Below are 285164 nucleotides of genomic sequence, written 5' to 3'. Positions count from 1 at the left end.
AACGGGCCTAGAGGGCCATCTATACCGTGAACAGCCTAGTTCCAACTATATATATATATTGATAAATGAATTAAAAAGAAAACAAGAAGTGCCCGTGAAGTGGGCTAATTCCAGCATTAGGCACGGCACTATTTTTTTTTTAAAGAGCGAATTGAAAAAAGGAAACCATAGGTTAGGCACTTAATTATTCTATTCAAATAAAAAAAAAATTAATATATTGGCGGAGAGAAAGAAAGAAGACAAGTGGCGCATCTAATAAGGAAAAAAATAAAAATTTCAAAAAGAGATTGGAGTTATCTACATCCAGCGTGGACTCGGTAAGCATGGAGGGCAAGAAAACGTGTGTCACGTGGTTTAACGCCGTATCCACGGGAGACCGTTAGCGGGATAAGTCCAAAGTCGGTGACTCGCCTGTCGGCCAACCCCCCGGAAATGGAGAACTCTTCCGCACCACACGTTTAATTTAGACGCGTGGAAAAAACTAACACAACTTGCTTCTCGCATCTCCAGCCGTCCGATGCGGATCGAACAACGAAGAGAATCGAAACAAGCCGCGCAACACCATATCAATATACCATCTCCCAGCTAGCAGCCAGCGCGTTCCTCTCGATGGGCCTCGAGGTAACGCGTGGTCCCCACTACAAGCGCGTGGGGACCGCTTGGAAAGTAACGGCAAAGGTCGGATTGCCGAGCCACGAGTCCTCTTTCCTCTTAAATCCGCTCCTCTATCCTATCATCTAATTTAAAAGAGAGTATCTGATGAATGGCTATATCCTATCCTCTCATTAATCTTTTATGGATTAAAATTGGTTTCAATTTTTAAGATTTTTTTATTTATATAAATATTTTCAACAAAAATTGAATTTTATATAAATATCTTTTTAAAATTAATATTTATATATATACTTCCGTAGAACATCTATTTTTGTGTTCTACTCCTTTTTTATCTTTATTTTTGCATATATACTAACAGTTTCAAACTAAAATAATTAAAATATTTTTTATGAATAAATGTACAAAAAGAAATATTTATGAAGTAATCATAATGAAAGATAAAAAAGTAATTTCAATTTTTTTTATTTTTAATTAAAATAAATATAGTTTTTATTAACGGTATTAGAAGAACCGTTATATTAAGAATATTTGTATAAAAATAGTGTTTTATAAAGGTACAGAAATAAATATAAATTTTAAGAGATTATTTATGCAAATTTGAATTTTTAAAAGGATATTCATAAAAAAAAGCTTATATTTTTATTTTCATATTCAAATAATTTTCTTTTGTCCTTTAGCCAATGAATTTTTCATTTATTATGATATTATATATAGGAAGATAAAATCGAAATAAATATATTAGTGCATTTATAGAGGAGCGTTTTGCAAGAATTTGCAAACAAATAGAAACATTTAGATAATAATCGTATTTCTCACTTTTTTATGCTGCCATGATGGCTTGTCCATGGAAAAATAAATACGAGGACGGGATAAATATGGGACAATTTTGATTCCGTCAATAAAAACAAGATTAATTTCATAATAGTGATTCTGAAGTGACCTATACATAATAATAGGAAGGATTGACAAACTGTGCCCAATGGTTGTGCCAAGTCTATGATCAATTTGCACGAAGTTTTGAAGAGGACTTGCTCGGAAATGTCCTTGGAATTGAAATCTTGGTGTAATGCAAATGCAAAAATGCCGAATGGAATTCCAAATTTGAGGTCAATTTGTCCTCCTCTACCAGGTGCTTAAAAAATGTTTGGACGACAGATGAAACTTCGAGGGGGCATGGTCCTTCTTAAATTCATAAGACTATGGTGTTTCTCGTGCTCGGTGGTTGAAATGGTCCTCTCCCCCCTGCAAGGAGATTATTTTCCATGAAAGCGAAGCTTTCAAGTACACATGAAGTAGGACTTTAACACGCAAGGATTAGGTGGATTATGACATTGCCACGGCTCGTGTCTTCCTACTTTTCTCCGAGTCATGTTTAAATTATGGCATTGCACAGGGATGGGCAGCCAAAAAGACTGTGACTTCGGTTAGCTGCCATGAAAAAGGTCTCAACCACGTGGCTTACTAAGAATCCACGCAAAGAGATTTCCGACCATGCAAGTCAGGGTAGACTGCAAGAATAATCAGAGTTTAGTAATTTTAATCAAAAACATTTGGAAACAAGAAACTGATCTCGATTCAGACTACAAGTGTGAGGCCCAATAGTCCCACATCGGAAAGACTCGTTCCAGAGCCTGGGCATATGAGGCGGGTGTCTCCAAATCCTGCAGACGCGTTTTGGGTGGAAAATAAAACCGGAGAGGGGTGAAGGACGCTTGCATGAAGCCCCAGAACCGGACAATATCTGGCAGGGGAGCCCCGTGTTCCCCCCTCATGTGGCCCCCACGTGGGCACTAAGTGCCTCACGTGCCTCGCAGAGGCGGGGGCGTGACATTTGGTATCAGAGCCGAGGACGGCTCTTGTCCGATGGTGGAAAGGGTGTGAGGCCCAATAGTCCCACATCGGAAAGACTCGTTCCAGAGCCTGGGCATATGAGGCGGGTGTCTCCAAATCCTGCAGACGCGTTTTGGGTGGAAAATAAAACCGGGGAGGGGTGAAGGACGCTTGCGTGAAGCCCGAGAACCGGACAATATCTGGCAGGGGAGCCCCGTGTTCCCCCCTCATGTGGCCCCCACGTGGGCACTAGGTGCCTCACGTGCCTCGCAGAGGCGGGGGCGTAACAACAAGTTTCTTAATCTTGGAGATCGTCATTGCAACGCGATGGATTCACATGTTGCGTCCATGGAGGCAAGCCGAGCTCGTCGAATTGCTAATTTTAAGACATGCTGGTAATTAGGTATCTAAACAGTGTTTTAAGGTGCTGCCTGATTGGTGTGTTGTGTGAAGTTGTTTGGCACCTATTTTTTCTGGAAAAAAAAAAGGAAAGAAACAAAATGACATGGTAAGCCCCAATATGTTGTGCTTAACTATTGGAAGGACAAATCCCAGATAGATTTTTTTTTTTATCTTTTTTATTTGAGTGACAAACCTATCTAGAATATTGAAATGAAGAAAATGTCGAGTAGGTTAAAGGAGTCGGTATGCAAGCATGGACTATTTCTTCTTTCTTCGAATAAACAAAAAAACACCCTCCTGACCAAAGATGTTGATCGCTAACTAAAGGCTTGAAATTTGAGCATAGGAAGAATAGCAGTGCATTTTAATAGGTTAAACAAATGCAGAAATAGCTTTTATAGTCTAGTACATTTTTTTATTAAATTCTGTAGTAATAGTGCAACTTCATTGTTTCACTTTTCCTCATTTTTTCTTGAGAATTAGGCACTTCAAAAGGTTTTATAATAATGCTAGTATAACTTAGAATTGTCCATCAACTGAAGTCATGGAACTATCTTTGAGCTTCTCGATTACTGCTATTATATTATATGCTAGTCAAAGAAGCAAATATTGCATCATCGACTGTTTACTTGGATGGTATCATTCCTTATCACTTAGGCAAGAAGGATAAGAATTTGATTTTAGTTGGGGCTAACCTCTGAGGATGAAAACTACTTGATAGTCAAGGAATGATTCAAAAATCTTTGAATTTTATAATATAAAAATTATCAAAAACATAACAAATCCATATTAGAACAACAGCAAAACAATTCTGAGTGATTTCACTTATTTCCATGGTATACATTGTCATTTTTCTTGAAAATTATCTTTATCATCGCAAGACATTGAATTAGATTCTTAATCCAACGACTCAAGCCAAACAAGAAACACGTCTGATGATCAGCAACTATAAGTATGATTATGAATCAGCCAATTTTAGTCGAAATATGGCAATTACATTAACTTAGATGAAGAGAAACTAGTTGGTTCATATAGACTCCTCATCAAATATCCATGCGCATTAGATGAAACAACAATATTTGTAATTTTTCTGTATGATTTTAGTAAAAGATTTTTTTTCTATATCATTAAAATTATATACTTATCAATAAAAGATAGTAGCAATGAGCCTGAAGAAATCAGTGAGGTATTTGAAGTTCACACGCAGCACCCTTAATTTATATTTAAAAATAATATTTCTAAATGGGAGACAGATTGCCGTGACAGGCTTGGCTTAAATAGCAAAATCCATAAGACAGATCCCCCAACAGCATACATAAGCGTCACCTTCCTCTGCATCCGACACGCGTCCATGAATCCCCTTGCTTCCTCACGCTTGTATGCCTCAACCAAACGGAATGCATTCACCGAGTGCCACGTCTTCGATTTTAGGAATTCCCTTAAAATTGCGCGCGTCGCCCATCATCACAATTCATAGTTTTATGCGGACAATAATAGTAACCATCCGCACATGGGAGTCTCGCTCGACGGTCGCATATATGTTTCTATGCACGCCACCATAAGGAGCGCGGCTTTCTTCATATCAGCGCAACCATTCTAATCTCCGCAGGACCGCAGCGCGGAGATTCCGACAAAAAGCGAGCCATCGTTCCGGACCGTCCGATCGAGGACCCCCTCCCCAAAAACCCATCTCCTAAAATGAGTCGTTTACCCATTCACACCGAATCCGTGCCCCCTTTTATTCCACGTGGTTTCCGTCAACACCGACGGCCACGGAGACTAAATAATATTTATTATTTTGAAAAAAATAATAAAATATTATTTCTTTGTTTTTTAAATAAGATATATTATTTTATTCTTGTTTGACCCAAGACAGCTCCCTCGTGTTTCCCGTTCTTTAATTAATGAAATGGTGATTTTTTAGTAATCAAAATAAATTGCTAGTTTTTTCGCCTCCTTTGCCCGCCTCGCGAATCACGTGTTTAAAATGCCGACCCACTGCCCCAATAAAAGGAGAGGCGAGCGCGTCCCAAGGAAAAGGGAAGTCGGAGAGACGGATTTAAACGAATACAGGAAGAAATCGGAGAGACCTTCGATCGCATTTGGAGGAGGAGAAGGTGATCTGTTTGCTATTTGGATCGCCGGCGAGGGAGATGACGGAGATGGGAAGGAAGCCTGGGGAGAGATCGGGGGTGAAGTCCAACTTTTCGCTTACTTGCAGTCGTCTAAGCCAGTACATCAAGGGGAACGGGAGAATCGCCGATCTCGGTCTCGGCATGGCTCCTCGCCCTCAAGAAACCACCATTGGTTAGTTTTTTTTTTCTTCTTATATTTTTGCTTGGATTTTTGTGAAACTAGGATGGATTTTTTTGACTCTGATATTCTTTTTTTTCTGTTTATTTTTCGATTATTTGCTCGGTATGCTCGTTGGCTTCTGAAGAAAAACTTAGAAATATTTACTGAGATCACGATTTCTGTCGTAATTTGAAATACTTGCCCTTTTCCCTCTTATCTCTTCATCATCCTATCCTTTTTTTCCCGTACCGTTTCTCGAAACTTTATATTTTTCTTCTTGTATTTCCCTTTTTTTTCTTCCTCCGGAATGATGAATCTAATGCCCGTCGATTTCTTTTTCTTTTTCGAAATAAATCTGATTTCATGAGATAGATTTGAAAATTTTGATTTTTAAAATTTTTAAAGTCCTTGTGCCCCCCCGGGGAAAAAAAATCGCACCGTACAATGATCTATTTAATCCGATCAGTTGATCACGACCGTTGGTTCCGATGAAACCGCCGCATCCTGATGCTCGTGATTTTTTACGTTTTTCGGTTATTTTTCCTTGCAGGCAAAGCCGAGGCGTTTCGGCCGCCGACGACGATGTGCTTCTTGCCGGGCGCGGACATTTCGGGAGCCGCCGAGAGGGAACCGGCGGTCGACGATGGCTTTTCCCAGGGAAACGCCATGGAACTGTTTCCCCAGAGCGCCGGGTTTGGCGACGTGGCCCGCAAGACATCCGTCGTCAGGTTTGGGAACCCTGAACCCATCTAACTCTTTACCCTCAAATCTCTTCAATATTACGAAAATTCCCAAAATATATAACATCTTTTTTACATTAAACTCCTTGGTCAATGTTAAATCTTCTTCCGCACTCCCTGAGAGTATTTTTTCCGAAACCGCCTAAATTTGGAGATACATGGTGCAAAACTTGTACAAAACCTATAGAGAAGTTCCAGTGAAGATTTTTGTGCAATTTTGAAGCAATTCTATGCATTTTGCAGAAGACAAGTACCTGGCTAGCTACCTGGATATAGATCTGATCTTGAAAATATCAAATTTTAAATAAATTCGGCCGAAGTAAAAATATGGTTTAAACCCCATATTTGGCCCATGATTAGCTTTACTTGGGTGTGTACATTTTATGATTAAATGCATCCGGAACGCTGAATAATATAATGGAAAAAATGGTAGACTTAAACAACCTTGATCTGAGGATCTCAGTTCTCAGTTATCTGTGTACCCATCTTTGCAATCAATTTTAATGGCGAAGGGGGAAAAAATCAAACCCACCCATAATGTGAGATTTATTTCTCCTTTACTGGATGTTGATGTGAAATTTGAAAGAAGTCTGATAATCCTAATGGATGTTCTGCAGGGAGCCAGAAAAAGGTCAGCTGACCATCTTTTATGGCGGAAGAGTGTTGGTGTTCGACCATTTTCCGGCCGAGAAGGCCGAGGATCTCATGCAGATGGCGAGCAAGGGGAGCTCCAATGCCCAGAACTTCGGCTATGCTCCCCCCTCCGCTAAAGCCACTCAAGCATTGGCCCACCCGAATGGTCTCCGTAAGGAAAATCCTGTGCCTTCGGCGGTGGCTCGAGGCCATGCTCAAAAGCCGGCCCAACCTTACGTTTCCGGTAAGAAACCTCTCTTTATGACAGGATGCTTGGCTACAATATAGTTTACCTGATAAGCTTAGCAAGTATGGAGCAAAGGGATGCTAATATTTGTGCTCTTTGAATGACAGATCTCCCGATAGCAAGAAAGGAATCCCTCCGTCGATTCCTTGAGAAAAGAAAAGATCGGTAGGTAATCCTTGCCCCAGAATTCGCTGCCTAAGAAATGTTTTAGGACGATTCTTTGCCAAATTCAGTATCATATGCATAACTTTTTTTTTTTTTTTGATTTCTCAGGGTGAATGCCAAGGCACCATATCAAGTAAATGGCTCTTCAGAAATGGTTGCTGCAGTCAAACGGGAGGATAGCCAGCCATGGCTTGGTTTGGGACCGCAGGTCTCGATAGCCGGCCTAACCTTGAATTCGGAGTGCAGCAGACAAAGGTCTGGGGTCCCATGATCATGTACCGAGCTGAGCTCAATGGATGCTCTGTCCTGCTTGCTCAATGGACTAACATTCATTCTTCTGGAGGGCATTTGGGTTTTGTTCCGTGTTTTTTTTCACTAATGTTAACAAATAGCAGTTCATGGCTGCCAAATAGAATGCAAGAAAGAAAAGAAATACTTGTCCATGTGTTTATTCATCTTTTACTTGGATTCTCTTTATACAATGACTTGTTTTGAACTTTATAGTTGTCATTATTGTTATTTATATTTTTGTCAATACTTAGACATTATTATGTAATTTCTTGAAGAAAAAAAATTGTTGCCATGCCTTGGACTATTTTTCAGATTGATGGAGGTGGAAACAAGTTGTCATGTTACAATTGAACAAGAATACTACAACAACTAATTGGTCAAAAAGTGAACGGTAGTGGAATAGGGAACATATTAAAAATTCTGTCTGAAGTGGCCAACTTCGACTTTGTTAGCTTAGCATTTCTCCATATCTATCTGCCTTCAACTCAAGAAGGGAGAAAATTGACTTTTCAATCCACAAATTATTTGTACCAAAAGAATCCACAAATAAAAATTAAATCTAGTTGCAACTTGCAAATGAACCTCTAGAGTGTCTTTATATTTGCATTTTAACCATTATTTTCTTTTAAATATGATTTACGTGGAGAAAAGCCTCAGCATCTTCGTATATATCTAATGGATCCAGGCATAGTTGAGGTGGGAACCCTCCATTTTGCAGATGTAGGGTCCCACTAGATTTTGATGGATGAGAATAGAGTTACTCATAGAAGGTAAACTTGTGCATCGCACATCACAAATTAAATAATATTTCTCTTTATACAATCTTTCTCAATCAAATTAACCACTTGTAATAATCTAGTTTAACCTACCATGCTACGCCCTGTTCTTGTTCTCATGATCCCACGTTGCACAGTCGCTTGACGCCGTCTCCATGGACCGAACCCAATTGACTCAATATTATTCTCTGATTCAATAATGCTCTAATGGGAGGTCTCTAGGAAGCTAACAAGCACGAAATAAGCGGGTGTTTGAATAAGGCCTCAAAAGGCCCCAAGTCTAGCGAATACCCATACCTTCAAACGGACGCAAGAGGAGACATACAAAGTGACTTTAGATGAAAAAGTCAGGCATGCTCCTTGGAAGGAGTAAATTAAGGAATAGATAACAATGATATGTGGGAAGATATGATCGAATTTGAGTAGAAAGTAGCAGAGGAATACGAAGGCAACCTTCTCACGTCTGTTCACGAACACTGCAGGCTAGAGCACCCCTAAATCTCGCTTTCACTTTTGCCTTTTGCATTTGGACCTTTGGTTGGGTAACATTTATCATTTTTTGATTTGCTTCCTTCCTGCGGGAGGTCAAATTCAAGTTTTAATTAATTTTCTTTTGTTAAGTAATTTTATTGTGATTCGACATACAACAAACATATTTACGTTCTACAGGATTTGAATCATCGGGTTTTGGAGACCGAACAATTTTGATTCATTGAAAATTTGTTATCGATTACTTAGGATCCTCCATGGAAAAAAACCCATAATTTCTCCAATAATTTTTAAACAATATGGACGGATGTCATTTTTTTTTTCCTTTTCTTTTGGTAACATCCATAGGCCCAGGTCAAACCAGAATTTACTGCTAATGTAAAATGGTGCCGATGGCTATTTAGCTATAACCTAAAAAAGCATTACGACTACTTTCACACCAATACTTTGGTTTCATCCTTTTCTAAATAATTTTTCGTGCTCCCGGGCATATTGGCTCGACTCTCGCAGGTATTGCATACTTTGTAGTTATTAGAGGACCTAACGAGTCCAATCTTAGCACAAATTTTGTTGTAGCGTTACAAACGGGAAACGGGTATTTTCTATATTTAAGGGCAAGCCTAAATTTTGGAAATTATTATTATGATTATTTTAATGATCGTTTAGTGGTATCTACACCAATAGATCCATGTATGGTTGAACATTTTTTTGCCTTCAAGCTCGGTCCAAATTTTTCTCTCGGCCAGGTTTAAGTCTAAATTTCCGAGCTGGCAAATTCTTGACGACTCTCTGGGAGCCTTTCGTTGTTTTTTTTGGTGTTGTGGCTTCAAGGGTCCCTACTCCCTAATGCGTTAAACAATGAGGGGTTATTAATATTTTTTTGGGTTGATGTTCGGCTTTGGGGTCACCGGTGGAAGAGGGACAAAGAAAGATGCTAATTTTTTAAAAAATAAATAATTATATTAATATATTATTAATTTGATTTATTTTTATTCTACGATTCTAAAGTTAAATTATCTGACTTTTATCTATGTTTGCATCCATATATCCACTATCCAATTTGTATATGTATTTATTTAAAATAAATATAGATATAAATCATTGCTTTTGACTAATATCTATGTATTTATATTTATCGAATAAAATAAATATGAATATTATACAAGTATCTAATTTGTACGGTTTCAACCTTAAAATAAATGGCATTAACCTTATCAACCGGTGCAAAGCCCAAAATAACCTGGAATGAGGCCCAACACAACCCAATATTACATGGAGTAGCCCATTAAAAGAGATGATCAAAAAGCAAAAAAAAAATATCGCACTCCCTCGTCCAGGGAGAGCCCAGAAAGGGATGCAACTTTGGGCTCGTTTGCTTTGCGGAAAAAAAAGAGAAAAAATGTGGTCAATGAAAAAGTAATGAGATGCCGCTTGTTTGGTTGGAGTTTTCAAAAGAGAGAGATAAAAAAGTTGTATTTCTATAGAAATATGATTTCCATATTTTATGGGAAAGTCTTTTCCATAAGAAATATGTTTGCTTTTCCATGAGAAAGAAATCACTCTATTTTTATTTTTTTCCAATAAAGCCCTTCGACTTTAAAGAGGCATTAAAGATCTAATTTTTATGATCATGAAAGCCTTATGATCATAAGGCTTCAAAGGAGTGACAAGCGTAATAATATTTTACATGCATCTACTAGAAGGTAAAGCTGATCATCCAACAAATTTGGTCACATAAAATATCAAATTTTATATAGATCTGACTCGAAGCCTAATTAAAAATAAATAACATTTCGGCACGAGTGCCTGGCCTATCATCACCTCTGTTAGAAAGTTGTTTTTGTAAATCGAGATAACAAATTCTATATAAATTTTGATGGTCAGTTTACAGGGTGTGGACAGGATTCACAAGAGGTCATTTGATCTGATCCATAGTCCTATCTCATGGTACAAATTGAACTTTGACCCTTCATCCTTATCATCAGACAGCCACCGCGCATGCAATTACACACAAAAAGAAGTAAAACAAAATGGGGAGGCAGAAAAAAGGAAAAAGTTAGCATAGAGTCCAAATTAGAATGCATGAGCAAAATAATATGGCCTGCCTGCTGATTGTCCACTTCGCATGGCCCATGCTTTTGGTGAAATTAGCCAGAGATTTTGGCCAGGCCTGGACCACGAGCACTGAGAAAATAGTCAGATCTTATGTCTCAATCATCATAACTGCTACCACAACTATTATTTGAACCTACCATTAAACTCTATTTGATTGCTGAAAAGTAAAATAAAAATAGTAGCTTTCTTTATAAAAAAATAAAGAAAACAAAAGAAAGTTACAATTTTTTCGATGTTTAATTATATTGAGAAAATCAAGAAGAAAATTACGAAGAAAAGCTTTTGTCTTATTTAATTAGAGTGCGTCCTATTTTGACCTTCAAAAACTTTAGCTACTATTACATTGTTTGTTTGAAAAGGAGAGAAGAATAAAGTAGGATGAGGTATAGCTAGGATTATAATCAAAGTATTCTTCTACCATTCTTTCGAGTAAATCAGAATCCTACTAGTACACTAAAAGTAAAAGTTTATAAAGAAAGTGAAGATAGTTCCAAGATGAAGGGAAAATGGTTTCATCGATGGACTAAAAGTCATTTTTTTAGATTATATCCATTTATTTATCCATATAACTAGAACTATCAAGTAATCGCTAAGTTTCTGTAACTATCCAGAATAGCTCATCATGGCTCTCGATAGTTTCGGAAATTTGCTCCCATAATTTTACGTACTGCATGCATAATATAATCATGAACCTAATCTTATTCTGAAATATAGTTACATCCTTCAGACGGTGTCACTGTGTATGTCATGGTAAGCTATGGCCGAGTCTTATTCTTTTGGCTTGCGTTTCCATGCTTGTTGCGATCCTCCAATTTAATGCTCGAATCTTGCTATATCTAGTAGGGATAATGTGACTTAGTTTTATCATGATTTCTTAATCTCATTCATGTGGCACTTGTTCACACCATTTAAGTTATCGAGATGAGGTGCAAACAAGATTGGATTGATTTGCAGGCATGTCACCGTTGTCTAAATTGAAAATGATGGATGGCAATAGGTTTAACCTACAAGAACTTTCGCTACTAAATGCTACTTTCTCAGAAAAAGGAGTGGCATCTACAATACCACACTCTGACCTATGAACTAAGAGATAACTAAAGATAAACAAAAATAACTAAAATATAAAATAGAAATGTTGATTATTTGATTATAAAATAGAAATATAAAATAACTATAGTTTAGTGTTTATACATCTATAACCACTAGGCAATGGTCCATCTTTAGTATTGACACCTATTATTTTTGGCTAGTATCAGTTCATCCACTTTTTTGGATGGTTGCTGCAATCAATTCTAACAATTCTTTTACTTTCCATGCTTTAGCCTTTCAGCAACCACCTCTACTCCACACATCCTGCTTGCGAATCTTTTCCTACATCAGGCCGATGTCTTAGCCGCATGAACATCATGGAACATGATAAGCCTTTAAATCAACACTTAGTCTTCCATGTAGGTTGTACTGATAACCGACCTATTCTTTAAAACTTATCTTCATATCTTGGCCTATGCTCAAGGTAATTAGTTGGTTTGCTTCGACTAATTTCCTTTAAAATGTCATGTGACCATCTTATGTGATGGCACATTAGTCCTTTGGCTAGCATTTGGTCTTCTGCAAGCCCGGTCACCAGACATCATCTTAGCCAATTTTTATGTATCTGATAAGTAAATGACAAACCTAGTCCTATCCAATACTACTCTGATTAACGGTCTCCATCCTTGTCACGTTAAATCAAATTCGAGTGTTTGACCTAGTTTTCGTTAATTAGGTTAGTGTTGGGGAAATACCCAAGTCATGCCACCTCAGAGGCGCTCGACTAAAGAGCGCCGACCAGAGAGGCGCTCGACTAGAAAGCGCCGACCAGAGAGGCGCTCGACTAGAAAGCGCCGACCAGAAGCAACCCCGCCACAGGACACTCCGCTAGGCGACCAGCTCGGCTCGGCACCTGTGCCGGGCCCGTGCCTTAGCCGAATACCCAATCTCCGCCTAACCCTCTAAAAGATTTGACAACTAAGTACATGACTCCACTACAATCTGCCACCATCCCTAAGTCATCAAGGCACGAGATCTCCGCAGGTACTCGGCACGACCTATCATTAATGCAAAAGACCCCCTCAGGCCTCCGATGCACTCAGTCATTAAATGAACACGGCTCAAGACGATCTCCGGATCACTGAACCATCAAAGCGTATGGCTCACCCTGACCACCGGTTCACTCAGCAATTAATGCACTTGTCGTCTACGAACCCCAGGCCCACCACGGCCGGCGGTCCAACCACCCCAACGGGTCTGATCAACCGTGACAGCTCCCTGACTCCGGCCTGATCCGGCCTTATTTTCCACTACGCCATTAATAAGCAAGATCGTGCCCAATTATTACAAAAGAGGACAAATTTCCCTGTCACCTCCCAGTTAACATAATATCTTTCTATAAAAAGGAACCTGGGGAAGGGGACAGGGGGGACAACACAAAAACACAGACACATGAAAAATACAGGGAGGAAGGGAGAACAAACACTCTCCTCCTTCACTCCCCCCACATATTAGCCCCCTCTGACTTAAGCTTCGGAGGGCCGGCGCCGGAAAGCCCGGCCACCGGCTTTCTTGCAGGACTCTCCAAGAGGACGCCACCAGTCGACGTACCGCCATCCACCGCCCCAGCAGCGGAGCTCCTCCCCTCTGGGTTCGCGGCAGCCCCCGGGTCCAATTTCCAGCAACAGTTAGGATATATCTTGATAAGACAATTGGGATTGATGTCTAGTTGAGTTGAGTAATGTAATACCCGGAAACAAAAAAAAAAAAAAAAAAAGGAAAGAGGCGGATGGGCCGGCCCGAAAAGACCGGGCCCATCCCCCTTATCACGATCGTGCCTAGGGCACGATCGTGGAAGAAGAGGGTAAAGGGAGGGGGGACGGCGGCGGCGGCTTGGAGAGGCGACTCGCCGGAGAGAAGACGAGCGCCGGAGAGGGGATCCGGCCGGCCGCGCTTCGGTGAAGACTCCTCACAAACCAAGTGAAGAGCTCTCGGATCCGTGTTTTTCAACCGAGCTCGCCACGGATTTCTTCCTCCGATTCCTCGCCGGAAAGGCCGCCGGAGCACTCATTGGACTGAGGTAAGCATGGATCTTTCCCTTGCGTATCATTTGCTTGGTTTTTGGGTCGTGCGGATGGGATTTTGGCCGGCGGATCGCCGGAAAAAGGGTCCGAAACAGGGTACCCCTGTTTCGGCCTCTTCTTTCCGGTTTTTGGCCGCCGCCGGCCGCCGAGATGGCCGGGATTCATGGCGGTTGGAATTGGTCGGGTCTGTGAGGGGGTCAGAGAGGGTTTATAGGCTGTGTATGTGATGAGGGAGGGTGGATCCGAGGTCTTCTTCCTCGGGATCCCATCCTCTCCTCCTCTTCCCCTCGTCGGTTGGCCACCGGCGGCGGCGACGGCGGCTGGGTGTCGTCGGTTGGGGGCCGAGCCACCATCACGGTGGCCTTTCCGTGGAAGAAATGGAGGAAGGGGGAGGGGTCTGTGTCGGTTGGAAAGAAGAAGAAGGAGAAGAAGAAGAAGAAGAAAAAGAAGGAGGGAAAATAAGAATATAATAATAATAATAATAATAAGAGGAGAAGGAAAAGAAGAAGAAGAGGAAGAGACTTCTTCTTCTCTCTTTCTCTTGGCCGGCCACCATCGCCGGTGACTGCAGCAGGGGCGGCCGGCGATGGTTCGGCCAATGGTGGCCGAGGGTGGGGAAGGTGAGGGCACAGCCACCCCGGCTGTTGCCCTTGGACCAAAGAGGTGGAGGAAGAACCCTTCTCTATCATCCACCCTTCTTTTGGTCTTTTCATCGGGACCGGCCATCGTCGCCGGCGTGGCAGCGGCCACGGCTAGCGACGACATGGGCCGGTGGTACAAGGGTGGGAGTCGGGCCACCCCGACTGCCCTAGACTTGGAGAGATTGAGATGTTTGGGGATCTGGTTATGGACCCCATAGTAAATATCAATTATGGTTTGAAATATTTAAATATTAAATGATTTAGTTTGTGATTTGTAATTGATGTTGTAGAGGAAGAGTCGGCAGAGCCAGGAGATTTTGATCAGGGGACTCAGCACCCCAGCTCGTAGTTGTGATCCGGATCTGTAATTGTGACAGTCTACAATCTCTGTAAGAATCCCTACATCTGAGCACTTCTATGCATATATTGATTTATCGTTGGATTTATTTACGGTTTTGATGTTATTGCTTGTGAGTTGATATGATACATATGAGACGAATTTTTATCAACATATTTTCATTATTATGTTGTTATTGTTTATGAGTTGATGCGGCACCTATGAGGCGTGCATGTTGTTTATAATGAAAATATTGAGATAAATTCATTTGGGGAGAAATAACATATTTTTTGAAAATTTATGGAAATATGTGATGTGATGGGAATGTGATTGAACATGTAAAACTAGACATGTAATATGGGTTGGACTAATCTTGTCATGAGATAACCTCTACGAGCTTATGCGTAGGATAGCGGCCACGAGCTGATGCGTGGGATAGCCTCCACGGGCTTACGCGTGGGATAGCCTCTACGAGCTTATGCGTAGGATAGCCTCCACGGGCTTACGCGTGGGATAGCCTCTACGAGCTTATGCGTAGGATAGCCTCCACGGGCTTACGCGTGGGATAGCTGCCACGAGCTTATGCGTGGGATTTGTGCAGTCTTGGACTGGGACATGATCTTGGTTAGTCCAACGCCAGAAATGAAAAGTTTGAAAACTTTGGAATTTGAGTAATACGGAAATGGATCACATAATGTGAAAAAGGATTTGTGTATATGTACTGATTACATATATTTGTTGTTTGTTGAGCTTTTGAAATGATGAAATGATATATATTTTGATACTTGATTATTTTATGATTTTATTGTGTGTGGCTGTTGGGATTCTTACTGGGCTGGAAAAGCTCATACTACACTTCCATTTTTTTTCCAGAGGCACTGGATTCGTAGAATCTGTCGGATGGGACAAGAAGTGAGCTCGATCTGGAGTCAGACTGCTAGATAGGTAGAAGTCAATTTATCTTTTATTTATGGACATTTGAAATTATGTAATAAATCAGTACATTGTAGCTGGATTTGATTGAATTACATCAATCTTTGATTTTGGCATTTATGGAAATATTGGAATTATTGGAATTGTTGTTTATCTTAGGCCTTGCATGATCTTTAGGGCATTGCTCTAGGGCTCATGCGGCCGGTCGCGTGCCGGACCCGGGTGACGGGTTCGGGGGTGTGACAGAGTGGTATCAGAGCTTAAGGTTAAGGTGTCCTAGGATTTAGGTCCAGGTGAGTGTGAGTGGAGAGTTATGATAGGAAAACTATCTTGGTTTATAATCACCTGAGATTGTAACAGGAATGATATTGGAATCTGAGCATATGTTTAAGACCACTAGAGACTGTGGGCTTAGGGCATTAGAGTTTGAGGTTTAAGATCACTGGAGATAGTGACAAAATCGGAATATGAGCATATGTTTAAGATCGCTAGGTATTGTGACAGAAATATATCATAGCTTGAGGTTATGATCATTTGGAACATGACAATTAAATTCAGTGCTTAAGATGTAAGATCACTGGGTATTGTGATAAAATGTATGCATTGGATTTGGTTTTTAATGAGTGTGGAAGGAAAGTATAAATTGTCTTTGATCATGATAAGAGAGGTTTGACCTAAGATAAGTGTAGGTCAGAAATGACATATCGGTTATACCATGTGCAGATATTATTTAAATGATTTGAAAGTTCAAATTTGATGGGGGTTTTGATGTGATCATACTTTTGGTTTTGCTGCTAATTATTAGAGTGGGATTTGTACGTTGATTTAGTATTGGAGTAAGCTAAGGAGATTTCATAATATTGAAAGGAACGTTCTTCGAAGTTGAAAATGTATGTGGATTATATCTGGTGTTGGCATGTTGGATATTGCAAATAGGTCTATTTCCTATGGATGTATTTGATTATTTTGAGGCCATAGAGTATGCATATTGATGGGAGAATTCTAATTATTTGAATTCTCATGTTTGGATTGGGCTACTGGATTTTACTTATAATTGTAGAAGACTATTTGATGTGTTAATTTAAAACTCAAGCCTAGGTTTAAGATTTGAGCAGGGATCTTTTGTCATTGTTGATGAAGCCACTAATAAATGTCATATTGAGTAGAGACTTCGGTCATGAGATGCTTACATGAATTATCATATATAGCATTGTTGATGGATGTTAAGAATCTTGGTGAAGAAAGATCTGGAGGTTGATAGAGTTAATTCCTACTCATAGTGATATTGGCTCAACAGTTCTAACCTATTGAATTTGAAGTAAATTCTGTTGGAAGGAAAATCAATGTAGCTTTTCTAATTACATTGCAAAGGGAATACAAGAATTACCCCTTTAAATTAAACTTAGATATTTTGGGTTCTAAAAAGGTTGTGGAGATCATGTAGTGACCTTAAACTTGACTAAAGGATTGGGAATTAGTTATGGTAAGTATACTCTATATAAATCGAGAACAAAAAGATCTAGAGGTTTTGCTCTAGTTCTACTTGAAAATTTAAAATTTGGATTTTCTTAGTCTCGATGCAAAGTGATACTTTGGACAGAAATCATTTTGTGACTTTAGAGAATTTGATGAGTTAGATCAGAGTGCGCAGCGGAAGTGTGGTGGTTTGACTTATTTTGAAACTGGTTAAGATCATTAATATTTGATCTAAAAGGCATTATGATGAAATACTTGAGTTAGTTTCAGGAGAATGTTGTTGATTCTATGGATCTCTTATTTGTTGGAATGATGTGGGAGAAAGAAAAGAAAAATGATTATAGAATATTAAGAGCATTTGATACTAAAGATTTCTCCTATTGCTGTCAAGCCAATTATGATCTCTGTGTAGAATCAAGAGAAATTAATTTTTTGGGATATAATTATGGCATTTTAATCTAAGGTTGGGAGTTTGGAATTCTTTTGAAGGAGATCAAAAGAACTTACTATGTGTGGTAAATAAAAAGGATCAAGTTTTGAGATGCTGTGATTTTTGTATGTCAAAATCTTGTGAGTAGGTACTCCAAGAGGGAGACTATTTGAGATCTCGGGGATGATATAATGGATGCATATTTTTAAAGTTTGAGGCTTCAAGTAAGTTAATTTCGAGGACGAAATTTTTTTTAAGGGGGAGAGTATGTAATACCCGGAAACAAAAAAAAAAAAAAAAAAAAAAAGGAAAGAGGCGGATGGGCCGGCCCGAAAAGACCGGGCCCATCCCCCTTATCACGATCGTGCCTAGGGCACGATCGTGGAAGAAGAGGGTAAAGGGAGGGGGGACGGCGGCGGCGGCGGCGGCTTGGAGAGGCGACTCGCCGGAGAGAAGACGAGCGCCGGAGAGGGGATCCGGCCGGCCGCGCTTCGGTGAAGACTCCTCACAAACCAAGTGAAGAGCTCTCGGATCCGTGTTTTTCAACCGAGCTCGCCACAGATTTCTTCCTCCGATTCCTCGCCGGAAAGGCCGCCGGAGCACTCATCGGACTGAGGTAAGCATGGATCTTTCCCTTGCGTATCATTTGCTTGGTTTTTGGGTCGTGTGGATGGGATTTTGGCCGGCGGATCGCCGGAAAAAGGGTCCGAAACAGGGTACCCCTGTTTCGGCCTCTTCTTTCCGGTTTTTGGCCGCCGCCGGCCGCCGAGATGGCCGGGATTCATGGCGGTTGGAATTGGTCGGGTCTGTGAGGGGGTCAGAGAGGGTTTCTAGGCTGTGTATGTGATGAGGGAGGGTGGATCCGAGGTCTTCTTCCTCGGGATCCCATCCTCTCCTCCTCTTCCCCTCGTCGGTTGGCCACCGGCGGCGGCGACGGCGGCTGGGTGTCGTCGGTTGGGGGCCGAGCCACCATCACGGTGGCCTTTCCGTGGAAGAAATGGAGGAAGGGGGAGGGGTCTGTGTCGGTTGGAAAGAAGAAGAAGGAGAAGAAGAAGAAGAAGAAAAAGAAGGAGGGAAAATAAGAATATAATAATAATAATAATAATAAGAGGAGAAGGAAAAGAAGAAGAAGAGGAAGAGACTTCTTCTTCTCTCTTTCTCTTGGCCGGCCACCATCGCCGGTGACTGCAGCAGGGGCGGCCGGCGATGGTTCGGCCAATGGTGGCCGAGGGTGGGGAAGGTGAGGGCATAGCCACCCCGGCTGTTGCCCTTGGACCAAAGAGGTGCAGGAAGAACCCTTCTCTATCATCCACCCTTCTTTTGGTCTTTTCATCGGGACCGGCCATCGTCGCCGGCGTGGCAGCGGCCACGGCTAGCGACGACATGGGTCGGTGGTACAAGGGTGGGAGTCGGGCCACCTCGACTGCCCTAGACTTGGAGAGATTGAGATGTTTGGGGATCTGGTTATGGACCCCATAGTAAATATCAATTATGGTTTGGAATATTTAAATATTAAATGATTTAGTTTGTGATTTGTAATTGATGTTGTAGAGGAAGAGTCGGCAGAGCCAGGAGATTTTGATCAGGGGACTCAGCACCCCAGCTCGTAGTTGTGATCCGGATCTGTAATTGTGACAGTCTACAATCTCTGTAAGAATCTCTACATCTGAGCACTTCTATGCATATATTGATTTATCGTTGGATTTATTTACGGTTTTGATGTTATTGCTTGTGAGTTGATATGATACATATGAGACGAATTTTTATCAACATATTTTCATTATTATGTTGTTATTGTTTATGAGTTGATGCGGCACCTATGAGGCGTGCATGTTGTTTATAATGAAAATATTGAGATAAATTCATTTGGGGAGAAATAACATATTTTTTGAAAATTTATGGAAATATGTGATGTGATGGGAATGTGATTGAACATGTAAAACTAGACATGTAATATGGGTTGGACTAACCTTGTCATGAGATAGCCTCTACGAGCTTATGCGTAGGATAGCGGCCACGAGCTGATGCGTGGGATAGCCTCCACGGGCTTACGCGTGGGATAGCCTCTACGAGCTTATGCGTAGGATAGCCTCCACGGGCTTACGCGTGGGATAGCCTCTACGAGCTTATGCGTAGGATAGCCTCCACGGGCTTACGCGTGGGATAGCTGCCACGAGCTTATGCGTGGGATTTGTGCAGTCTTGGACTGGGACATGATCTTGGTTAGTCCAACGCCAGAAATGAAAAGTTTGAAAACTTTGGAATTTGAGTAATACGGAAATGGATCACATAATGTGAAAAAGGATTTGTGTATATGTACTGATTACATATATTTGTTGTTTGTTGAGCTTTCGAAATGATGAAATGATATATATTTTGATACTTGATTATTTTATGATTTTATTGTGTGTAGCTGTTGGGATTCTTACTGGGCTGGAAAAGCTCATACTACACTTCCATTTTTTTTTCAGAGGCACTGGATTCGTAGAATCTGTCGAATGGGACAAGAAGTGAGCTCGATCTGGAGTCAGACTGCTAGATAGTTAGAAGTCAATTTATCTTTTATTTATGGACATTTGAAATTATGTAATAAATCAGTACATTGTAGCTGGATTTGATTGAATTACATCAATCTTTGATTTTGGCATTTATGGAAATATTGGAATTATTGGAATTGTTGTTTATCTTAGGCCTTGCATGATCTTTAGGGCATTGCTCTAGGGCTCATGCGGCCGGTCGCGTGCCGGACCCGGGTGACGGGTTCGGGGGCGTGACAAGTAACCTTGATAAGGCGAGAAGAGGAGAAATGGGGCTTTATCTTCTCCTTTTAGTCCCCACCTATAAATTAAATGGGTGAAGAGAAACCCAACATATGAAATACCTATTCTCCACACTCTCTCTCTCTCTCTTCTTCTTCTTTTTTTTTTTCCTGCTTACGAATAGGAGAGGGAGAGGAAACCTCATGCACGTAGGGGCCTCCACTTGGCCTTCCTTCTACCAGAAAATGTTCGATGCGGGTAAACGAGATGGCCATCCTTTACTCGTACCCTTCTCGACCCGTGGGTTACCCCATGTGTGAGTACGTCACTCCAGTACTACCTCAGTATCGTCGGACCAGATAGCGACTCCACCGGACAAACCAGATGGAGGTCATCCGATCCCCATATTTAATCGATGCCCGTGCGTTTTGAATCTGAGTCACTCTGATGGAATCATAGCTTCTTTCCAACCATGCTACCACCTTGGTGGCTCTCTTCCCCACTTTTGATATGTAGATAAATCACTTAACAAAGTTAACTTTGCAAGTCCCCCTTTTCTTCTATTTTTATATCTGTAATGGAACCTTTTATCCCAACTACAGAATTCCCTAGCTTTCCGATTTTTATGTGCAATGGACAAGATTATTTTAGATAGATATAACAATTTTAATTTAATTCCTGCTCAAGTAAAATCGACAAGCACAACAACCTAAAAACAAAAATGTAATCATCAAATTTAAAACAAAATAAAAATTAACAAAATCGGCGAAACACATTACATCCATCCATTCTCTGAGACAATGCATTAAGATGTGGGTCCCAAAGGCCCTCAACCATGCTGAAAATAGACAGGTTCCACCGACGCAATGGGCCGGTTTTCTTCGACCCGTTTCCTTCCGGTCCATCGTTTCACTCAAGACCGCTCCGTATCGAATTCCGACAAAGGCCCACGGCTAAATTCATCCGGTTGTCTTCTACCACGGCCCTGTCGGCCCACTGTTTTACGCCGGACAGGCACAGGAAGTCAAGAACGTGAAAGGACCGCTGCTTAACCCCTTCGGTTTTCTTCCACCCCGGTCCCACCGAACCACCGTTTTGTTCATGTGCGGATCGGATCAGTTTCGGGAGCAGTTCGATATATCGCGGAACCGCGAGATATTTCCGAGCCGCTGCTAAGTTTTCGATCACATCTCTTCCCGTCCTCCGCTCCACTGTGCTCTATCGTTAAATACACCCCCTTCCAGACTTTTCCTTCCCCCCTTTTTCGAGCCCTCGCTCTCCCCGCTTTCTCCTCCCTTCTCCCCCATTTTCCCCTCGATTTCGAGGGTTTTTCTTTTTCTTTTTTTTTTCTCTCTTTTTTTTTAGTTGTAAGCCCGAACCCTCGCCCTTCGATTCGATCGGATTCGAGCCGTTGCCGTTCTCCGGAAGAACCCTAGGGCGAGGAACAATGCAGCCGCAAAGGCTCAAGCAGCAGCAGGCCTTGATGCAGCAAGCTCTCCTCCAGCAGCAGCAGCAGCAGCAGTCTCTTTATCACCACCCGGGCCTCTTGGCTGCCCCTCAGGTTCCTCACTAATCGAAGCCCCTTCTTTTCCTTTGAGATCGTTCGCCCTTGATTTGGAGTTCTCCTTGTTAAAAATGCCTTCTTTCTTCGATTTCTTGCGTTATTTGTTTTCTGATTAGAGTTTTTCTCCGTCTGGTATCCTTCTCTGTGGATGGTTCTGGTACACAAGGGTTTTCGTTTGGCGCCTAGGGTTTTGGAGGCGGTTTCAATTGGGCCTCGAAATTAGGGTTTTTGTTTGAGGATATTTTGATTTTCTGCTTGTTGCTTCCTGCTGTAGGTGGGTTTTCCAAGTAATTTTGCTTCGTTGGTTGTGGTTTTGGGTACGAGGTGGTTTGATTTAGAAACTGTTTTTTTTTTTTTAACTAGCATTTAGTTGCATTGATTTGTGGCCTTGTTTGTATTTTGGGGTATATTCTTGTTGTTTCTTTCAGAAATATATGATTTTGGGCTTGTGGGAGAGCTTGAATTTGGGTCGAGGATTTTGTGGGAGCATCATGTTGCTTTTTGACTGCTTCTTCTTTTGTTTAAGTGGACTTATCTATTTAGACACAAATTGAGGTTCTTTTTCTCTGGATGATAGGTGCTAGAATTTCTTCCCTTGGTAGATTGAGGCTTCGAAGTGGGTTTGCTCTGTGAAAATCATATTTCAGATGAATATATTTTCTCCAAAAGATTATTAGTTAATATTCCCATAAATTGGTTCAATGCTGCATTGATATGTTTTAATTGGGAAAAACTTTTCTAGAAATTCTGAGTTAGCCCCCCCCCCCCCCCCCCCCCCCCCCCAACACACACACACACAAAAAAAAAAAAAAAACCATATCCAATCTATTGAATGTGTTGAGGCAGAAATTGTCTTTGAGTCTAGAACGACTGAGGATTGTACAAGTGTATGGGTCTAATTTTAACTTTTTCTACATTTTAATTTACTAGATACTGTTTAACTGCAGTCTGTTAACTTCCAGGCCTGTCCTTTACTTTTGTTTCTTCTTTAGCTTGGGTTTTTTGTGTTTAATGCTTTCACAGGTTGTGCTGTGACATAGGAAGGTTAATTTTAAAAAAAAAACCACTTATTTTAGCATGTTGGCATCCATTTATGTTGGTAAATTGAGACTGCAAGAGTGAGATTAGGTACTTTAGTTTGGAGTTTGTTTATTTTCTTTTGACATGTCATGTTATTTATTTTTTTCTGCTATCCAGTAGGTTTGGTGATTTTTTTTTGTTTTCATGGGGGGCACCTTTTTTTTTTAATTTTTTTACCTGGGGTTTTCTTGTTCTTTTTCCTTGTTCTTTTACACTTTTATTTTTGCAGATAGAGCCAATCCTAAGTGGAAATCTGCCTCCTGGATTTGATCCAAGTTCATGCCGCAGTGTGTGAGTGTCGTTGGGGCATTCCTTGTATTATTTTTTTCCCAATTTTAAATTTAATATGCACTATGCCAGTTGTCCTTATATACCTCTATTTTTTTGTTTCATGCTTTTTTAAGTAGTTAGCTCGACATTTAATCATGAAAAACTTGCTATTTTTGAGTTTAAGTTTCCTCATTCCAAGAATATGGATCTGCTTTTCCAAACGGTATTGCTAGGTTAGATAGTAGAGCCCCACAACGTTTATTTTTGCGCTTGCAATGTAAGTTTTTGAAATCGTGCTTCCAGAATTTCAACAATGTTTTTCATCAATATGGTTATCAGCCTGTCCTCCCTGATTTTTGGCTATGGTGCTCATTTTTTTTCCCTTGGTTCATTTTCTGAGAGAAATTCAGGTATGTTGGCAATGTTCACCTTCAAGTTACTGAAGCACTTCTCCAAGAGGTTTTCCAGAGCACTGGTCCGGTTGAAGGATGCAAGCTCATTAGGAAAGAAAAGGTTATTTTTCTCTGTTAAGATATACTAGTTTGAGTTCCACCATTTTTAGTTCAGTTGCATTACTTAATATATTATTTAGTGCATCTGTCTGCGCATTCATATCTATATTGAAGGCATTTAAAGAAAAAATGCATTGCTTTCCTAGATTGCATTGCCTCTCATAGGATGCTGAAGTGGCTGTCCACTATGCAAAAAGACTCATGTGTACTTTGTCACTTAGAAAAGGAGTTCATTCCTTTGGTTTTATGCTCTTCATGGTAAACTAGACATTATCATGTGATTATGCTTTAAGCAGAGCATGGAAAATGAGATTGTCATATGCAATTTGGCTGCATCCTCTTTTTGGGTGTTACTGGACTAGTGTAGCACATCAGTTAGCAGGCTTCAACAGTTCAAGGAATAACTGGAGTTTTTTTTTGTGTGATGCTCACTCAAAGCACAACAAAAACATATTTGATATTATCTATTACCCTGTCTAGGTCCACCTCTTCATTTGGATCTTCTTGTCCAATAGTTGGATTGTTTACATAAATTTCTGCTTGCTGCTTTATTGGGCTAGTTGTTTCTTCACTGATGGATTATGAAAAATTGGAGCCCCACTTATGTTACCAGTCTGATAAGAATGGAATGAGAACTATTTAATGTTTGCTACTGATGATACATGTTTGATTGCATCGATAAATACTTGCTTGGCATTAGAAGATCAAAACTTAGATTCTTGTATCCTTTTTTTTTTTTGGGGGGGGGGTATGTTGGTTAAGCGGAAAAAAGATTTTCACTCTAATTTGTAGCTGTAGTAGCCTATGTTTTCCAACTGCAGTTGTAAACAATCTATCATATGGATGTGCTCAAGCCTAACTTAGCTCATTCACTACTTTAAGATTCAATGTTTAGTAGCTTTTGCCAAACATAATATCACTGCTTGTATGTTAATCTGATTGCTTCTATGATGAAACTTTTAGGCATGTTTGTAAGTCTTCCAAATGCTTTTGTATTCTGCATTGCTTACGACTTATGTTTCTTGATTTTGTTCATCTGTTGTGCTATTACTCCATCTATGTCAAATTGGTTGTCAAAATGGTCCTTAAAGTTTCATTTCACTATTGCAGTCATCCTTTGGCTTTGTTGACTACTATGACCGCCGATCTGCTGCACTTTCAATTGTAACACTCAATGGGAGGCAGCTGTAAGTAACATATGTTATGGTGTTGATGGTTATGACTTGTTTTGCAAGTTTCTCTTCATTTTCATTCTGTGTGAAATTTTTCAGGTTTGGGCAGCCTATTAAAGTTAATTGGGCATATGCCAGTGGGCAAAGAGAGGACACATCAGGTTTTAAGAATTTGTTTTGTTGATATTTCCTTCTTTTTTTTTTAATCCATCAGGGCATCTTAGTGTCAGGTTTTTTAAAAAAATGACCATGCCATTTTTTTTATTGATATACAGGGCATTATAACATCTTTGTTGGTGACCTTAGCCCTGAAGTCACAGATGCAACCCTATTTGCATGCTTCTCCGTATATCCCAGCTGCTCGTAAGCTTCGTGTGACCTTCCTGTGTGTTCTATATAATTTGATGGAGTATTTGTTTACCATACGCTCAATTAATAATCAATTAAGTACATTTTATGGCGTAATGCACATGACTAATTACGCAGAACCTTGATTTCTATGCGGAAGATTGATATTAGTTTGTCAATTCCCATCTGCAAGATCACTCAAGCTATTGTTTATATCGCAGAGATGCTAGGGTTATGTGGGACCAAAAGACTGGGCGCTCAAGAGGGTTTGGTTTTGTTTCTTTCCGAAATCAACAGGTGAGTTGGTTAAAATATGATTATGTGTTCTGGATTTGCTTTGCTATTAAAATAACCCTAACTATTCTGTTTACAGGATGCACAAAGTGCCATAAATGATTTAACTGGTATGTTGCATTTCTGTCATTAGAATACTAGTGTTCATCTGCCTGCACCCCCCCCCCCCTCTCTGCCCCCTGCGGCAACTTTTTCTCATTCGTATGTGTTTTTTGGGTCATAGCTTAAAAGTTGATTTATGTTGCAACTGCCATTGAAGCTTGCAGGATGTTTTTTGTCATATAAAATTTATAAGTGTACTTGGACTTAGGACAAATTTGTTACGATTGTGCAATTTTACGAGAAGAGGGTTTGTGTCTTTTTTTTTATTTATATACTTTTGAAAAATGTGACTTGCGATATGAAGTCGGACAAGGAATTGACCTTCTCGTCCCAAAAATAATTTTTGATGACAGTAAACTTGATTTTTTACTAAGTATATGCACACAACTCGCAGGTAAGTGGCTTGGCAGTCGGCAGATCCGTTGCAACTGGGCTACAAAGGGAGCCAATGCTATTGAGGACAAACAAAATTCAGATTCTAAGAGTGTGGTGGAGCTAACAAATGGATCAGGGGGTGAGCATTGTTGTGAAGTTGTTCTTTGACAACGTTGCAATATAGCTTTATGATGGTTATGATTGTCTTTTTGAGACCAGGAGGCTACATATTACCTCCTGTTGTACTGCAACATTTATTTATTTATTTTGTTATATTAGAAGCAGCTAATATGAACATTTTCTTGTAACTATCAATTTTTATTAACTGTAGAATTTAGATCTCACATTATATATAGATCTCACATTATATATATATATATATATATATATATATATATATATGCATGCATGCACACCCATCTTGCAGGTGATGAGTTGAGCATTAGAAGATTTGTTAGATGAAAACAACTTCTTCAATTTCAATTTTTAAAGTTATGTGACTGCGTGGGAACTCTAGGGATTGAACTTTTTATTTTAAATTTCTCGGTAGAAAGTTGTGATTTCCTTAGTTTACAATTTCTCTGAATTCGACTTAGTTTACAATTTCCTTGCAGTTTTTTAAAACTAATATTTTGGTAAAATATTTTGTTTAAATTGTGCAACAGATGACATTATACTCTACAACCTGGTTAAATGCCAAAAAGTTGGTGTCCAAGCATCTGTATCAATATATTTCTAAAATATGTTTCAAAACAAAAATGGCTATGTGAAACTTCTTTATGCTATTAGGTTAAACTCGAAACTTCCATTGTCTGGATTTCTTTAAGCTAGGTGCAACCTGGAATTTTCTGATTATTTTTGACTTCTTGCTGGTTTTGGCTTGATAACCAATATGCATACAGAAGTATATACATAATACAGACACATGTGCAGACATGTTTGTGTATATATATTAGAGAACAATAAGATTAAAAGTGAAACATTAGAAGCAATTGTTTGGAAGAGGCCAGAAGCTTGTGGGACTTGGAGAGGCTATGTAGCAGTATGTATAGTTGCGATCAGGTATATGTACCAATTCTCAAATTATAAACAAACCTAGTTCTAATAACGGTTTATGCAAAATTCTGGTTAATATCTAACAATATTTAAAGAAGTCTCGATCATTACCACCCTTGACCATATCTTGGTACGACAGTTTCTAGGAGGAACCTGTATTGTCTGTTTGCTCAATTAACTTCTTCAGGATAAATCTGGCTTTGGTCCCTATTAATGCACTAGTTTCTGGGATAATTTTTTTTACTTATATATATTTGACTCACATTCCTTTGACTTAGTATATATTACACAGAAAACTGATGTTTCAATATGGTAAGGAACTGAGCATGTTAGTTGTATGCAAAGAAAGGAGCATGGCTGGATTATTTCTTATAAATTAGTTGAAATTTTTTTGAGATAAAGTTGTACCAAAAGTAAACTAAGGCTCCGTTTGGTAGAGCTTTTGGAGGGCTAAAAAGCACTTTTAGATGGAATAGAATATTTGGTAAAAAAATCGGAAAGTTGTTTTAGCTTTGCTAGAAAGCTAAAACAGCTTTTTAGGAGAAACTCCATTTTGGAGTTCTCTGGAAGAGCACTTTTAGGCCATGTCAGAAAGCTGTTTGAGTTATAAAATGTTTTCTTTTTGGATCAAGATACTCATGATAAAATATAATAATTATAGAAAATGATAATATTAATATATAATGATAATAATTATAATATTTTATATCTTTATTATTGTATTAGACTATAAATATAATATTATATTACATTATATCATAATATATGGATATATTATGTTATATAATATCAAATTTTGTTATATTATTATGCCATAGTATATAATATTATATTACATTATAGTAATATTATACTATATTATATATTTATATATTAATATATATTATATTTGGTTATGCTTAGTTGTATAATACTATGCAATGTCCTTTATGGTCATTTTGTTATACCAAAAGTACTTTCTCAGTTTGTTTACCTAACACATTAAAGTTTCATAAGATTTTAGAAATGTAGTTACCAAACAGTAAATAGCTTTTTATAAAAGTTTTACTTCAAAAAATTCTACTTCTGAAAGCTCTACTTCCGTAAGCTCTGCCAAACGGTGCCTAACACAAGTACCTGCCAAGCTCGTTTAAGCCCACGGTTATTTTGTGGATAAGATCTTATCCTATTGCCTTTGATTTTTGTGCACTGTATCTAGGCCATTTTGTTAATGGTTTTACTGATTGGAGAAGGGTTTATTAAATATTTTGCTGTACCTATTTTACTGAATAATTCTGTAGTGTTGAAATAAATTCAATTTGGGCTTGTTTGACTTTAATATATATTTTAATAAAAGTCCATTTAACTAATTTCGCTATCAGTTAGTTTATATGGTTCTTGTTGACTGATAATTTTAAAATTAGCTTATACTTTGCACTTATTTTTAACTCTATTGTATCTTTGCTAGTTTAGTACGAACATGTTACCCACCAAATTTTTCCTTGTGCAGATGATGGTCAGGAGAATATATTTGAGGATGGTCCAGAGAATAACCCACAATACACAACTGTCTATGTGGGCAACCTTGCTCATGAGGCAAGCTCTCTCTCTCTCTCTCTTTCTCTCTCTCACTCAATACATATGCACATACGCTGCCGGCCCTTCCTCCCAACAACTGCCATACAGCCCTATTCATTCATATTACATTGTCATCCTCTCAGTGTATGAGTGTAGTTAAATATACAATGTTTTCTGTGTTCAATGGTCAACTAATTTTACACTTTTCACAAGAGGATCTATACTGTTGCCTTAAATGGATACCTTGAACATTATTCATTTTACATTTCAATAGCATGTATTCAAAATTGAGCAAGATACTATGATGGTTTGGATGTGTCTGGATTGGCTTGACTTACCAATATAATTGATCATTTGAACTTACTTTTTAAGTTTTCAACGTCAAATAAATGGCAGGTTGCACAACTTGATCTCCACCGCCTCTTCCATGCCCTTGGTGCTGGAGTGATTGAAGAGGTTCGTGTACAACGGGATAAAGGTTTTGGTTTTGTGAGATACAGTAACCATGCAGAAGCTGCCCTGGCTATTCAGATCGGGAATGGACGAATTCTTGCTGGAAAGCCAATCAAGGTACAGTTTCATTATTTTAAATAATGGTCTTTTGATAGCAAAAAACAAGATTTTCGTTATGTAGCTGAAAGGGATTTGAGTTCTGGAAATATATTTTTGCATTTTTTTATGATTTCAGTTTGTTTAGGCTGACATCTTGTGTATATGTGTATTAGAGAAGGATATGGGGAGGCAAAGGGAAATATGGCTTAGTTACGTGTTCTGTGAGTTAATGTTTGAATCATGATTATTTCTGGTCATGAGTGAATACGATTTTCAGTTTGAAAACACCTTCCAGTTGGTGCAAATTTGCTGAGTTTCCCCAAGGAAGTCCTGGGAGGGTGTCAACCCAATTTTTGGTTTGATAAATTGGGGTTTTGGGTGCCAATTCGTGCCTGAAATGCCCAACCTGAACCCTTTGACAGTTCCTCCATAACCATGGTTTGCAGCTGTTTTTGGGACCTTTTGGAGGTCAGGAAGCACTCGCCGTTCTAAGACTGGTTAGTACGTGTCCGATTCATGATAATAGGTATATAAGGCTCAATTCGACATAAGCCTTAATTTGAAACATCATTAGGGTCAGCCATATGAATCCTTTTCTTTCATTCCGCTTGGTTTAGGGCCAAAGTTCTTACTGATGCGATTTTTGGTCTATCGCTAACTTTTTTCATTCTTTCTAGATGTATCAAAGTAATATTAATCGTAAACTTGCAGATATAGTCTGGATAGGGAAAAACTATTCGGAATAATAAACAAGGAGTGATTGAAAAAGGAGGATGTTATTAAGAGAGGAGAAAAGAGACAGTTTGCTAATTAATGGGTTTATATTGCTAATGATTTGCTATTCATCATCCTCATGATTTGCTAATTAAGTGAGGGTTGGGTGTGGTGGGGCACAACGATTGTGAAGTGGTATCTAGCATTTAAATGCTAACCGAATGGGCCTGTTTTGCAGTCTTTCATCTCAAATGCCCATCCCGGTTCGGTGGTCTGTGGTGCAATTAGGTTTTTAGAACCAGATAGGTTGGGCTTTGGTTAGGAAGCCTCATCTGAGTTGCATATTCTTGCATACTTGTTTCCACAAGAATATTGCTTGTTATTTGCCAGAATGTTTATTAGGATAACCAATGTTGCTCCTGCGAATATGGGCTGCATGGATCTGACCACATGCACTTATCATCCTATTTCCAATGATGAAATGATGTGACAGCAATCTGCGATAAGTTTGCTTTGTATCACAACTTCTATTGCTGATTCCAGTGTATATGAATATCAGTGTTATAAGAGCCATCACCTTTCGCATGTGCTATCTATTTGCTCAGTCGTATTTTCTCTCTATTTTTGCAGTGCTCCTGGGGCAGTAAACCCACTCCACCCGGGGCGGCCTCAAATCCGTTGCCCCCTCCTGCAGCAGCTCCCTTTCCTGGACTCTCAGCAACCGACCTCTTGGCCTATGATCGTTCCCTGGCATTGAGTAAGATGGGTTCCAGCCAGGCACTGATGCATGCCCAGGGTCAGCATGCCCTGAAGCAAGCTGCAATGGGAATGGGTGCTGGAGCTAGCCAGGCTATCTATGATGGGGGGTTCCAGAACGTTAGTGCAGCACAACAGCTCATGTATTACTAGTTATCAAGAGCGATGGATGCTTCCCACTAGGCTTATGTTGCACCTGGGGCTAATCTTGGAAGTTCTTTTCTACTGCTGCTTTCTACTTTATTCCATACCTTAAAATCTTCTATTATGCTTTTATATGGTTGTGCTGTTCCCCTTGCATGCTTGTATGACTGTATGGATATATTTTAATGTAGACATATGCGGAGTGTTCGTAGTGATGATAAAAATTAATCGGGGAACTCTTGTTTTATTATTTTCCTTTGCTTATTTGGTTTTTGTTTCTTTGACCCGCAGGGGTTCAATGTCATTCCTCTATAGTTTTGCTGGTATAACATTATCTTTTTGTAAAAGAGTTGTGCTAATCCTGTCGTCTGTTCTTTCTGATTTCACCTAGAAGAGGTGGTGTTGCGTACAAAAGCAGTATTATGGAATGAAAAAGTACCGGAGTTAACATCGCATTCTCTAATTGAATTTCTGCAACTTCAGAATGTGTGACTGACGATACCGTGTACTTTGGTTGGGGCTCTGCATGGTTTTTCGATTTATCTGAGGCTCGTGTTCTCCCTGTAGGAGAGCTCCATCAGGGCTGTAGGGTCCACTAAAATCTACGATCAGCCATTGCTTCTCCGTGTTTTTACGCTGTGTTGAGATTTTTCGGCCTTGGTCTTTTGGTTGCATGCCTGGTGAAGCTAATTTCGGTCAAGAGCGGAGAGCGAATTGCAAGGTTTTGTTTTGTTCCATGGTGGTTTTCCCGGAACTTGTTTTAGCTGGGAATAAATGGTTTAGTTATTCCACCTGGTGAAATACGTTCTCGGGCTCAAAATGGGGGATTCGTTTGCATCTAGTGATTGATTAAATTTGTTCTCGAGGTTCAAATGCTACTCGTAGCATTCAGAAGCACTGTTGTTTCTGCTGCTGCTTTCTTGTGTCAAATTGATTCCTGCTGCCAATGTACAGGATGGTGGGCTGCACTCATCCAATTGCGTTCTTCTACATGATTATTTCAGCGTAATTGGAGCCATTGTGCAAAAATATTCCAAGTATGTGCCCAGGGTCGCGAATGGTACTCGGTGAAAGAGCTTGATTGAAAGTGCATCTATAATTGTGAGACTTTGACCAAATTTGGAGTTTTGGGCTCTATCCTGTCTAATTACTTTGGCGAAGTTTTGAATCTGGTTTGTAACGGTATTGTCCGTTCCCTTATTTGAGAAATCAGTTTTTCAAATTACTGTTCTATTAATATTTTAAAATTAATATTATTAAATTTCTTAATAGTTATTAACCGAATAATCTTTATACCATAACTTTTGTGCAGCTCGGGACACCCTAATAATGTTTTTTTAAGCCCCGCTCCGGCCTTTTAGTAGGCTGTCGTATCTCATTTCCAGATTGTTGGAAAATCGGGTGGCATCTGCAGTAGTTTGACAGCTTATTTGGATTAAGATATTCAAATAGGAGGGCATTTCCTCTTTTGCGTAGTTTAAAGGAAGAAGAAATGGACATGACGTAAATGATGTAGAAAGAAATAAATTCTCGTTGCAATTGTGTTTGCTCTCATTTGGATTGAGGAGAAGAGAACATGGTGAGAGAAATCAAGTACTTCTCATTTGGTTAAAAATAAGAAAAAATAGATTAATAACAAGAGTGACAAAGAAGTTACTTCTCTCCGAATTCACAATTTTTTTTCTGAAAATAGAGAGATTCAAAGAGAATAGGAGCTCGTTGCTCAAAATATTTTTCTAATTTCATTTTTATTTTTAGGCTGGATGGTTTGGATAAATTTATTTTCTATTCCCTCCTGTGAATCCAAATAAGATTTTCTTTTCTCTCTCTATCCTCCCTTTTTCTTATTTTCTCTTTTCTTCACTGCAGCGTACAAATGGGAGGACTCGGAAAGAAAGATAACAACATATTTTTATATTTCATTAATTTACCCATTCAAGTGATAAAAAGAAGATGGGAACTTTATCATTTTCTTTCCTAACTCTAGCCAAATACGAGAAAGTCTACATTCCCCTTTCTTCTTCTTTGAACATCCATACATGGAGGGGGAAGTTATCTGGTTTCTCTCCTAACTTCCCAGAGCCTTTTTTTTATATAATATAATGTCACTAAGTACTTATTTATCAGAAAATATTTATTTTATTTTAAAAATTACAAAGTATTCTTTTAGAGAATACTCAACATGCTCTTAGTTTCTGAGCACTTAATTAACAGATAACCGATGCTGATGGGATCCGAGCTTTGCCATCTTTTCCGAGATCCTGGGCCACCTAAGCTGGGTGCCCTTTGCTTTTTGTACTTCCTTTTTGCCCCTACCTTTCTTTTTCTTTTTCCATTTCTCTTCCCCTTCTTTCCTTTTTGCCCTTTATCATTTCAAAATCTAATTGAAAGGGTGGTGCTTTGCACCATTTTCCTTAAAATGAAAATTACTGGTGCTCTTTCATCAGTCCAGTGGAATACTTGACAAATAAATACAATGTCAACTTTCTAAAAAATTTTCTGCTCTTCTTCAGAAAATTATATAACATTGGAGAAATTGTTTACATAGCCACAAGTTTAATATCAGAAATGGATTAAAGTTCAAAAATATTTTTTTGACGAAAAAAATTCAAAAAGATTTTGGACGATTAAAAGTTCAAAAACTAACAAAAATAATAATGATAGCATTATTGATATATTTATATATCTATCCATGTGTTAGAAGTATGCAAGAGGTACATACAACAATGAACAGTAGAACAATGCCACCATCAACAGCAACTAGCATAATTCATTTGTAAGAAATTAGACGGTAATAATTCTGAATACAGATAAAATCTTTAAATAATCAAGAATTTCTGATCAATTTGTCAATAGAAAATAATTTATAAACAATTTGGTGGACAAAAAACATTTTTTTAATATCTCGAAATATCATTATTGTTATTATGTTTATTTCATCTACTGGATAGTATTTTCTATATATTTTTCCTCCTGAATTTCCAAGAAAAAGTTTTTTGTTGAACCTTTTTGAGATTCACTTTATTTTCGCTTTTATGGCTCGTTAACATAGGTAATCCAAATAAATAGGATAGGATCTGACCCATTTCGAGTTTGCTTACGTATTTTCTCCAGTCATCTAAATAACTGTACGTATCAGTGGAAATCTCCATCTAGCTTTATCTTCTTCTGGTTCTCCGTCAGATACGACCATTTTCTTCCTCAAATACTACCAGAGTCCTGCTAACTTTCTCTTCCAGGATGAGATTATATCATGCAGTTATATGCAGTCATAAAGACCGAAATCAGCATGCGTGAGGGTTGGAAGGCAGATGGTTTGATAACATGATCCTATGCATTCTACTCCCTCAAATATATATCAAACAAGATGATATGAAGCAAATGATCTTCCCAAACATTAAGGGAGAAAATTTCAAAGTTGGATACTGTTTTCTTCAACCCCAATCATAGATTACATCTCAAAGCTCATGTTGCCAAAATTTTGCTACGCTGATACTACTCCACCTCGTGTTTATGCTAACATTGCCGTGTATGAACTGTGTCCACTTGCTGATTCTCATGCTCTCTGGTGCCTCCATCACAGCCATCAACCTCCCTCAACAGTCCTCCATTGATAGCTTCCAGTGCTAGGACGCAACGATGCCTGTGAAAAAGAGCCGGCCACCGGTGTGGGGTGAGCTCGAGACATCAGATGGCTTTGAAGCTTCTGATCCACATTTTTCCTGGTGCTCATCGCTTGCGATTTGCCGGTACCGGCACTCGATACTACAAAATGCCTTCTCCCCTCTGTCGTAAACACACAACCAATTGAACTCCAATCAGCATGCCAAGTATAATTTTATTAACATATGTCTAAACTGTCTGTCGATTAGCCAGAGATACATATATGGACTAAAGTTTGCTCCTGAATCTAAGGAGGGAAAAAAATGGGAAAAAAAACCCGGTAAAAGATTAAATCTATCAAAGAATAGTTTGTGATCATCATAAGCTTTATAAGACATTGGTTAGGATCTATAAGATTAGTGTCAATATAGCTATATTAGGATATAACATGATTAAATTTTCGTAGAACTTATAATGAAACAATTCAATGGATAGAGTGGTACAAACAAATATATAAGGACACAATATTTGATAAATTAAAGGAAGTCACATACTGAACAGAACAGGGAGAAAAAAAGAAGAAGAGAGAAGACGAAATTATTCCATGAGCCAAAAGTTTAAACTATAGTAGGTTGAAAGTGCAATTACCTGTACATGTATATATCTTTGCCATGCAGTCTCTTCCTACACAAGTAGCAATAACTGAGAAAATCGGCTATCTGGAATGCCCGAGCATCTTCCAGGACCTCGTGAGTTGACCCAGAAGAGTGACCCATCTCCCTCCATCTCAAATCCTCGCCACCTTTAGCCCCCGTACTGCAACACACACTTGTGGCGGCGCATCTTCTGCTGCACCCGAATTCACCCACATCCGCACACCCAATCGGCCGTCTTCCGGCGGTCCTCGGAGAAGTAATCACCATCGGTGCACCCGCGACGAGCTTCTTCGAAACCTCGCCGCCGGTCTTCTCGAGGGCCGCCACGATGCCCAGCCCAATGCCATCCGATTCCCGATTCTTCCACCCCTTGGGCGACAGCGGGTTGCGCTTCCGTGGGCTCGCCGGGCTCGGGGCAGCCCGGAAGGCCCAGTTGCCGGCATCGATCGGCTCCCGTAGCTTCCGGATCATTGGCCGGGAAATCTGGATCATCCTGGCTGAACTGAGTTCAAGAATTAGATATAGAAAGTGAGTTGGGGAATTGGGTTCCCTTCTATCCTTTTAAAGGCCTCCATTTCTCTCCATTTCAGCAGTATTTTTTTTCCCTTTCTTGTGGTTGGTTTCTGTTTCTCTATATTCTGTGGGAACCGAAACCGGTTTTGAATTATTGGGTGCTGAAATCCATGGGCTCGAGATTCTAGAAGGTGGGCGTTTAACCTGTGAGGCTTTTGCATTGGAAACGTTAGTCTGGCCAACCACCTCTGGATAAAAGAGGCGGAGTTATCCAATACATTTTGAGATAAACTATTTTTTTATTTATTTAGTTCTATCCGTATATATTTGTACGATATTTTTATTTTTGATAAAAAAATTGTTAGTATTAGAGATGACACGCCCACCAATCTGCGCCGTCCAAGGGACGGGGAGGACGCTTGGACTTGAGGTGATCGGGTGGTTGCATTTTGTTTAGGAGTGGAAGCAGCGCGTGTAAATGGACTTGAAAACTAAATCGGTAGTTTGGGAGGATGACGGGGCTGTCGCACGGCCACCACCAATGATTGAGATGGGTGACCGGAAAGGGCCTACAGGTGCCGGTTGCGTGGATCGAAGGGTGAGGTCGGGAAGGAGAAATTATTAGGAGGGGACAAGAGACGGACACGCATCGGATGTGACATGCGTTGGGTGTGATCTGGAAGCCGACCTACACGGATCCAAGGGTGGAAAAGGATGGGGTCGGATTCCCGGGGGCCAAAAGGGACCGGGTGACAAAAATGCCCTTTGGGCAGTATTTTGGGATACCCTATAAATATTTTAATAATTAACAAATTCTCTCTCTCTCACACACACATATATATTAATTATAAATATATATAATTTAAAATTCATTGTTATCATTTTAACAAATGAAATATCAATTGTATTTATTTTACATTTTAAATATTTTAAATTTAATAAATTATAACCAATTATATAAATGTTTAATGAGATGGATTATGCTCTTCTTAAGATGAGAGAGTGTCTACTACTATTAATTCTAAAATGAAGTATTAAAATATAAAATCAACATCACTGATAATAATTTGTACCACTGAAAAGAAATAAAAAATCACATGTACATCTTGGTGGTTTTTAACTTATGTTGATACGAGGGCATGTTTACTGGATCTAACTTATTAAAATTTATTTAACTCCAATCTATATGAATATGATATGTGTACATTATGATCGATAAGATGGATACCTAATTTATATATTTTATCATATTAGTATAGTAACAATTGTCAATTGCTATCTCTATAGTTCATGGGTTAGAGATGACTAAAGCATATGAATTTTGATTCTAATTATTATAAATCATAATCAATGACATGGATCTTCAATTTAGAGGACCTAATGTTAATTTAAAATTCAAAAAAGTAATTACTCTGTATGCTTGACAATAGTACAATCCACCATGTTTTTGATTAAAATTGTAGGTAAATTAATAAAATTTACATTATAAATATAAGGTTCAGGACAAATTCAACTCAACCTTACAAGTTCTAGTATTTCTTGCTACATTGTGATTGTAAGATGTTAGTGGAATAAAAATAATTTTATCAATTTGATATGCGTACATGGTCTCTATTATTTATTTTATCAATTCTTTTTTGCCCTTTTGAGCAGAAGTTGGTGGAAGGGTATTCTTGTAAGTACGCTTCAAACAACTGGGCCGCCTGGAATTTAGAGGAAGGAGCGCATTTTCGTCTTTTCGTAGCATCGGTCCGCGGGGCCCACCAATGACTCCGGAGGTAACTTTATACGTGCAGGAGCTTCATTTGTCAGGTGTTCCCCACCCACGTGACGAGTGTGGGACCCACTCTTCCACTAAACGATGCCCACTTCCACGCCATCGACGGGCCCACGAGGTTGACACCAAGGCCCACCTCAGTCCTCGGCCTGGGTCCACACCACCCTTCGCTGCAAGTCTACCACACGGATGAAATAATTCTCCCATGCTGTTGTAGCTTTCGGTATCCATCCCCGATCCACTACCGCTACCGCTCTAGGATTACATCTATATATGCTTAAAATAAAAAATAAGACAATAGTTTATTATTGATGGAGAAAATATCGGGTAATGAATTTTCTTTTTTCTTCTATTGTAGGTAATTACAGCTAATCATAACAAAATTAAAAATTAATACTACCCACTATGAAATGGCCAAGATTAGATACGATGATCATCCGATTATCCGATCCATAAGGATTTAGGGTTTAGGATTTTCAAAGGCATATATTGCCGAGGAATGCATGCAAAATGCACCTATTTTTCAGACACCTAGCATCCCATCCCTCAAATAGACATGTGGATGCAGCTCAAACGCAGTTCTCATATGAATGTAGAGGGGTGATCTTTGGCGTCGCAAGAAGTGTGTGTATAAACAACTATGGTGTCTTTTATTACCATTGGTAAGACTCACCCATAGCAGGAGGGTGAGACCCACAGAGAGGACGTCCTACACCAGTGAATGCTGGGGAATATATACTAAATGGTTGGTGTGACAGATACAGCCCCTAGTTCCCAATAGGACCCACATGGTGTTACTTTTCCTCATGATATGTTCCTGGATTCCAGATTCCTCTTTAGTTGAAACTAATATCCCCCACCACATTAAATTAAATATCTTCTTATAATTAGGATGATAATGGGTTTTGGATTAATAATTCAATCTGTACCCGGTTCATTTAGTTAGCGGATTTGATCTGAATCCGAACATGGCATGGGCATTTGAGTCTACATCGGGGAAGAATAGTTAGATCTTGGGTCTAATTAAAACCCATAACTGAAATTATTGGGTCTGGATCTAGAGACGAATCCGATCTATTCGTGGATATCTAGAGTTCTGAGTCAGCTCCAGCTCACAATAATCATATTAATATTAGTCCCGTGCTGTCCTGAAAAGAACAGCCTTGGCGGATTTAGTGACAGGTCGCTTTCAGATAGAGCTGCCTTGCCTTTTATATAATACAACAGATTTATTATGTTTGCTTGCTTTGGGTTAGTTGGTATTTCTTTAGTGTAATGTGACAATGACAACCTTGATCTTATAACAATTAAATTATTAATGGAGCTGCTTAGAGGGACTAAATCCTTGATGAAATCTCTAATGAAGGTGATTCATTTCTTTTTTGTTCTCCTTGAGCATCGTGGGGATTATTTATTTATTTATCTATTGCTCAGGTGAGTACATGCTTCCCTGGTTTGGTGATGAGAAGGACAATATCTGACCACTGAGGTGGTAGCCCTTACTTTCAACCAAGTAGTTCCGAGTTCGAAACGCACGGGCGTCGATTAAATTGTGGAGACCGGATGCTCCATGCTCGGACACGGGGTCTGAAAGGGCGTATCGCTCTACTGGTAGCCTCGGTGGTGCCAGTTGTGACGTACTCACATGTGGTATTCGTGCCGGAGCCTAGAGGGGTAACCGAGTTGGGCCCACGGATGGGAAGGGTATGAGTAAAACCGGCCAGGGTGCCCAACACACGGCCATTTCTGCCTGCATCGAACATTCTTCTGGCGGGATGGGGGCCCAGTGGGGGCTGCTACGCGAGGGTGGGCCTGTCCCTTCCCTTTTTGTTTTAGCAAAAAAAAAAAAAAAAAAAAAAGGACAATATCTGACGTGCAGCGGACTCTGGGAGCACAGAATGCTAATGCACCTGGAGAGGATTTAAAACAAAGGAAACATCGATGGTGAGGTCCAAGATCAGGTGGAGCAAATAAATATAAGGGATTTCAGGTGCACGGTACGCTAGCTTAAGAGCTTCCAGCTGCTCCAGGCACAACTTTTTTTTTTAAGGTACATTTGATCGAGATTTAGGAATGGGCAGGCGTCAGACCTTTAGGAAATCTCAGAAACTCAGATTTAACCACTTATAAGAGCCCATGATAAGGATCAGAGTTTATTGGTTATTTAAATGCCAGCACCAAACCATTAAAATAGGGGAGAGGTGGTCTTCACCAACAATTTTTCTTTACACTTGATTATTAGTTATTAGATGATCTACCATATTGAAAAACAAAAATCGTACGGGGGGTGGGACTCTTTTTTTTATTTTTTTAATTATGGAATTGACAACTCGAAGGAGCCTATGACTTCTATTTTTTTATTTTTAAATTGACGTTACAAAAATAGAAAATCCATTTTATATTTTTTTCTCTTCCTGCTCCATATAATTTTTCTTCATATATTAAACTAAACAACATAAAAACATGTAGAAGGATGCTGCATTTAATTCTGAACAACTCAACTAGGCATCCTTTGCCCAAATGCAATTGCCGGTAATGTATAGATATTTAACTCAACCTCCCACCTCCCTTTAAATAGTAACATGTACTACATTAAATATTTAGAGCTTATAGAGGGTGTTTGATATAGGGTAATGACCCAAAGATTGACGGTGATGTAGGTGGAGGCAACAATATCAGTATGTTTGGTTGCACCATGGTGATCCTAAGTGGTAGTAATTCTAAGTAGTTTTTCATGAAAGTTCAAATTAAGAATTTAAATGAATTGCATTTTGGCAGTCTTGGTTGATGGCTAACTGTTTAATCCTTCATCTATTTATCTATATAAATTTCGGCAACACAGAGCATGTAAAGACTTATATATGTAACCTGTTAAATGGGCTCGAGAGCACTCAATTGATTAGAGAGCTTTTTCCTTGGAACCTTTTGCTATGACAAAATTCATAATTCAATAGGTAACAAGTAAAAGCAAACACACACATATATAAATAGATAGACAGATAGATAAATATAAATATAAATATATATATAGCAACAACCAACATACTCATGATCTAGCAATCTATTATGAGTGTAATAATGGTGCTTTTTGAGCCACAACCTATTGGTAGGTAGTATCCATACCAAGATCAAGTATGTAGGGTCCATAGGCAAATTTCCATTTTGTCATTATCGAAACTACATCGTCTACCACCCAAGAGGCATGGCTCTGAATTATTCATCAAAATTACCACATAGCAGCTGGCTAAATCATGATTATAAACAAAAAATAGTTATTTTATTCTAAATTCTAATATCTATCTTATTTTAAATATTTTATTTTTGATTAAAGAGATCCGTAAATAATAGGCTACAAGAGGAGAGGTAGCCCTCTCTCAAATATTCCTAATCTTGAAACCACCAAGAGAAGCAAGAGAATATAAGATAATTTGGTCAAACTTTTCTACGATATTTATCCACTAAATAACGGACTCTTAGTTGTCATCCTACATATAAACAGAAGACCGTAGTCTCTGCGAAACAAAAGATCATTGGAAAAGAAAGAAAGGCATTTCTAAAGTACATAAAGAAAATAGATGCAGTACTTCACTGTATTTCATGGTCTGAAAAATAGAAACGAGTGGAAAATTTCAACATGGCAACCTGATTAAGCTTCCATAACGTGGCTGATCCAAGAGGCATCCTCTGCCGATGCAGCCAATGCTCTCAATCGATTCAGCTCTGGTAGCGCAACATCAGCTAAATCTGGACGATCTTTGCGCTGAAGCTCAGCACACTTCAGAGCTAACTGTACAAGCTTCACTGTATCCTCCATTGGCCAGTCTGGCACATTAGGATCCAATAACTCGCCGAGCATTCCCTTCTCCAAAACGTCATCAACATTATGTGCAAGCTCCATATAGAGGTGGTCGTGCAGTGATCAGTTGTAGGAGGATGATTCCAAGGGCATAGATATCAGATTCAACGCCGAGCAATCCGGTCGTCTGGTACTCAGGGTCCATGTAACAAAAGTTTCAGCTGCAGCAGTCATGCAGTATTGAGTAGCGAGCGAGCCTGCAGCAGCAGGAGGAATAAGGCTTGAGATCACGATGAACAAGGGGCTCGGGCTTAGTCTGGTGGCTATTTCTGCTGCAATCTTGAAACGGAGGTTGCCAAGAGAGTGGTGGAGTGCTGTTCTTGCAGAAAAGACTGTCTTCGAGGCTGCCATTGGCCATGCGTTCAACACCAGGCATCCATATGCTGGGCATGCACCCATGAGGAGGACCATATTTGGATGGCGAATGCAGCTCAAAACCTCCACCTGAAGAATTTCGCATATTAGATGCGTTATAAAAGTTTCAAGGTGATATAGTGACATAAATACCTACTAGCACCCTAGGCAATTGAAATAAATTACATGGCATGCGAAAAAGTTGAACAGAACATAAATGCAAGCAGGCAACCAAGGAAGGTGAGAAAAATTAGCAGAGGTCAGGCACAAAATGTACTGCTTTGCAGTCCAAAAAGCAGGGGAGCCCCTATGTCTGTAATGCTTTTCGTCATCGATGGTTCTTATCAAATGTTATGCTCTTTTATCAGAGTTCGTGCCAAAGCAGTACATTTTATAAAACATGATAAAATAATAAATATAGCTGCTTAGAGACAGATCTACTGCACGAGTCTTATGATGTGTGCCAATAACTACACGATTCTAGTTAAACCTCTAAATAAATTTCTATTGGATTTAGTCAGTAAGTATGGCAAACTTCAAATTATCTTAATTGCACAATTTTAAGAGTTTGCCGGAATCATTTTTTTTTTTTCCTTTCTCATTTCCTAAATCTAACTCATAGGACTCAACTACCTTAACAAAGATTCTGGAGTAACAAGTTGCAGATCATCAATACTAGCTAGGGTTGCACAAGGAATCATGAAATGAGAATTTTAGGTTTATAACTCATCTCCACCCCACCTTTTTTTTTTGTCTTGGTAGAAGCAGGGATTGGCCCTTAATTACAATGATGGAAGGAACAACCATTGGCGTCAGCATTGAAGAGTACCAAACCAGGAGTGAAACTGGAAGACCGGCAAGCAGTGAGGCCAAGAATGGTAACCATGCTTGCTGGAAATCAATGCACTGATTCCCTTCTGGAAACGTGCGGGAAACCTCAAACCAATGAAGTCTCCTTGCAGAAATCTGAGTGGCTTTTAGGGTAGAAATTGCTGCTCAAAGACCCTCTTGGGTTTGGGTTGTATTTTTCGTACAAAAGAATGATTGATCTTCTTTCGCAATGTCAACTATTGAATCGTGCCCCGCATATATCTCAAAACATTATGAACTTCTTCAATCATCCACCTGCACAGATCTCAAAGCGAACATTGTGCGGCTCAACTGTGGATTCGCATGAAGGAAGGCGAGTCCTTTGTTCGCTTCTCGAAAGATACAACCCCTATCCCTTTAGCAACTGATAGTTCAACAATAGGGCCGGATCTAGTGCATTTTGGAGTGGCTCCAACGAGGAGGATATACACGGTCCTCCTTTGTTCCACGCTGCAAACCGAGCACCTACTGTATTAAATGCATTAGAGAGAGGATGGGGTTGAATTAAAATCACTAGGGTTCAATCCATGGCTCGACTAACTAGTGCCAATGGTCTAGTATGATTCGCGGGATCTCCATCACCAGCACAGCCCCGCCGCTCCACTCGCCAGGCACTAGAATATTTCCGTCTTATTGAAGCAAAGCCCAAAGCCCATCAATACTGGGTGATGAGCTTAACAATAGGGATTCGTTTAGTTTACTTTGACTAAAATATTTTTTTCTGAAAAGCTGATTTTTGAAAATATAATACCTAAAAAAATATTTTTGACATATTTGATTGATCATAGAAAAGTAGTACATTCCAGTTAAGCATCTACTTTTCTAAAAAAGTTGTATGAAATATTTATTATATCCTTAAGAAAGAAAAAGATCTTATTCATGAATTGTAATGGCTTAAGGGTAGTTTTAGAAAAAAAAATTTCAATATCGAAAGTAGCTGGGTGGTTCTATATACACCCCCCCTATTGCTCAGGACACCCCCCAAAAATTAAAAAAAAATTAAATACTCTCTACACCCCCCCATTTGCTAAGGACACCCCTAAAAAATTAAAAATTACTAAATTACCCCCCACCCTCCCCACCCCCTCACCTAAATTGCTCTCTACACCCCCCAAACCCCCCCACCCCGCTCTTCCCCTCCAAAACACCCGCCGGCTTCTCCCTTCCGCCCAAAAAACCTCGCCTCAAGCACCTCGCCGGCGGCCAAACCCCCTCCGTCTCCCCCTTCTCCCTCTCGTCGCCGGTCGGTGCAGTGCACCTCGCCAATGCCCAAACCCCCTCCATCTCCCCCTTCTCCCTCTCGTCGCCGGTCGGTGCAGTGCACCTCGCCAACGCCCAAAACCCCCCCGTTCCCCCTTCTCCCTCTCGTCGCCGGCATTCTCCCGATCTCCGACCACCTCGCCGGCTTCTCCCGGAACCACCTCCCCGGCCATCTCCCGAGCAACGAGCACCTCGCCGGCGCCTCCACGACCACCTCGAGGTAGCTCCCCCCCCCCCCCCGCCTCCCCTTTTGTTCGGCACTGGATCGCCGAACAAAAGGCTTCTGTTCGGCTGAACAGTGCCGAACAGAAGCCTTCTGTTCGGCAACCCTCAACCGAACAGAAGCCTTCTGTTCGGCTGCACAGTGCCGAACAGAAGGCTTCTGTCCGGCACTGTGCAGCCAAACAGAAGGGTTCTGTCCGGCTCTGTGCAGCCGAACAGAAGCCTTCTGTTCGGCACTGTGCAGCCGAACAGAAGGCTTCTGGTGCCAAATCGCGTGCCGTGCTGAATTATTTTCTTTGATATAGCCTAACATTGAATTTCTATATTTTCAGACATGGATCCCGGTCCCGCCAGAGTTAGACCTACGGCGTCAGCTAGGAGACGTCGTGCTAGGATTGCTTCTCCCGAGCCTGCTCATATGCCATCGCCCTCTCCTGAGTCAGAGCATGATGATATGCCCGCTAGGGGCGAAGACGATGAGTCCGTTGGACCATGTCCAGGAGGTCCAGAGGATGAGTCCGTCCTGATCAGTTTCAGGACGCATATAGCAGCTTCCATCTGGAGGCAACAGGTATTGTTTATTTGTTATAGCATTATATTTTGTTTATTGATGTTTTATAAAGTAGTAGTAATTATACATTTATATTACAGGAACGGGCTCCACTAAAGTGCATGAACCATACTGCCAAGGTTGGTGAATGGAAGTGGTGGTCTTCAAACCAACCAAATACCAGGTTCAAAGCACTATTGAGGCAGTCGGGCCTCATAGAGTTAGTACAGTGCTCTTATCGATTCATCGATAAGATTCTGATTTCGGGCTTCGTAGAGAGATGGCAGCCCGAGACGAACACCTTCCATATACCATTTGGCGAGATCATTATCACGTTGGATGATGTATCCGCCATTTTAGGGATTCCTGTCGCAGGTGCCTCAGTAGCAGTTTCTCCTGAGAGGATGAGTGATCGGGATGCTGAGGAGCTACTTGTGGAGTTGTTGGGGGTGTCAGCTGGAGACGCGCGTCAGGAGGTACTGTCATCGCGCGGTCAGTCTGTGAGGATGGAGTGGCTGAGGACTCAGTTTCACTCTGTATCTGATAGAGACAGCCAGCAGAGGATAGAGTGTGCAGCACGAGCCTATTTGTTATTTTTGTTAGGCTGCACACTCTTTGCTGATAAGAGTGGGACCAGGGTGCCTATAGCGTATCTGTGTTTACTGCGGGATCTGGATAGGGTGAGCACATATGCCTGGGGTACAACTGCCTTAGCATATTTGTATCGGCAGTTGGGGATTGCGTCGAGGTCATCAGTGAGACAGATCAGTGGTTATATGACGCTTCTGCAGGCATGGATTTATGAGCATTTTCCAGCACTCAGTCCTCACCCGTCGCTCGAGTATACTGATGCCAGTCCCCGCGTGCACCGCTGGATGCCCGGTACTCCATCCCGTACCACGATGGACCATTTAGTGGTTCTACGTGAGTCATTGGACCTTTTGAGCATCGATGAGGTACGTATCATATTACCATTTGCTTGTGTTTGTCAGTACTTTTAATATGCGATATAGTATAAAACTGAAATGGACCTTTTGTTTTGCAGGTTATTTGGGATCCCCATCATCGGCTTCGGGGAGATCGCCCATATATTGATATCGCATTTTTTAGTGGCTCCATCAAGTGCCTTGAAATCGTAGAACCCTATCATCCAGAAAGGGTTCTTAGACAGTTTGGTCGTATTCAGACCATCCCTCGAGCGCCACTAGCCCCTACGCGAGCCAACAGAGGTTCCACAGCAGGCTCGTACCGGATACATTACTCCTATATGGATCAGCTTTGGGAGCGGTGGGAGGACCACGTGCTGAGCCAGGCGAGCAGGAGCCACCCAGTTACCCGGCCATCAGACAGCGTACCGGGATACATGGAGTGGTATCTCCGTATCACGCACGTTGCAGTTCAGCCTCCTCATCTGCGCTCGAGTACTCATTCTGGAGCTAGGGGAGGTCATGATGATGCTGACATGCACCGGCGGCGTAATGCAGATGCACTCGGTATCAGTACCGACATTGTACGGATGGGTCCCTCAGAGGCTACGTCACTAGGTGCCGGGCACCTATTTCATGCTATTTGTCAGATGCATCAGTTACTTCTGGGTGATGAGCCTGGCCCGAGTACAGCACCCTCTCATTCGGATCCAGCACCCTCTCATTCGGACGTACAGCAGTACACGCGTCGACGACGGCGTCATAGGGATTGATGATGGAGCTTTTGTAATCTTTGTAAAGCCTTTGATATTAATGAAAAATATATATTTTTGGTATATTTACGTGTAATATTTGTAAAGCCTGGCTCGTTCTATTTTACACAAATATAACAGTGCACATAACAATCAATCTAACAATGCGAAGACAGATATTTTTTGATTTATATTGATGATGGAGTTTCACAGTACATGACTCTAAGAGCCCAAAAAAATTTACAACTTTCAAAAATTGTACATATATAAACAATCAATCTAACTCTGCAATGCAAGTTAAGGTTCAAAGAGAACATCCTCATGATCTTTCAACATTTTAAATACATAGCTAACATAACTGTTGCTTATCAGAAAATCCGCCTCAATCATCAAAGGCAAACATTTAAAAGATGCTCTACCACCCCCTTAAATACATAGCTAACATAACTGTTGCTTATCAGAAGCCCCATCTAACTTCTTGAATCGTAGCGCAATCAAATCTAACTCTGCATCACAACTCAACTGAATTGGCTGCACGGGGGGGGGGGGGGGGGGGGTAGGCAGAATATCAAGTTTCCTCCAATGAGGATCTATGCAGTCGAGAGGAATGGGCCGACCTTCCACCCTGTACCGCGCAATCTGGTGAGCACATGGTATACCATGTGTGCGTCGAATAGCGCACCCACAATTTGAATCATCAAACCCAACTGAATTGGCTCGTTTCGATTGGGCGAGGACATGATTTAACGCACTTATAGATATGAAACCTCGCAACTCTTTGAATTCAGCTGGCTTGAAGTTGTGCTTGTCACGACCCCCGCCCCGTTCCCGGCGGGCCGCCGCGACGGTCCTAGGGTGCGGGTAGGCATAAGGCCACCAGCCACCACGTAGAACCCTATTACCTATCAATCATTAATAAATTCTGAAAATTTTGGCATGATGCATGCACAAAATGATCACCTTTCCTATGGTGACCTGTCAGGATTATCTCATTACATACAACAACGCTACCTGTCAGAGCAGCAATCACATAATCTGTCACATAATAAACCTGGACAATATATAGCAATACATTATCACAGGCACACCACTGATCTGCACACACATATATATATACCTGCTTCCTAATCCATCCATGGTCAACCCATATCCACAACAGGATCTATGACTGTAACTATGCACTATATACAATAGAAGGTTTATAATACACCAAAAGGTATAAACCACTATCTACATTATACTATACTATGGAGCGGCACAGCTAGCAGGCAACCACTAATCCTGCTCCTCTCTATACAATACCTGCCCTGCAATCAAAAATATCAAACTGGGGAGTGAGTATATGAATACTCAGTGAGTGGAGTAGAGAGTACTATGCACATGAGACAGAATATAATCATGGCTCGAGATGAAATCTCAAGATCAATAACAAGATGAACATGATCTCAACATAGAGAATATGGAGTAAATCATCAATATCACCACAATCAATATCAACTCATCTGAAGCATATATGGAATAATCAAGTAAACATATATGCTACTCATGAATATGCTCAACAGATCATAATGCTGGAACATACAAATCAGGTGTCAATATGCTGAAATCATCACTAGACAGCTGTCGGGAGGTGGGTTTTACGCCCCAGGCGAACCAGCAACAACTCCCTACTGCCATATGCATATATCGAATATGACACCACACCAATATGTAAATCATCACTAGACAGCTGTCGGGAGGTGGGTTTTACGCCCCAGGCGAACCAGCAACAACTCCCCACTATCACATGCATATGCAGGATAAGACACCATATCGATAATGTAAATGCTAGACAGCTATCGGGAGGTGGGTTTTACGCCCCAGGCGAACCAGCAACAACTCCCCACTGTCACATGCATATGCAGGATAAGATACCACACTGATCATGTAAATGCTGGCCAGTATCCAGAACAGAAATCCATCTCACATCTACATACTAAACGGCACCTCGCGGGAATTCTACATCCGCGGAAAGCCATACTGCACCTCGCGGGGTCTTACTATGCCCGGCGGCAAGCAGAATATAAGTCGTAGGACCGGCCGATCCTACGCCTAGGGCCGTGTCCCCCCCTAGGAAGGGACTGGGCTCCGCCCACCCAGAAGGCTACTATGTGCACAAAGGCCGATGTTCAACCCCATCGACTATAGGTGTCCTGCAGATACTGCCAAACCATGCATAAATGCCATAATGCACCCTCCCAATACTCTACTAAAAAGGAGCATAATCAAGACTACCACTCATAAGTCTTTGAAATAGAGGAAATGAAATCAATTTACAAAAGAAATCATTTCACAATTCGAAATCAATTTGATTACTCATCAACCCCTCGTAATTCCTCTCAATGTTTCCTCAAATGCATGTACAGAATAATCAAGCATGGAGAACAAAACATAGAGGAATCTACCACAACAATTAATCAATGAGCTCAGGTGGAATCAAGTTACACTTGGCAATATTCATGAAAATGAATAAGGAATGTGCTCATGGTGCAAAGTACAAACTCCCACTCACCTGTCAATCCGGCACAGCCCTGATACGCCTCCAAAAAATCTACAGCAGGCAGTGGGGAACTTCTTCCTCTTGTTCCCTAGCTTCTTGCCCAACTGTGACATGCATTTACAATACATTTAGTCTTGTATCAAGGGCCATAATCTACGTGCCAATTATAATATAGGGAACTTTAATTGATTCAACTCCCCCGTTCCCTAAATCTTTTCTTTTTCTATTAATTAACTCATCATTTATGTGTATTAGGGACTCCCTTGCACGAGTACAAGGTCTCCCTTAGCTTAATCTGGGCTTAATACCCTATTATGGCATGAAATCCCCTATTTTCCCACTCGGATGAACAGTAACCCGGACCGACAGCCGGTTACTTCATCCTGGGTTTGATCCACTTTTCAAACTCCAAATTTGATGAAATTTTTACCTAACATTCTACACTCATAGGGGATTCCAAAGAGGTAACATGCATTGCTATCGGAGGTCGTTTGACCCCCTAAATAATTCGCCGAAGTTGGGACTTCGACACAGTTTTTCCGTAGTGCCGGAAAAATTTGTCAAAATCCGATTCTTCCTCTTTTAACCGCCTCTACAACCCTTATCCTACCCCTCTAGACTATATCCACCCTTTATATAGCCTAATGTCATCAAAAGACTAGATAGGAATGGATATTTACCTTTTTCTTTTTGAAAATCGAGGTCCTTGCGTAGAGGGGAAGGAGATCTACACTTTTTCCTTCAGCTGGCAGCGCAACCGGGATCTCCTTCCTTTTCTTTTTCTTCTTCTTCTTCCTCTTCCTTTCTTCCTTTCCTTTCCTCTCCTTCTTTTTCTTCTTCTCTGTTGCCGTCTGAGAACCCTCCCTTTCTTCTCTCGGTTTCATTCCAAAAGCCACAGTAAACCCCCTTTAAATCACATCAAAGCACTATTCACCCTTTTTTAATATTATTAAATTCCCATTTTGCCCCTAACACTTCAACATATCTGCTGTTATGCCATTAACTTTTGATTCCTTCCCATTTTACCCCTTATATCAATTTTAAAGGACTATTCTATCCCTTTTTATATAAAAAAAAAATTTTGGGGTTATTACAGTGCTGCACTACCAATAAACTCTTCTCCAATGAGGCTTTAACGGAGCTGTGCTGCAACTCAATCAATCCATGTATTCTAGTCCAAGATGACTCGAAACTTCCTTGGCTTGATCCAAGCTGCTTTTTGAGCTTTGCATGTGCACTCTCGACCCTAGTAAACAAATGAAAGTTAGATATAAGAATTGAGGCAAATTAAAATTAAATGAGTCTTTATTTGTGATACCTATTTGTCGTCACATTTCCGTAGTGCCTGCATGTATCCGTCCACGCCGCAACAAATCTTTCCTTGTATTTGCTCAGCCAAGTATCTGACACATACTGTAGTGCATCTGGATAGGTACCGAACTCTCTCTGCAGTGCACTCCAGCGATCATTATACTCGTCTTCCGTGGAGGACAGCACTAGTACATTCCAACTCATAATAAATTTATCCCATTTCTCCTTCAATTCGAAAAATTTTTTGCACTTGGCCAAAACATTCCTACTAATATGCCATCTACATAATAAATGTCTAGCAGTAGGAAATACTCTATGAATTGCATTCATCAAAGCCAAGTCTCTATCTGTAACAATCAACTCAGGCAAAACATCATCAGCTATGACACTGCGCAATCTCTCTAATGCCCAAGTATAGCTTTCTTCCCGCTCAGAATTTAAGTATACAAAAGCAATTGAAAATGTCATGTCAGTAGATGTCACCCCCACAATCTCTAAGAGCGGAAGACGATACCTATTCGTCTTGTACGTGCAATCCATTATCAACACACGGGGAAATGCACGGAACAAATCAATGCTGCCAGGGTGTGCCCAAAATAAGTCATGCACAACATCCGTATTAGTACAATTCCTATGCCACTCAATATATTTAGCATCTGATAATTTACCTAATAGATGTTGCATTTCAGACCTCCCGGCTTTCTCTGCAACCTTAAACCGTTGACGTACATTGTAGATAGTCTTGATAGTCGTAACATTGAGGGCATCTCTTTCCTTCAATGTGGATAATATGTCCTTTGGACGAACCAAACTCTTCGACATATCCACTAACAATTCCGTCTCCTGCTCAGATAATCTCCCTGCATATGAGTGCCCCTCCAGATTCTCTGCAGCGGGATGATTGTGCACTCCACATACGACCAGTAATATCCAATCATCCGCAATATCCAATTTCTTTCCTCTTAATGCAAAAGGGCATCCACACTTCTTTGTCCCACAGGCAGTCTTTATTCGCTTTTCTTTTTTGGTTCGGTATGTCCCACCCCTCTCACAACCTAACGTAATTCTGGGTTTCTTAGAAATGGTACCTGCATCGGATGATTTGATTACAACAACAAAACCATTTCGCCTCCCAGCTTCACGACACCAATTACACAAATCCTCTCTACTCTTGAAAATCTATACATTAAACAATTTATGTAAGTACACAGTTGTAAAAATAGCTCGCTAAACTAATACAAAATTGCACAATACATTATAATACCTGGTAAGTTGTAAATTCGCTTGTGTAATCCAGTACAAATTCTGATCCAATTATATTCGATTCGGTTGTAGCATAGCCCTACATATAAAATAATTTATCACCAAGAATTAATGAATCAGAGGATCTGTTCGGCACAAAATTCAGCACGGCACGTGATTTGGCACCATAAGCCTTCTGTTCGGCAACCCTCAACCGAACAGAAGCCTTCTGTTCGGCTGCACAGTGCCGAACAGAAGGCTTCTATTCGGCTGCACTGAGCCGGACAGAACCCTTCTGTTCGGCTGCACAGTGCCGGACAGAAGCCTTCTGTTCGGCACTGTGCAGCCGAACAGAAGGCTTCTGTTCGGTTGAGGGTTGCCGAACAGAAGGCTTCTGTTCGGCACTGTTCAGCCGAACAGAAGCCTTTTGTTCGGCGATCCAGTGCCGAACGGAGCACGAACCGTGAAAAAAAAAAATTCGAAACAAGGTGGAACACGTACCTTTGCGGCCGATTCTTCGTCCCAAATCACTAGTTGCTTGTCCATACTTCGAATGGGGCTTAAATCTCCTTCAAAGATCGCCTAAACGATGTAAATGGATCGAGGGGTTTAAGGGGGGTTTGAGGGGGGCAAGGTTTTTTTTCTTTTCAAAACGAAACGGAGGAGGAGGAGGGGGGGTGTACTGAGAAAATTTCAAGGGCAATATGGTAATTACACTAAAGGTTAGTTTGGGTATTTTTTTTTTGGTTTTTGGGGGGTGTCCTTAGCAATAGGGGGGGTGTATATAGAACCACCCAAAGTAGCTTTTTCATGTCCCTCGTAATTTCTTTTCCACGAAACATAAAAAATTTATTCCTACGGAATTGCTCCAAATTCCTCCCTTAACCCCGCATCCACACTTGCCTCCCTAGAGGCTAGAACCCGGCATCTGAAAATTATAAGGTCTACACGTATAACCATTTCAAAATGATATGATTGTTTATTGTACACACGTGAACTTGATAAATTAATATATTCAACCGCCTGTTATATATTGCCCCAAGATATAAAATAATAATACTACTATAATCCATCACGACACAATGATTATGATTTTTACTATTTTTTTAAAATAAAATATTGTTTTTAAAACCTAAGTTTCTTTTATATATCAAGATCTCCTGGGGATTGTATGCCAAAAATATTTGTTATTCAACAGAAAATAGAAAGTGAAGAAAAAAATATAATACCATAACTTTCTTCATTATCATTCACTATTTTTTTATAGCACCATTATAATAACCATTATATCAGTAATTATTTCAATATAAAAGTTGGAATGCTACTTTCTAAGGCAAGCTATGGCCGCTATAATGATTTATAATGATCTCTTCAAGTCTATTATAATAGTATAATAGGTTATCTAGCTAAAATTTTATATTAAACAAAATTTTATAAATTATTATATCAATTTCTATGAGTTACATCAATACAGTCATGCCATCTAATAGCAGTTACATGGTTCACCTTTTAATCGAAATATAGCAATTTTTATCCATATTTGGAGCCGGCTTCAAATTTTCAACAACATGCCTAGAGAATCGTCGGTGGGTCCCAGATTGAGTTTTCTTTTTTCTTTTTTCTGTCGTACGCGAGACTCACTGTTGAATGTTGATGGAAACGTAAGTTCCCACGGGAGCATCAGCATCCAACGGCCTCCACGTCCTCACCGTCCTCCCGCTGTCCCAGGATCCGCTGTCCCACGGCGCGTATACATTCTCATGCCGTCCCTCTTGACATCACATCGTGCCACGTGCCAGCAAGCCCTACGCGGTCTCTTTCTCTCTCTCTCTCCCTATAAAACCCCCTCGTTCCCGGAACCTGTGGAGACGCATAGCAACTTAGCAAAGTTTGAGGAGAGGAAGGATATTATTCGGGCCAGCCGGGGAAAAGTCCGCTCGGCCGCGCATGGAGAATCCGCCGCCTAGGCCGAGGGAGGCAAGCGCTGTTAACCACTACAGGGGGGTTCGGATGAGGAAGTGGGGGAAATGGGTGGCCGAGGTGCGGCTGCCCAACAGCCGGGAGAGGATATGGCTGGGGTCTTATGACACCGCCGAGAAGGCGGCCCGCGCCTACGACGCCGCCTCGTATTGCCTACGCGGCACCCAGGCCGTCGTCAACTTCCCCGCTGACCCGCCCGACATCCCTTCCCCTGGCCGGCTCACCAGAGACGAAATCCGGGCGGCGGCCTCCAGGCATGCACACGAGGCTCCTCGAGCCCGGCCAGAGGGCGATGCGGGACCGAGCAATGCGAGGCAGGCGGCTGAGGACGTGGTGATGTCAATGCCACAGGAACTATTTTCGCCGCAGTTTTATTACTTGCCACTGGGAAATACTGGTGATCACTATCATGGCGGTGCTGGAAATGATCATGACGACGACGATGGCGGCAATGATGATGTCGGCGGATCTTCGTACCTTTGGAGTTTTTGACTCGTTAAGTTTTTTCTGTTTCTGAGTCACTTAAACGAGTGGGGACCTAAGTGAGTTAAGAAGGTTCCACCGTCTCGCATGCATGCATCCTGTGAGGGCATGGGATGTGGGTTTTAAACGTTTTCAAGCGTGGCGGCCGGTCGGTCCTTGCAACTGGCAGGAGCTGCAAAAGACTTTTAGGATTATTGAAACAATGTCGGCAAGATATATCTTCTTAATTGTACTTATGCTAGAGCTATATGAAACTGCTGTTGCTGTTAAATATATATTTAAAAAAAACAATGCCGGAAAGTTGCCTACAAGAATTAAGGTTGTTGTCCTCTAAACAATGTACGCGTCATGCACTGGTGATAAAATTTTGTCCGATGGAAGCTGCAGGGCTTTAAATTTTAATCTCTGTGAATTGCACCAAATAAGTTCTCTAATAACCTGGTTAATTATTTCTTGATTTGAAGAAGACCGAAACAGAAACCTTTAAAAGACGTTAAAAAAATGATAATGTATAATATCAATCGTTTTTTCTTCTCTTCCTTCCTCCGGTGGATTCTTTGATCACCTCATTTGTATCATTTCATTCTCCTAATGAAATGGTGCTGAAATCTCACCATCTCTCAAAAATATTATATATAATAATATTAACTATTGTCACACATGCATAGATTTTCTGTACTATGCTCTTTTTTTGAGGAAATTTTCTGTATTATGCTCGCTTTATTTGATCGTATTCGAAGTATTCTAGTCCTATTTTATCCGTCAAGCCAACTCGATCGTAGGCTCCCATCATATAAATTCTAAATTGTGTCCACAGGTGGGGGGTAGAGAGAGAGAGCTTCTGTTTATCCATACAGAAGATCGACAGCTAGTGTACGTGATTGCTTTGCAAAACGTATGTGGATCTGGATTTTGGTTAAATAGTGCAGGTTTTTTTTTTTTGGTGAGAAAATAGGAGGGGAGGGAAAGAGGCGAACCTCATCCGCGTAGCAGTTCCTACTGGGCTTCCCTTCCACCAAAAAATGTTCGATGCAAGCCGCAAGTTTTCGATCCATGGGTTCTTCCCACTGGGCTCATCACCCATGTGTGAGTACGTTACTCCGGCGCCACCTCGGTACCAGCGGACCAGTAGCGCTCCTACCGGCCGTATCCAGGTGTGGGGCATCCAGTCCCTAAATTTAATCGATGCTCACGCGTTTCGAATCTGGACCACTCCGGTGGAAGGCAACATTCTGTTCCATCTGTGCTACCACTTTGGCTTTGGTGGTTTTCTCTTTCTTTTTTTTTTTCCGCTATGTCAGCCTCTTCCTTCCGCTTCTTTTTGTGAAAAAGAGAGAGGACCACGCAGTTCATAAGGAAAATGAATGGAAGGAGACGCGCGCAAAAGAAAGAGAATGCAGATCAAACAGCCTCTCTCCAAAAATAGCACTCCCGCGTACTATGTCTCATTCTAGAAGGTCTCCCTCTAGGATTTCAAGCCAAAGACAAAAAGTTTGATCGTAAATAGCTGATTCCAAACTGGGGCTGTCCTTCCACAAGAGGAGATGCCGTGGGGATCCAATACTTCATCCACTTTTGGCAACCAGGCATTTGAAAAATGATAAATCAACTACAGAGATCGAGCACATCCTTGATTAGTTTGCCAACCTTGGTTCGTGGTGGCGGTGCGACACGTAGAAGTTGCCATATTATAATAATTTAATGAATAAAACTTCTGAAAAGATCAGATTGATAGATAAACTTGTTTCTAAGAACATGATTTGGGGTACACGCAACTTGCCTTGTCTCGTGCATGGCTCGGCCAGGCCGAGCATGCATGTGTGGTCACCGGCCTAATCTCTTTAAAGCCCAATTTTAGTTGTAGACTGGGTTGCTTCTTTGTTGCTCGGCACTTCGGCACTTCGGAGAGTTTATTTGGACGAGTACAGCAGATATATCTTTTTTCTTATACTTTTTTTTTTGATTTAGCAGGCTGTACCTATGTTGGAGCTGCATGAAATGCTGTTTTTATAAAAAAAAAAATCTGATTTAAAAAAAATAAATATTTGAAAAATGATTCATCGGACGTGCCACACTGCACTGCGCCTCATATATGGTCAGTCGAGCCAAGCCGAGTTGAGCCAAGGTCACCAGCTCAATCTCCTTGAAGCCCGATTTGGATTTCAACGGATAGGACTTTTATAAAAACAAGAGTTTTTATTTTCCATATCTAATATAGGACTTAAAAAAAAGTGTTTTAAAGCTTTTGAAATAAGTAAAAATAGAGGATAAGCTTCTATTTAAAATTTAAATCTTTTCAAATTAAAACATCCAACAGGAAGTTCTTCGTCCATGCCCTTTGTTCATTATTGCTAGCTACATGAAAATGATGGACATGCACGTCTCTTTTGACAGAAACACTTACCACATTCTTTTTTAAAATCCATAGATGAAGAGAAAATGAGTATATATATACTAAGTTTCAAACGGAAGGTTTGCAATTGCAAGGAAAAAGCATGTGTTCAAAGCAACACGAGGACTACTCTGGCCAAACTCATGGAAGACACTTCCTGATCGAGGTTCATCGATCCAGCTCAAGCCTCTTCCTAATAAGGGAGCTTGGAGGTGACAACTAGTTCTATTACGCACTTTATATCTTTTCCTTACTTATACAAGAGTGCAAAGACCTACGACATGCATGGAGTCATGGAGAATAAAGTGGTAGAAAGGGATTGCACTCTCCAATGTTCCATCCTGTGAACCGCCAAGTTAGAAAAACATAGTTTTGGATGACGACTCCATCGTGGTATTCAGCCAATCCATCATCAGATAACATGGAAACCATGTCGAATTTGGATGCGGCTGGATGGTTAGAATGGGATTGGATAAGTCCTGGATGGGCCCGGGATTCACTTGTGCGCCGTTTTTTAGTGAGACCAGGCTCTGGTGTTTTAGCTGGATATACAGGATATTAGATATATCCTCCGATCCATTTGCTTTCTTCTGCTTTTGTTTTGTCCTACTCATTTTCTTCTACATTCTTCATGCCGTTCTTGTTTCATTTCATGCATCCACGAAATCTGAGGTGGCTTGTCAATGATCTTCTTGACGAGAAAACCTATTTAAAGCGTGACAATAGTATCTCATAGCTTTCATTGTTTGTCCAATTAATACAAATTAAGTATCGTGGTAAAAGCTAATCGCCTCGTGTTTCAACTTGAATTTTTTTTGATGGAGCAATTGGAAATATCAATAAAGACTTTCTCCGAATGAATAAATATTATCTATCAGATAAATGGTTTTTTAAAGAAGTTGGATAGGATGTAAAGGGGAAAAATATGCCATCATATATTTAAAATAAACAAGATGAGTCTTTAATCATATTTACTTATTCTCATATTTGGTTTGAAATTAGTCACACATTGGTAGCCCTCCGCAAGCCAAGATGGTACATGGCTTGACATTCCCTACAACATCATTTTCTTAAAGACAGAATTAAGCACTTGCCATCTATACCTACTTGTCTAGATTACATAGTTTTCGCAGAAAATGCTGCATGACAAAATTTACTTTGGCATGTGGAACTGTTGTGAACAAACAATACTCTGGGGAGCTCTCTCTACGTCATTCTTAGATATTTTCTAATTGATTGGAATTATAATGCTGATTTTCTTATTTCTCTATTTTGGATTATGCTAGCAGACGCTACTAAATCTTCACAAAAATTTCTTATCAATATTTTGCGGGAAGACATCGAAGATAAGATGAGTCGACGGAAGTTTGAACCGAGGAAGATGAAGGATATGTCAGAAGATACTTGTAAAGCGGTATATAATGCAAAACAGTACGTTAAGTTATTTGTGTTCTTAACTCATAGATAATGCAGCATGGCTGGGGTAAATGATAGGCATATGGTATACAGAAGCAATGTTTTCGTAATACTTGTGATTTGTTTATATGGAGATTAATTTTTCTTTCATTGAGGCTAGACCAAACAAACCTTTAGCATACCTATGTGCCTTTTACACTCTATATAAGCAAATTAAAAAATTATAATTAGTATCAGATGGACCCCGAAACCAGTTGCATATTCAACTTTTATTTTGTGTGGATGAATGCTCATCCTTCTTTTTCCCCCTTCCACAAAGTTTTTGTGATCTCCCATTTATGAATTTGTTTTTCTGCAGTCAATATAAAGTGGGTGTTTTTGCGCATACAGGCAAATTATGTCGACAAGGCAGATGGAGGGCTGAGAAGGGAAGAGACAAGATTGGCTAGGGAATTGAATGACACCTTATATGGCAGAAAAGGAACAGAACCCTAAGACATTGTTCCAAATGAAGTTTTCAGATAGTTTTAATTCAAATGTTCGGTATAGGAGATATACTGTTGAGGAGATTCAGAAGGCGACCGACAATTTTTCAGATGCCTTAAAGATTGGGGAGGGTGGATATGGACCTGTTTACAAATGTAACTTTGATCATACTGTTGTTGCAATCAAGATTCTTCAATCTGATCCAACTCAAGGAATGAAACAATTTCATCAAGAGGTATGCATAAATGTCATGCTATCTTTTCCTTTTCTCAAGTCTTTTTCAATCCGATGTTCCGCAGCCTAGTTCACAAGCTTAAAATGTTTTTGACGTATGACTTGGACATCAGAGTTTCAATGTCTCAATTGAATAAGTGGCATGTAAAGCAGCGTGAAACCAAGGGACAACACCAATAAAGATCCAGTCTTTATAAAAGTCTATTGGTATCAGCAAGTGTTAATTAAATACTGGCTAAACACCAAGGTTCTCAGAGTAGAAATATTTATCCTGCTCTTCTTTCTCAACCTTTGATTCATGCCATTTCTAGATGTTTAATCAGCATATGAAAGCCATGAAACTCATCAGATATTGATATCATGTTCCATTCGTTTCGTTATCATAGATCTAGGACGACTTTACATCTCTTTGGTTCCATATTGGTCAACCCATTCCCGAACCAAATTGTCCACGAGATAGCCTTTTGATCATTCATGCGACCTGTTTGTTTATTGGTTCATGCTGAGTTGGGTTGATCTCAGGACATTTCATGTTGGGTAAGACTCTAACAATTTTATATATTAAAACCCGTTCTTCTAAAACTTTCTTGGTTGGCCAGCTGGGATCCGCTTAGGTCGAAACCAACTTTTTCAGGCCCTACGGCGCCATCTGATTGTATAATCATGTCTTGCTATGGGAGATATTGGACCTGAGACTGACTGTGCGTTGTATAATCATGTCTTGCTATGGCAGATATTGGACCTGAAACTGACCTGGTGTATGAACGCATGGCCAATGGCAGCCTCGAAGACAGTCTTTTCTGCACGAACAGCACTCCACCACTCTCTTGGCAAGCTCCGTTTCAAGATTGCAGCAGAAATAGCCACCAGACTAAGCCCGAGCCCCTTGTTCATCGTGATCTCAAGCCTGGCAATATCTTTCTTGATGAGAACTTTGTTATCAAGATTGCAGATGTTGGCCTTGCACGCCTTATTCCTCCTGCTGCTGCAGGCTCGCTCGCTACTCAATATTACTGCATGACTGCTGCAGCTGGAACTTTTTGTTACATTGACCCTGAGTACCAGACGACCGGATTGCTCGGCGTTAAATCTGATATCTATGCCCTTGGAATCATCCTCCTACAGCTGATCACTGCACGACCACCAATATATGGGGCTTGCACATAATGTTGATGACGTTTTGGAGCTGATACAATGAAGCTTGCACAGTTAGCTCTGAAGTGTGCTGAGCTTCAGCGCATGGATCGTCCAGATTTAGCTGATGTTGCGCTACCAGAGCTGAATCGATTGAGAGCATTGGCTGCATCGGCAGAGGATGCCTCTTGGATCAGCCACGTTATGAAAGCTTAATCAGGTTGCCATGTTGAAATTTTCCACTCGTTTCGATTTTTCAGACCATGAAATACAGTGAAGTACTGCGTCTATTTTCTTTATGTAATTTAGAAATAAATTTCTTTCTTTTCTAATGATCTTTTGTTTCACAGAGACTACGGGTCTTCTGTTTATATGTAGTATGACAACTAAGAGTCCGTTATTTAGTGGATAAATATCGTAGAAAAGTTTGACCAAATTATCTTATATTCTCTTGCTTCTCTTGGTGGATTCGAGATTAGGAATATTTGAGATGGATTCGAAATTAGGAATATTTGAGAGAGGGCTACCTCTCCTCTTGTAGACTATTATTTATGAATCTCTTTTATCAAAAATAAAATATTTAAAATAAGATAGATATAAGAATTTAGAATAAAATAACTATTTTTTGTTTATAATCATGATTTAGCCGGCTGCTATGTGGAAATTTTGATGAATAATTCAGAGCCATGCCTCTTGGGTGGTAGACGATATAGTTTCGATAATGACAAAATAGAAATTTGCCTATGGACCCTACTACCAACCAATAGGTTGTGGCTCAAAAAGCTCCAATATTATACTCATAATAGATTGCTGGATTATGAGTATGTTGGTTGTCGCTATATATATTTTATCTATCTATCTATTTATCTATTTATATATGTGTGTGTTTGCTTTTACTTGTTACTCATTGAATTATGAATTCTGTTATGGCAAAAGGTTCCAAGGAAAAAGCTCTCTAACCAATTGAGTGCTCTCGAGCCCATTTAACAGGTTACATATATAAGCCTTTACATGCTCCGTGTTGCTGAAATTTATATAGATAAATAGATGAAGGATTAAACAGTTAGCCATCAACCAAGACTGCCAAAATGCAATTCATTTAAATTCTTAATTTGAACTCTCATGAAAAACTACTTAGAATTACTATCATTTAGGATCACCATGGTGCAACCAAACATATGATATTGTTGCTTCCATCCACATCACCGTCAATCCTAGGGTCATTACCCTATATCAAACACCCTCTATAAGCTCTAAATGTTTAATGTAGTACATGTTACGATTTGAAGGGAGGTGGGAGGTTGAGTTAAATATCTATACATTACTTGCAGTTGCATTTGGGCAAAGGATGCCTGGTTGAGTTGTTCAGAATTAAATGCAGCATCCTTCTATGTATTTTTGTGTTTCTGTGCCTTTTAGTTTAGTATACAAACAAAAATCATACGGAGCAAGTAGAGAAAAAAATATGGAATAGGTTTTCTATTTTGTCATAATTTTTTCTAATACCAATTTTAAAGACAAAAACCTAGAAGTCATAGACTTCTTCGAGTCATCAATTCCATGATTAAAAAAAAGGAGTGCCACCCTGTATGATTTTTGTTCTTCAATATGGTAGATCATCTAATAATTAATGATCAAGTGTAAAGAAAAATTGTTGGTGAAGATCACCTCTCCCCCTTTTTAATAGTTTGGTGCTGGCATTTAAATAACCAATAGAATCTGATCCTTATCATGCGTTCTTGTAAGTGGTTAAATCTGAGTTTCTGAGATTTCTTAAAGGTCTTATTCCCTGCCCATTCCCAAATCTCGATCAAATGTATCTTATAAAAGGGCCTGGAGCAGCTGGAAGTTCTTAAGCTATTCTGCACTTGAAATCCCTTATCTTTATTTGCTCCACCTGATCTTGTGTTAATTGATCTGATCTTATGTTCTTTTTTTTTTTGTGATGCGGACCTCACCATTTCTTTCTTTTCTTTCTTTCTTTTCTTTTTTTTTTTTTTTGGTATAATAGGGACTCACACACTGTGTGCATGGGTGTAGTCCATAAGATTAGAAAAAAGTACGGAGTGCAAGAGAGAAAGGATGGATGCGTGATTCTCTCAAATAAACCTTCAAGAGTGATAGGCCGTATAAGACGCCATCGAGTCTGTAGCGCTGTTTGCCTTTCTATAGATATGTATAGTCCAATGGAAAGCGCACTCGCCTAGAATATAGTGGATATTGTGGAGCAGCCGTATCCCACTAGCTACATGTCTCCAACTCTAAATCCATCCGATCATCGTAGCCGAATCTTTCTCAAGAAGTATGTGGACCTCAATGCTTCCTTCTTTGTTTTAAGTCCTCTCCAGGTAAATAGCAGTCTTTGTTCCCAGAGTCAGCTGCACGTTAGGTACTGTCCTTCTCATCGCCAAACCAGTGAAGCATGAACTCACCCGAGCAATAAATAAATAAATAAATAATCCCCACGATGCTAAAGGAGAACAAAAAAAGAGATCAATCACCTTCATTAGAGATTTCCTCAAGGATTTAGTCCCTCTAAGCAACTCCATTAATGGTTTAATTGTTATAAGATCAAGGTTGTCATTCTCGCATTACACCAATAAATACCAACTAGCCCAAAGCAAGCAAACATAATAAATATGCTTTATTATATAAAAGGCCAGACAGCTCTATCTGAAAGCGATTCTTTCACTAAATCCGCCGAGGCTGTTCTTTTCAGGGCGGCACGGGACTAATATTATATGATTATTGTGAGCTGGAGCTGACTCAGAACTCTAGATATCCACCAATGGATCGGATTCGCCTCTAGATCCATACCCAATAATTTCAGTTATGGGTTTGAATTAGACCCAAGATCCAACTATTCTTGCCCTATGTAGACTCAAAATATCAGCTATAGCCCATGTGATGTTCGGATTCAGATCAAATCCACTAACTAAATGAACCGGGTATAGATTGAATTATTGATCCAAAACCCATTATCGTCCTAATTATAGGAAGATATTTATTTTAATGTGGTGCGGGATATTAGTTTCAAGTAAAGTGGAATTTGGAATCCAGGAACGTATGTCATGAGGAAAAGTAACACCATGTGGGTCCTAGTGGGAATGTACACGCGGTGTCATCCACTGAATTCGCCTGCCTTCAAATTTGCGGTGTGGGACGGAAGATTGGAAATTTCGGACGGGGACGGTGAGGACGTGCATGGAGGCCGTTGGATGCTAGCTGATGATCCTATGGGAATTACCCACGTTTCTCCGTCAACAGCGAGTCTCGAGTACGACGGAAAAAAGAAAAAAGAAAAATCAATCTGAGACCCATGCACCGACGTTTCTCTGGACACGTTGAGGTTGAAAATTTGAAGCCAACTCCAAATATCGATAAAATTTGCCGAGTGCTTCTCTCACTGGCCGCCCATACTTACAGAAAGACAAACAATATGATTGACTGGGTAGCATTTACGGCTAAGCATTCTAAAAATTTTATTTAGAACAACTGCATCTTGTTTTCTTGGTCTTTGTATTCTTTTATCCTTTTGATCTTTCGAGCCGGACCGATTCCCATTGTGTGTGAAGCACCATTGTACCGAAAAAAATAAAAATAAAAATAAAAATTGCTATATTCAGACTAAAATTTAGAGAATAAAGCTAGTATATTTATTTTTTAAAATTATTTTTTTAAAAAAAGTTAATATTGGGATTTTTTTCAAGCCCCCTTTAGGGGTTCGCTGCCACGTGTGGCTTATGGGGGCCACATGGTAGCATCGGTACTTGACAGCCCAGCTTGTCGATGCGCTCATGAGGGCGCATTGCAAAGCCCCTCCTGCCCACTTGTCGCTTAGTATGGAGCTCTGCTCTGCCGTTGATAGCCGTGGGGGGTGCCCTGCGGTGGTCAGCCTCGGCTTAAAGAAATAAAGTTACGCATCTACTAACAGCAATTGTTTTTGGTATGGTGGTAAGCGCTTGATCCAACAAGTGGTATCAGAGCGAGGTTGTAGGTTCGAACCCCCAGGGTGTCGCTTGGGAAGGATTGTCGGGATTTTTCCAAGCCCCCGTAGGGGTTCGTTGCCACGTGGGGGCTACATGGTGGCATCGGTGCTTGACAGCCTAGTCTGCCGATGAGCTTATGGGGGCGCATTGCGAAGCCCCTCCTGCCCACTTGTCGCTTAGTACGGGGCTATGCTTTGCCGTTGATAGCCATGGGGGTACCCTGCGGCGGTCAGCCTCGGCTTAAGAAAATAAAGTTGCACCTCTACTAACAGCAATTGCTTTTGGTATGATGGTAAGCGCTTGATCCAACAGTTAAAACTCCAATAATCCCCCACAAAATATTTAAATTTAGAAAAAATATATAGAAGAAAATCTAAGCAACCATATTGTGTAATGGGTGAGGTATCTCGTAGATTTGAACCTCACTTAGTGTTGATAGTATCTATCTGAAGGAACCATTGTAGATTAGACCTTGAACTAGGTCCTTTGACTCAGACTTCTATTTATCATACATATAATATGGATCAATTGGGTCTTTATGCAGTTAGCGCCATTCAAAGGCTTTGTGTTTAATACTTAATTTTTCAATAGAATTTTATTAGGGTGAGCCCAAACCCCTAGTCGTGGCCTATACGACAATTTCCTCATAGATAAGTCCTCCAAGGATATTTGTGACTTAATACCCTACAGATTTTCTATCTTGGACTCATTAAGAGTATAACTCAATATTTCCGGTATATATTTTTGTCATTGATAAGGGCACTCATAATAAGGATGGAAGGAGATATACTCCGAAAGATGTGCTCTGACACGATCACTTAATCAGTTTTATTTCTACCATATTGATTGCCCTTCATGGAATCTTCAATCATAGAGATTGGGTATCCACTATCGGTGACCAAATAGTGGACTTAAGCCACATCTCCCTCGATGATTCTAGGACTCTACTCCTAGACAATCCTCTGGTTAAATGGTCTGCTAAGTTTTTCTTAAACTTGATAAATTTCAAAAAATAAACATTACTCTTTTTGAGTTGTCATACAAAATTATGATGAATCTGAATATGCCAGTTCACCTTTTTATTAGTACTCTTTTGATTCATAAGATTTTGAGTTAGATTCTAGATTTTGAAATAAATATAATAAAGTGCAATAATATCAATAAAATTAAATAACTACACTAAGAAATATAACAAGTAATGTAACTTTGTAATTTCTATACATTTTTCAAAGCAACAGTATGTAATTTGAGAACAGCTAAAACATGCACAGTTTTTAAAGCAACAATAATTCTTGCACAACTTTTCAAAGTATAAGAGTTTTATGTATAGATTTTAAAGATGCAGAAAATTCTACACAGAATTAAAAATTAAAGAAAATAGATCACAGAGAATATAAAGCTATAGAAAATCTGTATAGATTTTAAAGCTACAGTAATTTTCTACATAGATTTTTAATCTGCAAAAAAATTTCTGCACTGTTTTTAAAGATGCAAAAAATTCTGCTAAAATTTTAAAAATTAGGCTCAAAAGAATTTGTACGATTTTTAAAGTTGCATAAACCTGTTTGCATAATTTTAAAACAATATGACTTGCTAAAAGAACTGATTTTTGTAAGAAAAAAAAACTTTTATAGCTTTTTAATTCTATATAATTAAAATCAAAATTTAGTCCTATGCAATTGAACTAAATTTGATAAACAATCATATAGTAATTTCTAGTGTAATCAAGAACACGTTTCTAGACTGTTGGAAATATTTTGTCTAGAAATTGCTATATCTTTATTCTATAGAAGTACTATAAATGAATAATCTACTAAAATAAAATCAAAAATTAAAAAGTACTTTTCTGGATTGAGGCGTATGATATACACTGCTCTAAGAATGTAATTCGTCTCCTATATATAGGACAAGTTGGGGAATGCGAGCACTTGGTTTTAGTTTGGTGGCGGGGGTGGCCGTATAAGTACTGGTGGGAATGTCTTTTTTTTGGATGTAAGTGATGCCTATCTCTCTGTCTATCTATCTACGTCAATATGGGTAATAATAGATAATTTGACGTAAGGGGAGGCAAAGATTGGAAGGTTGGGGCGGGGGAATACTTTTGGATTGGATTCTATCTGGGTTGGATTTCTTTGCGGCCTATTGCGTAACATTTGCTCCGCTGAATAGTTTGCGTGAGAATAAAAAAAATAATTCTGAATAGAAAACAAATTTTATAAATATATTTTTTTGCTAAAATGGACACCCCTTTAATTTATTACGATTTGCCCTTACATCTCAAATATTTCAATTTTTGATTAGACCTCAAAAGTTAAAAATTAGTTGCAATAGGGCCCATATGTCCATCCGAGCTCTATCACTGTTAACTGTAAGTGAGAAATGACTAATGTACTCTTGAAATTTCGTTACCATCAAAACTTAACTCCTTTTATAATCTAGCTGACAAAGGTATTGATGGAATTTTGTGTCTAAACTTATCGCATGTGATAATCACATGTTTATGGATCCTTGCAAGAGATAGGTGGGCGGGCCACATTGCAACCTACACCTAAGTTTTGAGGTATGACTGAAAAATTAGAATGTTTAGGGTGGAAGTGCAAATCGTGAAAAATTGGAAGGATGTCACTGTAATTTTGTCTAAAAAAATAAAGTACAAATATAGAGATGCTGTCGGAGAACATCCAAATATTCTGTTGTTTTCTTCCTTCTGGAGGCACCGACAGACAATGGTGACCAAGCTATACCGTGCAGAAGGAGGTCATGGTTTCTCAATGATGATCCCTAAGTTGACCGTAAGGATGCCATTGAGGAAGGCAAAGCAGGGAATAAGAGACGTTGGAGCATCTCACTCCAAATAAAAGTGGTGTAACGATATGAGAGGAATAAATGATTAATAGTTTCAGGAAAAGCAGCACAGAGGACTGGCCTGGAGCTAGAATGACAGGTACTCAGGATTTTGGTTTACTAGAGTTATCTAACAAAATCAATACAGGGTTTCTGATTCCTGCTCGTAACATGATGAGAGAAAGCATCGGTCTTCTGATTGGTTCTTCTTGGCCTCACAAAAGTGCTCAATAATGAAGAGTAGAAGGGTGCAAGACCATAGCAAGAAGAAGAGGGTGCATGATGTCCAGATAGCCACCGAGTGGTGGAAGGTTACTTCTAAAGCGTTAGTTGCAATGGAGATATTGAAGAAAGAACCTGAACAAGTGATATCTGCAGGCAGATTAATCCGAGCAAGCCACATAAGGTCGCAGACTTTATCTGCTAGTCTCGAAAGCTGTTTGAGCTGTACAGGGCCAAGAAGGGAGTGATATTGTGTGGGCTAATGAAGGAAGCCGAGGACCTTGTGGAAGAAGAGGCTGGGCTAATGAAAAAGCATTCAAGGAAAGCAGCCGAACATGCTACGAGGTTCTTGATGACCAAAGAAAAAATAGAGGCCCATAGATAATTTCAAGCATTTAAAAAAAATAATAATTTAAATGCAATAAAGAAATTAAACATTAATGCGCATATATCAAGCAATAAACATTTATAAATATTGCTTACTCATAACAGCCCATCAGCTCTCAATAATCAATAATAGTGCTATCATGCATGCTTACCATTTTGTTCCTTTTTTTTAAAAAAAAAAAACTTTAGGTTTTCGGAGTTTTAATGAGTTCCCTGACATTGAGGATGATCTATTTCGTGGTGACCATGTTAATCAAAATACCGACATTGAGGATGATGAGACCGATGGTACCATTGATGATTCTTCCCTTGCAGATGATTCTGAGATGGACGTAGAAGAGCTATATGATTCTTATAAAGATTGAATCCACTTGAGGTTAGTAATCTTATGTTAAAAAGAAGTCTTACCATCTTGATTAAGTCTAATATATTCTGTTTGTTTTGCAGCAATACATCCATACTTGTCATAGTGCATTCCTGATACTTTGCAGAACAACTTTGAAATTATGCAAGTTGCCATTCCTTTCTTATATCTCTTGCATGCTTTACATGTTATCCCAAATCAGTCTTTGCTCCCAGGTGCTCTCTTTATTCTGCATCCTCAATTTGAAATTTTTTCTTAATGAATTTTGATGGGTTAACTGTCTTTTGCTTAAAAACAGAAAGAAAAGAAAACAAATTTTATCAAACTTATGTGTTGTCCTATTTACTTTGCTGTAATCTTTTACATTTGTAAAATATTGTAATTGGTTCAATGGTCAGATAGGTTTGATGTCTTGGTAGGGCAATGTTAACAAATAAAGGTTCTCACAGCGATGTTATTGGCTAGGCGGAGATCATTGGTTCGAAGAAGAACATGACACATAAAGACATCATGACTAGAAGTTTGCGCTCAACCTCAATAAAAAATATCAGGATGCTTTCAGGACTCTTGGTACCATTAGCTTGACAACTAATCCTATTGAATAACCTCTGTGAATATCAGAACTCAAATAGGCAAACATAAAGACCTTTAATGTCAGATCCATTTTGTTAATGGTATCCACCCCTGATAATTTTGAACAGGCTCCTACAGAATCCACTACTACTGTTACAACTAATCCACCATCACAAACTGGCTTCATTTGTCATATTAGTGGAGATTTCCACATGAGATAATCGTACTTTATCCAGGGTTGACATACATTTCTGTCCTTGCACTGATCAAATCTGGCTCTTTGAAATTAACTCTGTATCTGTGAACCTCAAAAATCAATTTGTTATGCATATTAACAATAAGGAGCTGATGAAAAGTTGCATTCTTAAGGGTCCTCTGAGTCCACTTATCTGCAAAGTCCCTAGTGGGATTCATAAATAATGTCTACCAGTAACAATAGCTGGGATGAAGCTCTTCTGACCTATGCTAAATGAAGTGTCAAGCTTAGCAATACTCGTGGGAACACCAAAGGCAAAGACCTTAACAGAGTGCAGTTCTTGCTATCCATGGAGCAAATGAAAAGGAAGGATTGGCAGTTAGGAGGGATTGCAGGGTGAGACCAACCCTTACAATTAGAGGGCTTTCAATATATCTCATTTTCTATGTAGAGCCTGTCACAAGGGTTAATATGTTAAGCTACCAGCATCCAATACATGAGGAGGAATCCTTTTCGTCCAAGTATGACCCTTGAAATTTGCATCACCAAATACAAAGAGAACAACTCCTAGAGTGACACAATTCTCTATCTTGCGCTTGGTTTGTATAGCTTTCTTCTCTTTTTTTTGGTGTAAACTGAGCTTGTAGCATGTGCTGTGGGCTGGGCACTGAGATGGATGCCAGGCTGAGCTATATATCAGGCCTCAAACAAGCAGCAGTATGTAGACTATAGTGGATTGTACATTTATATAGCATGTTGACATTCTCATAATTAGAGACTTAAGAGGTTAGAACAAGCTCTCCTTCATCCTTAATGTGTTCTGATGTGCCTTAGAATGGAATATCAGTGCAGTCTCCTGCATAATAGATTTGATATAAGTTGTTCAATATGTTTGCTGACACCAAACCAAATCAGATCAGAATTTAAAGGGAGATTTCTAAATAAGAGCATAATCTTTTTACATTGAAAAGCTGGTAAGATGCATTTCAGTTTTACGCTAATAAAATCCAGTATTGTTAGATTTTGTGGCCCTAATTAAAACAGAATGGAGGAAAAGGATTCGTGCATCTGTCCCCAACTAGTTTAAGATTGAGGCTTAGTTGAGTTTAAAATCCGATATTGTTCGATTTTGTATCTTTGTGTACATGTGGTGATTATTGAGGGTTGCATATGCATATCTGTGCTTATGAATTGATATCTAAATGCATGTGGTAATGCACATGTGCATGTATATATATCTGCATGTCTTGTCTGTACTACACATTTTCCTAATAATTCAAGACTAACGATCCAAATGGATAGCACAGAATTAGGATATATTCGAACTGCCCAATAGTTGCAGCCTGCCATTTAAAATCAATAGATGAACAATTTTAATTATGCACCAGAATGAGGCATCAAGTTTGTTTCACCTTAGATGTTGCAAAGTGGAAATCAGTAATTTTCTGTGAAAATCTGCTCTCAACATTAAGATTCTTTATCTCCATACCCAACTCAAACAAAACTAAAATAGGGAATTTGCTAAACAAAATACTTCCAAAAGTGAGGCTATGCTATGTCTGCCTAAACCGTACCCATTATCCTCATTCAACTATCATAAATTAAGAAGGCTCCATCCAATTTTTCCATGTCCGCATTTGGAGGGCACACAAGGAGTCTTTCTTATAAATTCGATCCATTTAATGAAGAGGAACAGAATCGCTAGCATTGTATGAACATGCAACTCTATACAACTCTGCATATGTTCTTTCTCTAAACTGTCATCTTCCTCCTATATGTTCTTCTTGTATTACTTTAGACTTGTGTGCTGGCATTGAACTCTGTCGCCTTAATCTTGATAATCTACAGTCAGAGCGTGTACTCACTACCTATAATTCTGATAATCACTGAATCAAGGAGGCAGTAAAGTTTGAGGACATAGATGTCCCACCTCAGAACGAAGGCACAGTATTCCCTTTTCAAAGGGTTGGAGAAGAGCTAAGGTACCAAAATGGAGTCGAACCAAAACCAAAGAAGAAATAAAACTGCTCTAAAGGACAGATAAGAATGAAATGCACACCACTGCATTTCTTATCATCGGGACCAGAAAAATTTGCATGCCTTTAGACTAGTTTCCCTATCGATCATTCTCTCTTCCAATAGCTCCAAAAGGTAGTATACCTTTTCAGGCTGCCTCCCAGGCATCATCACTCTTATTAAAAATCCTTCTAGTTTTTATTATTTCTAATCAACCAATACAACGCAAGAGCAGTTATACTCATGCTAAAATTTCTGGGCAGGTTCGTAAAAAGGATTTTGATAAATACAGTATTCTATCATTGACTTGGGTTCTTTTTGGTTTTGACTATCTCTTTTTTTGTGTAAGTGTGTCCATATGTTTTTAAACTTGTTCCCATGGATACGATGCATATCCAGCTTTTTCTAATTGTTACATTCAACTCATCTTGCCCTATCCAATACTAGCACTTCTCTGTATCGAAGCTCCATCATGACCATCTACTCTGATACCATATTGAAATCACCACTTGTTCCAAAAACTTAAGCTGATAAAATGAGGTAAATTTATTTATATATTTCATATTTTTTTACAAATAGCAATGTCTCATACTTGCTACTCATATATCACATTAAGAGAGAAGTAGAGGCATGCAATTTTTTTTCTCAGAAATGCTTTGCAGATTAGCGCTATAGAAAGGGAAAAGAAATTTACCACTCCTTGTGCAGGAGTTTACAGACATTTATCATTTCCATAGTTAAACAGGGTTTTTTTCCTGCGGTGTAGTTATGCAATAAACAACTGCACATGGTCTGACTTTATGAGGCCACATGGGATTCATGGCAACTTTTTTTTTGTCAGATGCTCATGAAGTATAGCCAATGGAAAATTTTCCATCATCTCAATGGTGGTATTTCTTTGGCAAGACAAATTCATTGTTCATTTAGTGCCCACCAAAACCTTGGGTTATGCAGACCTACGAACTTGGCAGACAACCAGATTGACAAGAATGGCATCTAGATGCCATGGGTCCAAATGGAGAATGTTCTTGTCACATTAAGTATCTTCTTGTATGCCACTTTTGTTTCTGAGTTGGGAAGACCTGACTTGTGGATTGAGATCAGTGTAGATGAGATTGGGACCAACTAGAGGAAATGCCTCATCATGGAGTCCGACATGGTGTGTTACATTCATATAGTTTGTTATTGTTTCTGATAAGGTTCACCATCTCGATATCAGATCTCGTACTGATCTCATCCTATTACAATATCGGTATGCGGCACAATACGAGACAATAAGATGTATCGAATGTTGGTATAGTACAAGACTACATGCTGATTCAGTACTGGTATGGTATAGGACGCTCGGTACGGTACCGACAGGTATGACAAAGAAGAATGAAAAATGGAATTGTTTTAAAATTAAATTGCTTGATAGCTCTGACAACTCTTTAATCAGTGTAATCTACTGCTAGAAAGCAATCATCCATTTTGGACGGGTGGATACCAATTTGCGAGGTTGTCGACAGCTATGTATTTTGAGTCCTTGAATGGTTGATGATAGAACCATCATATATGCTACTTCCGCCAAACTGTGGTTACTTAGCATGGTTTCTGTAAGGTCTTAGCATCAGTTGAGGCACTCCTGCAAGTCTCACGGAGAAAAGTATAAAAGAACTTAATAAGGGATTTATTATAAATATACCTGAATTGTTTTCGAGTATTGACACTGCAGGAGCGCACACATGCATACACTTGTATATACATGCATCTATTCTAGAAATGCATATATTAACATATGTAGGGAAGACTTATATATTGTTTTACTATGCTAATATTTCAAATGATATGAACTTCAGGCATTCAACAAACCATGCGATATATGATACATAATCATCCATAAATTACCTTGAACCCTTTTCTCTCAACAAAATTACCTTAAGCCCTTGTTCTTAAAGCTAAATAAATGCTGGTTAGGATTGTTCGGAAGGGATATTTCATCCAAAATGTTTTATCTTTTCATTTTCACCATAGCAGACTGAAAGTGGGTTGGTGCTAATTTTGTGTCCACTTCCGCATCCATCAAATGTTTAATTTTTATCCGAGTACGTAAAACTAGCCAATAAAATGGGTGGAATTAATAATATTGAGAACATTTAGCACCTCTAGTTGCACTATTTCATATTGTTAGTTGCTTGATTTTCTCTTTTTTATTCCATTTCACATTTTAGCATGCTTGTATCTTTATAATTTTGTTTTATGAAAATTATGCTAGTCGTTGTCACGCCCTAATTTGATAGCTCAAGCCGAGCATGTGATAGACGTCCACACATCCATAGAGTTTAACCCCATAGAATAGGAAGGCCAGTCTTTTTCATATATATATGTACATTATTCCCAACTTGAGTGGTAGTAAAAACAATTAATCTAATGCTATTATTCAAAAAAAAATAGCCCACAATCGCTAATAATAATAAATAAATATAATATAAATGTCCAATCAATTTATTTAAAGAAAGTTAATCTGATGTTTTCTAGAATTTAAGCTCCTTACTACGTGATCCAAATCTTGATTTATTCTTCTGGATCTGAAAAAAAATAGAAGAGAAATAATGAGCTTTATGGCCCAGTAAGCTATCAAAACCTCTAGTTAGATCAAATATATTGTATAAGAAAATAAATTTTCAGTTTGCATGATTTTTCATAATAAAACTATGCTAATGAATATATGAAACATATCATATTTATCAACATAGATTTTGAGATATATAATGCATATAGCCAAAAAAAAATTTCAAAATAAATATGGATGAACCATCCACTCTCACTCTCCTAGTCTTACGACTATGGCCATGATTGGCCTATGGCAAGCTTCAAAAGAGACTAGATCCTGACTACAATATATCATCCATCGGTCATGCACTAGCAATTGTCCCATTGGAGGCTCGGAAGATAACCAGCTTTGCAATTATACGGAAAAAAAAAAATGCTTCCATCAGTACGTGCCGACGTCCAACCTCGATCAGTTAGGCCCAAAAAAAAATAGCTTCTGATTACAACATGTCATCAGTCGGAATGCACCAATTATTGCCCCACTGAAGGTTCGAAAGGAGACTTGATCCTGAGTCCTCATGCTCATAGTTGGACTAGAGAGTAGTAAAATCATTACATAACATATACAATATCAACGCATTTATCGATATAATAGAATACAATTTATGCCCAAGTAAATTATATTATACCTGATCCAATATTTTACAAATCATTTTCATGCAGAGCACATATGTTAAATAATTTAACATAACATAATTTATTTTAAAATAATGTAGATCAGATTATATACATAATTAAACACTAGAGATGAAGATAATTTATAGTTTCTGGTTTACAATCTCTTGAAATTCACCAATTAAAAAAGTCATAAAAAAATCTAAAATACTTAAGTGTCTTATTAGACTTCCATAGGGCACCATATAACTGGAAATGTCCCATAATAGAGTTCAGTCTACATTCAGACCACCAAATCTAGCCTAACATCTAGGGGTCTCCACCATCCCTTGGATCTAACAACGAATTACAACTTAACACTAACACAAGTATTTCACAATGAGATGAAGTTCGTGATTACCTAAATGTGAAGGAATTGGTCTCAATCATGGATCCTGATTTCCACATGATCATATTAAGATTCTTGGATTAGATCTAATTTTACAATTAAAAAGAAAATTAAACTAAATAAAGAGAATAGAGAGAAAATCGGGGAAAGCTCGTAACTGGTCTGCAGTCAAAGAAAATATCAAAGGGAAGAGAGAGAAGAAGAGGATTTATGAAAACAATAAATGAAGAAAAAATAGGAAGAAAAGAAAAGAAATTAGAAGATAATGATGAAAACGGAGGGAAGGAAGAAGAGAGGGAAGAGGAGAGGGAGGGGGAGGGTTCATGGTGGCCACTTCGTGGCAGTTGTGGCTCTATGACTAGTCAGCGGCGTGCGACGATAGTGTTCGCCGGTGGGAATGGGTCGAACACGAAGAAGAAATGGCGGAATATGGCAATCGGCTCAGCTGAAAATCGGAAGAATCAGCTCAGCTTTAGTAAGAATGGAAATGGGTGAGGGAAGGAGCTCACAGGTGTAGGCAGAGGCTGACGAATCTTAGGCAACGACAGCAGATTCTAGCGAGAAGAAAGATAATGGAACTCGAAACATGGGAACAAAGAAAGAGGGGTTTTGCAAGGGAAGAATGGGGTTTTGGCCAGCGGAGCTCAGTGGTAGATCATCCGGAGGGGGTGAAGCGGATTTAAAGAAAAGGTTTTGGAAGAGATAAACCCACCTCAACGAAGGGATAAGGCTGGCCATTCGTCAGTGTGGAGTAGCCCCAATAGCCGGCAGCCATTCCGCCTAGGCCTCCAATGCCGTGGTTATCGTGGTCTTATCCAATTAGCGAAGGCATGGCCCAGAAGATCACGATTGCGTCATTTGTTCTAATGCTAAACCCCCCCTCCCCCTCCCCATCCCCCTCCCCCTCATCTTCTTCTTCTTCTTCTTAAATTTTTAGATAGAAGTCACTTGGGCTTGCCGATTGCGATTATCTGTTCTAATGCTAAGCCCCCTCCCTCTCTTTCCTCTTGTTGTGGTTCACATCTGGCCTGATGGTGACCACGCCAGAGGAGACGGCGAAGCCGCCGAAATGTGGAGGAAAAGGATAAAGGCTACCTCCCGCGGTCGGCAATGTACCTGCACAAAGCCTCACCGGTATTTTCAGTGAGGACCCTCCGACGATCAAGTTAGAGTGAGGTCTAGTTGGTCCAGCCAAAAGTCCCTTAGGCGTTATCTATTGAGGTTCTTTATAGTTCCGATAGGAGCGCTTAGGCAGCGGAGGTATTGCCCGTTCCGATTATGAGTGGGAGTGACGTGCAGTCAGAGCTTAATTGTGGCATACGGTGGAGTCCGTTCTTAGGAATGGTAAGGCGTTAACAGTCATAGCTGGGTATGGCCCGTTCCCATCATGAGTGGGAGTGGTGCGCAGCCAGAGCTTGCTTGTAGCGCACGGTGGAGTCCGTTCTTAGGAACCGTAAGGCGTTGACGGCCGTGGCAGAGTATGGCTGGAGTAGCATAGCGCAGTCCTTGGCTGTCGTGGGTCAGTAGGCGAGGCACGGTGCGGTGGCGTCACAATGTATGGCCACGTAGGAGGGTGTAGGTATGCACATGGGCGCGGGCAGCTATTGGTGTGGTCGAGCTCGTCGAGAGATCGTTTCAGACATTTGGCGAGGTCGTCTAGACGGGTGCTAAGGCCAGCCTTGCATCCCGGATTCCGAGATGTGCTCGGTAGAGCACCCCCAGCTCAAGGGTCGGGGCGTATTACTAGAGAGGGCGTCCCGAACTCGGTCGGGGCGAGTCGGCGAATACAGGAGGCGCCCCGAATTTGGTCGGCAAGTTGGCAAATATAGGAGGCGCTCCGAACTTGGTCGGGCGAGTCGCCGAATATCTAAGGTTGGAGGAGCTTTCGGTGGAGTCCGAGGTCAGACTGATTCTGGGCCGAACCGAGAACACGTCTGGTCGGCGTTGGTATCTATTGGGCCGAAATTGGGTGACCCTTTTCTTATGGGCTGGACGATCCATTTTGCCCCTATCACCTTTTTTTTTTTATTTTTTAGTATAAGTCGGTTGGGCCAGCCAACTTTAGTTGAAAACGGGTTCAATTGGGCCTGGTTCTCGCAGCCATAGTTACAAAATTAGCGTAATTTATGATGTAATTTTCTATAAATACTCATCAAGCGATAATTTTTTTTTGATCATGTTGTCTTTTTGCAGATTTTTCAAGCTAGCATATTACCTTTCCTGTTTCAACCCTGCTCCATAACAAATATCCAAAATCAAGCAATATGAAAGGTTCTAGTCTAGATTAGCTCGTACATGCAACGAAATCAAAATTTCTAGGTGGTCTAAACTGTCACTTATCATATATTCCTCTGCCATCTGAAGTTTTCCCATTTTATTTAATCTAAATTCGGTAGTTGTACAATCTCTCTTCCATCATTTTATAAAGATTATTTTCCTATTTTGAATGGAAAACATTGTTTCCAGATCCTATTCTAACCGAAATATTCAATCTCCCACTAACGATCTATCCTTTTAGTTCAGCTTATTCTTTAATATTATGTCCTTAAAATATATCCTGGATTCCTCAACAACTCGTAAAATCTTTTCTAGATGGAGTGAATAAACATTGGAGAGCATTAAAATAACAAGAGGAGGGTCACTCATTGGCCTCGATGATTTAAGCAGATATTCCGCATTATCTTCTCAACAAGGTATGATTTTGATATTAAATTATTTGATTCATGTTCTGGTTCAAATTTGGCCCAAGGGTGAGTAGGTGACCATGCCGGAGGAGTTAGGAGAGCTGCCGGCCGGAACGAAAGAAGGAAGGACACTTTTCGTACGACGACTTACCTGCACAAAGCCTCACCGGTGGTTTTGGTGAGGGCCTTCCGATGCTCAAGTTAGAGTAGATCTTAGTTGGTCAAAAAGTCCCTTAGGCGTTACCTGGTGGGGTTATTTATAGTCCCCGTAGAGGTGCCCAGGTAATGGAGGTATGATCCGTCCTCATCATGGGAGGAGATAGCTTTTAGCCAGATGACGCGCAGTTAGAGCTTGCTTGAAGCGCACGGCGTAGGCCGTTCTTGTGAACGGTAAGGCGTTGGTAGATGTGGTAGGGCATGGTCACTGATTGATATATCGTGGCATGACTAGCAAGCAAAGTATGGTGCGGTGAGGTTGCTGCAGGGCATAGCCGCAATATGTGGATGACGAGATCGGCCTTTTGAGGTCGGCTCGGCCAGAATTTGTTGACTTCATGCCCAAAATATAACGATCCATTTTGCCTCCCATCAATCCGCATTTAAAGTGTACTAATCTTCTTCCCTTGTTATATCACTCTCTAATTAGGTGGGAGAAGTTGATAGATCATGCTGTAGTTATACTCTTTTCTTCAATAAATCCTTCACCTGCCACCAAAACCATTAAAGACACTGTTAGACTCTTGACTCTCTTTCATCTCTTTTGCCTTCACCGAAGGGACTGGGATGACCAAGTACTTGCTCATCACCAACACCTAACCAAACTTTTTGACTCATTTGGGCAGCTGCCTCAGGCCCTTGGATGCTCCATTGGACTCGCTAACCGTCTTCTAGCTGAGCTTATCCAAGGGATGGTTGCCCATTTTGCCTTACCAAATCCGATCAAATGCTGTCGCAGTCTGGAGTGCAGACTACTCTCCCTCCACCATCCCATTGTAATAAATTTATAGTTTAAGTAGTTGGGGCTCGGTTTCATGAAGTATTCAAATGGCTCTGTGAGAATTAGCTATAGATGAGTTCTGTTCTAGTTAAAGATCACTGAATTCTATTTTTCCAGACCATGTGGGTAGAGAGATCCAAGGTAGGATCTGTGGGTCATGAAACTGGAAAAACCTCAGAGCTAATGAGATGGCTATTCGCAGTAAGTTAACAGGTGATGAGGGCTTGTGTTAAAGATTCCTAGAGTAATATTAATTATGCCATGATGAAAGTTTAATCCTGAGTTTATGGCGGGTCAAAAAAATAGTTGGGTAATGGTTAGCAAAAAGTCCTGTTTTTTTTACTCTTTTGGAGACCAGGAGTTGCCGTTTGCCATACTTTTTTTTCAGATATGCTCTGTTTTCATGTGCATGGCATTTAAAGGGTGCGAACTGTGAGCCGTGAACTGTGAAGGGAAGTCTCTTCAGTCCACCTGGCGGTAACTAATTGCGTTCATACTTGATGTTAGCCAATCAATTAATAAGGAGCATTTATTTGAGGACAGGACTTGACTCCATATTTCTGAGCTTCCCACTTTAACCCAAAGGAAGAAGGAAAAAGAAAAGAAATTCTCAGCTTCCACTAACTATGGGTCTTTAAGATACTAATAAAAAAACTACCCTTAAAAAAAAAAAAAGATACTAATAAAAGGATCCTAAACTATTGCCCATAAATTTTAGTTACTGCCGATATGAACTGCCCGCAAATGAACAGATAGGTGGTCTCTGCTGCACTCCAAGATCAGAAACCATCTTAGATACAAACTTTTATAAGATCTAGACTAGTAAATAGAGCCAATTCAGACCCATATCTACTCGATTGGATATAAAAAATAAAAAAGGATGCTAGGTTGGGAAATATATATATATATATATATATATATATATATATATATATATATATCCACCAACGAACGCACCGTAATCTTCAAAGCTACCTGATAACTTATTACAAGAAAACAAGAAATGTTTTCTTTCTCAAAAATTGGTTTTGATTAGAATGCGATGAGAAAATTCTTTCTATTTATTAATATAATTTAATATCCGTTTTGCTGTTGATCTGGATTCATAGAAATACACGAGATAAATGATATTTTGCAAATGAATTAGAAGAAACAAGATAAGGAGGGATGAAACTTTCTGTAGCAATACACATCTCGCATGTCATCCAATGAAAGCGGTAGCTACGATTGTTCTTTTCAGTCCACTATGTTTTGTTTTTCTTTGAATTGTATGAGCTCCTAAGCTTAGCCCGTAAGTACTGGCGCACTGGAGCAGCTACAGATTGCACCACCTTTGAACTGCCAACCGCGTGAGGAAGCCTCTCGTGGAATTTTCAAGTTGAATTAATGGTGACAACCATGGAGCAAACATTAATGGCAAACTTTCTGACCGCATGGCTTCACGTGTGATTCTTCTCTTTTTTTCTTTTTTCTTTCCTTCAATTTTTTCATTTTCCCTATTGGGCGATTGCATTTTTTTAATGATACAGAAAAAGAAAGTTGAGTTGATCGGAGATGTTGTCGTGAATTCCATGGACTGTTAAGTTTACGTAACTCGGCCAAACCTTGGAAGCTGAAAGCCAGTCGGCCCTGTTGGCATTGTATTTATCGGACGAGGGTAGCTAAACTTCCCTCGGCCTCCATTATGGAAACCTTAAGGGCTCGTTTGGTTCGCGGGAAAAGAAGGGGGGAAAGTGTGGTCAACGGGAAAGTAATGAAATGCCTCTTGTTTGGTTGGAGTTTTCAAAGGAGAGAGAAGGAAAAGTTGTATTCCCATGGGAATGTGATTCCCACATTTCATGGGAAAGTCTTTCTCATGAGAAACATGGGAAAGTTACTTTCCCATGAGGCGGGAATCACTCCATTTTTACTTTTTCCCAAAAAGTCCCTTCAGCATTAAAGAAGCATTAAAGAGGTATTAAAAACCTAATTTTTATTAAGGGCATAATAGGAATTATATATAACTTTCCTAGGAAAGTGGATGGCCAACCAAACATAAGCACCTTGGAAATTTGTCACTTTTCCATAGTCAACCAAACATGCCAAAAGTACTTTCCTAGGCATCCTCTTCCTAGGAATTTGTTTTCCAGGAATCATATTCCTAGGAAGGAAAATGCTTCCCGCGAACCAAACGAGCCCTAAGTTCCACCAGGGCTTCTTGAATAGAAACGGAAGGATTTTAGCTTTTGGTCTCCACCTCAAAGATAGCATCATAATTCAAAAATTAGAATACCAAATTTATCTCTAAATCTGTCACGCTCCAAATCCAGAGCACATCCTAAACCCAGAGCGTAACAGCGCCGCATACCTCTAGGACGGACCATATAAACATGTAAGGTTGCAGATCAAATAATAATAATAATAATAAGTTTTTGATCCTCGAAAACTAATTTAATCAAGATCTAAACAAAATCATCCTCAGAATTAATTGTCCCAATGTAACATAAGTCAAAAATGCAAACTAATTATTATAATTCAAATTGAATAAAATGCTCAGATTGAACTAAACTAATCTAACGAAACTAGACTTGAAATACAAATGATGATAAATATATGCGGAAGATAGCATACTCCCTTAAGTTCCAAGGAATCATGATTCAATATCTGAAAAATAGAAAAAGACAGAATAATAAACTACACTAGCCTGGTAAGCAACATAACACAATAAAGTTGGGTCTAAGCATGCCAAATAAATAGCAAGATACAGACCAAAAATTAATTAAATTTCATAATACTTACATCTTTTTAAAATTTATTATTATTATTATTATTATTATAAACTAATATTAGAGACCCAACATCAAGCTATGACCATGTAACCTAGTGGCATGAGTCAGATACAGGATGCACAAAGTGCCAGATACTACTATTCTAATCATTAGTAGCTCAATGTTGAAATTAGTTTATCAAATTACGAGTTGACAGCGCCAATGAATAATTTTCATTGGTGGGGCAGATTATAATCGTGCTGAGACTACGTATGTATATAAAACAAATTTCATTTATCCAGTCATATTTTCCAAATCACATAATATATTTTCAAACAATTATTACCGTATTAACATGCCTAACCCATTTAACTAAATATAAATCAAATATCACAATCAAATATAATAAACTAATTATTACTTTACCAAAGTTTGGAAAACACACGTAAAGCATTAGGTTACTTACCTCTTCTCTATTCAAAATTTTACTTCAATTAAGTGAGTCAGGTTCACCTATTTTAATATCATTAAAATACTATTAATTTTAGCATTATTTTAAAGGCAAAGCAAAGTCAAAATTAAAATACTATTTGGGATACAGTCTCATGCCTAAATCAGATCGGTCAGATAGCGGTGCCCAACTATCCAGATCGATCTAAATAAGGTGCACCAAACTGATCAAAATGAGCTATAATTTAAGTAACTCAATAAAGGTTAATGGTAACCAAATTCTGGGAGTACTTGATAAGGCTGAGGTATCGAGTCGGTTTGTCATCTGGGTGTCAATTAGCGGTGCAGGGTCTTGACCCTAAGGTCAACTTGAATCCGAACAAAAGGGAGCTATGGCTTCGAACTAAGTCTATGGGTGTTGTTTAGAGAGAGAAAGAGAAAGAAGAGAGAAGATAGTGAATCTCAGTCTGGGTTCAATCAGGAGTCTAGTTTTGGTTGTCAATGGCATAGGTCATCCTCACCATCGGGAGGAGTCAATACCCATCCACTTAAGAAACTACCATAACCACTGTTGGAAGTAAGACAACTACAAGTTCATCTTAACCCAAATGAGACTTGGCAACCCTTTTTTTTGGAGAGAATAGGAAGTCATGAGCTCAGCTTAATTGTTTGGTGGAATCAATGCGTATAAGATTTTAGATCTTGTGAATTTATCACTAGAAAAATGAGAAACTAACATTAAGTCTTCATGTTGGCTTTCCGGATTTTGCAAGAATTATAGTCTCTGTGCTATTGAGGATGCTGGCGTTCCTTATTTTATCATCTATTTAGTAACATATCATACATTTCTAGGTGAAAAGTTTGCTATTAGAATACTATGCCTCACCGCCACTCACTCTCAAAAGTCAAAACCCCCCTTACTTTTATAAGGGTCATACATTTCATACATATCTTGGTGTAAAGTCCATCCTAGCTATTAGTAATATATTTGAGGAATTTGTTTTTGTTTGGTCTTGGATCGGCCATACGATCCTCCCCTTTTAAGTTGACCGACGCGACGTTCGAGTCTTGGAGGGCCACCTTCTCTCATCTACTGAGAATGTTGTTTGACTTTTTTTAAGTTAAATAATACAGGGTTAATGGGACCTCTTGTCTTCTCCATTTCAATGAGGAAAAATCGTCTGACAAAGGATTGAAAGTCATATTGGCATCTATATATGCCATCATCTCCTAGTTAGACATGATGATGAAGTGTACAACGCAAGTTAATATAATCACATAGCCAATTGAAATAATTTTACATTGTCAATGATGCTTTAATTGGGGATCAAGTTATTTCAGAACCGGATACAATGACTTTAGATGCCACACTCTAAGTCCCTCAACGCCGATCAACAGCCAGATGCAATCAAGCAATTAGGGTGAGATTTAGGTGTGAGGCAAGTATCATTGATCACATCAATTTCAGTTAGTTACGCATTTGTTTCTCTCATAATATTCACGAGAGACATCTAGTTTATTAAAGCTAAATAATACAGCTGGTTGCTCCTAAGGAGAGGGTAATGCCAAGTGTAAGTCCTTATAATCAAGATATGTGCCATATTATTATCGACCATGCAGCCGCTTGAGCACACATCAACTCAAAGGGGAGGTCAGTTTCATATGAAGATGGTGCTAGGAGTATTCTCTTTAAGCCTATGATCAAAACCTACCATGCATCTACTCAAAGTTTACCTGCAACTTGAATTTTAGAGTCATTGCTCAGTATGTATATTGCTAATTAATCACATCGAACGTGCATCAATCAAGGTAAATCATGTCTTGTCTCAGCTTTGTCTTCTTTAACATATACACATATATATATATACACACACACACATATACATATACATATACATATACATACATACATACATACATACATACATATATATATACACACACACATACATATATACAGAATTGGGATACGTTTTGCCATGTATTAGCCTTATGGTGGCTACATGTACGTCTGTTTTACTACGATATATATAAAAACTAGTCCACCACCTCTTCTAACCAAAGAAAAGCACAGGCGAGTAGACTTGTAATTTGAAAGTCCACCACCCCCCACAACCGAAACCCCACCCACAAAAAACAAAAAGAAAGAAAGGAAAGAAAAAAAAAAGAGGAAGAAATTCCAAACGATGGAAGAGGGCACACAAGTCTTTTCCGTAAAAAACAATATTTAAGCAAGTTTGAGTCCATGAGCAGCCCATTTTGAATGCAACCCTTCCACCTTCTTTCAATAAATGGGGAATTCATGGCAGCTCCAACTACACTCCCTTGTTCGGTGCAAGCATTAACTGTCCCTCACCCACCACCCTCTTTATATAAACCCTCTCCTCAACCATCCACGCCCTTCATCTCCTCCTATACATAAGAGAAGAACAAATACGGCAAGAAGAAGAAGAATAGCTTCTTTGCCCAAGGAGAAGCCTTGGAGAAGTGAAGATAAGGGGAGAAAAAAATGGCCGGAGAGCACACTCTCCTCTCGACCGAGATCGTGAACCGGGGGGTCGAGGCCTCAGGCCCCGATGCAGGCTCGCCAACTTTCTCCGTCAGGGTCCGGCGAAGGCTACCGGATTTCCTGCAGTCAGTGAACCTAAAGTATGTAAAGTTGGGCTACCACTACCTTATCAGCCATGGTATATACTTGGCGACGATACCGGTGCTCGTGGTGGTGTTCGGTGCCGAGGTGGGGAGTTTGAGCAGAGAGGAGCTATGGAGGAAGGTTTGGGAGGAGACGAGCTATGACCTCGCCACCGTGCTGGCTTTCTTTGGTGTTCTTGTCTTCACCGTCTCGGTCTACTTCATGTCGAGGCCTAGGCCGATCTACCTCGTCGACTTCGCCTGCTACCGGCCCTCCGATGATCTGAAGGTACTACCACAAATGCTTCTTTTCTGTTTATGAAACACAGCACCGATCGAACTCTCTTCTTGATTTCATTAGCAAAGGAACTGTTTATGAGATTTCTAAGTATTTTATTTTTCTCTTGAGCTTTTATGATAGATTTTTGGATTAACATTAGGCAAATTGCCAACAAGAACTATGAAAAACAAGTAAAGAAAACTGATGAGCATTACATATATATTTCACCCTTGATACTTTTGATGTTGTGATAAGATTACTAAGACTATGCTAATTTTAATTATCAGCGTGATTTGATTATAACTTAAAAGATATCTTTTTACAGATCTTGAGTTTTAAACTTTTTTTTTTTTGCAAAATCTTGAAAACACTGTGATTTTTTTGAGAAAAAATATGGCAATTTAGATATACATATATATTCTTTTTTTCATGAGAACATTATGCATAGCATGCGTTTGCATGCATGCATACATACATACTCCTACTAATTGGGGAATATTTTGGTCAAGACCACAAAATTCTTCATCTAAAATACGCGTTCCGAGATGAATGGAACCGGACAGGAAACGTTGATTGATGTGTAAAATTGGAGTGAGAAGCCAGCATAAGTTGGGATATAGTTATTGCCAAACTATTTGATTTTCCACCTAGCATTTCAACATCAGGATGATCAACTCCATAAATATTAAACATGTCATCTCTATTTGGGAATAGTAAGAATAATTAATTAGAGGAATAGTAAAAACTATTGTTCATATTTTAATAATTTATTAAAATGATACTAATAATAAATAATACTCCTATTTGATTTGTCACCTAGTTTTTCCATGTGATAAAGATTAGCCCTAGTCAAGATATGTCCATCCGGGAAAAGTAAGGTTAATTAGAAGATCAATAAAAGCTGTTATTTATATTTAATAATTTCATAAAAATGGACAAAAATGATAAAATATTAGCCAAAGGCTAACTCACTGGAGCCCATTACTGGCCGGCATGTTAAACCTATCAAATAAAAATAAGAAGAGACATAAGAGTTAATAAGAACTTAAGTTTTTACCTTGTAGCACAACCATTCCGAGGTGACAGGCCTTTTTGCATAAATTTAGGCTACCGCGCTCTTTCAAAGAGGTTACAGTGCACGTTAAAATCTCAAATGAAACAAACAAAATCTGAATTGATGACAAAAATGATGGAAGTTCTCTAGCTCGCTCTCTCTCTCTCTCTCTCTCACGCACGCACGCACACGCGCACACTGCAAATAGCCTTATCAATAGTTAAACAAAGGCAACATGGGTCTGCGGTTCAAGTGTGGTTCCAAAACCTAGCCACTAGTGTTCTCTGACCAAGAATGCATGAGTTCTGGCTCAAAAACTTTAGTCCCAACTGACGTGCTGTCCCAAACTGTGACCTAACCTAATCCTAACCTAATCCAAACCCAATGAAAAAATTGGTCGGATCTTGTCCAAATTCAAAACCCAAATCCAATATTCATTAGAATTGCACCACTGGAGTTGAGTTGAGTTTGAGTTTGCCTAACGAAACATGCCCCTGCTTCTTCTCCCAGGTCTCCAGAGAGGAGTTCATAGAGCTGGCCCGGAAGTCCGGCAAGTTCGACGAGGAGAGCTTAGCTTTCCAGTCCCGGCTCCTCAAGTCCTCCGGCGTTGGTGACGAGACCTACGTTCCAAAATCCATTTTCACCACTGGCAACTGCGCCACCATGAAGGAAGGCCGTGCCGAGGCCTCGATGGTCATGTTTGGTGCCCTCGACGAGCTCTTCGAGAAATGTCGTGTTCGCCCAAAGGATGTCGGCATCCTCGTCGTGAACTGCAGCCTCTTCAATCCCACACCATCCCTCTCGGCGATGATCGTAAACCATTACAAGATGAGGGGTAACATACTGAGCTACAACCTCGGCGGCATGGGGTGCAGCGCCGGAATCATATCCCTCGACCTCGCCCGCGACATGCTGCAGGCCAGCCCCAACAACTATGCGGTGGTGGTGAGCACGGAGGCCGTGTCGTTTACATGGTACACGGGGCGCAACCGATCCATGCTAATTCCCAACTGCTTCTTCCGCATGGGGTGCTCCGCGGTGCTGCTCTCCAACCGGAGGCGGGACTTCCGGCGAGCCAAGTACCGGCTCGAGCACATTGTGAGGACTCACAAGGGTGCCGACACCCGGAGCTTCAGGTACGGATCCAGGCAATCACTTCTCTCTTTGTGTTCCAATTTCTTTAGATAGGCAGTAGCGCATGAACAGTAAGTTGCAGGCCTTGATGTGATATTTCCATATCATCATCATAGCTGGCCTTTGTTGGGATCCGAGTAGGTTGGGTCTGGGCTGTGGTTAGCCCAGCTGGATATTAAAGGGTGTCACCTTGGGCACTTTGAGTAATGAGCTGTAGGTATTTTAATTTAGATAGATACAGACCATCTTAGGCCTCTCATATGGGAGTTAATGATTACTCCCACATGGCCATTTATGCGGCCAGTTGGATGCCAAGAATTAACAGGGAGAAATATGCATGCACAAAACTTCCGGGTTAGTTGATTAAAGATGCATAGGTGGCCCCACTGAATTGAAAGGTTAAACCTTTCACCTGTTCACTGATATAAAGGCATAAGGTAGACTACGTACGTACCTTCGCAAATATAACGTGATACATATTTTTTTTCTTTTCTTTTCTCTTTTTTTCTTTTCTTTTCAAACAAGTGATTCATATGTTTGAATCAATTGTCCTAGAAGCTCAGCATGCGAACGCTAAGTCACGTGGAGTCATTTATAGTCCTCATTAATGCTAAAAGAAATGCATCTAACTTTGAGCTACGTTTCGCTGCCGCGGGCCGCTCCAATTTATGTTGGCTCAGCGGCCTCCGCTTAGACAATGACCATTAGGACCATGTTTGACTTGAGCATGCAGTCTTCCTTTCCTCTTAAAAAGATAAAATAAAATAAATCTTGTCTAACTGGCTTCAACTGGTCCATAGCACATAGGATCTGCAAATTTTGTCCACAATTTTCATCTTCTCCCATGATATATGTCAATTGCGGCCGCACAATTCAACTACTGAATCTGGATTTTGTCCCTAAACCCAACTTAATTATGCTTTTTGCATGATACGAATCTGGATGGCCACCGTATTATCCATTTTGAAGAAAATTCAAACTATCACGTCTGGTACCATACATAACTTGTGCTTTATGCAAGCGATAATTGTCTACCTTTAAGATGAATGATGTGATGGCTGTTAAAATTAAAAATAGTACTATAATACGTTGCGAAGGATCCACGTCACCTATAATATGAAACTAAATGACTGTTCCACCCTCTAAAGCACAGATAGAGATTTATGAGTTTGTTTGTTTTTTTCGCATGCATCCCATATTAATACGGATTCTGATGCTACATTTGTTGTGCTTCTCCACTGGGCGTTAGACAGTCGGATGATCCGAAGAGCTTAAAACTTAGCTGATAATATTCAATTACCAAATATTAGTTAGAAGTTTAAACCTGAATGTCGACACAGGTGTGTGTACCAGGAGGAGGATGAGCAAAGGATCAAGGGCTTATCCATCAGCCGGGACCTCATGGAAGTCGGCGGCCACGCCCTCAAGACCAACATCACCACCCTCGGCCCCCTCGTCCTCCCCTTCTCCGAGCAACTCCTCTTCTTCGCCGCCCTCCTCTTCCGCCGCCGCTCCTCCTCCTCCTCCTCCGACTCCAAGCCATACATCCCCGACTACAAGCTCGCCTTCGAGCATTTCTGCATGCATGCAGCCAGCAAGGCCGTGCTCGATGAGCTCCAGAGGAACCTCGAGCTCAGCGACCGCCACATGGAGGCGTCGCGCGCCGTCCTCCACCGCTTCGGCAACACGTCGAGCAGCAGCATTTGGTACGAGCTCGCCTACCTCGAGGCCAAGGGCCGGGTGCGGCGCGGCGACCGCGTGTGGCAGCTGGCGTTCGGCTCGGGTTTCAAATGTAACAGTGCCGTCTGGCGGGCGATGCGCCGGGTCCGGCCGCCCAGCCGGAGCCCCTGGCTCGGCTGCGCCGACCGCTACCCTGTTGGCCTCTAAGAGATTGAGCTCATTCGACGGCAGTATGGCCATTACCCAAGGACTCTTTTGCATGGTTATTTTGCTCTGGTGGTGATCTAGATTGTACTTTGAAGCTCCTTTAATTAATGGTCTAGTTTTACAGTTTGGACGTGGGAATAGTATGATATTGGTTTGAATTGTACTAGCAAGTGTATCCTTTTTCCTGTTCCTTTTTGCTAAAAAAAAATAATTCTATATCTGTCTCTCTTAATTCTCTTGGAAATTACAGTATCATCTAGGTTAAGTGATCAGGCAGCAAAAATAGTTGCAGCCTCACAAATATATATATTGGCCTCGTACTCAAATGTGAGTCCTGCATTTCAGTGATATGGTGTGCACTAAAATGTATTACATTATGCTCTTCTATGGAAGAAGATTAATTTTTCTGGCGTTCTGAGAGCAGTTTAAAGTAATTGGCCTTGTAGTTTTTGACGAGGCATCAACGCTATGAATGAAACATTGCCTTCTTTTGACCGCATCTGCTTGCATGCTCATGCTGCAGCGGGTATACATGCACATTTGCGCATGCCTGAGTGCATGCGCATGTGTGTGCGAGTGTGTGAGAGAAAGGGAAACAGAGAGAGAGAGAGAGAGAGAGAGAGAGTTAAAAGCATCTTGCATCTTTGCTAATAAAATATATTCATGATATCATTGCAATAGGAAACAAAACTGGTACAGAAAATTCAAAAAATATATTCATGATTACTTTTCCAGGGATATGGTTCTGGTGCCGGATGGATGATGATTTAAACCATGCATGTGAGCGAGTGGATGGTTGTTGTATCCATCAATATTTTTTAATGTGTTCGAGTCATCTTACATTAAACTATGCGTCAAGTACAGTACCGTTCACTTTCTTTTCTTTCCTTGCATTGCATTTGGTTCTATGGCTTGTAGTTGGACAGCAAAACTAGTCCCATGCTCTTATGTTGGCAATAGGATACGAAAGCTCTCCGCTTCAGCTATTGTTGCCATCCGCCAAAAGTTTATTGCTTTTATGTACCAACTTAACGGGCAATCTTATGGAGAATGTCGAAAACTTGTGAAGACTTATGCTCCGAAAAGAACGTGGATAGCCATAGGAATCTTATGAAGGTTCTACCTCCCTTGATACACATGTTTCCACGCTGAAACGGATGCAATTTCTCCTGCTCGTATTCGTAAATATCTCCTACTCTAATCAAAAAAGGGTTCTATCTCCCTTGAGGAAACTCAGAAGGTGAAGGTTCAGTATTTGAAAGAGAGTTTTGTGTTCCAGTGTTTTGCAACTAGAAATAGGTGATATATTTATATTAAATGAAATATACCAATAATCACCAACTTAATTAAGTTTGGATTCTAGTGACTTGTATTAAAAGATCAGCAGAATTTGTGCTTGGGCTTTACCAAGTTGAAAACTTGAAATGGATTATAGCAGGAAGCCAGGAAGAGATGCTGAGGATGACTCTGGAAAGCCCAAACGTGAAAGCTCGCTTTGCGGGAAAGAATTGGCTAGGGGTGCTAAGAAGCAAGAAACAGGTAACATCCATATTTTAGATTGAAAAAAATAATAATCAAGAACCAACCTGGTTCATGAAACTCCAACTGATAACTTGTTTGTGACCAAGGATTTAAGAAGAGTTTTTTTTTTAAGCTCTGGGCTTTGCCTTAGGGTGTATGCATGCGCTATAGTGCTGGAGGGCGATTCGGCGAAAATTATTGGCTAGATCTAGTAAAGTGTTGGTGGGGGACGACAGCCACCCGCTGCTCAGGGACATTCGGGCTTTGGTATGGGGGGATTGTCATTCAGGCAAAACATGTGTACCGAGAGGCCAACGAGGCAACAGACTAGATAGCCTAGCTTTTACGTGGTCAACCATTCTGGAGAGACTCTTTGGCTGGGGAGGAGGAATTATTTGGAGCGCTCCAGGACATGTTATCTTTTGACCTTTTTGGGTGTATTCGTATCCGTCATGAATGATACATCTGCTTTAGCAAAAAAAAAAGAAAAAGGAAACAATCAAGTAGTTGCAAATGATGGTGATCCCATGTCCCCTACAAGCACTCAGTTAGATCAGGTGAAAACATTTCTAAAAAAGTATGGTGTATTATGATGTTTTTTCAAAAAAAAAAACTATTATGCTACAGATTACTCTAGGCTTAGTTCCCCTGTTAGACTCTGGGCTGGGTTACTTTGTAATCTGAGAAACGTTTGTTGCCTTATGACCTGGAATAAAAACTTGAAATATCAAATTCCCTATAGATATAGAAGTAAAACAGAAGACATGCGCTTACTTACCATCAATTTATATAAGATTGATTTTAAGTTTAGATCATTATTGCTCAACTCCAGACATTCACTCCAAGCCATTTCTTGGGAGTTCCCATCTGAACCATCAGAGGAGCGACCCTGGCCATTGAGATATGTGCCCTCCGCTGGGTTTTGATGGGCTTGTACGGTTGATTAATTAGAATTAAACAAAGTGATAAGTTTTTGGTATTGAAAATATTATTATTTAAAACGGGATGGAATTCTTGTAGTTTTTGCTCTACATTGATACATGAGATAAATCTCTTAATAGGGTTTATGGGAAAATTTTACATCGTTTTTATGGTTGCTTGCTATAAAGAAAATAAGATACGGCATAATTATCAGCCTTGATATGGATTAGTGTATAGCATTACTTTTGGGGTTAAGTTGGATTAGACTTGGTATTCTATATATGAATTTGGTTGTCATATCAAATTGCTAGGGGTTGAAAATATGGATTTTTTGTAATAAATTGATGCTTAATGTGCCCAAGTTCACAACTGCAGTGCTAGTTATTTGCATAGCTAATTTGCTGCATGTCCTTTAAATTGGCATGTCCGAAAAAGTAATTACATTCGTGAATGATGACATGTTTCTGAGGACTTGGGAGCAATGTGATGCTGATTGCTGTAGTTATGTTGTAGTCCATTGATATGTTGGAATCATTTGGTTAATCAGCCATTTGCAGTTTGTATACATATGCATATATATACACATCTTCAATTTGTGTATGCAACAAACTTTGTATACACAGGCATATATGAACGCATTTACCTATGTATATATGCTTATACGTCCATATGTTTGCATGTAGATAGGTGATGTCTATCCATCCATACATTTATACATGTAATTGTTTGTGTATGCACATGGGCTTACGTGCTTATGCATATGAATGATGCTTGCCTGCACGCATGCACATGTCACTGAATGTAAAAGAACTCATCATTGAATGTCTGATGTGGAGAGATGGTGGAAATGCAGAAACTTGGACAGCATCATAAACAGAGAGGCACTCAGGAGTTTCGGTGATAAGAATTGCAGACTTGATTTGAGAATTTGTTAGCTTTTATAGTGTTCTTGTTAAATCTAGAAATTTGCCCCAAACTCAACACTCGGGTCCGGGCATGTGACACGGCTGCATACACCCTAAGGTAAAACCCATGAGGATATGCAAGGCTTGAAAATTGATCACAACCTCAATATTCGTAATAAAAAATAATCTCAATTCACAATGATTCAACAAAACTGATCCAATTACAAAATTTAATCATCCAATCAGTATTAGTGATGTTCTATCTATTCATCCCTTTTCCATATGATCTCGACCATAGCCAAGTATTACGTAACCTGCAACTCTGAAAAAGAGAAAGAAATCGGGTAGTGAGTTTTATAGCCCAGTAAGAATCTGGAATCACTACATCATGAGTACTAAAAAAATAATCAATTAGCAATATCAAATAAAATAAATATCATATCAATACTCGGAAAGCTCATTCAAATAACATGCACATAAGTTCTCATTATCAACTTTTCAAAAAAGCATATACATACATACATATTATATATATATATATATATATATATATATCAAATATAACCAATTGTTCAACAACAATTTCTTATGTCATGTTATTCGTTTCTCATTAACTTAATTTCCATGGCTTTGGACTAACTAAAATTATGACTTAGTCCAAGACTGAGAAAATTCCATGCGCCAGCCCGTGTACTCTATTTCATGCATAATCTCGTGAAAGCTATCCCCATGTGTCAGCCCATGGGTGCTATCCTACGCATAAGCCCATGGAGGCTATCCCATGTATAAGCTCATGGAGGCTATCCCCATGCGTCAACTATGGGCGCTATTCTATGCGTAAGCCTGTGGAGGCTATCCCACGCATAAACTCGTAAAGGCTATCTATCACGAGGTTAGACCAAACTATATCTTGTCCGTCTGATTTATATGTTACTTTTGTTGAATCAGTTTTCACTTATACAATGAATTTCTCTCAAATTCAAGGTATGTTTATTCACAAATTCATGTTTTCAATATATGATACGTATAATAACCATACGAATATATTTGTATTGAAAATCATATAAAATATGCCATCACATGTCAAACCAAATTTGTCGGTATGGGCATTTTTACCTTTATCACAATCCAACACAGCTACAACGCTACCAATCCACACCTAACATAATCAATTTAATAGCAATATAACGCCAACTTATCCCTTATCAATCGCTCGCTATATTAATGAATCAATTATTCAGTAATTACCTAATTTTAGAGTTCTAATATTTGAATTACCCAAATATTTATTTTTTTAATTAAAAAATTAAATATAAATAATTGCCTCAATTTAGAAACTAAAGTATAATATCTTGTTGGACTTCTTTCAGTCTGAATGGCTATAGCCCCATACAAAATCAAGGTTGACTATGAAAATAGATTCATATAGAAAAATATACGAGGCCAACTAGATGACAACGCCCAATTGATTGAATCAGTCAGCATAACATAACTTAATCCATCTGATCAAGAAACATATGTCCAATCAAGAAAAAGATAATAGATCAAGGGTTATCAATTATGGATCCAATGGTGGCTAACAACAGTCGGGGTGAAAAAATGATAGAGTCGATTAGATAGTAGCGGCTGACAATCTAGATCGGTCCGCTTTAGCCTATCAGACTAGTTGACTTATAAAATAAGAATCAGACCATGATACAGTTAACACAATAAAGACTAATGATAATAGAGTTCAACGGTGCTCGACAATGGTTGGGTTACGGCTAGCGCAATGAGTGGTTGCAGCAACACTAGTTCAGGATCCTCTACTAGGGTCAACTTAGGTCCATAATGATAACATCTGGGACCTTCCTACTAGGTCAAAAGAACCATGCAAAGAGAGAGAAATAGAGGAAGTGAAAACCAAAAGAGACAGAGAGGAGAGGAGAGAGGAGAGAGAAAGAAGAGAGGCTCTCTTCTTCTTCCCCAAAATAGGGGAGAGTCGATCTCTCCCTCCTCTTCTTCGAATCAGGGGGTGGCAGCCCAAGGTAGTCGAGCTCCAGTGGCGGCGGCCAAGGGCAGTCCTTCAACTGCAGCATCGCCAGCGATGATGGTTGACTGACGCAAGAAAAGAGGAAAAAAAACATCAAGAATAAATCGATAAAAATCGGCCTAGATCATGGCCGATTCCACAGACCGTCGCACAAACATGGAGATCTTTGGGGGTGGCAAAACCCAGGCAATCTTGACGGCCGGCAGCGGCAAAACTTGAAAGAAGAATGTCGAAACAAGGGTTTTTGGCAACTTGCCGGCTCAAATTGTGATGAACGAAGGCTAAGACACCAGAGAAATAGATAAAGGACTCTTATCTCGAACCGGCAACAATTGGAGGAAGAAAATCGAAAAGAAGAGCTTGAAATCCGAGTGATCTTTGGCGATTCCGATGGTGCAACTCAAAGGAGGTCGCCTGAAATAGATGATTACCTAGGTTTTGGATAAACTCAACTCGCCCTAGGACTCTTGGAGTCTAGCGAGATCGGAGGAGGAAAAAGACTCTAGTTGAGAGTCTACTCCATCCCCCACATGCAACAAGCATGGTCAATGCTAATTGGGCCCGGCCTTTTCAGGTCGTCCCGTATGCCCAAGGTCTGGGCTGGGCTGCTACATCTATGCCTTTTCTTTAGGCGTGGTGACTGGTGAACATCAAAATTAATTTTTATATAGTTAATCACTGAGAAGATTATTAATATCTTATATTTTTGTTTTAAATTTTTAAGTGCAATTGTACTTCGTCCTGTATATTGAGATAATTAGCTTTGACTGCTTATTCTGTTTACTTTTTGATGTCCATAAGAGCTCATTTGTTTAAACTTTAGATTGTTTCTAGGAACTAATATGTAATTATCAAAAGTACATTTCATCACTTGTTGTTGTATAGCTAATTGATTGATGTTGGGCTATTCTTATAAATAATTTTGTGAAACTTGGCAAGTAATATCTTTTGATGAGGTGGTCTTATTTATTTATCATGAATAAGTGTTTAATCTATTAAGTATTCTAAATGTATTAAATTATATTCTTATAACAGGAATCACAAGAGCTTTACGATACGAGCTAAATTGTTGGTGTGGCTTGCGAGCCACTCCATTTGATTAGGTTTCATGCGGACTCACCAGATGCTAATGCCGAAAGATCTCTGTTCCCAGAACTAGAAATGATGGACTAGTGAATCCACAATGGTGAGGTCTCCTGCCCATGGACACAAAACCGCTGAAGGTGCATCCACTCTAACTGCGCCTTGCCCGGAAGGAAGCCAAAGCCTTGGCTATTTTATTCATTTTCAAAGCCATCTTAATGCGTGATTCAGATTCTTGTCGTGAATACACTTAGAAAAACATATATTGGAATGACTGCTAACTTCCATACGGCCACCAACAAAGTAGTTTATTTTATTTTTTCTCAGTACAGCTGTTGAGACTAAGATATGATATTCAAAAAACTGAAATGAATGAGACCCAAAAACCTATAAGAAATTTATCCAGACGTACCTTATTTACAATGAGAGAAGATTCTGTCGCTGGACCCTTTTTAACCAAAATATCCTCTGTAAGCTTTTCCTTTTCTTTCGGGTAAATGTTAGCCTCTTCCAAGAGAGAGGATATAATTAATATCTCTAATGGAAGCACAATGCAATTAAGAAAGAATCCCAATAAACCTATTCCTTAGGAAATAAAGTAAGCAGAAATCTAATAGATATAATTCCACTTCTATCTTTATCCCCAACAACAACAAGACAATTACAGCCCTTCACTTTCCCTGAATATTTTTATAATTAAAGACCACAGATATTCCCGCATCCTGCCCCCTGAATCATACATGCAGGACACAAGGTATGCTTGTGATTTGGTAGCATTTTCAATCTTCTAAAGCATGCACCTGAAGTGCACACAAATATCTTTCAACAGGAATCAATCAATTTAAATGATAGGGGCTCTCTCTAGGACCAAGGAAAGAATTGATCAATATCCTACTTAAAATACATTATGTTAAACATCCAATATTATATAACAAAAGGGGGCGAAAAATGCAAACTTTTACTAGCAGCGGCACCACACTTCAGATTCAGATTATCTGCCATACATTTTATGCTATAAAAACTATAACAAATATACACCATGAATTGGCAGGGCAAAACACCTAAGTCATATACCAGGCAAACATACAGCAAGATATGAAATGAAGCCTATCTCTGGAATCATAATATATATAATACAGGTAAGTTAATCCCAGAGATCCACTCCAATCATCAGAGGGTTAATTAGACCACACATGTATCAAACCTTGCTTGTTGCCAGTATAGATCTCATTCCTATCCTCATCATAGAACAAAGCTGTTACATCTTCAAGTGCTTCCCGGACGGTGCTCCGGATAGAAGATCGGCCAGCGTCACCTCTCCTACGAGGACTGATCTGGAGTGCAGGATCACTTGCACATATCTTGGCAATGCACTTTCCTGTTAAGATGTTGCTCATGTTGATGGAGCCAACAGCAGAAACTGCAAAGGAGGCCATTCCTTGGATGAGATTCTACAAAAAATTAATGAAGCTGCATAAAATGTAGCTGAAAAATACAATTTTTAAATTGTAACATGAAAATAATGTACCTTCCCCATCATCTTCACACCCTTCCTCAGCTTTGCAGTAGGAGATTATCAGATCCTGGTCACTGGTGATGTAGATGTTATTGGTATTACAATCAGGATGCCACAGCAAATGGTCTTCAAAGGAGGTGACCAGCTCTCCACGGAAATTCCATACAGCAACCGTCCTGTTTCGGAATGTCAAGAAAAGATGATTCTCATACAGAAAGATGAATGCTGAAGGAGTCATGAACTCAGTCCTGCTAACTTCCGTTAACTCGGAATTCCTCACCTGTTCAGCAGTTTGAAGATTGCTAAAAGAATAACATAGGTGTTAAAATGAACTGTAGGGAAAAGCTAGATCTGATTACATCAAGAATCTGGAGGTTCTCATTTTCTTGCTTGACCAAAAGCTTCTCATTGAACTGCTCAATAAAGTCAACCTTCTTATTGCGATGCAATAAGTGATTGAAAGATTTTAAAACTGTTCCATCTTCGATTGAGAGTATCTTCAATGGAACATAACCAGGAGTTCTCTGGAATATTAACAGCATGATTCCTGGACTGCCATTGCAAAGTGTTATCTAGAGATTAAGATGTGAGAGGAGATACATATCGACCTAAGCCAATGATGAACCACAAAAGACCTATTTTTAAGAAAGAAGAAAAGGACCTGATTTTTATCTCCTGCACATTATTATCCGATATTGAGTACAAAAAGTTGTAGTTCTTTAGGTCAAAGACCTTGTAGATGCTGCAAATACAAAATCACTGATTATCTAAATCATAAAAAGAACAAGTCGAACAACCAGAAAAGAAGGTAGCTTACCCATCCTGAGCCGAATATGTTAGTACTTTGCCATTTACATCATCAAATTCAACAAAACCAGGCCACTTAAGAGACTCCGTTTCAAAAAGAGGGAATCCAGCATTTAACTGATTCCTCCTGATGTACCTGCAAGAAATTTTTTCAAGGGTCAAAAACTGGCAGCACTACAGCTTCTCAACTTCAAGATTCTAATATGGATTGCTTGGTAGCACTAAAATTTTGGGTCGCAATAAATAGTTGCTCAGCATCACAGAAATAGCAGTTACTATGAATATATAGTTCCATCAATTTTCCAACCAAAATTTCCAGACATATTTCAAGTCGAGATCCACAAGTATCACATATAGTTTGAACTGTCTACTAATGTAAAGCTTATGGCTAAAACTCTATTACTACATATCAATCAAGATATAGATAGCAAACAAAGACAAGTTTGCAAAATAAAAGTCACGAGCAAGGCCAACAAAGAGAGAGAGGAGGGGGTGCGAGTGGAAGACATTATCAAATTATTTTAGCAAACAAAGACAAGTTTGCAAACATAAAAGTCACGAGCAAGGCCAACAAAGAGAGGAGGCGGGGGTGCGAGAGGAAGACATTATCAAATTATTTCTATGAAAGCAACCTAGTTTACAAATCAAATATCTCGTTAGATGAATTTTGACAAGGAAACTAGTTGTTAAAACTTTTAAAATTGGTTTGTTCAACAACTTCTTTAACTAGAAAGATTTGAATTTTTAGGTGCCAATATGAGTTAAGTCCTGGGTCTAAAGTCTAATCCATCGTTCAGTAGATGAACGAGTACATGGTTTTATGTGACCATGAAACAATCAAGATAAACATGGGAAACATACTTTTTTCACGAACCTTGGGTAAAGCATGAAGCCAATGAAGAAAAAATAAATTCATATCAAATCTTTTGTTCACAGTGCATGAATTAAGCTTCTTACTCTATTGGAGTTGTCCTGCATTTCAAGGAACTGAAGTGGTCCGATGCATAAACTGACACTGTGATAAGTGAATCGTTGTTCTTATTATAAAAGAGACTTCTAATCACTTCATCTGGGCTGATGTTCAAGAAGCAAATACGTTTGTTTGTTGCTGTCAATAGAAGAACACAAAATAAAATAATGATCAGATTGATCTCAAGTTTCGACTATAATTGCAAATGCAGAAGGCTTACTCCGACTAAAAGCAGCACAGAGGCCCGATTGTGCAAGAGCAAATATAACATCCTTTGCTGCAACAATCTCGATGATTTTGGATCTTTTCTTAAGAAATTGTAATTTGAGAAACCAATTGACATTATGATCATAAGTGTCAAACTCCTCCTGCATAACCAAAAGAAAAACATTAGTTTTTTTTTTTTTATGAAGATCAAATTATACAAGGTAAGGTCTGAACTGAAAAAGGATAACCTGGGTTTGCATAACAATATAAGATTTGGATGCTAAGAGATGTAAAGAAAAAGTCCACCAGATGCATAACTTAATAAAATTATTTAGTCATAACAATGGATGTCAGAAGATAACCATTTGCCTCATAGTTCAGAAAGTAATTGAAGTCTGACAATGATTCCATGAAAACCACCTGCTGACTACTTGTCCTTATGAAAAGTTTAACATGAAGTTGGTAACATTTTGGTATATTTATTTGCACTTAAAAAGCTTTTTTCTTGTTTTGCATGGATTTTAGTGGTGAAAAGCAACATGACGAGCATATTTAAAACCCTACTTACTAATCTATGCATAACACTCAACATGCTCATTGATTTAAAATCCTTTAGTTACATGACACTCTACTTTAAAGGGAAATAAACAAAGAAAGTAGACCTGATTCTACATGACAGTATTAATTAAACCATATGACTCAAGCACTATATCAAGGTGTCTAAAGGAAACTGATGCCACAACCCTGAAATGGCCAAATATGGTGATACATTTTTATGTCATTATTTGTGTTTACATGTATTGGTGTATGCTACTGAAAGTTAGCATTACTTGCTGCCCATGATTCTATAAAATTGACAACATCACTTAAGACGGTGTTAAACTAAACATGTTTTGATTAAAAGCGTCCATATTAACATCGGATGATTATAGTCATACAGCTAATTTAGCATAAAACTTAGCTCAAAAATTCAAATTGTACAATATTATAGAAAATTCTTAAATATGACTATTCTACTAAAATTTATCTCCTGAATGTCAAGATTGGTTTGCATCTAAAGTTTTTCACAAATTTTGTTTCTACATCCAACAAGAAAATACGGTAGTTAAATGGTAAACAATGTCACTTGGTAGAAGTTGCTTGGACTCTCATAATTCATGTTCACAAATCCTCCAATTTTTCCCCATTAAAAGTGCTAAGTTATGTTTATATTTTGATATGTTGAAATTTAGAGAAGATATAATATGCTTGTGTTATCAAGTTTGTACAACTTAGAAAGATAATAAAATCCTTAAATTCATACAAAAATCATAAATGTAGATACTACCTTCTTTTAATATGTTCCATTCTTCTAGACTCACGATAAACAACTACAGGAGAGCTCAAGCATTAAAAAAAGGGTCAAGGCCTCTCTCGTATTTTCTGTAAAAGTTAAATCTCACAATAAAAGAATCTTCTTATCATTCCAATTGAGATCTAGTGACTACATCTCTCAAAATTTATACCAAAGAGAGGCTAGAGAAATAGCACTCTTCTCCTTAATACAGACTTCAAAACACACTTCCTAGTCTGCAGACTTGATACTTGTAAGTCCCATTTTTTTAAATGAACGGCAAAGGGTTATGCATTTTTCATTTCATTTCTAACATTGCCTTTAGCCATACATTATCATTCTAATATCGTCTGCTCAAACATACATTATCATGAATTTTGCACATTTGATACAGCTATATCATGTTATGAAAGAGTCGGAAGCAAAGTTTGATGGCATCCTCTAATGCATATTCACCCATAACGCGTACGCTATGCAAGTTAATGAGGTCGGAGTCATTGCTAGTTTAGATAAGATGTCTAGTACAGAAGTTTTTGGAGCTTTACTTTGACAATGAAGTAGCTTCACATCTATCTACTATGTATAACACAAAAGCCCCATGTAGCTAGTCTCTACATGAAACCAGCCTCAAAGATACCTTTCTTGTTTTTGAAACCTTACTTATTGTGTTTTAAAATAATAATCATCATTGACCCATTACATAGCCCGTATCTTCAAGATCGTTATCATTAGGGCTGAAAATGGATCAGACAATAGCATATCCATATTTGCATCTATATTTTTTCAGCAGATATGAATACTGATATGGATCACAAATTAGCATCCATATTTGTTCTTAATAGATACGGATACAAGTAGCATATTAGTTATATCCATATTCTTTTATCCAAATATAGACATAAGTTAGATATTATTTGAATATAAGTTGGATACTATTCAGATATAAATAATCATACGGGTTGGGAGCGGAATCCACTATCTATATTGGCATTGCATGCGACGCATGGGTGATTGGGCAAGGACCTACCATATAGATATCAAACCTGCACGGAAACTGACCAGGTCAACAATCCAGATCACTTCTTTGACAGGACTTGCATTAGAAATTTAAAATTATCCAAAAATAAAATATATAATATAGAAATGTTAATAAAATTTATACATTAAAAACCACCATTACTTTTTAATTGCAGCATAAATAAAAAAAATCAAGAATTATCTATTTTTTAAAGCTTGTAAGAAAAATTATATAAAAATTTTGAAATATACAGAAGTTATTAATATTTTTTAAATATTTTAAACAACAAACTGTTGGAAATATCATAAAGAATAAAATGAAGGATATTTATTTTTCATTTTTTATCAAAAGGAATAAGATTTATTTTTTATTAAAAGAATTAGTTATTAAAACATAAAATATCACAACATACATTAAATAACTCCATTTAATAACGTGAATAAGTTTTGAATGAGTACAATAAACTATCATTATAAAATAGCAATAAGTTCCATCCTAGTGGTTGAGTAGTACTTATTCAAGCAAAAGGTCATGGGTTCAATCCTAGATTTAATAGCTATTTCGATCTTTTATAACTGGATATCTAGATCCAGATCTGAAAATTTCTTAAAATCCAAATCCAACAAAATTTCCAAGTATGTATATGGATCCATATCCAAACCGGATATGGCTGGATATTATCCAACCCATTTTCAGTCCTAGTTATTATCAAGGTCAGGGACTTACTAAGAGCATTTAAATAAATTGGCCCCTAGATAGAGAATGCTCTAACATTAATATGAGCGGAGGGGTTCATACACATTAAGAGCATGTCCTGGATCTACCATACTCTCTCTCTCTCTCTCTCCCCACATCTATCTATCTATATTCACATACAGACACTCTTTTCCCTCCATCTTCATTTTCTCTTTCATCACTTTTTTTTCCTTCTAGGTTCAAGAACTAGATGCAGCAATTAGTTTTTTTATGTAATTTCACCAATTTCTAGCATTTAATGATAGTTAAGGAACTCTTTGCGTAAAAACAAAGGCCAGACTATAGAACATAGGGATGAGGAAAGCATAGTTTTAAGCTTCAGATCAAATTTTGATATTAAAAAAATCAATTTTCCTCGGAATTGATATGTATTTTTGGTAAAAACTGACCTGTCGGGCCATAATTCTTGTATTACATGGGCAATTATGCTACTTTTTCATTTCTCCACTCATCTAGTGTAAAGTATATGAACAGCATTCCAAGTTTTGAGAAAGTTCGAGGCATTTAAGCCTTTGGTTGAGAAAGGTACCTTTCAAACTTCAACAGGTTTTTGTGATTTTAAATAACTTTTAAGCATAAGGAGGAGGGATTTATGGATCAGTTTGGGGTCAAGACCTGGTGTTCTAGACCATCCACAACCATGACCAATTAACCTTGAGCCATTGATCTACAATAGATTACAAAAAAAAGAAGAAGAAAGAAAGAAAGAAACTGATTCTCTTTAGTTGAAAGTCTGTTTTTAGCTACATCCGGATCTATGCAAGCTTTTATGAATCCCTTCAACAGCTGCAATTGTACAAAAATACTCTCATCCATTTTCTGGCTATTCCTTAAATTCAACTCCCATTAGTTTGCTCTGTAACAAGAAACAAGCCAAAATTCAGATGCCAAATCTTAGAGTAGTTCACAAATGCAGCAAAACTTCGGAATTACAAAATCCTTGAAACCATACAGAATCAGCAATCTAAATGCATAGATTGTTTTTTGTTAGAAGCCTTGCTTGGCCAATTGGTATCTTCTACTATTCCAAGTTTTGACCATGTATTTCAACGAATGCTTGCACCAGTTCAATTGGATACAAGATAAACCAAGAAAAGGGGAAACAGATGCTATACATGAGTACCAATGTAGGAATGTTATTGTACAGAAGACTAATGTTGTTGTTAGTAGTTATTGTACAGAAGAGTGATGTTGTTTTTAATAGTTATTAATTTCAGAATTGGGGTTAGGCCAAATTAAATCTCAGCAATTATTGAGCATAAAGATGAGTTTTAGTAGAACGGAAAAGAAAGAGACAGAGCTACACATAGCAAGACCCCATAGCATCATGAAGTTAAAGAAGATTGGTCAAAGAGCACGGATCCTCCAACATTTAATTACAGTTATGGAAAAGTTAGATAGCTAAGCTAGGGATGTTCGTGGAAGGCTGAGTCATGCAAATAATGAAAGTGATCGCAATTAATGATTAGGGGCTCTTTTTTTCGTTCTTCTTGCAATTTAAATTGCCCCAAGCATTAGGGAAATGACTTCCTCATCAATTTAGAATGCTTGGAAAGTCCAAAAAAATATTGTTTCTGCCCCTAAAATTCTTTGCTAGCTCCAATCCTTCCTTCAATTTCCATCCCTCACTGTTTCCACACCAAAAGAAAAGGAGCATTGGTAAAAACAATCATCATTCTTATACCAAACACCCTCGTACCAGATCCATCCAAGCCCTAAAGATAAAGCAATGCGTCTACTCACATCGGCATCTAGAATGATAATCCGGTCCAAACCCTGATCCTCATCCCATCCTCCGCAACCTTAGAATCACGAACCCCAAAGAAATCCTACTGCGAGGACCTCAATCATGATCTCCATCCCCAAAATGCCATCATTTTTACAGCGCACCGAACGATCCCGGAGGAAATGTCAAAACAAAGGCAGGAATTTCAAAACCCTAAGCAAAGAAAACCCAGATTCCAAAGAAAGTCAAGAGAGGGAGCCGCGAGAAACAGACCTGCAGCTGAATGTTGCGGAACTTCTCGGGAGCGTTGGAGGAGGCGCCGCGGGCCATCCGGGGGAGGCCGCCGATCTCGCGGCGCTGGAGCTTCCGCACCGAATTCACGCAGTCCCGCTCCCGCAGCTTCCGGGAGGCGCCGCCGGAGGACCCCGGGTCCCGCCCCCGCTTCTTCGCCGTCACCCGGAGGCGGAGCCGCAGCAGGGACTTCTTGTGGTTCTCCATTCCCCTTCTCCTCCCCCTCCTTCAAAGGAAACCACGAGACCGGCGAGGAGAGAGGGATCACACGAGGTGATCGAGGCGATTTCTTGGAGCCAGCGTTAGGGTTAGGGTTAGGGTTTTTCCGAGCTCCATCCGGGGATGAGGACGAGGACGAGGACGAGGACGAGGACGGGAAGGGAAATAAAACGCCCGTCCTCACCCGTCTCTGGAGACGATTTCTTGCATCGAGCCAGGGTGGAATTTCTCCATTGTCGAACCGGGTTCAATTTGTCGGTAGAGCGGATTGGACCGTTTATGGAATCAGGTTTGGTGATGACTCCGGAAGCGCCCGATATGAATGCATGACGAGACTTTGGGAGAGAAGGCTGGGAGGTGGCGTAGGATAGAGGCATGATGAATGATGATTGTTATCTGGCATCTGGAGGCTGCTGAGGAAGTGTAATGTCTGCCAAATTATGCATGTATTTCAAAAGACGATTCACGCTACTGATTGGTTGTCTCCTTTGTTGTAAAGAATTTTTGGACCATTTTGTATCTATTTTTTCATTTCTGTAGAGTACTTGACTCTGATGGCAATGCTCACACGAGATTAGTATAAGTTGCCGATGTATATAAAAAAAAAAAAACTTTAAATGAAAGAGCATTTGCTTGTTTTATGCTTCATATAACATGATCGACGTGCTTGTGCTCTTAATATAGATCTTAGACTTCTATAAAAATGAGGCCTAACCTTATACGGCCTACATGATTTTTTGTAAATGAATTGAGTGATAAAATTGGGAGTAATCTGGTGTTAAAGTTTTGTAGAGGAACCAACTTAAATTTTTTCTGTGTTGCACATGGGGACTCATCATCTTTTTCCACCTCATTTTTTATTGTTACAATTGGCAAAATACATAAAGAAAGAACCATATTTTGGTTCCACAACAGCTGCATTGCTTTATTGCATAAGGTTTCTTTGTGTTTCCATACTAATACTCACTTTTTCAAATAAAAAGAAAAACACTAATTCCGACATAATTCAAAAAGAAATCTTTAGATCTTTATCGAGCCATCTCTAACCTCCTACCTAGTCTCTGATTATTGCTAAAAACTCATAAATAGAAGGGCACACTTCAATCCAAGTTTTTCTTTCCACCCAATACATTCCTATACATGTTCCACGCCCATGATCCTGAAATACTTCAGGGAAGTCCCCTTCTAGGCTTCTACTCGACCATTACACGTGGCTCAAATTCCAGCTCTTCTTCGGTAGGTGCTCGGTAGCAGCAAACAAGTTGGGCAAATGGGCGCAGGAGAAGGTTTCAATGCTTCAATAGGTTGGGTTTGGAATCCATAAATAAGAATTCAATCAAAGAGTTTGGAGTCGTGACATTGCCCCCTTTTTGTGTGTGTGTGTGTGGTGAAAACGGCAATTCATATAGCACTAACACGAGTACATCCTGCCAAGTCAAAAAAAAATAAAAAATACAATGAGGACGGTAAATCTACTACGGACGTTTAAAGAATCTCTTCGCAATGCTGTGCAACAAAGGAGGAGACCTATCCGGTTCACATTCCGAAGCACATGTGCCGTCTGAAACTCATCCAACGAGGAGATATTGGCCCTTCAATCCTTCGTGTGGGCTATTCGAACTGCATGGTTAAAAAAAATTGTCTAGAATTGTCACAAATACGAGGAACCTTCTAGAAGGTACAACCGTACAAGATACGTCTTGCTCTTGTCCACGAAGTTTTCCAAGAATTATTAGTGAAGAGCAGTACGTGACACATGAAGATATTTTTTTGGACCCTGCCATCCAAGTCCAGAAGCCCATCTTTACGCTCGTGCTTTCAAAGTGGGGTTGGTGTGGTGGGCCAATGATTTCGGCCACTCTCGCCCTAAAGTCTTTTCTTGCATGTTCATTTTTCAAATGCTGCAAGAGCGGTTTTGTCGGGGCAGGTCACGGGCACATGCGTGGAAAGATAATTGCCACGGTCATTAGGGTACATTTAGTTGAAAAAAGATAAATTTTGGATTAAAAATAGAAATAAAAAAAAATGATCCTCATTTTAACTATTTGGTATGGGTGGGAGAGTGGGAGTTACCTAGTGCGCTCTAAAATGTTTTGCTTTTTGACTTTTTTTTATTGTATCCGTTCACGTTATGTATGATACTTTCATTTCAGCAAAAAAAAAAAGTGTCATTTCGATTTTAAAAAAAATGAAAGTATTTTAATCTTTCAAAATCTAATTCCGACATTTTCTTTAGTATTTAAATTCTATCCTGATTTCAATCATGAGACAATTTCATCATAAAATATGGCTATTCTGATTTTTATTCTAATTCTTATTTTAATTTCAATTTCGGCTATAAAACAAAATCATCCTTAGAGTTGGTCGTGCAAGTGGCTTCGCCTTCTTCCCTGTCCTAATCTAGCTTAGTTTTTGCTTGCTATATAGTGATGCTATGCGTGTTATTTTGTTGCAATTTATTCTTCATCCCTACATTAGCATGTGAGTGTGACCAGTAAATGCCAACTCTTAACATGTTGCGTGACGCTTGGTGCGATTAATGTAGTTGATTCAATGAGACAAGATCTAATGTTAAGATATCTCAATAGAGCAATTGGCTATACCAAAGATTCTGCTTATAGACTTCTCCCTAGGTATTGTGTTCCCCCTCGAGGATGATTATTGCGAATATGATGTTACCTATGGGGAATCCAAGGAATATTTTTGGCCCACACTTTGCCACGTAACATTCAGTGCTTAATTTGTTATTGAAATGGCCAATTCTAGCATGTCACATTCACTACTTTCATGTATTTAACCATAGTTTAGCCCATGCAAAGAGTAATTAGTATGACTTAGAATCCTTTTGCTGTTGGTGCTGCAATCCAGTCACATCTTTTGGCCACCCATGCATCACGCCAGATGTTTACGTTTCTCATGGTTTAGATGCTAGGACAAATTCACAAGAGCCCTCATTGCATCCCACACATGCATGCTGTTACCGATATAACAATGTTAGCTATTGTCCTATTAAGGTGGTCATCATATGGCCAGAATAATAAATATTATTTCATATTTTCATTATTCATCCAACTAATATGGGATTTCCTTGACATGGAATTTTCACCACATTTCTAAAAACAATTACTTTTTATAATGAAAGCAGCGACTTAATCAAATTATGTTGTTATTTTACTATGATTGACTATTATTTCCATTGTAACAACTAAAAATTATTGTTATAATAGTCGAGATTGATTACAAGTTTTGCAACAAATACATCCTTTGTGCGAGGTCCATGATTTCGATAATAAAGATGCTTTCATCCCAAATTATAGATCCTTGTATCATAGTGCACCGCCATTGCCCTCTCGATAGGTGTGAGCAGGGGCGGCCCAATACATCTGGGGGCCCAAGGCGAATTCAGTAAATGGGGCCTCTTTTTTTTAAATAATAATTTTTTTTAATAAATATAAAATACTTAAAAAATGTTATGGAAATAGATTGCTGTCAAGTACACTATTTCAACAAAGATGCATGAATCTAATAAAGGTCGACAAAAAGCCTCTTCAGTTTAATATAATTCTTGAATGAAAATATTAAAAAAAAATACTTAAAAAAAAGGGGCCATGGTACTGTTCTTGGCAATACTGTTTACCATGTGAAGCGAGAGCAGAATAGGAAAAAGGCCATCCCATGGCGCTTCACGGTCAAAAAATTTGTCCAAGAGAAAGTAGGGTCATTATGGGAAATTCACTCCATCTAATTAATAAAAGTCCCATCCCACCATCTTCCCTTCAAGTGAGTACCCAAGCAGCCCCTGCAACATCACGGAACAACAGCCATTCAACCCCCCCTCCCTCCTTCTCTTTCTCTACCCTCCTTTTCTTTTGCTAAAGACCATCTCTCCTTCAAGTGAGCACCGAAGCTGCAACTGCAACATCACGGCACAGCAGCCATTCAACCCCCTCCCTCCTTTTCTCTCTCTACCACCCAAGAGGGGAGAAAAAACCGAGAGGAGAAAATTAAAAGAATCTCCACCCTCCAAGAAGTCCATCTCCAATCCCCCTATCTTTCTTCCTGATGGCCCAGCTGGATCAGGAGTAATGTGAGGGAAGGAAAACCAAGACCAAAACCAAAAAAGAGAAGGGATGAAAGATAAGAGTGGCTTCAGGTGTGTATGAAGCCAACCAAATCCCTCCTCTCTCTCTCTCTCTCTCTCTCTCCACCCAAAACAAAACTACTGTCCCCAACTTCCCCGATTGCCCTCTGCAGGCCAGGAAACCCTCCACCTCCCTTCCATCAAGGGGGAAGACTCGTAGCCAGCTTCTGCTCCCGGAGGCCTTCCATTGGCCCGGGGCCTTAGGCGACCGCCTCAGTCGCCTAGGGCTCGGGCCGGCCCTGGGTGTGAGTAACCCTCAAGTGCCAAGGTTATCATCCAGATGTCCAACAAACTAAGGTGATAGAAAACACTAAGAGTCACTTGTGGTGGATTAATAATTTTACCACGTAAGAGTCGCCCTCAGCCCAAGGGTTTTAAGCCAATCCGTTTGCCTGATAGTCCTGTTTTGAAAAAGATCTTCTTTTTCTGTATCAGTCTGTTTCTTATGCACTAATAGCTCATCTCTTGGTTCTTCCTAGGCTAAGGATCTATAACAGGGATCCCTTTGACATTAAAGATGATTGCTGATCTGTCTCCAACAAGTTCAACTTGTGGAACAAGACATGCAATGAAATGAATCATCTTGGCCCCAATAGCATGTCATATGGAATCCCTTGCCACAAAACCAGGACCACAAAATCCGGAGCCTATTACAAACTTTAATTTCTAAAGTTAAGCTATTTTGTATTTATTCCCAGTGAACTGAAAGAAAAAAATTAAGGGTATTTTGGTAAAATGAAACCAAAATTCTCCGGCTTTTGCCACGAGATGAGAAGTCGAATGCGGACGTGGAAAATCCCAGCGGCGGTGCTCTCGCCCGCTCATTCGCTATCAGAAGAACCGCACGATGCCGCTTTCAAATTTAATTTGGTAGAGCCGTTAAACCGAGGAGCTCTCCCAGGCATTCTTTTCGTCCCCGGTTCACACAACTATTTACCATTATATCCCTCGTCATATGCCATTATGATAAAAATGCCCTCAAGTATTTTTTTTAACTTAAATCGATGCGCTCCCTTTCTCCCTCCCTTCTTTTTTTTGTTTTTTTTCTTTTGTTACTCACATTAATTCCAGGTGAGCACTGCCATCCAAGTCAAGAAAATAAATGCGACACAAAGATGGAGAAATAGCTACAAAATGGGTCTAGAGGATCTCTTCCAATAGTGAGTAGTAAAAAAGACGACGCATTCAGTAGCTTTATTCGTCTCTCAGTACACATGCATAATCTAGAAGGCACCACACTCCCTCAGCAATCTCCAAATGTTATCTAGAAGCGGATAATTTGTCTCCCCCAACCCTCCAATAGAATCCGTTTAATTATCTCCGCTGAGTCTCCCTCAAGAATGATGCTCCCAACCTCTAACACTTGCCTCGCACGGAAGATTTTCTTCCACATGACCCTGAGTTCTACCCTAGGAACTAATGCTTTAAAGATATGCTGCCCTCCGCAGCAATTAGCCTGAAATCATGGTCCCTCATCACAAATGTAACTCCAGTGAAACCTTCGCCATCTCGCAGACTACCATCAAATTTTACCTTAGATATTCAGGAGGGACCTAGGCACTATGGTAGCAGAGCGCATGACCTAGATGCTCTCTCTTTTTTGCATTGATTGCATCTCACTCACAAGATCACGTACACCCCAAACTATGCAAACCATCTATTTAATTATATCTTTGGCCACCGAGTACGACCAAAGATATCACTGCATCTTGGTGGTATTAGAATACCGAGACTTCTCTTCTTGGACATTGCATTCATCCCAGATGTTGTAAAATATATGCAACAATCATAAATCAATTTCGATCGAAAACATTCATCTTACTTTGTTTTTGTTTCTTATTTTCTCATGCAACTATGCAAGATGCAACCATCGCATTCATTTTCTTCCCATTTGAGTAACTTATAATATCAAATATTCTTTAGAATGATTATCCTTACTCAATATGCTATTCAATCAATCATTTCCTAAAGTTGTGAAATGCAATGTGCCCAAAATAGCAAATCGGTTGCGATATATCAACCAAAGCATGAACTCGGAGTAAATAAAAGATGCACGCTGATAGAAATTACATGACATAAACAAAATCTTACTTTGAACAGAATTAAACCCCAAACTTTTGTATCTTAAACACATCATACTCAGCCAGTTCCATTGCTCGAGAATATCAAAGAATTGCATGCATAGCTAATATATTTTGACACATCAAAATCCACTTATTTCCCCTGAATCAAAGCCAAGATCTACTAAACAGGGGAAAAAAAAGAGAGATGAAACTGTTCTGCAGTTTCTTTCACAGGGTACCGCTAACAAACAATTAATCATATCTAATTTCAAAATAAACAACACCTAACAAAGACCCTTATCAGTCCTTCGCCTCCCCCAGGCCCCGCCCCTCCTCATGAGACCCAAGGCCATGGGCAATTTTGGTGCGCGCTGGCGTCCAACTTCGAAAATTTCCCTTGTTCCCATGGGCCATTTTGGGACTCCCACAGCCCTCGGCTAAAAAGTTTGTCCGAAAAGCTCCCACTCCCCAGCCCCACTCCTCCTCCAACCCCTTTCTCTCTCTCCTTCTTCTCATTTCTTCTTTTTTTTGCCCCACAGAGACATAGAGAGGAGAGAGGAGTAAAGCAAACACCAACCCGAACGACTTTGATCAGACGCGCACTCCGTTAGGGCTCTTTTTACCGTAACGGCTCGCGTTGTAGAGAGACAGAGGGAGGGGAATGCCCGTGGGAGAGATCGGGGATCGAGCTCGAGGATCGGAATCGCCGGCGGGGGAGGCAGCGAAAGGTGAGTTCTTGATGCGATCGGAGGGGATACTGGTGCTTTCCCCGTGGTTTAGGGCTTCGATCGAGCGAATCCGATGGATTGGGTGCGGGGGGGCGGGGGCTTCTTGGCTCCGGAGTACGGGATTCCCTCGGCATTTTTGGCAGTTTTTTAATAAATCGGGCTCCCGGTGCCATTTTCTTTGAATTTCTGTGTGGCCGTTGGGGTATTATTTTTCTTTTGGGGGATTTTGTATGGGAATTGGATCCAGAAATGGTTTCGATCGGGTAGATCTGGGATTTGATTTGATTTGATCTTCCTTTTGCATTTTTTTTTGTTTTTGTAGAAGTATGATGGTTTTATTTGTTTCCAATCTTGGATTCTTGCAGGTTGGGAGGGCTTGGGGATTTGAATTGCCGAGGGAAATTTATTAGCTGATAAAGGAGCTGGTTGGTTGGCATTGAGGAAATGGACTCGGATACTCCTCTCGACTACGCGATGTTCCAGCTCTCGCCGAGACGTTCACGGTGAGAATGTTCTACCAAGATGACTTTTGGGTTTCCATTCTTCCATTTTCTGGCAATCTCCGAAAAAAAAAAGATTATTTTTTTGCAGGTGCGAGTTGATCGTTTCGGGAGACGGGAAGACCGAGAAGCTGGCATCTGGATTCTTGAAACCATTCACCGCTCATTTGAAGGTTGCTGAAGAACAGGCCTCACAGGCAGTTTCGTCGATAAAGCTTGAGGTCGAGAGACGGAAAAATGGTCGCACATGGTTCAACAAAGGAACCCTCGAAAGGTTGGAGACTCAGCTTTCTTGTAACATCTGTTTGCTAGGAGGTGTTTCGGAGGCATTTATCAATTTGGATACGGGTGGTCTCTGCGAGAACTATTGTTCTGAATGCATTATATGCGGCATTTGTTATGAACAAATTTATTGGTGCAGGTTTGTTCGATTTGTTAGTACACCTGAGGTGCTGGAATTGGTCAATACATTTGATGCTGAGATGTCACAGTTGGAAGGTGCTAGGAGAATATATTCACAGGTAATGGACTTTTCTGCGTTGTTTTTTATTTGGATTAAGCAGTGACTTCCTTCAGCAATATCTGAAAGTGCAAGGCCTTTCAATTCAGGGAGCTGGAGATCCACCTTCTGGTACACTGGGTACGTTACATTTTCTTTTCTCTATATTTATTTGTTTATTCCCTGTTTTGCTTTCATTTTTTTTTTTTGATCAATAAACATCATTTTTCACATGGTAATTTTGTCTTTGCTTTCTCATGCACCAATTGATGGAATCTCGAGAACAATTTAAGCGTTGTTCAGTATGTGAAGATATTTTTCTTCTCAAGCCATATTCTGTCTTCGCACTACTTTGCTTGTTGGTAGTTTGTGATGGGTTCCACCATTTTCAGATAGAAAAAATTTCACATTGTCTTAGAACTACTGTAGGCTAGTTGTGGTGTTATCAGCTAGGTTCATAGGACTTTAGTGGACTTGGTTGGAGATCAAGGGTTCAAATTGGAGGGTCTCAAGAATGATAACTGGAATGGTTGCACGAATGTTTGAGATTCTTTTGATAAATGAACAGTGCATATCTATTGTATTATCAACTATAATCCTGACAATTATGCCAATAAGAATGCAAAAGTTTCAAGTAAAATGGCATTTTGCTGTATACAACATACAAAAATTTATTACACAAGGCAATGCATGCATGCAATTTGTGATATGACAATAAGAGCCTCTGGATAATTACATTCAGGAACCAGTAAATATCCTGACGACTTTTTATATAACCTATGTTTTAATTTTAACAATAGCCCACCTCTATCTCCTCAACTTAATGTGAATTCTTTTCCATAAATTAGGTGCCCATGTAGTGCAACTGGCATTTATGTGATAATCTTCCATGTTTGAAATGTTTGATTTGAATCGAGTTTTCTGACCCTGATCAATATTTTCCAGTAGAATTTGCTACAAACAAATCTTTGATGGTTTTCTTCTATGAGGAAATTATTCCATCTGGCTTGCTTTTCCCTATATGTGATTCATGTAAAAGTTTCATCATTTTGTTAACACAAAATTCCATTTAATGTTCTTGTTCAGGTGAACATGAAACAGCTGCAGCAGCAGCTGCAGACATAACAAAGTAAGTTTCTCTTTCTTATTACAAAATTGCTCAAGTTGTGAATTTACTTGTCGACATAATCCTAAAGTCCTAATTAATTTCTGGTTCATTATAAAATTTCGCATGTAATTATCCTTTGCTCCCTTATTTAACAAGTTTATGTGTCTGAGAGGGAGATGCGCCGCACAACAGGCATACAATCTGATCAGTGATGCCTTTGTATTTGATTGCTTATGTCGATATCAATGATCGTTAGCTTTTGTTGATTTGCAATTTCAGTAACCTATCAAATATGCAGGGTAATGGCTATGTCCTCTAGAAACATGAGTGTCTTGATTTTCTAACTTACATTTATGCAGTTCCTCCAAGTAATTACTTGTAGATGCAAGGACGGATTCCAGCAACCTCATTATTCTTGTGCTCTGCCAATCCTTGGACCTCCTTTATTGTAATTTAGAAGGCGAAAGTTAATGCTTTTATGTCAGGGGCAAGCATCTTAATGCCTGCATTAATTCACATCAACTGAGTGGACCCTCACTACTGTCCGCCATTATTGTCTTTGTGGTATTCATTAGCCAATTAATAAACCTTGTACCAGTTTTATTTACATGTGCCTCTTTTGACTGTTTCTTTGTTTTCCATCGGCCTTTTTTATATCTTTTTCCATATTAGAGGCTAGTAGTCTTGATGTGTATACTAAGGGAAGAAGTGTAAATGTCAAACTATTTGAGCATAAGATGATTGGATCTGAAAGAGGAACTGCTTACAATTTGCAGTATGGAGACGGAAGGTTTCACGGAACAATACAAACGGCCTCATGCGTTAGAAAAGGTTATAATGGTGCTTTGAGTGGCGAAAGGTAGAAGATGCATGCACACAAAACTTGGTGGTGTAATGCGGTTGCCTGCTAGGCAACCATTAGAAAAGGGTATGCTTTGAAAAACAATCTAAAACTGGGATTAGTGTATTTGGAACAAAATGAAGATATAGAGAAGGATATCCGTGTCAGGCTTGAAGCATGATGAAGTTGAGATGTGTCTTTGGAAGTGTTTAGCGCTTGTCAATATTTATTTAGAGTTGAATATAATTCTGAATTAATTAATATACCAAGATTGTTGTAATAGTTAGAATGTTGTTAATGAGTAGGGAAAAGGGACGAGTCCAACAGTGAGGGACACAAATGTGGTGGACGCATAGTACAATTGTAAGGGACAGATTTAAAACAAAATGTGGAAGAGGAAGGTCAAAGGTTTTATGAATTAAAGATAAGTGAGGAATATGTGTTTGGGATGATATGCATATTTAATATCATATGAAAGCCATCCTATAAATGAGTGGGTTGAGATTATGTTAGGGATAAGTGAATAGGGAAAAGACCTGGATAAATGAAGCAAGAAATGCTCTGCAAACTCATAATTAAAGAGGATTTCACTCCAATAAGTCCTGTAGTGATTAAATTGTAGTGATTATGCTTATGATTAGAAGCATTCTTTTTTTTTCCCATGTGGATGGCGTGGCTAATTTCTTTTGAAGATTACAATCACTATGAATAAAAAGATCCAAAATAGTTTATGGGTGAAAACTTTCATGCTTCTATGCCTATATGCCTGTAGTGCCCCTGTTCGAACTTTTTATAATGCCACTCTATTAATACCTGCACACTCTATTTTCTAGAGATTGCTTTATTATGGTCGTTATTTTCTGAGCGGCCCTTCCGTTTTTCTTGTCCTATTTTTGGAGCTCTCTCCTCCAAGATGACCAACTGTTAGCCTCATTTTGCTCTCCCTATTGCCCATCTGAACTCACCTTCCTCCCTTTCATCTGTTTTATCCTCTTTGCTAACTTTTTTTGTCTAAACAACCAACTCCTCCATCTGCTCATGTGCTGATGTCTCTAGCGCCATTGTCACCCCATCTTCCACTTCCTCTTCCTTGTCTTCCTTTGTCCCTTCCCCAATAACCCTCCAAGAGCAAGAACAAATGCGCTTATGAAATTCTATCTACTTCCTTTGCTTCCCCCCTCCCTCTCTTATGCGCTATAGTCAACCTCCATTCTTATACATTCTATGGCCATTTTTTTCCCTGTATGTGTAGCATACAAAACTGAAGGACAGCTGATGAACTATGACCTATATAGCTGACCTCAAAAACTATAGGAAGGAAAAAAAAAGAAATGTGCAATAAAGTTCCTAGGGTTTCTGAATTTTTATATTGTGCCAAATATTGATGAACATGACCTATTGAGGATCATCGACTGAAAAGATAGGCTAGGTTTTCAGGAAATTTAAGCCTTGTCACAACTAAAAAAGTTGTGGAAGAAGTGATAGGAGCTATGAAAAAAATCGAAAAACTCACTAATTGAGAAAATAATTTATGAAGAAATTGAATTCAGAGTTCACTTCAAATAGAAACAATAATATCATTATATTCTTTGTTTTTACTCTTTCTTTCTTCTTCCTTCATAAGAAAAATGGTTTGACCTGCAATTTCCGTCGCCTTTTAATTACTGATAAATAAATGTGAAGATATTTAGTACCCAAGGAAAAATGGAAGCAATATCCCTTTGCAACAAATCCTTTTTGTCTCCATTCCTAGTTAATGTCTCCAGAAGTGCATTTTACTTAATGGGGAATTGGTTACAAGAAAAAGAAATGCTAGCTTCATTTTGTGTTGCTTGATCCTCTTACAATTTACAATGGTTTTTTGGACATGTTAATGGAAATCACAAAAACAAAGAAGGACCCATTTAATTGTGCTCAGGCATTTTTTCCTGTTAGGCAAATTTTGAATCTGGCACCACATGCCTTGTCCTTGAAAATTTGTATGCCTGGGTGTGGATTGTTAGTTCATGTTAACTTGATTTCTTCGAGGCAAGGAACATTCAAGCAAACAAAATGGACTGTCTTTAGAAGTAAAATAGGATATGCATGATCTCTGAGTTGATAAATTTGATAAATATTAGCTCAGGAACCTGTGAGGTAACTGCATGGCGACTACTGGTTTCAAAGATTGTTTGCCTTATGTTGATGAACCCTACCATGTCATCTTAAATGCACAGCTTTAACCAAATTAAGTTGATAAGTTCAAGCTTTTGCGTTCACCAATTTAGGATCTGGGAATGCTGGAAGTGAGCATAAGCTTTAACAATATTCTCTTAAAATGTTACCACTAAAAAGTGAAAACTGAAACCCAGTATGAGTTGACACAAAGCCATGAACCTGACAACTACATGAAATGGATGGAAAAGAAAAACATTGCTTGAAACTTTTCTTCCAGTTCCTAAGTTACTCTCTTAAAATGTTACCCTCTTTTTATCTTTTCCTACCCAGGAAGGAACTTCTCAGGGCCATTGATATGCGGCTTGTTGCTGTTAAGCAAGATCTGACTACAGCTTGTGCTCGGGCATCGTCTGCTGGATTCACCCTTGACAATGTCCCTGAACTTCTTCTTTTTGCAGACCATTTTGGTGCACGTCGCCTGAAGTAAGTCCAAAACTCCATCTCGTAATATCAGTCTTAGTTGCCCACCTGAACAATATAAATGCTTGGATCATGTGATAGTTGAGGCCTTAGGGATGGGAATATCTTTGGGTGATGCAGTGCATTGGAGATTCAGCCTATGATGTTTGTAAATATTGCCTACCACCACTTGCAGATTCTATTACATTATAGCCTCTCTGATCTGGTTCTTATCCTTAGGACCACTAATAATGCATTGTAATGATGCACTGGTATTTAGCCTGTAAGACCAGAAATCTGAAGTATTGATAAACTGATGAATCTAATGCTACTCAACAGAGACTATGGAATCTCTTTCCATAGGGAAGAGGCATTGTCTCATTAATTTGAGGCTAGGTATTATAAACCCAATGTTGCCATGATTAAATTGAAGGTCAATCTTCCACTTGACCTGACCACTGAACTGGTATGGCTACGTAACAGAAAATCATGTAAAGACCCTGTTACCATTATCAATCTGCATTTCTGTACTGATTACAAAGGATAGGCAATCTTTTCTTTCTCACCTTTCACCGTTTTGGTGTTGTTTGACTTAATTGACTCTGAGATTTGTCCATTATGGCATCTATCAGATTCTGGCACTACCCACTGAATGACCCCCATATACCCAGAATTGGGGCTACTGTATTGTAACATTTGAAAGCCTACTCCATGTATCTCCATTCCCTGTTCTCCCTTGACCAGTTTGGCACTGTTAGCTGGCTCATAAATTTTCTGTGAATACTAGCTGCTTGATTGGGTGAACTTTTCAAATCCAGTATTTCTAACCCAAGCAACCAACCAACCCATAAATAAATAAATGAATGTTCTGTTATTTGGAGATGGTAATATTATTAGTATTAATAATGGCAAAGATTACCTGTAGATCTTTCTCATCTCATCATCTAATACCGCTGGGCATCTCAACAATAAGACTCCTTGTTTATAGCACATTCTTACCATTCAGATTACCATATGATCTTATGGTGGGTGTTTTCTGAAAAATGTATCGAACATTAAATGGGTCACCTGACTAGCCAAAAGTTTTAAGTTTTCGACCAAAAGTTGGCAAGAAGGATCCATTAGAACTTATTTATTGAATTGCAATTTTGTGTCTTGGTCAAAATGGATAGATTACTTGGAATGACCATGAAATCTTTATAATATAGATGGGATTAAATAAACTTGGTCTCCGTCACAATGATGATGACAGTGAAGTGATGATTAAGATGATTATCTTGTTACTAATAATGCAATATGCATCATATTGGCATCCAGCGAAGCATGCACGAAGTTTGTTTCGCTATGCCAGAGGCGGCCTGAGCTTGTTAGCCGCCAGCACACGCCACCATCCCTGCCATCACAATGGAAGGGCTTTGATGAAGGGAATGTCCGTGCCTCCTCTGGCTCAGACATGTCAATAGATGAACCGGAGGTGGAACCAAGTGGTGGTAAATTACCCGGTAATGTTGGTGGTGGGCTCAAGCTTCCGCAGTCCGGCAACAGCCAACAACCACACCTAAGCACGGCAGAGCTACCTGCTGCAAGTCACCAGCTCAAACCCATTCCCAGGCGTTTTGTGGACATACAAGCAGAAAAAGCAACAGAGGAGCCTCCTGCTGCATCGGTGGCTGAACCAGCTCAGCAGGATGTAGGAGGGGGTTCGAGGCGGCTGAGTGTGCAGGATCGGATCAACCTCTTTGAAAGCAAGCGAAAAGAACAGGCTGGAAGTTCTAACAACAGCACTAGTGGTGGTGTTAATAAGGTGGCTGCAGGGAAGGGGGTGCATCGAAGGTTTCCTTCTGATGTCAGTGTGGAGAAGTCAGTGTTAAGGAGATGGAGTGGTGCCAGTGACATGAGCATAGATCTGAATAGCGGCACTAATAGTAACTGCAGTGAGAGGAAGGAGAGTGGGAGTGCTGCGGGGACCCCCACATCTGTCAACTTCCAGGCCCAATGCATTGGTAAAACTGAAGAGAAGGAGGCTAGCGGATTGAAGGATACCGCTACATCACACTTCTGTTTGGATCTTAAAGAATGCCAACCAGCAACTTCCTCTTCTTCCTCTTCTTCATTGCCTTCATCCCAGGCACAGATCAAGGCTTTTCCTAAGGATAGAGATCGTACTAAGGATGAAGGTACTGCAACATCTAGTACCCAGTCAGGACCAGTTTTGGAAAAGGACCGGGAGATTTGTCAGAAGAATGTCTCTATGGGCAGGGTGGAGAATCATGGATTGAGTGATCAAGCTTCTTGTCAGACCCTAGTGAAAGCCTCTTCAGAATCAGGTGGGGGTGCTGGTTGGAAAGAGCATGCAGCCATTTGTGCCCAATATAAAGCCATTTCGGAGGAACATGTGAAAGATGAAGCAGCTCTGCAGATTCCCACGCGAGCTGTATCAGCTGTAGCTGAGCAGGTTGGATGGGAAAATCAAGAAGTCTCATGGTCCCAACCTGGAGAGGTTCCTTCAGGAGCAGACAGTGCTGGAGCGAAGGATCAACCAAACACAGTTACCCAATTCCGTACATTTGTGAGGAAAACAGAGGGTATTGAAGTGAAACCAAAAGGCCCATCAAATTCGCGATTTCCATTCAAATCTTCATCTGGCAAGACGGAAGGCATCTCCCCGGAGAGTGACTTGCTGACTCCCCAACCTCAGTGTAGAACTTTTCCTGGAAAACTGGAGGAAGCAGGGGTAAAAGTGGCAGCTGCTTCTCAGGTTCCATTTGGTTCTGTTCCAACCAAGCCAAAAGAAGGTTCTGGTCCCCAGGGAACAAATTTGCATCAGCAATCATCTGCTCCCAATCAGATTAGGAAGTTGCAGGGACAGAGATATGAAAGAGCATATGATGAAGGAAATGCTGTTCCAGTTTTTCCTGGGAAGAGGGCTAAGGAAAGCATGGAAATATTCGATTCACCCTCCACATCTTCGATGGAGCAGGTTCAGGTGGTGAGGCCATCAAAAGGAAATCAGGAGCTGAATGATGAACTGCAAATGAAAGCGAATCAATTGGAAAAACTTTTTGCTGCGCACAAGCTCAGGGTTCAGAGTGATCAGATGGCTGCTTCTCGAAGAAGCAAACCTGCTGATGTGCAGGTCGATCATGCACCCAAGTCCGTAGAGAAAAAAGCAGCGGTAGCTCTTCTTAAGCAATTAGCTGAGAGCAATTCTAGTAATGGAATAGACTTTGATGCTAATCTGTTGTTGAAGAGGGTAGATAATCAGGACTTCGGTACTAACATAAAGCAGAAACTTGACTCCCTCGGTCCATCAGATGATTCTAGAGGAAAATTATATAAGAGATATATGCAAAAACGGGATGCAAAGCTAAGGGAAGAGTGGGGATCTAAAAGGGCTCAAAAGGAAGCAAAGATGAAGGCTATGCATGACAGCTTAGAACGTAATCAGTCTGAAATGAGGGCCAAATTTGCAGGATCTGCTGCTGCACAAGAGTTGGCTAACAGTCATCACCGTGCAGAGAAGTTGAGGTCTTTTAATGCCCGTTCAGCTTTAAAAAACAAAGACCAGGTACCAATTTATGCAATTATTTGTTCTGGGATTTTGTAAACTTCCATAAATGTAGATTTCATATTCTACTTATGGAATTATGATGCCTAAATGATCATGTTATGATATTGCAAATTGGGAAGCAAAGTTTTCCTCCCTTTGAATCATTATGTTACATGCTTAGTTGACATGGATGGTTTCCTTGAGTTTATACTGCAAGACAAAATAGCATGTTACTCATGAATGGACTGGATCTATGGTTTTTAAATTATGATCTGTCAGATTTTTGTATTAGGCACTAGCTTTAAAGCGTAAGATATTCTATCTAAAGCAAATAGTTAACTATGGAGACAGTTATGCCATACACACTTGTTAATAACCTAGATCTTATCTCGAAACAATAAGTTAAAATATGGCAGTCACAAAAAAGCCGACTGCATTGCATCATGACTTGCATGTGATTTTAGATGATGTAGTTGCTCTATTGAGATTTTCATCATGATAAGCTGTTCGGGGATCAGTTCTCTCTTTTTAACTTGTTTCTTGTTCTTCAAAATCTGCTGTGGATCGATCGTTTGCCCCTTAATATGAAAATTTTGATTAATGATTATTTTTCTTTATTTTTGAATTACACTTTGTAAGTATTCTCATTTTGGCAGCAGGCAGTAGCGTCCCTTCCTGGAGAGGATGGAGATTTTCAAGAACCTTATGAACAGGTTGATTATGGCCAAGATAAAACATATAGTGATAATCTATTTGGTGATGGTTCTTCTAAAAGCAACAACTCCAGAAAGCTTCCATCTAGTAAAAGTTTGTCTTCCTCCACACCTCGGACATCAGCAGCATCATTCCTTAAGTCTTCTGCCAAAGCAACCAACACTTGTTCTGTAAAACGCAGGACCCAACCTGAAAATCCTCTTGCACAATCTGTTCCCAACTTCTCTGACTTAAGAAAGGAAAACACAAAACCATCAGCAGGAATTAGCAGGGCAAATACACGTGTACAGTCAAGAAACTTTTCTCGAAGCAAGAGCAACTGTGAAGAGGTGAACCTTGTGAAGGAAGACAAGCCACGTAGGTCGCAGTCCATGAGGAAACCCTCTGTTGGTCCTTGTGAATTGAAGGACCTTTCGCCTCTCAATTCTGATAGTGCCAGTTTGACACCTTTAAGGATTTCTAAGGAGCAAACTGAGCCAGTTTTTCTTAATAAAGTCCAGAAGAATGGTGAATCGAAATCATTTCTCGGGAAGGGCAATGGTTTAGGACCTGGTGCTGGAGCTGGTGTAGCTAAAGTCAATGCCTCCAGGGTTTCTGAGGTGCTAAAAGATGGAGAAGATTTTGAAGGAATGGTGGATCAGCGGGAGGATTCACCTGACATGGTTAAAGATGACGAGGAACTCGAAAGAACATCTGCTGAAGAAAATCCTGATGCCACAGATTTTCCTGCAGACTCAGATAGTGAAAAGCCAAGACTGAGCCAAGAATTCGGAAATTCTGATGACCCTGTATCAGAAGATGGCAATGTTCCAAGATCATTCTCCCAAGTAGATGATGATATGTCTGCTGTTTCTACAAAGTTTAATACTTTTGCAGGAAATGTGCAGGAATCACCAGGAGAAAGCCCTGGATCATGGAACTCACACATACAACATTCATTTTCTTATGCAAATGAGACATCAGATGTTGATGCTTCTGTAGATTCACCTACAGGCAGTCCAGCATCTTGGAACTCTCACCCACTGAACCAAAGGATGGAAGCTGATGCTGCTCGGATGAGAAAGAAATGGGGAAGTACTCAGATACCAATGCTCGTTGCTAATGCATCTCAGCAACCGCGAAAGGATGTGACAAAAGGTTTCAAGCGATTGTTGAAATTTGGTAGAAAAAGCAGGGGTGTAGAGAGTTTGATAACTGATTGGGTATCTGCCTCAACGGCTTCCGAAGGTGATGATGACACAGAAGATGGCCGCGATTTGGCAACACGTCCATCAGATGATCTGAGGAAGTCGAGAATGGGCTACCCTCTTTCTGCTTACGATGGCTTCAATGAGGGCGAGGTCTTTCCTGAACAAGGTATCATGCATGTCTCCTGATTAGTTTCTTTACCTTTCCATTGGTACTATATTTAAGCCACTTTGCTGTTCTTAGACAATCTTTTCTGCTGTTATGGTCACACTTCTGTAGGTCTGCAAACCAGCAAGTTCTGAAAGCCTCTTGAAGTGACTTTTGTACATTACATGGTCCTAGTAATTATCATTTAATTACTCTAGTGATCTTCAATTGTCTCAGTTAGATTGCTTGCATAGAAGTTGGTTTAACTTTCTTAAAGGTTTATCAGGAGAAAACAGCAGTTCTATACACTATGATTGCTCTTATAGTGACCTGAGTTTTGAAGCCCACTGACTGAGGGGTTCACAGCCGTTGGGGCAAATAACTAGGAAAAACAAACTATTAGTTAAAATGCCACTAACTTTTGGGACATTATGAATTATGAGATGCCGTGAGCCCTTAGGCAACAAGAATAGGGTGCACAGGGAGTTCTGTTACTGAGTATTTTAGTTTGGAATTTGGGTTGAATAGGGTGCACAGGGAGTTCTGTTACTGAGTATTTTAGTTTGGAATTTGGGTTGTTCTGAATTGATTGGCACTGTTAGATGTGTCTTTATTCGGGTTCATCTCACCATTTTGGGCTCCTTGATGCTATTGATTCTGTCAAGGTAAGTTTCTGCTTGTAACCCACCATAACCAACATATCACATGTACTAGGCTCATCTTATTCCCTTCTTTGCAATTCTTTCTTAGCGAGAGTCATCTTCGTCAAGTCTGGCTATAAGTCAGTATTAACATCAATTGCATTGTTCGTTTGACTTCTTTATCTTGAGAGGAAGGAAGGGACTGGGTGACATGCTAGCCTCATTCTAAATGTTACTTCTAGTGACATGGTCACCATTTTCTACTACCTGCTGGATTCTTACTATAACTTGAATATTCTGCCTTTAAGCCATGTTACACTTGCTTAATCTTTAAATCCACTGGTAATATTTTCCTTGTTCGGGACAAATAGCATTTACACTGTTTCTCCAAGCAGGGGAATCTTAGAAACAGAAGTAATTTTTTGTAGGAACCTACATATATTTGTATCTTCCCCTCTAGGACAAGAAGCAAGCACTTTGACAGTCAGGTATCGCAATAAATTTTTTTTTTTTGGAACTTGATGTTAACATGAACAATTTACTGTTATAAACATGTGATATATGGATAGATTGTGGTGTGCAAATGTTGCTTCATGTGACACCAGGATACAAAGACGTGTATGTAGTTTGATCACTAGGTTTTTTGCATCATCAAATAACTATGCTCAATGCCTAAACATTCTGAGTGGTTCAAGGTTTGAAACTTGACTTTGGTTCTGGTTCTGGTTTTAGTTACAGTCAGACTTGTTGAGTTCTCATTTTCATCAGACTTGTCAAATAGTTGGCCAGAACTGGTCAATTTCAAAGAGATCAACTGAAATTAGCAAAACTCTAAACTACAAGTCATTGATTTCGCCTCAGCCAATGCCACTTTGTTTTGGCTGAAACTTAAAATCTCATATTTTGATGGTTAATTCTCAACTGTAGTACAGGTTCTTTTGTTTGAGTTGCAATAATCTGGGTATAGTCGAAATGAAGCGGAGAGCCTTTGATTTCATGTCATTGACATATTTTCTATGGTGTAGCTCTTTATCTTTGAAAGATTGTTTCATTGCTCTGTAATCTAATTTTTGAGCTTTTCTTTTTCCATATATTTATATGCATGTAAATATTTTCATTTCTAAAATATTTTCCAGGACCTTCATAGAGTATTCTGTTTAGTTATTTCTACAGCTGAATGTACATCATACTGTGCAGCTCACTCTTTACGCAGCTCCATTCCAAATGCTCCTGCAAACTTCAAGCTGAGGGAGGACCATCTTACTGGAAGTTCCTTGAAAGGTGCATCTTTTTTAGAATTTCATATTTTGTTTGCAACTGAAACTAAGTAGCTATTGGTGATTAATTATGCTTGGAGGCTCAATTTCAGTTGCTTCCTCAACTATCCTGAACGCTCATCATTTATTTTGAGTTTTGTCTGGATTGTTGGCTTCGCTTGACTTTGACATTTACAGATTGTTATTTTAATTTTGCAGCACCCCGCTCCTTCTTCTCTCTTTCAACCTTTCGGAGCAAGGGAAGCGAATCCAAGCTTAGGTGACTATGGAGAGCATATAATATGGCTGAAGTGATATACCACTGTGAATTTCTCGATGGATGTTATGCATCTGCATTATTTTATGATATCTCAGGTAATTCATGTGATTGCGAGTTGTGGTCTCCCTATTTCTTTGCGGTCCCAGCTTTGCATAATGCTGGACATCTAGAATTTTTTAGGCTAACATGCCAATTGGCACGGAAGTACTGTCATTTTGGGTAGTCCAGCATTTCCTCTCCATTTGTAGTATTATTATATTATCAAAATTAGAGGAACAAGAACCAGTAATGATATGCTGCTACGCAATTGTTTTGTACAAATTAAAGAGACTTGCTCTGTTCTTTGTGCTTCTTGTCAATCTGTATGTTGTGTGTATTGGATTTCTCTTGTACTGTTTGGTTTAATGGCTTCTAGTCCAATATTTTTGTTGTTGTTGTTGTTGTTGTGTTTTACGACTCCTGTAGAGATTTCAGCTAAAGATTTGATGTCGAGAAGAGTTTTTGGCTGTGGCCAGTATATTTAGTACTTGAATTAATCAAGCCTAGACAAGAAATGGAGTTGGTGATGTAACTGGCCATCGTACATGTCGGCCGAGGGCTACCTCTCCAGGACCACTAACCCACTCCACCAGCAATCATGTCAAGGCGGTAGGCCATGTCTCAGGCGCTCACCAATGGTCTCAGAGTTCAGTAGGTCAGAAGATGATGCTAGCATGGCTTCTGTATTCACGAACTTTGGTGTCCTTCAAGCGAGGAGGCTGAGCCAGCATGACTGCCACTGACACTTCCTTGGCTGGTCAGGATGAGCTTAGCAAGGTCGATTATTGCATGACCTTAAGTTGTAAAACCAAATCTGTAGGTTTTGCTTCGTTCGGGATGCACTTGAATTTCTTGGCAGGCACCTCTTCTGCCGCAAGTTGCTGCTAAAATTTTTAAGGGAACAATTCGATCCATTTTGCTCTTTTATTATATTATGTTTACTTCGAACGCATCTACATTCATGTCTCTGCTTATAGATTTCAAACTTGTCCATGGTAATATCATGCTTATCTACCTATGGAAATATTATTGATATATTTATGTCCAGGATGCTAGAGGATGCCACTTGCAACATATGCATGCATTTCTTCTCCCCTAAATGATGTCATTTCCAAAACACTAACATTTTCTTAACAATCCATAATGCTTATAAATGAAAAGAATTTTTGATTATCTATGCAGTCTCCAATGCAATCAGGCATTTATGCATGCCTAGACATACGTTTTGAGTTATGCTGAACTCCAGGGGAGATTATTTATAAAATAGAATAAGGCTTGTAATCATCACTATACAATTTGATTGTACACATCTTCATGTCACATAAAGAAGCAGGCATTACCATATGTGAGAAGTAAAATTATATGCCTCGTCAAGGATAAAGTACTATGATTTTGTGTAATCTTGATTTTGCTCTGACCAATAGAATTTGCTTGGCATATTTGCTGCTCTACGCCGGCCTGCTACCGAGGACAATCCCGTTGTCTCTCTTACAAAGTTCTTTTCGCTTCACCTATACAAGTATCTGCCAAATATTGCCATTCAGAAAGATGGCTCCCTTTAGAACCCTAAACAAACACCTTCATAGAAAGAGTTAGTAAAAAGACTACACTACCTAACAGTAGAAATGTTATAAATGCTCCAATTTCCCAGAGGAATCTTATGGAAGTGAGAAGCTGGAGCGGGAAAGAGGGGATGGTTACAAGGAGATGATAAGAATTGCAGGTCACTTTCCGAAAGGAAACAGTGTCATGGTTTTCTGATTTCTTGGAAGGTGCTCGAGGTGCTGGATTCCATGCAGAGGTCCGAGTCAAGAAAGCGCACAAAAGACTGCTGGAGTGGCAGAGAGCACTCAAAGGAGTCAGATGAGCGACTTGCAGTTGCATTATCACAGTTAAAAGGATACAAAATTGGCTGGTGCAACTCTGCAATAAAGTAGGCACTGAAACGGAGAACATTGATCGGTGGAAACAAAAGATCTATGCTTGCTTAGTAGGCTGCGTGGAATTAGTTGCATCACCTCTTGAAGGCCAAACCAATTATGGTTGATATTTATTTGATTCATGTTGGTGAGATGATGGCTTTTAGCCATTAAAGCTACAAGACTCCAAATTCCAGAATGGACTGGAAGAGCCTGTTAATGTAATAGCTTCACAAGAACACTCCCAGAGTGAAGAAAACATTGTGGATTTACTTTCTATTTGTATATATTCTTCGGTGATCATGCAGGCCTAACATGAATACATGATTTTGTCCGTAGATATCAATAGAAGAGTGAAGAGTGTACTAGGAAACTCTGTTTTCCCACACACAGAAAAATAGAGGCCATTGTTTGGCTCCTCAGGGGGAATGCTACTATTCATATTCTTTTGTTCATGTTCAAAAGGCTTATGAATAATTGTAATTTTATCTGTTCCTTTTCTGGTTGATGTGTATTGTCTTAAGAGCTGAAAAATCCTTGATATTAACAATATTTTGGATTCCGGAAACATAGATAGGCTGTGATATACTTCCTCTTAAAGATTCTTTTCCTCGTCCTCACGTCTATGATCCATGCCCCTGATAAATCATGCTTGTTATCTGATACATGGAGCCCTTCTGATGGTTGGAGTCTGCATTTCTGAAGAAATATTGATGCTCATGATTTACTGGGCTCTTTTCTCTGATAGAAACTTTATATCATCCCATTGTTTCTCCTGCATCAGATAAAACAATTTGGAATACAGAAAGTTCAGGTGAATTCACTGTTAATTCCTTTTTTTACAAGTTCTTGACTTCAGTGGAATTAAAGTTCAGGGATTCGAACATCTCTGGAATATTAATGCATCTGAAAAAAAAGATCTTTTGTTGCACCGCTTTCCTCAACAAGATACTTCCGATAACCATTCCAAGTGAGGCTGGCCACGTCCTTCGCCTTCGTTCTTTGCCAAGCTACTGAGGCGACTTACGTCCATCTTCCTCCGATTGTTCTCTGCTGGGCTGGGACTTCTTTAAATGAAAATTGGGCACCACACATAAACCTGAGTATTTCAGCCTTTTGGACTTCATGATTAGAGCTTATTGTGCCATGAAGAACAAAGATAAGATCATGATGGATATCATTGGTGCTGGAATGAGCAACCATCCGGCAGACTCAGCTGCTGATGTGGGTGGCAATGTTGAAACTAGAATCACTGGGGATGACAGGAGTCCTTAAGAATTTATTATGGTCAGATTCTCTTGAACGCCTGTACTTCATAGGGTATACTCTAGATTACCAAAGCAAAAAAAAGTTAAAAAATATGCGGGAAGAAATGGCACTTTACTGCTGCCTCTGCAAAAATTCAAAAGTTGATGTGTCTAAGCAGTGTAGTCGCTTTCGAGTGGCTCAATATATTTGAGGGTCTAAGGCGAACTCACTAAGAGAAGTCTTTTTTCTTTTTGTTTTATCTTTAAAGTCTTTCCTATAGTGGGTCAGCCTAAAGCAAACTCACTAGGAGGGTCTTTTTTCTTTCTATTTTGCCTTTGAGGATTTCCTTGCGGTAGCCCTTCTCTGGGCTGGAGCCTTAGGCAACCGCCTCAATCGCCTAAGAGTTAGGCCGGCCTTGCTTTCCACTATCCTTTTCTGACTCATATCAGGATGTAGAGCTTATATAATTACACATTGAAGATACAGAGATCCTTCCAATCACTTATGAAATTGTTTAACTTATTGAATAGTTTAATAAGTCTATTTACAGATCACTACCTTTTGTAAAAGCTTATTATTATTATTTTATATTTGTTTTCTTGCAAATCTTTTATAAATATTTTTTTGTAAACTTTATTTTTCTAATAAAGGCAGGATGGCTTTGCCTCCCTCTTCATCAAAAAAAAAAAAAATCTTTTTCTCCTTTTTGATGCTTTTTCTTTATTTATTTTCCATATCATGAAATAAATCAATGGAACTTCTCCAAAAAAAAAAAAATCATGGAAAACAATCCTTCTCTCTCTCTCTCTCAAAAAAAAAAGGAATCACGGGAAAAAGGAACCCCAGATCTGTTATCAAGAGAAGAAAAACAATGTGACAACTCCACAAGAATACAGATCAATGAAGGACAAAATTGTCATTTGGCAGAAATAAGGAATTCCTATGCAAGGTCAGCAATTGGCCACGCTGAAGGCGCTCTATCTTCTATCTCAAACCCCCCTCATCAACACATGAAACATACTTGACCCACCATCTCCTCCCCTCAAAAAAGAGAAAGGAGAGGCCTTGCAAAACTCCCAATTACTCCTGCCAATGGCTTGCACCTCTCTCCCCAAACACTCACTCCCATTTCTCCAAGCACCAATCTCCACCAAGAATCCACACTCTCCAACTCTTACAATCCTCTCCAAGTCCTCACAGTCCCAGATACATGGCCTCAAGCTCTCCAGCCCTACCACCCCCTCAACACCATCTTCTTCTTTCCCTCCAAGGACACCCATTTGTGCTAAGGTACATGCTCTATTCTTACCATATGGATATATCAACTCTATATAATTTTCTTCCTTCTGGTATCTCCTTTTATGTGCTCCAACCTTTGTCAGGACTAAATTTTCCCACATCTAACACCTCGGCATTTCTTTATTAGGTGCATAAACTTAAATTAGTTCACTTCAAACACCAGTAGGGGAGGAATGGAGCATAAAAACATTATTTTAAATCTGGATTCTGCCACACTTCTTTCTCTATTTTTGTTCTTCTTCTCTAGTGCTAGAGCTAGTAGGTCTGAAAGGTGTGAATGCTTGTAGGTGTCCAAGGGTGATGCGCCCCCTTCATTTACTTTAAAAGATCAGGATGGGAAGGATGTGGCTCTCTCCAAATTCAAAGGGAAGCCGGTTGTCGTCTACTTCTACCCAGCGGATGAGAGCCCAGGGTGCACTAAAGAGGTAAGGTTCTGGTCTGGGTTCAAGTCCATTGGTAGTACAAGTTCCATTACTTGGGCTGCAAATAATTCAGGACTCTGTTTGGAATATGGTTCTAATGTTTTGGGCTAGCATTCAATGCTTCTGCAGCATAAATGAATGGGCAAGTTCGAATTGGGTCTGGTCGAGTTCCAGTCCAAATCTTGCCAGCCTAGAAACTTAATCCATTTTACTGAAATGGATCTATATAAGTGTGGACCATGACTCCCTGAGAATTAAACTTGGCCCAAACCCAGCTCGTGTGCGCGCTTCAACCTGGGAACGCAAGGCTCACGCCATTCTTGGATCCGGAGAGAGTGCGTTTGGGGAGGGCCCGATGTATGCAGCTTTACACTGCATGCATAGAGGCTATTTTTGTATTTCAAACCCATAATGAAGTATTAAGCAACCTTGCTGTTGCATCAAGGCTCATTATAGCTATTAGTAGTAAATAATGGCAATCTAATTAAACTTAGGATGGATGAGACTGAATTGGTAATAATCATTTTAAGCTTGTTTCTTTAGGCTTGTGCCTTCAGAGACTCTTATGAAAAGTTCAAGAAGGCAGGAGCTGAGGTGTTAGGAATCAGTGGTGACGATCCTGCCTCTCACAAGGTAATTAGTTTATCTTTGGTAGTTAGCTATCATTTATTTGTCTTATCCATTAGTTGGGAGAAGATAATTCATGCTAGAATAATGCACCGAGATTGTGTATCTACTTCGCGGTCGCTCTTACACTTTTTCATAGGTAAAGATAAATGTGGAGTTAATTATCATTCTCGCAGCTTCGTTGATGCCTAATTTTGATCTATGGTTTAGATTTTAATTTTAATGAACCTTTTATTGTAACCGTAATCAGAAAAAATATGCCTATAATTTATAAATTTGAAATTTGTATTGTCCTGCGAATTGCTCTGCGCTAGGAAAATAAGCATTTCTTGTTCATGACGATGTGCTATATATGTGCTATGTTAATTAAGACCTTAACATATTAGTAGAATAATATGTATGGGAACTTCTGATAATTTTGTCTTCTCTAATACTTTTGTTTTTTGAGTAATGTAAACAGGCCTTTTCTAAAAAGTATAGGTTGCCATTCACCTTACTTAGTGATGAAGGCAACAAGGTCAGAAAACAGTGGGGGGTGCCATCTGATCTTTTCGGAACATTGCCTGGGAGACAAACCTATGTAATTGATAGAAATGGGGTGGTTCAGTTGGTCTACAACAATCAATTCCAACCGGAGAAACATGTAGACGAGACCCTAAAGCTACTGAAAAGCCTTTAAGGCATTTTGTTTCTTTTTTCTTTTTTTGAGAAAATCTTTAAGCATTCTGTTGTGTGATGTTCCTATTCTATGTCTAGTCTTTTGTCCCCTACATTTGCTTGTACCAAACATACATTTAGCAAGATGCAGGCTAGTGCCTTCCATGATCAACATTACTTATGGTGAATTCAAGCTTCATAGTTTCATGTGAATTGCTTATTAAGCTCATTGGAAATGCATATATTCAGAACAATTTTTGAGTACTCCTTGTCCTTATCTTTCTTCCTATCCACCATAGATATGGAATTCCCATATATTTATCTGTATTTTTTGAAAGTGAATTCCCTATGATGAAAAAGGTGTAGATGAAGAACAGCAAGGGCTAGTTGAATTGATTTAGCTTTATTTAAATAGCCGTAGGTTGGTCAAGTGAACCCAGTACTGGCATGAAAGCATAACCATGAAAGATGAAGATCACACTTCTAAAGATTGATCAACTATACTGGTGTATCTCCAGTACGTTTCTAGAGTGATGCAACTCAAACCATCTTAATAGTGAAACTCCACCTGAGACTTGATCAGAAGCCTGGTTTAGTGCAATGCCTGCAGCAGCCCCTTTTTCTGAATAAAGGTTTGAGTTTAGCCATCATCTTCATTCATTGAGAGAATAAAGAGTAAAAGGAGCAAAAAAACAGGAAAAAGAACCCCCAGGAGTATCATGTCCAAAAATATGAGAACTGAGAGAAGCACGAAAGACCCATGAAATGCTTTGATCCCAACAGACAGTCAACTCACTCCACAAGGAGAAAATTAAGGTCGTTAGGTGTAATGGACTGCTGTTACCCAATAAAAGTGGCAGAGGGACCTGGATCCATTGCACATTCATGGACTGAACACCAAGCTCCCTTGCTGTTGTAATCCCTTTATACATATATTTGTCTTTAGTTGTTGTTATTTGAGTACTCTTACAATGTCAGAGATGAAAAGCTAAAACAACAGTTGGAAGTGAAAATTTCAGCAAACAAGCAATGCGCTGAAAAGACTCAGTGTAACAGTCCGTAATACCAATGCTAATAAATGTAGTTGTCTGCATCTCTGGGATGCCAAATGTGTTTTACGGAGAGAAGAGCGGCTGTGTTTGTTTCGAGTGAATCATCATGTTCTTCTTCTTCTTTCTCTTTTTTTTTTTTTGTTTTTTTTTTTTTTAGGGGAAGTGAGCTTGCACGTAGGTTACATATGGTTAGCAGTACAAACATCGAGCATAATTCCTACCAATTCAATTATTTTTCCCAAAGAAATAATGGTTGAATAATTTTTAATCCCCGTTGCACCTAAGAGTTTGATTGAATTCAAAATTTGATGCCGGAGACGGCATCTAGACCATTCAAACAAACAAACCTAGGACAATTCTCGAACTCACTTTGTAATGATTCATGCAGGTGGATATTTAGTCCCATATTAGTTATTCACTAAACAAATCTTACAGTACCAAGAAACTTAAATAATATCTTCTAACTAGCCCTTTTAGATAAGGTTTTGAGTTGTAACAAATTGTATCAGAGTGGATCTGACCCATAACCTGTGTAGATTAGGGGACACTCTAGCATGGGTGTATTTGAGCTTACCACAAGCTTTAGCAAGGACGCTAGGACTTAAATAAGGTAAGTATATGAGGATCCGTGTAGGTGTGTGTTTAGTCCCAGTGGTCGTAGAGCTCTCCCACATCACCTTCATCTCTCCCTTTCTCTCTCAAACATTCTCCAATGCTTTCTCTCATAAATGGAGATGCAAATACTTTTTTTTAATTAATTTATTCTATTTTTTAATTCTTCTATTATATTTTGAGTAAACCTAAGCCAGCCAACATAACTCAATCTGCCCTCGAATTTTTATCCTTTACTCTTGATACATCTCAGAACTGACCATAGCTAACGGAGTAAACCGACCAATTAAGCCCACCATGTGGCCAACCTAAAAGCATATAGAGAGTTTTTTGAATTTCAAAATTTCTTTCTAGCCGGCAACACCACGACTACGACCACGAATGATTTTTTTAATTGTATGGACGAGATGTATGAAGCATGACGTGTGAGCAAAACGTCCATACGTGAGTTTCGGAACGTAAGATGAGTTACCAAATACGGTCGATCTGTACGCCCAAATACTTCAGTGATGGGCACTGATCCTCGCTTATACAAACTAATTTAGGGGGACCCTTTGGATAGATGCTTTTGAATCCTCATATGCTCTTATACTGTCGCTTTGTCACTTTTACAACATCTCCACTATTCTTTGAGAATCTTTTTAGCTTAGGCCAAAAGAACTTCTTCATGTTTGTTGTTTTAGGTTGGAGCTAGCCCTGGAGCAAAGATCGGAGCATGATCTGCTCTTCCCAACACCATCTCGAGAACGATCGATATTGAAGCTGTTGCCATCCGAGCACATTGACCACCACCTCGCTATCTCGGAGCCACATCGTAACTTTCTATCGGTCTTTATGGTTTAAACAGTCAATCATCGAGCCCTCCAATAACTTAGCCAACTTGGCGCCTTAGTCAAATCAATGTCCAGCCGCAACAATTTTCATAGGAAGGTTCATGGTCATGCCATCGAGCCATGCACTCGTTGGCTTGTTAATTTTTGACAATGGATGGTGGGATCGACTCACCTCCATCGCACGACATATCATTCAACGGTGGTCTTCGTGTCATGTCCCTATCTTCGGAACAATGTTAATTTGTTTTAGGTTAAAAAAACAAACATAGGCATTGAAGGAACCAAAATGGAAAAAAAAATTTCACTACTTCATACGGTTGTTATAGCGTCTATGGGTTTGGGTTCGGTATTTGGCGTGAACGACCATGCTCGTCTTTGGCGTGCAAGTGACTACTGGATCCTCTTGGCTACGTTGAGATGCCCATTGTGCCCATGGGATGGATCCCAACAAAGATTTTAATAAAATGGTATACTTAGACCCCCTTGGGTTTTCTCGAGAAGTACTTAGACTGCAAAATTTCTTTTGAGACGTATGTCCCAAAAAAAAATAACATACATGAGGGGGGTGGTTGCTTACTTGCTTCATCTCTTTCGAGGTGTATAGGTATGACTTTTTTTTTTTGACAAAATAAAGAACTATAACTTGATTCATAAGTATGCTGTAGAATTGTCTCCTTTGCATTTATCTAGAGAGGGTCAATGAGAGTGCAGACCAAGAACAAAGGAACACAACTCCCGAATGATCACGGAGCCATGCATCCATGACTACATTTGAATAGAGTGCTATAAATACACCTAGTGAATAAATCAACTTCTAGTTCACCTTGCCAAACAATATTTCATGAACATCAAAATAATAATAATAATAATAATAATAATAATAATAATAATGAAAAACCAAACCTAACAAAAATACTTGTGGATGAGTTTTCCATAGTGCTTTAATAGCCCGTTCATGTTTGTTAAATTGCATGTCGTATTTTTTAAAATAAAAGTAAATTATTTTTTAAATCTTATTTTATATTTTTATAGATAAAAATATATATAAAGAAAATTATATTAATTTTATGCTTATAAAATGAAATATATAAATATATATATTAAGTAGGGGTAGTAGCGGTTGAAGTAAAATGATGGTATTGATTGTGGCAGCAATTTTAAGCTAGCTAGGAAGGAGAAAATGATGGAGGACTGCAATTTCAATGATTGTAATGGATAATAATAGTTTTATAACGAATTTAACAGTAACATCATTAACATTTTGAAATGCTATGTAACTTAACATGTCATTTGCCCTCGTAAAGATATATTTTTATGATTGATTAAAAATTATGAAGGGAAAACCCTAAAGCTCCAAGTCTAGATACACACTGTGATGTATTTTCCGAATGCATTCAGCTTGTGGCATCCAAACAACATTTCTTTTTCTTTTTCTTTTCTTTTTTTCTTTTTGCTGGCTATCGCAACCACATTTCGTGCACACAAAAAAAAAATGTCATCAAGAGTTACTCTACTTAGATGCCTTTTCGGCAATCTTGCCATCAGATAAATGATTGTTCTTTGGATGCAGGTCCCACCATCAAGATCCCAAACTTGGTCAAGTTCCGAACGCAACTTGCTCATCAATGGAGGCACTTAACCCTATCCAACCCATGCTTATGAAATGCCACCGCCGGGTCACTGAACCATCTGGCCCACCAAGTGAGCCCCACTCTCCATTAATTTACAAGGAAGAAAACTCTGGCACCAAGGTTAATTTCAATAACACAAACATCTCCAACAACTCCCTCCAAAAAACTATTACAAGCTGTCATGATCAAAATACCAGCCATTATCTTGTTTGTTTGTGAGCTGAAGGTTTTCTTGCATCAGCAGCAAGTTGTTTTCGAAAGAAAATAACTGATACTATAAACGAAATAATGACACCATTCGATTATACCAATGCTTATGAATGAAATACATTGTTTCTGAATTGGTATATGAAATCTGATTCTAAATTTTTTTATCGGATTAGCCACCATCAATGTCAAATGACGATCGATTTTGTTATAACATCAAATGATAATTGTAGCAAATAACTTCAGAAAACAATCGCTAATTGCATATCCATTCTTATATTTTCGACACAATTAAGTCATGCATGCCCTTGTGTGGGCACAACTTGGCTACCCATTACAAGATCAAATGATCCCTAATTGGGCGACAACCACAATTTGATGACCATTAGGGCTATCTAGAAGCTTCTAGAGGCTGACAAAAGCTAGTCTCATTAGTATGTGGTGGTTGTGCTTTGATGAAATGGACCACCCCGCCACCCCCCTCCTATATGGAAGCTTGGGGACCAGACTCTTTGGGCTAGAGGAGGCAAGGCCTGACCTTTCTCCGAGAGGCCTAGGGCCACATCCATGGCATTATGCACCCAATAAAGGAGGGTAGTAAACCTGGGGGCCAATTTTGTTCCCTAAATGCCCTCGCCTTGCTGGGCCTTCGGTAAGGCCCAAGGGTGGGGGAGGGGTAGTTTGGGTTAGGTGGGACTGGGAGGACCCTGTGGGCCCGAAGCTGCTGAACTTGCGCCTTCACGTCGTCCTCTTGTATGCTGCCACGTGGCACGTGGAAGAGGAGCTAGAGGAGCCAGCCGTCGATCATGGAGGGTGGTTGGGAGGCCACGTTTGGACTTCGAACCCTGCCTTTAATGCCCGGTAAACGGTGGAAACATCGGAGTGCTGACCGACAACTATAGCCGTCTGATCGATGAACCCAAAGCTGTGCGATGTTCGGGTGGGAGTTGGTCGTCGAAGTCCGTAGTGGGCCCAACCGTCCTTCCGGCCTACCATTTGGTCACGATTGGGCCAGCCGACACGCAAGAGGAGAAGAGGTTTTCTTATTTTATTTTAGAGTTTTTTACATAAATATTCTCCTAAATACCAAATTTTGTATAAATATTATCTAAAAATTAACATTTATAGGTATATCCTCGTAAAACACTAGTTTTACTATTCTACCCCTTTTTTTTTTAATTCTTGTTTTCGTATATGTACTCATGCCATCTAATGCTGTTAAAAAATTAATTAACGGTTTCAAGTTAAAATGACTAAAATATTTTTAATAGGTAGATGTAAAAATAAATATTTATAAGGCGATCGCAATAAAAAACAAAGAAAGTAATTTCAAAGTTCTATTTTATTTTTAATTAAAATAAATATGGTTTTAATTAACGGTGTTAAAAGAACCGTTATATTAGAAGCATTTATATAAAAACAGTATTTTATTAGGTACATAAATAAATATAAATTTTAAAAAGATATTCATATAAATTTAAATTTTTTAGAAAAATATTTATGAAAAAAATCTTTATTTTATTATTATTATTTGTTTTTAAAGGAATACCGTATGTTTGGTCGTTCAAGGTTGTGAGTCGTTACCAAATCGCCGGAAAACATAAAAAAGAGGAAGGAACTATGCAAGAATAAATAAGGTCAAGGTCATGGTATGCGTTTCATGGTGACTTTGGACTTCCTATCTTTCAGTGGGTTTCGTTGGGTTGAAGAAAAGGTGACAGCAGTCTCTCTTTTCTTTACAACTATTTATTTCTTCATAAGAAGTTCTAGTTTTAATGACGGTAGATGCAATGCCTCGTACGTTGTTTTTTGTTTGGTTAATCGTAATAAGACTGGTAAAAAGTAATTTAGTAAAAAAATCTTTCTGATGGTGCTGCAGGGAAATTTACAGTATTTGTCTGTAATTCTCGCAGGATTGGTTAGATCAAAAGGCGCCAGGCCAGGCTCCTTTAGCGCAAGTCTTGCAGTAGAGCTCTATGCGTGCCATGGCTGAATCTGAAGCATTTCTTTTTTCCTAAATAAAATTGGCATCTACACCCTAAAAAGTAAATAAAATTGGCATCCGCACCCTAAAAGGTTGGTAAAAAAATGTGGCATGTTTCTAGATTCTCGAAATAATAGGTCTATGATTACCTCCACTCAATAACCAAATATGTCAGCAACCGCGTCATCCTTGGACCGCCACAGCCATAATAGGATAAGAAATCCAAGAACGTCTCATGCTATTTAAGGCAACCCTTGAGCTTTTCCGTGTACTTGGCATCCAGAATCAAGAAAAGCCCCCCACCATAATTCTTCCAATCCACCTTTCCTCCACATTCGTCTCCTATTCTTTTCAGGAAGAGAAAGAGAGAGAGAGAGAGAGATCATATAGATGAGAAGCCGCTCCTTGAAGAACAGCATGAGCATGGAGGTGGAGAGGCCCAAGCTCAAAGATGAGCCTCATCTCTCTTGTGCCTACATCCGTAGTCTATTGAGCTCCTCCAAATCCAAAACTCCTACAAATTCAAAGTCCCCAGATAGAGTGATCGGAGATGGGCTTTCGCAAGACCTTGCCGAATATACTGAATGCATTAGTAAAGTCCAACAACGGCAATCACCACCTCCACCATCACAATCTCGGCTACGTAAGAAACAAGTGAGAAGAAGACTCCACACAAGCAGACCTTATCAAGAAAGGATACTTAATATGGCAGAAGCTAGAAGAGAGATTGTGGCTGCACTCAAGCTTCATCGAGCAACTATGAAACAAGCAAATGAGGAACAACAACAGAACCAGCGACAACAAAAACAAAATTCTACACAACCTTCTACTCTATATTCATCTCTACTAGCTTTGGAGGAGCCACACCAAGAGTTGACAGATTGTAGAAGAAATGCTAGAATACATCCACCCAACTACACCTATCCTTACTACTATCAGGATCCCTCTTTCTCACCCTTTCTTAACCCTTCTTCTGCTTGGGCTTATCCAACAATTCCATCTCTATCCATTGCTGATCATAATCTGAACCTTCCTCTCCCTAACAAACCTTTAGGCTTAAATCTCAATATGCAAGGCTTCAATAACGTTGACATGTCCTTCTGCAATAGCAATACCAACAATCCACCAATCCAGCTATCACCACCACCATCATCTTGCTCTTCTTACTCTGATTTTTCCCCTCCTATTGTGCTAGGTCTTCAAGTACCATCCGTCTCAAATGTGGCCCCACATGCATCCGATGTTACATCGGACCCTCTTTCTATGGTATTGCATCCAGAGATGGATGATGAGGAGATGGCAAAAATCCGTTCAATTGGAGAACAGTATAACATAGAGTGGAATGACATGATGAACTTGTTCACATCAGTATGGTGGAATAAATCCCTCAAGGACATGGAGGGAAGCCCTGATGAAAGGATGACAGGAGTAGAGGAAGATGGGTTTCATGTGTTCGATGAGTTTTTGGACACACCATCTTGGTTAAGTGATGGCTATGCGGGGGATGCTAAGGACATGCAGCAGCAACAACAGATGGATGGCCATTACCATACAGAGGACTACTTAAAAGATGTTACCTTGCCATGGTAAGGAAAGTTCTATACTCTACGGATCTATGCAGCACTTCTACAGTGATTTTTTTTTTTTTTGGCTCTAATATGTTTGTATTCCATTCATTTGATCCATATTGAAGTTTTATAATCCAAATGAGTGCTTAAATTTTATTGCCATCCATGAAGATGTCCATGTTTAGGACATTTACAATCAATTCAATCATATCCATATTGAGATTTTTGCAATGCCTCTAACCTCGTACTTCTTTGGATCTAAATACGAACTTGGAGTTACAACAATATAATAAGTTTTGCTTTGAACTGCCTAAACTGATTACGGGATTAATTCAACTCATAAAATTTTCACATAAAAAGGATTCTTATATTATACTCATTATATTGGAACTGATTTGTTTCTATTTTGGATTTACTTATTTTTGCCTTGCAGCTGGGATATTGGAGAAATTGAAAGTTGGGATACAGAATGGCTATCATAGTGAGACTGCTCAATTTTGACAGTGGATCTTATTCATCATAATTATTATTGTTATCTTCTCATATTTAATGTTTCCAATAAAAGAGCCTGCTAATATATAATTTGAACTGAATATAATGTAACGATGAAAGAAAAAAGTGCCTCATTTTTATTTAGAAAAATGAACCAAAAGTTGTGACTCAGCTCATCCTGTTGACAGTCCTAATAGAAACTAACCATTAGAAGTTGGTAAGGTAAAAGTTACATATGTATGACAACAATACTTCTTGAAATGGACCTTGAATTGTTGGTTCCGTTGAAATGTTGCTAACCTAACAACCATGGTGAAAAACCCCTTAATAATATCTTGACATTTAATTTCAAAAAGAAAAAAGCTCTAAATATTAAAATGTGAGAAAAAAATTGTTCAACTACTTCTGATATAACATACCATATTTATGATCCTGCTAATTTATGATGATATTAAAATGAAAAACAAAAGTATATGTAATCCTTGGAATGCATATCAACTTCCATCCTTTGTTTTTTATAGGTCTAATCAGTGTTCTTTGTTATTAAAGAAGATGAAGATGTTCAGAGATGCTTGAATTAGTAGTCTTTCGCTATTCTTATTGTTAAAAGAAGTGTCACCATTATTGAATCCATGGAAGTTGATAAACACAGAAAATGGTCAGGGAAAATAAACTTTCAAGTTCTCAAGAATGAGCATCGATGCAGTTTATGTACGAATCCTGTAGAAATTAAGGAGAAACGTTAGTGAAAGTCGAGAAAGAAGGTTATACGAAAGGTGCAGTAAGGTGAGTCCTTGGTGTGAGTTCTAAAGTTATAAAATTAGTTGTGGAGGCGAGACTAGTATTGCTGTTATTCTTTTTATTGCTCCAAAAAATTTAAGTGCAGCGATAACTGCTCTTTTTCTTGCAATTTTATATTTAGCAATTTTTTAAAAAAAAAATTAAAAAAAATAGTATCGAGCCCTTTCATCTGTTTCTTAGATGGCTGAAGTAGTATCCATGGTAGTGGTAATTACTCTTTGCTATAGTTCATCAAGTCCTTTCCTCAGTTTAACAAGGTCTGGAAGAACCCATCTCCAATCATTCCATATGGGAACATATATAGACTAGTAGAATCCCGGTCTTAGGCCTCCTCAAATTGCTGCTAGCTGCATGCAAAGCTTTCATCATCACAGCCTGCTCTCCACTAAAAGAACCAATTCGCAAAAAATAAAGCATATAAGGTTCAAGGATCTTTCTTCTTCATCACATTACAGCATCCTGGCCCTTTGTCTAACCCTGGTCACCATATCAAGCTAATTTACAGTTTGGTAAATAACCAAATGGCGCCATTGCGATCTTGTGAAGTGGGTGTGAGAGTATTTTGGTAATCTAGCATTGCTGAATCTGCAAGCTTTGAACCCCGGGACCAAACTCCCTGAAACCTACAGCGACGAATATGAGTCTGACAGGAGAATCTCCATCCACTCCTGCAACCCATTTCTTCTCTCTCTCTCTCTCTCTCTCTCTCTCTCTTCCTCTCCATATACTCCTAATAAACTTGGACCTCTCTCTCTCTCTTTCATTTAACTATCAAGAGCATAGCTGCCAAAAATTTGCAGCATAGTTCAAAGCTGCAGCAACAGCAGAAGAAATTTAGACCTATGGAGTTGGAAGAGTTAATAATGTTGTGAGTAGCAAATGCCTCCTATCTACCTGTTCCACAAGGAATTCAAACGCCAAAACAAACCAGCCTAATTAATTAAGGACTTAGACATCTATCATGACACCTGAAAGTATATTGCTACCTTTCACCCTTTAAAAGGGACAGAAGAGGATCTATCTATAGGAATAGGACTAGTAATTTAGCTATTTTTTATTTGTTAATTATTCAATGATCATACGACCTCGTGGGTATGACCTTTCACCCCCTCACCCCCCACCCTCCCAATTAATGATTCTTAGTAGCCACATTGATGACAAGCAAGAAAAGTGGTGAAGACCACCAACTGCAAGTATAAGAGTACAAATAAGGTTGTAAATATCTAGATATTATGCATTTTAACATCATGTTTTTTTCTATCCTTATTTAGAAAAACAAAATAAGTTTTGTATAGGAGCTGCACAAAATCTTCTTGAATAAAGAGTTGGTCATAACAAGTATAAACTCAAAGAATGCAAAACTATGTTCTTAAATATTGATATATTATAATAGAATGCTGTTTCTAACACAAGGAAGTGAAACATGCCTCCCATGATTAACTTATTACTGAACTTAAAGCATATGATTACATGCATGAAATGTGTAAACAGTATTTATCTCCATAGTTACATAGATACATGAGAGTGGCATTGAAGAATATCAAACGTTCGTAATTATGAAAGACAAAAAGCTGTGTGATATGCCTTACTATCTACATCCCTTCTAACTATGCACCAAAATTAACAACAAAATACAATGTGCACGTTGTTTCGATCAATGAAACGTGGGTATTGTATCAGGAACAACAAGGAATAAGAAAACAAGTTTAGCATTGGTGCAGGGGTGTTAATTCATTTTCCTCAAGTTGAAATCGAAACATGCTGAAACCACAAATTGTAATTTAAAGAAGACCATGCAGTGCTCGCTCTGTTTTAAACAAATGGTCACGATTTATGAAGTGATCATATCAAGGCATTGTCTTCAAATTTTTCCTCGAAAAGGATGGTATTCTAATTTTTGGTAGTTATTCCCATTCTTTCTTTCTATTATAGATATTCACATAGAAAAGAGTAAAAACCTGTGGATGAACTTAACACTATCTTAAATGAATGCGTTTACCTATCACAAAAAGCAACATCTCATGAAATAAAATAAATATAAAAGGAGAGTGATCATATCTATTGGTCCTCTTAATTACGAAGAAGAAGAAAGAAAAAAAAAAAAGAACAAGTGAGAGGATAACATAGAACCGAAGTTGCATGCCCTTCCTTCTGAGAGACATGTTCCCACGAGTCCTGTGAAAAGGTGGAGCAGCAGACAAATAGGAATCACCCACCATTTCACCCCCTCCTCTCCCTCCTTATCTCTTTCACTGGTATGAAAGTGTTTGAGATGAGAGACAAGAACTAAACAATGTGGTACCCCCTCTCTCTCTCACACACATATTTCAACGATCGATCTTAAATGCTATTTTCCAAAAGGGAGATGAGCGCCATAAATTGAATGGCTATGTGGCACCTCTATACTAATATAGCTAGTAGATCTGCTCAAGACTGGCATGCCACCTTATAGGCTTCACGAGAATCTACCGTATAAAAGACCAACCTATGGGCTTTAGAGGAGGGCCACCGTAGAAGTATTCACATACACCATAAAAGATCAACCTTTGGCATTCATCACGACCTTATCTTGGGCTCCGGATATTGATAGTAGACTTCAAAGAATTTGCACCAGCTTTTTGCCATTGGAGACCAACTTTTCGAACGAAATGAAATAACATAAATGCTTGGACTCACTAACACCGGAGGATATTAAGGCCCAGCACCCCCCACCGGATCACAAGCCCGTTAAGGCATGAAATGAGGTTTAGGTGGGACCCACATAGGAACTAGTGTCTAATGGCCCCACCCGTTGGGCATCTTAAGGGACCCATTTATGGGAATCCCGTCTTTCTCCTTCTTCTTTTTTTTCTTCTTCTTCTTCTTCTTCTTCTTCTTCTTCTTTTTTTTTCTTTTTTTTTTTCTTTTTTCTTTTTTAATGCAGCATTCATATAGCCCTAACATGAGTACGTCCTCTCAAACATGAGTACGTCCTGTCAAACACTGTCTTTGTCGTCCAGATAAACTCTTCGAAGTGCCGGGCTACAAATGCGGCATCGCTGTTTGATGTTCTTATTTGAGACTGTAATGGATCATGGCAGTAACACCCTTTTTTTTTTTCTTTTCTTTTTGCTTTGTTTTTTAACCACAAAAAGGCCATGGAGGGATTCCCGGCCCGGAAAACACTTTGGACCACCAGCGGCGGCATTCTGGTAAAGATACTTTTGAGGCCACCACAGGGAGGGTGGGTGGGTGCATGGGGACCGCCCCTACCACTTGTGCCGCGGGTTCACTGCATGGCGATGACTGTGACCTTCCATGATCGACGGCCACCGGCTCATATTCTCCATGCACGTGTCCAGGCTTTCATGCCTCCATTCATCTGGACCGTGGCCACGCGGAAGCTAGGGCAGCAACTGGACAAGAGAATAAGAACATCGTGGGCCCCACAAATCTTTCAGTCCAGAAGCCCACCAGGGGCATGCATTGCTCCCGCTTTACTTCTTAATTTCTTCACTGCATGCTTTGCCCTGGTAACAAAGCAAAAAAATTTCGTGCTTGAATTGTAAAAAAATTTGGAACCTCTCCCAAACAAATGGGCAGAAGTGCGCAACTACAACAACTACATCCTTGTAGTTGTTATTCCTCTTTCTGATATCTCTGTGTGTGTGTGTGTGTGGAAAATGGAGGAAGCGAATTGCTTCCCTGAGATTTATTGAAATGTCAAGAAGAATGTGTACGTTTGCAATTAGTGGGAAGAAGGTTAGGCAGTAAGGTTAGACAACGTCAAAGAATGCAGAACGTAACTTTGACCATTCTTGGAAGCATCTATGTCTATGTTTTTTCCAAAGCTGAAAAGAATTAATGTAGAATTTTCTGCGGAACAGTTGTTTCCGAGGCCATCTATTCAAGTTTAGATAAGAGAGCATGGAAGAAGAAATGCTTCTAGTGAATGGCTATTTGATGAGAAAATGATCTACAATTTTGACACTTGAACAATATAATTAATGAGCAACCGGAGGCAATTGTCCAACTTTTCTAGCAAGTACCTCCCATGTGTGCAGTCTTTTCTTTTCTTTTCTTTTTTGGGTACAGAAGGTGGGGGGTTTAACGACCGAATATGAAGGGAAGAGAAGAAACCGAATGAAGAACATCTCAATCAGGAAGACTGGCTAATTAAACCATCTGCCGGTTGATTTGCTTCACGGAAAACATAGAAAGTTCCGGACATTTTAATCTTTTCCGGTACGGCTACTTTCCAAATTGCTTCAAAGTATGGACAAAGGATACCATCATTATTAAGGAACTCGTATTATGAGTTAACAGTGAGAGTATGTATCATTTCTGTGAGTTCCCAAACAGGTACATCCACAAGTCTTGAAGGTCTGATGGATTGAGAGAAGGCCTTTTTAAAGCTTCAAGCAGCTCTATTCCTTGCTATACATCTCCATTGCCTGATGAAGTACAGCCATTTGGAGGAGAAGAGAGGGAAAATCCAACCATTTCATACCTGTGTCAAATGCTCAAAGAAACGACACTCGGATATGTGAACACAGAATTCATCCATCTGGAGGAGGGGTATGCTACTGGCCTACAGCCTATTTAACTTGCTGCAAATAGCAATATGCATCCGCTTTTAGTAACAATCAATCCTTTTGAATGGGGCTCGTGTGCAAGTGAACAGCTATATGCATGCGTTCTACGTAGTGGGCCAGTTTAGCATTTTTCTATTAAGATTTGCAGATCTTTAAAGTGAGTTATTGTACATAAAAACATGAAATAAGAATGCCGTGAAGTCGCACATAAATACGAACTTCTTATTCATGATACGTAATACAGAATACAACCAAACCTTCTGATGGATGGACCATCGAAGGCGACCATGCACGTTGTTCGAAATAACAAGGGTTACATATATATTATGAGCTTTCTGGTTCTTTAGGTCATCAATCAGATCATTTGGAACCATCAAATCCAGTACTTCATATAATACTGTATATAACCTAACTTAATATATGGATCCAAGATAACAGTGAAAGCAAAAGAGCTCTCTCCGAACTTAATCACTTTTCCTTGTAGTCCTGATTGTTGTAAGGGCTGAAGGCCTCTGAGAGCCAGTTCCCCTTTCTCCATGGCTTCCATCCCATCTCTTTGCAGATCTCGTCGCTGTGGTTGATGCTGTAGGTGGAAATACAGTGGCGGCGATAGAACCTGGTTGTCCTCTTCATCACCTCCGTCTCCTCATCGATTTGCCCAAACATTTGCTCCACGCTCGGGAGATTGAATTGCCCCTTGAGCAGCCTCTCCAGCCACTTGCACCGCAGCTCCGAAGTGTGGAGGTTCGACACACTCTCGATGTATCCCACGAATGCCATGTGGGGGATAAGAGGGTGAATTGTACCCCTGCGGCCAATGCCAACACAATATATCGAGAGGAATCATGTCATTGCCATGTACATGCATGCATGAACGTGTCTAAGGGAACATTAATTGTGTTAACAGTCAAATTTGGGATCATTCTTCTTCGTTTAGGCTTAGATCGATAGACAATAAAAATATATTATCTAGGTGGTCGATGGTTAGGAATTCAGAGACAGACTCAACAAAAGATTATGGAGGTCAGATCTGAGCTAAAAATTGCTGAACTGGACAGTTGTTTAATTAGCTTGTGGAGGACCGTAAGCATGTATTAAGGATCACCGTCGATCAGCTAGTAATGTGAGAATTGGCCTTTTCTAATGACAGCACATGATTGTTAATCTATATCATGCATTGACGGCTCATGACTTTGACGTGAACCGAGGAAAATGTCCTCTTGGCGTGATGAAATGTAAACGCATCGGACTATGACTTACAAAGAAAGTCACCTAAATTATTTGCACAAGTTGGTTGAGATTTTGGTAGAAGTGACATCGAGAGGGACTCTTCTTCTTATGATAACTGACGTGCCTACATGCTGTTGAGGATTCCTGGTCTAGACGTACGTAGAAGGGAAGACATGCAAACAGGGTCATGATCACCGTCGATCAAATGGAGAATTATTGATCCATGGCATGTTGACGAAACTGATGGTCTAGATCTGTTTGACAACTCTTATTTGTTGAAAGAATTGGAAGCCAGATGGACTCTAAATAGAAGAAAAGTTTTTTACCTGTATAGCGGCATGACACCAGAAGAGTTCACTATCAACCCACGGAAGGGCTCCGGCAGCACGGACATCACCTTCTTCCTGCCATCGTAACCAGTGGCTAGGAACACAACATCAGCCTCCAACTTAGTGTTGTCATCTAAAATTATACCCCCCTCCCAGAACCACCACCTCGATGACCTTTTAAATGTGATCATCCCTTTGTCGGCCTCTGCGAAGAAGTTCTCGGGCAATATTGCCATCTGGCATGATGCGTAATCCTCCTCAAAGGGGTGATCTGGTTTCAAGCCATACTTTTGTAGTGGAAGCTTCCATGTGAGATAAGACTCGACGAACTTGGAGACACCTTTCCTCTGACAAGCATGTTGAAAATCCAAGGTCGATATATATAGCACGTACCAAGATTTGATAATATTACTTATGCATAAATTACTATATATGTTATTCAATCGATGAAGCCAACAAGAACTTTGTACCTCACTTTATCATCCAAATCCATTATATTGAAAAATCGAGTGCATGCATGTTTTGGCAGAGATTAATTCTTCTATTTCATGCAACAAATTAGCCAAATATATATATAGCACCCAAAGCTTTACTAAAAAATTAAATAATTCGATATTGCTGTTGCCAACCCAATATTTATAGGAGGTGGGTAAGAGTAGATAGTCAAATACCAGTGGGCTTAAGAGGCGGCAGAGAGTAGATCTTAGCATTCCTTGATCAGGCCTTTCATGGAGGAACTGAGAAAACCTTGTAGCATAGAACAGGAGGAGAGGCAGGCCCCATACGGAGTAGGAGGGAACTGTCCAGTGCAAGGTCCTGATGACCATTGTGCAAGGCTGCCCATCTGACCCTTCAAACCATTCCAACATAGTACGCACGAGGCACAAGTCAATTTTTTAACGTCACAAAGTCAAAAAACTCTCGGAATATATGTCAACTTTTGTATCTATTTAACCCACCGAAAGTAAATAAAAAAGCACAAAGCAAAAGTCAATGAATAAAATACAGCTGCTTAGTGTATGCATAAAAGAATTAACATTAATTGACCTAGATCCATGTACAAGGTTAGGTAGCTAGTTAGCTTCACGTACAAATTAGCTAATCCTAGCAAAGCAGGTTGCGAGAGTCAGCTATTCATTAATTTGGTTTAATTTGTGTCCTTTCTATTTGTGATCGGAGGCATTAAATTTCTTCTGTTATTGGACCAAGGACACATGTCATGACTCTTCTCATCCAGATAGATCTTTGCATGAGTCAACAAGTCAATTTTCATAGCTTATGCTTAACTTTGACCTTAAGGGAAGTTATTTGTTGTCCTTCTCATGAAAAAGTAAACGCATGCGAAATAGAACACTGTAGAGAACAGGTGACAAGTTATATATCCAACCAACTTCTGCAGAAACATACGACAATCTCATGTCATCGTGAATCTTTAACTTATAAAGATCATTTTTAACTTATAGATAAAAACAAGAAAAATTCACTTTGAAAGCATATGTTGTTTTCACCTAAACAGAAAAGAGAGCATTGATTGTGTCTCTTTAAAAGCACGCTCAAAGTAATCTTTTAAAGTCGGCACTTACCTTCTGTGATAGAATCTGATCAAATTATAGAAAACATAACTTCCAGTGGATGATCGGTTCCCACTATATTATTTTGCTTCTATCATGTGTGAAAACTTACATGTTTATTTTCCCCTTCTTGCTTGCTTATACCTTGAAATATTTAAGTATGTTGCTAGGTTTTAATATATCAACTGAGAGATGGCTTAATGACTGTCAAAACATATGACTATCCTTCATTTTTTTTTTCAAATTAGTAATTCTCAATTATAATTAAAAACTAAAATAATCTGCCTATGATGGAGAATAGATGCACGATTATTATTATTATTATTACAGAAATCCATGAGATTATTATGTACAAAGAACATGTAAACTCCATGAAGAAGTTTCAAAAGATTGGTCTATGTATACCTTGGTTGGCTTCAGCACATTCTACAGCAAGGTCTATGGCCGATTTCTTGTAACCAATAACAACAACCTTCTTTCCCCTCATAAGCGTCTTAGCGGCTTCCTCATCAAGCTTACAGTAATCCAGTGAATGCATGACCTTCCCGTGGAATATCTCCGGTCCCTTCCCATGGGGGAAAACCGGCATAACCGGTACATCGCCATATTTTCCGATGCACATCACCACAAACTCAAACTTGTACCACTGACAAAAATCATTAGGGCAAAAAATTACAGACAATTTAAATAACATGGAATAAGAAATCTTTTACACCTGCTTAACAAAAGATGATGTGAAAGAATTTTAATTACACCCATACTAATTAAATGCTAATATATCTTTCGCAACCAAATGGAATTTTTGTGACTAATTAAGTCATAGATATGAACCCTTCACATAGTCATAGTAGGCTTTACAACCTAAAGTTGGAGGAATTAATTTACTGCAACTTAGTTACATGGCATGATTAATTTCTGTATGCTAAAATATATGAGATGGGTGTAGAGCGAAACCCTAACGAGATGGGTGTCACGTTATTTCTTAATAAAGGAACCCAGACCCGTTTGGGTGGGTAATATGTAAAAGAGAAACCGAATTTTAAAGCAAGTGGCCACCTCAACGGTCTCTGACTGGCCGGTCACCACGCCGATCTCCCACACAGGGTTTCCGGCGAGGGGACATCCCTCGGCCCCCCAAAGCTCGGTGAAGCCGGCCTCTGTCCGGTCCCCGAGGAACCGGATCTCGGCCACCCTCGACTCCAGCCTGATGAACCTCCACAAACCGAAGTGCGTGGCATAGCCATGGAGGTAGTCGAGTATCTCGGCGCGAGTCGGGAACGTGGGGTCGGTCCGGTCGCTCCACGGGTAGTCGGAGAACTCGTAGTCCGCCCGGGGGGTCTGCAGCCTCGTCGAGCGGTACGAGCAGTGCTTCCACACCCCTCCTATAGAACTCGTGGCCTCGAATACCACTGGGTCGAAAGAAGCGAGCTGCTTCGCCGCCGCGAGGCCACTGATACCTCCGCCGATGATTGCCACCCTCGACACACCGTTCTTTGCCATGCTTTCTCTCTCTCGAACTGTCTCTCTCGATCTCTCTCTCTGCGAAAAGGAAAGAACGAAAGGTGGTGGGATGAACACTAGAGCATCGTGGGGGAGTATAAGTAGGCGAAGGGGCACATGACATGCACGTGAGTCGACTCATGGGTCATGGAAGGAAGGGTATTCGGCAAGCCAGCTCCTTAAGTTGGAGGGACGGTGGCTTTGACTTTGCTCCCACCAACCCAAATATTGGTCTCTACATGACAATTCCATGTATAATTAAGCATTTCTTTGGTGCAACGTATTAAAAAGATTTTTTTTTTTTTTGCAGAAACCACTGATTTTTTATTTCATTTCTGCATGCATGTCTGGTTCACTTCAATTTTGTAGTATGGGAAATATATGTATGCGAAGATAAGTCCGTTCACAAGAGCATATTAAAATACGGGTATTAGATTTTCGTTAGACACGAAGCGTATTTGATGGACTAGAGTCATATAAGTCTCCAGAAATTCTTTAGGAATGGATCGTGTTTGGAAAAGAAAAAAAAAATTTAAAGCTGGTCCAAATTTAAGCTCTTCACATCTCTAACCTTAATTATTTTTCCATCTCTTAAGAGCCAGCCTCACATACGTACGTTCCAAAGTGAACCATTGTTATTGTGATGGGATATACGACAAAAGGCTACGTATATAGTTGGATCGGATCGTCCCGTCCAATGAATGCTATCTTTCTTTGTGAATGCTTAGTTTTTTTTTGTCTTTTTTTCTCCCTCTCCCCCTAATTTCGCTACTTTGTGTGAGACTCATATGGTGGACACGAGGGAATTGGTGCGAGATTTCCATGAATTTGTGTACCACCGTTTGGCTTATAGTAGGAATTAGTGGGGGAGGAGGCGTTGGTTATTGGAACATGGGAGCATATAGTCTGAAACAGGCAGTAGAACCTAATCTCCATGGGATTGACCTCAGGAAAAGGGCATGAATATTTGATGAGCAGCTTCCTCTTGATTAATTTTCTCGTGGCTTTACGAGTGGGTAGACGTACGTGTATTGACACACTTGTGGAAGTCTTGCTGGGCTTAATTTTCCATGGTTTTGGGTGGGCTGGGAGGGTGGATTCCATAGTTTGTAACACTTATTTGGAACTGCTTCCATGTGTGACCACATGGCATATACCATGAGAAACCTTATTTCTAGTGTATGGCACCAAGTTTAGGTATGATTTGATTGCATATCTAATTAATAGAGATAAAGCAAGTCTTCATCTATTAAAAAACTTAGGAAACCAGGATTGCTCACTTGTTCCGTGGACTACATCTTCGTAGCACTTCCCCTTCAGACTAGGAATGGGTTTATTCAAATTTCAAGCTGGTCGCACCCAGCCGTTTGCACATTCCTAACAATTCCCTTCCCTTCTATTCTTTTTAAGTTGACAATTATATGCTTCAGTCTAGAGAATTATGCCCCTCTCTTTCTCTCTCTCTCTCTCTCTCTCTCTCTCTCTCTCTCTTCTTATAGCTAATTCCTTTCTCAAAAGAAAACATTTGACTAAGTGGAGACTATATATACTTTTCTAAAAGGCGATTCTTATTCTTAAGAGACGCCATGGGATCTCAAATGAGTGGTGGTAAAAAGAGAAGCAACCAGGAAGTTGCTTATGTGGAGAAACACATGGAAAGGACTGCTTCTAGAAAAGTGAAAGGAAACGTAATTAAGGTAGGGAATTAAGACATCATAGGGACTACTTCCAAAAGGACGTGATTGACTAAAATTTTCCTTTTGATACAGTGCTTCATGATTTGTCCGGTCTAAAAGGATGATTCCAGGAGAATTTCTAGATATGCCTGAGATCGACGAACTTTCATGAATGACAACTATTAGCTCAATATATATAAGGTTTAGGGTACTAAATTTTAATGGTTTTCTTGTGATGAAGAGTGGGAACTTACTAGCTAGTTTAAAATTTTAATATTTCCTTTCATCCAAAGCAAAGTAAAACTGTGAGATTTGATGAATGAAATGTGATGAGTCTCCTCCTCTTCTTAGACTCATTCTTTAAGGCGGTAAACTCAGTTGGGTTTCTTATGCTGAATAGTGAGAGAAGTTTGGCATTCTAATGGTTTTCAAGATTCAATGTAATGAATGAGGGGAGAAGTTGGAACTTTGAACCTGGAAATATTCTTTGAGGAACAACTGGAGAAAGAAGGAAAAAAGAAAGGAAAATATGAACTAAATCTTTACAGAATCTTGTTCTACTTTCCTAGAATTTTCCTTCGTGTTTCGGTGGTTGATCAAAAACGTTATAGAGCATCGCAGCCATGCGAATACTTTTCCTAGGCAAAGAATGTTTCCTCACCCCTTCAATTCAATGTGGACGGGTGCATGCATTATCTAGAGGTTTTCTTTCGTGGGAATGTCTGAAACGTTTAACCACGTTACATGCTCCCAGTGTCACCCTCATACCATGCATCTGACCTACAGTACTATACTCCATGACAAACCTAGCACGAAATTTGATGGAAGAGACAAATACATGCACATGAGAAAGCATGTACATGCTTGCAGAAACACTTAAAAACATATCATGAGATGATAAGGAATACCATATATAGATGTGGCTGGAAGGTTATATATATTTGACATGGTTTTTGCGGTGGGCATGTCACAGCTCAAAACCCAGCAAAATGTTATATAGCTTTGCCTTAATTTACATTATTAGCATTTATTCTAATTACACAAAGCATACAGAAAGGATTAATGATATTAAATAGCTATGTAGAAGCAAGTTGATCATTTGTCACAGCATTATGATGCATATTTGTACTTTTCCACCCATCTTTTGAGCTAATTTGCACCACTTATGTGCCTTTTTTTAAAAAAAAAAATTGAATGCTTGACTATGTTATTGATCAAGTTTGAGACAATATTAAAGTGAAATAGTGATGGGTGATGCTGCTGCTATCAAGAGTGGATGTATTTGGACCCATGCGGGCATGTGTTTAGTCCCGCAACAGTCATTCGTCGGAGAGATTTTGGATACTTATACAGGACTAAAGAACCCAAAAGATACCTTCTGTCTAGCCATTTTAGGTGAGGTCTTGCATTGTTACAAGATGTACGATTGATGATATATCTCTAGCTAGAGGAGGACCAGCAAAGTAGCAAGTAATGGAACAAATAACAAAATGATCAAGACAAGCATACGATACATGCCACATGTGTGATGTTTGGTCGCCGGTGGCATCAAACTGTCCTGCTTATTTCTTTGTTTTCTCTCAATTGCTAGCAATCATGCCATCAATAAACAACTTGTCACGCAATAATGACTTGTTAGTTGTTACCAATTGAACTAAGCTGATTGTATTGGTAGGCAAAAAAGATGCAATGCAATCAAACAAGAGAAAATTTACAAATTTCCCATATGCAGCTAATGTACTACAAAATTTTCAATTTACGGAGTTCTATTCTCATGATATTATGATACCAAATCCATGGTGTGAGACTTGCACTTGGCCAAGTGTCTGCACACTTCCCTTCACTGGACTTGTCCAAAGGAAATTGTCAAACTAAATCTCGCAAGTCGCAAGAATCCAGAGCAGTTGGTATGACTTCAACAAAATATTTGAAGCCCTATGCCCGAATGCGCAAAGAAAAGAATGCAGCTTTGGAAAGATGATATGGCTCCCACCATAGATCACATCAACTGGGCCTCACTACATGAGAAAAGGACTTTTCCAACGGAAGATTCCGTAAGAAAAAAAAATAAAAACTGTGGAAATTTTTTTTTTTGACAGAATTTGAGTATGTCAGAAAAGATCATATTGGCAAAAATAACGGTGGATAAGTAAGTTTGCTTGAAAAAAAAAAGTTTGCTGGAAAAAAATTTTATGTTTACGATGGAAATTTGTCCGACAGAAAAGAATAAACTATTTTACAACAATTTTAGTATTACAGAAAATAATTAAAATTTTTGCCAACAAATAATTATCCATCAGCAAAAGTGATAAGCATCGACTCGTAACAAATTATTTTTTGCGATGATTATGTTCATCAAGAAAGATATGCTCCCATTCGATACAACTAATTGTTGAAAGGACTATTATGATTGTAGTCCATGAAAATGATTTTTTTTTGGCCAACAAAAAGAATGTATTTGAATCATAAATTTATGGATGTATCAAATGAAAGACAATTATAAAATCAAAATTCAATCAGCTAAAGGCCTATCTCACGCTATTCAACTCCAAGGGCCAAATGTGGGTCACGGTAGCTGGCACCGGCGGCCACAGACTGGGGAGACAAAGACTCCAGGCTCATGGCTTTACATGCCCTTTTTCCTTACTTTCTAAGCGTTAGCTTTGTGAGGTAGGATGTGGTCTAATTGCTTTGAAAGGTTGAGTAGGAGTCATTAATAATAATATAGGTCCAATCTTTTGCATGGAAAAAGTACACTGATGCTAACTTGAAACATAGAGCTTCAAAGAAAGGCTTGGAAAGTAGCTTCCTTTGACTGCCGTTCTGCTTTCGTGGTGCGGACGGAGGGACCATCGGTGGGTGGCAGTCTAGAGACCATATTTGCCTCCCAGTGGTCTTCATCCATGTTTCCTTTTTGATGTACGTGTGAGATAATGCAGGTTATATGCACCTTATTTCTCTCTTTCTTCTTCCCAAACCATGGGCTCATGTTTCACAAGACGAAGCTCATGATGAGAACTTAGAGGTCCAGGTGATGCTGAAATACATTCTTTTCTTTCTTATTTTCTCAGACAAAACAGATATCTACCATTTGTTTTTCTTCTCCATGAAAATAGTTCGTAAGACTATTACAACCATTTTTTATTGAGTAAAAGAATTAGAAAATCCAATGCAATGAAATTGATTGAGCATATAGCTAGGACCATTACAACCATTATAAACAAGTGTTAGGGGATCAAGCTAAAAAGACCATTACCGTGTGAGTTCTCATAGTTCACCGATCAGAACGCTATGTGAAACCAAACTAACACATTCCAGACCAATATTGTATTGATATGTCTTTAATTATTTCTTTGACTTGCGACCAGGATTTGAGTTCCGATCAGAACCCTATGTGAAACCAAACCAACACATTTCAAACCAAGGTTATATATATTAAGACGTCTTTAGTTCTTTGACTTGGAACCAGGATTTTTTAAGAAAACTTCTGTTAGTGTTGTAGTGTCCCGATGCTATGAACTACAATTCAAAGTCAAAATGCCACTGGCCTTCAGATGGGCTAAAAAAGCTTTTTTGCGTAGGCATGACATTGGCGCAATGTTTGCTGGTCAAATTTAATCAATTTATCAAAGTTCCAGAAGTTCTCCCAAGCAGTTCTTTTAGCTCTTCAGACACAGTTCTAATGAGGAACCCGAGGACCTCATTCGTTTTAGGCTCGAGTATTCCTCGAGTCTCAAACAAGTGCTCTCAGGCAATTCTTTTAGCTCTCCAGACACATAGCTAGCTACGCACACATGAACTCAGAACCCAAGCTCCGACCCTTGCACACGAGCATAAAGCCCCTCCAAATGCACTGATGCTTTCACAAGGACATAAATTATTCACACATGCATGAACCAATCACCTGCAAGGTCAAAACATGTTTAAATAGGTTTACAAATTAAAGCTGCATGTATCACTTGGTGTATGATTGAAATGGATCGATGCAAGCTTTGGCAGTGTATGTACAACAGGGGTGGCAAGTGGTCAGTCTGAGCCAAGCTGAATCCTCATTGGAGAAGATAAAAATAATCAACCTGAATCCGAGTTATTTAGAATGATATTGAAACCGGCATTAGACCCAATCGAACTTGCCTTGCATGCAGGTGAGTTCAACCAACCAATTCATTTACAGATCCCTTTGAGCTTGGTGAATCTGGAGTTGAAATTGCTTTCCGTGAGCAGAAACGTGGCCCAGATGCTTTATTATTTTTCGGTGTGGAGAACAAAAGTTAAGAGCCGGGAACAAGCCATGAAATAGCCAGCTAGTTGAGGGAAGAGTTCCCCGGATGCATCTGTAGCAGGCCCTTGGTGCCATAGGTCACAGAGAAGGCCTCGCTTCTTCTTTCTCCCTCATTCTGTTCCCTTCTATTTCATGTCCACTCCCCTCCATTTTAGAATCCTTAAGCTCTGCTTCAAGATCTCTGCTGAACTTGTGCAAGAGCTTGCCTCCCCCTGAACCTTGAACCCTAGAAAACTTAAACCTCAGCTGTTAGACAACCAACCACAAATATGAGCAAGTGCTTATATGCCATGCTCTTTGTAGGCTTATAACCCACAGACAATAGATTTTTTCTTGAATCTGCTAGAAGCTCAAGGACTTGATTCTTCAAATATTTCTCCTTGATTTCAAGTTCCCACAAAGATAATCTTAATGTAAGTGAATCGACTTGGAAACAACAACAATACAAGCAAAGTTGCACAGTAATACAAATTATAAAAGGATATTTAAAGTTTAAACAGTGTAGTAGCAGGAATGCTCTTTGCCATCCTAGGCATCTGGATGCTAAAGAACAGGGTAGCAGTCATGGGTTCCTCTGTTCATCTTTTTTGGATCGATGCTGTTATGTGCTCATGTCCATGCAATGTTCCTTCTCTACATTTAAAAAGAAAGAAGAAAAAAGAAAAAGAAACCAAATAAGAAAAGAAGGGGAAAAAAGTAATGATTACACAAACTATGGCAGACAACTATGGTAAAGAGCGTCCACCAGCATTTTATCCTAGGATTAGAAGCCAAGAGCCAAAACGAAAGCAAGGGAGTATGAGGCCAATGATTTTTGGTAGAGAACAGCATACAGGAACTAGAAAGTACAAAAACCATTATGCATATGAAATAGACTGATGCTCACGACTACATGGATCAGCGTTTGTTACATTCTTAGGAGTAAATGATCATTTATACATGGCAAAACGGTGCATCAAAAGCGTTTATGAGCACTTGCCTTAGCATTCAGAAATGAATCAAAGAGGAAGCAAGAAGGGAGCACAAGAATTAGTAGTTTTAGCTGGCAATAATGTCGAGTACTAAATAATTAGATAGCAGATATGAAATACTTGTGTCACTAACCAGCACAGTAGGGGCTGTTTATTTTTAAAAGTAAATACTAGTACACACTATGGCAAGGGTCTGCTTAAGAGCATCTGCAAAAGATATACTCAGAAGCCATAAAAATAGAAGCAAGAAAGGATCATGAAAAACAATTTTTGGTAGATGACAATGTATAGAAAGTTGATAGAATGGAAAAAGCAAAATGAACCAACTTTTCACACACTCAATGCTAAAATTATCAATGTTGACTCTCAAATCAATGCTCAGGTTCACAGCGGACCATTTTTATGCTCTACTGCAAAATAAAACAGCAAAATGCTTCAACCAACTCTAAAACATACCACGTTATCTCTCAGGTCAATAGTGGACATGCACTGAGTGGAAGATTTTTACAAGTAATATGAGGTGATCTTACCAAGAATATAAGAGGAAATGTTTGGAGCAATGTGCAGCTGCCATGAAACATACATCACCAGCTGCTCAAAAATATTTCATAATAAATCATGGAAAATCATGAGCCTTCCCTGAGAGTTTATGAGATCTAAAGATATGCAAAAAGTGAGAATTAAGGGTACTAATACTTCAACCATTACGCAATCCAGAGTGGTATGTATGCTTGTGCCAGAAAGCAGGAAACCAATGCAGAGGCAATCAAAGTTGATCCGAGAAATCATGTCTTTCATTTTACAGGCAGGCAAAAAACTATGCGGAATTGCCTTTTTTCAACCACTCTAACCTATAAAAACATAAGAGCCTTTTTCAATGTACGATGCTTCAAGATAATTAACAGATAACTAATGGAAAAAAGAGTTGTCTCAATGCTAGAGACAGGTTGCAATCAACAATATAGTGAAGCACTTCATCAACATGAAGAAAAAATTTATATCTTGCTGTGCTAACATGCAAAAACCACTGTCCCTAATGCGGATTAAGGGCTCATACCACTAGCATGTTATTGCAATAAAGGCCTTTTCTCCTGCGTCATTTACTTCAAGATACAGCGAACCTTGATGCCTTTCTCAATATTCTGAATCGGTTCAACAAACAAATATGCATCTAATAATTAGTCATCTTATCATATGCCAAACAAATACTGCTTACATTGGCATTATGAGGTCTTCTTTGCGGCAATGAATTAAATAAACACCTTGAGTCACACTAGTAATGTGATTTCTTGTGGAGGTAGAGACCTCAAGTAGTGTTCCACATTCAGGGGGCTCCATACTTGGGTTTATTTCATGCCAATAGCTGATGAGAGAAAAAGGAACCCCAAACAGTCATTAAACACACACACAAAGAGAGACAAGTTTCAATTTTTACGAAGTATATAGGAGACCCTGTTACTCGGTTTGCTTGGTTGCTAGGACAAAAGGCTCTAGGAAACTGATTTTTTTTTAGCCAAAATTTTCCAGCTGTTTGCTTGGTGGGAAAACTAATATAATATGGAAATGGCTTTCCAAATTTCTCCAATCCTTTTTCCTTTTCTTTAGAAAAAATTTCCTTCACTACAGTTTCCCAAACAACCACAATACCATCGCACGTAACCTAAGACATCTTTTCTAACTAGAATGTGTATGCTCTCTCTCCCTCTGTGTGAGTGTGTGCGCGTGCACGCGCACTGTTGGAGACGGAGACAAAAAGGGGACATTTTATTCAACTCCATATTGGAGAAGTAAGACAGGAGGATGCAATGATTTTCTCATGCATTTCAGAGAAACACAAAGAGAAGACATGTTTTCATATCCGAGACAGTTGAGTTAATCCCTCTTTTATTTTTCGGTACTACCATAGTGTGTGCAGGGCTAAACTACATAGGATTGGTGTCCGAGAATATTTCACCACCCTTAGCTTCATATAACATCTCAACCAACAATTTTCTCTAGTATCTTTTTTCAAGTCTAATATATATATATATATATACAATTTACCTCAGACATACGCAATTGATTGACTCAAATTAAGAAAAGTCGAGGCCTTTTGCCTGAAAAAAACATCAAACTTATTCGCATTCAAAGAAATCACACACAAAAAAAAGTTGAAGCAACATATAGTAGAAAATCATAAAAGAGGGCGGGTTTTGGAGAGGCTGACGTGATTCGGGGCTCGAGTTCGGGGATCCGGTCTAGTTCATCCCCATCCCATCCGCTTCTCCCTGACTCCTCAGAAGCTTCATCCCCTACTTCCATGGCGGTGAGATGCATCCAGTTTCTCTCCTCCGCGGCTCCACCCCATCTCCATTGGCCTCCTAAAATGCATTCGCCAAAATTGCAGCTTCCTCAGACTTCGAGCATTCTGCGAAGCGAAATCAAGCGAGTCTTTCGGAGGAGGAGGGATATTTCAAAGATTGGGGTTTTGGGCGGGTTAGGGTTTTGAGGCGAAGGGAATTGAGACAGAGTGGAAACAAGAAGAGTTAGGGTTCGCATCGATTACCTGGTCCCAAGTAGATTGGAGGCCGTAGCCCTAGAAGATGGCTCCGGATTTGGGTGAGAGATGGCTGCCATGGATTCGGTTGAAGGACAGAAGAGGAAGGCGGGACGAGGTAGATGGAACGGTGCAGAGGGATGGAGTCCCGGTATTTCTCGATTTAGGAATGGAGAAAGACTACTTCGAGATCCTTTCTTGTGCTTCTAATTACTAACAAGTTGTCGTGTTAGAAATTCTCCATAAAGACTGCAAACCAGGTGCAGTCTCTATTTCGAAAATGTGAAGGTAAAAATGTTAATGGATCCCTAGAGAGATATTTTCATTCAAAAAAACTTCAAAATGGATGGAAAATTGTTTTCGAGTCCCTAATTTGCAAGTCGAACGTGGTGACTAAACTCCTTGTACCTCCATTATTGTACATTCTCAGATTGACATATAATAATCTGAACTCTTGCATAGGGCTCGAAAAAAGGTTGCAATTTTTATTTGAAATATGTTAAACAAATTACTAATAGATCCTAAATTATATGTCTTATATAGTGACTATAATTTTTTTAGTGCATGGAGAAAATGTTATTAATAATATTGATATCTCAAGTGATAATAATACATAAAGTTATCATCAATTACAAAACTTTTCCTATACATGCATTTGCAAAAACATTTATTTCTATCTAATGTCTTGTTATATTACAAACTAGTTTGCTCAACATTTTAAGATAGGTTCGCAATTTGTACCTAAACCAAATTCATCTAATTCAACCCATTAGGGTGGGTCTATGTGAAACATTCTTGACTCATCAATAATTTAGTTTAGTTTCTTTTTTAAAAAAAGAAAAAGAGAAAGAGAAAGAGATCGAGACCTAACCATACTATAATTATCCAAGCCAGAGTTTATCTAAATTATTTAGTGTATAGGTTATTATGAATAGGTACAATTCAAACAATTTCGCAATACATTATGATATAATTCTAAACATGAGGTGATAAAGATAAAAACTTATATTGTTTCAAGATATAAGTTTTATTTTTTTTGCAGTAGAATTGACTAGATAATATCTAGAGTCTATTGGATTTGAGGATTTGAGGGTTGTGGTTCTTCCATAGGAGAAGAGCTACATTGAGAGAAAGCCACAGGCATGGGATCCTAAATTAGTGGAAATTAAAATTTATACTTCTAGAAAATATGTGAATTATCACAGAATGTGTTGAAGTGGGTGAGAGATTTTATGAGAGAAGTAGGCGCGAGAATTTTACGAAATCTTACCTTAAAAGTCATTTAAAAAGAAAATATATAAGTTCTATTTAAAACTCATTGATATGTAGACATCAATCTTCATTCTTGTGTACTAATTATCTTTTATCATTGAGCAAAAGTTTTAAACTTTCTTGATTTTTTTTTGATGGAATAGAATTTGAACAACTTCCTATCATAATTAAAATTAATTTTAATATTTAAAATATATTTTCTGATATTACTCTTATTGTATTGACTATATTAGTAGGTAGCAGATTTTAAATTATCAAACCAAACCAGTACCATGCAAATTGACAAACTGGGTAACATAAAATAAAAAGTTCTAACAATACATCATTAAAGAATTGAATGCACAATGTCTAATGACCAAACAGAAGAGTTAGATTCGGAATAATGGATGGCAATATTTTCTCCTAACCTGCCTCCCTCTCTCTCCCTCTCTCTCTCTCTCTCTCTCCTTTGCTTAAGAGAGATGAGAAAAAAACTATAAAAAAAGTTACATTATCTTCCTCCCTCACATGCATTGCAAAATAGATAATTTATTGGGGTAATTAATTCTCCACCCTTTAAAAGACCCCGCTATAACAAAAAGTCCCGGTTGACCGGTCAATAAATGTACCGGTGATCAATTACCCCTAATTTATTTATAAGTATAGATATGTCACATACCGATGCCTAAAACAAGTCCACCAAAAGCTAATTCCAAACAAAGCTAACTGTGTGTCCAACCCCAACAACATGCTTGCCCATCCATGTTTCTCGTCTCTTGCCCTTTTCTATCCCATGTTCCCTTACATTTGTTCATCTAGTCAAATCTAGATGGATAACTTGGTTGTTCAATGCAAGGTTAAAGTTCGTCCTACGATATCATTATTTATTTAAATATATTATTTTTTATTTTTATTAGAAAACAAAAAAAATAAATGTATGAAACATTCTAGTATTGTGTATATATGCAAAACACTTGATAAAAAAGTGTTATGGAGCTTGTTGTGTCCCTTGGGTCGCTATACCTAATTTTACACCAGTTCATCAGAACTTTACACTAAAAACAAAATGAATATAACCAAAATCTTTAATTACCAATGAAATCCTTTCACGTGGCAAGTAAGGTTGGTTCTCGCTTGATGCATCAGCTTCTAAACAACGGATCGACTTTCGTGATAGGCCCCAACCGACGTGTAGCCACCAAAACTCCCCTATCCTAAGATATTAACAACATCTAGATCATTGGATCATTTGCTTAAGGTATTAACTTTACTAAGAGTGTTTGAATACGAAGAGTGTTCGAATCGCCTCGATGCTACTAACATAAGTTCACATTTATTTACATGAAAGACTATTTTTTAAAATTTAGCCATTTATTGTATAATTTAGTTAGCTATGATATCCAATGACCACCTTTAGAGTACTGTTTTGTAATATTTTCTTAAACGAACTCCTTGTATAACTATATTCTGAATAATATGATTAATTTATCAATAATAAATGTTGTTAATTAGTATTGCTGGAAATTGGATCCGGGGGCGACCACTGGCTGAGAAGGAGGAGCTCCGGCGGGTGGCGCGTCGGCGGGCGGCGTCCTCCGGAAATCCTGCAAGAAGCCGGTGGCCGGAGTTTCCGGCGCCGGCCCTCCGATGCTTAAGTCAGAGGGGGGCTTAATTTTGGAGAAGGAGAGATAGTTCGTATGTAGCAGTCCAAGCCAGAAAATCAGAGTCAGGAGAAGTCTCCCTCCCCAGAGGAAGAAGTTCTTCTTTGATAGGAGGGATACAGGATTACCTGTGATGTGACTGGACGAATTAATGAGTTACCGTCATGATTGGGTGTGATCGTGTGAATTAGTGCATTGTCGTGGAGGGTTGGACTGGGTTGAATGAGTCAGTGAGTTGCCGTGGATGGCTTGAGATTTTGGGCTGGCTGGAGGATTGCAGAGACCATGCTCATTTAATGGTTGACAGTCGCAGCAGGGTATGGTCCCTGATTGATATGTCGTGGCGTGGCCGGCAAACAAAGCATGGTGCAGTGAGACTGTTGCAGGACGTGGCCGCAGCATGTGGACGACGAGCTCGGCCTTCTGAGTTCGGCTCGGTCTGCATGAGCTCGGCCTGCATGAGCTCGGACTGCATGAGCTTGGCTCGGACTGCATGAGCTCGGGATCTCCGGAGGACGCCGTCCGCCGATGCGCCGCCCGCCGGAGCTCCTCCTTCTCAGCCAGTGGTCGTCCCCGGGTCCAATTTCCAACAACAATGGGGAAAACTAAAACATAACTAAATTAGATAAGATGAGGACCGTTATTAACATACTAACGGTTGACAGCGGTTTGGGGAGGGATCGATCCGTTAGATATCAAATGGATAACCGGACAAAACTAAAGCCATCGCCCCCTCTGCTGGCATCCTCTCCACCGATTCCAGCCCCATCCAGCGGCCCAGATTTTTCCTCATCTTCATTATATTCCCATTTCCTCACCTTCCTTCCTACTCCCAAAGTACCTCTCGAGCTCTGAAAATTTTGGGCCTTATCTTCTTTCCCAAAATGGACCTCCTCGGAGCGACTCTGGAGGCCCTGGCGTTCCGCTACTCCGCCGCCGTCGCCGGCTGGCTCTGGGCGTGGTTCGCCGTCCTCGCCGCCGCCCTCGGCCTCTGGCGCATCCGCGCCGCCCTTCCTCCTTCTCCCAAGCCCCCCGGTCCCCTGGACCCCACCGGAGCCGAAGCCGTCTCGGCTCCTCCCTCGGCTCCAGTGCTGATCGAGCCGTCCCCAAGCTGCAACGCTGACGGGATCGCCACGCCCAAAGCCCGGTTCATGGCGTACTTCCACGCCGACGACGGCAGCGACGAGAAGGAGCGGGGTGACGGCATCAGTGACGATGACGGAGAGGAGACAGAGAAGGAGGAGGATGCGCCGTGGGGATGGGCGCGGAGGATAGTTAGGAACGATGGGGACCTGGGGTTGTACCGTTACGAGAATCGTACGGCGTTTAACGGCAGCGTCGTGAGGCCGTGGGATGGCAACGTAAGGCTGACGGTGACGGCGGGGAGGGTACGACGGCGGACGTAGGGGCAGAATGGGCATAAGTGGAGAGAAATTAAATATTTATGCGTGTATACAGGGGTGGTTCTATATACACCCCCCCTATTGCTAAGGACACCCCCCAAAAACCAAAAAAAAAATACCCAAACTAACCTTTAGTGTAATTACCATATTGCCCTTGAAATTTTCTCATACACCCCCCCCCCCCCCCCCCTCCTCCTCCTCCGTTTCGTTTTGAAAAGAAAAAAAAAAAACACCCCTCAAACCCCCCTTAAACCCCTCGATCCATTTACATCGTTTAGGCGATCTTTGAAGGAGATTTAAGCCCCATTCGAAGCATGGACAAGCAACTAGTGATTTGGGACGAAGAATCGGCCGCAAAGGTACGTGTTCCACCTTGTTTCGAAATTTTTTTTTTTTCACGGTTCGTGCTCCGTTCGGCACTGGATCGCCGAACAAAAGGCTTCTGTTCGGCTGAACAGTGCCGAACAGAAGCCTTCTGTTCGGCAACCCTCAACCGAACAGATCTGTTCGGCTGCACAGTGCCGAACAGAAGGCTTCTGTCCGGCACTGTTCAGCCGAACAGAAGCCTTTTGTTCGGCGATCCAGTGCCGAACGGAGCACGAACCGTGAAAAAAAAAAATTTCGGGAGAAGCCGGCGAGGTGGTTCCGGGAGAAGCCGGTGAGGTGGTCGGAGATCGGGAGAATGCCGGCGACGAGAGGGAGAAGGGGGAACGGGGGGGTTTTGGGCGTTGGCGAGGTGTTTTGGAGGGGAAGAGAGTATTTAATTTTTTTTTAATTTTTGGGGGGTGTCCTGAGCAATAGGGGGGGTGTATATAGAACCACCCGTGTATACAGCCAGGGACGACAAGCCGGGAATTTGCCACCGTAAAAGTTTCTTCGAAATGACAATTTTGCCCTTTTCTTTGGGGAAAATTACAATGCATTTGACTCATATGGCAGTGCTCATGCTATGCCAGTGTGAAAAACTGTACCAAAAATAATAATAATTCAAGAAATTTGTGAAAGAGAGTTCATAATGTCAAACTAATTCAAGAAATTAATCCAAATAGTTGTCAAACTCGTCAAAATACGAGGGGTGACGTCCACAAAGCAATCCAAATGTTTTTCTGACGCTTGTGACCGTGATTTGAAACTATTTTTTTGAGTGCAAATCTAACAAATGGTATTAGATGATAAAAGAATTAAAAGATAAAAGAGAGCATACCACATTTTCATCTGGGTTATCTAGATTAATGTTCGGATGAACCCACCCTGTTCGAATCGCCTACATTAATGTTTGGGACATGGTCCAGAAATTAGTCAGAAGAACAGAGACGTCAGAAGAGTAATCTTAACATTTCATTTACAACATGTTATAGTACTAATGTTTACTCTTAACTTTTTCCACTTATTCGTTACATACAATGCTATCGATACTTGATTTTCATTGTATCAAGACCCATGCAGATGTGTGTTTAGTCCCACATCGATTATTCGTTGGGTAAATCTTAGATACTTGTACAGAATCAAGAAACCCAAATAATACATTCCGGCTAACTATTTTAAGTGAGGTCCTGCGTTGCTATAAAAAATATCAGAGACGACCCGGTCCATGATCATGTGGGTTAAAGGATACTGCAGCATGGATCCATTAGGGTGGACCAATTATGGTGTTTACGATTAGATTTGAATCTTTACCCCAGTCAGCAAAAGAAAATATGCTAAGCACAGTTCTGCTTTCCTTCGCGAAAGTGCTCTGCATGCCACAAAACCCCCCAATCCTGCAAGTCCATAACTCAGAAATACATGCTTCATATACAACTCTAACAAAACACAATGATCATGAGAATGAAAGATCATTTGTCTCAGATAATCAAGAACAATAGGACTACCAATCGGTACAATTGCTGCATCAGAGCCACCACAAAGCATCACATCCTGCAAGATTGAAGCCATAAGCAAAATATATAACTATTTTAAATCTTTACAAATAAGTCGAAATGGGGTTAAAATGAGGGACTTACAGCTACATCTCTTATAATATGGCCTGCTGCATTCAAAATACAGAAGTTGGTAGTTGCATTTGCAGTAGAAATCGAATAGTTTGGACCCATCCAACTCTACAGTCCACAGAAAGGCTGGTACATTTTTAAGGGCTTAAAGAAAACGCGGAATCCTCTCTCGACACATCCTTTTTGAAGCAAATAGATGGAGAGATTTAAGAACAAAGGATCGAGCAATCCCATGACTGCAAGAAACAGATGGGACGCATACTGCATGAGTAAAAAATTTATTGACTTTGGCCGACATGTTTATTAACCAAGTAATCCAATCCGATCTACAATTGGTTGAAACAAAGTTAAGCATTGCCACCGTAACACAAAGTTCAACTCTCCTATCAACTGCCTCAACCATATGATGAATATTGACATTTGTTGTAGTTCAAATCTGGCCCGAGGGTGACCACGCCGGAGGGGCCGGGGGAGATGCCGGAGTGCGGAAGAAGACGGAAGAGCCGCCTCCTACGACCGACGGTGTACCTGCACAAAGCCTCATCGGTGTTTCCGATGAGAACCCTCCGACGATCAAGTTAGAGTGGAGCTTAATATATCCAGCCAAAAGTCCCCCCCGCTATTACCTGTTGGTTTTTATTTATAGTCCCAGTAGGGATGCTTAGGTGGCAGAGGTATGGCCCATTCCTATCATGAGTGGGAGTGGTGCGCAGCCAGAGCTTGGTTGTAGCGCACGGTGGAGTCCCTTCTTGGGAACGGAAGGGCGTTGGCAAGGTATGGCCGGAGTAGTACGTCGTGGTGGCATCGCAATGTACAGCCACGTAGAAGGGCATGGGCACGCACATTGGTGCGGCCGTCGGTAAGGCCAAACTCGTTGAGAGGTTGCATCGTGCTTTTGGCGATGTCGGCTTGATAGGTGCCGATGTGTGCCCGGTGAAGCGCCCCGAGCTTGGGAGTCGGGGCATATAATTGAAGGAGGCGCCCCAAACTTGGCCGGGGCGCGTCGGCGAATAAAAAAGGCGCCCCGGGCTTGGCTGGGGCAGGTCGGCAAATGTGGAAGGCGCCCCGAGTTTGGCCGGATCAGATCGACGAATAAAGAAAGCGCCCCGAGCTTGGCCGGGACAAGTCGGCGAATATCCGAGGTCAGATAAGCTTTTGGTGGAGTCCAAGGTCGGGCTGATTCTGGGCCGGACCGAGGACACGTTCGATCGGTGTTGGTGTCTGTTGGGCCGAAATTGGGTGGCCCTTTTGTTGTGGGCTGGACGATCCATTTCACCCCCATCAAAATTAATTCTGGATGCATATGTATGGCTAGAAAGATGTTTATCTGGGCAGGTTGGTCGCAGCAGGTGGGCGTCGTACGCCAGGCCTTACGGTTGTTGGGGCGGAGCTTCGGGCGGCCTGGGAGGGTTTGTCTTATGCGAGGCAGGTTCTTCGTGTTGAGCGAGTGCATCTAGAGGGGGATTCTTCCTTGGTGCTTGATTGGCTTCGGGGCATAGGCAGGTATGGAGATGGTCACCCACTCATCCGGAATATCAGGAGGTTGGGACAGGAGATATGCAATCCTTAGATTGCACATGTATTCCGGGAGGCAAATAGGGCTGCAGACTGAGTTGCCTCTTTTGTAGCTCGATATTTTGGGGAGTTTCTTCGGACGTCTGCAGCAGACATTCTTATTCTCTTGTACTCTTTACTTTCTTATGACTTGGCTCAAAAAAAAAAAAAAGGAAAAGAAAAGGAAAGAGAAAAAAAGATGTCTATCTGCACTATCCAAAAATCCATTGGGTCGTTGGCCATCTAACTCGTCTTGAAACCAAATGACTCGATATTGTCACAGGACATGTTCAGGCCCAAGCTAGCCTGGTCATCCAATGGCTCATGGTGTTGAGGCTGCTCAAACCCACGAAATCCAAGGCCCATGATTGTCAAACCACAGGCACAAAGCACGGTACAAATTTCAAATACCGATTCGACCGTTCATTCGGCTGTCCTCAGCCGTCATCTCTGGAGACAAGCTTCTAATCCCACTAGAGGGAGAAACCCCAACGTTTTCTTCTCTAGAGAAGAGCGCAAAGACCGCCCAAACGCTGCTGCTATGGCCTCCTGCGAGCTCAAACCAGCTAAGGGAGATGAAACCCTCCAAGAAGAAGGATCCGAGGAGGAAGAACAGTCGTCGGACTTCTGCGCGCCGGATGAGTCTGATGAAGACCCGACGTTTGACATCCTCGACGAAACACGGTCGGCTCTTTCGAAGATTTCGCTCAAGAAATCCAAGTCCCGGTGAGTGGAGGATTCTTTTGGGTCTGGTTTTGGGGTCGTGGGCCTTTGTTTGATCGGAAATGAATGCAAGAAGGGTCATCGGAGATGGATTTGTCGATGTTCGCAGGGATCTTAAAAAAGAGATCGAGCTGGGAAATGAAGATGGGGCGGAGCCGGTGGAGGTCGAGATTCCAGAGCTCAACGAGAAGGATGGGAAATGCTTTGAGATGGTTGAAAAGCTTATCAAAGGTTAGTACACGGTTTTTCTATTGTCTTTTTTCTTATTTTCTCTTATTTTAACCTTTTGGGTTGAGTTGGATAGAGATAAAAGATCAAGACGAATCTGTTTGTTGGGAAGGATGAAAAAAGATTTCTTTGACACTGACAATAGCTGTTAAAGTGTTTTCTTAAATGCTAAGAAGAACCGGAAGGATGACATTTTCTCTGGTCTAGTTCTAATGATCGACTGAGATATTGGAATGACAATATGTAAATTATTTCTGAATGAATTTTGAGCTTGAGATGCGCCTGAATACGAGATTTCTGGACATTTTAATACTTGAGAATTTTGAGAGCATTAAAAATGATCGCTTTTAATTTATTTGATTTTTTAACAAAATTTGGTCTTAATTTTATAGGTTTCATCAACTACTCATGTATTAGTCCTAGACCTTTCTACTCGGCTGGGTTGTTTTTGTAGTGGTTATTATTTGGAGCTTTTGGCTCGAAAGAAATAGCAGAACCTTCAAGGAGAAACTGATCCCTGTGGAGAAGACTTTCTCCATTATTAAATTCCTAGCGGCAATCTGGATTGGGAGTTGTAGCGAGAAGAAACTGGGAAGGACCAACCTGTACTTAAGTCTCTATTACGTTGAGTTCCTGTAAGGGAACTGGGGTGGGGTTGCATCTTGGGTTAGCCTGTTGTATGCCTGCTGTATGACTGTTGGTATTTTCTGATTCATTTTCTGAACGAATTGGATTGGACTTTGTCCAGTCTTTCTCTCAAGAAAAGATTACTATTCTTTCTTATGTAAACAAGGGTAAGATGACAAGTAAGTTAATTAAATAAATGGCTTTGAGGGATTTTAACTCATGACCTTGAGCAAACTTGCTCTGCTACCATGTTGACTAGCCAGTAAGCTTATGACTTTAGGGAATGTGTCAGTTCATGTCTGGCTTAACAGAGCCTATTCAAGAGGGGCACCTACATCTTTGACCCTGTGCACTGAATTTATTCTCTCTACATTATCTTGTATTTGAGTACTGCTATTCTTTTTTTTGTGTGTGTTTAACCAAGTTAATTGCTGTTCAGTACTTATTACAACCTTGACTTGGATGTTATTTTGATATGTCAGATCCTTTTTTTTAAATAACTTAAATATTCTTTTTTCACTTTTTAGCTGTAGTCAATTACTCATAACCAAGGTCTGCAATCGGATATTGTACTAGTACCTTACCAGTTTGGTTCATCTCAGTACGGAGTGGTACAAAGTCTGTAATGATCTGAACTTGAGTTTCGTACTAGTTCCCACATGGTATGGTATGGTACACCTCGTACTGAGCAGTACGGGATGGTAAAGCAGTCCATGCTCGTAATTGTAGCTTTATGGTGCTTTTCTTTTTCTTATTACATACTATAAACTATGAAAGTAACATGTTTATATTGTTGACATGATAGATGGCCAGTTGGAGAAACTAAAAGTTGATCAGTGCAAGGTGTATTTGAGGAAGTATGGGCTAAGATTAACAGGCAACAAAGATGTTTTATTGGAGCGCATCAGAGAGCATCTTGAGTAGGGGTTTTCTGTTTGCTTTTTTCTCAATTTCGTGCATATAAAAAATTTTTAGTTCAGGAATATGTGGCCAAGGATGCCACAGAGCCAGTCTGGTTAGATTCTATCTGTGCCATCCTGGGTATGTATCCTTACATGCTAGAGCATTAGGCTCTGCAGGGATGCATCCATATTGTCACATTAACATCAAGCCTAAGCTATATTCTGCCTATACTAGCTGGATAATGGTCAATATAAACATCTGATGAACATGCCTTTATTCAGAAAGTTATATTTATAATTAGAGCAGCAGATATATGGGAGCACTTATTTCCCTTCATTATGGATATAATTTGTTTTTCTTTTGTATGCTAAATTTCAGGGTCAAAGATGGTGGTGGGGAGAAGAAGTACCCTATTTCTAGCTTTGTCTTGAACTGCAAAGGTAGAATAGTATTTCCATTTCTTCCATAATGCAGCAATGTGAAATACTAAATAAATATATTAATGGGACCTCAGTATCCTTAATTGATTTCTGTGAATGTCAAGCTTGCATTTCATATATACATGAACAATGATTTAATACTTATTTTTTTTCCTCTTAAAACATAAACCAAAAAATGTGAATTCATCAGTGTACTATTTTAGTGCACTTTAGACCTTCACGTGCGCTCAAATGATTACCCTTGTTAGTTAAGGTTCAATACAATCCTTGTTATGATAGAATCTTTCCCCTGTTAAATTTAATCGCCCTTTATTTAATTTGGATGTATATACTCTGCTCTCTCTGATACTGGTGTTATTTGTAGGGGACGCATGCACAAGTGATGTGGTGCTGTTCGAGCAAAATGTTTATGAAATGTAATATTTCTTTCTGAAGTCGTGATCATCTGTGAAAGGCTTAATCTATGTTATGGTTCGCTAGGATAGAAGGTTCCCAGATTATGGTTAATCATCTGAAGTGTTCATGCCCTGGTTCTTGTATTTTGTTTTTTCTATGTTCTTATTGCCTATCATTGCCCCAGGTTCAGTATTGCTTCTAGGAGCGCCACAGGTCCTTCAATTGGTACAAGGCTGATTGCTGGCCGGATAGTGAAGGAAAGTTATGGTGCAGCCAAGCAACAACATACATTTACAGTAAGCAAATATCAAGGCACTATAGAAATCAGATACTAGTCATTAGGCTAGCCTTCAATGTCCAACATCTAAGACATCTGTCATTTCGACAATGAATAGATTGAGGTGCTATGGAGCAAAGGTGAAAAACCATTGCCTCCCCTTCATCCCCTCCTTATCAAGGGGAGGAATCTCTACCGGCTTAAGACAATGAGGCAGGTGGGTTCTGCCATACTGGTAAACTTCATCTTCTCTCACTTGTGCAAGTACTTGCTATTAGAAAGGCTGATTTTGATTCCTAATGTACAGAAATGGGCTGATGAAGAGCAAAGGAAGAAAATTCTGCAAGAGAAGCATGCGAGAGGTTCTATTGCACGATGTGCAAGGGAGAATAGGATCCAGCAAAAGGAAGTGAGGAAAATAAACAGAATAATTAGGTATTGAATGAACTGATTACTGTTTATATAAGATCTGTGCAAAGTGCAATTTTAGTGCACAAGTAAATTATGCTTACATCATTGTGGTATCAAGTAGGGTTTGGGAAAAGATATGAGAGGGTAATCAGTAGTCTCGCTATCTATTTTTCGACATTTTTTGATAAATGCAGCTGAGATTTTCAAAATAACATCAAAGCATCTTAAGGAGCCATAAACCTCCCATATGTTCACATTATTGCTGTATAATATAGAGACCGTAATAGTAAATAGGACACTTCGCCTGGTCTTAAATCTTTGTAATGGAGCTTACAATTTTCTTTAAAATGATATAGTAATATGATTTTTTAGCATTTCCTTCAAATCAATATTTTATACATAAGTAAATTTCATGAAGAAAGTTTTTGTTCTTGTAATTGATATAATAATGAACATAAATTCTTGCTCTTAATATAATAATGAAGGCTTAGTTCTTGCATCCATTGTTATAAATAGTTATTGGTTGAGTTGCTGTTATCTTCTCGAATCAGATATCAAACATTTACTGTTAATGATATTATTTCTTTGAGTCTAATAACATTTTAAAGGACATCGTATCTATGATGTAACAGGATGGAGGAGAACAAGGGCAAGCATATACCAGCAGAACAGAGAAACCAGCATCAACCAAATCCACTTCAAACAAATCGTCAACTAAAAAACATTCAGCCCTTGCAGCAGTCTCAGCATCACCCTGATGCATTTAAATCAAAGTTTCTTAAACAAATTCACTTTCAGAATGAAAGTCAAATCAAATCTGACAAGATAACAACTACTGAAAATTACGACAACTCTTCACCTCAAAAAGAAAATTATGACAACTGTTATCAAGTTACAAAACCACCTACCATGTTTCAGGCTAGCAGCACTGATCCAGTTGTCAAGCCTTGGAATTTTGAGTTTCTTCCTTCTCATGATCCGCCACAGTTTGATGAAAAACACAACCAGCATCATCAACAACCTTGCCCGTCATACTCAAATTCTCTTAAGATGAGCTCACCACGACCGCCGTTGGCACTGTCAAATTATTTCAATGGAAGTCTGCCACAACAGCCATCGGTGTGCTCAAATTATTTCAACAGAAGTCCACCACAACATCATTGTCCCATACAGCGACAACAACTCTGCCGCTTCTATCGCCAAGGGAGGTGCTACTTTGGAGATAACTGCAAGTATCGGCATGACTAAGTGAAAGAATTCAATTCTGATATCCAACAACTTTGCTGAATTTTAGATATTCATTAACTTTTGGTTGGTCACTTTTTTTTTTTGCTTCAATAGTTTTGAAGCTGGATGCTGTTGATAAGTTTTTGAGTCCACCAAGATTTCTGTTGAAATTACAACAATTTTGTACCTTGGTGAAATTATCTTGGTGGAACTATGCTACTTCACCTACTTGTATACCATGAAAGGCAAATGATGCAGCAATGTTATCATGGGCATATTGCTAGATTAGAAACAACTTGAGCGAAATTTCCTCCCTGAATTTAGTTGTTATCAAACCCAAGCAGTATAAGTCATGGAGAAGGACTAGCAAGATTTTGCCAGGTGGATGGAGAAGGACCAGCAAGATGCGGAAAATGGTAGATGATGTAGGTTCCCCTTTTTTTGAGAAAATTTTGGGAATACCCAACCCTCAATTTTCCTTCGGAAAAAAAAAAAAAAACTTATGTTAATTTGTCATCAAGAGTTATTAACATAATTGCAGAATCAAAAAGGGCCTGTAATTGTGAGAATCCTTGCGGGCGTGTGTTTAGTCCCACATTGGTTATTCGCTGGGTAGATCTTGGGTACTTATATAGGATCAAGGAACCCAAAATAATACATTCCGGCTAGCCATTTTGGATGAGGTCCTGGGTCGTGACATTTGGTATCAGAGCCGAGGACGACTCTTGTCCGATGGTGGAAAGGGTGTAAGGCTCAATAGTCTCACATCGGAAAGACTCGTTCCAGAGCCTGGGTATATGAGGCGGGTGTCTCTAAATCCTGCAGACGCGTTTTGGATGGAAAACAAAACTGGGGAGGGGTGAAGGACGCTTGCGTGAAGCCCCAGAACCGAAAAATATCTGGCAGGGGAGCCCCGTGTTTCCCCTCTCATGTGGCCCCCATGTGGGCACTAGGTGCCTCACGTGTTCCGCGGAAGCGGAGGCGTGACATTTGGTATCAGAGCGGACCCGACCCATAACCTATATGGACTAGGGGACACTGTAGCACGGATCCATTGGGGCTGACCATGGGACAAACGTGATATTTGTGATTAGATTTGAATAGATATGAACCCTTAGCCTGACGAGGACGTCAGGGCTTGAACGGGAGGAGTACGTGAGAATCCTTGCGGGCATGTGTTTAGTCCCACATCAGTTATTCGCTGGGTAGATCTTGGGTACTTATATAGGATCAAGGAACCCAAAATAATACATTCCGGCTAGCCATTTTGGATGAGGTCCTGGGTTGTTACAGTAATGGTGAAAAGATGGCTGCGATAATCTGTTGTCTGATGCAACTTAGGCTTCTTTTCTTTTTTGGAAATGCAGAGTAACAATTTTTTCCCTCATTTTCTCCAAATTCTTTTGCATGGAATTCACCACGACAGCCATTGGCATGCTCAAATTCTTTGAATCGAGTCCACATCGACAACACTATCCAAATGAATAGCAATGACAGCCATGCTGCTACTATCACCCAGAGTGGTGCTTTTTGGAGGCAACTGCAGGCATATATATGACTATTAGATTAAGAGAGAATCCTCTCTAGGCATTCAGCAACTTTGTTGGTTTTGTTCTTCAAATAATGTTGTTGTTGTTTTAAGGGCTTCCATGAGTTCTGAAGCTGGATGTTGCTAATAAGTTTCAGTACACATCGCATGTTGAACTTGTTTTGGTAGAAATATATGTCTACTTCATCTCCATGCATGTGAATGTAGTTGATAACAGCAGACTACAGTTTATGTGGCAGAAGAGAGCAGTATAGATATCATGGATGGGTGTTGAACTAGCTGCATAACTAGGCTTAGCTTTGCTGGGCTTGAAATATATATTTGATATGATTCTTGCTCAAAAGAAAGAAAGAAAGAAATACTGGTTCTTGCTCAAGGAAAGAAATACCCAGGGCTGTCGATTAGTGAGGCCTAGACCTAGGCAGACCAAAACCTAAATACTTTCAAAGCAGAGACCTAATTCTATATAAGTTGAGGCTCGTATCGTCTCTCTCATTTAAAATTATTAGCTCGGACGGTGCTTTTCTACCCGTGGAAGGGAAGATGTTTTGAAAGTCGGACGCATCCAACCAAGGCACGGCGAGGAAAGCAACGAAAGAATCCTGCCGTCTCTGGAAGGATTGTCGTCCGTCCATCCGTAGCGTCGAGCTACGTGTCGCTTCTGATCGAACGCCACGTTATACCACAGGGGACGAGATTGGCACTAGCGCATAGATTTCTCTATGCGCACAGTTCGTATAGATTCACGGAAATATCTCATCCGACCAGTCACGGACACAATTCCAATTTCATCTCTCTCTCTCTCTCTCTCTCTCTCTCTCTGAGTGCTCGTTGACCCAAAGGTACGATCTTGCTCTTCCTTTCTGATCTTTGGTGCGTTCCTTTATGAGGTCGGTAGAAATCTCTTTACTTCTGTGATGTCCTCATGATTTTCGGAAAAAAAGGATCTTTAGTGCATTATAAATATAACTCATTGAAAAATGGATACATATCAAATTTGATGAAAAGAACGGAAATATAGCATTGCATGCTTATAAAGAAGAAAAGAGGAGTAATCAAAAGTAGAGGTTCATGCTGTCAGCTTATTGTCTTCATGAATCATTTAGTGATTAGCTGGTAGGAAGTGGTAATAGCTCTATGGTTCAAATTTGATAGAAAAGAAAGTTAAGAACACACTATATTTTGGGGGCATAAAGAATCATGAGCTGTGAGAGAAAAAGACTATCAATAGAGACTGGAAGCACCCAAACACTGCAAAGGGAACAACTGTTTTGGTCATTACATATGGCAGTTATATATATTGCACATGGCTGGGTGGATATTCTCCATAATAATCCAACATAGTCTTGCTCATGACCTTGAGTTTCGCAAGGGGGAGCCGAAATTTACAGAGGGTTGGATTCCTTTTTGCGATATCTGGCGCTCATCTACCACATATTGCATTCAGTGGTATGTGGCAAGCTAAATCATTTCCCATCTAAAAAGGAGAAAAATACTACCGTAGAGGTCAAGTTGTTGACCTATTTACATAATAGATTGTTTACTAGTTAGCTGTGAGAGGAAGATATTTTAAACTGGTGATGATGAATATGTATTTAGAGGTGCATTCTTGTATTGAACGGATGTTTGATCCACTGTCTCAAAGTTGTCGGTTGTGCTTTTCATGAATTGAGGACCATTAACCATGGGAAATACAGCAACTAACTTGATTTGTAAGCATATGGATCATAGGAATGCATAGGATTCAATGATGCAAAATTTTCATGCAAGACTATCTCTATTTATGAGCACCTTAGTGTTACGTCAATCACTGATATGTGCTGTGCTTTCCTCACTGTCATTTAAGGTAAGATTTGTACCAATTTATTTTGCTACTTATTACAATACCTATTACTACTAAACTGCTGCACTTTGAGGTGGTTTTATTTGTTGGCATCGCCATTATGCTAAAGACTAAGATGCCTATTTGATAGGATTTAGGGATGATCTTGTTAAGCCAGATGTACACTGTTGACCTTTTCCCTATCAGCTTGAGGTTTTTGGGTCGATTGGTTAGTTAACATGGTATTAGAGCAGATGTTTGCTAGAGGTCATGGGTTCAAATCCCCTCCAGTTCAATTATTTACTTAATTATCCCTGCTTATCTATTATTCTGATTCTTAATTATGCCAGGTTGTCTATTTTTCTGATTCTGATTTGTCTTGTTATGCATGATATACATTGTTGAACCTTTCCCTATCAGCTTTTAAGTTCTTGGGGTCAATTGCGTAGTTTATAGTTCTAATGTGTCTTAGGTCTCTGAAAGTTCATTCTTGGATCAGGAACCCTTGCAGCTCAAACAAACTAGTCTGTGACCACTATGAAATAAACCAGATCTGTTTTAGTGATGGTTAGATATGTTGATTTCCAGACAAGCCTTTGATTCTGATGAATACAAATTCTAAATTAACCAAGGATTGAAATAAATTCAAAACATAGATACACATCAATTTTAGACTTCCCTTGCGTAAATTTTGTTTGAGAAAGCTCCTTGCGTGAATTTTCCATTATTGACAAGGAACAAGGAGCACTAATTATTTTTTAAGTGAGATGCGGTCTTAGAATGAAACAAATTGATCTTGTAGTTAATGTTGCATTACTCTTATCTTTAATAAGTGACTATGTATAAACTGAGTCTTTGCTATCTTTAAACTATCTTACATTTGCAACAATATATTCATGGATGTTCCTTTGTCACATCTATGGTGGCTACTTTTAGCAGGAAACCATGGAGATCGACCCGGTTAATGTGAGTGAGTTTCAAGAACTTGCCAAACAAGCTCTTCCAAAGATGTACTATGATTATATCAGTGGAGGAGCTGAAGACCAGTTTACCTTGAAGGAGAATATTGAAGCATTTCAAAGAATTATGTAGTGCCCGCTGCTTTTTTGATACTTCAAATTATTGTTTTGTTTAGAGGCTAAAAAAGTATGGTATTTTAATTAGCTTAGATCCTCAGGTTACGGCCCAGGGTTCTTGTAGATGTGAGCAAAATAGATATGTCAACAACCTTACTAGGGTACGACATGTCTTCACCTATCATGGTTGCCCCGACTGGAGCGCAGAAGTTAGCACATCCTGAAGGTCTTGATTCCATCCTAAAGTTTTCTACGAGTCTAGTGTGTGACTCTGATCTCTGATTGCTGGCTTCTTGTTCTTTTCAGGAGAATTGGTAACAGCAAAAGCTGCAGCAGCATGTAACACAATAATGGTAACATGTAGTTTTAACATACAATCTTTGATTCCATAAATCTGCTTGAAGCATTGAACGATCTTTCTATTTCCAGGTGTTGTCATTTTCGTCTAGTTACACTATTGAGGAGGTTGCTTCCACTTGCAATGCTATTCGTTTCTTTCAATTATATGTATGCTCTACTTTCACAATTCCTAGTGTTTCTGTTCATCTCATTTAACCCTTTTTTTTAATAAAATTGCTCATGTTGCCTTTTCCCCTCTTTTTCCTTGCAAATGTGATAGATATTCAAAAGGCGAGATATTTCAGCAAAACTAGTACAGCGAGCTGAGAGTAATGGATTTAGAGCTATTGTTCTAACAGTTGACACTCCAAGGCTTGGTCGAAGGGAGGCAGATATAAAAAACAAGTGAGAGTTTTCTTCATTTACCTCTTGAAAAGCTTTAGGCCCATTGGGGTAAACATATATTATTTGAAGTTTGAACTTATGGAGATCAAATGCAGCTCCTAAGAATTCTAAAGACTGTGGAGCCACTTCTTCCACTCAGGCCTATGGATGCCATTCAATTTTACCTTTAAAACCTGAAATTGTAAATTGTTTTGCAACTGATGTTTGGCAAATAATGCAATCATGTAAAACTTACAGTTTGGGATGGAACTTCTGCTCCTTAAACAATATTCATGAGAAGTTCTATGTTCATCTAATCACAATCAGGGTGCATTATCTATATTGACCAAGTTGGTTCCTTCTGCAGGATGATTGCACCAAAAATTTCAAATCTTGAAGGCCTGTTATCACTGGATGTTGATGCTGTGAGTAAAATGCATTTCTTTAGTACTTCATGAAAATATGTATACTGCTAGCTAAGTAACGTTAAAAAGCTATGCTACTTGAATAAATATAAATATTCCTACACCATTCGATAATCGGATCATGTTTTCACTACTTTTGTTTGCAGGAAGGTGGTTCTAATCTTGAGGCCTTTGCATCTGAAACTTTGGATCCTTCTTTGAGTTGGAAGGTACCAACCAAACATCTTTGTTAGTTCTGTATTTCTTCAAAAACCATTTACATTGGTTTCTTGAAGCATGAGATTGTTTCTAAGGTATCATCTCTACGACAATCATAACTCCTCTTGTTAGTTGAAGGACACTGAAACTGTGAACAAATTTTAATCAATTGAATTCTTCGGGCACGTAATCTTTTTTGACATTTTCTTTGAGTAGTTTTCTTCTAGCCAATGGCTTAAACCTTTTTTTGTCTTTGGGCACATTCACATGCATGCACATCACATCTATGACTCATGAGCTCTTCTAACTATAAATTCAATCAGGGCACGCTATGGTACCATTAAATATTGTCCAATTTGTATCCACTTGATGTGTAAGGGACCTCCAAGATACATGACTTCGGTTTCTGGATAATCTAGACTTTTTGGATCATGATCAGCATTGTGGATTTTCATTTTTAAAATGGCTATCATTGATTTTGGATGGAAAGTACTTGAATCCAAATACTCTCAAAAACATTCTAGCTTTACTCTCTCTCTCTCTCTCTCTCTCTCCATACTAACAAATACTCACTCTTCCTAAAGGGCTTAAAGATTTGCACTCCTTGCCAATCATTTTGGTAAGAAGCCCTCAATCAACCTTACAAGTGATTAGCGTAGAGTTTGTTAAAACCAATATTGAAAAGGCATCAAAATAGTCTCTTGTGAAGTTTTATAAAATTTGGGAAACCATTTTTTTTTAATTTGAAGGAAGAATTTGATACAATTAAAGCAATATAAAAAATTATGAGGTGTGCTGGTCTATAAAAATGTCAGCATCTTAGAAGATACTCCATGCATGGGCAAAAGTGTAAAATCAGGCTTAAGAAGATGGAGATGGTAGAAGAGATTAAGGATATTGATGAACTATTTAATGAAAATAATGTTTTAGAGATCGAAATACTTGAAGGTGGTTTGAGAATATCTTTTGTTATTGTTCTCAGACTCCTGCTTTTATGTTCATAAATCATAGTTTTACCTAATCCTGGTATTTGCAGGACATAGGATGGATAAAATCTATTACAAACTTGCCCATTTTGGTAAAGGGCATTCTGACTGCAGAAGATGGTAAAATTTATCTTCTTCCAATCCTCTTTAACTAAAAGTACAATAGCTGGTAATCGAGTGAATGTGTTTTCGGTCTTATATTACGAATGTCGAATGTTAGCAGCTACAAAGGCAGTAGAAGCAGGAGTATCTGGTATAGTTGTATCTAATCATGGTGCTCGCCAGCTTGATTATGCACCAGCAACAATATCTGTTCTTGAAGAGGTATGGCTTCACTGCTTAGAAACTCCTTTTCTGATTATATACATATATGTACATACATACATACATGCCTGCGTACGTATGTATATATGAGTTGGACTACAAAATTTATATTAACTCATTGTAAATGGAGTTAATAATTTTAAAATCATCGATAGGCCTTCCAAATTGAAGATCCAAATCATTGAGCATGATTTATACTGAAAAAATACTTAGGAATCAAAATTCATGTATTTTAGTGGGCTCTAACACATGCATCAACTCAGTATAAACATGAGCGGTTTCGATTGTACTAGTATAGTAAATACATGATACAGCATAAAAATTGGAAATTCACTTTATTTATCATGATCCGCACATCTTAAAACATGAATTGATTTAAATTTACTGGATTTTAATGATTAGATCATCATAAAACATAGTATCATGCTGTATATAGAAACTGCTGGTGCTAATGTTACTTCAGTTTACTTAAAACTTCAAAGACAGAAGCAACTTGGATGCATTACTATATACTTTACTATAAAATTTTGAACTGATTCCCATTTCTTTTTTTCTTTCTGGGGTGGGGGTTCTAATTTTTTTGAAGGCAAAATCAAGCAAATTGATCTCCTTTCTCAGTCTTCAAGTGTACTTGTCCAGATTTTATAATTTTGTTATCCATGTTGTGGCCCCAGGTGGTTAAAGCTGTTTCTGGAGCAGTTCCTGTTCTATTTGATGGAGGAGTCCGACGTGGAACCGACGTGTTCAAGGCCTTGGCTCTTGGTGCTAAAGCTGTAATGGTATGCTTTCTTAAGTCATGAGCATAACCACAACCTGGTCAAAGAATGCATATATTTAACCAAGTTCTCTAGTGAATCCTATACAGCAAAGACAGATGAGTTATAGGAATTAATCCTTCCGTTCCTGATTTCACTATTAAAGAACTATCTTTTAATTTAACCTTTAAGTTCTTGCTGGAGTTTAGAATGCTGTCATCTTATACTGGTGAACCTCAATACCTCCCAACTTTATGTTAAGTTGTTAACCCATTTCTCCTGCTTTGTCATTGCCACCATTAATTCCAAATCATCTTGACCATCTTAGTTTTATTTTCTTCAAGCATTACATCAAAATTTTCAACTATATGTACTGAAAAAGAAAATCTTGCGGCACCTTTGATTCATCGTATCACTTTGTTCCCATGTGTTACAGATTGGACGACCTGTCGTCTATGGCCTGGCAGCAAAGGGGGAATATGGAGTAAGAAGGGTCATTGAAATGCTTCAAAACGAGTTGGAGCTGACCATGGCCTTGGCAGGCTGCCCCAGTATAAAGGACATTACCAGGAATCACATCTGGACCAAGCATAACAGGCTGAGATCCCTCATGTGAATGATTATGCGATATACCCTGCAGTAAAAAACATATTATTTTGTTCGAAATAAAGAGAACAAAAGTTCTGTTTGATGATCCATCGAGAACATCAATTATTTTCTTTTTGCTGTTGGTTGCATCCTAAAATACCGGAATACAGGCAGGGGTGATGCACAGACGATGTAAGTAATGTATTACCCAAGTGTGATTGGTAGACATGATGATTCCATTATCCTCATCCCTCAAAGGCCACCAGGCCTCTGATTTGTATCTTCATATTTAACCTACATATAATGTTCAGCACAGGATGACATAAGGTTGTTTCAGAATAGAAGTCCATATTTTCGTTTTTGACTCTATGATGTCCCATATTTTTTCCTCATTTTATTATGAATTGTAATGGGGACATGATTTATAGTGGTCTCATTCTTATAGTGTCCTAGCAATCTATATCCTGAGTCTACAATGGTGGATTTATGAAGATGAATTCCAAATAACAATCTCGTCAGGTAGGAACTCATGAATTTTCCAGGTAAAATTGATTATACTCCCAGAAAGGTAATCTGGTTTGTAACAGATTTTCTGATTTTTTTTCACAAGTACCTGAGCATTAATTTAGTGGTTATATCTGTCTGCTTATAAATGGATGGTACAGGATTAGAGTCTGAAGAAGTTCTTGCTCACGATCTTACCCAACTCCCAACTGGTAATTATATAAGGGGTGGGGCTCCCTCCTATTCTGGGAGGAAAAAAGAAAAAGCTCTGACAAAATGATACATGGAAAGAAAAAGGTTTACGGCCTCAGCTATGAAGGGCATTTTTTTGATACCAGGTTTCGTCCCTGTACCAGTACTCTTCATGGTCTCTGGCTAAAACGAATCAGCAGGAAGCTGCTAAAACCTCCTGGCATCCACAGCTAAAAAATCTTCATGATCATTTTGCCCTTGTTAACAGTAAAAGCATGGCAAAAAAAAATTTAAATCAAGTTCTGTATCACCAGATGCATCATGTACAAGGCCCTCCAGCACATCTATGCATTTATATTACATCTGTTTCGCACATGTAGCTAAGGCAGGGAGACTAAGGAAACAAAAAAAAAAAGAAAAAAACAAGAGAAGAACAAGAATATAATACTTATATGATTCGGTCTATTGATCTGTGTCCACAGGCAGAGACATGCAAAATCTTTATTATAAAAAAAAAATAGAAATAAGAGAGTACAAAATTTTCTCACAAATCCTAGCCCTGGTACACCCAATTTTTAGAACACTTAATTGCTCCTACTTACAAGAGATATATATAATTTAGTAAGTCGACTTAGACACAAGCCGGTATTCCTACAATAATCAGGTTAGTCCAATAAATCAACAAGCTCAAAGCTGATTTAAGAGCACTTTCAAAGCAATCCTATCACATAGATGCTCCATGATACTTATCCCAGCAGGCAGCAGTGTCAGCCCTGGTGCTGTCAAAGCCAGTAATTCTTCAGATGAGCAGTTACTATGAACAAATCCAGAGCTACTATCACAAGAAATTTATATTAAACATATCATTTAATTGACTGTATGAATGTGAAAAGGATTTTTATTCAGAAATATAATCCCTAGCATCATAAAGTATTCATTCAATTTACATAACATGGACTTTGACCAGCAGAAACAAATAATAATATGCAAATCTACATCATGCAAAACGGGCATTATGGCTGCAAAACCTAAATAAGTAATTTCACAGCAACTTTTTGGCGACTGTTAATGTCAATCACCCGGCTTGAAGACCTAATTCATCTGTCTTGGGTTGGTGATGCAGGATAGAACTGATTTAGAGGCCAATATCCCTACTTAAACATTGACAGACCCACCCTTATTTGCGCCTTGCAGCTGCTCCATGGGTGAGCTTGTGATGCTACCAACTGACCCATGTGTCTGTGAGCTCAACTGAGGGCTAGCTGGCCCAGCTGCTGCATTGCCACAGTTGTTATTCTTCTGCAATGCACCTGAGCTCAACTGCTGAGGACTCATTGCAGACTGCTGGCCCATTTGATGAGGACTAATCTGCTGCTGTTGCATTATCATTGCCGGTGGCGAACCAACCACCTGTGGGGATCCCACCCGTGCCTGCTGCAGCGGAGAGCTTATTTGTTGTTGTTGTTGCTGCTGCTGCTGCAGCTGTTGCTGTTGTAGCTGTTGTAACTGCTGTTGATGCTGTTGTAGTTGCTGAGGATTCAGGTAAAAATTTGTTCCAGGGATCTTAGGTGGGCCCATGGGTGACATTGCATTCCGATGCAAAGGGCTCATGTTGGCTCTGTTCAGTGCATGCCCCAACATAGACAGGCCCGCCGAGCTTGACAGCATCTGACTATTATTTCCGGACATACCAGCAATCCCAGATTGAGGACCATACAAACCAGCCCTGTTTTGCTGTGCCATCCTCAGTTTAGCTGCAATTGCCGCAGCTTGTGCATGCGATATTGAACCCGGATGAAGTCCTGCACTGAAATTGGATGCAGATCCCAGGTTCATCTGGTTCGGGCTAATGTTGCCTAATCCTGACATGGGCCCCATAGGAGAGGATATGCCCCGAACTCCCCCCATGCCCATGACATTGCTCAGACCGCCAAGGCCCACCACATTATTGCCCATGTTTCCCATGTTCATGGCTGGTCCTAGACCCATCATCACCTTCCTAGGAAGTTGGGTTTGCTGTTGTTGCTGTTGCTGTGCTTGTTGCAGCATCTGAAGCTGCAAAGCAGCCGGCTTGCCGGTGACCATGGAATTATTACCAATCTGCAAGTTTGAGTTCTGCCCTATTAAATGAGAGAGTGGATTGGTTGAGAGCAGCGGTGATGATCTCTGCATATGAGGCAATGGAAGTTGTTGTTGCTGTTGCATCTGTGATTGCATACTTTGCTGCAGCTGTTGTTGTTGCTGCTGCTGAAGCAAAGTTTGGTCAAGCTGCTGTGTCCTAGCAGGCATAGCAGCCCCCGGCAAGTAACCTTGCAATGACTGGCTATTATTTCCAGAAGCCAGCATCCGTGCACTGTTGGGAAGATTTTGTGCAGAGTTCAGAGGTCCCACAGCATTCGTGGCTGCTATATGAGATGGTTGACCAAGAGCTACTTCTGGGTGTTTCACTTCAGCTACAGCATTATCTGATGTCATTCCTGGAACTGTGGTCATACTACTGGAAGAAGCAACCATGCGCACGGGTATAGGTTTGATACGATCTTCAGTTGTCCGATATCCATCACGCTCCATCTTCAAACCATAGAACAAGTAGAGTTCAAAATCAGGATAATGGAATATGATTCTACCTTTTTTTTTCTTTTGAGATTCAAGTGTTACTGAGAACATTTACCTGTGCACAAAACTGAGCTGCAAGCAGATCGGCATAGTGCTGACAAAAACACATTCAAGAGGTTAATGAAGAGATTCAACTCACTATGAAGAGATAATGGACTAAGCAATAAGGAACTCACTGTTGTGGGTAATGTGACAAATTCCTGAGTACTAGGAAAATCAGACTCATCTATATCTCCATACTGAATCGCTACTGTGCCATCATAAGGCTTCTCAGTCAGGGTCATTCGGTAGTGAGCTCTAGGAGGAACAACTGTAAAAAAAGTGCATTTGAAGTCAGCAGAGTCAAGTCGCCAATTTTCAGCTCAAACAAGATACATTTTAGCCGTGTTTCATCAAGCATGACAAACCTTGATACGCGCATTCTGTCCGCATGAAATGCATCGTTCTGGTCTTACACGTATTAATTGTTCCACCAAAAAGAGACCTAGACATTGGTCTAATGGGGTCAGTGAAATCCTCAGCATTAAATGAATCAGAGAGACAGAATGCAAGCCGTTGATTTGCATGTGCTACAGGTTTCCTTGCAGGGTAATCATCAACCTTGCTCTTCTTAAGATTGAGGTGGTATCTGTCAATTGTCAACACAACGTCACAGCAGGATGATATTTAAAAAAAAAAAAGCAATATACATAACTATGAGGGGAAAAAATGATTAAGTTGTTGATAACATATAACTACTATTTTCAAATATCTCATTCAAGTAAAATCCTATCTAGTATTAAAATTTCAAATTTTACTGAATCTTTAAATAATGCAACGGATAAGATGATCAAATGAAACAAGAACTGTACATCCAAAGAAGACACCAAGTGCAGGTAAGTAGGAGTGAAAAAATTAAAGCACTTGGAGGCATTCGATAGGCTCCCTAGGTGTTGATTTGCATGGATCAAACTTTTTTTTTTTTGTAGGATTCTATTATACATTACATCATGTGTTTTCTCAATTAGCTCCGTATACTCACACTATATCAACCTTTGCCCTCATGCTGTTACAATATGAAGTTTAATTTATGATTACCAAGAAACAATAGCAAGATACACAAATCATAGAAACTTCCACCCAAACCAGACAGCCCACGTAGAAAAATAGATAAATATATATAATCATAACAGCATATGATATAAAAATGAAAAGGGAAAATAAAGAATCACAGGATTATCTTTTCTGAGTGACATTTCTGAATATAAACATACCTCTGGCTTATTATTTCAATCTTCGCAAGTCTCTCGAGGATTGCTTGATCACCCATAGGTGCAGTCCCAATAGATGGGCTATTAGCAATCAGTGGAGCATTCATATTACTAACACTGGCAGGAGATCCAACCCCACTCATGGTTTGTGTTTTGGGGACAGAATTTGTTTTACGTTTCCCAGCCACCGATGCTTGGTGTTGCCGATGCACAGAATCGCTGGGACTGGAATTCACAGAAGGGCCCCCAAGTGCAGCACTAGAATTTGCTGCCACTTTATCCTTCTGTGAACCTACTGCAGAAGTTGTTGCAACAGCACTAAACTGGCCGCCTACCGAACCACTGGAAATCTCTCCTGATTTTGATGACACAGGAGACTGAACTATCGGTCCAGAAGAGACTCGTGGACTCGCCACTGATTTCCTCTTCTGAAGCACATCATCCTTCCTCATATCCTTCTCAGCTAATTGCTGGGTATTATGCCACTGTGTAAGGACTAGGTGCTGGTTTCTCATGGATTGTTGCTGCAATAGATGCTGAGATTGTGACTGATGCTGGTACACTGTACTGTTTTCTGATACCAGTGACCGAGGAGCATCTTTAGACCCCTCCAGCTCTTGTCTATCCATCTTTTCTGTGTCAATCTGCTCTTCTTTAGCACCATATCTCATACCCTGCTGGTTAAAATAAAAGGACGCCCCTGCCTCTTGATTAGGAATATTATTTATCACTGGAGAAGGATATCTTTGACCACCCAGAGCAGAAGAATACTGCATTCCCTTAACCGCATCTATTTGAGAATCTAACATCTGGTTTTTTTTCCGCTGCATATCAGGCCCACTGAGGCCAACTAACTGAGGCCCTGGTTGCTGCTGCTGAATACCGTCTGGTCCCATTGGAGTCTGTTTTGGTCTCTTCATGCCTAATAACGATGTTGATTGGGTATCTTGGTTCTCCCTCTTCACAGAAAGGGGTGCATTACTATTGATTTTGTCAGTATAAGAACCCACCAAGTTCTGAGATGACATGGTGGTGTTGACTCCTGCCAAACTCACAGGAGGTCCAGAGACATGATCATGCACAACAGTGGGATAGTTTATAGCTGGCTGATGCATGGGCTGGGAGGGCAAAGGTAAAGTTGGCCTGCCAGTTTCTTGTGCAAAATTGTTAGATCTTAAGGATGAAACCCCACTTGATACATTTTGGGTGGCCATATTCTCATGAACTTGCTGCATTGTTGCATTGCCTAACAGAGTTCCTTGGTCATCCAATCTACAATTAGCATTCTGAGGCAGCCTATCAATGCAGACCTTCTTTCCATGAGTTTGATAATTGGATGTGACTGTCACTTCAGGAGTTTTCCGTAATCTCTTCTTTCTTCCAATACCAAGATCAAGCTGCAGATACAATATGTGATATCAATAGCAAACAAATTGCATAAGGTAGTCTTCCCTTGTTCATAATCTTAGCAAATGTTCAATACCTTATTAGAAGAAGGGTCATTATAAAGCCTATCTAACATTGGCGTAGGGTCCAGACAAAGTTGTGGTTGCAGTGCTTTCACTATGCGTGACTCAACTTCCTGTACCATAAAATCATAACATACATCAGTTCAAATCTCAGTAAAAAAAAAAAAAAAAGAGGACATATTTAGAGGATTGGCAATAACCATTAGATCACTGTAGGTCCAAGAATCATCAGATATTAATGGAATGTCTTTAACAACAGTTTCAAGAGACATTCGCAACCGCACTTTATGTACAATAGGAACCCCATCCACAGCAGAAACAGAAGTTCCTTGTTCAGATATGCATTTTCTATAATCACGCACCTACACAGAGTAATCAACACTTAACAAAAGCATAGAGTTTCCAAAATAGACTTTTCAATAAATAGCAGACAAGGAAAAACATGAAGAAACAATTTCAGTGTGTGAGGGCAAAAAATAGAGAATGTATCAACAAACAAGGCAATCATTACATCAGATTACCTATATATAACAAAGAGTGTACAAATTAAACCAAAACATGTTGCCTAGGTTTTATTTTCAAAGGGATCTAACCCCCATCCACTGCCAGCTGCTGAAATTCTGGAGCAATATAAGGTTAGCAAATAACAATGCCAGTAAAAATAAAGCATTCCCTGTCCACGTGAATGGCTTGTTTACAGAGTTATTTGAAAATTCCTATCCTTACCAAGGATGGAGGTACCCAGTGTACTGCCTCCATATTAGTGGAGAACCCCTAAAGGGGGCCTCAATACACCCCAGTTTTGGTGAATCAGAGAACCTTGCATATCATGCCAGATCAGGGTAGATCCAGCCTAAACCGAGCACTCGATACCATTGGGTACAGAGCACCTCAAGACCCCTTTCTTTTTGTTTTCCCACCATTTCAAGGTGCGAGCAAGAGTGAGAGATAGTGAGGAGCTTTCATGCATCAAGACTTCAGACCTTGAAGCTTAGATTGCCAGGAAAGCTTGCAATGCACAAATATAGTTGTTCAATGTATGTTTTTATGATAAGTTATATGAAACTATGTATCACATGATAACACACATAATAAATAGCAACGGAGAGCTTCAGCATTCATAGGACAGGATTGTTCAAGCATTTAAATCACTTACTTACCATATTTTCATACAAGACAAGCATTAAAACCAGTATTAGAGAGAGAGAGAGAGAGAGGGAAAGAGAATCAGAGGCCAAAGATATATATTTACATAATTTTGCAAAATATTATTTTTCTTATATCCTTAAATTAATCGGGAAGTTTCCTTTTAATGTTTAAACAAACAGTATTTGAAGGTATAAATATACTATAATTTGGTTAATATTATAATTTATCCTACGTATCCCCATATCTCCTTTTTTATACCTTACCAAGTCAGAAACTTGGATGTGCATATGAATTTGATTCTCAGATCCTTGTTCATGCAATGCTGGTTTTGAAACATTGAACAAACTTATCTGCCCCATATTTCTTATGGGTATTTTCAAGACAGATTATGTTCCTTCATACTTAAGAATTTACACTTTCAATACTCCCTTTAAGACTATTAATCATCTAGCCCTCCCCAACTATTTAGGGTTAGTAATTTTATATATTTATATTTCTATTAATTAATATAAGATGAATGAAATCAAAGTTCATTAATTGATTACGGTAAAAGACCAGCCTAGGGGTAAACAAGAACAAGCCACAAGTATCTGGTTGAGGTTGACCTTTTGGATTCTACTTTTTCATTGGTAGAATATATTTTTGAAATGTCTTGCTATTTTTCACCTAAAAATTTTTGGAGCACTCATGCATAAATGTTAGTCACATGGTAGTAGGCACCAGAAGTCAATTGCACTTGTAAAGTGAGTTGAGATGCCTTCACTTAAATATAATTTTGTAAGTAATATACTTACATTTTTCAATTATTACTTGGCCAGAAAACATAACTTAGTAAAGTTTTGCTGCATATTTGCTATGTTAAGAAGCTCAATGCTTAGAAGTTATTGCACATATAGGCTCTTGTTGCAGCAAGTGTTGTTGCAGCAGTGCAAGACTATTAATCAATTCCATAAGAAAAGTAAAGAACAACATGGAAAGGAGAAACATACTCTTCATAATTTTAATGCATCAATGTTTTACCGAATTTTTTCCTTGTACACCTTGGAAATAAGCAATATCTGGTTGATGCAGAACCTAGAGAACTATTTGCAAGTTGCGACCCCTTTGGCTCACTTTCATCTACAAATCTCTGCCTTGCTAAATATGTAGTTTGGGATTTTGTACTTTCCTACATGCTGTCAGCTAGCTGCCGAGGAGCACCAACTTCTTCGAGTTGAAAATCCCAGTTTTTCCCACCAACATTTTTTCAGTTGAAAATCACAGTTGTTTCCATTATGGAAATCAAGCCAACCCTTCTCTACAGGTTTTCCCCCTTCTTCAATGCTCTGAAATCTCACTTTGCCACTTTAAGGCTTTTTATTGATTTCTTGGTTCTTATAGCTTATTTTGCACAAAAATTTTCCCTTTTGTTCTAATTCTCTTGTCATTTTTTTTTTCTTTGATGTTTCTTCAGAATCTTATCAATCTTTTCAAGCTATTTTTTTTTTACTTTTGGCTTGTCAGAAGGCCACCTTCCCTCATATTGTATTTTAAAAAAAAAGGTGGGGGCTGGGAAAGGACAAGCTCTATGCTCCTCCAGATTATCTATTTATTCTTCTTATGCTCTCCAATCACCAAAGCACTTCACGATACAACTAAATTATATCTCCCACCTATAGATGTACAGCAACATATGACCCAAGTCCCAACTTAGCCTATTAAAACCAAGGTATAAACAATATTTGATTGTTTGGATTAAGTACAAGTCACCGCCAACACCAACAATCAGAAGGGGTTTGTACTCACCGAGGCCACATGATATGGGTTTGCTACCTAGTGGCAGATGATCCCAAAATCTTGTTAGTCATAATAAAACCATAAGCTTCATATTGAACATAAAAGATTGCATATATGGTGCTCGGTAGGCCTCGTAGAGGTCATAGGATTCTGACAGGATATAATGTCAGCTGATTGATTATTGTTCAAGGTGTTGGCATTGGTCCACAAGTCTAGTCCAACACTTTGTGCACATCAGACAACCAGCAAGGTCAGACAGCATAGGCTTCAAGCCCAGTAATACTCTAGTGTGCAACCTTAACTTGAACAACTAAACTTGACCTAGCATATTGCTACATTTGAAACATAGATTAGTTCAGGTTGGAGCATCATTGACTTTTAGACAACAACCACAACTATATATTGCACTAAAATTGCAAGTTGATAGGGAGATCACAATTTTCTTAACTGGAAAAGAAAAAAACTTATTAATACATATTAAAGAGAAACTACGAGCTACAGGTCAATGCAAGGAGAGGAGTAGCTAACCTCACAGACAAGGGTCCCATCAATATACTTGCTAGGTATATCATCAAGAATATCTCCTGGCAACCACCCTGACTCGATTGCCTGTAAAGACATAAATGCACATGCAGAAAAAAATGATAAAAACAGCAATTTTAAGGCATAATGGAAGAGGATAAAAAATGTCCTTTTTTTCAAGTGCATATGAGGCAAAATCCTGGTAAAAACTTAATAGAAGCTGGTGATGTAGAAATTCAATTTCCTTTTAGGAAGCGCAGAAGCTTGGTTTTTCACAAATATGACATGTCACATCTGAACATTCAAAAGTTTCTCCATTCCAAGTCCGATATTAGCAAAACTAGGTAAAGTATCAATCCTTATAAATCTTCAGGCATATATTACTCAATGTAATAAACCAACAGTAAAATGAAAAGGAAGTTGAGAATATTTCATGATTCAATACTTTTATAAAAATTTAACTCTTAGTGATTATATTTGTGTCTAGTCGTATATGTGGGCTGTGTTACCTAGACACTCAAATCCAGCTCCTAGAATCCATGTCAAATACAAATCCGAATTGGATGAAACGGACACTTTGATACTTATAATTTTTTGGTTGCAGTTTTTAGGAATTGGTAGAGTTCACTCATATAGCAAGAAGTTCAACGCACTATAATAATGTAAAAGTGAGCTTTTGCTCTTTTTAGAGATTGATTAAGATTGTATGTACTAAAATAACCTGGCAACGTGCCATTTTTCTGAGCTAATTAAGAAGTTTGCATGAGAAACATGCTATTGAAAAATCTTAACAAATAATATTTTTAATTTTACTTAAAAGAATATTTAAATATTTGTGTTTTAGTTAAATATTTTATCTATGTACCCACAAATCTCCTTTTTTTCCTCTTGCCGTGTTAAACGGATGGGCGCATGTCCGGATCTGATTCTCATGTCCGTATCCATGTAACATTGTGTATGAGCATAAGAGCATGCATACCTATGAATATGGAGTGTGTGTGTGTGTGTGTGTGTCTGCCATTAATGCAGATATTTTACGAAACCCTAGAGTTCCGAAATTCCATGAGAAACAGAAATCTTTCCACACTAAATTCTGGTCTAAGGCTCAGTATGTTTATCATTAAGTTAATATACTGAAATATGGTATGGTTTATGTAGGTGCAATTTGGACCCACTGCTTAACTAGAGTAACTCAGTTCTTAGGGTATCTTTCACAAGATCACATATTTGCTCAACAAGCATTTTAAAGTAATGAATCAATACGGCTTCCAGAAAAGTTCAATGGATATCATAAATCGGGCTTTACGTCAAAAAAAAATGAGGCAAGATTAATGTCATTATCAGGTTGATTACATCATCATCCAAACAATGCCTTGACAATGGCCTTCCAATAAATGCAAAAATAAAGGAAACGTGTGCAGAGCATGGTACTTACAGAAAATAGGGTCTCTGATGCCCTATCATATGGATGCAATGATTTAGCATCTTGAAGAAGAGGTTGAAAATTATCCATCTGACAAGTTTCAGTCTGCATTAGAACAGCATCCATGCTAAGAAATGCTTTAGCTATCATGGTCAATCGCACTTTAAATGATCAGGAACACACTATGAACTAGGAAATGCTAAGAATCTTCAATTTCAGAGTTTTATTTCAGACAGACCTCAGAAGGCTTCCCAATAATATATCCCTTCTGATAAAGGTTCAATGTGAAAGAAACTTCACGTTCTGCCAAAATTTTTAAAAACAAGGAAAAAAACATAGAGAAATATCTTAGTAATATAATGTGTACCCAACAAAAATGACCAAAACTACTTACACTACTTACCTGGCAATACAAGCCCTTCTGAACAAGTGGATGAAACTGAGGCACCATTAGCATCATTGATTGCCTCAGCAATATCAACCTATACAAAGATAGTTTACACTCTAATTAGCATTTATATTTCCTTCTTAGAAGCAGCATGGACATGAATGCAGATCTTTCTTAAAAAATGCTACTTGCTCCTGTTATGTGCACATGAACATTTCTCTTGCCATGTGGCAAGAGAGGTTGGTGCAACTCATGGGATTTGTTGCCATATATGGGGTTTCTGTCGATTATGGAATTGCCAAATCAGCAGTTGTGGGCCCGATAGCCTTTTCATGTGCGCCTAACGTGCTCCACGGAGCACTTTCTTCATAAAGTCATAAAAAGTGACTTGACTTACCAAGCTGGAACAAAAAAATCAGCAACTATTTTACTTAAAAAATCAGGACTGATTTATCAAGTCGAGGGTGTGTTCCTAAATGCTAAGCTTGGATGGGAAATTTAAATGAGACGTATCCCTAAAAAGGGAAAATCCATAGATATATACAAGTGGTGACGTCCTGACGAAAACATGATATTTTCCAACAAATCAGGACAATCATTTCACTTGTTTCAAGTCTAAAATATCGAGAAAAAATAAAAATGGAAATCCTAATATTTTAGCCTAAACTATTCCAAATGTGGCAGGTCCAAACCAGATAATAATCTCAGCAAGAGTAAGACCATGCAGTGAAATGTGAACTCTCGTGTTATTAATCGAGAATAAAAAATAGAAAACAACACATACATAGCTGACATCTGGAATAACATGGCAAGTGAAGGTAATAGTAGGGGAAATCACATAAGTACAATAAAAGCTGTGTTATCTAAACACTTAAGTCCAGCTCCTAGAATCTGTGCCAGATACATATCCGAATCGAATACAAGCCAGACATCTGGATATAATAACCTTTGGGTTGCAGTTTCTTGAAATTGGTAGAGTTCGACTCTTTGAACAATAAGTTTGTGCAATATAATAATGTTAAAAGTGAGCTTTTGTTCTTTTTAAAGACTGATTAAGAATGTAAGCATTAAAATTTTGCGAAATGTTTCTAAGATCATTAAGCTAATTAGGAAATTTGTAAGAGAAACATGTAGATTGAAAAACCTTAACAAATAACATTTTTTACTTTTAGAATATTTAAATTATATGTATTTTAGTTCAATAAATTTATCTATGTATCCGCAAATCTCTCTTTTTTCCTCTTGTCATGTCAAACACCTGGACACATGTCTAGATCTAATTCTCGTGTCTACATCCATGTAACAATGAATAAAATTACACATTAAATAATTAAATTATAGCAATTCTTAGCTAAAAGGGTACATATGGTGAAAATTTGAAAAGTTTTTTAAGCACTAATAAATGGAGCGGTGAGGAGATGTGCTTGTGTGGTCAAGGGTGACCTCATGATCATCTGAACATGGATAAGAAGGGGGGGGGAAGCATTAACGTAAATGAAAGTCACAAGCATTCCACTGATAAAAGCAAGCTCCCCAGCAGTGAGTGATGCGATGCTCAGATCATCTGTCTCGAAACCATGCACATCACACATGGTATACTCCAGTCCGTTCGTACAGTTTGATGATTCTTTGCCTGAACCTTTGACCTACGTTAATAGATTAAAGCCCAACTTGATAGTTTGCAAATGCAGGAGAGGAGAGTACACTAAAACAAGATGGTTGCCTTGTGCCCTTTTCAAAACTAAATAGCTTATTACTAAGACCCAAATATGAAGTTAATTGAATTTTGCATCAACTAAGAACACCTTGAAGGGCACCAGCTTTAAAAGTTTATCTCTTTATAATTCAATAGTCAACAATCAGAATTCTTTTCCAAGGATACTTGGGTTTGCCCGTTGGCACCATTCTCCTTAGGGAGAAGTTTCAGCTTCTAACCCCTTAGATAGCATTCCCGCCATATTTAAAAAAATGGCATCTTAGTTTTTCATTCCTATCATTATAGTCAAGGGTTAGATATTTGTCGGACAACCGTGACAAATTACACCGTCATTTTTGAATTCATACTTTTTCTTTCTTTGCATAAAAAATGAAGTGAGAGGGCAGGAGGCATAAGCAATATAGACAAAATATATAAAAAAAGAAAAAGACAACAAGACCCTAGATCCCACACTATATAGTTTGAAACAAAAACTACCTGAAATCCTACGCAAAATATCCAGCATAAAGTAGACAGAATCCAAAATAACAGATATGCACGGGAAAAGAAAACTACTATGGCACTAATAAAAGCCGGGATGAAATATAGTCTAAGAACAAAGACTGCCCTAGAACCCTAATCGCTCACCAAATCCTCAAAAAAAAGCACGAATTTCAGCCGCATGCGCTCTCCCAATAATTTCCGATCAAGATAGTTTGATAAACTAGAGGAAAACAATGATTAAAAAAAAAAGGTTGAATCTTTCAAACGAACTACCAGGATAAGGCATAACAAAGATCACTCAGAAAACCCAAAAAAACAATGTTTTTTTCTCCAGAATCGTTCCATAAAAGGTGAATTCACCATCAGAGCTCAAACACAGTCAGTCGGAAGACTCAAAAACAGATATAACTAGATAGAAATAAAGAAACTGGAGAGAAAAAGGAAACTTGAGCAACCTCGCGCTTTGATCCAGCTCCGATTAGAACGCGGGAGCTCTCGCTGGAGAGAACCGGCTCTTCTGGGACGGCGCTCGGCTTGGGACGGAACCTGGTCCCGACCTTCGAGATCTTAAAGGAGACCCCCATCCCCGACCTCCTCCACCAATCAACGGCTCTCCCGAGCGGGATCCCGACGGGAGGCAGCAGCTGGAAACCCTAGAGGAACCCTAGAACCGGCGAGCTCTCCTACTTTGGGGGAGATTTACGGCGTCTTCTTCTCCTCCCCCGCCGTGGAGGACGAAAACCCCGCAGCGAGGGGCCATTTTCTCCGCTTCCCCATTCGTTTGTTTTCTTGGTCGCTAGCGGGAGGGCGAGTTGCCGGGCGCCGGGATGGCGGTCGACATACCACCGTCTAATAAATAACGCCCGTTGGAAGGCTTGGAGCGATGGCGGCGGGACGGAGATAACGGCTGTTATTTGATTTTTGATTTTTCTTTTTCTCTGATTTTCTAGGCTGCCTGCTTTTTGCAAATAAAATAAAATAAAAGTAAAATCTAAAAGATAATTGCTGAAATAATACTAAAATTTGGTATTAGTGATTTTGCAAGATAATAATTGTTGTTTTTTTGCTGGTATTAAGGCTGTTTGATGTGTTCCATTATAAATGACTAATCAAATAATTATTGTTTCATTATGAAGAAATAATGAATAATTATTATATTTTGCAGGTATTGTTAATAATATAATGATGCAATTATGGTTTTCTATTAAAATGGTACATTTATTCTTTTATACGAGGGGTAGCTTTGCAAGAAGCCCTTTTCTGTTGCAATAAGATCTATGAATTATGTCATATTCATTTTGTACCAAAAATTTTATATCATATTTATTATTATTATTATTATTATTATTATTATTATATATTATAAAATAGTTATGCTTTTGGTTATCCATAATTGGCAAGGCCTTACTTTGACAATGACATCCATCAGCTTTTTAGTTAGCTAATAAGGCTCTAATTGACAAATGTATGTTAATTTTTTTGTCTCTATTTTTTTGGCTAATAGACGATGGATGATGAGACTCCACTTGACCAATAGTATTTTTTAGTCTTTATTCAGTAAAAATGATTTGAGAGCTCAACAAATATTTTCTCTTTCAACAAATTATATGCATTAAATATTCATGATAAATTTTGAGCTTGTTTATGGTACCTTAAATTTAGAAGAATGAATGAAGAATAACTTTATTTCATATCTCATGATATATTCGATTTTCATATATTACACTAATATCCTATTGATGAAAAGTGTAATGTAACAATAATAATCGTCTTTTATACAATGTTGGATAGGTTAAGCTTGAAAAGAAAGATGGAATTGAGAATTGACAGCTAAAAAAAATGAAGGAAAATAGGCCTATTTTTTAAATAAAAAATAGTATTTAAAAATGAAGGAAAATTTTGTGTCTTTGAAGGGAATCTATACAAGAAGGCCTATTCCTCCCCTATATTCTACATACCTTTGCTATCCAAGAAAAAAAATCTATACAACAGAAATATCCCCTATTATCGCACTGATGTGTTTCTTGCGTTCTTGCCACAATGTGCTTTCTTAGGTAGCCATGAAGCCTAAGCTTTAAAATAGCACATGCATGGAACGTCTATATTAACCATGCATGAAACTATAATGACCATGCATGAGACCATAATAAAATTTAGAAAAGGAATTTGTAATATCCAAGTCTTATTCTTATAGTTACAAAATTCCTTGATGTCAGCCCTACAGGAGAGCAACCACAGACGGGAGTAGGACTAGTTTTCCTCGAGGCAAGGCTGAACAAATATATTAAGATTTAAAAAAGAAATAAAAAAATGGCAAGGCCAAAATAAATAGGATTTTAAAAAAAAGGGCACGAAAAAAATGAAAGATGGAGATGCGGGGTATCGAACCCCGTGCCTCTCGCATGCAAAGCGGGCGCTCTACCGTTTGAGCTACATCCCCGAGTGCTAATTTTGTCAAGTAAAATCATTAACAATTATTTATGACGAGCAGTATAATCCTTCCTTATCTATATCCCTTCCTAGAATATTATTGTATTGCAAAAATTGGCAATTTCTTTTATTTATACTTGGACGCTCTTTTCTTTTTTCTTTTTTTTTATTAAGCCATTCTTGTCATCATGCTATAGTTTATTCCTTGGATTCTTTTCTTGCCGCCTGCTGATTCGTTCGTTTGGTCTGATTGTTATAATTTTTATTTTTGAAGGTATTTTTTTCCTTGTAAATTCATTGTCAATTTTAGTAAATTTGCTGTTCTCTTCACACTTATTGGACCAAGAGCAATTGTAGAATGGATTTGTTTGAAGTAACAAAAAATATTCTTCGCATTCAATTGATTTTGGCAACATGTTGATTATTGCCTCACGAGCACGTTGGAAGCATTAAAAAAAAAGAAGAAGAAAAAGAAAAGAAAAGTTATCATTAAACTTTTCATACAAGCACGAGCTAATACAAAGTTCATTTCGTGAACCATGTAATTTATTTCACAAAAAATACTAAGAATCTTAGAGTATGTAGGATTACTTCTGGTTACACATTATTATATCTAGGGAAAGTTTTATTAGAACTTACTGTTCACGACATTATCCACCTTGCTCTCCTCCTTCCATATGGAACTGCCATGTCAACCATTTTATGATGATCTCTTCTATGGGTATCTTTTTGTTAGCTGTAAAGAAGTTTTGTTTCTCTTCTCCCAATTAGAGCTGGAAATAAACCATTGACGAGCCTAACTTTTCATCATGTCGTTTGGGTTGGGCTTCTGATCGGGCCTATTGAAAATTTGGCTATCTTTATTCCCACAGGTGGCTGAAAGTTTTTTTAGTAGCAGGTGGAGAAAGACCTCAACACTTCACAATAGGATTCAAATCATTGATGCGACCAGGCCACCCTCTTGAATCACTAGCTTCTCATAATTTACAAAACCATCTCATGCTCCATTTTCCCTTGCAATAAATCTGTACTTAAAAGTTGATTTTGTGTATTTGATGAGCACCATTTTTTTATAATAATAAAAAAAAAAGCATGACGGATTTTTTGCATGCCTCTGGAGCGTGAAGCCTTTCTTGTCTCAAATATTCACTTGGAGCATACCATGTCTCAATGATTAACGTAATTTTTGTATATTCCCATGATCGAACTTTCTCCGAATATGCATTATTGGCCTTTTTCTAGTAAATCAAGATATGGTGTAAGGACCTTCCTTGATACAAAGAAGGATTAGCTACGAATAATGACAACAACCTGGTATCTTCAATCACAAGCAACCAAAGAAATAATTATAGATTCATTATTAAGCTGCAAGAATATGTTCCCAAGGGTATAACATGAAACCAAGATACCTGCACGCAGGATACAAGTTGGGAGCAACGGGCACAAGACAATGAAATATCCCCTCGCTTTTGGCCCCTGCCACATCCATTGCTGCATCCTCCTACCAATTTTGCTGCAACACGGCAGCAGAATATCTAATCGCAGCCTATTCTTTCCTGGCTCCATCATCATTCATTCCTTCCCCATCTCTTGCCTGAGGTTCTGCTCGCACGTGCAAGGACAGGGATGGTATCTTTTGCACGGAAGAAGGGTTCACTCTTTCTTCATCTGTTGGATCGTGCAATGTCTGCTTGAAGATCTGTGCAGACGGCAGAATGCTTTGAGATCTGTATGGGTGCGATCTAACAGTCGATTTCATGTAAGGAGAACGATCATTATTTCATGTGAAAGATACAACCCGAACCTTACATGCAATGATTAGTTTCTCTCTCTCTCTCTCTCTCGCCCACGGACCAAATTTATGCACCCTCAGAAGATTGATGCAGCTTGATTTATGCGCCCATCGGCACATGGAAGGTCTACATAGTGGAAGGTCGCTGAGATTGGGGGTGCACCTTTCGGGTGAAAGAAATAAAGAATAGAGATGGTAATGAGTCAAGTATGGACCAAATAGGCTATTAGCTATATTTGTCCTGTGTTTATCTCAAGGCAGCGGGATGGGTAAAGTCTTGAAACTGGATTGGATGGATTAGATTGAGTAAAACTATAAAAATCAATTTTTTTTTAATCACGAAGAGAGAATCTATAAAGAGATATATATATATATATCCGGATTAGATGCAGGATGTATTTTACTATTGAAATTCATCCTATCGCCATGGACGGAGGATGTCCGCCACTCGCCACCCTCCAAAGCAGCAGGGGAGGCTTAATAAGGAGTGGTATTGGTTGCCAAGGAGGCCATTGGAGAATGGTGATGGGGCCACCCAGTTGGGGTAAGGGGATAGGACCCGCCCACCTGAAGATAAATTGTTGATGGAAATATTCTTTGCAACAAGGCTGATTTTTTGATAAGTGTACTCACACTAGAAGGCAGTATCATTTTGGATTTTTTTTCTTAAAATAATTATTTTTTTCAAAATTCTCAGCTTGACTGATTAATTATCATAAATAACTTGTAATTACATCTAAGAATTTGCATCTTCTATCCCATCATTTGTAAAATTTATGATTAATTATCATAGATTTTACTTGGAAATTCTTAGCTTCACTGATTAACCAAAGTAAATCCATAAATAGAATAGGAAATACTTAACATTTTGTAACTTTCACCTATTAATATCTCATGAATCAAGTGCATCTCCCTCTACCTTGAAGTTTTGCTTCTTCTTTATTCTACATCGGCATTCACACATCTATTGATATTATTGCTTTCTATAATAAAAAACTTGACAAGTTTTATTATGGCAATTGCCTTTTTTCAAAAATATATTTTTAAGAAAAGTCAAGAAGACTTTTCTTTGAGCCACGTCCCCATACATTTATTGAATGCTAGCAACAGGAGCAGCCAAGTATCTACTTTTCCACCTTTATAATGCAGCCAACCATCCCCCTTAATTCTAAACCTAAGAATGAGAAGGCTAGATCTCGATTAAAACAGTTGCTTGAATTTCTAATTATCTTAAATTGATCATCAAGGGTGAGTGTTATTGAAGTAATACATACTTTCCAATAATTGAAGCAACTACATCAAAATATGAAGCATGTTCGATTAATCTGAAGTTTGAACAGGCTCTTGCAAACGATGGTAGCTGGCCGGCTCTAGAAAGGTGGAAGAAAGATTTGTAAATAAGCTCGACCCAACGATTCGGCCCGGGGTAATGTGATTTAGGCCTGCCTGTCAGCCTGTTGACATCACTAAATTTGCACTTTTCTATAAGCATTGATCATTGTAGCACAAATAAATGCTAAACAAAATAACTTATCCAATTCAAATGAAGAATTTACTGCAGCAAATTTTATACCAACACAAATCCCACAATTGGTTGAAGCTTATTGGCTCAATATAAGGAGATGCCAGTACAATATTATTCCTCAAAAAAAGAAACTTAATCCAATAATGCTCTCGGCAGTCATTCATGGTCAAGTTTATGATCCAAGACTTAGATTTAGAGCTGTTCTAGACATATTTATTTGCGTGTCACCCTTTTCTTTTTGTTGCTGAACGGAAGTATTATACAAAACGTGCGCGAATACAACTAAGAAAATTAAAAAGCAACACATTTTGGAGAGCACTCAGCAACTCTGCCTTGCCCTCCTAAAGATGTACCTTCGAATGGTGAGATACAAACGAAGCCATCCAATCAGCAGCACCATTGGCCTTCCAAAATACATGCTTCGCCTGAATATCTCTCAGTAGCGGATGGTAGTCGCTGACCCCCCTCTCTAAAACTCGCAGAATCCATCTGATCGATGATCACCGCAGAGTTACCCTCCAAAAAGACTATCCTAGCCTCCAAAAGGTGCGTGTCACCTTTCAAGCAGCATGAACCGTATAGTTCATTGGCCTGCGTGCTTATGTACCCTCGGAGACCTCTTTGTGTCAAATGAGCAAGAGATGCTATATATATGTTTGATCACGTATCCCTTCCTCAGATGGTTCATAGTTCTTGGGATTCCCTTTTGAGCAAAGGTTTCAAGGATGGAGTAATACCTGTTGCATGAGAGAGGACCCTAATGTTTAGTTTTCCAGAGGCAAGTGAGATAAAGAGAATCCCATCCTCTCCACTCTCTCCATACTAGAAGCCTATGAATAATGTAGCTCGTCCATGGCCTTGTTCTACCCATTTGGGTACCTTGAGATAGATCTCGCTCTTTAGGATCTTGCAGACTTGGCAATCTATGGCTAGTAATTGATCTGTGCACATTTGGTCGACAAGTCCACAAACCACTTGGCCTGTAAGATGAACTAGATAAGCACTGATGAACTGGACATGCATTCACTACTGATGTATATATAATTATCAATAGGCAAGTCATTAAATATCATATGTGGGTTTGATTGACAAATTACAATCGTAGTGTTATAAAAGCTATGTAAAAGCTTTTGTCAACTTTTTTTCATTATTTTAATTGCGTTAGATCATGATAATGTTTCAATCATGATGTTAATGTTAGAGTTTTAATTTTTTTAAAAAATAAATTTTTTTATCTCCTAAATTTTAGTTATTTTAAAAATTTTAAAATACTTTTTAAATTACCGTTTTAACTCCATATAAAAAAAATTTGGGGATAATGATGGCTATGCTCTATGGAACCATATGCGGAAATCCAAGATAATAAAATCTTTCCTTGGTAGTTGTAACAGAAAGTTATTATTTTTGGCCACGTGTGGCTTTTTGTCCTTTTGGGGGTTAAGAGAGAACCTTCTACGTTCCCAATCATTGCCTCTCCTCGTCGCGCTCGTGCGGTGGGACCCACACAAGATACGATTCTCCACGTATCTCAGTTATCCTTTCCTGCGATGTGATTGGCTCTTATGGTACCGGTAAGACTGGCGGGACCCACCGGACGAAGACTCTCCTGCACGGCTTTCTCTGCCCAATCCTCGTTTCGGACGCGAGGACCCATCAGATGTCCAATCATATTATCCCACGTGGCCAGGGCAGAGCTTTTTGTTTTTTTTTTATAGATGCAATGATCCGATCCCTTCGGCAGAGCAAAGAGCACCGCTACGTTTATAATCGGACGGCTACAATCGAGGGTCACTAGAAGTGGGAGGATAGGCTCGGGACGCTCTAAGAACGAACGGTTCGTTTCTCTAGTCATCGTCAACCCGTTCATTTATGTGCAAGCAAATGCACTTGCATGGTACCAAAAACTAAAATGTTTGGCTTATCTTCTTTGCATGGAATCCATAGAATTCCATCAACATAAATAAAGAAATAAATATTTGCCATGGATTTATAATTTCCCTCATGTTTTAACAAATAACCTATCATTTTCTCATGAAGCATGCTTGTTGAGAGAGAGAGAGAGAGAGAGAGAAAAGAAAAAGAGAGATGCATATGGCATATGAAAGTAATATGTTTAATGGTGTCATAAAAAGGAAATGAATTTATTAATCTAAACACTGTAATCCTAGAAAATTTATGTTCTTATTTATATTTTGAGTATCATCACCTGCATGGCAATTGGCATAAATATAGTAAGATGTTATTTTGCAAGAGAAGATGAATAAGTAAATCCCTCCAACCAATTACCATGATAAGATGCCATCATAGGTTTTTTAAACAAAGGCATATATCATCAATAAAGTTTGGCTACATAGTGGGGGTGATCTTTTTGGCAATACTTTAAGCTCTCCTAGCCCATATTAGTGAGACTGAATCGCATGTTTGGTTCCTCCCGGCACAATAATTGTCCGACTTGTAAATATAAAGTTGCATTGCATGAGATCAGGTAAAATTATAGATACTAAGTCAACTATCCTAATGATGTACATGGATTTCTTTTTTCTAGATTGGAATTTTAGGTGGTTTTAGGATATAGGACAAGAGCCTCTAAACCCATTGCAAGCCATTGGTGTAAACTGTTAGAGCCTTTAATAATTGACCAATTGGCACTTTTAAATACCTAATCAGCACATTAACCTATATTCTTTCTTCTTCTTTTTAAAAGAATTCACAATTAATGTGTCTCTCAACTTCTAATATCTTGTAGAATTTTATTTTGAAACATGACCCAACATAGATGTAAATATCAATTGTTCGACATAAGTACATGCACTAAATGTATAGTTAAAGAAAAAGGTACAAAATAATGGTATATACAGATTTAAAGGTAGCAGTATCAAATATTAATCTCTATCCTTTTTTTTGTGTATCATTCAATACAAAAATTCACAACCTTTCACACACAAAAAAAAAAGGAATAATTGCCATGTCCTATAATCAAGTATTGATCTCTATCCTTCTTCAAGTGTATCATTCAACCCAAAATTTACAAACTTTTTGCAAGAAAACTATGCTGAGCAATCTCTAGTCAATTCAATTTTTTTTTTTTAAGAGAATTAGAAATTGATGGTGTGAGGACCCGTGCGGGCGTGTGTTTAGTCCCACATCGGTTATTTGCTGGGTAGATCTTGGGTACTTATACAGGATCAAGGAACCCAAATAATAACTTCCGGCTAGCCCTTTTGGGTGAGGTCCTGGGTTGTTACAAATGGTATCAGAGCCGAGGACGACTCTTGCCCGATGGTGGGAAGGGTGTGAGGCCCAATAATCCCACATCGGAAAGACTCGTTCCAGAGCCTGGGCATATGAGGCGGGTGTCTCCAAATCCTGCAGACGCGTTTTGGGTGGAAAACAAAACCGGGGAGGGGTGAAGGACGCTTGCGTGAAGCCCCAGAACCGGACAATATCTGGCAGGGGAGCCCCGTGTTCCCCCCTCATGTGGCCCCCACGTGGGCACTAGGTGCCTCACGTGCCTCGCAGAGGCGGGGGCGTGACATTTGGTATCAGAGCGGACCCGACCCATAACTTATGTGAACTAGGGGACACTGCAGCACGGATCCATTGGGGTTGACCACGGACCGATCGTGGTGTTTGTGATTAGATTTGAATGGATTTGAACCTTTAGCCTGACGAGGACGTCAGGGCTTGAACGGAGGGAGTATGTGAGGACCCGTGCGGGCGTGTGTTTAGTCCCACATCGGTTATTTGCTGGGTAGATCTTGGGTACTTATACAGGATCAAGGAACCCAAATAATAACTTCCGGCTAGCCATTTTGGGTGAGGTTCTGGGTTGTTACAGATGGGAAGCCTACACCACCACAATTACGTAAATCCTTATACTTGCGAATATAACATTGAAGAATTAATTGACACATAATCGAATCTCATATTCATCTTGCTAAATTACATTTTCTCTCACGGGAGTTGGCATAAATAAAACTATACGGAATATAGCAAAAAAAAATAAAAATATTCTGGCATATTATCTATATTCTTTAAAATCCCTTCTTTTCTTATACTCCTTTACATCAATTAATTAAAATTGTTATACACATATGTTAAATCTTTATCAGGATTAGAGTTAGTTATTTTCAGAATTGAAAATCTGAAAATCAAACTATTTTTATATAGTTCAACGATTTAAATATCAAGGATAAAGGAAGAAGAACATTATGATCCACGGTTTCCTGCCGTACTCCTATCTTTATGAAGCTGTTATTTTAATCAGTACATTTATTCTCTCACCAAATCTTCGTCGCATGTATCGGGAATCTGGCTCCCCTTCATTCTCTCCGTATCCAAAATTCGCGCTAGCTGTAATTAACAAAGAAAACATACTCATAAAAGTGTACTCACGAAGAACAACGTTAGAAATGGAAAAGAGAATCCGCAATAATCACTCATATCCAACGAACGATACTCCGTATTTTCCTTGGATTTGAAGTAGTTAACCGTTTAGGACTTTCCACGCAAGTCTATCGAAAATGTCGTTTTCTGTTGGGTTTCCGAATTAAAAGGAAGGGAATCGATACTGGTACTCCTCCGTTTAAAGGAGTACACACCGGCGATCGAACAGAAAGAGCGCGTATTTTCAAAAAAGGTGGGAGTTTATTTATATAGTTCGTCAGGATCGATTTTTTTCCTTTATTTTAATTATTCCTCTTTCCTGATCCGAAGAGGAACCACAGAAGAAAGGAAAGCTTTAATGCTTTCCTTATTTATTTATTTTTAAAATTTTGATTCGATTGTTTAGCTTGCTTCCTAAAAAGGCTTTTTTATTTAGCAAGATTTCGAGCTATTTATAGGCTATTTATTGGGAGAGAGTCGGTCTGGGACTCTAGTTTGGGTTTTCTTTCGTCTTGCCGACGGAAGAGAACGAGTGGAAGAAAGGGGAGGAGTGGGCTTGTGTGGAAGTTTTGTAGTGGAAGGAGAGAGGGTGCTGTGAGAGCGATGGGGTACCTGAACAGGGGGTATGCTCGGGTTCTAGATCGGACGGCGTCGGAGAGTGAGGTGGAGTGGGATTGGTCTGCGGCGGCGGCGGCGGAGGCGGAGGCGGAGGCCGACGCCGGGAGCGGATACCTTCAGAAGTTTGGGCTTTACGAGACTGTATCGGTGAGCGATTGCTTTCATTTTGAATTTGTTATTTGTCGATATCTTATCTCTGTTTTTTTTTCCTTTTTATTTCTTTTCGGCATTAATTCTCCGTGCACCGGCCGAACTTTCTGGCATTGCGATCTCACGAGGATGTGAAATTGTGCGGTTCTTATTTGTTTCTTCTGTAATAAATTTTTTATATTCTTCTCTGCTTGTTTTCAGTGTTAAAATATTTTCGAGTTTGATTTCAAGTTTTTTTTTTTTGATCTTTACCTGGTATCTAAACAAGGAAAAAAATCTCCTGTTTGTTCTTCGTTTTTAACTCATAACAGAATCCTTTTTCTTGCTGGTTTGTTGATGATCTGGTGTATGTTTGATTGTAAAAGTTACATCTTGGTGCAATTCTTTTGATAATTTTCTGTTTCTCGGTTCTGTATAGAATGGAACAATTCACGATATTCAATACTTTCTTCTTGTTAGAGCTTTGCATCGGTCGTGGTTTGTTTCAATTGATTGTAGTATTTAACACTCACCAATGTCTTACCAATCCCATCTTGGAGCACTATGTTTGTTAGTAGCTAAGCTATTGCATGTTGCTGATCAGTGCGTTCCATCTGAATGATCTGATGATAATGTTCACCCAACAATTCATTCTTGGCTGCATGAACAAATTGTAGGTGTTATATGTCCACTGTTTCTCTCCTTTCATGATGACAATGGTTTGCTCTTGCTGCATGATGCTGCAGAAATTCTATATGGTTGGAAGAGACAAGAGTAGAAGGCTATGGAGAGTGTTAACAATTGATAGATTGGAGCCTTGTGGGTTGAACATCAGCGAAGACCCCACCGTGTACTCGGAAATTGAATGCTATGACATGTTGAACCGAATACATGATGGGAACAAGTCGACTGGGGGACTAAAGTTTGTTACCAGATGCTATGGTATTGTTGGTACGTCTAGGCTGGGTTCCTTTTATATAATGCCCTACAAAAGATGCTGCATTACCAATAAGCTTCCTGTTGAGATGCTGATAATCGAGTGATATTTATTTATTTCAGGGTTTTTCAAGTTCCTAGGGCCTTACTACATGTTGCTTATTACAAGAAGAAGGAAAATTGGCACCATATGTGGCCATGCAGTGTTTGCTGTCGCGAAGAGTGAAACAATTGCACTTCCACATTCTACTGTGGGGTCCGATATTGCTAATTCTAAGGATGAGAACAGGTTTTTGGTTTATTCTGAATGTGAAAAATGTGTGATGTCTCTTGTATTTCTAATGGACGCCGTAATCATTAGTGTTAAGCAAGTGTGCCATACTGTCTCCAGAAATGTTATATTGTTGAACTTCTATTCTTCATGTTTAAGCATTTCATTTTGTGACAGACCATCTAAACTAATGAGGAATTCCGTTTCCGATTGACAATCCCAATGCACTATGGGGGTTATATTTGTTGTAATGATGAGCTTTATTTTCTTTTTGCTTTTGTTTAATCTATTCACTGGCTTATGTTGTCCAATTCTTCCGAAACCTAAATGCTTCAATGGTCCAATTGTTTTTGTCAGCTATAGATGTAATTTTAATAGGAGCAGTATTGTCTTTGTAAGTATTCGACATTTCCTTAAATTTGTTTCATTAGTTGAGGGCATCTTTATTTATTTTAGAGTCATTACAGTTTCTTGGGGCCTAAATGCCAGATCGGTTACTTCTTATATACCAAGGCAACTTCCATGCAATTTTGAGGTTGTCATAAAATGTTCGTTTGAAACGAGGTATCACCGACAAGTTCAGATTTCTTATTGCTCTTACTTTGGGAAAACAGTAAAACCAATCACAAATTTTTTCTTTTCAGTTTTTTCCTTGTTCTTGTTACACATTGACAACGGCATTAACATTTTTGTGTCTTTCATTGATGTTACAGATACAAGGGGCTCCTATGCATGGTAGATCTCACAAAGGACTTCTTCTTCAGCTACTCATACAATATAATGCATAGTCTTCAAAAAAATGCATGCGATGGGGAGACAGGACATGTTCTTTATGAAACAATGTTTGTCTGGAATGAGTTCTTGACACGTGGGATTCGGAATCATCTCAAAAACACTATATGGACGGTTGCATTGGTATATGGATTTTTTATTCAGGTAAATTTTGAAAGACTGGTTTAAGGATATGTCTGGGAATATTATATAGAGACAATTATCTTAATGAAACAGATTCAGAATTTTTTTCTTTTCTGGGTCAATACTTCTTCTTGTTGGCATGTTGTGCCATAAATAAGTGTGGCTCAATATACAGGTATAAGAATCTACAATCCATTGTTTCATTATCAAGTCTGGCATAGGCACAAGCTTTATCTTGGAGCCTTCATTCTTGTTAAGTCACGTTGCCTATTCATGAATGGACCACTAAATTTATGATCTCTAGTTAATAGTTGTTCTGCTTGCATGAATAATTGCATCTTACATCCCCTAAATTTCCATTCACCCTCTCCTATCTATCGCTTATTCATCATTCGTGGCTCTGTATTGGAATATGAACAGTGTGCACAGTTAGAATTCAGGGGCCAATGATTCAGGACATGTGAGTGCATGGTGAAGTTTCTCTCTAACATGGAGTCTTCTCCTCCTACCTCGAAAATAGTTACTTTGGCTTTATTCCCTAATGAAGCACTTCTTTTGTTTACATATTGCTTAGTTTTGTTTTGAATATGTTTAGAGTGGTCATCTAAGGCTGATAGGGTCTGTACTCAAGTAGCTACCTAAACAAAAGGGCTTGTTGGTATTGGCTTTTTAAAGGTAAAATCCTTATTCTCATACTGACCAGTGGCAGAATTCAGATCACCTAGTCACTTATCTTCTGCACAAGCATTTAAAAAATTTCCCTGGTCTTGGGTAAATGTAGGGCCAGTTTCTTTATGTTTTGGAAGTTGCTGGTAGTTCTTCTTCTTGACGCTATGTTATCTAGCCCATATTATTCCAAAAATAAATGATGAATTGATTTTTATCTGTTCAGACTAAACTCTCGATCTCTGGGAAGGATTTCAAATTGACACTCATTGCCAGGCGCTCACGCCATTTTGCTGGAACCAGGTTACTATGTTTGGAATTTACGGCCAAATTTTTCTAATACTGTCATCGAAAGTGATAACACTAAATAAGTGTTTACAATTGTTATCTACTGTATAATCATATCAATTTCTTTTTGTCAGCCATTGGGATTTATCTATTTATTTTCTTCACAGGTACCTAAAGCGTGGTGTTAATGAAAAGGGCAGAGTTGCCAATGATGTTGAAATAGAGCAGATTGTGTTTGAAGATGTGCCTGAAGAAGTTCCTACACCGATAACTTCTGTTGTACAACACAGAGGTTCCATACCCCTTTTTTGGTCCCAGAAAACTTCAGGACTGAATATTAGGCCTGATATCATCTGTAAGTTTTGAACATGTCAGGTCCTTTTCACTATTATGCTTGGATATTTCATTTTTTTAATTCCTCTCCTTCTTATCCCCTAATATACACCCAAAATTCAGTGACGAAGAAGGACCAGAACTATGAAGCTACACGGCTTCACTTTGACAATCTTGTAAAGAGATATGGGAATCCAATAATTATTTTGAACTTGATTAAGGTCAGTCTCTAAATTGACTTCTATAAAAGGATAAACATATTATATTTTGGGTTGAAGTATTTATATAATAAATGGATTGTATATTCAATTTTTTCACACAAAAGGATTGCAAGTAACCTATAATAACTTCTTGATTGCAAACTGCTCTTTGTTTTCATAATCTGACATCATCAGGCATGTGACAAGAAGCCTCGAGAATCTTTGCTCCGTGCAGAATTTGCCCATGCGATTGATTATATAAATAAAGATTTATCAGAGGAGAACCGCTTGAAATTCTTACATTGGGATCTTAAAAATTATTCTCGAAGGTATCCAACTGCTTCTTTTATTTGTCTCTTTGTTGAAGATAGTTCATTTTTCTTTCTTCCAGTAATGATTATTCAAGATGTGTTCCTAACATTAAATAATAAAACTTATTCAGAAAAGGAACAAATGTGCTGGCATTATTGGACAAAGTGGCAACAAATGCATTGGATCTAACTGGCATCTTTTATTGTCAAGTAACACCGTTTTTCGCGACTAAGTTTGCTCGAAAGTGGCCAATCATTGTGTAAGTATCTTCCTTACAGTGCAATATCTTTTGACTAGGCATTTATTCTTTTGAACTTTGCATTTTTACTTCTTGTTTACATGTTCAAAAATATTTTTTTAGTCAGTCCTTCTCAGATCAACGTTAAATTTAATTTTTGGCTTGCATAGTCAACAATTCTGTCTTAAATACCTTACAAAAATACTATTTTGTGAGAGCATTATATGGAACATTGTTTTATTATCACTTTTATATAATGTCCTAAGATTTTACGAATCTAGTTAAATAGTTTTGTCATTTAATGGTCTCATTGGAATCCTGTGTACCAAATATCTCTCCCCTACCACTCTTGGTGGTGTTATTTAGTTCGTGAACAGCTTTTAAGTGCTCCAGCATAATCTTTACTTGATCATCCTCATAAGGCAGTCGTGGCACATGAGTTACCATACATGGTCTGTGTTTTCAGTATGAACAGAGAAAGTTTATTATCAAGGGGATTGTCAAGATGAATAATTTATTCTAGATACCAACAAGACCGACGAATGAGATTTTGTAGAGAGATAGTGAGAGAAGTTATTAGTAAAAGTTCTAGACTATCTAGACAAAACAGCTAGGTCATGGTTTACTTTGGCTGTTAATCAACAATCAGGGTGCCACAAGGGCTTGGTGTAGGCAAAGCATGTCTACATTTTTGAGTTACTAGGGCCAAGGAGTTGGCAATGTGGCATGATCACCAACAGGACCGACGAATGAGATTTTGTTGGGAGATAGTGAGAGAAGTTATTAGTAAAAGTTCTAGACTATCTAGACAAAACAGCTAGGTCATGGTTTACATTGGCTGTTAATCAACAATTAGGGTGCCACATGGGCTTGGTGTAGGCAAAGCATGTCTACATTTTGGAATAGGACTGAATTAAATACCCAACTTGAGGAATAGGACTGAATTAAATACCCCTTGGTCAGCCTGTTAAGACCCCTAGCAATACTCCCTCGTGTTTGTCATGACTTAATTTTGATTTGATTTTAAAGGAACTTTAGAAGGGGAAGAGGGATGTAGATTATTGAGGAACCTCCAAGAAATTCAAGAAGGGAGAGAGTCAATGCAGTACAGTATGCAATATCTGGTTGTTCATGGTTCACCCTACTAGTGTGCACCGCCGGTACCAAGCATATTGTACGATACCAGTGCTGAGATGGCTAACCTTGGGTGGAGTAAAAGCCCATGGAATCATGCGAATTGCTAAATATGAAAGTGCTCTAAAGCACAGGTGACTTCAGGAAGAAGTCGGTGATCTGTTATGTCAAAGAGATGCATGGTACTGAAAGCTTCCAAGCAATGGTAATGAGGACAACTAAAGTGTTGGTTGATCTTCTTTGTTCTGAAAAATTGATGGCAACCAATCTGAAGAGCACTTTGGTTGTCATGGTGTTAGGTGTAGGTGTGTTGAAGAAGACACTTGCGAACATAATCAAGTTTTGTAGCCAAACAGCATCTGAACATTTTTTTTCATAATATGGCAGTCTTCCTTGAACAAGAGATGGTTTTTGCTTCTTGACTTTTCAAGAGTTGTGAGAACTGGCTTGAGATTTGGTAAAAGTTGATAAGCTACATGAACATCATAGGCAATTCATGAGGAGAGATAGTGAGTTCAATTATGCTCCCTACAATCCGCCATGGTCATGTAGGGCTAGTAAAGGGCTCACCATGATTGAGGTGAAATTTTAATTGAAGCTTAAAAGGTGTAAGAGAGGGTTGAGGTAATAATGTTAGCTGTATTCTTTTTGTTAGCTAAGCAGATTCTTGTGAAGAATGCATACATCCTCTAACTTAAGTACTTCTAAGCTAGTTCCTTCACTACTAAACTTCTAGTATTCTTTCTGTAATTCATTCCCATGTTAAATACATCAATTTTGCTAGTAATTTCTAATGGGCTTACAGTGTGATGGACCTATCTTTCATATTGTTCTTGGACCCTAATACTTATGTATTATCATTGTAAAACTATACCCAACTTTTTTCACCTTTATATTGTCAACAACTTGTATTTAAATTTTAAACATGATCTCTATGTGATTGTTATAGGAAAGATAATGCTGGTGACAGTCCATGCAAGATTTATGACAGTGGAGCAGGTGTTGTTAATTCAGGAAATGGATCCTCAGAAGATAAGGGGAACTCTAATATCTCTGGAAGTGAATCTTCTGAAGATAACTCTAATGGGGATGGAAGCTCTTTGAGCAAACCACCTACTTTTCAAAAAGGTGTCCTCAGGACAAATTGTCTAGACTGCTTGGATCGCACAAATGTTGCCCAATATGCCTATGGTTTAGCTGCTCTTGGTCACCAGCTTCATGCCCTGGGCATTAAAGATGTCCCTAGAATTGATCAAGGTGCCCCTTTGGCTGGCAATCTAATGGTTTTCTATGAGAGGATGGGGGATGCTCTTGCTCTACAATATGGTGGATCTACTGCTCACAACAAGGTATTTTTATGGATTCTGGAGATTATAATGAACACTCTCTTGGAGATACCATTTATGTTTGCTTCAATATCATAATTAGGTCTTTCTATATTTGCTTTATACTAATATATTTGTAGGGGTTAGATAGAATTGACTGTTTGTTATTGTAGTCTCATTTTTCTTTCTGGAGGTTGTATTTTACTTTGTGATCATGTATATGCTCCTTTTTGGGCTTGGTATCAAAGCTCAAATTTGTAACATTTGCATTTTTGATCTTTTTTGGTTGATGCTAGTACTATATCCTGTAAGAAATGTTCGGACTTCTGGTCAAACAATGATGTATTCCAGCTAGACTCTTGCAACAATCTAATATCAGACATTGACATTATCACAAGCTATCAGACATACTGTAAATAGGATCATTCGTTTAGGGGATAAACATATGTCATGTGTCAAAACATGTATTAAACGATTTAATCGTTGTTTTCATCTATTCCCATCGAGATGCATGCTGCAGATAAATAATTCTGATAATGTTAAACATAGGATGTTAGCATGTGTATTTTCCTAAGGTAATTTTATGTATAAGAATAGTTATTTTGAATGACAAGTTACTTGGTGGAAATCATATAGCAGTGTAAAATAATTTTTACATGTCTTGGTGGGTGCCCCATCATCATGGGTATCATGATAGTAAGTTTAATTTGTTTATGTTTTTCTTGTGGTTAATGGCAAGTCTACTTTTCTCATCCAAGATTGGGAACAAGCAAAATGAATTGATTTAAGGTTGTCTTTGCATCTTTTGAAATACTATTGCACTGTGGAGAACTTAGCTTCATGCTTTTAATGGTCTTTGGGGAACTGAGAGAAAGATACGGAGGTAGAATATGATCATATTCACATTTACAAAGCCGATCAAGATAGTGACAACTAGACATGCTGATACAGCTCTTTATCCATCAAAATTCCGAAAATGGGGAATCATGAAAAGTTGATTTGATCAAAGAGGGAGCGATAGGGTGATGAATTCAGAAATTAGCAGTCTAGGCATACATGGCAAGCATATGAATTTGGCTGATGTGGATGAAGATTGAGAGGGCGAGCCTTGGCACAATGGCAAGTTTTTTCCATTGTAAGCTGGGTGCCATGGGTTTTGAAATACGAAAACAGCCTCTTTGCACTTGGAGGCAAGGCTGCGTACATCTAACCTTCCCCAAATCTGACAATGGTGGGAGCCTCGCACACTAGGTCACCTTTTATGGCTGAAGGTTGCTTCTGGATGTCAATATTAACAGCCTCCCTCACTCCATGTTATCCTTAAATTGATTATTTGTACATTATTGCTTTAGAGAAATCTCATATAGCACGGAAGCAGAGTACTATGTAAGTGATGTTTCTTCAGTGGCTTGGCATTTAGAGCCATGCAATGATGGATGATGATGCTGTTTCTTGATTAAATTATTCTATGGCCTAATTTGAAGTCTTAGCATTGTTACTAGCATGCTTAAGCAATACAGGCACAGTATATCCAGAAATAAAGATTGGGTGTCTTTTTGTTTTCTCTCGGCTGCTTCTGATTCTGTTCCAATTGATTCATCATTTACTTATTTCATGCAGGAAGCTGAAAATGTGTTAATGAACGTTATGATGAGCTCCTGATTTTTTTGTTGTATGATATATAATAATTTTTATGAGTTATAAATTAGCCTGATGTTACCATGAATGGGGTCTTCACGCCCATCTTGTTCTGATGTTACCATGAACTGGCTGCTCTGTTGTAATTAACGAGAACATGTATATATCTTGTTTTTCCATTCCATCGTTTATCAATCATGTGTTTATTGACATTTTACTATTTCTTTATCGAATTAATTTACTTCTTAAGTAGATTATCCCTGGATTTATTTTTCCTCTTTCTTCTGGACAAATTTTCCAACTCCACTCAGTTGGTTCTTAATCATTCATTTGGTCATGATCCATAGATATTCTGTGAGAGAAGAGGTCAATGGAAAGCAGCAACCCAGTCTCAGGAGTTACTCAGGAGTCTTCAACGATACTACAGCAACATGTACATAGATGCTAAAAAACAGGATGCTATAAATGTGTAGGTTTATTACAGCTTTCTTCTGTGAATTAGCTGCAATGCTATGTGTGCTTAACACTGATTAGAAATGATACGTATAATTGTTGGAGATTCCATTTCTATTTCATTATAGACTCGTTTTTTGAGTGGATATGGCCTTCTAAATTACAGGTTCCTGGGGCACTTCCAACCCCAACAAGGTAAACCAGCACTTTGGGAACTGCATCCAGATCAGCATTCCAATATTGGTAGGCATGGTGATGAAAATGTTAGGTACTGAAATCTTAAGTTTTGACTCATCTTCATCTGTTTTTGATCCTGCACGTAATCTCTATTTTCTCTATGGGCTAATATTTAATAGTACTGATTTCATGGAGAAGTTAGTTACCCATACATAAGACCTGTAATTGTGGAGACTTAATGAGATATACCTCTGAAAATCAGAAGAACATTGTTTGAAAATGCATAGTGAAAGTTTCTTTGGAAATGTGTGCTATGGACATTGCATGCTTACATGCATGCATGCACACAAATGCATTCTAAGGATTTAGCATGATGATCTAATGGTCCTTATATAGTTTGGGTTGGAAAAAATTTCGGGCTGGCCAAATTGGAGCTGGGCCAAAGCTTGAGCTTGGACTAGGCTTGAAGAGCAAGCCTAGAATCACGCCCAAAGCCAGCCCGGAACTAAGCCTAGACCTAGCTCAAGGCATTCCCAGATTTTCAATTTGCATCTCCCGTCATTGATTTTGGCAGTGGATGTAAAATCCTCAGTTTACCCTGTTTCTATTGTGTATGCATGCATATATTTTCTAGGTATAAAAGGATTTATTCTTGGTAAACATTCATAGTTTCTGTTTGCAGGTCACTTATGAAAAAATCCCTATCAGCATTGCCTCCAAGAATGCACCAGCAGGCAGACGACAAAGGTCTTTGTGATTCCACACCACAAATTTCAAGCGGCATGTCATTTTCTAGGTCAGCTGCCTCATTTTTCATATTTGATGCATTTTAAAAAACTTGCTCTCAAAATTGTTTCTAGGTCAGCTGCTTACATATATTGTACGATTTTTTTTTTAAATTATTGTTCTTGTATAATATCCAAAAGCATTATTGGTATTCGACACTCAATAAATGTTCATTGAATTTGTCATTTTGCTTTCCGTCTTTGAAATGAAAGCTGGTGTTTCTTGTTTTAAATGAAAGTTGATATTTATCCTTCTTTTTTCTTAAATGGCCAATAAATAGGAAAAGTTCATTTTTCCTTGAATATAGATAACAGTGATAATCATTACATCATCAATATGCCTTTGATCTACTTTTTGCAGGTCCCACTGTTGAAAGTCTCATGTTGTTTTTGGTTTTCCAGCGATGTTAATAGCCTAATATTCCTTCCTTTTTACTATAGGTACACATCAGTAATGTCTCACAGGCAACTTTTTGCAGATAGTGAACATGGGTATTTTACTGAACATAGATTTAATGAATCAAATTGTTCGAACTTTCTGGACCTTGATTGGTGTTCATCATCTGGGAATTCATGTGAGGAAGAAACTTCTGAAAGGTGGTATTCTAGTGATGCTGTACTTATTTGTATTCACTGCTGTATGTTTTTCTTTTCTTTTTCATGAGATTTCTATAATCCTACTTGTGCTTCCCATAATTAGGATGTATTTTCACATTATGTCCGAAAGGTTCTGCTTTTGTGTTGTGTTCTATGAATTATTCTCTTTCAGGCAACCAGGTGCAAGTCAATGTTCTCATACTGGAAAAGTAGGTGTTGGTGAAAAGAGTTTTTTTTTTTTGTGAGACAAGTTTTTCTGGTGTGCATGCATGTGTTTATCATGCTTTTGTGGGCCAGATAGAGCTTTTGAGCATGCTTCTAAACTGAGTAATATTGCCTATAAATGCCGAAAAGTTTAGATGTTTCCAAGGTTTCTTGCTTTTTCCATTGAGTGGATACAAAATGGTTAATTTAAAATGACAAGATAAAATTGGTCTGAAAGCCTATGAAGTATGAACCCATTGAATTGATAATTGGACTTACCAATCAATACGAAATTTGAAATGCATATGTTAGTGATGTGGACAATAAGATGCCTTTTTTTTTATTAAAGTATCACATGCCCTAAATGAGCAAAAGACCCTTCTTTGAATTTCATTTAAGACTAAATGCAAGTCTTGCTTGAATCATTTTTAATAGGGTGTCAAACCTTGGATGTCTTAATGTCTTTTTTGGTAATGATGTCTTATTTGCCTTTACCAACAGTAACTTTTCTCCCAAACTTCATGCCTGTTATTATTAATTTTGATGAGTTTTTTTCTTTCTTTTTTCCCTGCAGATCCCCTCTTATCAACTCACTTGTAGAGACTCTATCCACTGAAAATGTCTTCAATGTTGTGAAGACTGAAACAAGTGAGGAAGGGTCGTGTAGTAAGGTCAGTAGTTCTTCTCCTGCTATTGTCCTGTCTTGAACCATTTAACTCCAGGAGGACTCATAAATTCAAGTTTTTTTTAGTTGAAGTTGGTCTATGACTTAATGTAATTTCAAAATATGGACTCAAATTCAACCATTAAACAGTCCCTGTTACCATGTCAGAAAACTGATAGATGACCATGTCAGGTGGAAAACATTATTAGCATATTTGTAAGCATCCAACTGATTTAGCTCTATCATTGCCTGCTACAACAATAGATTGTTAGCATGATGGTGTTTTAAGAAAAGATTTCAAGGATCTCTCTGGATATTCTTATTTGCCAGAAAAAGGTAGGTGAAATAATAAACTGGTCGAACATGGTAGGGAGTGTGTATGTTGCTCAAGTTCTCACCTTCTACAATATTCATTATAGCGGTCCCAAAACAAAGCTGGTTTGTCATTTTATTTAGCTTTTAAATTTCCAGACTGGTCTGCCTTCCATCTCTTTTGAGTTGAAAGCAAGTTGTTCGAGCTGCTATTCTTTATGGATATTTGAGTATCCGAATATGCCTAAAAAGTTTATAACTATTAAATCAATTCATTGCATCCAAAATAAGACCTAAATTTATCAACTTTGATGCTCACTGAAGGCATTTATGTTGCCTATAAATTGATATTATTACTGAGTCCTAATTCAAGTCAGACTAATTAACAATTTTTCTTGAGTCAGAAAGAAGTTAAAGGCATTGAACTTGATTCTAGAATCTAAATAGAAATTATATCTTTATGAATTTCTGTTTGTTTGGGTCACCAATTGGTTGGTCAAATTATCACAAGAGAGGTACTATCTAATATTGAAATGGAAAAAAAACGATCCACAAATTTGTGAAGGCTTTGGCCTTTTTAGATGTTTGCACCTATGGATTTTTTGTGTATGGAAGTATTGGTGCTTGTATAATTGTGTCCTACATATGCTTGTCATGCATGAATTGGACGTGTGAAATGTGAATGTTATCGGCAAATATATTGTGCACGAATTGTTTGGATGTATGAGATATATATATCTAATGAATGTCTATAATATACAGTATACTTGCATCTTTGGATGCAATGTGTGTACATGCACGACAATATAAGGTGTATTTAAAATGGGGATGTAGTTGAAATCACACAAGGTCAGGCTTTACTTCTTCAAATTAGAATAGCCATTAATTTTGATTATTCACTCACATGAGCCAATGTTTGTGCTGTAAATGACATGAATTACAAATAAATGCGCATTTTTTTCAGCCAGGTTTAATTCTAATGACAGTTGGAACAAAACAATGGTTCTTCTGTCCAATATTTTGTAGTTTCAGCTACTTTTTGTATTCTTACTTATCCACTTCCTGGAAACTCCTTATTTATTGGCAACAGGGAAAAGAAGGAACAAATAGATCGCTGCTCGCTGATGCCCCTGAAAGCTCCAGGGCTCCTATTGAATTTTCTGAAAGCTTCGCACGGTGGGTTGCCAATGGAGGGACTTTTCGTTATTGATGTGAAGATATTCGCTCCTAATCTGTCTGACCTTCAGCTTCAAGGATGTTTCAGCTCATATTGTTTGGTTATAATAAGTGGTAGTCTGATTGTATATAGTTCAAGCCACTTTTGGCTGTGGTTAAGCTAGTGCAGGGGTTTGCCACGTCTAACACATCCAACTGGGGTGTGGAATGAAATTCAAATAAAACTATCCTCGAGAAAGGGAAAAAATGTTTTAGCACTAGACATTACTTTGTAACTACACGAAATGAATTGAAAGATTGTTCTTTTAAAAGAGAGATTGAACCATTTTGTTTTCAATTTATCAGAAATCTGCAACTCTTATACAATGTGACATGATTGCCACGTGTGCTCTCGGCAATTTTCACGAGTCATAATATCTACAAAATTGATGAATATGCTTTAAAGTATGTCCGAACATGTTGGCATGTTAGCAAGAACATGTTGGTTGGTAGAATTCGCTTTGATTCTGTGGTTCAAAGCATTTGGGGGTTGTGAGGCCCACCCTCATTAGGCCAGGGTGTTGGCCGGTCTAACACCAAGTGAGGGCCCGAAGGCCCTTTTCCCATTTAGAACGGGGTAGAGCCCTAGTGAACCATGCCGGTGGAAGAGGAAGAGTCCTCCACCACAGACTCTACCGAAGGCTAGGATAAGCCTAACCTCCCCTCTTAGTTCTTCCTCATCGGAAGATCCTCGCATAAGCCATCGTCTTCGTTTAAGCTCCCTGTGCCCGCCGGAATTAGAGGTATGAGCCTTAATCTCTCTCTTTTGTTTCTCAGTTCACCAACCTCATCCTCGGTTGTGTTTTCACCGAAAAAATTCGTGAAAGAAGGGGTTCTGTTCATCCCTTGTTTTCTGAACCCATAACCTATATTGTTCTTCTTTTTTGGGCCACCTCCGTTGCCGGTGCTTGTCGCCGAAGATGGGGGCTTATCCCCTTTGATACCTTGGGCCGTCACCGGAGCCTCATCGTCGAAAATCATGAAGGAAGAAAGAGAGGGGCCAAAATGTCTCTTGTCCCCAGTCTTCTGGATGTCAACCGCCACAGCCACCTAACCATGGCCCTCACCTCTTTCTTCTTCTTCCTCCTCTCTTTTCTCTTAGGGCTCGTTTGGTTCGCGGGAAGCATTTTCCCTCATAGGAATATGATTCCTGGGAAACAAATTCCTAGGAAAAGGATGTCTAGGAAAGTACTTTTGGCATGTTTGGTTGACCATGGAAAAGTGACAAATTTCCAAAGTGCTTATGTTTGGTTGGCCATCCACTTTCCTAGGAAAGTTATGTATAATTCCTATTATGCCCTTAATAAAAATTAGGTTTTTAATGTCTCTTTAATGCTTCTTTAATGCTGAAGGGACTTTTTGGGAAAAAGTAAAAATGGAGTAATTCCTGCCTCATGGGAAAGTAACTTTCCCATGTTTCTCATGGGAAAGACTTTCCCATGAAATGTGGAAATCATATTCCCATGAGAATTCAACTTTCCCTTCTCTCTCCTTTGAAAACTCTAACCAAACAAGAGGCATCTCATTACTTTCCCATTGACCACACTTTCCCCCCTTCTTTTTCCGCGAACCAAACGAGCCCTTAGTTTCTTCCTTCTTCTTCTTTGTTTCTCTGTATTACTTCTCTCTCTTGTTTCTCTCTCTTATCCCTTTTTTTCTCTCTCTAAGTACGCTTAGGAATCTTAGTTTAAGATCTTATCATCCTTTGTTCAGAACTAAGTTGCCCTTGGTGGAGGCCTTGAACCATCCTGGTACTCGGACGGTAGGCCACTCCGTTACCTCGGCATTGTCAAATCTCTTTAAAATTTTATCATCATTAACCTTCATTGAGTCACTTAAATTATATCTGATCTTGATCAGTTTAGTTCACATTGTTCAGACTGACCTATGCAGTCAGGTACCGCCGCCTAATTGGCATTGCCTTTGATTCACTCTGATTGGGCATAAGGTTGTATCCGCAATAGTATTTTAATTTTGCTTAGCTTCTAAGATAACCTAAAGTTAATTATATTTTAATGATATTAAAATAGGCGAACCTGACCCGTGTAACTGGAGTGAGATTTAGAAGTGATAAGAGGTAAGTAACTTCATGCTTCAAAGTATGTTTTCTAAATTTTTAGTAAAATAATAATTAGTTTACTAAATTTGATTATGATACGTGTTTTATACTTAGTTAAACGGGTTAGGCATGTTACTCTTATGATAGTAATTATTTTAAATTATGTTATGCGTTATGTTATGAAATTTAGAAAATATGACTGGCAATTTATAAAATTTATTTTATATGTATATATTCTCAGCATTACTATGATTTGTCTCCGCCAATGGTTATTATTTGTTAGCTCTATTGATTTATAATCTATGAGAAACTAATTTCGACACCGTCCACCGGTGATTAGAATAGTGGTATTTGAACACTGCACCGCCAGTGGTTAATAATAGTGGTGTTTGGCACTTTGTGCGACCTATGCTACTGGGTTACATGGCTATAGCTTACTGTTGAATTTCTGATATTAGTTTTTAAAAATAAAAATATATTTTCAAAAAAAATGTATGTATTATTCGAGAATTAATTTATTTCTCAATCAATATCTTGCTTTTTTTAATTTTTTTTTGGCATGCTTAAACCTACTTTAGGATATTATGTTGCTTACTAAACTAGTATAGCTCATTATTATATTTTCTATTTTTTTCAAATCCAACTGCATAGGTGTGTTAGATCTTTTGAATATACTTTTAATTATTGTATTTAATTTATGTTAATTGTTAGCAAATGCCGACTTATGTCACTTTAAAACTATTATAAAATTTATTTAAATAAATTATTAATTAAATATTTTTTAGAAATTATTATTATTTTAATATGGTCTGCAGTCTTGCATGCTTGTATAGCCTGCAATACAAGCATATAGCGTTTGTTATGCTCTAAATTCGTGACGGTGGCAAACCCAGTATACCTCCAAAATCTTGCAGCAAGCAAAGACATCAAAACACAATGCAGTAAACCAAATCATAAACAATGCAGTAGCATTAATCAATCATAAACAGCACAGCTTGTTCAATGAAAATAATAATGCACAAATAATATTAAACAAGAGGCCATGGACATCAAAACTATTCTCCCTGAAGCTTCAAATTTTACTTACATCATGTTTCAAGATTTTTAGGTTAAAAAAAAAAAACATCCCTATCGGCAAGATAGATCATAGTTGGCCAAAGACTAATAGCAAAACCAAAGCTCATCTAAAATTGATTGCCGGAAGAAAATTTGACATGCGAGGAACTTGAAACTGCAATTAGCCTGCAGTTAATCCCAGCCTGAGGGAGCAGGAGGGGCAGGCTCCCAACCAGAGGGCACAGCTGGAGGAACGACACCTTCCATAGGTGGGGGTGGGGCTGCAGACGCCTCCCATCCATCGCCAGCTACAGGGGCTGTTCATTAGAAAAGAAAAGGACATAAAAAATAGTTCTTCAAACAAATATGAAGAGAACAATGATGCCACACACACAGGCAGCGAAAAAATAAATGATATGCATGGCATGGGACCATCATACAAAGCCAGCAATAGACCAGTATACTTGGCCTGCATATATCTACACATCAAGCGTGGATAACAAACAACATAAACAGTTAGGTAAGTGGCAGCAACACTAAAACCACACGCTGCAGAATAACTCTACATTATGACAATATAAAAGAAGATTATCTTGCTTCGCTGCATCGTGGTTTCCAGTAGGCTTACTATGTGGAATAGAAAGGATTGATAGCATCTGACGAAGTAGACAAATCCATCTCTAGTGGAATGAGGCTTGTCATTCCTTGATCCTGCTTACAATCCTATGAAAATAAAGCTATTGATGCAATATTCAGGAAAGCCACAGAAAGGAAACTTGGGGCAGATTATAAACCAAGGTGCACACTCATGACCGACCAAATAGTATGCCAAAATGGTCCCACTGGAAATATAAAGGGTTAGTGGTTTTTAAGAGCAACATTTTAAACAGGGCACACTAGATACTAGCAGTTAGATTGTTTTAAGTTGGTGAACATAAATCTCAAGCAAGTGAATAGCTATAACTATGCTCAGTATGCTGGACAGTAAGTTTATGCAGAGGATAACCATGAAGCCCCATGAACGAAGAAAGTCTGAGTAACTAGAATCATATAAGTGGAAAAATTGGTCAAATTAGAAGGATGGGAGAATTAGGAAATAGTCCTGACCTTGAGGAGCAGTCCACTCAACCACAGGCACTACAGGAACAACGGCAGGTACAGCTCCCATGTCCGGCACCCACTGTTCAGCAGTCCACCGAGCAGTGGGTACCGCCACATCAGTGTAATCAGCAACTGCACCATATTCAGGGGCCACTGGAGCCTCTTCTTCCTGTTCTTTAGCTTCCTCAGGATCCCTGTAGAAAAATAAATCGACCTGCATAGACCACAAAACTGAATCAGAAACTCAAATATAATTAGAGAAGAAGATCCCTAACATCAGCAAATTAGAAAACCACAAAAAAGAGTCAAACATTGTATACGCTATAGAAACATTTCTTCTCCAGATGATTGGTTGATAATGCTTCAAAGTGAAGAGGGGGAAAAAGTTAAAAGCATGTAAGGGAGTTGTCTCTTACCATCACTTCCCATTTACGCCCAGGAGCGATAGTGCCACGCATCTGCAGAACCATCCTAGCCAACAACCAGTAGAGGCAGCCAATACTGAGCTTCCCTTTGTTGTTTGCAGGAATTCCAATATCAACATATCTCATTGGAGAGTCAGTGTCACAGAAGGCAATTGTTGGAATATTTCCCAGAGCAGATTCCTTGATAGGCTGCAGGTATTTTGAACAGAAGGAATTAATGTCCATTTCCAGGTCAAATACTAAATCCTACCGCTCTTGCTGATAAATTTACCTGATGATCAGTTCTAGGATCAGTGAGGATGAGAAGACGTGGCTCACTAAAGGATGTCTGAAGCTGATTGGTGAAGGTTCCAGGGGTGTGCCTTCCAGCAATAGCATGAGCACCTGTGTACTGAGCAAACTTCAAGACAGCTCTCTGACCATATGGCCTTGCAGATTGGACAATAATATCCTGAGGATTCTCAATGGCAACGATGACCCTAGCAGCTAGCTGAAGTTTCTCCCAAGTTTTACCAAGATTGATGATGAAGATACCTGGATAATTAATACGTTATGAGTTTCAGAAACAATTCATTGATGTAAGAAGTCATAAAAGCTGCAATGGTTATATATAAAAAAAGGTGAGAGAAAAAACAAGGAAGAACACAGAAATTACTTAATATAGCCACAGTTCAATCAAAGAAATAATTCAAAAATATATCAAATTTGTAATAAAAGCAGTACTTATATGGAACTCATCTAGATATAAGAAACCCAAAGCATAACAGTAACGGGGGCAGCTCAGAGCCACAAAGCTGCAGAAAGCTACAAAAAATCAGCTGAAATACAGTTAGCAATCCAGCCTCTTTTATTTTCTAAAAATAGATATTGCTTGTTATAGGACTTCAATAATGGTATTTAGCTTTTCAAAGATTAAGCAATGATACTGGAAGAAAATATTGTCATAACCTAAGGAAATTGGTAATTGGTGTTAGCGAGCCATGCATCCACTATCCCAACTCTCGATTCTTAAAGTCGTTAAAAGAAGCATGCAACATCATGATAACAGGTAAAATGACCATTTGCAGTTGGCAGATTTGGCAACCTCATACTATTTTGGTGCTTGATTCTAACATAACCCATCTAAAGCCAAAGTCACAAAAGCATAATCACAACTACTTGTGGTTGGCTGTATAACTCTTCCACATGATACATTCCAATACAGAGTTGCACTCATTGTCCATTGTTACCATAAAGCATTTATGAACAGTGTTTCCCAAACTTCCATCAATGCCCCTCCCCCCTCTAGATATGCATTCTCTGTGGATTGAAATATTCAATAACAATAACAGGTAACAACAACCATTTTTGGCAGGTAGTAATGGTTCAAGCCCAGGCTCACACACTTTCCTTTACACAGCATCTCAGAATCACCATAGAATATTTGCAAAACAAGGAAAACAATAAAGTGCTATCAATTCATGCTACCACTGGGCTAACTTCAAAGTATTATTCTCAACCACCACTTCCAGATATTGGCCCCCATCCACAATTCTCATCTATCCTATGCCTATCTCATGTGCCTTGACTGTATCAATAATCCGACATCCTTATCCATTGAAACATGCGGGCCATATCGGTATCCAACAAAAACTTCCCTTGCATGCATACAGGAAAAGCACACCAAAAATTCTCCAGGCATACAGGAAAAGTCCTATTTCCTTGCATCAAAGAAAATCGCTGAGGAACTTGTAGCAGCTCCACAAATTATCATCTATTTTTGTATACAATAAAGTTATATTTCAATGGTTCAAAAGGAGAAGCAGAAAAATATTATGATCGAGTAACAAAATTAAAGCGAATAACAGAGAAGAAATACATCAAACAAGTATAGAAGAGAAACATCACGATTCACAAAAGTTATATAATATCACCACTAAATCAATAAGTTATCCCCACGATATCACGTCTACTGTGTCCCTACCCGAGATACATTATCAGAAACTTGGTACCATCAAAAATAAAAGAAAATAAGAAAGAATTATATCGACAGGTATATCAAGGCACGGTGAAAATTTATCTAGCACTTGGCACAACGACTTCCAAATTTCCATTTACCTAGCAGAATCAGATCAAACAAGCGCCGAAAAAATAAAAAGAAATTAGAACTCAACTTAAAAAGCCAAAGAAACTCAGAGTTCCAGCTAACCATCGATTATGGGATGAGATACCATTACCAAAATCGGAACTTCCGTTGACTCCTTTATTGACCTAATCCACTAAACCTTAATAAAACTCCAAATGACTTATAAAAAAAACATAAGATCTTCATAAACAGTCCATCCTACTGCCTTCTCTCACCGGCAGAAATAACGCCACAAATCTACAGACCTGGCATGAAATGGGAATATGCAGGAAGATTCCAAGAGCTAGGAATTGGATACCGTCGGATCTTCTCTTGAAGACGTAGCGCTCCATCTGGAAGTCGCAGTTCTTGGTGCCGAGATGGACGTCGGCGGCGAGCATCATCTGGATGTCCTGCTCCTTCTGGGAGAGCACCCGCGTCGTCGCCATGGATGGAAGCGCCCCTGGAGGCCGAGCTCGAGGGCTAAGGCTAGGGTTAGAGTTTTGTAGAAAGAAAAATGTTTCCGAAACCCTAGCCTCTTCTTTTACCACAGGCGACGATGGCGGAGGCGCGGGCGAGTGGGGAAGAAGGGCCCTTATTTCGGGCCCCAGAATCCGTAGTAAAATGACTAAAATGCCCCTCATTTTAAGAATGGACCGGGTTTGCTTGGTGGTTCGGTAAAACGGGCCGACAATTAGGTAGATGCTTTTATTTTTATTTTTATTTTTTTGAACGTACACTTAATCTTTCCATAAAAAAATACACACGCACATAATCTTGACATTTTCACCATTCAGTTTGAATTTGATTTTAGGATTATAGATATCAATATATTTGATGCAGATGATTATTCAATCCATAAACTCAAAGACTTCCATGCATTGTAATTTTAGAGATATTGCTCCAATTTGGATATGTGGGAAGTACAAAATAAGGATACTTGAAAAAAAAAAAAGAGTGAACGTTATTTTCTTTAAAAAAAGAAATTGTGGATCTCGCAAGTAGCTCAATTGATGATACAGTTTTTGAAGTTCTCTTAAAATAACCAACTCCAACTTATGTTACTCCTTTATTCTTTAAAGTATCTAAAAGAATGTAATTAGCAATGATTATGGGCCTGACCTCAGGTTCAAATGATTTATTTTTATTTAGACTTCGGTTGAGGCTTATTTAAAATTTGATATTTTCTGCACCTAGATTTGGTTTATGATCAACTCTATTTGTAATCCACATGCTCATGCACGAACCAACTTTAACCTTGGGATTTATAGATGGAATTCATTCTCACGATTCGCCAACTCTTTTCGTCTTCACAAGATCTCCTCTAGAAAAAGAAAAAATTATCACTCATGGAGACTCCAACTCTATCTCTCCTACCATCAACCATCACTTAGATGCTAGTCACACCGGATAATATAAGAGATGGATAGGGGAAGGAGCAAAAAGAGGCAACCACATGATTGTTCGACAATTAAAATCTATTCTCATTTGTCATCTAGTAGCTGTTTGAAGTCCCTTTCCTATACCTATATATTCAATTTAAAAATTTAAGCAACAAAATATATAATGAAAGAACCTTTTATCATTTGATGCGAATGTATGAGAAAAGAACTAGAGAATCAAGGAAACAATGTGCATGAGAAAAATATTGGCAAACAGAGTAGAAATAGTTGCTTTTTACTTCTCAACAGTTGATTGATGGAGTGAAGAGAATGTATTTTACTAAATCAATATTTGCTTTCTTGATAAGGGATGGTATTCCAGCTACACAAGTTCATCTAAAATATGAAATTGATCATAAGAAAGAGGCAGTGCTCGGTTTGTATCTCATACAACACCTATTTAACAAATGAGAGATAGTAACTATCATTCTTTATCTTTTAATTGAGATCAAGTTCTAAAGACTAGACCACATAGTGCATCTTCGATCTCTCTGGGCACAGACAACAGAAATATCATGCAAACAAGTTTCTCGCCCATATCAGACATGCCATGCCAACTAGCTAACCTGCCAGAATTCACAGAAGATTCATCAGTGTTTCACAAAATTATCATAAGATGGCTCCCAACGAACACAATTTTCATGACACTTATGAAGAACCTGAGAGGTCTGCCTACAATACTCATGGGACATTGGCCAAGATGGCCTCCGTAGGGTGTTTTATAGTCAAAAACAACTCTGTTCCGAGCTTTTTCCAAAGGAGCGAAAGAGCCGTAGAAAGCATGCTTAGTCCCCAACGCACATCGTCAAAACCATCCCACCATCATGAGCAGAAGTTATATCCCTGTAGAGTCTGTAGCTTATTTAAAATAGCTCGGGAATCGGAATCAAAATAGGTTGAAATGGAAACATGAATGTTTCTGAATGCGTTCGATTCGTGATGGGAATCGTAATCGGATTTGCATACTGAGAAAGAGTTGGAATTAGCTTTTGAAAGATTGAAATATTTTCATTCTCTTTTTTAATTGAATTGGAATAAACTTTTTTCCTACGGAACGATTGAAATGAAAATCACCCGTTCTCCGACCCCACAAATCAAATATACCCTTAAGGGCCAGAAAGCTCTCCGGCAATTGAAGTATCCCCCTTGATTTAACGAGAGACCAAACAAAACCTAACCATTTCCATTGCCGAGTAGACCGAACTGTCCTTTTATTGTACCTTTTTTTAATATATATATGGCCTTTTTTCCAACTATAAAGTTCTTTTAAAAAAACTTTCAGGGTCTGAATTATATCATTCGTGATTCACGTGTCATAGGAGGGTGTTGAATATATAAGTTTTCAATTATATCTCTCTCGATGAGAAAAGGAGGGATAGAGAGGTTCGCTGGCTGTCAAAAGTAAAGGACAAGCCTTGTAACCAACCATGAGGATCTCATGTTACCAAGACGACGGAAATGCTCACCATAAAGATGAGATTGATAAACTCTTGAGTCTTGATGAATGCGATGGTAAAACAAAATTTGATCGATAAATTAGATTGCTTCTATAGTGACCATACGAGACACAAGATAGGATATCTAGCTATTGTGAGAATTCATGTGGATGTATATTTAGTCCTACATTAGTTATTCGCTGAATAGATTTTGAATATTTATACAGGATTAAGGAACTCAAATAATACCTTTGAGTTAGCCATTTTGGGTGAGGTCTTAGGTTGTTACAAATAGTATTAGAGCGGATCCAGCTTATAACCTATGTGGATTCGAGGACACTGCAGCATGATTCTATTGGGGTTGACCACGGGCCAATCGTGGTGTTTATAATTAGATTTGAATGAATTTAAACTCTTAGCCTAACGAGAACGTCGGAGCTTAAAACGGAGAGAGTATGCAAGGACCCATGTGAGCATGTGTTTAATCTCACATTGGTCATTCGCTGGATAGATTTTGGGTACTTATACAGGATCAAAAAATCCAAAAAAATATATTTGAGCTAGTCATTTTGAGTGAGATCCTGAATTGTTACAACTGTGTTGTATAAATTAAAATTAATATATATATATAGAGAGTGTGTGTTCTCTATTTTTTTTCTTCTCTCTCTATTATATATACATACATACATACATACATATATAAATGTTAGGTTGACAGCGATTATTTACATGGGTTGTCACATCTTGCACCTAATGTTTCAACAAAAGACGAAGACTTTGCGGTAAATAGATCATCCTGGATCTACGAGATCATGACAGGGCAACAAACAGTAATTCCATGCGAGGACGTTCCATTTTGTATCATAAAACTACTTATATCAACTAACAAAACGGCCCACAAATTTCGCTCTCCCCTACCAAATACTTCGCCAACTTGCAATATATTACTGTACGTATTTGGTCCATCCAAGTCAGCATGGGCCATCAGAAAACGGATTTTAGGGACGTAGCATCATCTCTCTTCCTTCGTTGCAGGAGACGAAAAGGAAGTTGGGACACGGGTATCAACATCTGATGGGCTCCTTTCACCTGCATGAGTATCTTCAACTCATTGGATTTGGCACGGGTGGCCCAGGGCTCTCCATGCCACGTCATTCTCAATCTCATTGGTGCACAAATCCTATTGGATAAGCATTTGCTGCAACACGCTGGCTCAGTTGTTTGGATGCCACGAAAGTATCAGATCTACTTGCCACACAGCTAGATTTAAATGACTGGCGCTCGCTGACCCCTCCTGCACCAAGTTGTACGCCGGCAATGCTGCATGAAGTCACGCATCATCCCAAAACTTCAAAGCATTCCATGTAATTTGATCCAAGAACTCGTTTAGTTGGCGAAAAGAATTTTTTCTTGCCGAAATATTTTTTTTTAAGAAGATTATTTCTGAGAATATGATGCTTGAGAAAATAGTTTGGACTTGTTTAGTTGATTTTAAAAAAGTGGCACATTATAAAGTAGCTTATGTTGAGTTGAGCATCTATTTTCATAGAAAAATTATATGAAATACCTATTATATCATTATTATAAAAAAAAATCTTACTTATGGGTTTGATGGCTTAAGAGTACTTTTGGGGGGAAAAAACAGACTACAATTTCCAACCAATGGAAAAGTGGCTTTTCCATATCCTCTATGATTTTTTTTTCTCATGAAATATAAGATATTATTTCTATGGAACTGCTACTTTTCTATTTTTCTCTTTTAAAAACTCCAATTGAACAACTGGTATATTTTTCTTTTTTCGTTGACCATATTTTTCTCCCTTTTTTTTCTCGAAAATCAAAAGAGTCTTAAGAAACAATGAGCCTTATTAACTCATAATTATATTGGTTCGTGTGCTCTAGAATGGCACGGGTTTAAATACGATCACAAACAGTCGCTGTATCATCTATTTCATGGATGGATGACTCTAATTTGTTTGTGGAATATAATGAGGCACCATTAGTATAATACATGACACGCCGCAGTGATAGATGAGAACTAAAATATAGTGAGGTACCTTTAGTTCAATACATAATGTGTCACGATGATAAATAAAAAGATGTTTATCTTAGATGATGTAATGGCTGTATATAATACCATACTTTTTGGTACGAAAATTGGCGGTTTGAGAATGGCGCATCCATGTATCGCTCCTTGCTGTATTTAAATTTGTCATCCATGGTCCATGGACACGAATGGATAAGATTGGCTATATATTTTATACATGGGGAAAATGGAGGGGCCACGTCGGTTGGTGGACTTTTGCGACTGCCTTGACGACCGGTAGCCAAATAATAGCGACCCTTTTCCTGGAATTAGAATAACGTGGTGGGACCCTCGGGCCACCTTATTTAGGTGGCGGCCTCATCTCACCTTATTCACGTGTCAAAACTCAGAATGCCAAGCCTTGGCATGGTTTCCTTACGAAATAAAATATAAAATATTGAGAAAAAAAAAGTATGAGAGAAAAAAAAAATTATATTTTTACTTATTTTTATAATATATAGAAGCAACTTTTATATAGCACTAACATACTGATGAAGGTTGGTAAAGCTGACTATTTTTAGCATAATCAATCACAAATCAATTAAGGTGAAGTTTGGTAAAGCTGACTAAATTTGGCATAATCAGTTTTTATAGAGGCTGGCTATATTTGGTATAATTAATTACAAATCAATCAATAATTTTGTAATAATTCTAACGTAAAATAAAAGTTGAGAAAATGAGATGCCTCATTAAGTATTATGTTGTGAGGCGCCCTTTTATCCTACCGTGAGCCGTGAGGGAGAAAATTAATTGTTTATATAGTTTTTTTATTTGATACAATCAAGACCCACATTAATTTTATATAAGTACAGCCAACAGTGCTTTAAAAAAATTGATAAAAAAAATAAACTCTTGATTTTTTTTAAAAAATTTTTTAAATGTTGTGCAGCAAAGAAGGCGAGCCAACCAATAACCCTATTTGTTGCTAGATAAGGGCTTTATTAAAGCATAGTGTTTCGAGTTTCAATGGAAGTCGACGGATGGAAAATTAGAGATAGCTTAGCAACATATGAATAAACATGTTGAATATTTTACAAAAAATAATGTTATACAGCACATTGCCTTTTTCAGGTGTTTGTTAGATATATTATTCTAATATTTTAAGTAAATAGGTAATGAAGACATTCCAAGGTTAAATCTAACAATTTATTTTAGATTTTGGTTGTACCCTGTGAATTATAACAATTAAGAGCTTCACTTAAAAAGACTAACAAAAAAATATTATTTAAATTTTTTAGTCCTATATAAATATCCAAAACTTATTATCACCAATGTGGGATTAAATGCACACTTATATAGATCATCACATATTCCTTTGTTTAAGCTATAGTGTCCTCGACGGACTGAAAATTAAAATCAAATCCAATCAAAGTATCACTATCAAATCCAAATATAATCAAATCCTATCATTAATCATAAATATCATTAGACCCATGTTGTAGTGTCTTCTAATCCACATAAATTATGGACTAAGTTTGCTCTGATACTATTTGTAACGATCTAAGATTTCGTTCAAAAAAAACTAACCAAAAAATATTAATTTTTTGGTGTTATATAAATATTGAAGATCTATTCGGTGTTTGATACTAAGTATATGTCTTTGCAAACACTCAAATGAATTAAAAAAAGCAAAGTTATAATTAATAAATATTTTTTATATAAAGAAATGTTATTATCTTCTTATTTTTTTAAAAATAATTGAAAAGTAGAAGAGGATCTGACTTGCCAATTGAATGACTTTTTTTATATCTAAAAAAAGATTATAATTTGTCCATCACAAAGCACTTCATAGCATCAATCTGTGGACCAACCAAAGATATTAAAGTTGGCCGCTAATTTCCGTATAACGAGTGGAATGGCTGTATTCCTTTTCCTTGTTTAGAGCAAAGAACTTACATGCCATGCCACGCATAAAACAATGAATATTTGAAAAGGACAATAGGTAAACTCTTTTTGCTGAGCCTTTGCTTTAATATGGAGCATCACACATTACTGCAGTTTTTTAATGGCTTAAATTCCAACAGTTGATCCAGTCTAACAAAATAAACACTTGTAGTCTTTTTATAGAGAAAGGAAAGGAAACCTAATTGTATTATAACTATCTAGACTTGAAGCTTAGGAATGCATCTATTAATATCCGAATTCTGAATGCTAAAAAATACAAGTCTTTTAAGAGAACAAAATCATTTCATCATTATCTACTTGATACAAAATAAACAAAATGTAACATGCTATCATGCTTTCATATCCTCCATTATTTTCGCTATCACTAATATTACTTTATCACAAACTCACGGTTAAAAAGTAGATACTGTCGGAAGAAAAATCGGCACAGGATAATCAATCTACATGGCATCTTTTTTCTATTAGTTATTATAAGATTGTAATAATCTTTCTCATCTAATGTTGTGACACCTTCGTCACTGTTAAATCCCTACACCTAACCACTGTCCCTTTACAACTAACTCCATGCTTACCGGTTGTTAATGCCGCCACCTACTACAACCGCTTAATCTCTCCATTATTACTAATCTCCACATTGTTGGAACATGGACCGGTAAACTCTCCGACCGGCGAAGGGGGTTGGAGATCTAGTGACGGAGAGAAGAACACCGCGAACTCGTTTTGCAGACTTGAGGCAGAGCAGGGTAGGATTGAGGCATCTAGCATCGAGCACTGCTGGCTTGGGAAGAAAGGTAATGTCTGAGCTCATCTTTTTTTTATGCTAGGCTATGATACCATATTGAAAAAGAATAATAAGAGAAAAGAATTGTATTTCTATCTGTCGTTACAATATTAGGACCAACCTTTATATAGTAGTAGGAGGCTGACAAAATTTGGTAAGACTAACTAAATCCGACATAATTAATCATAAATTAATCTAGATGAAATTTGGTAAGTCTGATTAAGTTTGACACAAATAATATTTATGGAAGCCGGCTATATTTGGCATAATTAATGATCGTACAATAATTCTAATGGATATGATGGTACGATTGCGATTTTCCATTTTTCTATTTGTTGTTTGATTTTAGTGCCAACGACGCAACTTTCATCTGCCACGTCGAGTTACATCGGATATGGAATATTTTAATACGGTGCGTGCTCCGCGAGTCAGTGCAACACTGCAACCGAGGGCAGGGCGCGTGATCCGCCGGTGGATTCATCGGGTTGGCCCGCCGGAACCCGGAGTCCGCACTCCATTCGCGCCAGCTCAGCACGACGTCACCCGCCGTGAGGATCGGATTCGGGTCGATGGACACCGGATCCGAAACCCACCATGACGTATCGGATCCGGGCGAGGCGATTATCCGCGAGCGCAGATTCCTCGGCACGGGCACTCGGGTTAGGTGTTTTCTGGTGGCTTCGATCATGGATGGGTCTTCGTCGTGGAAAGCTTTTGACGCTGGCCGAAATCAGAGCCGTCCGTCGCGTTGAGGGTCGGTTCTCGTGGGGGCTCGAGGTTGAAACGTTTTGCGCGCCATGGATAGTCCAAGGGCCAAAACGCCAAATGTCCTTTTTGGAAAAGAAAAAAGTTTTCACAGTAAAGCCAAAACCAATGTAATAAAAAGGAAATCAAAGAAGCCAGGAAAAAGTTAAATACCAAGTTTTGAAGTGGTGCTCCACTATGTTATGAAGTCAAGAATTCGTACTATAACTTGCATTACAGCTGAAACTTAAAAAAGAACATGCATGCATTATGGTATGTGCAGGGTTGGCACACATTGACAAATGTTGATGTAAATTTGGTGACAAAAATAATTGAAAATTCTTGGTGGCATACATTATCTAATATGTTTTCACATGGTATTAGTTTGTAGGAAATCAATGTCAATTGATGTTGAATTTAATGAGATCAATTACAATTTTGATGTGCTGTTATTAATATTGTTGTTGTTGTAGATGAAAGATGTGCATTATAATGTCAAATGACATGGTACCAATAAGTGTGTGGTAGAAACCAAATCCAAAAACTGGAAGCTTTCACTTGAAAAATAGAATTCTTTTGTATTATGTTTTGTTTTTTAAATAGCAAATTGATGATATTAAAATGAATAATACTGACATCAAAAATCGATCAGAATATCTTTGTAATATACTGCTTTTTGGATAATGATACCTCAATCCAAACTCCACCGATTGAAAGTTCTCACGGTCGTATCAGGTGAGCTCAAAATGTGCCGTGTCAAATACTATAAACTAAACATAAAAAACGGCGCAAATAGCGCACTGCCTATGCACAGCTTGGAATGTGTTAAAAGAAAAAAAAAAAGGAAAGAAAGGCTGTTTTCTTGGCTTTTAATATGGTTCAAAGGAAGGATAGCGTATTTTGGGACTTAAATGGCCATTTAATCTCAAATTCTTTACTGGAGAAAAAAAAACAAACTATGATCTTCCTTGATATATCTTACGTGCATTTGGCAATGCTTTACTAACACAATTTCTCAGGTGTTTGTTGTGAGTACCCTTTTGAACCATTTCAGATGCTACTATGAAATACTCACTTATCCTTAATACAATTACAATTTAATGTTTATGTTTTTGAGAAGAAAATAGAAAATATCCAAAAATAATTGCCTAGATCGTAGATCGAGGTGAAGTTCGAATAAAATCAAGGTCTTATATCCAGGCCCAAGATGCATTATAAACTGAGCCAGTGAGTACCCTTCGTTATATTTTGTCTACCCTTTTAATCACTAAAATATAATTATATGTCCGTAAACTATATTTTATAATTCATGTGTGTTTGGTAGTTCTTCATTGACCAACTTTTCAATTGTTCTTTGTGAGCACCTCTTTTTAACCATTAGATGGTGTTGCGGGGACGGACGCTTTGGCCGGAGCCTCACGCAACAGCTTTGGCCAGAGCCTCACGCAACAGTTAACCCACATTAAGCTAGCAAAGAAAGAGGACTGCGTTCCTCTCGAGGTATTGTCCGCTTTGGGCGCTCCGGCCCGTGCGTCCAGCGCAGACGGGGGGAGACTGGTGCCCTCACGGTTTTGTCCCATAAAAGGGCCCTCGAGAGGAAAGGATTTCCATCCTCCATTTAAAGCACAGAACCTTTCCGCTACTAGCCGATGTGGGACTAAATACAAGGCCCTCTCCCCCTCCACAACATAGCCCCCCAGCGGGAAGGTCCTGTGCCAGTTTAACCCGGTTTTACCAGCCCCCCAAGCAACCTGAGGGGTAGTCAATGGAAAGAGGAGGCGCACCTTTCTTCTAGCGCCATCTGTCGCGGGGACGGACGCTTTAGCTGCAGACGGGGGGAGACTGGTGCCCTCACAGTTTTGTTCCATGATAGGGCCCTCGAGAGGAAAGGATTTCCATCCCCATTTAAGGCACAGAACCTTTCCGCTACCAGCCGATGTGGGACTAAATTCAAGGCCCTCTCCCTCTCCACAGCGGATGGTACTATGACATACCCACTTATCCTTAATACATTTCAATTTGATATTTATATTTTTCAAGAACAAATATCTAAAAATAATTCACATAGATTATAAAAATTAGGTGAAGTTGGAATTTAAATCAAAGTCTTATGTCTAACACCAAGATGCTTTATAAACTTAGCCAGTTAGCACTTCAAGTTATATTTTGTATACCTCCTAATTACTAAAATATAATTATATATTTGTAAACAAGTTTTATAATAGAATGGTCGCTACAACAAAAATATACGCTTTTTTTTGAATGTTTTGGCTGGATTTCTTTAAGTACTTCTTGCCGAAGATATACGCTTTTTTTTTTTCTTATCCTCAGCGGATAAAAAAATTTCTAAGAGAAGTAATTAAAAAAAGTGTATATTTTCGGCAATAGGTAATTAAAGAAACCCAGCCAAAACATCCGCACTGGAAGCTTTTAAATTTTTTAAAACGGAAAAAACGCTATAAAACGAAATTTGCTATAAATACACTCCATCATTATAAAAGATAACCACCCTCTCTCGATCTCGTCGATTCAGTGGATTGGGAGGAATGGAGAAAGAGGGGGTGTAATTTTGTAAAATAGGGAAGCTCGTTATTGAATGCTGACAGCGAGGATGGAAAACCGACAGCGCTGGCCCCGGCCGAGCGCGGTAGGAGAAAACGAGGGGAGAACAGTGCGACACCTACCCAAGCTAATGGTGGGATCAACCTTCGGGTATAAAATGGGGCTCAGGGGGGATCGCTCCCTTCATCCCTCGCCCCAAGCATCGTTCACTCCGTTCTCTTGTTCCATTCTCTGTTGCGTTGTTTCGTTTGTTTTTCGTTTCACTCTTCCTCCTTCTTCTGCTTTCTCTCTGGGGGGGCGCCATTGGGGGATCGAGGTAAGGGTGTCTCTGTCTGCTTGAAGTGTTGGTCTTTTGGGCTTCGGGTGTCGAGTAGTTTTATGCGATTACGGGGGAGTTGCTGTCCGATTTCCACGAAAAAACGCTGTGCTTTTTTTTCTTTCTGTTCCAAGCTGGTGAAAAATTTCGACTTTCTCTGCTGCTGATTTTGTTTGCATGGAAAAGATCGGTTACTTTCGAGTTTTTTTGGTTCGGTTGCCGAAAAACGGTTTGTTTTAATCTCTGGTCTGGTGAAAGTTCGAGTTTCTCTCGTGCTGATCTTGTTTGCATGTGAAAGAGACGTTCTTTTGGAGTAGTTTGGTTGGGTTGCGGCGGAACATCTCCGTTTTTTCCTTCTCGTCTTGTGTCTTTTGTGCCGATCTTTGTTTGCATGGAGAAGAGCGGTTCCTTTTCGAGTATTTAGCTTGGCTCGATTTCGGCGAAGAAACTCGGTGGTTTTCCAAAATCTGGTGAAATATTCGACTCTCTTTCTCGCTGAATGCTTGATCTTGTTTGCATGAAATAGAGAGCTGTTCTTTTCTGGTAGTTTTGGTTCGATTGCGGCAAAAGCTCTGTTTCTTTCTCTAATCTGGTGAAATATTTTGAGTGTCTCCCGTAGCGACCTTGTCCGCATGGAAAAGAAGCATCTTTTCCTTTTGTTCTTTTTCTTTTTTCTTCTGATCTGGGGAAACATTTCGACTTTCTTCCGTACTGCATACTTATCCTGTTTGTATGGGATGGAACTCTTCTTGTTGGAGTAGTTTGGTTCGATCACGGCCAAACACACTGTTTTTTCTCCAAAATCTGGTAAAAAATTCCGAGTTTATCGAGAATGGATCACGTTTGCGTGGAACAAAGAGCTGTCCTTTTGTTTTTTGGGAACTTATTTGGTTTTTGTTTCAGTCGGGTTGTGTGGTAGATCGCAAGCAGGGATTTTTTTTTTAGTGGGAAAACTTCTATCCTTTTGCTAGAAGAACAGAGTAGTTTTCCTTCAAGCATGGCATAAACTTGAAAAAATATGCGCTAAAATATCGGAGTTCCGTGGTCGATTGCAGGACATGCTTTTCTTTCAACAAATCGAGTAGCTTTGGTTGACCGTTGCAGAGTTGCTGAAAAATTTTAACTGTCGTCCCATTTCAAAGCAGAAATCTTCTAAGAGCATTAACGTTTTGCTACAAAATATATTCTTTTCCACAAACTTCTTTTGGCTTTTATCAGATTTAAGTTCTCTAGTAGAAGGTAAGCAGAGATCTTCTGAGGAACTTGTAAAGTTTCTGCAAAATATTATAATTTGGTGGGAGATCTGAGTTCTTGTTGATTATTTATCCTTCTCTTCAAACTTCCTCCGTGTCTTCTTTTATTTGAGTTCTTCTCTTGTAAGCAGGGATCTTTTCCTTTATTTCCCCAAAACTGTAACTTTTCGGTATGGGAAACTGAACTATTTTGTCAAAGTTAAAATCATATTCTTGCTCTCAATTTACGTTGTGAGCAGCTACAATTTCTTCTTCTTCTTCTTCTTCACCTCTTTTCATTGTGAACTGCTGTATGTTTTCATAAAAAAGTTTTAAGTTTCTGCAATTTATTATTAAAAAAAATCTAAGTTTCTACAACTTTAAATTTCTTGTATCGTGGAGGCAGAGGCTTTTTCCTTTTATTTTCCTAAATATTTATCCTTTTTCCTTTTCCAAATATCCCATAAGTTCTTTAAATAAAAAAAGCCTTTTTAAAAGTTCAGCTAAGCCCGCTCCTCACGTCGCCGTCTTGGTCTCCAGTGGATAAGTATGCAAGTTTCCTCTGTTTTGTATTCTCTCTTATCAATTACAGTTCAAAAAAGTCATATTTTTGTCGCCTTGAAAGCCTTTTCCATGGAGACCCGGAGAAAGCAAAGAACTTTTTATACCTTTTAATTTTGAAGCTTTAGTTTCTCTCAAGTTTCGAATGCGGTACAGCTTGTTTGCGTCGGAAAAACAGATCTCTCTTCAAAAAACGCTGTTTGGCATTGGCCACCGTCCCTTCCTTGCCCTATCTGACCTTTATTCCTGTTGTTTTCTAGAACCAACCTCTTGTTAGTATTCATTTGTACTGACGACATTGTCGGCATTAGTGAGAGAAGAAGAGGAGATCCATCTTAACTAGAATTTAATTTCCCTGCTCGTATGGTTTTTAACTTTACCATCCATCTCTCTTCTAGATTTATTCTTCTTCTGAGATCTGTACTCTTCTCTGCTTGTGGACTTGGCATTAACCTTGGTTTTTCTCATTTTTTAACGTAATTTTTCCTTTCGATTTATTAAAGTTAAGCATTTGTCTTCCATCCTTTTTTTCTCCCTTCTTGGAATCCCTTTCTATTGTCTGTTTTAATTCTCATTCAAATTTGCATTATCTCTTTTATTTTTAAGTCATGATGGTCAATTTTTCAAGTTTGGTATGTCTTTGGTGCTTTATTGTCAAAAATTTTAGGTGGGCGGGGTGGGAGATCCAAGACTTGTGGGTTTCTAGATGGTCTTCTTCATTGTCTTTGTTTTGTTTCCGATTGTTTCTTATTGGTTTTGGTTGCTAATTTTCTTATTTCTGATGTTAGTCTGAGGCTTCTTTGAGGCTCGAAGGGGAAAACAAGAGGAGCCATGGCGAGCCCTACATTAAGTCGCATTCACAGTGTGAGGGAGCGCCTTGGGGACACCCTATCCGCCCATCCGAATGAATTGGTGGCCCTCTTCTCAAGGTTGTCTCTATCTCCCTTTGTGTTCTATAGAAAATGTTTTTGCTTCAGTTATTTCTTGTGAGGTTGGATTACATTTAACCTTGATGGATATTAAGTTTATGCATGCATGCTCAAGCTGTTGTAGAGACCTAGATTTCCAGGCTTTTAATATTTGAATCCGAAGAGCAGTGAACTTGTCACCCAGTTGCTTATCTTCATTTCCAAAAGTTATGTCATGGCTTCCTGGTTTCACAACCTCAATCATTTACAGCATGGACTACCCTCCAAAATTTTCTGAAATCTTTTTGATTGCATGGTTCATCCTGGATCACTCAAAACACGATGCTTTTCTTGTGATATTTGTCAGGTTATGAGGATCTCTGATGGGTTATCTGATTGTTCTTTTCTTTGCAGGTTTGTTAACCAGGGAAAAGGAATGTTGTTACCTCATCAGTTGTTAGCTGAGTATGAAGCTGTAATACCCGAAGCGGATAGAGAAAAGCTGAAGGATGGGGTTTTTGAGGATGTTCTGAAAGCTGCACAGGTGCAGTGCAGTTGGATCCTACTACGCCACATTATTGTTAACTTCTGAGATTTGGTTCTTCGTTATATCGTGCATTGCTTTTGTGATGCAGGAAGCAATTGTTTTGCCTCCATGGGTTGCTCTTGCTATTCGGCCAAGGCCTGGTGTCTGGCAGTATGTGAGGGTGAATGTCAGCGAGCTAGCCGTGGAAGAGTTGACTGTGCCCCAGTACTTGCAATTCAAAGAAGAACTTGTGGATGGAAGGTAGGTGATATGAATCTAATGGATCATTTTCCATAATTTCTCCATGCTAAAACAGATGCTTTTGATTGAAGCATCTAATGGACATGCAGTCAAGTAACTTATTTTCTCTTCTTATCCTTTCCCTCCTTCAGTAGCCAAAATAACTTTGCGCTGGAATTGGATCTTGAGCCCTTTAATGCTTCTTTCCCTCGTCCCTCACTTTCAAAGTCCATTGGCAATGGAGTGCAGTTCCTAAATCGTCACCTTTCCTCAAAGTTGTTCCATGACAAAGAAAGCATGTACCCCCTGCTTAATTTCCTCCGAGCACATAACTACAAGGGGACGGTAAATTTTCTACAACTGTGTGATGCATTTATCTGTTATCTTTCATTTTTCCGAAGTTGAAATTAATGAATCTTTCCTTTTGTAAGTTCTTTTGCCCTTTTTAGTATTTGGAAATTGAACACCATACAAAGACCTGCTATCTGATGTGAGCAATAACCTGAACCAGGGGATAGGATATTTAGAATTTGATCCAATGCAAAAGTATTTAGGCTGATCAATGGAATATTTTACAACAAACTTCTTTTTTTCTTTTAGATTTCAGTTGAAAGGGACGAAATTTCCATCTAAACTGGATTACTGTTATTTTTCCTAATTAGATACATTTAACAGAAGTAGATAATATGTGTTACCAATCACTGATAGGTCTTGATGTTACTTTGCTAGCGGTTGGTTAAATATCAACAAAACTTTCTTACCAATGATTGCGAAAAATAAAAACACCAAACACTCCAATTTCCTGTTCAGCACTTTCAGTTTCATCACAGGATCATATTATATAAATTATCTGAGTTGTTGAAATCTTAATTTGTTTCTGACTAATTATTAGTCTATACCATTATTATTTTATATTTTATAAATCATCAAATTTGTCAACAATTTTATTTGTTTCTAACTAATTTTAAGTTCTATTTTAATTTATTGTTATGTCATGCAGTCTATGATGCTTAATGATAGAATTCACAGCCTCAGTGCTCTCCGAGCTGCACTAAGGAAGGCAGACGAATATCTGTTGAGTATCCCATCAGACACCCCATATTCAGAATTCAACCACAGGTAAATTCTGTGCTATTATTTCCTGAGGTTTTTGATTAAACTGAAGTATGTTAGCCACATATTCTTATACGGCGCAAAGTTTGTCAAGTTGTCACAGCTGCTTACATTATTTCGCATCTGCATGATGCTAGATTTCAAGAGCTTGGTTTAGACAAGGGCTGGGGTGACACAGCTCAGCGTTGTCATGAAACTATCCATCTTCTCCTAGATCTTCTGGAGGCACCTGATCCATGTACCTTGGAAAGCTTCCTTGGGACAGTTCCTATGGTGTTTAATGTTGTCATCCTTTCTCCCCATGGCTACTTTGCCCAAGCTAATGTCTTGGGGTATCCTGACACGGGTGGCCAGGTATAACTCAAAAATGAAATTGATTTAGAAACATATCAGAACTCACTTCTTTAACATACTATAAATCCTAATTTGCACAGGTTGTTTACATTTTGGATCAAGTTCGTGCTTTGGAGAATGAGATGCTGGAAAGAATAAAGAAGCAAGGTCTTGATATCACGCCTCGCATTCTCATCGTAAGTTCAATTTGACATCTGATGGCTTTCTTACATTGTTCAATGATTATTTCTAGTATAAAGTTATGAAGAATGTCATGGCGTCAATGTGGTAACCATATGAATGCGTCCACACTCATAATGGTCTTCTCCTGAGGCTACCTTGTGATCTTTGCAGGTGACCAGATTGCTCCCAGATGCAGTAGGCACCACTTGTGGCCAGCGTTTTGAGAAGGTCCTTGGAACAGAGCACACCCACATCCTCCGTGTTCCATTTAGAACAGAGAGTGGGACGATCCGAAAATGGATATCACGTTTCGAAGTATGGCCTTACCTGGAGACCTATGCCGAGGTAAATCTTTCATCCAATCTTTCTAAGCTTCCTCTCTGCACTTGCTTCCTTTTCAGTACATTTCGATATATTCATTGCTGCTTTTAAGTTATTGAAGTAAATTTGTAATGTTCACCTTTGTGCTGTAGGATGTTGCACACGAACTAACGGGAGAATTGCAAGCCAAGCCAGACCTGATAATTGGAAACTACAGTGATGGAAACCTAGTAGCTTCTTTATTGGCACATAAACTTGGAGTTACTCAGGTTTTGATGCTAGACATTGTTCACCCTGGGTTCTACTTAATAGTTGTCACTTATTCATCTGAATTTAATAATCTTCATTCTTCCACATGTAGTGCACCATTGCCCATGCCCTGGAGAAAACAAAATATCCAAATTCAGATATATATTGGAAGAAGTTTGAGAACCAGTATCACTTCTCTTGCCAGTTCACAGCTGATTTAATTGCAATGAACCATGCAGACTTCATCATCACCAGTACCTTCCAAGAGATTGCTGGAAGGTTATTATTCATGCCGATAGTGTCTCAGTGCACTGAATTTTTGTTCATATTAAGATGCATAAATTACTACCATTATCTGACTGGCTTCCTCTTATGTTCTGTTATTTCAGCAAGGACACTGTGGGACAGTATGAATCTCACACTGCCTTCACTCTGCCTGGGCTCTACCGTGTCGTGCATGGAATTGATGTCTTTGATCCAAAATTCAACATTGTGTCTCCCGGAGCCGACATGTCCATCTACTTCCCATACACAGAGGAGCACAAAAGACTCACCTCCCTCCATCCAGAGATTGAGGAGCTGCTTTACAGTCCTGTTGAGAATTCTGACCACAAGTGAGAACCTATCTGTATCACCTGCTTCTCTTTTGCTATGTTATTGTTCAATTCAGTTACCGACTCTGAGGTTCTTGCAGGTTTGTTTTGAAGGACAGAAGCAAACCCGTTATCTTCTCAATGGCAAGGCTGGACCGAGTGAAGAACATAACTGGTCTTGTTGAGTTGTATGGCAGGAATCCCCGTTTGAGGGAACTGGTCAACCTCGTGGTGGTGGCTGGAGACCATGGAAAAGAATCCAAAGATCTTGAAGAACAAGCAGAGATGAAGAAGATGTACAGTCTCATTGAACAGTACAAATTGGATGGTCACATCCGATGGATCTCTGCTCAGATGAACCGGGTCCGCAATGGTGAGCTTTATCGGTATATTTGTGATACCAAAGGAGCTTTCGTGCAGGTATTCTAATCTTCTTAAAAGCAAATATTATGATGCCTCTGTTAACTTTTGATAGAATATTACCAGGTAGATGACAATTTTACTCACTTTTTTCCCCTTTGTTTTCCTTTGCTTAGCCTGCCTTCTATGAAGCTTTTGGGCTTACTGTTGTTGAATCCATGACATGTGGACTGCCCACATTTGCGACTTGTCATGGAGGACCTGCGGAGATTATAGTGCATGGGGTTTCTGGCTTCCACATTGATCCTTACCAGGGAGACAAGGCTTCTGAACTGCTTGTCAATTTCTTTGAGAAGTGCAAGGAAGACCCAACCTACTGGACCAAAATCTCACTAGGAGGGCTGCAGCGTATCGAAGAGAAGTAGGCATAATGTTTTCTTAGCAACACTCTTTTATGAATTCATGGATCTTGTATGGAAGATTCAAGATTTAATCTCTTTATTGTGTGCTCTTCTTTTGAATCAATGCAGGTACACTTGGAAGCTCTATTCTGAGAGGTTGATGACCTTATCGGGTGTTTATGGCTTCTGGAAGTATGTCTCCAATCTGGATAGGCGTGAGACCCGTCGTTACCTCGAGATGTTCTATGCCCTCAAGTACCGTAACTTGGTAAGTGACATTCATTGATGAGTCTACTTGATGCTTGAGAGACTTGCTGTGTTCTCCTCTGACTAATTATCTGCTTTCTTTCAATCTCTAATTTCAGGCAAAGTCTGTTCCTCTGCATGTTGATGGAGAGGTTGCAGCCAATGGCACCAAGTAGTCTGGATAGGAGGCAAGCAAGAGTTCTGTGTTCCATTTGTTTTGATTTTAGAGATTTGTGAGGGAAGCTTTTGCTTTATAAATTCTTGTTCGTGTCATTGATATTGACAGCTGATTTTGGAGCAAATTCAGAAGTGTCAGTGCTTGCTCTTTAATTTTCATGTTATGTATGAGTCATAGTTGCCATTGGATTCTCCATAAAATTAGTACTGTTTCCTTTCTTAAAAATTGAAAACTTGGAGAAAAATGTGAATCAACTTTGATCCATCATGCCACAGAGTGTTGTGGATGGCGTTATTTCCAGACTATGTGCAATTAAGTCAGCATTTTGTGAATTTTGGTTCATGTCTACTTCTAAGTAATGTGTTTGCTGATTAATTGGCTAGAACTGGAAAGGTTTGCGGTATAGGTTGCCATCATACCTTAGAGAGCAATAGAGGTGATGCAAGTGATGGAAAGCCAAAGTTTATTGGTCGATACTGTAATTAATATTACCTAATACTCAGTTTCTAGAGGGATACTACCTTGGGAAAATGAAGATGTTCTAGTTAAACGTTTTAGAATTTTGTGGGATATTTGTCTTATTTGACCTGTCCATTGATATCAAACCATGAGATATGATTCCCTTTTTCTTCTTTTTTTTTGCCGCCTTTACAATTCTGCAGTCTTATCTGATTCCTTTTCCTTTTCCTCAGAATTCTGTAATGATCACATAAATATCAGATCTCATTGTAAAGTTGCGCTGGGTGTGATACTTCTGCACTTGTTTCATACTGCAAACATCTGCACTTGTTTATGGCACCAAGTGTATTTTTTTTTTCTCCAGAAATTCTATTTAAGTTTCTGCAAATGATTAGGAAAAAACTGAACTTTCCCTGTATTTGTGTAATAACCCAGGACCTCATCCAAAATGGCTAGTCGGAAGGTATTATTTGGGTTCCTTAATTCTGTATAAGTACCCAAGATCTACCCAGCGAATAACCGATGTGGGACTAAACACACGCCCGCATGGATCCTTATATACTCCACCCGTTCAAGCCCTGACGTCCTCGTCAGGCTAAGGGTTCAAATCTAATCACAAACATCACAATTGGCCCGTGGTCAGCCCCAATGGATCCGTGCTGCAGTGTCCTCTAGTACATATAGGTTATGGGCCGGGTCCGCTCTGATACCATTTGTAACAACCCAGGACCTTACCCAAAATGGCTAGCCGGAAGTTATTATTTGGGTTCCTTAATTCTGTATAAGTACCCAAGATCTACCCAGCGAATAACCAATGTGGGACTAAACACACGCCCACACGGGTCCTCACAATTTGTTTCCTTTGGCATGGTTAAAAGAAACAGCCCTGTTATGGAAGTTTAGCTCGGACACATCTACACTTATCAAGACATGGAGTTTGTTCTTTTTTTCTATTATATAGATTGCTTTTGCGAGTTCTCTGGTACAGTGCAATCAGAGAGTTCTATTTTCACTTTCCTATGAAAGTTCCTTCTTTTATTCCCCCTACTGAAAACCTTGTGATTTCTTGAAAAATATTAGCCTTTCTTTTCTCTGATGTTAGTCTTCCCCCCCTTACCTACATCACCGACTTGTTCTAATGAGACAAGCATACAATTTTTCTGTGATATTTTTCTATTATCCAATGGAATATAGCTTAAAGAAGTTCAGTTTTGTTTTTTCTTCTCCTTTAATCTTTTACCTAATAGCTTCCAAGACTAGGAAGTATTTTAATTTTCAGTCTGGAAGCATTTCAAATGCATCGTAACCATTTCGTGTTGGAGAAAGTGCTCTCTGTTCACAAAATTTGGCACCTTCTTACCCCCAACTTCTATTGTTTTATTTAACCAACCTCTCAGTATTAATCTTCCCTCGGAAAAACCTAATCTCATAGAATTAATGAGTAACAACTTGTTGTTGTTTACCTTGCAAGATTGATAAATGAAAAAGGATTTTAGTATTATTTGATTCAGCATATCCCATATCTTTAGAGAGAGATTATTACCTTTAGGTAGGGGTATTTAGTTGCCCATAGGGGTGCAAATGAGCTGAGCTGAGTAGCCGGTTGCTTGGACTTGACTAATTTAATAAAAGAGTTGCCTGCGCTTGGCTCGACTTGAACAAGATCTGAGTGAAGCTTCTTACTGAGCTAGCTCGAGCTTCTATATATTTTCACATTTTTTTTTTAATTCAGGAACGATTCATTTGTGCGACGAGTTCTAAACTTTGTTTCAACTTGTTGATTTAGTAATCTGAGCCTAATCTGAGCTGGCCATGAGTGGTTTGGACCCATAGCCTTAGCTGCCCAAAAGTGGCTGAAGTTGAAGTGGATCACTTTGAGCAACTTTAAACCCTCCTCCAATGTCATTGAGATGTGTTCATAGTTATGATTCACTGAACCAAGGAGAAGTTCTACTTGGACATCAAATTGTACTTTGGTGGTTACATTGCGCAAACCTTAGTTGCCAAAATCAGAAGTATGAGTACAGATATGTGGAAGCAGCTAATTAGAAAACTTGAAGTTAAGTGCTTAGAAAGTGATTGCGCAAGCTTGAGATTTTAGAAAGTTTAATGGAAGATTCTTGCTGTCGAGGAGCAACCAAATAGCCCGAAGTAGCCACTTCAAGGGAAGGCTTTTGAGTGCCCATTTTCGGGCAACCAAACAACTCTTAATTGAAGTCCCAGGTTATTAAAGATTCCATGCCAACTCCTTTCTATTGTAAGTAATCTGATACTCCCATTTTGGAATCCTAGTGCTTTCAAGAGTCCAGTATGTCTCTAAAAGTCTTTGTTGGGTTGGCATTTGGAGCTTGATATTTTTCTTGTAGTGGCTTGAGGTGACAATTTATGGTTAGATCCATTGGCCTAGTTTCCTTTGAGCGGGCTTGTGTTTGGCATAAATAGATTCGAGTAATAAACTGGTCAACCCATCTAAGCCTATTTTTTGATCGGATTTATGTTTAAACCTTTGACCCATTAACTCCTTTTGACTTGTTCAATAATTGGGTAAAGTCATAACTCGACCCGTTTAAGACTCATTTAATCTATTTAGAATCTACTTAAGTCATTTCTATCCTATTTAACACAACCTACTTAACCTAGTTACTCATTTAAATACATTTAACCTATTAAAAATCTACTTAATCTGTTTAATCTATTTAAACTGATCCAAACTACTTAGCAATAATTTATATGGATTGGATCGGATTACCTGTTTAATAAACAAGTTAAGATCATATGTGGATTTCTAACTTGCTTAATAAACAAGTTAGGTGTAGATTAACAAATTTTTAACTCGATCTATATCTGACTCAATTCGAATATAACCCGATCCAACCGGATGCCCAATTGGTTGAGGTGGTGAGAAGGCCCTGATGTTTGTATTTCAGAATTTGACAATGCATTGTTTTTTTTTTTTTTAACGGCAACTTTCTATTACTTATCATTTATACGAAGGACTAGTTTGTTTCACGAGAAGAATTTTTTTTCATTGAAATATTTTAGTTAATTATGAAAAAGTGACATATTTCAAAGTGACTTATGTTTGGTTGGGCATCCATTTTGTCTGAAAAACTTATGTGAAATATCTATTATACCCTTAATAAAAAGAAAGATTTTATCTATAAATTTTGATGGCTTGAAAATAGTTTTTTAACAAAAAAAACTCTAATTCCTAATTGGTGAAAAAATAGTTTTTTCATATTTTCATTATTTTTTAATAAAATATAAAAAAATTATTTTTATGAAAATACTACTTTTCCGCCTATCATTTGAAAACTCCAACAAAGATATTTTTTTAATTTTTCGTTGACCCCATTTTCGCCATCTTTTCTCGGTGCCGGAAGATTTTCTATCTCACGTCATTGAGACGGTGGGCGACGGATGGTCACAGCCTGTAGAGTAGAGTTCTCGTAACTCGTAGAAGATGTTGGGTATGGCTACATTTCTACATGCGAAGATACCGTATATCCCGTCCCCTCGGTCGGTCACGTGGACGGCACGTGCATAAGATGACGCAGCACCGCATAAAGCAAATCCCCAGTGTCTCTGTCCGCTGACCCGTGAGGCGTGATGGCTGTGGGGAGCCGCGCCGCCGCCTGGCTCGCCGGCGCTGCCCGGCGTATCGGTTCTGTACCCTGGCGGAACATCTCTGCCGAGGCCGTCGATCGCACCCTCCTCGTCGTCAAGGCCGCCTGCTTCGCCCACGTCATCAACTCCTACGTCGTTAGCCTCGCACTCGTGCGCACCCTACCCTCTCTCTCTCTCTCTCTTTCTCGTCTTCCACACAGTTTGTTAGTCGGTGTATAGACTCTTCCGCACCGTTTTGTAGGTGAGAGGGCCGAGCATGCTCCCCACGATGAACCTCACCGGCGACATCATCGCCGTGGATCGGGTCACCGCCCGGTGGGGCACCGTCGCCGTCGGGGACGTGGTGCTCCTCCGGTCGCCGGAGAACCCGCGGAAGACCGTCACCAAGCGGGTGCTGGGGCTCGAGGGCGACGCCGTTACCTACCTCGTGGACCCGCACAAGGGCGACGCGTCCAAGACTCTGGTGGTACGTCTCGATCGTTCGAGGGATCTATTGGTGGTTGCGGTTGATCCAATTGAGTGTGATTTTGGTGAAAGTTCTGATTTTTATGGAATTTTTTGGGGTTTTTTAGGTGCCCAAGGGGTACGTTTGGGTGCAGGGAGATAACATATATGATTCCAGGGATTCGAGGCAGTTTGGGCCGGTGCCGTATGGGCTCATCCAAGGGAGGGCTTTTTATAGGGTACGGATTTATTTTGATCTGTGATCTTGTTCTCTTGATCATGATATTATTATAAATTTTTGCCTTTTTTCCTTTTTGTGTTTGATAGTAATAGCTACATTTGGTTCTTAGGGTTTAGATTTGTATTTATTATTTTCGATTTTGTTTGCTTAATTTGTTGGTTCACTTGGGTTTTAAAATCAAAATTTGATTTTTAGCGAACTTGCTCCGGTAATGTGAGGTTTGATGATTTAATTTTTCTCATTTACTTGTACATTGACAATTGTTTTCACTTATCCCTAGATTGTCGTGATTTATTGTGTTTTCCAAGTAGTTAAAACTCCGTATACATATGGTACATTTGGAAATATTGTTTGGAAGAGTAAAAAATGAAGAAAATGTTTGTTTAAATTCCAGAGGGAAGTTGCAAGGATCCATAGATCACTTATCTCTCTTTGTGAAGTGAAGAAACTTCATAAGCATAACCATTAGTTATTTATGGAGCATATGGAAAGAGTGGAGGATGATTGCTTATGGATAGTAAAAAAGTGAGTCCAAGAGTGGGCAATTAAGTTATGTAAGTAATGCTAGTCAAAGTTTATGGGCCACAATTTGAAGTTATAAGAGAGGCCTAGAGGCTAGAGGGTATTGGAGCAAATATCAAGGTGGCTGAGAAAGGTCGTTTAGAGATAATTTGGTTGTGTCATAAAAAGGAGAGTCATTAGTTAACTTTCTTGCTGGCAATTTGTATACAAACACGAAGAGAAGATTGTAATCGACTTAGAGAATATGTCAAACATTAAGCAAGGCATACAAGAGGATGATATTGAAACTATCAAATACATTTATTAGTGAATGATGAGTGTGAAATATTATTTGTAGTAGTGGCATGATGATCCCTTAGTTTGCTACCAACTTAGTTTCTTTTCTTTTTAATGAAAAATAGGTTAAGGAAAAATAATTTCAGATCCAAAGATTTGGTTTAGTGGACAAGTAAGTCCCAGACACCTATTTAAATTATAACTTTATTAATAGCTAAATACCTAAAATATTCTCAAGGGAATTTTAACAAATCATGTTGCCTAATTTTCCCCTTGTGTCTCAATCTAAATGAGAATCTGCTACTCAACTCTCTCGCTCCTTCCCTTTTCCACCCACCCCATCACCTTTCTCCTTCGACTTGGAATGGTCTCTATCACATTTTGTCCACCAATGCTTCATCTTTGGCTCAATCCTCTCTCATTTTCCTCTCTATCACTTTTTCTATTCCTTTAAAGGGTTTTCTACAAACTTAACCCGGTACACAATCCACAATCTGTGCACCCCTGTCTTTCCACTTGCCCAACCATTTCCATTCCTTGCTGAATTTTGGATGTCTGAAAATGAGGAGGCATTTCATAATTCTACATGCCTCACATGGATCAAAGTCATCAATATATCATGAAATTCACATGGAGAAAAATATTCAACGAACCACTCACTCATAAAAACTATTTCTCAAATAAGAAATCAGTATTAAAAGCTTAAACAGATGGTTTTATCCTATGATCTAGAAGTTCAATATAATCAGAACATTTGATGTAAATCAGTGAGTCCCTTTCTCTAAAAGTTTATGTACTTCCATGTGAAGCAAGACAGAATCAGATTCCAAACCACTGCTGTTGCAGTTGTAGTTAGCACAAATATTGATTTTTTTTCTACTTTAGTTTCTAACAAACAGAGATCAAGTAGACTCATCACACCTGAAGCTTATATACATAATTGACACTCAGATAGGTTTAATAAACCGGAATATTAGGCATGGATTTGAAATTCTCAATTAGCGAGCTGAATTTAATAGGAATATCTTACATCATTACTTTGAAGCTTCTTCCTTCTCTGTTATTATGACTATTATGTGGTAGACCAGATATAATCTGTATCCAATGATAAAGTGGCTTTGCATAAGCAGGTGTATGTTTTTTTCCTCCCCTAAACAAGGTGCAAACCTATTCCAATCAAGAACTGATTTCGAGCAGTATCTTCACTCTCAGAGACTAAATATACAAAGATAAAACAAGGACATCTAGTGAACAAGTGCTAACTGTACAAGATAGAAGAATGGTGAGCAAATTTATATTCTGATTTTCAAGAACAAGATCTTAAGTCTACTTCATGAAGACACTGTGTCATCCAAAATAAATATTTAAAGATTTTAAAAGTGAAAATAAAGAGATGAGGAGGTGGAAGAGATAAGCAGTGGTAAAGGTGTAGAAGAAACAGAGTTCGAGAGACGGAAAAGAAAAAGGGAAGGATTAACACAGAGATATCTTGTTCTTGTGATAAGACTGGATGGCAGCATGGGTGATGGGGCAGATGGGCACTTGCATAGATGAGGGGAGGTGAAGGACGGGTGGGAAAGAGGGTATGAGTGGAAGTAGATGGGTCATAGTCTCATAGATGGATTGAAAATCCTCTACGGTATATCGTGAAATTTAGCAAACTAAGATTAAGGGATGTTTTATCTGTCCACGATGTATTATTCATAAAAAAAGGGGGACTATGCTGGAATTTTAGACAGATTAAAGGATCATTGTGTCAAAATCCCCTACTATTTTTGGTGAGACTTATGGGTTCCTTGTTTTGATGCATGAATGACCTATGCACTTATAATAGATGGCATTATTGTTGATATTTATAATACTTAATTACATGTTGGATGTCTAAATTATGAGGTGAGAACACAAGTGGGGTTTAAGTTGAAACTTCACATAGTGAAGGCTTGTAGAATATAACAATAGAATTTACCTAGCACATATTATTGGAAGGTAAATATACATGTAGGATATGTAGTGGAAGTCAATGTCAATGACCAATAGTTACCTTTAGTGTAATAACCATTTTTATGTTTGATCCTGTGTACGGATGAACAAAGAGATGGAAAAAAAGAATTTTCCTTCAATAAAACAAGGTAGATGAAGCGGTTATCTGGTAAGCCGTTCTTTCTAAAGCACTATATAAATAATAGTTTGTTTCTAAAGCACTGTATAAATAATAGTTTGTTAAGAAGTTTGTTTCACATGTAACTATCAAAAGTGTTTCAACTCGGCCAAGATATATTGCTATGTATTGGTCTCTACCACTCATGGAGACCATCTAATTGACATCTCGGCCGTCATTTTCTTAGCTGATATGATGTGAGATATTGGCTGATATGATATAAGCAGCTGTTATTTCTCAATCAATTTTTACTATTTAAATTAATGTTTTAGTTATTACATATTTAAATTAATGCCTTAGTACAATAATTTATTTCAGATTTACTTTATTTGTTGAGATTTAAGTATCCACATTCCTAAGATATCCCAAATATCACGGTTTTTCCCTTTTGGCCGAAGTTTCGATCTTGGCCAAGATTAACCGAGATCTCTGTCCATCTCGGTATTGGCCACCCACTGAGATGGTTGAGATCTTTGGGTTTGAAAACCTTGGCCACCATCAACTTCCAAAGAAATCAATGTGACATAGGCAGGTGATCATCAAACAATTCGAGGATGTGCTTTAATATCCGTGAATGATCTCATGATGTAATTTTTGTTGAAGGATGTAGGAAAAGGAGGGGAAGGCCTAAAAGTAACATGGATAGATTTGCAAGAAAACTATAAAAATGCTTCATATAATATCAGAGTTGGCCTAATAAAAAATACTTGGTCACCAAGGATCCTTGAATCTAACCCCAATAGTTGGGAGAAGGCTGGATAATTATGCTGGGTGGTTGGAGGAGAATAGAACATGTTTCCTCATCATTATAACCAAACAAATTTACAGTTACAGTAACATCTCATTTGTTGAATTTAACATCAATAAAAACCTTAGCCTAAAGTGCAGTTGATATAGCAGCTTGGATATTTAAAGTAATGCAGATTTTCCTAACTGAATGCATATTGATATTTAACATCACTAATATCGATGAAAATTTGAATCAAGTTAGTTTTGAAAATACTCAAACCTTTCTCACTCTTCAATCCTCTTTAGTACTCATCTTTATCCGTACAATTGAGCAAGCTTAAGCAAGCTCTTTATTTTGAACATTCTAATAAGGTTGTGGACATCTAACACCAGGAGAGTGTACTCTCCCACGCTGGGCATGAGATTTATAATCATCTCTCCCGCCACTCACTGTTGCCTTCCGATTGCAGAGTTATTACTGAGTTGGCCATTTTAAGTGGATTCAGCCCTATTTTTATCCTTTTTCGAAGAAAAATAGGAATTTATTCTTAGATTTAAGCTTTCTTGTCCTTAAAACTGATTATGAAGTCATGAGTTTATATATGCATATTTGATCTCTTAATATTCATCACATCAAGTTCATTTTTATTATTTTTAGCATGGACTACAGTACATGATTTCAATAAAAATATGAGAGTATTTGATGGCAAGCACAACAAACACTAGTTTTACTTTTAAATCGATTGTTACTAGTACATGAATCTGTTCATCACAGGGCCTCTTTTCAGATGCTCTTATGATAATTCACAATTGAGGGTGCTATTCTTTAAAATTCTTTTAATGTTTTTCAGGTTTGGCCACCAGAAGGTTTTGGATTCATTGGACAAAAGGTATCTATATAAAGGTTCTACTCAGATGCTTTTTTTTGTAGATGATTTATTATAGTTCATGTAATTTGTTGATTTTTTATCCCATTTTCAGGTCCCAAATTCCCGGTTAGGTTTTTAGGTGGTATGATGAAATCTTAAATATGAAATCTTATTTAAGTATTATTGCTATTTCTTTATTGAGATGCTGCTAACAAGCTGATGCCATAATTGGTATAATCCAATACATTTCAACTTTCTAGGCAAGGATTTTAATTTCTTATATGCCAATTGTCTCACTGAGGGGCATATTGAGATGAATCAAAATATCAGTTTATCTCAGATGAGCTGCAAGGCAGAAGAATTTTGACCTGGCTGTGATATTGCAATGTTTTGGCCAACATATAATTTCTGAGGTATTGAAGTATTGACTGATGTAGTAAAAAGGAGATTGACGATTGTTTTCATCTTTAATACTTGTTCACCAAAAAACTCGGCTTAAATCTTGGTATCCTGTTGGCTGGTGTTTCATGATACGTCAGTTTATATTAACACGATATATAGAACCAATTTTTTAGATACAGTATATCGATGAATTGTTGATACTGGTACAAACCAATATCTCAGCCAAGATGAAAACCAAAAATTCCAGATGAAGCCAATATATAAACCATGGGCTGCAGGTTTTGTCCTTCTGTCCTCAGAGAAGACAGTTCCCCGTTGTACCCTCTTTCCAACAGGTCACTACTAGTTTGGATTCTTTTAGCTCTGTTGACTGTACTCAACCTTTCATCCTGAAAAGTATTTGGGCTGCCATGCTATCCAACTCTCTTAAAACAGACCTGCCCACCTCAGCATTGGCAAAGTTTGTAGCTTTCAAACAGGTGCCATGGTTGGCGTTAATAGACTTCTTTTAATTTTCTCATCTAAATTTAGTAATCAAAATACATCATCTTGCATAATGCTGATCAATGACTTGAAATGACTGATGCTGCTGCTCTTCAGCTGCTAGAACAACTCTTCTTTCAGTAATGTTCTACCACTTAGCTTGATTTTGTTCTTTCCAGACCATTGATCTACCTTTTTTTTTCCTGTATTAGCTAAACAGATACTCCTATCAAAGGACATGACGTGACATTTATTTTAATTAAATATAATCTAATATGCTATTTTTATTATTTTTTGCCCCCCTTTTCAGGTTACATCCCTTTGACTAGAACTCATTGTTCAAGGCCAGAGATGCAAAAAGATTGGGCCTGAAACAGGGATTCCGTGATCTCTGTTTGATTAGTCCGAGCTCTATCTTCAATTGCAACAAAGTAATTAAGACACAAGTTTTGCTGCCGCCAGTGGAGCCTTAACAACAATTTTTGCAGTCGTAAAAGTTGTCCCCTTTTCTGTTTGTTCTTATTGTTGAATAATGTACTCAGAGATTGGCTTGCTTGTTACTGGCGGCATTGCATGTTTTTGGCCAGAGGCTCATTCTGGAGAGGTTGGAGATGAATGTGACCTATCATGCATGTGAAACTTAGCTGATTTTAACTATTGGATTCGATTAATTGAATTGTGTTGGGTTTATTCCTGTTACCTCTTTGGTTTAATGGAGCTTGGATTTTGCCTGTTACATGATCTGCACTTCTCATCTTGGACAGGTTCGAAGCCTACATCAGGACATTCTATAACAGATTCTGCAAGCTGAAAGCGTGTATTAGGCGACATCAGAACCAGTGATTTGAATGAATTGGTTTGCTATGTTGGACTAATGTGTTTGAGAAGAAAAACGATGGTGTCCAAGCGACCAACCTCAGAATGATCGAATAGGACATGAACAACATCATGCATCCGCATCCTAATTTGTTGTATGCATTTAGTGGGACAATTTTCAAGTAAAGGCTGTGTTGGATGCTCTGAGCCCAATGTCCGAGAACAACTGTAGGAAGTAATGAGAAGGGAATGAAACAAATTCAGCAAGTAATGGGAAGGGAATGAACCCATAAGCATCGGGAAGGGACAATTACACTTTGAATGTATTTGGCTCGCGACTGGAGTTGGAATTTGAACTGAAATGAGAATCAGAATAGCCATATTTTTCGATGCGTTTGGTTTATGATTGGATTTAAGATTGAATTAGGTTTTAGGGGATTAGGGCAAATTTCCATTCTCCTCTTGAATTGGAATCAGAATGGAATTTTTCTCAATCAAATAGATAAAATGAGAGTTACTCATTTTTATTCTAATTTTAAAGCAGCCTAACTTTCTCCGACCGTTAAAATTCGCCATCCATAAATCACCTCTGACCAACATCTTTCCACCTTTTGGAGGTTCTAGTGGTAGCATCCTTGTGTCACAAGTCACATAACAAATGAGGACTCCTGCTGATTAAGGGAATCTTTAGTACAATTGGTTGCATAAAATCTTTCTCTTGGTCCGAGATTTGCCATCCAAGATATGTTAATAGCATATCTCAGTGTTTGAACCCAGAGGGTTTAGGTGCATATAAACCACAAATTATTGTTGTTTTTGTTTGCCTATAATTTCGAGGCTAATTTTTGGTCGAGCAAGTTTTGTTAATAGGAAATAAAAGAGAGAAATAAGGATATTATGCGGCAAATAATTTATGATGGTTTTCTCTAATAATAATTATACTTAATATAAATAAATTTGATCAACATAATTAATATTTGTTTTTCATAAGCTGTTTAGCAGACAACTTTTGTTCTAAGTCTTATTCCAGCTTTAGTCTTGAACCAAGGCGTTGTCTAAGGTAATGGAAATTCGAAAGAGCATTTTTCTCATTTCCTTATTGTAGATGCTCTATTGTTTAGTTGAAGAACAAATGGAAGGATATCCCCCCAAAGTATCCTATTTTTATTGCCAGTGACCAATAAATTGGGCATTATGCTATGGCAGGGATGTCCCCCACATGATTTGTAGGTCTCGAATAGACCTGTTTATGGACCGGGCAAGGTTGGCTTTGCTCAAAAGTTAAAATAATTTTTTTCGACTTCGATTCTGCTTAGCCCAACTTTCAGGCCTATATATTTTAAGCACAAGCCTAGCTCTTACCTAAGCTTCAGGTTGGATCTCGGGCTTCATGATATTTTTTTTAAATAATAAAAAAACTTTAAAAAAGCTTAAAAATATTTAAAAACTACTAAATATAAATAATTAAATATTTCCAACAATCTACACCATGCATATTACCTTATTAAGTTCACGTGCCAATAATAATTGTTAATTAGGTCTACAAGCATATCAAACATAAACAAATAATACAAAAAATGCAAAAAATCAGAATATATTGGGCTCTCGCTAGGATTTAATTCCCGAGCGCGAGCTTGGCCCGTTTATTACATTGGTCTATTTTTTAGGCCTAGCCCAAGCCAGAAGGTTTAAACCTTAGGCCCGAGCTTATCTGGCCGTCCAGCTGTGAACAGGTCTAGTTTTCATGTTCAACTCGAGATAGGTAGAAATTCTATTAGTAGGAAAAAAAAAAAAAGGAGTTAGCTGAGATAAAAAACTGAAGAAGAAGAGTCTTGGCCGACGCACCAAGTGATATGATCGAGCTCGAGTCTAAATTTTAGACTCCATAGCCAGTTCAGGTCCTCCATGGGCTAAGGTGGACCGACTGATTTTTTTTTTTCTCTCCTTTATATACGGAAAGGGTTCAAAATTGAAGTAAAAGAGTTTAATTATGTGTTGACGTGACGTCTTTAATAAGGTGTCATCCTTTCTTTCCCATCCCGCAAACCAAAACTAAACGAAGCCCTCCGAGGCCGACCTCTTCCTCTCCGCCCATCGCTTCAACCTCTTCCCGACATTGAAGCAATTCGCTGCCGTCTTCTCGGTGGCATCCAATAGGTCAGTCTCGATCGATTCTTCCTTCCTCTTCCCTCTTTATTCCCCCCCACCCCCCCAAATTTCTAGGGCTCGTATGGTTTTTTCCATTCAATTCGGTGCTTGTAATAGGGTTTTTTGTTGGATGCTGCGATTATCTAACCTTCGGTTAATCTCTTATCATTATTCGAGGTGGATACGATCGCATTAGTGAAAATTTAGAGATTTTTTTTATTAATATACACCTGAATAAGAAAAAGAAGGAAAAACGGATGTTTTCTTTGGAAAGCTTATGATAATATTAATTAGACGGGGAAAATATTTTGGTGATGTTGTGGATTGTTGGTAGAGAGACCAACTCTGATGAACAACACATGCATGATCACATGATGGGGTAATTAATTGCGCGAGCCCCGAATTTTGCATGTACATCACAATTTTCTTGGCTTTTTTGTTATATTCTTCATTTTTTTATTCAGTAATTTGAGATCAGGACGTTATACGAAAAAATAGTGGAGATTAGGGAATACTGCTGTAATCTTAAATTTTGTGGTTATTTTTTTGATAATGCTAGGAAAATATGATTTCCAAAACTGAAGGAGGATTGACCTATCTATTTTCTTAGATACTCAGTATTATGTGCTGAGTAGTTAATGCAACTTGGGAAATCTGAAGAAGACTTGAAAGAGTAATTCTTGTTGATGTGGACTGCTAGTGGAGTTACATGTTCCGTCATATTAAGGGCACTATAGTCTGGGACTAGTGTTGCCAACACCATCTTGGATCTTGGGTTTTTGGACATGTCAAAACACTTGGAAATTTTTGGGGAATACTACATGGTGTAGAGAGGCAATGTTAACATTTTTCAGGTTCATGGCAATAAAAGTTTATGTTTATGAGTTTGTGTTATTAGTTGGAACTTAGTGAGAGATACAAAGTTTTGAGTATTTAACATCACTATAAAGTTCTTGCTGGTTCAACTTGCTACGCATCATCCTAATACTATACATACACACATATATCATAGTACAATCCATGGGCTTTTGAAGATTCTGTAGGGCTTATTTGGAGTTTGGACATATTGGCATCTTTGTTATAACATTGTGTAAGACCCTGAAGTTATGACTTTTGGTGATCCCTTGTAACAAGTGGAAACTTAGGGGAAACAGATAGGTTTGAGCATATTTTATTTACTTGATGTAAGATTATGGTGTGATTTGTTAAGGTGATGCTTGTTGATGGTTCCTTGTTTTTCACACAAGCTGCATAGATTCTGGAAATAGTCCATGGGTAAAAATAACTTCATTAAAGTGGTTAGTGGTGTTGCTGAAATATGCTATGTATTTACTCAGATTATTGGCCCTATTAATGAAATAACTGAGAGGCACTCTAAGCAAGGAATGTGGGATTCTCTAACATTGAACAGATTATACGGGCAATTAATGTGCTAATAAGCCTTTTAGCATCATCTTGTTGGGTGTTCAACTATACTGTTGCTAGAAAACCTGATTCTAGTTACCTGTGCTTGACTATATGAATATTTCTTCACCATTCATTTCTATCAAGCATGACCTTTATATTAATCAAGAAATTTTTCTACCCCTTTTATTTTTTAATTGTACCATTAATAAATCTCATGTTAGTGTTCTTCATCATAGGCATCTATTATATTTTCTTTTATCAATATTTTTACTACATGAATAAATCATTTTTTTCTTTGGTATATCTACCAAGGGTTGTAGTCATAGTGTTCCACCTATTCAGCTACTTCAACCATTTCTGAACACCTCATATCATTTCCAAGGCGTATGACAGTTCGATTATCTATGGACCGACTTCTTGCCTAATGCCTCTTTCCTATGCAATCTTGTGTTATGCCTTTTCAGTTTCATAAAGTGCAACACACCAACATCCACTTGGTTCTAATAAGTACAAAAAAATTGAGGAAAAGGAAACACTTTTGCATTAGTGTATGACTATATCATTGTGCTAAGAACATAGCTAGTAGAAGCAATGTTTTAAAATGCACCTAGCAAGCACGGATACTCCAGAACACCACCCATGGCCATAACTGATACGTATCATATATGGATATGGCTCTAGTACATGTCTGATATAGGAAAGAATTTTTTTTTGGGTTTTTTGCATCCATACCCTTCTAAATATCAAATTTTGCGTGAATACCCTTTCAAAATTGATATTTGCATGTATACCCTCGTAAACTCTGTTATTGTACAAATACCCCTAATATAACGGTTGTTCTAACGGTGTTAAAAAAATCATATTTATATTAATTACAAATAAAATAAAAATTTGAAATGACGTTATTATCCTTACTATTCCCTCCCACCGCCACCCCCTCCGGTGCCCGGCTTCCTCCCCGCCCCCTGCGTAGTGGGATCCCAAGAAGAAGAAGAAGATAGGAGCTCCACACAGCTGTGCTTTGCTTCAGAATCTCTTGGGCCCAGAAGAGAGAGAGAGAGAGGACTGCTGGTTCACAGAATCCAAAGGAACCTCGGCCCGTCAGGATTCTCTCTCGATCTATTACACTGTTGATACCTCTGGTGTCTCGATAGCTGGCTTTTTCTTTTTCCTCCTGTTTTTTGGTTTTTGTTTCTTTTAACTTTTGAATGGAGAAAGTGAGGGAACACTCAACTAAATATGGGTCATGTGCAAGTTTTCTGCAATGAAATTGGATTTTGGAAGAAGGTCGGGCTTGTAGATGGACTCAGTTAGTAGGTCATGGGTCACCTATTCTGATTGGAGGTCAATTGCAAGTCTTTTAAGTCATGGGTCGCCCAGCACCTCATAATTATGATATGACTTTTGCCCAAATTCTTATCCAAAAGTGTGGTAAAGTTTCTATTTACTTCTATATTCTTATAAAAATTTCTATTTGCACGCCTACCTATTAAAGATATTTTAGTCATTTTAATTTAAAACCGTTAATTTTTTAACGGCATTAGATGGCATGGGTACAAATGCAAAAACAGGAATAAAAAAGGGTAGAATAGCAAAATAAATATTTTACGAGGGTATACATGCAAATATCAATTTTGGAAGGGTATTCACGCAAAATCCTTTTTTTAAGAAGGGTATCCATGCAAAAAACCCTTTTTTTTTAACGAAAATGGGATCATGATACTCTTGAGATATGTCTGAATACTTCCTAGATACTCTTGGGATATGTCTGGATACTTCCAAGATACCCTGGGAATGCTTCTGGGATAGTTATCAGCATGCTCGGGGAGTTATCAAGTTGGGTCAAGCGGTTTGAACCCAGATTTGTTTCCGCACTCAAATTACTATAAGTTATTAACTACCCTCTTTTCCTTTCCTATGCCCTAATTGAGGTTAATTTTTTTTTTCTTTCATCCCTTTCTTTATTCAACACTTCTTTTGTTTTTGCCTTCGTTTGCCGGAACTATGACTAGAGATGCTTTTCTTTACTTTTAATTTTGGTATTTCTCGTGCATGCGTATCACACAGTGAATAAGAGACATGGCAACATTGAGGGTTGTTTCCTAAGCTCATTTTTTGGATTTAGCATAATACTTTCTACATACAATTATGATTTGACATTTTGTTTGTATCGCTGCATTTATTCTTTTGGATGGTAGATGTTTATTGTGTTGCTGGTCTGCTGCATTTGTTTCTATTTGGCTCTAGTTTGTCTAGTTTCGTTAATTTTGTTGTTCACTCACTGAATATTTGTTGCTGCTATACTTATTATTCATATACTTTGCAGCATGTATTCTCCTTAGCTGGTTGCATTTGTTTTAATTATGTTGCTGTCTTGCCACATCTGTAATTCTAGGATAAAGAATGTTTGCTGCATTTATGTGTACTAGCATATACATGCTTACTAGATTTATTTTTATTATATTGCTAAGTATTTATTTAGTTTCCATTTTCCATGGGCCTACATAAGAGTGGCCAGATTTGTGGTCCCACAATGCTAAGAAGGGCATGTATGCGGTCACACAATGATAAGTGGGCTACATGTGCAGTTGCATGATGCTAATCCTGTTGCATACGTGTCCAGAAAGTGCTAAGCAAAACCTGTTCTTCAAAAGAAGTGCTAAGCAAATTATCTTTAAGGCCCATATGTCGCCCAACCAAATATTACTAGCCATGTATTGGGTATGCAGTGCGGTCAAGGGACCGCATGCACATATTTATTTGCATATACGGACATATGCACCACATTCTAGGACACTCAGTGGAAGCAATCTGGCTTTTTTCAGCATGCAGTGCACAACATTTAGTCAATCTTTTTGGTCCATAATTTTACCCAAAAAAAATCTTTTTGGTCTATTGGGTATTTCTATCAATCATTCACTGTTTAGTCAATTTGTTAGAGTGAAGGATTTTCTTACTGTAAGTGGAATGCTTTGCAAGGAATCGCTGTTGATGCTCAACAGGTTTCCATGTGTTCGAAACATTTTTGGCTTTGATGTTCCCCATTGCTTGTTGTTTTTGTCTTGACCTTTTTCCAATCCATTAAAAGGTTTTTTTTGTTTAATTTTCAGATATAAGTGAATTGCAGGGTAACTATTGGAAGAAAGATTAGAAACATGCTAATGGAAATGCTTTGCCTTGCTTATCTTATGACTTTCTTAAATTCCTATGTTAAATGCTATGTATAATTGTGCCTTTGTGTTAATTTCTTTTAATTTTGCCTTCTAAGGATAGAAGAGAATTGCAAGGATATTGTGGGAGCAAGATGATAAATATGCTAATGAAATGCTTTACCTTGCTTTTCATTTGATTGTATTTGTGTTAAATTAACGTTTGAAAACTTAGTTTAGGTTTCAGTTTGGTTTTAGCCAGGCCCATTTCAACAGTTTTGGACGTTTTGTCCAAGTTTCGGGGTTTCAGTCAAAAAAAAAAAAAAAAATCAAACAAAAGCCTAAAAAATGAAATAAAAGAAAATAAAAAAAAGTCAAGAAAAGTTATGACACAACAATTATTATTTTGTGTTATATAGATTCTTTATATGTATAGATTGGATGATTATAGGCTGAAGTTAATATAGCATATTAGTAAGATTGAGCATACTAATATTCCTGAATAATTTACCTCTTGAACCTCAATTGGGGAAAAATTCATTATATTGACAATTTTAAAGTTTTCAATGCCGATTGTAAATATTTTTCTCCTTTTTTTAGTAAAACTCAGAGCATTTATTTCCTATTATTTTGAGGTTAACTGGCTGTTTAATCAAATTCATGTAGTTATAGAAAAATATATATAAAAAGGAAGTTATTCCTATGCAACGAATTATATTTATGTTAGTCTTTGCAGAGTATCATAATAAGGGCATTTTTGGAGAAATAGCCACATCGATGGCTGTATGTACCCTCTTTGAATTGAACAAAAAGAATGAAAAACCATTGAAAATTGACATTATATGGCCTGTGTACTTAAATGGATGACAAAATGACCCTAATATGATATAAACATGGATATATATATATATATATATATATATTTTAAAAAAGGCATCTACGTTTGATCGTAAGTCAATTTTGGTTAGAACTAGCTGAAACCAGTGAAACTGGACCAAAGCTGACTGAACTGCCAAAACTAACTGAAACCTGAAGCTAGATATCAGCTTTGGTTCAGTCTCTGGAGAACCTGATCTGTTTCGGCCTTGGTCAAAACTGGTTTGTGTATGCTGGGACTTAAAACCTTGTGCTAAATGTTATCTTGCTGTTTGTTGATATTGGTGTTTCAATGAAACACTAAAGAAGGATATCTGGATCCTGGCGATTTTTTAGATGTTTATATCTGAAAGTAAATATATGACAACTGCAGGCAGGAAAAGCTCTATTTGTTGATAATCATTGAGTGTTGAATGGAGTTCATGACAAAATCTGAAGGGATCATTTCATACTCTTCGCTTTCTAAGCTTGATAAAGAAAATCATTATGATGGAAACTTTAAATCTGATATTTTGGGTGGCCATCGAAAGGGTATTTCTTCAGCAGGACCAAGATTCTTAGGACAGGATTTCTTATATCAACCATCACTGGAATCTGATTTTTATGAGGGGTATGATTCAGGCAAGGATCCATGTATTTTTGCTCAACCCAAAGCTAATCCTGAAGTGAACTTGAGAACTGTATTAAGTGGGATAATTGCAATTTTAACTGGCCAGAACAGAACTCAAGGTGATAGTCAATCACAACAAAATTCAAGCTCAGACATATCATTTCTTAGTTCTGAAAAGAATGGGGACAGTTTTTTGCATCCATCAGTTTGCACACCAAGTGCGCCACCTCTCCTTGAAACAGAAGCTATCAGTTATGGTGTACATAGAGAAATATTGGAAGCAGAACCTCCTGAATGGCTGCCAGATAGTTACACTGCTGTCTGCATGCAATGCACTTCTCCTTTCACAGCCATTACTCGTGGAAGGCATCACTGTCGGTTTTGTGGAGGTATCTTCTGCAGAGACTGTACGAAGGGGAGATGTTTGTTGCCTGTCAAGTTCAGAGAGCGCAATCCTCAGAGAGTATGCGATGCTTGCTATGATAGGCTTGATCCACTGCAGAGCATTTTGATTAACTCCATTAGCAATGCGATGCAATCATCAAAACATGATGTTATGGATTGGACCTGCACAAGAGGGTGGCTGAATTTGCCTGTGGGTGTATCAATGGAATATGAGATATATAAGGCATCAACCACACTGAGGAGCTATTGCCAGGTGCAATATTCTGTATTTTCCTTTTTCTATCAATAGCTTTTTCTTGTGAAGCATATATGACTGTCTACGTTATAGTCTGGATACATCATAATATATTTCCACTTTTTGATATGTGCAGGTTTCTAGATTGAACCCTGAGAAATCTATCCCCTCGGCGGTTCTCGTAGGAGCAAAAGGGCTTGCCATACTAACAGTTGCTAAAGCGGGTGCATTTCTTACGTATAAAGTTGGTACAGGTCTGGTAGTTTCTCGTAGGTCAGATGGGTCATGGTCTGCACCATCTGCCATTTTATCTGTTGGGTTAGGATGGGGAGCACAGGTAGGCATACATTAAGATGAGTTCATGCTACTATGTTTTTTCCACCCTCCACTTTTGTAGTTATGATGTTAGGCATTATTATTTAAACAAATTTACCTGCAGAGGCACATAGCGGTGTATCATGTATGAAATCAACATGGTTGAGTCAGTGAAAAACTGTGAAAAGAATAGTGGCAAACAATGATTAGTTGAGGAAATTTTGTTAGGAGCTAGACCATACAGAACTTTATAGAGGAACGGAAGAATCATATAAATTTTTAGTTAGAGCATTGCATGTTGTAGCAACAGATGTCTAACAATCTTATAACTTGTTGTGTACATTTATACACTTAATTGATGATCCATTAGAGTAATTTTGCATGTACAAGTATGCTAGTGTTGAATTCTCTCATGTTAATGAGTTCTGACTTTTCCATTCGTTTCTTAAAGGGATCATGTTACGCACACTAGCCATCCCTCCCCCTTCCCAACACAAAAAAATGCATACATAATTATCATATTGTAGATGATATTTTTCTTTACCTAAAATAATATATATAATTTTATATAAAGACTCTCAAACTGTAGAGAATCAAAGCATGTCCAACAATTTGATGGGTAGTTCTGTTTTTGTTAAGCAAGTTCTTGAAACTAGACTACACTTTATGTATTTACTAGTTATCCTAACTAGTGCGTTGGATGCTATCAAATTTATCTTTCTGATTTCATTGGTGAGTAAGGGTTGCAAAAAAATGTTTTGAATCATTGATTTGAAATTTATTAATGAGCCAAGATCATGCTCAGTTTCCTGTGTTTGGAACTTATCCTAGAACTTTGCTGTCATGCCTTTGAAATTAAAAAAAAGGCCTGTTGTCTGATGTTTCCCCTTCTATCATACAGATTGGGGGCGAGCTCACAGATTTCATCATTGTTCTTCATGGCAGTAAAGCTGTGAAGGCATTCACTAGCCGCATGCACTTTTCTCTTGGGGCTGGCTTGAGTGTTGCAGCAGGACCAGTTGGCAGGGTGTTTGAAGCGGATCTCCGAGCCGGAGATAGAGGGTCTGGCATGTGTTATACTTACAGTTGCAGCAAAGGTAATAATTTCCTGAAGCAAGCATATGTCATGATAAAGTTCAACTAAATTAATTCAAGGTCTTCCACTCTAAAAGTTCTTCAAACATCCTATGAATGAAGATTCCTTTTCTGTCTTCTTGACAATCTTCAGCACATCCTATTTATTCCTTTTCTATCTTGTCAGCAATTCTCTTGAAGTTGCATTTGCATCAAAATAGGTGGGAGCATTTATTAGATTATAAAAGACTTTTTGTATAAAGCAGCAGTTGCAAAATAAGGAAAGACAAGGAAGGTGTTTAAATATTCACATATTTATTTGAAGAAATGTGACTTTTTTAATAACTTTTTTTCCCCTCCTTTTCTTCTCTCTCCCCTCCCTTCTCCCTTCAAGCCATACAATTAATTGCCATGATTGTAACCCAGAGCTTTACCATAAAAAAGTGTTAGTACCTCATGCCATAGCTGCACCACTTAATGCATGTCTATATTGATAAGTATGATGACCATATATGCAGCTAGCGGGTTTGGTAGTGCCTTGTAATTTTTATTAAAAGAAATTTGATGTATTTGAGTATGATGAATAGGTGCTTTTGTTGGGGTCTCCCTGGAAGGAAATGTTGTTGCAACAAGGATGGATACTAATTTGCGTTTCTATGGTGATCCTTATCTGACCACCACCGACATCCTTTTGGGGACAGTGGAGAGACCAAAAGCTGCTGGGCCTTTGTATTCTGCTTTGGATGACCTATACTCAAAACTAAGCTGTTAGCTTTCACAAGGGATCTCTTATGCATCTCTCTCTTTTCCTTGAATACAAACTGAAACTCATGTTTCTTAGTTGCTGATGTTTAATATTGTTATGGTTGCCGAATTCAATTGATTCTCTAGGTTGCACATTATGAGCTCTAAAGTATTGTGCTACCACAACTGTTCAGTCATCCACATTTATGTACAGGAAAAGGAATTGTATATATAATAGCAGAAAATACGGGAGAAGCATTAGTTTGGGTTGGTATATGTTTCAAGCTTATGATCACTGGACATTGTATCGAAAATTCGTTATAGGAGCATATTATGGAATATTGCTTGAATTAGTTTCAAACTTAAATCCAAATATGAAGTGTTGCTGGAATTTGGACCCGGGGGCGAGCACTGGGCCAGGAAGGAGTTCTAGGAAGGCTTGGCGAACGGTGGCTATCCGGCAATGTGCGGCGTCCTCCGGGAGACCTGCAAGAGGCCGGTGGCCGGGGTTTTCGGCGCCGACCCTCCGATGCTTAAGTCAGAGGGGGCAAATGTATGAATGAACTGTAGCCGTAAATAGTCAGAACTTTTTTTCCCCCCTAAAAATGGAGAAGTTCCCCTTTTATAGAGGGGGCTGAGTTACTTGTGATGTGACGGGGCGAAGGTACTGCCGTATGGTTGGACGTACAGTGGGAGTTAATGCTCGATCGTGTAAATCAATGCTGTCTTCGTAGGAGATCAGGCTTGAGTCTTTGAATTACTACGGAACCATGCTGTCGTTTATGGCCAAGTAGGTTTGCCGTGTGGAGCTAAACATTCGTAGACAACAGGAGCCATGCGTTTTAATTGTTGAGTGAGCCATACGAGCCACATGCCTGCAGAGGTCACATGCATTGATTGTCGAGTGAACTAGGAGTTCGGAGAGGCCATACGCTTTAATTGTTGCGTGAGCTAAATGACTGGGGAGGCCATACGCATCGATTGTTAGTAAGGATAGGGCACGATTCGTGGGAGAATACGATAATGGCGGTTTATCACTCGAATGCTTCCGAGTCGGAGGAGCCGCTTGGGCGCTTTCAAGCCCTTCAGGATCCACTCGGCCACCCCTTACTCAGAGGGATGCCCGGTCGCCTCCTGCTCGGAGGGATTCTCGGTCGCCTCCTGCTCGGAGGGATTCTCGGTTGTCTCATGCTCGGAGGGATGCCTGGTCGCCTCCTGCTCGGAGGGGTGCCTGGTCGCCTCCTGCTCGGAGACAACCTTTTTTCCCCCAACACTATCCCCCGACTTTCGAGCTCGAGCTGCTCGTAGGCTCGAGCGCGGGAAGTAAAAGTGGATTAGGAGGGTGAATTTTGAGTTATCGCGCGCTTCGAGACACTTTAATGGGAGTAGGTGGACAGCGTCCCTTCTTTCTCGAAGCGTCTCATCATTAGTACCTGCCACTCTCCCTATAAAAAGGGAGGCTTCTTTCTCCCAAAAGGAGGCTTCGGACTTCTACATACAGTCCCTCTCCTTCTCCAAAATTAAGCCCCCCTCTGACTTAAGCATCGGAGGGCCGGCGCCGGAAACCCCGGCCACCGGCATTTTGCAGGTCTCCTGGAGGACGCCGCCCGCCGACGGACCGTCACCCGCCATTCTCGCGCTGGAGCTCCTCCTCCTTAGCCGACGGCCGCCCCCGGGTCCAATTTGGAATTTAGACCCGGGGGCGACCACTGGGCCAGGAAGGCTTGGCGAACGGCGCTGTCGGGACGCCCCTGGGCTGCAGGCCTTGGACAACAGTTGCCAAGGCCTGAACCTACTGCACCAGAGCATCAAACTGCTCCGGCCGAACTTGGGGAGTCGAATCGGCCGGAGGGGGTGAGTTCTGGACAGAGTGTCCAGGGCTAGGCGGAGGACGTCGAGAGGCATTTGAAGCTCCCTTGCTTCTCAGCTTCATGGTCGCGACTCGGACCCTTCCTCTAGCGCCAACTGTTGCTGGAATTTGGACCCGGGGGCGACCACTGGGCCAGGAAGGAGGAGCTCCAGGAAGGCTTGGCGAATGGCGGCGATCCGGCAATGTGCGACGTCCTCCGGGAGACCTGCAAGAGGTCGGTGGCCGGGGTTTCCGGCGCCGGCCCTCCGATGCTTAAGTCAGAGGGGGCAAATGTATGAATGAACTGTAGCCGTAAATAGTCAGAACTCCCCCCCCCTAAAAATGGAGAAGTTCCCCTTTTATAGAGGGGCCTGGGTTACCTGTGATGTGATAGGGCGAAGGTACTGCCGTATGGTTGGACGTACAGTGGGAGTTAATGCTCGATCGTGTAAATCAATGCTGTCTTCGTAGGAGATCAGGCCTGAGTCTTTGAATTACTACGGAACCATGCTGTCGTTTATGGCCAAGTAGGTTTGCCGTGTGGAGCTAAGCATTCGTAGACAACAGGAGCCATGCGTCTTAATTGTTGAGTGAGCCATACAAGCCACATGCCTGCAGAGGTCACATGCATTGATTGTCGAGTGAACTAGGCGTTCGGAGAGGCCATACGCTTTAATTGTTGCGTGAGCTAAATGACTGGGGAGGCCATACGCATCGATTGTTAGTAAGGATAGGGCACGATTCGTGGGAGAATACGATAATGGCGATTTACCGCTCGAATGCTTCCTAGTCGGAGGAGCCGCTTGGGCACTTTCAAGCCCTTCAGGATCCACTCGGCCACCCCTTACTCAGAGGGATGCCCGGTCGCCTCCTGCTCGGAGGGATGCCCGGTCGCCTCCTGTTCGGAGGGATTCTCGGTCGCCTCCTGCTCGGAGGGATGCCTGGTCGCCTCCTGCTCGGAGAGGTGCCTGGTCGCCTCCTGCTCCGAGACAACCTTTTTCCCCCCAACATGAAGTTTCCTCATTTTAGCAATGAATGAAAGGAACTAGTGTGTTTTCTTCATTTGAGACGAATATGCCTCATGCTTCAATACTGCAGTCTACTTGCTCCGTTATACAAATCTGACTGAATTCAGGTGGAAAAGGCTTTTGAGATGCCAAGACAGGCTATGCTGCATTGTAGATTTGAAAGGGAGTGCTCTTTCTTATGTATCTTGCCGTGCTCCTGTTATTTGAAGGTGATAAGTTCTCATTTAGTGAGGTGAAATCCCCGATTAACAGGTCTAGTGCTGAAGATGAGTGGTAGTTTGAACCATAGGTCCTAATGGTGTAATGCTGAGTTCCACCAAGCAGCAGCTACTACTGCTCGAGTATTTTGATTTAGTGCGTTGCTTGTTTGTCTGACTATGATATCCATAGGGTACTTGGCTATGGATGAAATATACTGTTTGAAAGATATGCTGCTGGATTAACTGAGGTGTTTCAGCTCTGATCACACTAATGTATGTGATTTGGAATTTATTTTGTGGAAGATCACTGACCATGGTACCTGATATGTTTTTGTTCTTTCCTTCTTTTACCTTATATTTACTATGTAATTAAAGGTTTCAGGTTACATTACCAGTTCATGAATGGGACTTACATGGAATAGCTTGCATTGGGAGCCTGTTGTAAGCGGAAAAAGAGAAGGATCGTTGCTGGCTGGGGAGAGAAACTTGACGTTATAGGGGATGCAATGATCATTCAATCTCAGAAAAGTTTTCTGTTTCTCCTTACGAGGCGATTTTTTTCATATCTCTGAAAATTTGGAAATGGTAATCCCAGCCTCTCCAAGCCATGCAACTTTGATCCCGGTGGCTATACCGTTGGAGGTGAAGATGCCGGATGGCCTAATTTCAGGTTGCTTTGAGTAACAGTAGTTTTGAAAAAGATAGCCGTTCTGCCGGCTATGTAGCATCATAAATGATGGTGCTAAATGGTAATGCAGCAGCAAATAATCAGGTTAGAAGGTGCCAACTTATGTTGCTTGTAATCTCTCATAATTTTACTCGATGCTTAATATCAAATCCTGCCTTCACCAGGTTTGCAGGCTTAGAGGTGTTTGGGAAAATACTGCATCTTATGTTAGAATAAGAAGGTTATATTGGAAAATATTCTTAACTTGAACTAAAATAGACATGCAACGCAACTCTCTAGAACTCTCATGACCTCCTCCATTATGTTTGATACGGCAACCCGTACTGATTCACCACACACACGGTGTCAGTTACCTAATGGAACAAAAGAGCAAATGAGAAGAAACCTATATCTATCGTATCAATGTAAGAGATTTTATTAATTTGGTCGGTTGGTACCCTGTTTGGCATGCGCTCGAACAGTTGGTACACACAAAGACACCACCCGCATAAAAAGTCAAGCATGAGTCCGTGCCTGTCACGTGCGACAGAGGCGCTCAGCTTGAGGTAAAAGTTTGGGTTGAGTAGTAACTAGTAAGTCGCGTGCCAAGATCCCATAGGAACAGCCCACGCGTGGCCCTGTCGGGAGCCGCCAGACATGTTGACTCAGATGCGACAACCTTCAAAACAAAGCATCCAAATCGAATCTCGCGGTTGCTACTTTAAGAGCTTGCTATCTACCCCACATTGGGCATCATGCTATTTTTTCTCCTTTTATTAGAAAAAACTTGTATCCCCTGCAATAACAGATACCTAGGAGGCTTTTTTTTTTGGTTGAATCGATCAGATACACCAAGCAACTTTCATTTGATTAAAATTTCTTGAGCTAAAAGCTAATCTTCCAGGGTGAAAAGAGTCGTATTTGAAAACATTTAGGCTTAGAATCACGAATGAATGTTCTTCAATACATTAGTCTAATTTATGAACTGGGGGGTTTATACCCTTGGCCACAGCTCTTAACAATTAAAGATTTTTGAAATTGATTCTTGATAAATGAATCTTTAAATATCTGGATCTGATTAATTATACTGCAAGGGGTTAATGCCCCTCTTTCTATCAAAATAAATTATTCTATTCCACAATCAATTCAGCAGATTAAAAACAAACTCACAATAAAAAGAAAATGAACGAACCATATTACAAACAGAGTCGTCATAATCGCCAAAGTAGCATGCCTCATCATTTTGGGTAGCATTACAAGATGAGTAAACTAGGACCTCTATATGACGGTTCATTCGGTCGATTTCTAGTTAAGAGAACCCAATTCACTAAACAAATGCAGACTGCATAGTGTGAGTTTGAAACCAGATTAACCAAACCAGCAAAGCAGCGAATCATGTGATTATGGGCCAACCATCTTAGAGACATGAATAAATGAATGTATAAAAATTAGAAAATGCCCTGCAGGGTCGAAAACATTGGATCTGACTCAAAATAAGTATTATATATTTTCCGAAACAATAAGATCAGCTTTACCGGGCGCACAGACATTTTTGCTCTCATCATTTAATTGAAGGATAGATCAAAATGTTAAAACCACCAAGAGAATAATTCCAATAAGATTATAAAAAAAAAGTAAAAGAAAGGGAGAGTTTGTGTTGAAGGTTGATGAAAAAGAAAAAAGGCAAGTGAGAGAAAATACACATGGTACTAACAAATGGTTAAGAGTATGTATATTAAAATGATCAACTCATTGAGTCATAATGTCATATGCATTGCACAACCACATTAAACCTAGGTTTGATACACCACCATGCTTTTTACCTACAGTTGTGTGGAGGCTTGGCACTCATGTCACAAAGAAGGGAAACAAAAAATAACTTGGGTGTTAAGCATTGAAAATGACTAATAAAAGATGACAATTTCCAAATGTTTGGCCTTGTGAATCAACCATACAGCAAAATCTCCCCGAAATTGAAGGGTCACAACACTCGTGGCTGCAGAGTTGAACACACCCATACCACATTTAATCACAATCCACCTTTAACAAGGAAACTGGTAATCGATGCTGCTGAATTACCAAGCACATCTCCAAGTGGATCTCAAAGGACCAAACACACCAACTTACAGCTTAAGCGGTGTCTCAGGTGAAAGAAAAGTATGGAACAACACACCAAAAGCAGCTGTCTTTCTTCTCCCCAAGATGGGTTCCATGCATCTGGATCCAGAAGACATGATCTCCACATCACAAGCCAAGTATTGGGACCTTTACCTTGTTTCCTCCTCTTCTTCTCCACTTCCCAATATTTTTGGCCTGAAAACGTCCCCATATAATTGGTCTAGCTTGTGAGTCTCGGAAACCATTTGGCAGTATTTCCCCGAACTGTTCACAGCAAGAACCCACCAAGAATATATGCGTATATATCAATTCATCACATATCTAACTTCATTGCGTTACCAGACAAAATTATCACTAGTTCTGAATTGACACCAACCAGATCCATAGTTGCTGAAGGAACCACCTTTATTGGCATTTCCTTGCACCTCTAGAGAGCAAAAGCTAACCATTTGCCTAGATAGCAAACAGCCAGAAAAAACAAGATATCATCATAAAGGAATCCATAAAACGAACAGAAAACGATGTAGTCACTGTAACCACCATTAACCATATTCTCATTCAAATTTCCATCATCCACCACACCCAATAAAAACTGCAGCTCGGATGCAGCCTTCTCCCTCCCATCTTTATGGCCTAATAATTAGCCCAGCCTATGAGAAAACTACCAGGAAGAATCAAGCATGGGACAAATGCACAAGTCCCACCAAGTCCACAATCTACCACAGCATCAAGAGGCGCACACAACAAAAGAAGCATTCAATCAGTCCTCAGAGATACCCAAAATGTCATCAAACAAACATCAAAATCCAAGTACTCAAAAGCAGAGAGACTTCACAAGGCAACAGTATATAAACTCGATACCTAAAGGTACTTTTGTAAACCATAATTCAATTCAATTGATTGCAGCCGGCAAACATTTCTGGTCCTCCAGATCCTCCAATGACAACAATTCCTGCAAAAAAAAAAAAAAAAAGATATGAAAGAAAACGCACTTCTTCATGAAGTTCAATATGCGGAGTTAGCAGGGCTTAAGAAACCCAACATGACCATGGGAATGCTTACCTTATCATTATTCACAGAAAACCATTATCCCTCAGTAAATGCTGCTCTCTGTGGGCAGGTCATCAAAACTCCAAAGATTCAGAGGGTTCAGACCATCCTGAGCCACTTCACAGCTGAAGAGGCTGTCAATTGACTCATATGTGCTCCCCTCAAGATAAGGGATCTGCAGGAACTTCATATATGATTCATAGGCAGATAGCTCCTCAGAAAGTTTCAATGCAGAGTTTTCCTCTGCTGGTACTGCCTCACCAGATTGGCTTTTCAGGTTCTTCTGGGGTCTACCATGCTCCAGGAATCTGGATTCATCACCCTCAGTTATCATAGGAGCAAGAACTGATGTGATCTCGGGATTCTTGGTTTCATGTTCCCATCCGAAATCTAAACAATCAATAGAGTTGCTTCCCTGATCAGAGAGAAAATTTAAAAACCCAGTGCCCCCGGAAGGTGGAGAAGATTCTAGCAAGGGAAGGGAATTCATGTACTCGGGCTTTGACTTCTGCTCCTCTGACAATGCTGGTTTTGGTGCTTGCAAAGTTGGTTTCTGGTTGCGTTTTTGGGCACTCGCAGGTGCTTCAGGGAAGTTCACTTTAGCTTTCTTGCCCCGGATACGACGAGCTTCAACATCATAAGCTCTTGCAGCTTCTTCAGCAGTGTTGAATGTTCCAAGCCAGACACGAACCCCTTTGTGGGGATCTCTGATTTCAGCTGCCCACTTGCCCCACGGACGCTGGCGGATTCCTCTGTATTGATTCTTTCTCTTCCTTTTTGTTGATCTAGCTGCACACCCATTGAATTCTACTGATTTTAGAGTGGTTGAACCCTCTGCAGTCCATAGAGAACATAAGAAAAGACACAAAAGTAACATGGACAGGAAAATTTCCTTTTAACAGATCTCAACTATCTGATATGTAATTTAAGAAGAAACAAACCATTCCATATGAAGTTCGATCACACATAACAGATAAAAAACAGAGTTTAATATCAGAGGAATTTTTATAAAATAACAACTCCATTCTGCTACTCTCCCATACCGTGACTGATGAACCAGAAATAGAGTACAATCAACCAAAGATGTATGCCAGCAGTAATAAAAAATTAAGTAGCGGACAACATCCCATGCCACTTCCATGCACAAAAACACATCAATTTCACTTTCCTTTCCCGTCAATAACAAAATTCCAGAAAACATAGAAGGCCTGATGTTATTTGTCCACACAAAAAATTGCACCATATTTTTTTATATCCACTTTTGCAATAGCCGATGCAAGAAAATGCGACTCATTAATTAATGACAATAAGAGTGCAGATCCATTCACTGTTCCATAGAATCTCATAATTTAGACATTCACTTTCATGGGATCAACAGAAAGATAGCCATAATAGAATTAATAATGAGTCATGTGAGTTTTCAGTTTCCACTCTCCAATTCAATCACTGATTATTTTTATTTCCTCTTTGCAGGAACAACCTGACACAAATTATAGCCTACCTCTAACATTTTTACGATAAACAACTTAGTTAACATTGATCTTTGACTCTGATTTTCCAGCTATATCCTACGAAAGCCAATATGCTAAAAACACCTGCAATTCTGTGTACTTGTAATTTCTCACTAGTAGATCATCTCTTTATTGGATAATTCATTTAATAGAAACCTAAATTAATGAAGAACAGCAAAGTCCAGATTACAATCCTGAAACCATAAAATAGACCTTGACAAGGCAAAACCAGCAGTAAGACAACAACCATATACCACTCCAAACAACAGAACAATATAATGACTATAAAAAAAGATGAAATCAAAGAAATAAATTGTGGGAGAGGAGACAAAATCAAACATAAGATGGTGAATACATAACTAAAAGGGCAGATTAATTTGGGTGATACTTTGTATATTTAAAGATGAAGTACCACGTAAGTTATAAGCAATATATCACAACAAAAATGATATCCTACTTAAGTCTTCAGCCAAAAAGGGGACAAATGGAAACAGAAGTCTGAAAATAAGAATATTCATATATACACGCATTTTGAAATAGGGAAGTTTTTAGTTTTAATTAAGAGAAATTAAGGGAGGAAGCAAATATTTGTTTAGCAAAAGATTCAGCATAAATTCAAAAAGATATATTAATAACCAAGAAATTTATAGGGGTAGAAGCCCAAAAGGGCAATACCCATGAAGTACTATTATATCTCTGGTTCAAATATGATTTTTATTTCTGGCACCTGTTCTTCTCGGAAAGAACCTCTACAATATAAACCAATTTTATGGGATCTATTCTAACCAAAGTTTTTTTTTTTCCCGTGAAATAAAGGCTAAAACGGAGAACCATCAAAACTCTTACTCAAATCCTAAAGGAAAATAGTTAATAAGGAGAAAATCCATTAGAAGGATTTTTATTTCTTTTTTTTTCTTGAAGAAAATCCATTAGATGAAAATAGTTAACAAGGAGAAAAAATACTACCCAAAAAAATCAAATCCACAAACAACAATAGCAAGCTAACAAGAAGAAGGAATCCCTGAAATTATCCCAAGCTCTCGCCGAGCAACAAAGAAAACGTCAAGAACAAAACCCATTTCGCATAAATCTCCAACAAATAGGAGAAAAATTCGGGCGTAACAAACTAGAATTCACAGCATAACATCATAAGCTACAAAAAACATGGAAATGGCCAAAAGAACAATCAACTCAACAGAGCCTCTCAGTTTACCTCCAGAGAAGGGGGCCTTGGAGACGAAGGCGGAGGGCTTGACGTCGATCTCCTCCTCCTCGTCCTCCTCGGACTCGTCCTTGAAGTCCTCGAAGTCGGCCTCGAAATCGTCGTCGAACTCCACCACCTCCTGCTTCCGGCCTTTCTTCTTTCCACCGCCGCCACCGCCCTTCTTGAAATTTGGCCAGAGGGAGTCGGCGGTGAGCCGGCGGCCTCCCGCCGGCAGCGGAATGAAGTCAGAGATGATCGCACCACCACACATCTCGAAGCTCAAAGGCGACGCCTTTTTGGGTCTCTGTTCTGAGAAGACGAGAAAATGAGAAGACGAGGTTTGGGGGGTTTGGAAACGAGATAAAGAAGGGAAGAGGGGTTTTTTGTGGAAGGGATTTGGAATTTTGGACGGGAAGGTGGGGGAGTTGCCTCTCCCTCTTTCTATATAAAGGATGAGTTTAGGAGGGAAAAAAAAAATGCCAGCTGTTAGGGACGGAAGGAAAGGCGGTTGCGTGTGGATTAGTGTCCAGCGTCAACTGGATGGTGGGTTTATTGCGAAGTGATACCAAGAATATTAAATAAGTAGGAATATGATAATAATAAGTATAATAAATAAATGTTATAGAAATATTATTCCAAAATTCATGAATAAAATTGCTCGCCTTAGCACAATTGTCCAAAATTTTGGAACTAAAAATAAATTTGTTTTTAGTTTTATTATTTTTTTTGTTTTGAGATAGAAAATATAAAATAAAATAATACTAACTCATTCTTAATAAGTAGAAACATGATGTTGATATATGTTACTGGAACACTTGCATGAGAAGATAAACAAATTTATTCACACAATAACTTAATTTACTATTTTCATTAGCTTTTTTTGTGTGCATAGAATTGTTATACTTGTGAATATATCTAATTCTTTAATGTTTTTTGAGAGTATAGTATTATTTCTTTGATTAGTTGAAATTACTAGAATCCTCTACCAGCTTTCGATCTAAAAAATGCTAATATGGAAGATTTTTTTGGGGGAAAGGCCAGAGTGGATTGATATAGATTGAATTAAAGAATAAAATAGAATAAAAGTTAAGAAAAAGGGATATTGCAGTTATAGATTGAATTATGGAATGAACAGGACGAAATTAATTATCATGAAAGAATAATTATGCATAATGGTGATTTTTTTTTTTTTTGGAAAAAGGGAGAATGGAGAGTTGCAAAAAAGGCTTCAGGTTTCTTTAGAAGAAAACAAAGAAAGTTTTACATGGCATATTGCTTATTTTAGGGTTTTGACTATGATTAGATTAAAAATCAGTCATCTATAGAAGCATTGGAAGATTTTCCTTGGCATGCAATCTAGAATTTAGATGTAGACGTTACCATTATATTCTAGAATGGGTTGAGTGTAGTCAAATTTTAGAAATCGGAGACATGTCGGGTCAAACATTTCTAGGCTCCTTTGACATTATACATGTTGGGTCAAAGTCGTCTTCGATTTCACCACCTCATGCTTCCGCCCCGTCCTCCTGCCCCCGTTGTCGGCGCCCTTCTTCAGGGCCGGCCACAGGTGGTCGGCCGTCAGCCGCCGGGTCCCCACCGGCCTGAGGTCGGCGATGATCGCTCCGCCGCACATCTCGAAGCCCAAAGGCGACTCCTTTTTGGGTTTGGTAGGAGAGAAGGAAAGGAGTCTTGTCGTAAGCGGAGTTGGACGGGATAGTTGGGGGAGAGGGGGCGAGAAGATTGAGAAGATTATCTCTTACATTATTCTCACTGCTTATGAATCCTTTTTATTTTACTAAAAATAAATCACAATGATAACAATCGTAGAACCAAGTGATAGCAGACATTTCAAAAGAATTTGTTGTCTTGCATTGAGGAGTGGATCAAAAATTAAGAATAAATAATAAAATTTTGAAAATGGGATAGTCGGCAGTGGTGATGAATACTTTTTGGTCAGAAAAAACTAGAAAAACGTCGAACGTTAATTTATGACTACGTTGGTTCAACTTATTTAGATGCCATTTAAGGGTAAAGATTAGATTCATCAGTAGCACTGGGATCATTTGTCATTTTACTATTGTTACAAATTTAGATGATCTGTGTAATAATTCTCCTGATATGGATATATTTATAATTAGTATTTAGACTTTGATCCACTTTGATCGTAATGAAAGAAGATTCTGTATTTGGCTTTGGTGCAACCAGGCTTGGATATGGATCCGTTGATAATTGTAAAAACTAAGATTGTCCCTGTGCAACATGTATTGAAATATGGAGTGTGACGTCTTCGATTATGCTGTCTATGCATGTGTTCCGAGAGGCGAACAGAACGGCTACTGATTGGATCGTCTTCTTTACTGCTCATCATTTTAGAGAGATTTTTTTGAACCCACTTTGTATCTGTTCCTCCATCTTTGTGAATTATTTTGTCTTTTGACTCTGAAGGCAGTGCTTACATGAGACTAGTATGAGTTGCCGATGTACCAAACAAATAAAAAAATACCGAGAGTTTGATCAGGAGGCTAACAACGGGACAAAATAGGCAGGGAATCCACTAAGGAATAAGGATGGTGGAGTGTGACCCATCACCACGGGGTCTGCTTGTTTTGGTGTCCCTTAGTTGGAGTCATTGAAGGATTGTCGCAGATGCACGAACCTAAAAGGTTCCACTGCAGTTGAACGCAACGTTATACCTAATCATACATCATTCTTTTTCATGCATTGTGTCCCTCATCTTCTTGTACGTAGATGAGCGTGATGGACATGTACTGGGACGACTTACCTATAACTTATCAGCAGCCGTCCGTAAAAAAAGTTATATCAGTGAGGTATAACATGGTGGTGTCACATTATTAGAACCATATTTCCAGGAAGAATATAGCTGCAACCAACTTGACATGACCCTGAGTTGGTTGGGTTCTGATCCCAAGCCTTCATTTCATTCTTAACTTAAGAGCCTCTTTGTTCAATTTGTGATGGGTAGCACAAAAAGATTAGATGTTGGCATTATCGGTTGGTTTTTCTTTAACTTTTGGGATCAATTTTCTGCAAAAGCATAGAGGTGGGCTTGCTAAGATATTGCATTCAATATTATTTTTAGAGCTCTATCTCTATTTTTCTAGTATTATAGTGGGGATTCTTGGAGTGGCTCCATCATTGAAGTCCGACTCCACCATGAACTCAGGAAAACATGCACTCACCTCTCTTTTATTTCCTCTGCAGAGCACTCCAATGTCAACAGAAGTGCTCCATTCGGTTTGGTGGGGGTTGGGGTTGCACACTATAACGGGATAACACATTATTTAAAACCCTGATTGGATTCTTGATGACCTTCGGATTAATGTGATGCCTCCACAATGTTTATGCTGCGATGATTGCCGATGATTTGCTCGCATACTTCTTTCGTTTAAACCATGGCATCGATTTTTCCCTTTTCTTATATTTGTTTTCCTTCCTCGGCTCTAATTCTCTGCCAGGGTTCCTTACACTTAATGTAGAAAACCCTCAGAGAGCTCATTAAACCCACTTGAAAGAAAGGTTACAAAAAACATCTCGAGATCTTTCGAACAGGATAGGAGAAAAGAAAAAAAGTAAAATAATAAAGAAAATAGACAAAAAGATCATTCACAATATTTCCAAGATGCATAGGAGAAAGAAACAAAAAGAGAACAAATTAAGAAAAATCAAGTTCTAAACATTTCCTTCTATCACTATTGTGTAGTAGTTGTTCAAGAGCTATCTAAAATATCAGCCTAGACTAGCATTAGTGAAACAGCAATGGGGATTATAGAAATTACAACCCCTTCACAAACTGGGGGGCTCTTCTCTTATGCTGAGAGTGGGGAAGTAAAAGAAAAAGATTACATGTGTCGTGGAACCGAGGATGTATTTGGAAACCCATTTGCCACTTTCTGCGATTTTCTCTTAAAATTTGTAAAACTGCAGTGAGGGCAAATATATTCCAACCCGTCTGTCTTTGCATAGTCCTGCCATCACACCACACAACTAGTGAGAATTTGAAGTTCCAAGTCAGAACCTGTAAAGAAGAGTTTAAAATGGAATAGATCTAAAGGTAAAATATTCACTTTAGGTCATGCTAAACAAGTGCTGTTCTACAAAAGCAAAAATATAATTTCCCTAATGCATACATGATGAAAAAAGCTGGTGTGATGCATGAGGTACCATCGATGCTACTATCTCAATTTTGGCACACAGAATGCAAGCATTACTGGAATTAAAAGAACAATATTACATAGCAGCAATCTGGCAAGCAACGGAACTTAATGACACTAGGGAAATGTGCAGAGAGAATGTGTTATATTTTAACAGAAAAGCTCGGAAGCATGATATGAAACACTAAAGCAAACTTGATAAAAGATCGAACCTTGAAAGCACCAAGACCCTGTCGTCTATCGCAACCAAAGTGGGCCCATTCACCACATAAGCCACAGTTGACCCAATCACCAGGAGCACTACTGTAAATAACTCAGCACATCCCATGTCAGTATTAGTTTTGAGGATAGAAAGAACATAACCAAAAAAAAGGGTTAATTCCTACTAACCTGCGACACAGCAAGCAGCACTCTCCATCCACATCATCATGTGCTAGTTCATACTCCAACAGGTAAGTTTCATAGTGTCTTTTTAAAGTATTCCCAACACCCTGGAATCCAAAACAACTGGTGGTCATGACCTCAGTTCTTGAGTGCAACAAATCTCTGTTATGCATGTCTCGAATTTCAGGGTGTCAACCAATTTCAACCACCCACATCATTGTTTGAGAGGCATAAGTTATAAAGCTCAACTATGATCATTATATTAGTAAATGAAGAACACTTTCTGAACAAATGATAACACGAAGCATGCTTAGTCTGCAAGCATTTCCGCTGAGAAAAGGCTCGCTGATGCTTCCATAATATTTTTAATCACATAATTTATAGCAAAATCACAATTAAGAGAAAAGCCGTGATACATAATATATAAAATACCCAAACTCAATACCATGAACGATTCAGACAATTAATAGCAATATGTACAAAAGAAGTGGATAGGAAAGTAAAACACTCACGGTCATTCTATTGGAAACCGTATGGTTGCGCATCTTTGAAAAAACTTGACCTTTCCAGTTTATGCCATTCCCAACATAAAAACCTCCTCTTGAAACCACCTGTACCAAGTGATGCATATGCATTGTTACTATTTAAGATTTACAGAAAGGAAATAAATGATTGCCAAAATCAAGCCATGTAAGCTGTAGATACGAAGCAGAATTACATATTGTATATGCATGTGACAACAAAAGCAAACCTCTCTATACAAATTGAAAAGGTCAAGGCGCTTTGCATTAAGTATGGCGTCAGGAAACTCAGATATTCCTCCTTGGGGAACAAGCCGACTGTGTCCCCTAAGGATAAGAAACTGCATGACATCCTTTAAAAATTCTTCCTATAACACAAAAGCAAAAAACAAAGGTTAAGCAGGGATATGCAAGCTCTTTTAGAGAGCAACAAGATTCGAGAACATACTTCGGAGCAAACTGGAATTGGGCTTCTGTTACATCCGTGTTTTTTCATTGGCAGAGGATTTAAAGAAATTATCTGCTGAGCGTGGAAGGAACTTGACATGGATTTCCTGTGTGTTGATGGAGCAGGAGGGACAATATTATGCTTTACAGAAGGTAAAATTGGCAGATGAGGCTTTGCCTGACCTACATCATTCACATTAGTTTCAGGAACTCCCAAAAAAGGCAGCATTTTGTGCTGTCGAGAGCGAGGAATTGGCCTCATTGCAGCAACCCTCAATCTCCGCTTAACAGGCATGGAGGACAAGTGAGTCCCTTTTACCAACACTGCCTCTTCCTTGACATCCTGATCATCTTCCAGTAAAGTTGCTCCATTCTCACTCAAGGTATTGCTACAGATCATAGGTTCTGTTTCTGGAATTGGTCTGGACCTTTTTCTAATAAGAGAGGAAGACCAGGTAGGCACACTAGAAAGCAATCCATCTTGTAAACTCAAGTCTTTCCTTTGTTTTGCACATAAGAAAAGAAGGCGATCTGCATCTTCCTTCTCAAAAGAAGCAACTGAGATACCCTGAATACTTGCAATGCCAAGAGTAACCAAGATACGATAAGAGACTTCAGGTGCAACCTGTCTCAGGACCTGCATCATATCATCACCACAAATGCAATAATCAAGCCACTGTGTCAGTATAAAAAGAAAAAGCAGCCAACTAGGACCATCAATTCATGGTAAGCATTCATGATTTGAATATTTATTCTTAACTAAAATATTTGCTTTCATTTGCAGCTATTGACATTTTTTTGAGTAAATTCATGTATATAAAAAATTTCCATTTCAAGTAAAGGCCACATCTAATTTACTATAGAATCATCATACTTTTTACAGATGAATGCAAAGCATCAATTTATAAGAAGTCCGGTCAGCAAGAAACCAACCTGAGCAGCCCAAGACGGAACCTTTATCCATACTTCAAAAACAGGAGCCCCACAAGCTATAGAAACAGAGTTCAGAGGTTCAGACAAAGAAGGCTTGCTTTCCTTGCAATTTGGAAGAGCACGAACTTGCTGACTCTGCTCAATGAGTTCATGTTTTATGTGCCTTTCCAACAGCTGCATGTTAAAAGAAAATGGCTCGATAATCATTGAAGTTTAACAACTCAATGAGCAAAGAAAGCAGTTGCAGCTTGTACCTGATCATCGAAACATGTTTGCGCACTACCAGACACTAAGAGTGAGATATGAGCCGAACTACAAGTTGTGAGATCACATCTCATTGTCACAACTCCACGAGAAAATGTCCCAGCTTGAAGAGGAGGAGGTGCAGCACTGTCAGGCATTTTAATAAAATGATTTGTCATGGAAATGCAAACATAATTGTAAAAAATCATATATATATATATATATATATATATATATAAAATTCAAATTACTGCCAATAATCACTGAAAGACTTCTACAACACATAACTCAAGCATATAACTGGTTGATTGGTGAAAAAACTGGTAAATTTAGTTTGCACAATATACCTGACTCGATTATGAAGTTTGCTCCCACGAATCTGAACCAGCAGCAAGAAAGTGTTAGGAGCAACAATAAGTTGCTAATTCTTAAAGCATATAAGGAAGAAACAGAGGAGCAACTGAAACAATTTCCAAGAAATTGAAACAAGAAATCATCTTTATTCCATTAGAACTTGACATGCATTAATGCAAATTTCTTAGAATCCATTTATTTGAAGAAGAAAGATTTTAAGTGCCAGTTTGTGCCAGTCTCTTGCCGGAAACTGTGAATGCATGTGTGCCACAGTACGCTGCACATCACAGGGTATATGAGTCGAGATGTCTAGGTACAACTGGCACCAAGCCAAAAGGTCCTCTTTTTTCCCGCTCCCTTTGTTTCAACACAGCATGACACATGCCATGCTAGCCACCAGTCAACACAAGGCACTTAAATCCTTGTCTAAACATGGTTCCCATGTATAGGGAGCAAGAACATTAATGACATGCATTGTCATGAAAATAACCCTACCATATATACATTAAACCAATTAGAACATAAGCATGTGTTGCATCCAACAAAATGTAAAAGGTTGCTGATTTGCTGAAGTCCTATTTTTTGCATAAATCCGACTCTATTAGAATCCTTCTGATCATTACCATGCATAAATTAAGAGATAATTAGTTGCACTAATTTAATGCAGTTTGTTGACACAAACAGTAGACTAAACTAACTTTGTCAGTCACTGATGAGACCAAGCTGACAATGAAAGACTGAAATCACATGCCCCTTAACAGACAACAAATAATTAATTCTTAAAAACTGCCTCCCCTCTACATTTCTGCCAATTTGTCACTCTTTAATTTGTATTGTCATATGCATCCCTTTTTCTCCTAAAACCTTGTATTTAATGTTTATTAATTTCCTCTCTTATATAAAAGTGACAAATCTGTATACAAGATAGAGGAAAGACTGTTAATGGACACCAACTGGATTCTGCCACTGCATGGGCATTCACTCATAGCTTGCCTGAGTATTGTGTTTTTTTCACACTGAAGAATACTAGTGCCATCCTAGGAATCCAAGAATAACTTGGATCTATCATCAGATGAATTTCAGCTTAACCAGATTAATAAGGTAAATAACTATTGCATCATTATACTTACTTCAATGTTCAAGAGGGCATTAAGGCCATCTTCCAAGGAACCCAACAGACAAGCGTCCTGGAAAAGGAGAAGATAAAATGTTACACACTTAGCATTAAATCTACAAATCAGCATGCAAGAAAGCCCTAGAGTTGACAAATAAGAGCTCAAACTTACCAACGTGCATGGTAATCCACAAACAAGAAACCTTATATCTACATTGTCATCATATATTTTTATAGCAGGTAGAGTATCCCATGAGCTTTCTTCTTCCTCTTCTTCTTCACCCACAAATTTATCCGGAGGAGATATATTAATCTTAGGAGCATCTCCTAGTAGATGGGGCCCAGGTTTCCCACTAACTTTTTGGCTGTCAGCTGGCAAAACATAGTTGTTTCGTACACAATATAGCCGAAAAGATGCATGTGCAAGTTGAAATGCATCCCATGTATGGCAGCATGAACTGCAAAAGGAAAACAGAAAATCATGAAGCTGCTGTAAATTTCACCTGTCATGGAGCAAGGGAAGCTAAAAATATACCTCTGCACAACAGATAGCAATGCTTGGCGAAAGTGAGAAGCTGCATAAGATGAAAATGCATTCTTCCAATATATCACATATGGAATTCCCTGACAAAGAAAATACCTCCATTCAACATTTCTTTCAGTTTAAGAACTACAAGTAAGGATGAACCCAGGAACACTCAAAATAGGGTTGTTATTCACATTTGTAAAAGAAACTCAAACACATCCAGATCAAGCCTGAAATCATTAAAGGGTGTTATTTCACCACCTACATGTCTCAAGCCACATGCAAAACGGAACATGAAAGTGAATATCGGGCAGCTTAAATAGTAGTTCACAAAAATATTTAACAAAGTAACCAGACAACGGAATGCCAGGAAAAAATGAGAGTCCACAAAATCAATATAAATGTGAATTTTTTAGATCTTTAGATGAATAACAGCGCCACATACAAATGTTGCATATATCTGCGAAAAGGAGACTAATCTTCTCGCCCTCAGTATGCACACCCCTAACATGCAATAGCAGGGTAATGTTGCGGCTTGCATGACCACTAACAATCAGTGGCCAGGTAATAAGTTCTTTGACAGTGGATACCTGCTTAATGCAGGTCGAAGAGAGGTGGTTTCTAATGAGGAAAAGTTCATCATACTTAAAATAACAAAACTTTCATGATCTCAGTTCCTAATTCTAAAATGCCACCAATTCAAATATATTAGGGACAAACAATAGAATGCAGTGACAAAGTAAGGCACATTGGTATTTCTCAGCTATCACCTTAGAATGGAGTACTTGTGCAATTTTTTCACCATTGGGGACCTCCAGATAAACCTGCGACCACATCTCATTGTGTCAGACATAAAAGGCGGAAACAAGATTCTGCACAAATCATAATAAATGCCCATATATTCAATTATTATATATGCAGTATATCTAGAAGCAGTATATGTGCCCATGTTGGGTTTGGAGCAAAAATGACAATGAAGAGAGAGTTTTAGATCACCTGAACCACTAAAATAAGTAGCAAGAAAAATTACAATCTTATTATCAACAAAAAGAGAAGAAATGACTACAGAAATATAAAACGCCAGCAATGAGAATGGTTAAATGTGTTTTGCAGAGATCAAGAAAATTGACCATGTCCAGTCTCAGAGTACAACCAAATCTAACGCATACCAAATGAAAAAAGTTTGTTTAACATTTCAGCATCTCTCAGAGCAAAAGGGGTTTGTTGAACTGCTTAATGTAATGATTAGACTTCTCCACAACGGTTAGCAAAAGCCTAGCCACAAGGTCAAGAAATAAAATATAGCATTTCTCACATAGAACCTTGTGATGCTTCCTTGAAGAAATAAGGGAAATTAATTTGAAAAATAAATGTTTGAATTAAAAAAATCAATATATATATGTCTAATACACAATTATGTTGTTTCATGTGCAAGTATTTCACCGAAGTAAACATTCAGTTCTTCCTTTTTTATAGGTTCTACATTAAATGTCAAAAACACATACATATACCCCTACGAATCAGCATATAATAGTATCCAATGTGACTAAAAAAAGTATATTTCCTCCCTCAAATGGTAATCCTGATAACTTGAATCACGTAGAGGGCATTAGAATGATTCTTATAACAACTTTTCTCTTTGAAGTCTTTGGAATTTCATCAACAAGTGATTTGGAATTCAGGAATAACAACAATATAAAGACAAAAATAACCAAATGAATTTCAGGTGTTCTCCAAGTGGAGCATGGCAAGAAAAATGCAAGAGTTCTTTGCAGCTACAAAATAGTTACACCACAAAACACCAGGTAAATTTTCAGCTTGTCACTGACCTAATAGGCTTTCCATTTTCAGTTTCTAATTATTCTTTTTAAAGAAGAAAAGGTCAGAAATAAACCTCAACATCCTCATAACAAAAAACAGAGCTAATGCCACTGATCAATTTGTAGAAAGCTCGAACAAAGTATCAGCTCAGTACAGATAATAACATTTGATTGATGATGTATCCTACACACTGCAAACCATGATAGTCATACTCATTTCACATTAAAACTGTCTCATGTATATCATACTAATAGAAATAACGAAGATTAGCAATGATTTAAATATGGCTTCCTGACGACCTACATTTCTGGGTAAACATCTAAGTGCTAGCTCTAGGATCTTTCTTACTTTGAAACCAAGAAGGTAAGAGAAACAAATGATATGTCAGGAGTTCCAGTTAACCAAATTGCAACACAGTGGAACCATTCGCAGTCCCACTTCCCACACTCGGCCAAAATCAAACTAGTAATGGTATAGGTTGAGAGTAGATTTATCGACCATGCACATCAGAACACAAAAACGAACATCACCATGAATTGAATTGTGCAGTTCATGCTCCTAACAGTATCTATAGCACAAATTTTGTAATATACACACATTATGTTCCAATTAGTTTCACAAAACCATAAAAAAGAACAGCATGTAAGCTACAATCTCAACTAAATACATAATATAATACCAAACAATGTAATAATTTCAGAATCGTAGAATAGCTTACTATTGTAGGTAATGATGGACCAATAAGGGAGCTAAATATTTGGGGTTCCGACACATCGACAGTTCCCCAGACAAGAGAGCCAATTTCTTCTTCATTCTCAAGCTGCTCCCCTTGAAAGTACAAAATATTTGGATCCAATGACTTCTGCACATCCCTGATTTTATCTAGTGTTGGGTTAACAAGGGTGTGAACCTGCATTTAAACAGGAAAACCACTTAAAACCAGACCAAAGCGAATCCCACCTAGTCCCAGATTATGAATGCAGTAACATTTCGCTAAGAAAATCCAGTCTCGAATTCATAAAGAAAACACTGACCTCCAGGCGCCCGGACGACACAAGCTCGGGGAAAGGATACAAAGGCCGATGCTTCAGCTCCTCCCGTGGCCTCTCGGCGAACTTCCCGCACAACACTGCAATAAGCCTACAGCCCGGTTTCGAAAAACTCTGAGCTTGAAACATCTTTCATGCATGCCACAGCGAAGATGAAGGAGAACCCACAAACACAACTATCTCATCTTCCTCTCAAACCAAAACCTCCCCACCTCCACTCCCCCCCCCCCCCCCCACCGGCCCTAAATCCAGAGCCCGAACCCCAAGAAAATACCTCGAAAGATCAATATCCCTCACAAATATCCAATATTTCCGCGCAACGCCTCAAAACCCCTTCCAATCGCGAGAAAGCAACCGGAAATCGACGCCCCCGGCGAGAAAACAAGGCAATTTACGCGAAGAAACCCCTCCGGAGCTCCGAGAAGAAAAAGACAGGCCAAAAAGAGGGCAAAGGGGCGACGAAGAGTAAAGTAAACACAGAAGGGAGAACAAACCCTAGCACCGCGCGATCTCGCCTTAAAATCGCACATAAAAACAAAGAAAAAACAATAATCATAATAATAATCCTAAGGAGAGGAAGGCAAGCGACCCGAATTGGGGGATGAACCTAATACCATCATCATTAAATCTCGCGAACGAACCCGATGGACTACGCGTGGAGTCAAACCAAAACAAAAGAAAGCAAGAAAAATAAGATGAGATTTTAGAGTGAAAAAAAGAAAAAATCCGTCAATTGGCGAAACTGGAAAGAAAAAACCGAATCCAAAAAGGAGTGAGAGACCAGAATCTAAGCACCAACACCCCCCACGCCCCCACAAAAAAAAAAAAAATTATAAAAGAACGGTATAACTAGAGACCAGAAGATTCGGAGAGAGCCTGTGACAATAACGTGTTAACATAACACCATGTTATTATACTCTTCCACGA

At 38.9% G+C, this 285164-nt stretch overlaps 21 protein-coding genes, 5 long non-coding RNA genes, 1 other non-coding gene and 1 pseudogene across 42 annotated transcripts; 18 read left to right on the top strand and 10 right to left on the bottom strand.

Moving 5' to 3' along the window:
• Positions 1 to 4870: 4870 nt before the first annotated feature.
• On the top strand, positions 4871 to 7522 carry LOC103698715 (protein TIFY 10a-like). Its single transcript, XM_008780758.4, has 5 exons — positions 4871 to 5154; positions 5693 to 5870; positions 6500 to 6759; positions 6870 to 6927; positions 7036 to 7522. The coding sequence occupies exons 1-5, from the start codon at positions 5001 to 5003 to the stop codon at positions 7196 to 7198; spliced, it is 813 nt and encodes a 270-aa protein (XP_008778980.2). The 5' UTR covers positions 4871 to 5000; the 3' UTR covers positions 7199 to 7522.
• A 5935-nt stretch (positions 7523 to 13457) lies between these two features.
• LOC120113358 lies at positions 13458 to 15598 on the top strand. The gene is made up of 3 exons (XR_005515273.1): positions 13458 to 13707; positions 14643 to 14741; positions 15563 to 15598. It is a non-coding gene; the product is annotated as an uncharacterized LOC120113358 (long non-coding RNA).
• A 2352-nt stretch (positions 15599 to 17950) lies between these two features.
• LOC120113293 lies at positions 17951 to 20025 on the top strand. Its single transcript, XR_005515171.1, has 3 exons — positions 17951 to 18144; positions 19080 to 19178; positions 20000 to 20025. It is a non-coding gene; the product is annotated as an uncharacterized LOC120113293 (long non-coding RNA).
• A 1516-nt stretch (positions 20026 to 21541) lies between these two features.
• LOC103698716 (oligouridylate-binding protein 1-like) lies at positions 21542 to 31142 on the top strand. The gene is made up of 12 exons (XM_039134350.1): positions 21542 to 21848; positions 23161 to 23222; positions 23612 to 23714; positions 24824 to 24900; positions 24985 to 25046; positions 25161 to 25248; positions 25455 to 25530; positions 25607 to 25637; positions 26024 to 26143; positions 28550 to 28635; positions 29014 to 29187; positions 30514 to 31142. Exons 1-12 carry the CDS (start codon positions 21735 to 21737, stop codon positions 30790 to 30792), a joined length of 1272 nt encoding a protein of 423 aa, XP_038990278.1. The 5' UTR covers positions 21542 to 21734; the 3' UTR covers positions 30793 to 31142.
• A 2955-nt stretch (positions 31143 to 34097) lies between these two features.
• On the bottom strand, positions 34098 to 35682 carry LOC103714811 (FCS-Like Zinc finger 13-like). The gene is made up of 2 exons (XM_008802227.4): positions 35035 to 35682; positions 34098 to 34569 (listed from the first exon to the last, which is right to left on the bottom strand). Exons 1-2 carry the CDS (start codon positions 35532 to 35534, stop codon positions 34410 to 34412), a joined length of 660 nt encoding a protein of 219 aa, XP_008800449.1. The 5' UTR covers positions 35535 to 35682; the 3' UTR covers positions 34098 to 34409.
• Positions 35683 to 53099: 17417 nt separating this feature from the next.
• On the top strand, positions 53100 to 53969 carry LOC103714855 (ethylene-responsive transcription factor ERF016-like). The gene has a single exon (XM_008802288.3). The coding sequence runs from the start codon at positions 53162 to 53164 to the stop codon at positions 53684 to 53686; it is 525 nt and encodes a 174-aa protein (XP_008800510.3). The 5' UTR covers positions 53100 to 53161; the 3' UTR covers positions 53687 to 53969.
• Positions 53970 to 57954: 3985 nt separating this feature from the next.
• Positions 57955 to 59555, top strand: LOC103714856 (annotated as a pseudogene).
• Positions 59556 to 71185: 11630 nt separating this feature from the next.
• LOC113463231 lies at positions 71186 to 74399 on the bottom strand. Of its 2 annotated transcripts, none has more exons than XR_003387105.2 (2): positions 73538 to 74399; positions 71186 to 72497 (listed from the first exon to the last, which is right to left on the bottom strand). It is a non-coding gene; the product is annotated as an uncharacterized LOC113463231 (long non-coding RNA). The 2 variants fall into 2 exon arrangements; XR_005515170.1 differs by having other exon boundaries at positions 74238 to 74399.
• Positions 74400 to 82803: 8404 nt separating this feature from the next.
• LOC103714812 (3-ketoacyl-CoA synthase 10-like) lies at positions 82804 to 87733 on the top strand. The gene is made up of 3 exons (XM_008802228.4): positions 82804 to 83323; positions 84879 to 85504; positions 86843 to 87733. Exons 1-3 carry the CDS (start codon positions 82913 to 82915, stop codon positions 87387 to 87389), a joined length of 1584 nt encoding a protein of 527 aa, XP_008800450.1. The 5' UTR covers positions 82804 to 82912; the 3' UTR covers positions 87390 to 87733.
• Positions 87734 to 94727: 6994 nt separating this feature from the next.
• LOC103714813 lies at positions 94728 to 102945 on the bottom strand. 2 transcript variants are annotated; one of them, XM_008802229.4, is made up of 8 exons: positions 102458 to 102920; positions 97365 to 97512; positions 97132 to 97282; positions 96185 to 96310; positions 96029 to 96109; positions 95727 to 95919; positions 95380 to 95647; positions 94728 to 95271 (listed from the first exon to the last, which is right to left on the bottom strand). In XM_008802229.4, the coding sequence occupies exons 1-8, from the start codon at positions 102680 to 102682 to the stop codon at positions 95030 to 95032; spliced, it is 1434 nt and encodes a 477-aa protein (XP_008800451.2). In that variant the 5' UTR covers positions 102683 to 102920; the 3' UTR covers positions 94728 to 95029. The 2 variants fall into 2 exon arrangements, with proteins under 2 accessions (XP_008800451.2, XP_026663387.2); XM_026807586.2 differs by lacking the exon at positions 94728 to 95271 and having other exon boundaries at positions 95380 to 95543; positions 95648 to 95919; positions 102458 to 102945.
• Positions 102946 to 109378: 6433 nt separating this feature from the next.
• LOC103714814 lies at positions 109379 to 123388 on the top strand. Of its 2 annotated transcripts, none has more exons than XM_026807585.2 (11): positions 109379 to 109626; positions 109992 to 110129; positions 110218 to 110400; positions 110548 to 110647; positions 110736 to 110766; positions 111712 to 111754; positions 115062 to 115214; positions 116508 to 118758; positions 119397 to 120810; positions 122628 to 122711; positions 122906 to 123388. In XM_026807585.2, the coding sequence occupies exons 2-11, from the start codon at positions 110071 to 110073 to the stop codon at positions 122968 to 122970; spliced, it is 4383 nt and encodes a 1460-aa protein (XP_026663386.2). In that variant the 5' UTR covers positions 109379 to 109626; positions 109992 to 110070; the 3' UTR covers positions 122971 to 123388. The 2 variants fall into 2 exon arrangements, with proteins under 2 accessions (XP_026663386.2, XP_008800453.2); XM_008802231.4 differs by having other exon boundaries at positions 109380 to 109626; positions 119400 to 120810.
• Positions 123389 to 127183: 3795 nt separating this feature from the next.
• On the top strand, positions 127184 to 129390 carry LOC103714815 (peroxiredoxin Q, chloroplastic-like). The gene is made up of 4 exons (XM_008802233.4): positions 127184 to 127462; positions 127759 to 127896; positions 128437 to 128526; positions 128981 to 129390. The coding sequence occupies exons 1-4, from the start codon at positions 127265 to 127267 to the stop codon at positions 129197 to 129199; spliced, it is 645 nt and encodes a 214-aa protein (XP_008800455.2). The 5' UTR covers positions 127184 to 127264; the 3' UTR covers positions 129200 to 129390.
• Positions 129391 to 135589: 6199 nt separating this feature from the next.
• LOC120113357 (dual specificity protein kinase splA-like) lies at positions 135590 to 137716 on the top strand. Its single transcript, XM_039134506.1, has 2 exons — positions 135590 to 137082; positions 137498 to 137716. The coding sequence occupies exons 1-2, from the start codon at positions 135887 to 135889 to the stop codon at positions 137544 to 137546; spliced, it is 1245 nt and encodes a 414-aa protein (XP_038990434.1). The 5' UTR covers positions 135590 to 135886; the 3' UTR covers positions 137547 to 137716.
• Positions 137717 to 143233: 5517 nt separating this feature from the next.
• On the bottom strand, positions 143234 to 147561 carry LOC103714857 (probable flavin-containing monooxygenase 1). The gene is made up of 5 exons (XM_008802291.3): positions 147118 to 147561; positions 146467 to 146707; positions 145162 to 145340; positions 144488 to 144837; positions 143234 to 143739 (listed from the first exon to the last, which is right to left on the bottom strand). The coding sequence occupies exons 1-5, from the start codon at positions 147559 to 147561 to the stop codon at positions 143400 to 143402; spliced, it is 1554 nt and encodes a 517-aa protein (XP_008800513.1). The 3' UTR covers positions 143234 to 143399.
• A 5536-nt stretch (positions 147562 to 153097) lies between these two features.
• On the bottom strand, positions 153098 to 157239 carry LOC103714817. Of its 6 annotated transcripts, none has more exons than XR_005515169.1 (3): positions 157036 to 157239; positions 155021 to 156897; positions 153098 to 154152 (listed from the first exon to the last, which is right to left on the bottom strand). It is a non-coding gene; the product is annotated as an uncharacterized LOC103714817 (long non-coding RNA). The 6 variants fall into 6 exon arrangements; XR_005515168.1 differs by having other exon boundaries at positions 153098 to 155081; positions 155193 to 156897; XR_005515167.1 differs by having other exon boundaries at positions 153098 to 155341; positions 155548 to 156897; positions 157036 to 157238.
• A 3583-nt stretch (positions 157240 to 160822) lies between these two features.
• On the top strand, positions 160823 to 161344 carry LOC103714858. Its single transcript, XM_008802292.3, has one exon. It carries the CDS (start codon positions 160823 to 160825, stop codon positions 161342 to 161344), a length of 522 nt encoding a protein of 173 aa, XP_008800514.1.
• Positions 161345 to 165328: 3984 nt separating this feature from the next.
• Positions 165329 to 170418, top strand: LOC120113292 (zinc finger CCCH domain-containing protein 62-like). The gene is made up of 9 exons (XM_039134349.1): positions 165329 to 165612; positions 165719 to 165840; positions 167270 to 167384; positions 167746 to 167807; positions 168172 to 168223; positions 168388 to 168499; positions 168599 to 168697; positions 168788 to 168915; positions 169524 to 170418. The coding sequence occupies exons 1-9, from the start codon at positions 165428 to 165430 to the stop codon at positions 170137 to 170139; spliced, it is 1491 nt and encodes a 496-aa protein (XP_038990277.1). The 5' UTR covers positions 165329 to 165427; the 3' UTR covers positions 170140 to 170418.
• Positions 170419 to 172402: 1984 nt separating this feature from the next.
• Positions 172403 to 178931, top strand: LOC120113291 (peroxisomal (S)-2-hydroxy-acid oxidase GLO4-like). Its single transcript, XM_039134348.1, has 12 exons — positions 172403 to 172509; positions 174429 to 174577; positions 174667 to 174791; positions 174872 to 174918; positions 174995 to 175072; positions 175185 to 175309; positions 175656 to 175713; positions 175860 to 175922; positions 176948 to 177017; positions 177121 to 177221; positions 177896 to 178000; positions 178413 to 178931. The coding sequence occupies exons 2-12, from the start codon at positions 174435 to 174437 to the stop codon at positions 178590 to 178592; spliced, it is 1095 nt and encodes a 364-aa protein (XP_038990276.1). The 5' UTR covers positions 172403 to 172509; positions 174429 to 174434; the 3' UTR covers positions 178593 to 178931.
• Positions 178932 to 180126: 1195 nt separating this feature from the next.
• On the bottom strand, positions 180127 to 192891 carry LOC103714818 (protein PHYTOCHROME-DEPENDENT LATE-FLOWERING-like). 3 transcript variants are annotated; one of them, XM_008802234.4, is made up of 12 exons: positions 192509 to 192891; positions 189869 to 189947; positions 189704 to 189768; positions 189478 to 189570; positions 188049 to 188129; positions 184796 to 184957; positions 184610 to 184708; positions 183130 to 184523; positions 182284 to 182504; positions 182053 to 182186; positions 181932 to 181970; positions 180127 to 181831 (listed from the first exon to the last, which is right to left on the bottom strand). In XM_008802234.4, the coding sequence occupies exons 1-12, from the start codon at positions 192635 to 192637 to the stop codon at positions 180416 to 180418; spliced, it is 3912 nt and encodes a 1303-aa protein (XP_008800456.2). In that variant the 5' UTR covers positions 192638 to 192891; the 3' UTR covers positions 180127 to 180415. The 3 variants fall into 3 exon arrangements, with proteins under 3 accessions (XP_008800456.2, XP_008800457.2, XP_026663388.2); XM_008802235.4 differs by having other exon boundaries at positions 189478 to 189555; XM_026807587.2 differs by lacking the exon at positions 184796 to 184957.
• A 1529-nt stretch (positions 192892 to 194420) lies between these two features.
• Positions 194421 to 194493, bottom strand: TRNAA-UGC. The gene has a single exon. It is a non-coding gene; the product is annotated as a tRNA-Ala (tRNA).
• An 8296-nt stretch (positions 194494 to 202789) lies between these two features.
• Positions 202790 to 215591, top strand: LOC103714821 (phosphoinositide phosphatase SAC3-like). Its single transcript, XM_039134491.1, has 16 exons — positions 202790 to 202951; positions 203680 to 203884; positions 203993 to 204158; positions 204854 to 205076; positions 205948 to 206024; positions 206177 to 206364; positions 206466 to 206563; positions 206738 to 206871; positions 206985 to 207063; positions 209207 to 209575; positions 211537 to 211658; positions 211809 to 211910; positions 212502 to 212615; positions 213046 to 213201; positions 213980 to 214076; positions 215472 to 215591. Exons 1-16 carry the CDS (start codon positions 202790 to 202792, stop codon positions 215589 to 215591), a joined length of 2412 nt encoding a protein of 803 aa, XP_038990419.1.
• A 663-nt stretch (positions 215592 to 216254) lies between these two features.
• On the top strand, positions 216255 to 220970 carry LOC113463232. The gene is made up of 4 exons (XR_003387108.2): positions 216255 to 216339; positions 217627 to 217673; positions 220339 to 220432; positions 220520 to 220970. It is a non-coding gene; the product is annotated as an uncharacterized LOC113463232 (long non-coding RNA).
• On the bottom strand, positions 218598 to 222914 carry LOC103714822 (40S ribosomal protein SA-like). The gene is made up of 5 exons (XM_008802240.4): positions 222661 to 222914; positions 220509 to 220771; positions 220229 to 220426; positions 219819 to 220026; positions 218598 to 219028 (listed from the first exon to the last, which is right to left on the bottom strand). Exons 1-5 carry the CDS (start codon positions 222788 to 222790, stop codon positions 218904 to 218906), a joined length of 924 nt encoding a protein of 307 aa, XP_008800462.1. The 5' UTR covers positions 222791 to 222914; the 3' UTR covers positions 218598 to 218903.
• A 10574-nt stretch (positions 222915 to 233488) lies between these two features.
• Positions 233489 to 241389, top strand: LOC120103914 (sucrose synthase 2). The gene is made up of 16 exons (XM_039134347.1): positions 233489 to 233613; positions 236195 to 236335; positions 236729 to 236858; positions 236950 to 237101; positions 237233 to 237425; positions 238081 to 238199; positions 238331 to 238547; positions 238628 to 238723; positions 238881 to 239054; positions 239183 to 239299; positions 239392 to 239558; positions 239669 to 239893; positions 239974 to 240292; positions 240409 to 240653; positions 240763 to 240901; positions 240999 to 241389. Exons 2-16 carry the CDS (start codon positions 236238 to 236240, stop codon positions 241053 to 241055), a joined length of 2448 nt encoding a protein of 815 aa, XP_038990275.1. The 5' UTR covers positions 233489 to 233613; positions 236195 to 236237; the 3' UTR covers positions 241056 to 241389.
• A 3704-nt stretch (positions 241390 to 245093) lies between these two features.
• On the top strand, positions 245094 to 251966 carry LOC103714823 (mitochondrial inner membrane protease subunit 1). 2 transcript variants are annotated; one of them, XM_008802243.4, is made up of 5 exons: positions 245094 to 245293; positions 245385 to 245609; positions 245716 to 245826; positions 250365 to 250403; positions 251578 to 251966. In XM_008802243.4, exons 1-5 carry the CDS (start codon positions 245126 to 245128, stop codon positions 251590 to 251592), a joined length of 558 nt encoding a protein of 185 aa, XP_008800465.1. In that variant the 5' UTR covers positions 245094 to 245125; the 3' UTR covers positions 251593 to 251966. The 2 variants fall into 2 exon arrangements, with proteins under 2 accessions (XP_008800465.1, XP_026663390.1); XM_026807589.2 differs by having other exon boundaries at positions 250365 to 250417.
• Positions 251967 to 254090: 2124 nt separating this feature from the next.
• Positions 254091 to 263320, top strand: LOC120113290. Its single transcript, XM_039134346.1, has 5 exons — positions 254091 to 254240; positions 260037 to 260931; positions 261050 to 261250; positions 262130 to 262325; positions 262890 to 263320. The coding sequence occupies exons 2-5, from the start codon at positions 260077 to 260079 to the stop codon at positions 263072 to 263074; spliced, it is 1437 nt and encodes a 478-aa protein (XP_038990274.1). The 5' UTR covers positions 254091 to 254240; positions 260037 to 260076; the 3' UTR covers positions 263075 to 263320.
• Positions 263321 to 268494: 5174 nt separating this feature from the next.
• On the bottom strand, positions 268495 to 273103 carry LOC103714826 (ethylene-responsive transcription factor 1-like). Of its 5 annotated transcripts, none has more exons than XR_605277.4 (4): positions 272683 to 273103; positions 269971 to 270792; positions 269770 to 269860; positions 268495 to 269624 (listed from the first exon to the last, which is right to left on the bottom strand). XR_605277.4 is itself a non-coding variant. In XM_008802249.4 (3 exons), exons 1-2 carry the CDS (start codon positions 272942 to 272944, stop codon positions 270002 to 270004), a joined length of 1053 nt encoding a protein of 350 aa, XP_008800471.1. In that variant the 5' UTR covers positions 272945 to 273103; the 3' UTR covers positions 268663 to 269860; positions 269971 to 270001. The 5 variants fall into 5 exon arrangements, 2 of the variants coding, with proteins under 2 accessions (XP_008800471.1, XP_008800472.1); XR_605276.4 differs by having other exon boundaries at positions 268663 to 269172; positions 269285 to 269860; XR_003387109.2 differs by having other exon boundaries at positions 268663 to 269361; positions 269449 to 269860.
• Positions 273104 to 276293: 3190 nt separating this feature from the next.
• Positions 276294 to 284461, bottom strand: LOC103714827 (AT-rich interactive domain-containing protein 4-like). The gene is made up of 15 exons (XM_008802252.4): positions 284223 to 284461; positions 283907 to 284098; positions 282138 to 282191; positions 281377 to 281465; positions 281014 to 281299; positions 280858 to 280914; positions 279721 to 279752; positions 279385 to 279520; positions 279131 to 279304; positions 278199 to 278834; positions 277981 to 278118; positions 277742 to 277840; positions 277236 to 277336; positions 277058 to 277148; positions 276294 to 276659 (listed from the first exon to the last, which is right to left on the bottom strand). Exons 1-15 carry the CDS (start codon positions 284364 to 284366, stop codon positions 276534 to 276536), a joined length of 2355 nt encoding a protein of 784 aa, XP_008800474.1. The 5' UTR covers positions 284367 to 284461; the 3' UTR covers positions 276294 to 276533.
• Positions 284462 to 285164: the final 703 nt, after the last annotated feature.

Source organism: Phoenix dactylifera, chromosome 15 (genome assembly GCF_009389715.1).
Source record: "Phoenix dactylifera cultivar Barhee BC4 chromosome 15, palm_55x_up_171113_PBpolish2nd_filt_p, whole genome shotgun sequence".
Classification (NCBI taxonomy): domain Eukaryota; kingdom Viridiplantae; phylum Streptophyta; class Magnoliopsida; order Arecales; family Arecaceae; genus Phoenix; species Phoenix dactylifera.
The sequence above is the reverse complement of the archived record's forward strand: the minus strand, read 5'-3'. Positions and strand labels throughout refer to the sequence as shown.

Coding starts and splice junctions, on each gene's coding strand:
- LOC103714857 (XM_008802291.3), bottom strand. CDS start 147,561: ATGGCAAAGAACGGTGTGTCGAGGGTGGCAATCATCGGCGGAGGTATC. Junction 145,341..146,466: donor ATGTGCTGAAGCCAACCAAG/GTATACATAGAC, acceptor AATGGTTTGAAG/GGTCAGATGGGCAGCCTTGC. Junction 143,740..144,487: donor GGTGTCATGCCGCTATACAG/GTAAAAAACTTT, acceptor CATTGGCCGCAG/GGGTACAATTCACCCTCTTA.
- LOC120113357 (XM_039134506.1), top strand. CDS start 135,887: ATGAGAAGCCGCTCCTTGAAGAACAGCATGAGCATGGAGGTGGAGAGG. Junction 137,083..137,497: donor AAAGATGTTACCTTGCCATG/GTAAGGAAAGTT, acceptor TTTGCCTTGCAG/CTGGGATATTGGAGAAATTG.
- LOC103714822 (XM_008802240.4), bottom strand. CDS start 222,790: ATGGCGACGACGCGGGTGCTCTCCCAGAAGGAGCAGGACATCCAGATG. Junction 220,772..222,660: donor CTTCAAGAGAAGATCCGACG/GTATCCAATTCC, acceptor TTAATTATCCAG/GTATCTTCATCATCAATCTT. Junction 220,427..220,508: donor ATCCTAGAACTGATCATCAG/GTAAATTTATCA, acceptor AAATACCTGCAG/CCTATCAAGGAATCTGCTCT.
- LOC103714812 (XM_008802228.4), top strand. CDS start 82,913: ATGGCCGGAGAGCACACTCTCCTCTCGACCGAGATCGTGAACCGGGGG. Junction 83,324..84,878: donor GGCCCTCCGATGATCTGAAG/GTACTACCACAA, acceptor TTCTTCTCCCAG/GTCTCCAGAGAGGAGTTCAT. Junction 85,505..86,842: donor GCCGACACCCGGAGCTTCAG/GTACGGATCCAG, acceptor ATGTCGACACAG/GTGTGTGTACCAGGAGGAGG.
- LOC120113290 (XM_039134346.1), top strand. CDS start 260,077: ATGGAGTTCATGACAAAATCTGAAGGGATCATTTCATACTCTTCGCTT. Junction 260,932..261,049: donor CACTGAGGAGCTATTGCCAG/GTGCAATATTCT, acceptor TGATATGTGCAG/GTTTCTAGATTGAACCCTGA. Junction 262,326..262,889: donor TACTTACAGTTGCAGCAAAG/GTAATAATTTCC, acceptor TATGATGAATAG/GTGCTTTTGTTGGGGTCTCC.
- LOC103714811 (XM_008802227.4), bottom strand. CDS start 35,534: ATGATCCAGATTTCCCGGCCAATGATCCGGAAGCTACGGGAGCCGATC. Junction 34,570..35,034: donor AAAGATATATACATGTACAG/GTAATTGCACTT, acceptor TGTTTACGACAG/AGGGGAGAAGGCATTTTGTA.
- LOC120113292 (XM_039134349.1), top strand. CDS start 165,428: ATGGCCTCCTGCGAGCTCAAACCAGCTAAGGGAGATGAAACCCTCCAA. Junction 165,613..165,718: donor CTCAAGAAATCCAAGTCCCG/GTGAGTGGAGGA, acceptor CGATGTTCGCAG/GGATCTTAAAAAAGAGATCG. Junction 168,916..169,523: donor AAAATAAACAGAATAATTAG/GTATTGAATGAA, acceptor ATGATGTAACAG/GATGGAGGAGAACAAGGGCA.
- LOC120103914 (XM_039134347.1), top strand. CDS start 236,238: ATGGCGAGCCCTACATTAAGTCGCATTCACAGTGTGAGGGAGCGCCTT. Junction 238,200..238,330: donor TATTCAGAATTCAACCACAG/GTAAATTCTGTG, acceptor GCATGATGCTAG/ATTTCAAGAGCTTGGTTTAG. Junction 240,293..240,408: donor CCAAAGGAGCTTTCGTGCAG/GTATTCTAATCT, acceptor TCCTTTGCTTAG/CCTGCCTTCTATGAAGCTTT.
- LOC103714823 (XM_008802243.4), top strand. CDS start 245,126: ATGGCTGTGGGGAGCCGCGCCGCCGCCTGGCTCGCCGGCGCTGCCCGG. Junction 245,610..245,715: donor ACGCGTCCAAGACTCTGGTG/GTACGTCTCGAT, acceptor GGGGTTTTTTAG/GTGCCCAAGGGGTACGTTTG. Junction 245,827..250,364: donor AAGGGAGGGCTTTTTATAGG/GTACGGATTTAT, acceptor AATGTTTTTCAG/GTTTGGCCACCAGAAGGTTT.
- LOC103714826 (XM_008802249.4), bottom strand. CDS start 272,944: ATGTGTGGTGGTGCGATCATCTCTGACTTCATTCCGCTGCCGGCGGGA. Junction 270,793..272,682: donor CAAGGCCCCCTTCTCTGGAG/GTAAACTGAGAG, acceptor TATGGACTGCAG/AGGGTTCAACCACTCTAAAA.
- LOC103714827 (XM_008802252.4), bottom strand. CDS start 284,366: ATGTTTCAAGCTCAGAGTTTTTCGAAACCGGGCTGTAGGCTTATTGCA. Junction 279,753..280,857: donor ATGCCCTCTTGAACATTGAA/GTAAGTATAATG, acceptor CTGCTGGTTCAG/ATTCGTGGGAGCAAACTTCA. Junction 277,841..277,980: donor TTTTCAATTTGTATAGAGAG/GTTTGCTTTTGT, acceptor CACTTGGTACAG/GTGGTTTCAAGAGGAGGTTT.
- LOC103714818 (XM_008802234.4), bottom strand. CDS start 192,637: ATGGGGGTCTCCTTTAAGATCTCGAAGGTCGGGACCAGGTTCCGTCCC. Junction 184,524..184,609: donor ATGACCCTTCTTCTAATAAG/GTATTGAACATT, acceptor TTGTATCTGCAG/CTTGATCTTGGTATTGGAAG. Junction 181,832..181,931: donor CAGCTCAGTTTTGTGCACAG/GTAAATGTTCTC, acceptor TATGGTTTGAAG/ATGGAGCGTGATGGATATCG.
- LOC103698716 (XM_039134350.1), top strand. CDS start 21,735: ATGCAGCCGCAAAGGCTCAAGCAGCAGCAGGCCTTGATGCAGCAAGCT. Junction 24,901..24,984: donor ACACTCAATGGGAGGCAGCT/GTAAGTAACATA, acceptor GAAATTTTTCAG/GTTTGGGCAGCCTATTAAAG. Junction 26,144..28,549: donor GCTAACAAATGGATCAGGGG/GTGAGCATTGTT, acceptor TTCCTTGTGCAG/ATGATGGTCAGGAGAATATA.
- LOC103714815 (XM_008802233.4), top strand. CDS start 127,265: ATGGCTTGCACCTCTCTCCCCAAACACTCACTCCCATTTCTCCAAGCA. Junction 127,463..127,758: donor GGACACCCATTTGTGCTAAG/GTACATGCTCTA, acceptor GAATGCTTGTAG/GTGTCCAAGGGTGATGCGCC. Junction 128,527..128,980: donor ACGATCCTGCCTCTCACAAG/GTAATTAGTTTA, acceptor TAATGTAAACAG/GCCTTTTCTAAAAAGTATAG.
- LOC103698715 (XM_008780758.4), top strand. CDS start 5,001: ATGACGGAGATGGGAAGGAAGCCTGGGGAGAGATCGGGGGTGAAGTCC. Junction 5,155..5,692: donor CCCTCAAGAAACCACCATTG/GTTAGTTTTTTT, acceptor TTTTCCTTGCAG/GCAAAGCCGAGGCGTTTCGG. Junction 6,760..6,869: donor GGCCCAACCTTACGTTTCCG/GTAAGAAACCTC, acceptor TTTGAATGACAG/ATCTCCCGATAGCAAGAAAG.
- LOC103714813 (XM_008802229.4), bottom strand. CDS start 102,682: ATGGAGAACCACAAGAAGTCCCTGCTGCGGCTCCGCCTCCGGGTGACG. Junction 97,513..102,457: donor TCCGCAACATTCAGCTGCAG/GTCTGTTTCTCG, acceptor TTGGTTATGCAG/GAGGAGTTTGACACTTATGA. Junction 96,110..96,184: donor ACATATTCGGCTCAGGATGG/GTAAGCTACCTT, acceptor TTGTATTTGCAG/CATCTACAAGGTCTTTGACC.
- LOC103714821 (XM_039134491.1), top strand. CDS start 202,790: ATGGGGTACCTGAACAGGGGGTATGCTCGGGTTCTAGATCGGACGGCG. Junction 202,952..203,679: donor GGCTTTACGAGACTGTATCG/GTGAGCGATTGC, acceptor ATGATGCTGCAG/AAATTCTATATGGTTGGAAG. Junction 209,576..211,536: donor GATCTACTGCTCACAACAAG/GTATTTTTATGG, acceptor CATGATCCATAG/ATATTCTGTGAGAGAAGAGG.
- LOC103714858 (XM_008802292.3), top strand. CDS start 160,823: ATGGACCTCCTCGGAGCGACTCTGGAGGCCCTGGCGTTCCGCTACTCC.
- LOC103714814 (XM_026807585.2), top strand. CDS start 110,071: ATGGACTCGGATACTCCTCTCGACTACGCGATGTTCCAGCTCTCGCCG. Junction 115,215..116,507: donor TTTGGTGCACGTCGCCTGAA/GTAAGTCCAAAA, acceptor ATTGGCATCCAG/CGAAGCATGCACGAAGTTTG. Junction 118,759..119,396: donor CTTTAAAAAACAAAGACCAG/GTACCAATTTAT, acceptor TCATTTTGGCAG/CAGGCAGTAGCGTCCCTTCC.
- LOC103714855 (XM_008802288.3), top strand. CDS start 53,162: ATGGAGAATCCGCCGCCTAGGCCGAGGGAGGCAAGCGCTGTTAACCAC.
- LOC120113291 (XM_039134348.1), top strand. CDS start 174,435: ATGGAGATCGACCCGGTTAATGTGAGTGAGTTTCAAGAACTTGCCAAA. Junction 174,792..174,871: donor GAAGTTAGCACATCCTGAAG/GTCTTGATTCCA, acceptor TGTTCTTTTCAG/GAGAATTGGTAACAGCAAAA. Junction 175,310..175,655: donor GAGGCAGATATAAAAAACAA/GTGAGAGTTTTC, acceptor TTCCTTCTGCAG/GATGATTGCACCAAAAATTT.